General features: G+C 37.5%; 10 protein-coding genes and 2 pseudogenes across 11 annotated transcripts; 9 read left to right on the top strand and 3 right to left on the bottom strand.

The window, feature by feature from the left end:
- The first annotated feature begins 3,894 nt into the window (after positions 1-3,894).
- Positions 3,895-12,821, top strand: LOC114530760 (multidrug resistance-associated protein 4-like). 2 transcript variants are annotated; one of them, XM_028552377.1, is made up of 10 exons: positions 3,895-4,183; positions 5,425-5,956; positions 6,328-6,704; positions 7,489-7,940; positions 8,013-8,478; positions 9,120-9,472; positions 10,051-10,226; positions 10,312-10,709; positions 11,642-11,787; positions 12,119-12,821. In XM_028552377.1, the coding sequence occupies exons 2-10, from the start codon at positions 5,435-5,437 to the stop codon at positions 12,742-12,744; spliced, it is 3,516 nt and encodes a 1,171-aa protein (XP_028408178.1). In that variant the 5' UTR covers positions 3,895-4,183; positions 5,425-5,434; the 3' UTR covers positions 12,745-12,821. The 2 variants fall into 2 exon arrangements, with proteins under 2 accessions (XP_028408178.1, XP_028408177.1); XM_028552376.1 differs by having other exon boundaries at positions 7,489-8,478.
- A 1,616-nt stretch (positions 12,822-14,437) lies between these two features.
- On the bottom strand, positions 14,438-36,199 carry LOC114530694 (high affinity cAMP-specific and IBMX-insensitive 3',5'-cyclic phosphodiesterase 8B-like). Its single transcript, XM_028552303.1, has 27 exons — positions 35,585-36,199; positions 35,380-35,436; positions 31,166-31,300; positions 29,761-29,816; positions 29,559-29,618; positions 27,992-28,049; positions 27,358-27,446; positions 26,996-27,089; positions 26,286-26,393; positions 25,207-25,254; positions 24,060-24,145; positions 23,687-23,750; positions 23,441-23,471; positions 22,961-23,016; positions 22,181-22,252; positions 21,479-21,562; positions 20,119-20,155; positions 19,340-19,484; positions 18,902-18,995; positions 18,374-18,478; positions 17,533-17,750; positions 17,033-17,174; positions 16,396-16,563; positions 16,042-16,122; positions 15,567-15,615; positions 15,335-15,411; positions 14,438-14,672 (listed from the first exon to the last, which is right to left on the bottom strand). The coding sequence occupies exons 1-27, from the start codon at positions 35,834-35,836 to the stop codon at positions 14,613-14,615; spliced, it is 2,526 nt and encodes an 841-aa protein (XP_028408104.1). The 5' UTR covers positions 35,837-36,199; the 3' UTR covers positions 14,438-14,612.
- Positions 36,200-47,666: 11,467 nt separating this feature from the next.
- LOC114530735 (collagen alpha-1(II) chain-like) lies at positions 47,667-62,096 on the top strand. Its single transcript, XM_028552345.1, has 8 exons — positions 47,667-47,829; positions 50,640-50,767; positions 52,688-52,801; positions 54,635-54,942; positions 57,038-57,273; positions 59,540-59,802; positions 60,853-60,965; positions 61,624-62,096. The coding sequence occupies exons 1-8, from the start codon at positions 47,760-47,762 to the stop codon at positions 61,844-61,846; spliced, it is 1,455 nt and encodes a 484-aa protein (XP_028408146.1). The 5' UTR covers positions 47,667-47,759; the 3' UTR covers positions 61,847-62,096.
- A 13,286-nt stretch (positions 62,097-75,382) lies between these two features.
- Positions 75,383-80,642, top strand: LOC114530702 (protein bark beetle-like). The gene is made up of 5 exons (XM_028552309.1): positions 75,383-75,467; positions 78,207-78,627; positions 79,766-79,910; positions 80,252-80,597; positions 80,636-80,642. The coding sequence occupies exons 1-5, from the start codon at positions 75,439-75,441 to the stop codon at positions 80,640-80,642; spliced, it is 948 nt and encodes a 315-aa protein (XP_028408110.1). The 5' UTR covers positions 75,383-75,438.
- A 12,003-nt stretch (positions 80,643-92,645) lies between these two features.
- LOC114530701 lies at positions 92,646-128,429 on the top strand. The gene is made up of 17 exons (XM_028552307.1): positions 92,646-92,784; positions 92,913-94,637; positions 95,162-95,305; positions 106,336-106,503; positions 106,856-107,041; positions 107,390-108,223; positions 108,361-108,455; positions 108,807-108,935; positions 117,848-117,956; positions 118,266-118,444; positions 118,976-119,179; positions 119,528-119,629; positions 120,284-120,572; positions 120,752-120,949; positions 126,840-127,080; positions 127,984-128,126; positions 128,404-128,429. The coding sequence occupies exons 1-17, from the start codon at positions 92,646-92,648 to the stop codon at positions 128,427-128,429; spliced, it is 4,911 nt and encodes a 1,636-aa protein (XP_028408108.1).
- Positions 128,430-129,503: 1,074 nt separating this feature from the next.
- Positions 129,504-150,692, top strand: LOC114530700 (annotated as a pseudogene).
- A 4,715-nt stretch (positions 150,693-155,407) lies between these two features.
- LOC114530699 (uncharacterized protein K02A2.6-like) lies at positions 155,408-156,712 on the top strand. Its single transcript, XM_028552306.1, has one exon. It carries the CDS (start codon positions 155,408-155,410, stop codon positions 156,710-156,712), a length of 1,305 nt encoding a protein of 434 aa, XP_028408107.1.
- A 1,385-nt stretch (positions 156,713-158,097) lies between these two features.
- LOC114530697 (uncharacterized protein K02A2.6-like) lies at positions 158,098-159,198 on the top strand. Its single transcript, XM_028552305.1, has one exon. It carries the CDS (start codon positions 158,098-158,100, stop codon positions 159,196-159,198), a length of 1,101 nt encoding a protein of 366 aa, XP_028408106.1.
- Positions 159,199-175,941: 16,743 nt separating this feature from the next.
- On the top strand, positions 175,942-177,412 carry LOC114530739. Its single transcript, XM_028552348.1, has 2 exons — positions 175,942-176,709; positions 176,794-177,412. The coding sequence occupies exons 1-2, from the start codon at positions 176,422-176,424 to the stop codon at positions 177,262-177,264; spliced, it is 759 nt and encodes a 252-aa protein (XP_028408149.1). The 5' UTR covers positions 175,942-176,421; the 3' UTR covers positions 177,265-177,412.
- Positions 177,413-219,406: 41,994 nt separating this feature from the next.
- Positions 219,407-221,269, bottom strand: LOC114530696 (annotated as a pseudogene).
- Positions 221,270-225,495: 4,226 nt separating this feature from the next.
- Positions 225,496-226,315, top strand: LOC114530762. Its single transcript, XM_028552379.1, has 2 exons — positions 225,496-226,100; positions 226,167-226,315. Exons 1-2 carry the CDS (start codon positions 225,557-225,559, stop codon positions 226,307-226,309), a joined length of 687 nt encoding a protein of 228 aa, XP_028408180.1. The 5' UTR covers positions 225,496-225,556; the 3' UTR covers positions 226,310-226,315.
- A 21,955-nt stretch (positions 226,316-248,270) lies between these two features.
- On the bottom strand, positions 248,271-249,031 carry LOC114530678 (the record flags this gene model as incomplete). The annotated part of the gene is made up of 1 exon (XM_028552280.1): positions 248,271-249,031. A coding segment is annotated over one exon (761 nt), but the record flags the coding sequence as incomplete, so codon positions are not given.
- Positions 249,032-250,355: the final 1,324 nt, after the last annotated feature.

The raw sequence follows: 250,355 nt of genomic DNA, 5'->3' as shown, positions 1-250,355 counted from the left end.
CTAGTTTTTACTGTTAGATAAGCCAGAAGATGCTAAAATACTTAGACCTAAATATATTTTTGAGATATCTTGATAAAATTATAGTTTTCTGAACATTTTAAAATCTTCTAGTTTTTTCTGATACACCCTGTATTAGAGTACTTACAACTAATAAACTGACGCGAATGAGTAATCAGTAAAGAGAAATTTTCATCACACAAAATCTGAACGTGTCTCAAGACACATTAGGCACCCCTTGGATCCGCCCTTAATTGACGAATATTTAGTTTGAGATGTATGTTGAGCATGCAATTATTGAAAAATATAATATCTGCTGTTATTGGTGCTTTAAAAAAATAGGAAAAAGATTTATACTTATTGTATTAATATTTAAACACGGATTTTTATCAACAGTTGTACCGAATCGTTCGATATATACATGCACTATATTTTTGTACCTCAACAATCACACTTTACAAATTCTCTCCAAATTCTGAATTAATCTTTTTGCTCTCTCCCTACGCCCGAATTAATAACAGAATATGAAATTACTATTTATGTCTTTCTATAAATACAACGGATTCCATTTGACTGCAAAACAACAAGCGTGTTGGGTCGTTTGATATATGACATTTGAAATGTCACATGCACTGTTTCCAAGGAATGGGCGGAAAGTTCCATTTGAACAATGACGTAATTGCAGTGTTGTTGAAAGAAAAAAAGTGCTTGTGTTAAAAGAAAGTGCTTTCCCATGACTTTAGGATGCCCTTTCGTATGACTTTCCACATTTTAAAATATCGCAAGCGTTTCGAATATGTTTACATGCAAAAATGCGCGCCAAAACCGTGTGACATCTCAAAATTCAAACGTCATATTCTAAACGACCATTGCGAATGCATTGCCAATGCTTGTTATTTTGCAGTCGGAGCTGTTCGTACACAGTCACGCCTGCTTTATGTTTGGAAAACCTGCATCATTTGGTTTGTTTTTAATATGAAATTTTAGTTGTTGAACTGAGCTCTCTTTTCAGCGCCTGTTTTGGACGCCTGTTAGGATATTGTTACAGCGGTAACAATATTTATGGTTTGCCCTGTGGTCGTCAAACATTGGCGTAACTGCTGTGTGACATACTATTTTTAAGCTAGCCCTAAAAGACTGGGGATGTATTATAAAGCAAAGAACCTATCAAATACGCTACAATTCAGTGCAATTTGATCGAATTGGAAAGCTTTGTTTCACACAACCTCGTACCCAGGGTCTTTTACAAACGTAGGTAAAAGACCCTGGGTACGAGGTTGTGTTTCACACCCTTTCAGTGAATTCAATCCTATAGGGTATATACGATAATTTAGCATCAAATGTGGTTCAACAACTGCCTAAAATAGACAAAATACTTCTCGACGTTTCGACCTGAGGGCCTTCGTCACGAGAGTTAGTATGATATTAAAGTTAGTATCATGCATTGAAAACGCTGCCACGCCGCCCCTGGTTATAATTATTGGGACGTATATACGATAATGTTAAAGTGGAAAACAGACATAGCTTAGGTCCCGTCCACACGATGCCGTAAGAATTAATTTGAAAGCATTTTTTTTGGCAACGCGCGCGAATTTTCAACGTTTTTTATTTCCCAAAAGCAAATAAATTTTAACCTATCTTAATATTCGTGTACAGGGTGAGTCAAAAAAAACTGACACCTTTGAAATTCAAATTAGCTGCAATATGTCTGTAATCGGCTGTAATGTGACAGAAGTTGCCTAAAATATCTCACGGGTATACGAAGCAATTCAAATAAGTGAACCCATTAATTAACTTGAACATAAAGTTTGTTCCCTTTGGGAGTTAAAATGCATTCTAAGCTCTGTAATAAAAAAGAACGTTGATTTAGTTCAATTGGTTTAAACACTTTCGCAATAATTAACCACGTCTTGTTGATTGTACACAATGGGAATTGTCAAATTCCAGCCATAAGTTTGCGGCTAATTTGAATTTCAAAGGTGTCAGTTTTTTTTTACTCACCCTGTATATTAGTTAATGATCTGGATAATACATTCTGACTGCTAAAGTCTAGTTAAATGTATTTATTATTAAATAATAAAGGAAGTTAATGTTATACGGGTCTTCGTATCGTAGTGTCTCGGGTCTTAGGACGCTTGTCCGGTCGGCTACTTGCCCCCTCCGGTGAGTATAAATATGAGCCCAGTTTGCCTGATCGAGTTGTTAGTTGCTTGCGTGACCCATCCCTCCCGTTTCCCTAACGACTTCACGCGATGTTGTGAACTCTACGGGAGAAGCGTCTTATTAATCTCGCTGGGGGTTTTTTTTGTTAGTTTGTTTTGCAGGATTAAGCACAGTTCTTTTCACACCCGTTTTGGTCGTGGAATTGGTGTTTGGGGTAAAGGTAAATTCATTAATGATCGCCACATTTACTGGTATTTTTTTGTGTGTGTGTGTACTTTGATGTTCGTATCGTTTATTCCAGGGTTTCACTTCAGTGACTCACGTGTGACAGTTGATCACGGGATGGAGGAGGTACCGTTAAAATAGCATGGTTCGTTGAGTTATTATCTGCGCCGAAAACAGCAAACTCAAAAGAAACACCGTTTCACCCCTAGCCCGATCGTTTCGCTCGGATACCGTCTCCATCCCTACTGATCGGCAGTGGGCAAAAATATAGTGTAAGTGCTGGTGTGCTATCGTACTGATGTGAGCCTTAGGATCCGTAAGAACGTTAAGAGTCGTGTATTTCTGTATCGTTCATTATTATATGAACGCAATCAAGTTTATGTTATTATTTGTTAAGGCGAGATTTCGCCTGCAAATTTGCCGAAAATTTCTCTCGTTATAGAATTATATAACCGAAAACTTTTGCCAATATGAGCAGGCCCTATATATATAAGGCATTCACTATAGCGCAGATTCGCATGGTCACCATATCAAAACTATATGCACATGTCAATTGCAAAGAGCGCGTATTACCTTCAAAAGTATAATAACATGATTGCTTTACTATGATCTGCTAAATGAAAAAGTTCTGGGGACAAGAGATACCGCAAGACAACTTAAAAATTAAAATGATGTCGTTACCATGTGGATCTGGTATACAGGGTGTATCAAAAAAAACGCAACCACTTAATATTCATGAATATCCTCTTTGTTCTACAACACAAAAGACGTTTGGCCCCTGGAATGCGAGAAAGCTTGTAATCATATTCTAGCGGCACAATCGTTGGTAAACAAAGTCGGGTGCGTAAACCAACGAGCTGAATTGAAAGTATTTAACGAGTAAAATTTTATTTACAATTTATCTTACAAGGTCGACAGTTAACATTCAAGTTATCATGCACGACAATAAAAACTCGTTGTTCGGTTGTTAGCTACACCATTATTAGTTTAGCTGATTTGACCATTAGCAGTTGAACTGTACGATTAGAAGCCATTTTAAAATCCCAGGGGCATAAAATCTATTGAGCTTATAAACAATATGAATTTTAGAATATTAAGTGGTTGCGTTTTTTTTGATACACCCTGTAGTGTAAATCGGGACTTATACACCTTTCACCTTTGAAATTCAAATTAGCCGCTTTAATGTGACAGAATGGGTATACGAAGCATAGTATATTAATAAACCTAAAACATAAAGTTTGTTCCCATTGGGAGTTAAAATGCATTCTAAGCTCTTTAAATACAAAAGAACAGTTTTATCAAATCGTTTTTGTTGATTGTACATGGGAATTGTCATAATCCAGCCATAAGTTCGCAGCTAATTTGAATTTCAAAGGTGTCAGTTTTTTTACTCACCCTGTATAATCTTATAATATATAATAACACGCACGGGTCATTCCGCACATATTTTTAACCATATATGGTGATTGATCTTTTACCCAAATCAGGACCAAATCAATAATCGGTAAGAACAGGAAAATATGGTTCATGAGGGCTTTATGACATATGACTGCACTTTAGCTGTGTGCTGTGAATATAGCCAAAGTTTTCCATGGTGCGGCATGCGAAATCACTGAATCTTATTCAGCCAATAACTGTATGTACCCGACAGGATGCTACGTCGTAACCTTTTTGTCAACGAATATGCCTCATATGTCGCGGAATCTCATGATGACATATTATTCTACAATATGTTGTTGTGCTTGTAGTTGGCGGCTGTATGTTGTCTGCATTATCCTTGAAAACTGTATCTGAAAGTGTGAGTAGATTTCTTACATGGTGTTTGGGTAACGTGCGAAATATCTTAGAAGTTGCATGTTAAGTACATGCATGTATTACTAATTTCACAGACCAAGCATAAGGCTACTTTATAATCTACTTAAACAGTAGAACGATAAGCCAGCTATATAGTCAATTCATGTTTCAGATAGGTTTGCAGCTCATCAAAAATTATGATACGATTATATTTATTGGTCACGAGGATAGAGCGATTTCGCTTGGAACCAGGATGCCTTCTGTATCCCTATGGCGACATAGCTCATGCGAGCAGTTACGGACAGATCTGGAAGCGGTATGACAAGGCGATCTCGACGGCTATTGTCTTAATGTACATCACTACATGTACTTATTTTATTGATGAAGAATGAAAAATTATATTCTAGGAGTAGGTGAATCCTTCGTGTAGTTATAGCCATAAGTTATAGATGCTCCATATCTTTGGCTCCAGGGCCAATCTCTACGGGAGTAGCGTATCTTGAAACTGCTGCTGACTGCATTAATGTTAAAATAGAGACGAGCTACTTGGCACTTGAATCACAACGGGTGACCAAATGGTTTACCTACATTCTTGACCCTAACCCAGCCTCGTACTCAGGCGCTTTATTGCAAAACAGAAAGACTGCATTCAGCGTAATATAGAGATCTGTGCATTATGCTAAGATGTGCGAGCGCGCAGGGGTGCTTGGGGAGGACGCGACGTGGCAGGCCCACCATTGAGCGATATTTCGTTGCATGTTAATTCAGTCATGCAATTACGCATTTCAAACTTTCAATTTGGCCTTGAGTCAATAAACTTTTTTTTTTCACTCTGTGAATTGTGTTCAGAAACTGTCTATATTTTGGCTGCTTTTCCTGGTAACGTGGGGTTCTCTTTTCAAGCTTTTTCCTGTATATGAAAAGTTTGGTTTGGGTTTTTGTGCAGTAACGCTAACAACCGCACTCACTTCCACCGCAGTGAATTTGACTGAAAATTAAAAATAACACTGAGCATTTAACTTTTATTATTGAAAATTCTTTCGAAATACGGAAAAAAAAGATGAAAAAAATTCAGTTTGACTGTGTACGTGCAGGTAAAAGGACAGCAGTGGCCTCCAACAATAGCTCCTTCAATTTCCTTTATCTTCGGCTTCACATTTTGATTAGCTAAATGAGTGAAGTTCCTACACCAAGTATACTCACTCCAGGTTTAAGCTTATATGCAGTTACGTCTAACAATTTCAGAACACGCAAGATGACTTCAATGTTTGAAACACGTCACCCAAAGGACAACGCAAATTTCATATCAAAAATCATACTTTGGTGGATTTTCCCACTGTTATTTAAAGGCATCCGTAATCCACTAGAACACAAAGACCTTCACGCCATCAGAGAGGTGGAAAGATCGTGTCAGCGGACTTGCCGGTTGGAAGAAATATGGCGACAAGAAGTGAAATCCGCTCGAAGCTTGGGCCGGAAACCCAAACTCTGGAGAGCGATGTTTAGATATTTTACTTTCCTGGAGTATTGGAATTTTGTGCCCGTCGCGTCCGCCTATCTCCTGGGCGACAATATAACATGGTATTCGACAATCAGCCTTTTGCACAAGCTTACTAGTTTTAATGGGAACGCTTCTCGTCTCGATTGTTTCGTTTACGTCTACGGAATTGCTTTGGGATCTGTGATTAAACTGTTTGGTCAAAATCATTTGCATCTACACGGTGCTGTTTTAGGTGTGCGGGCAAGAGCAGCTATCTTAGGTTTACTGTATAAAAAGGTAAGGCTGCGTAAAGATTAAAATGAAAAAAAGCTTATCCTAGATAGAACAAACCTATGCTTATCAAAAACTTTATCTTATGCCTTTGATGGCTTTCTCGTTGGTTCCAAGCAAGTAAGCTTTTTCCGACATTACCGGCTGCCGACATCGAAACTTATTTTCTGACGATTTCGTGACGTTTGATGGCAACAAAAGTTGTTCGGCAAAACTCATAATAAAGGCCTCCCTCAGTGCATAAATCCTCGACACACGCCTCCGCAAGTATTTTTGTTATAAAATTTGAACTTCAAACATTGAATATAAACTCTCACGAGTAAAAATTATGACCCTGTTTTAATTTCGCTCAATCGTTTAACATTTACCTTTTGTAGGTTCTGCGGCTCAGTAAAATATCTCTGGACAGCGGTCATGTGATGGAGTTAGTGTGCAATGACTCTCAGCGAATAATATTCTGCAGCGCTGAATGGTTCATTCCGTATGCGATCAAACATGCTCTGTGGTGCACGTGCCTCGTGCTATGGTTATTGCACTTCATCGGCTGGCAAATTATTCCAGGTGCCGTGTTCCTATTGGCTCTCGGTATTTCGCGCTTATTTCTGAATACATTCGACTATAAATTACGTAAGGGTGCCTCGCAAATGTCCGACGAACGTTTGGGGGTCATACGGGAAACGCTGACCGCAATGGCCTCTGTGAAACTGAACTGTTGGGATGCGATATACGAAAATAAGATTCAGAAGACTCGATGGTAAGTAAAAGGAATTAGGTTCATAATTGCGTCAAACGCAGAAAGTCTGATGTTACACGAAGTCTGATTGGCTCGATAGTTTTTTGGAGCCAATTAAATTTCGCGTAACATCAGACTTTCCGCGTTTGACGTCATTATAAGAAAGGTCTATTATAGATGCAGCCGCGAGAGCAAAGGCAGATTGGCAACTATCATATGCCAGTGTAAACTGACTCTTTTTTACCCTTTATATATCTTATTATTTTTAATGGTTGAAAGGGAACCATTAACAAACGTTTGTTGATTTCGGATTTTGAACCAATCATATTCTACCCCAGTAATTCCATAATGTTTCAGTTGCATGCATAAGCAGAATCTCTTGATCAATAGAATGAAATGTTTTGCGAATATATCTAAAAACACAACTCAAGCCAATTTCCTTACGTTCCTTTTTTCAAACCAATTATCACACATTTGAATTAGAGCAGGTAAAGTGGAATAACCCGAGCGGAAACCAATTTGAAATTTCGAAGAACTTCTAAGACATTACTTAATATTTGCAATATAGATATTGGTCTATAATTTCCTAGATTTAGACGACTCCCTCCTTATAAACTGGATTTACTTGTGCTTTTTTCCAGTCGTCAATAAATATCCCAATAGAAAGTGATAGATTTAATATGTATGTTAACGAGGAGGCTGTGATATTTGCTGCATTTTTTTAAAGATTTTGCTAGGTATCCAGGTCTGTACTGGATATTGTTATTACTATAATAGTCATACCAGCACTTTCCTCCCCCTATAGGCAAGAGATAAAGTACAAAGCCAAGCGGTGGATCGTAATGTTGACATGCTACTCTTTTATTTCTTGTGGACAACATCTTGGTACGATCATAACCGTCTTAGTTCTGGTGCTCACAAAAATGCCCGATATCCCGTACCTGAATTTCTTTGCAATGATTGCACTATTTCGTGAACTAAGTGAAAAGTTATGCCTGTGTTTGCCTACATCAATACGTTATATTACTGACGTCAGAACCGCCTTACAACGAATGGAATCATTTCTTCAACAAAATGATCACTTGAATCTTGAGCCCGATATGAACAGCTCGCTAGGATTAAGTTTTGGCTTTGGAAGAGTTTTGAATGAAGCAAGTTTAAAAGTAGATGCTCTTGCGGCGAAAACATCCGAGTTTCCTATTGAAAGGGAACAAAGAGCACCCCTAAAAAGAAAAGAACCATTTTCACAGAGAGCCAGTAAGTCACCATATCTTAGTTTACGCAATGTAACCTCAAAATTACCCAAGCAAGCCACACACCTCTTCTTAGAAACCAACAACACGGCAATTTTGAATGACGTCACATTTGAAGTAGCCACTCCAGGTTTGGTGTTGGTTTGCGGTCCAGTGGGCAGCGGTAAATCATCGCTATTAGAAACCGTTCTGGATGGGGAGCTCCTTGTAACAAAAGGCGTCGTGAGGCACTCGGGATCTCTCGCCTATGTTTCGGAAACGCCATGGGTATTTCCTGGGACTATTCGTGAGAACATATTATTTGGTTTACCCTACGAAGAAAACAGGTATACGGAAACATTGAGAGCTTGTCAATTGGAAAAAGATTTGAAAACATTACCAATGCAGGATTTAGCTGTTATTGGAGAACACGGTGCGACGGTGAGCGGCGGACAGCGGACACGGATTGCTTTGGCACGCGCCGTGTACTCGCAGGCTGATATATATTTACTGGACGACCCGTTAAGTTCGTTGGATGCAAAAGTAGCGGAAAATATTTTTCGGCAAGTCAATTACTATTCTAATTAGTCAAGCACTATTTTAAAACTAAGCTAATTTCTTATATAAGGCGATTTCCACAAATGTATGAGTGAATATACATCCATAAAGGAAGAAATTTTGCTTGCCGTTCCCTAACTGAACGAGATAGGGAGCTTTAGCAGTTACTATACAAGTACGTTTACGAGCATACATGCAAGATTCATTATTCTCGCGCCAAACTCGGTGCTTTCGCCAACGCCATCTGACGAAACCCGTAGTCGTAAGCTTTTAATTACGAAATTAATCAACACACGTACTCAAAAGTTCAAAGTCTACCAGTTTTGGGTAATGGTGTAAACGGCTGTTCACACGATCCAATTTTGTTCGATCCAATTCACTTCGGACTTATGGAATATAGTTGGTTATTAATGAAGCAGTAGTGTAGCTTCAGTGAATTTTTGCTGCTCAAATACATTATTGACAATACAACAGACTATAAAACATCCGTCAGAAGTGAATTGGATCCAACAAAATTGGATCGGGTGAACAGACCTTAAGCAAACAACACGCGAGAATGATGAATCTCGTACTAATAGTTGTACTCGTAGTCACTGCTAAAGCCCTCTGATGACTGATTGAAGGAGTCGTATATAATTTCTTACAGGTATTGTATTCGAGGAGTTTTAGCAAACCGAATAATCCTTCTGACATCAAACGGCACGAAATATTACAACGAAGCAGATCACATTGTTCATTTGAAAGGAGGCAAAATCGAGGGGCAAAAAAATGACATGAAGTTTCCTGATTTCGATTTGAAGAATAAGAGCGAAAAGCAACACGAAAAAATGGCGGCGTGGAACGATTTTGACGAGCAGAAGGAAATGCGGCCGCTAAAAGTGGAGGAGGAATGGCGTGAAAGAGGAAGAGTGTCATTTAACGTTTACAAAGAGTATTTTTTGTTTGGTGCGTCAGCATTAGTATTGTTTATTATTGCTGTGGTATTCCTCTCTGGTCAAGGTAAGAAGATCGAGTTATTATATTTATTACTGCAATCTAATTGGCTGTAGCAGAGGGTATTCTACGATATCTGACCACGTCACGAGTAGTATTCGAGTCAAAGTTTGCATGTTTTTTTTTTCAAGAAATCATTTGCAAACCAATTTTAAAACAAGGACTGACCAAGGTATTTTGAATTGGAACCTTGAATCCAACTATTAAATGAAAGTGAATTTTAGTAAATTATAGAAAGAAAGTTTTGGTCGTTTTGTTTTTCACCTCTGGCTTGGCGAAATGTGACTACAGATTGAATCAAATTTTACGGTTGTTTTAGGTGAAGGATAAATATTTCATTTAGCTGTAAACAATATTTTCCCTCCAAAAAATATCTTTATATTCGGCCTTCAAGCTGGTAATTAACATTTAAATATATTCTGACAACGTGACGGCACGATATTCGAAAGATTGGCCTGATTGAGACAATATGTGTCTCTCAGTAGGCAAAAAATCATTCTTCTTTTTGATCGGAGAGCTTTTGGAAAGTCTAGAAGTTTTGTGTACACGAGTTGAACCGTATGATGACAAGTCACTTTTGACAGGTTTGATTGTTTTGGTGGACATTAGTGCTTCTCGCTTACCCACGATAGCTGGAGAAGGCGGGGAGAATTTCAATCACGCATTACTGATCTACGTGCTTTATCTCATTGCTGGTGTTGTACTGGTTGTCCTGGGTACTCTGTTCATTTTTTTGGTTTTAATGAACGCAGCTTATAAAGTTCGTATGATCAAACAATGTTTTTTCACATCTCGATGCCTCATGTGATGTTATTTAGGCGTTAACGTTTTCGGATCCATTTCAGGTCCACAACAAGATGGTCACGTGCCTCCTGAAAGCGCCAGTATCGTTCCACGCCATCAATCCGGTTGGACGAATTTTAAACCGGTTTTCTCAGGACATCAACAGCCTCGACGACCTTTTGCCATTCTACATCTTCCTGGTGTGTATCTATGCCGGGCCAACCATCGCGACGGTGTTGCTAGCTATTATCACCACACCTCTCTTAATCATTCCTGTTTTACTGGCTCTGCCTGTCTTTTATTACTTCTCAAAAGTGTATTTTACGTCTGGGACCGACATAAAACGGCTCATGTCCATCGCTGGTAGTCCTATTTATTCACATTTCTCAAACACAATGGAAGGCTTAAAAACCATCAGAGTTTATGGAAGCCAAAAAAGGTTTACAGATGAAGCGTTCAGGTGCGTAATTAATAAATGGTATTAATACTGTTATTTTGACAACCTAGAAAGACTTGTGTGTGCCAGATTTGATGGGGAGATGTTTGTTGATATTTAATAAATTCTAAATTCCAAATTAAATTATTATTAAATAATAAATTCTAAATTTTTAAAAAGTGGGGTTGTCATTATCATACCTTTCCACCGTTCACATTGAACATTTGAAACCAAACATTTTAGCATTACTCATCCAAGGCGCTATTGTGTTAGGTATAAGCACTCTGTTTGGACCCAAAAGTGTTTAAATGTTTGACATAAGCATTTTTATGCACGATAACGTAAACTTTTGTTTCTACCCACCAATGATTTTTATTACCAATAATTACAATTTACAAATATGGTTAACCATATTTAATTTTACAACTCGGCACCATGACCTTCGACATGTCCATCTTCTGCAGAAAATTTTAAATTTTTGTGCTCACATTTAGCATTTTATAAGTTACGTTCCCACGAGCAAAAATTCGCGAACAAGTCATTCATATTTTAACAATAGGTGATTTCAATAGGTTTGGGGGTTTTTGGGACACCCTGTATACTTTTTTCAGTACCTCAAAATCATCTCATGCATCGTTGAATCTCGGCTTAGCGGGATCATGTAAACAGTCCCTTAATTTATGCTCAATATTCCTCATGGGCACAACATTGAAACTTTAATTTAGTTGTGTAATTCGCTGGTTGTACAAAGTGTCCCCTCTATTGAAATCAAGCCTTTGTTAGAATCTGTCTGGCTTAATATTATGATATAAACCCTATTGAAACCAAGACGATTTATTTGAATGCCACTACTGCGTTGATCATGCATTCAAATTCCAACAAAAGCTTCATTGAAATAGGCGGAGTTTTTTGGGACACCCTGTAGAAACGTTAAGCCTACTTATTGTTCATTTCAGACGTATCGACGAACACCACAGAGCGGTGCTTTGCAGTTATGTAGCCATTCGGTGGTTTGCAAACGTTTTCAGCATTATCTGCGTTTCGCTCGCAACAGTTGTAACTCTGATGGTTGTGTTTTTAACAAAGGACTCTTTAACTGCAGGTAAGTAATTAGGGCCGCACAGATAATTTGGGATGACGACACTGCAAGCCTGGGGCCCTTTTAAGCGCCAACTCCTCTCTGAACGGCTCTGATATGGTTGATTTGTCTGAACAAGGTTGGATGAGTTATTTTGCCAGCAGGTATTTCTCGATCCTCTCACTTTAGTTCGAATGAGCACTAATTGGTAAACACTCCTTGTTTTATCTGATTACGCCACCTCTATTACCGTTTTCTAATCCAAGTACCCGATATTTGCGGAAACGAAAAAGAGTTTGTCCAAAATTTCGACTGTGCAAAGAACTCTCAAAACTCTCTGTCTTTGTTTTTTCAGCATTAGGTGCGGTAACTATACTGTATACAGTCAACACGACACAAATGATCGATTATGTTGTCCGGGTGACGAGTGACGTCAATTCACAGATGACGTCAGCGGAGCGTGTGCTAGCCTATACAAAGATTGAACCTGAGTGCGGGCAGGATGAGCCCAAAACGCCTCCTGAAAATTGGCCACATGCGGGCGAGGTTGTGTTTAAGGAGGTTTCACTTTCGTATTACAAAGGCGGTGCCGATTCTTTGAAGAACATTTCGTTTAAAATAAACTCATCGGAGAAAGTTGGAATAGCTGGGAGGACTGGTGCGGGAAAATCATCCGTAGTGGCGGCGCTTATGCGCCTCGCAGAAACCCGGGGAGAGATTATGATTGATGATGAAAATATCAAAAACTTCAATACACTTTCAACCCGCGAACATATTTCAGTAATCTCGCAAACACCGACCTTGATGAAGGGAACAGTGCGACTGAATCTAGACCCGTTACACAAACACACAGACGCAGAGTTATGGAACGTTTTAGAACGGGTAAAACTTGATTCCGTTATCAAAAATCTACACAAAAAACTCGAGTCTGAACTGAACATTGGCGACACGGGTTTTAGCGTCGGCGAAAAACAGCTGTAAATCTCGCGCGAGTTTTACTCCAAAATAATAAAATTGTGATATTTGACGAAGCGACAGGAAAGGTGGATGAAGGCACGGAGAAAGAAGTTCAACGAATAATTAATGAAGTTTTGGAAGAGTGCACGGTTATTACCATTGCTCACCGACTGAGTACAATATTAAAATGTGACAGGGTGATGGTCCTGGATCAAGGGGAACTTATAGAATTTGACCGGCCAGATGTGTTATTAAACAAACCTAATGGTTTATTAAAGCAGCTGTACGAAAATGCTAAATAAATTGACCGATTATGCTTTTTGACAATAAAGAGTGTGTAAAAAACGGAGAAAGTATTAATTCATATGGCATATCGATTAAACTTTTCGCGGGAAATGTTCTATAAAATGTGCTCCCTGCAGGTCTGACAAGGCCAGGGCTGTTTGTATGATGATCCTAGTTCAGGCTATAGCTAGTTGCCCGAATCAAACCATGATTAAACACAGCACGAAATTAATTTTAACGATGCATGATTCATGACAATCATGTACCTGTTTGGCTTCATGAAGACTACCTTTTTAATGCCCAAAACCATTCCACGCCCCTTCAAAGTGCCTATATCACTTGTGGGATCTTTACGGATTTGAATAGAGCTTGAAAAATTAGTTTATAAGTTCTACAACCTTTTTTGATATAATTAAATAGTTTCGAAAATACGTCGCTTGGGGGGACTGGGACTCAGGAATGATTTGCAAACACGCCGTCTTTTATAATGTAAACATGAAAAGTTTCACTGGCGCTATAGTTTGCGCTTTTCAAGAAAAAAAATGCAGGAACGGTGCGTTTTGTATGGCTGCAGCAACTGGGCGAGTTTTTCTTAAAATATTTTACGTTATTGGAAGATGGAAGTAAAATTACAATTGATTTTATTATGTATGACAAGAACTCGGTTCCTGAGTCCCAGGCCCCCGAGCACGAAGGAAATTTAAGCAAATCGTCATGTTTAGATGTAAATATTTCCGAAACTATTTAACTATATCAAAAAGGGTTGTAGAACTTATAAACTAATTTTTCAAGCTCTATTCAAATCCGTAAAGACCCCACAAGTGATATAGGCACTTTAATAAGTAAATATATACATAGGCTGGCGGTTTACATAATTATGCCTGTGTATATACCATGTCTGCGTTTACGTATTGCTTTTTGACGCACATGTTTAAAATTTTTTTTTCTTCTCCTATAACTCTATATCTACCACATGTCCATTGATCGAATTTTACCAAAGAAGGAAATATAAAATAAAGTGACTTGTTTGTGGTAGCTCATCTTTTTTTATTGATGAAATGTTACTACAAACCTAAAGAGAAACCTAAATTTAATTTAATCTACATCTATATTTAAACAGCTCCATTTTTTGTCCTATTTAGAGATGTTTTAGTGCATTTTTGCCGGTAAATCCTTTTTAATAGCCAATAAAATGAATACCATTCCCACCAGGAGATGATTTTTATCGTTCAAGATTCTATCAAGGCGTTCACAAAACTCTCCTGATTAGAATTTTTAGTCTTGCAGACAAGATAAGCAGCCATGCTATCTAGGGGCTCAATGTACTCTAAATTTGCTGAAAAATTCCTACGGCTATATTTAGGTTTGTGATAAACTTGCGAGCACTTTTAGCAGTCCAGTTTCATTACATCATTGCAAAAAGAGAGTAATTTAAATATATTTTCATATTTTATATATATATTTATATAACATATATTTATACTCTTTGCTTTTCAGAGATACCAATATAAACTTAGGAGACTATGTACATATTAACTCGTTTTTAAATTAATAGCCACCAACGTCATTCTACAAAAAGGACCGTTTCCATTTTCAATGTTTGTTAATTAATGAGAAACCGGTAGAGATGTAGTGGAATTATGTCTCATTTGTCGAAGTAATTCGTCCTAGATGAACAAAAGGGATTATTAATGCAGCAACGATTGAGCTAAATATCTAGGCGCCGATATGTCTTACTGAGGGATGTTTTCCACCTAGAGAAATTTTGCGCATTCGGGAATTTTTCTTCGTTTTGGAAGCAACCAGGCAAACATTGGAAAAGGAATAAAATTCTGCTCAACGTGCAAAATATCAAGGCTATAGAAGAAAAAAGGTGGGGAGGGGGGGGGGGGTGGAAAAACTATACTACAGCTGTGGGAATATCTACTGATCAGGGACAAGCCAGTTTTCCACTAGGCGGAATTTTTCGACGAACGAATTTTTCGACCGAACGAATTTTTTCGTCTGTAGCCGGTTCTCCTCTAGGCGACATTTTTCGATAGAATGGCTGGTTTTTCTTTTCAATTGTCACCGGTCAAGGGCATCCACCACGGTCGATTCCTCAGAATTGAAAAGAAAATCGAGCGAAAAATTTTGTTCGATCGAAAAATTTTGCCTATTGGAAAACGGCCTTTAGTCAGTGTATTACTGGAGCTCTAAAGTGCAATCATATTGGTAGACTTCTATATTAAAATATTTTGAATTTGAAATTAGGCCGTGTAATCTATTTTGACTTGCCCTGAATCCGCCACTGGCATGCAAAAAGTAACATCGATAGTTATGACCTTACCTTTTCTTCTGCTTCACGCTTCCAATATTCATAATTTTTCGTGAGATGACAAATGGTTTCCGGTACATGTGCAAATGCTATAGAAGAAAGTAAACTTTATCAAAAACGATTTGCTTCCTGCATGGGGAAGTATTTGACATTGGGACTAAAAAACGGTTAAAAAGGAAGATGATATTACGAGTCTTAAAACTTGAGAATATAAAACAAGAATGAACTGCCTTATACGACTTACCATCCCAAGCATCATAAAGATCGCTGACAAAATAGTCGATGAACCAGACCTAAAAATACGAACCGCACATTTATTTATTGACTGTTTGCACCGATGTAACTTCAAGATTTTTGTTAAAGCACAAATGTGAAAAGCGGATTTTTGAGTGTTTTGGTCGGGTAAAAGTGACTCTTGCGGCTAAAATATTGTTTGTTATTAAATTAGTGAAAGAAATTCACCCTGAACTTGTTCGATGACGTGAAAAACGAAGAGTGGTAGATGTAAAATGCAATAATAATATAGGCATGTAGTTAAAATCAACTAATCTGTACATAAAATACTTTAGAGGCAATTATGGACGAGTTATGACGTTTGATTCCCTTAATTTTAATCAATGGTCTATACATGCTTAATTCAACGACAACATCTACTTTACAACATGGCAACTCGGTGAGAAGAAAACTCGCTAAGAAGTTTCGTATGCCGTTGCACTTACTTGAGAGCGTGGGACATTACATGTTGCTCGGTCAAACACGGGCATCACAACTGGCAATCCGCGTTTTTTCTCCTCCTCGGTCTATAAGTAATTAGCTCATCTTAATTTTGCGTTTACACTTTACACCACAAAAATTAAGGATACCCAATTGCCCAATTTTCTCCAATTTTAAGTGGCCTGTACCAAAAATTAATGTCGGGTAAACGAGGCTTAAATATACCAGGAGCACAACCGCTGGGAATAATGGCATTGCTCCTGTAATCACAACACTAAATCTGGAGTAACAAACTCTTCGACAGCCTCTCTTCAAAAGTAACACAAATTCGTTTTCCTATGCAATATCATGCGACGTACCTGGGTAAAATATTCTTCAGCTATCCTTTTGGCCCATGTTTCACATAAAAACCTTGGTCGAGCCGGGTTAGAAATATCCGCACATTTTATCAACATCCTCTTTATTAGAGTTCTGTTTTCAGGCGTGTGTAACGATGACGTAGTTGAATCAGGGGTGCCACGACCACCCTAAATGAGGGGAACAATTCATGGCAGGGGGCCTTTTTTCAAGATTTTGTAGGGAGGGAGGGGTGAGAAGAGGGACCTTTTGTCATGATTGAGAGGAACATATAATTATACTGTATTGCATTACATATTACACTATTGTAACGGATCAGTGTAGCTGCCATCTGTATTACATAAACGTCAGCGACAATTTTTTTGAACACGTTTCGTTTTTATTATACGTTGTAACAATGAAAATATCGCATTCACTTAAGGGTGCGAACACTCAGTTATGGAGAGTTAAAAAGGCAGATTCATGAATCGAAAGTTCGTTTGATCTAAAGTAAGTTAGACGGGAACAATGAAACCAACCGTGTTCTTAGATCAAAGTATTGGTAAATCTAGGAAATTTTCTTCATAGAGGTAATTACATATAACCTAGCACTCCTAGAACAAGGATGAAATATCAAAACAATTATTATAATTGACATACCACAGGAGTGACTTCTCCTATACTGGATGTCCGTCTTTTGTTAATACTGTTCACAAATTTCGAGAGATGTTCAAAATGTCTGGTCATCTCTGTCGCCATTACCATGTCAATAATACTTTGTCTAATTGCACGATAATCATCTCTAAAAGTATCATACAGAAACAAGTTATTAGGAGAGAAGTTTCAATTAAGCATTTCCACCATGGTGAGTGTCTAACATAAGGCATTAGATATGTACAACTTCACTCTAGAAGTTGCTAAAAAGTTCAATATTAATTATTAGTTTGTAGGTGCACCAGGTATATATATTTATGTATGCAAAGGTCTCGGTTAGTTAACCTGGGCTTCACCAGTGCAATTAACTTAAATAATTAATGTAATAGGTTGAAGAAGTACTGATGAAGGTCCAGGTTAAGAGACCAAAAGCTTTGCAAAAATAAATATACGCGGTATACGTATTAACTGATAATTTTTGAAGGGATCAATTTGAATGGACTTACATTCTAAGTCCTCTAAAGATATTGGACGATTCATCTTCGGCAGTCTTTTTGAAAGACAGGGCAGCATGATGGCTTTCTAAAACAGCAATATCGTTATACAACACTGCAAGAGAGTCCGATGCATTGCAAAGAAAGGAGTTTGTAAAACCAGGATGATCAATATCATGAACAGCAGCCGCTATCAAGGCAGCAATTTCGTCCATCGGCTCAAGAGTACTCTAAAAGGAAAAAAGAAGAGTTAATAGACATGTCAATGCTGTATAAGGTCTGGTTTGCATTTTGTAATTGTCGTGAAAGAGTCGTTTTCACCGATAAGAAATCGTCCGGATGTAAATATGTTCTTATTTCTGTATTGGAACTCCCGCTTATATAGTTATATTAATTCAAACTGCAACGTGTCAACGCGCCCATACACGATCACACAGAACGGTTTATTTATTCGTCTTAGAGGAATTGCCGTATCATGCGAGCGAAATCGAATCGCGCATCGGAAAATTAGTCAGAGATTTCGGGCTGTGCACAACTCTTGGGAGACAAAACAGTGACGTAGACAAATACTGTACGGTCTCATACATGATGGGATGTCGCTAGCAAGGGGATAAAAGAAAATCTGAGATTGCTTACAGGCCAACTGTAGACCAACCAATAAATAAATGAATCTTAACAGGGAGATTTAGCACCAAAACGTAAACGTCAAAGCGGGCGTGAAAATAGCAAATAATGGCGTGATGCGCCTATATATGAACATGCCACGTAATTTATTTGCCATTTTCACGTCGCCTTTGACGTTCAGGTCCTCACATTATATACCAGTTGAGTGTAGACGAGAATCTTTTCATACCTTTACTCTCTCCTTCATTAGAAAATATGCAGTTGAATGTAGAACATCAGCGGCATGGGTTGAATTATGATACGTGTTTCGCTCATGATAATTGGACTCTATTAACTGAAGAAAGAGAAGACTTCATTAACCACAAATGATTAGACAGATTTTTGGCCTTAGACCACTTGCGCGTGACGTCACGCACCATGAGCTTTGTAACTGGCCGCCATATTGGGGGAAAAACGCGGTAAATTAACTAATCAACTGGTCTCTTGAAAAGCATCTGTCTTGATCATATGACATTCACAAATGTTGAAATGTTGAAAATTCGAGAACCAAAATATTTGCCCCCCAAAATAGCGGATGCCGCGAGCAAGTCGTCTATATGCCATGAAGATTACAGCCAAAATGCTGGTTAAAATTTTGAGCCTATATGGCAAAGAACTCGCATAATTTTACTGAGTTTCTGTGTGTTTTTTTTCAAGTAGAAATAATTCAAAAATTTATTTTCACACAAAATGTTGGAAACGCTATTTGAAAACTCACCCTTAACCAATTCATTAGACAATCTTTGGATATATGAAGGAATTGGAGAGCATTAAAACGGCTAAATATTACCATTCCGAGGTAGAACAATGGCCTACACAAAAGAAAAGAAAAGAAATCAAAACAGTTGAACATTATAATAACAATGGCCATCTGTCGTCGCACGTTTTTATAAAATAATGGCGAATTTTAGCAAACACGACGCGACGCCTAAGACGCCACGAAAATGGTGTGGACGTGGTGTAATCACAACCATAGATGGGCATATCACGCCACGTCCACGCCATTTTCGCGACGTCGTAGGCGTCATGTGGAGTTTGTTAAATTTCTCTAATATCTACATATAACAAAGATTGCGTTCAATTCCTTTAAATTGCTACACAGAAATCCTGGTGTGAACTCATCTCCCTAAAGGTACGAATGAAACAAAGTACTTACTTGTTACCAGTGATTCGTTCAAGCTCAATTATATTGTAATCCCATAATGAGTCATCGTCTAACGCTGCGAGAATTTCAGCGGGTGCTTCTGTCACATGCAGTAGAGTGTTGCGACCAGGATAGAATGATGGATCCGACCTGTGACCTAAAATAAAAAAATTGTAAGATATAATTGGAAGGTTGGTCTATTAGCGGAAATTAACCTATATGAAATTAACCTATATATAGCTCAACCAATATGACAAACCGTCATCAGAAAACGGCTAATTTCAAATAACATTTAAAATAAGATTTTTGCCACTTTCTCGCCCGCAATTTGTCTCAGTAGTTACTCTACGTTTGAAAAGAATGCACCAATCAATTCTCTCGGCCTCAGAAACCTAGCATTTGTTTTGAAAATTCGAAATGAATTTTTCTGCTTGCCGTTAGAGGTTTGCCGTAAACGTCAAGCTAAAGTTCACTAATGTATGAAGTTAAAACTACGAGAACATTACAGTTCTGACTTCTGAGCAACAATTAAATAGGGTAAACATATATAGTTGGGAATAGCCTAAAAGGTTTCCGCAAAGTTTTGTTTCAATAATAATCTAGAGTGAATGCACGGGGTTCATTTCCATGAAATCAATAATTTGAACTTGCCGCAAAGTAATAGTCTACAGTAAAACTACTCTTGTATGGCTATATACACAAGTTTCGCCCCTGAAGACAAATTTGCAAACTGGCATATGAATAGTCTTGAGGTTTTCAGATAATTTTTTTTACAGAAATGCGTTACCTACCCGTTATCAAAGATCCTCCTGACGGTCGACGATTGCCCTAACAAAAACGTAATATTAGTCATTTTGTTTGAACATTCGAACATACAGTATGAGTCTGTTTCGTATACGCCTGCCGCCGAAAAGGTCACACAATCTCTTTGTTTGCAAAGAAAATACACAACTTAGAGTTTCCCTTCAAAACTTCAAACCTGAAATGAGTTTTTAAATTAAGTTTAGGTAGACGGGAAACTACACATGGAAGATTACCATTGGCCACCCAGGAAACAATGTTCCATTGCAAGGTGTAATACATATAGATTAATATTCGCCATATACATGATGTACCATCTCGTGTTCTTAGAACTCCTCCCGAGTTCGGAGGACACGAGATGGTAGCTACATCATGTATATGGCGAATGATGGTACATCATGTATATGAGGGCTTCACGTGATAAATTATCCGCAAAATTCAAATGTATAATTGTCGAATCTATCATAAACCAATGTTGTTCGATCGCGAAATTCACGAAAAGTGATACTTTTATTCTTTCTGTAATAATTTCTCATTCAAATTCCCTTACGAATGCCTTATTTCATCGAGAGCTCTGAAATTCAAGCCCACTAAGGGTCAGGGGCCGGTTGTATCAAGCGCGTTTAGCTTAAACGGTGGATAAGTCAAAATTAAATAACGCTTTTAGATCTCTCTTGAATGAGTGGATTTGAATATTTTGCACTGAATATTTAGTTGTAAACAGTATCTTTGTATTAAGGTTAAAAACATTTAGTTTGCTTGTCGATTAAAACGATAGATTTGCCTTTCTATTTTGAACTTATCCACCGTTTAAGCTAAACGGGCTTGATACAACCGACCCCAGGTGTAAGTTAATGGTAGAACCTTGATTCTTGTGAGTGAAAAATAAGTCGATTCAAATCATTCAATATGGAGTTTACGATTCACGACGCCGCCAGCTCGACGACGCGCTTGCAAAACAAAGAAACTCCACACGCGAGACAATAGCTATGCATAATTTGTGGTCCTATGACAGCGTTGTCATTCTTACGACGCCTTCAAACGAAGCATTTTCACGGCCTCTCAATGAGATGAAAGCAGCGGCAACGTGACAGCTTAAACGCAACTGCAATATCAGCTAGATATCGGAGGTTCTTTGCACAAAACGTTTGTATGATTATTTTAGAGTCCTAGCAGCATAATCAATTTCCTGTAGCTCATTTCAAGCAAAATAATTGACTAGCGACGTCGAGCTAACCGCGTCGTAGATCGTAAACTCCCTAATATTCAGACAACGACACGCGCCTCATTATGTGCGCCTTCGTACGTTTCTTAGAAATATGCTATTAAAGGTGTAAAATGGCGACTTACCACTAAGCCATCATATGGCGTAACATCATTCTCCTCCTCGGTCTCGTTTCCTATTGAATAAAGTTCTTTCGTTTGCAATATTTCCTAAACAACAGAAATGTAGTTAGCTGGCCATCGCAAAAACAGGCTTATCCATAAAAAATATATATACAGATATACGCTATAAGCGAGCATTCCGATTATTTGAATCGTCTAGTTACTAAGTGTAAATCAATTGATTCGGTGAACTGAATGTAAACTGGAACGATAACTTACGCCGCAATCCTGAAAGCCGAATTGCAAGACTAGTGCCGAGTTAAAGGCGAATTCCTCAGACAAAAGCAATGTAAACAATAGCAATGGTACTTAATTCGGCTTGGAATTGGCTTCAAAGATGCGACCGAGTAACCGGGATATGGGAGAGTTACAAACAGTTGAGCAAGATGCGGAATAAAAATATTTGACACGAGGAAAAACTAAACAAAACAGTAGATTTGAGTTCCCTACTAACTTAGCTAATGGGGTGGAAAATTCCCTGCGAATATGTGTCATTATATGCATGAACGTATATATAATATGCTGACGTCTATCATGAATAATCAAGAAATTATGGACGTTTCAATGAATCCAAAATCGCCCCCTCCCTTTGACTTCCCTCCCTTTGACCACCCCTCCCTTTGACCCCCCCTCCCTTCACGCGTACATAAAATTTGATATAATTACAATTGCTCTTGAAAGTTTCGATGAAATGCTTGGCGAACTTCCTTCTTTAGCGGCATTAATCATATTTATTACCTTTGGGGAAAAAATAATATAAACAGTTAGTTATAGAGCTATGCCTATGCATCCTACTATCCGAATCAGAGGGTAAAAAAATACGACCCTAATAAACAATCTATCTCGATACTCATGCATATAACTTTGTACAATATATGTCACGTTAAACTTGATAACAGATCCTAAAGGCCCGTTTAAGTAGAAATCGTGAGACGATTTCGAAATGAGCAAAGACAACGATCAACGAGAGTTGAAATGGTTATTTCCCTTTTTCAAAAAAAATTGACGAAGGAACGCTAGCAGTGGATCTAATTCCGAGTCCTAACGTTTTCTACTGAACCCCCCAAACCGAAAATGAACATGCTCACATTCGCCTGAAGCGTTTTTTGCTGAAATACTTGTCCCACAACGTCAGGCTAGCTTTAAATTGAAGCTTAAGAATTACTTTTCGGTGTGAAAACATCAGGAATATGTAGCCGAAAATGAATTTTTTAAAGTACAATACAAATACACGAGAAATCATAGATCAATAATTTTCAATCGAAAGGTTTTGAAATTCTTCTACACCAAATAGGATATTTAAATAGTTCCGTTTGAGGTATGGCAAAATATTCAGTGGGCACCTGCTACTACCCCCACGCGCCATCTTGAATGTTGTATTACAGTTCACTGGTGCCGAGATTGAAGGCGAGATCGAACAAACAACTGCTCATTCATGGAACTTACTATCGTCATATATGGTTCTAGTTTTGCTGATGAAATCGATGGTCTCGGAGAGGAATCTAAAAACAGAAGAATTGTTCAATATAAGGAATCCATTTAAATACAAGAAAATCTCACACAGTATTTTATCTAGATGTAAATAAACAAACAGAAAACGCTAGAGTCATGTACATTTTACCATAATGCATTGCAGCATTAGGCATAAACGGTCGTGCAGATTTTCATGCTTCATTGTAATAATTTCTGGTGATACTGAATGGCGAAATTATTGTACACTTAATTTTAACTTGATTTGCTTAGTTATGTGTGTAACTTGATTTGCTTAGTTATGGTATATTAAAAAACAATTCATAGCGCCTGTCCTAATAAAGCAAGGAAGAAAACCTGCCATATGATCAAGTGCGAATAACCGATAAAGCCTATTTGGTTAATAAAAATATACCGTCCACTTCAATAATGGTATAAAGAAACAGAATTACGTACTGACAATCTCTTTAGGACGATTTTCACGAGGCTAAACGAAATGAAATAAAGATATGACACAAATGATACATAAAAAGAAGGTAATGTACAGCATTTCTCTCTGTTCTTAGCCTTTGCAATAATTCAATAATTCTCGCTAAGTTTTTGCTGGGGATGGGTGCAACTTTCGGTCTATTGTATATGTTATCATATTAGTATTTCCTACTCATATATGGAGATCATTGGTGATAAATGAACACAACAAACCTTCCATAAAGGCCATGTGCCAGATTTCACCTCCTGTTTTACGGCAACAAGATGAGCGATTTTCCTAGAAAACAAAACATTACATTGGAACAACAAATTCTCCCGCAGTGGGAAACTATAGAGAAGATAGGAGTGGTTTGGATGCAAATACTAATTCCGGCACTAAATCGCATATTGAATTTGGCAGGACTATTAGTATAACTTAAAGATACAGCTGGTCTAGAGCTTCCTAATGATGCCGAGAAACACCGAAAGGGCGGGTTCCTTGGGTTTAAGACAAAATTGTTAATTTATTTTATTGTCATTTCTACAATTTATATAGTTATCTAATCCAAAGTATAAATACATCACGACAACAAAACGGCAAACTAACCCTCCTCTTCCGATTACAGGAATAATTTGTAAATTTTGCTTAAATGTCTCCCCATTCTTCTTCTTACTGGGATAATCCTTCCATTCCTAAAAAAATAACAAAATATATTTAAGTAATATTTAGTTTAGAATAGGAAGATTTAGCATGAGGACGTGAACGTCAAACAGGACATAAAAATAATTGCGAATAAATGGCGTGATGCGTCTATATATGGTCGCGCCACGCCATTGATTCGTCATTTTTGCGTAGTGCTTGCAGTAGAAAATAGGGAGATTTAGCATGAGGACGTGAACGTCAAATACGACGTGAAAATGGCGGGTAAATGGCGTGGCATGTCCATATTTGGGCGCATCACGCCATTTATTCGCCATTTTCATGTCGTCTTTGACGCTCACGTCCTCGTGTTAAATCTCCCTAACGTTTCCCGATTCGAAATGTAAAGATATTAAAATAGTATGAAATATATGAATCGCACTTCGCTCGTAATAACCTTTGTTATTGTATGATATATAAACTTTTGCGCCTATATCTTTTTACAACATTTTTCGGGCTACACACAGAAAAATTGGGGGGGGGGGGTTGGATTACGAAGAAGACAAGGAATGAATGGACCATTGGTCCTAACCCAAAAGTAAAATTGGAAGAATTCATCAGAACACCTGCAAAGAGCACAGTGACCTAGCCAAAATTGTCGAGCTACTGAAAGAGTATCCAGAAATTAGTATAGACTGGAAAGTTTGGTTATAGGACGTATTAAAAAGTGTGGAAAGTATCGCTCAGGCGCCGGTTGCATAACACTCCTAACTACATTTTAAATAGTTAAATCGTAGGTAACTATAGAAAATACATCATTCTGATTGGCCAATTCTGGCATTAACTATAGTTAATAGTTAATTACATTTTTATACAACCAGTCCCTGGCCCTGGAAGTTTCCACATTTCGCACGCGAAAACCCCCCACATTTTCTAACAGTTCCCTTTCTACTAAATTTCACAACCAAAGTTTCCAATCTTAATACTAATTTTAGTATGCCCTTTCCGGCTGTATGATGATTATTTTCGTTTTAAATTTAGTGTAAATGGATAATGGTCAATTTTGTAAGCGGAAAACATGAAGGCGTTTACTCTTAAGAACGTTGTTGGTTACCTTAGTTTTGCCTTTTTCAAGTTGTGAATAAATCTGTTCATCAAGACCCTGTTGTAAACAATAACGTCATATTAGTATGGATGAAAGGTCAAGGCCATTACTCTTCTGCCTTTACGGGTATATTCCCTTGACGGGAAACCGCTCTCGGCGAGCAGTAATTCGCGAGATGTTTCTGTGCATGAAGCGGTTTATTAATGCTTCAAATTCAGAATTTTAAATAAGGCAAATCTTGATTGTCGATGAATGCCAGTTGACCGACTTAAAGTGCAATCTTGAGAAGAGTGCAAACTTAAGTTTGTTGTTAATCGTAAAGGTCAACCGTAAGTTGCTTATTGGAACGAAATCCTCTTAGCCGTGACGATACGGAAATGACAGTTTATTTCCAGCCAGCCTATCACAGGTCAATCTATCCAAGTCCAAATCAAGTAGGGGCTAACTGGTCAAAAAGGCCATTTATATGAAAGAAAACAAGTCGTGAAAACATATTTGTATGATGTCATATCTACAGCAGTATATATAGCCATATTCGTGATCCGATATAACCAAGTACAGCGTATTTGTAAAACAGCTCTGTGCTAAATATGGTCAGTATAAGTAGCGTTAGGGGTAGCATATAGTCACAGAGTTATCGTCTTTCATATTAATTGGCCTTAGTCATAACTTTATAGGACTTGTAAACAAGGTAAATCTTGTAAACCAGATTCCGAAGGTCACGGAAATTATAATCAGATCTTTAAATCTTACGCCTCTATTGAAAAAGCACACTCACAATCTGGAGTGTGACATATATATTTTGCTATTACTGATAAATGAGAAAGTTCTTTCTGAATCAATGGAATGATTTTAATGATAAAATACTGAAAATCAAGCTTTTATTTCAGTGGAAATACCGCCATGGGACGTTATAAGAAGATTGAGATCTCCCACTCAACGAGTTTGAGTGTGAGTTTGACATTACAGGCGTTAGTTTGAATTTTATGTATCGATGTTCATACTGTGTTTTGTGTACTGGTAATTCAATTTTTTTTGTACGTCGATTTGTTTGAATCTGCTCTTTAAAATAAACAATCCATACTCACGGAACCGGAATCTTTACAATTACTTGGATATGGTCCAAGTCGAGTTGTTCTTCCGATAGCATCCTTCCTTGAATAACCAGTAAGTTTTTCATACGCCAGATTAGCATACTGAAAAATTCAAAAAAGATGGAGTAAACAAACCGGCCTGAAATATAAGAAGTTAAAATGGAAATACGCGAAATTTAAGATAACCATCGTGGTCTTAAAAATGGTTTGAACTCTTTGTATAAATATGGGAGCATATTATATATACTGCAACTTTTATGTTATGCTCGACATTCAACGAATTAGGCCATTTGGTTATAAGTTAAGAATAGGTCGGCCTATTATACACACGCCATTATAAAATCTTACAACATTCATCTAATGGTGTTGCTTCTTGTTACAAATGGAAAATCGCAAATAAGTTGCAACGTGAACAATGCGTTGTAAAAATCAACTAGGCCTTGTGAAGGTAAATGTGATAATAGGCTGGGTAAAAAATAGATGTGCGAACAAAAGAGAAAGCCCCCTAGCGATTATTTTTATCAATTCCGGCCCAAAAAAATATGGGTAACAGGCGCTAAATGCTAGAGTAAAATGATATATTGTATGTGTTACTTGTGTTTGACATCAGAAGTCGGATTAGGGTGTCGGTGGTGTGATTAGCAAGTGATTTTCACGTGAAGACTCATACATTGTACTCGACCGCAATATCTATACGATCATACCTGCAATAGGCATTCTCCTCTTTCTGTATCTAACGTTGCAATTTCAATAGAATCGTGACAATGTTCAATAGCGCTGAATAAGCACGCTGCCGCCCTAAAAAACAGGGAAAATAAAATAGCATAAAACACGAATTACCTAAAAGGGGTTAATTTCATTCAAAATCCTCGTGAAATACGGAATCGTAATTACCAGGCGTTTTTTGCAAAAGGTATAACATTATTGTCCTGCAACATTACTATTTTGATTGACTGAACCACTGCGCGGGAAAATTACAAATGGAAGGAAACACTCTGATTGGCTACGAGTAATTCAATAACCCTATCAAGTGCTGCCAGTGATTAGAATGCAGCTCATAACGTACCTTATTTTTGCCTGCGATCTAATCTCGCCGCGTTCTAACATCAATAGTTCATTAAGACACTGACCAATATTATGACTTTCTGTGAATATCTAAAATACAATCAAAATGAAAGAGTGATAAAGTGTATCAGACATGAACGTTTTGGTTAATGTAATGTGTACGGACTGCTTTCCACTTACCCGTTTTTATACGCACGTACACGCACGTTAAAGGCCTATAATGCGTGAATACGATTGCTTGCGGTATAAGGCCAACCATAATTAACTAAAAGCATGGTTACCGAAAGCTACTGATGGCTCGCCCACCTTAAATATATAACACTTTTCCTTACCGATGCGAGATCGATTTACAATATCATAAAAGATGGTGGATGAAGCAAGCTCTTTATATGACATCAACCTTGTAATCCTAGTTACCTAGTATTATACTAGTTTACTAGTAAACCCAAATCTGAACAGAGAAACCAGGTATTCCATCGCCTATAAAGACGATAGGAATAACAGGGCGTCCGGGCGACTCTGTTTGCGAGATGGGAAAATCAAAATCCGGCAAAGTGATCCGGGTCTACGCCAGTCAACAATTTCGGCATGAACTGAGTGTGTCATATATTAACATAATGGATGGTGTAACATACCCTGTTAAAACCAATGTTTAGCCATGGTAGAATAGAGAGACTTTCTTCACTGCCAACACTAAAAATAGTATGCGAATGAAACATGTATATATGAGAATAAGATACACTATATCAGATATTGTAAAAAATGTTGTATACAATATCGTACAGTATGAATGTCGGAATTCCTAATGAAATTATATATAGCTCTACAGTTCAAAATATTTGGGAGATGAAACTTGAAATATCTTAGTGATTATATAGTTGACTCCGAAATATTGAGGTTCCATATTCTTATTTAAACTTGTTCAAACCAGTGGTTCAAACCCGTTAAAGATAATTGAACGTAATCCCAAAATCCTTTCCCATACACCCACATGCCCTATTCCTTCACACATGTGTGGCTGTGTTGAACCAGCTAGCTATTTCACTAAACTCACTGCTCACCTACTGTCTTCCTGATTCTCTAAACCTTTGTTACTACAAACGTCAGCATCCTCGTCTGTCTCACTGCATAGATTGTAAAACCTCCATGTTTAAACCATCGATGTTTTCACAAAAAAATTGTGTAGGGGAGGTTTTTTCAATGGGCGAACATCGTCGCATCGGGCTGTCACGAGGCACACAAAACACAGTTGGCAAGCATCGAAAGATTGTTGCAGGTAGATTGTGACTCGAAACAATTGCCCGATTTATACAAGAGACTGATAATCCGTCTGGACGAATGATCCGTCTGAGTATAAATTAACACAAGGCGAAAAATAGACTGCGAAGTATGCGGATAACTCGTCTTGACGGATGATCCGTCTGTTTGCCAGTGGTTACACACAGACGAACAACAAGACAAACTATCTTTTGCTTGAGTATAAATCGTGTCAATGTTTCATAGTTTGCCCCCAGGTTCAAAGGTTCTATTTATATTATGATTCAACTCACTAAAAATGCGTTTTAATTTCAAACATTTGTAGCTATCGCAAATAGTATTCAATAGCTAGTGACTGAAAAAAAAATTTGGACGTAATCCGGGGAAAGTACATAATACGTGTGCACACTTAGCAACTCAAATGATTTATTTAAAATAATTCACACTCTCTGATTCGCTAACAGCCATGTGTGAAATCGTCTTGTCCAAGTCGAGTGACGTCAGAACGTGGGATACGACTTTTTTCATGCACTCGATAACTAACGTCATAACGTGTGATCTTTTAAACTTTTAATGTCTATTCTTTTAAATAAATAATAAACAAATATTGAATTCAGTTTTCGTATGATGTGAAAAATTATCAGTCTCAGTTTGATGCTATCAACCACGGTCTTTGATAATTGTTTATATCACGTTTAACCTCATTCAATAATTGCTAATTACCAAAAGGACAACAAAACAATGTTGACCAAAAAGAAAAAAATTTGGCAACGAAATCTATCACGAAATAGATTACAAGAAATCTATCTCGAAATAGATTACAAGAAATCTATCAAAACATTCCAAGACATTCATATAGAAATATCAAAATGAGTTTGCAGTTTTTAAAAAGAGAATCTAAGTTTTTGTAGTAACATGTAGTAACGTTATGTTATATTGTCTAACCTTGGTTTCGTTACTCCGACTAGCACAGCATTTTCACCAGGTCCTATTTCCCGTATTTTTCTAAAAACAAACAAGAACAATCATTTCATTACTGATTATGAGGAGTGATTACAAGGGTCACTCTAATTCGACGTATGAATTTAGCTCAATCAAGAGTCATGTTTAAGTCGAAAACATGGTTCATGTTTCCAAAAGAGCTCACCTGCATAATTCTTGACCATTAATACTTTGTGGACATCGTAAATCTATGATAACAAGCTAAAAAACAACAAAGTATTAACACGTGTTTCGCGGGAGTGTTAATAGTGATTTTAAATTGCGCGATACAGACAACAGACTACGGTGGTGAAGCATTTTCACAACTAGAACGAGGGAACCGGGTTGTCCCTAGTGTCACTGTCCTCGGCCAGGGCAGTTCGCAGTCGGCCAGTTTGCTCTTGCACGTGCGAGGTCCACAAAACAACATATTGTTATAAAAGTGCTGTGTATTTTAAATGTGATTGGTTCATTCGTAGTCACATGACTTTAAAAAAATGCAATGTTTCCCGCAACGGAAACACGTGAAAAATTGTTGTCCACTTCTTGTCATAACAAAGTATAAAGTGTTTTTTTTTTAAATGAAATTGTTGTGTATGTTTTTGTTCCTATACAACCAAACACTTAATGTGCACTACCACGGGAAATAGTGAGTTTTGTTTTCCCTCAAGCCCCAATGTTTCCCTCGACTTCGTTTCGGGAAACATTCAGACTCTTGGGAAAACAAAACTCACTGTTTTCCTCGGGAGCATACATTAAGTGCTGTATATAATATATATATCCTCATAGCAAAAATTTGAAAGTTTCGTTTCTCTCCTTAAATAGCCTGAACATCAAGTCGAAAAAATAATCTCTGCGAGAATATTCTCCAGATTGTTCTCTTCAACAATGAAGATTTGATGATCGCAATGAATTTAAATTTAGTGAAAAAAGCACTGAGCATCTGAAGACTACATGTACCGATTATTCACGTGAATACATGATCTGAATTGAGTGAATCCAAGTTTAATTATTGGTTTTTCCAACTTAAATACATCGCAATTTCGACTGGTGGGCATCATACAATATCAAATAATTTTTCTTCATCGTCAGTACCTAGTGTTTGCACAACTTAACATTTCAATTTCGATCAACATCATACTCGATTCAGGGAAACACGCCGTACACCGTAGTGCGGTTGTCCGCAGTCGCGAATTGACAAAAACATTCGCGAATATTTCAACAGGAAATTTTAAGAGATATCATTCGTCCACAAAATACACACAACGATCGATGTTTACGTCAGGGGCTGGTCAGGGGAAGGTAGATAACTTATCCAAACTATGAATCCTATTCAAAGGGCAAATCTGCTATCCAGTGGATAAAAACGCGTTACACGAAGCATAGGAGGTGGAGTGGTTAGCCTTCTAACAGGAAAAGGATTTCGAATAAAGTTTTTATGGAAGCTTCGTGTAACGCAAATAAGGCTAGGTAAAAGTTATCGATTATCGGTTATCCAGCCTTCGAATGGTATACCACCCCAGGGAGCTAGACCTTGGCTTTTACACAAAGCTTCATTTCAAAACAAATACCTCAGGGTGCGAATGAAGAAAATATTCCAATGCACTCTCCATTGTTGTACACAACTTGGTATGGTAAGAAACTCTGTGGGCAGCCAATAAGAATGCGCTGCTTTGTGGATCTTCATTTGGAAACACGAGCAATATCTTAAAAGATAGTTTACAGGTAAGAATCACGTAAGAAACTGTGATTATTTACAGTAAACAATACAGAAATGCTGCATGGGTACGATGACAATTGTCAGATTTTCCAAGTACTAATCCCACTATATAGGGTGTTTGTATATGGTTCATACGTGATTGAGAACATCAGGCATTATAATACGGAATTTTTACAGGACACACTTGTCTTTAGGTTCAATAATCACTTAATCTTAGAAATTACACGTGAAATTACACGTAAGCATATAAAAAGAGCATAGCCTGCAAAGCAAACTTTATATAGAAACAATAATTATTTTAAATAGTCAAATTAAAATTATATTAGACATTTTTGTCCTTGGCATGATTTTTAACTCACACTTTTCCATTTACAGGACACATTCGCCTTTCACAAGGACACAAAGTGTGTCAAAAACACGCGTATTATAATGCCTGGAGAACATTCTGAAACGAAATATGTCCTTCTCGATTTCATTCCTCTTCAAGTTTGAAATCCAATGGCTTTCTGCAGTTTGTTTTAACCGTGAACGCACTTACACTACACATTTTGGATCAAAGTGTAACCTGTGAAAAAATACTGGCTACACATTAACTTGGAAAATCTCAAGTCCTAATTGGTAGCAGACATTGAATCACTGTGCAGGGGTTTACTAATATTGATCTAAGTTAACAGTGAATAATTAGAATGTGGTTTCGTTCGCAAGTTATCATAGAAGATTTTGACACCATCCATGGAATCAAAATTTTTTTACGAAAGAAAATATAAATTTTAATATGCTGATAATTAGACTTTCGGTGTGACACCAGTGGTTGCCCTTAATTTGCTTTTTTAAAGGATTTTTCACAAGACTGCATTCTAGCAAATTGCAACCTGCCAATTTTTTCTTAGAATAGCTTACTGCTCAGTAAGGAATTTTTATTGAATATTTTAGGTCCTGTTTATATGGAACAGGTCATTACAGCTAGGCCAGGTAAAAAGCAAATCAGATCAAATGCTCAACCAGATTAGTCTTTCATTATGCAGTTTTTACCTCGACTAGCCAGGATAAATTGCTCAATATAATTATAATCATGGGCTTAGTTGCACCAAAGTCCTGGTGTCAATAGTGACTACAGGAACAAGTGCCCTAACAAAATGTATATTTATTGAAAAAACAGGGGTTGGAAAAATTATGTCAAATAATCATCGGGTAAACAAGCTAGAGATATATTGAAGTTACAATAATCAAATGAATTATTGCCAAACATTAGGCACTGTTTAGGCATTTTAGAGGTTGCCATTCAGAATGACAAACCTTAAACTCCAAGCAAACAAGGATATTGTATAATTTTATTCACTGACTTAGAAACAGGCTTTGCAAGAATCCAGAGGAGCGTTTGCAGAAGAAAACATATTTGTCACACACTTTTAATACTGGGATATTTGGATTTATAGCAATATCTTCAAACACAATTATTGTATGAAGGTGGAAACATGGGAGATGATATACCAAATTGTCATATTGCTTGATAACTATTGTTTCATATGTATATATAGACTGCAGTCGATTTCACAAATTCAGCTTAAACCCAAATTTAACCAGATAGAAATTTGGTATTTGTATACTAACAACTAAACAAATAAATTGTAAGTAACAAGAAAAGATTGACGATAATGAACAGTATTGAAATGTGTAAACTTAAGAAGAATTGTTAATTAAATATGGAAAATGTGGTAATTGTTTTTATTTTGATAATTTCACTGTGATAATTCTTTTGACAATAATCATGAGTTCATTCTTTAATATCACCAAAATACTGTAGATGGGATTGTATCATTCCTTGCAGACTCAGAAATGGAAATTTAATGTTTTGGGAGGATTTAGAAGTCTGACTGAATAAGCAAAACAAATTTCCTTTAAGTATTCCATGTAAAAAAATCCTACTTTTAGCCCTTAACTAGGTTAAAGGGCAGAGTTCATGTCCTCAAGGCCTGTTCAAACTTGCATTTTTGGCTTCAGTTGATTACACAGCAATGGATTAGGCTCTCTAATATCCTTTGCTATTCAAGATAATTTAAAATATGAGCTAAAAGGACAATGGCTCTTTCCATATATGCAAATGGACAAGTAATTTTGAAAGCTCTTGTGGATAAATGATGTTTAAAAGATGGAAATATAATCTAAAATCACAGCAATAAAGTATAAATGGGCATTTACATTAAGCCAATTAGCTTAATGTAAGTAATGGCAGTCACTTAATTTCTACCACCCATCTATTGCCGTTGTAGGCAAGGGAATTTATAATGTGGACCATAGTAGACGCATGCTCAAAGTTGGAATCAAATCACAGTACATTTGTGCCAATCAAAGGTGAAGAGCTTTGAGAAAAAATCTGCTTGAGTTAAACCTTGATAATCTTCAAGACATGTTTCTGTTCATTCATTTGTTGGGACAATATCAGTAGTTTTAATGCTCTTAAAATATGTCAACAATTGCTGGAAAATCACTGTCTGGAAGATAGTGCTCCCAAACGGTCATTAGTGATGTACCGATATCTGTATGAGTATCAGCACTTAAATGGAAATTTCGGTATCGGTAAATATGTCACTAATACGACTGATATCCGCACATCTTAATTGCCATGATTAAAGTTCTTAATTTGCAAGTACTGAAATCAAGTGTGAAAACAATGCACATCTTGTTTCTAAATTGTTTCAGCAAATGGATTTATTCTAAAAAATGGCTAGTTACGAAAATAAATGCAGTTAAATTCAGTTGTCATGATGCCGTCACTGAAATTTTAGAAATTTTTTAGAAAGTATAAAATATAATATTGCTATCAGTGTCAGCCAAGTATCGGCCCTTGAACATCAGTTATTGAAGTTCCTGTGAATTTCTATATTGGTGCATCACTATAAATGCTTCTACAACAGGCCCCAGGCAGCTAGGTTGACATAATTGTGCATCTCAGGTGCCGAACACATTAACAGCAACAGATAACAAAACAACTGATTAGCCATTGTTTTTAATGCATTCCGCACAAGAGAAGCATAATGCTTGCAATAGGCCCTAGCAAACCAATGCTAAATTCCAACATTTGTACAAAGTGTTTTAATATTCTATTGTGGCATCTACCCAGATGGGTTTCAGCAACAATTTCTTGTACAATGGCTTCAAAGGACAAACTTCAGTTGCAACCTAAACATTCAAAGTCACTTTGAATGAGCCTTACCTAAAATGGGCATGCAGGTTTAGCTTGTCATGTAAGTATAAAATATAAAAACCTTTCCAATTTGTGTGATTATAGTAAAGCTTTGAAACAAGGGCTTGTTTATTTGTTTAATGAAAGTATATGGGCCAACTGTATGCTTTTGGGCATGACAATGCAGTACAGCGAGATAAATAGAGGAACAAACGCTACTATTGCTGCCATTGCATACAGTATAAATGGGCCTTAAACCGCATGAACTCACTATATAGTGGTATTAAAATTAGGTGAAGTCCAAACGGCCGTTTTAAATGCTAAATGCTCAATGTTTACTAGACCTTTCACACCAGAAAATCTATCTGTAAACAAAATTTAAGCGAGGGATATCAATGCTTAGAAAATATTTGAAACGTCAAATGTTTCAAACTGAGACATATTTTTATTGTTTCGCCGAAGCCAAGGTATATTACAAACCAAACGTTTACATGATGGGATTCCATGATGCGACAGAAACGCGTAAGAAAAGGACAAGTTATTTTCCCTGTGAGACATCGCAAAAATGAAGGCCCAAAGCTATTAATCCGAACCAACAAATGGCATAATTAAGTGATCAGCGTAGAAACGTTGCAGAATTTTTAACAAAAAGATTTGCAAGCGACACGGTCGGCGATCATCCATACACACAAACAAGAAATTATATGTTTTGCACAAATAAAGGGGAGTTAATATGAACAAAGACGGCGATATCTTCGGTACAATTTGCTCGTTAGCCGCCAGACGAGCTGCAAACAGTGGAACATACTTTAAATATCCACTAGTTCATGGAGTATTCAACGCAGCGATAAATAAAAACCTATTCAAAGCGAATCTCTTACCGACATTGGGTTTTGAAATAGTTTCATTGGTCCAAATGTGAATTCTTTTCTTTCTTCCTGTTTGGGACAAAATAAAGAAGCATGAGATGCGATAAAAAGCGACTAGAATATAAGCGTAATGTGAAAAGCAATGACTGGGATCCAAGCTGGCCCATCCATAATAAAGCAAAAATTTAGGCCATTTATGACATTCGTACATACGAACCTGCGAAATTTCTTCCATCTTGCGTAAATCGAAACTTTGTGTGTCCGTTTCAACGGACTTGCGTTTGTCTAAACTGGGAAACCGACCTCTTGTAATACGAACTGTCGATGTGATTGTTCCCGGCTCTGAATGGATATGGTTGATCACTTCACTCAAAGACGAAGCCCTTGCTCCCGAACTTGGTTCTCTTATTTCTTCACGACAATAAACAATTCCTGATTGTGAAACGTGAATACTAGGAGCACATCCCATTAGGTATGTACGAATAGTTAACAATTATTGCCGCAGCAGATCGCCGCTATACTTCTGCCAACGCGACACGACTTGCTGTATTTACACCATCCACACAGAATGCGAGCAATTCACAAATATACAATTTTCCACCGCTTCGACCAGAAGCTCAAAGGCCAAAAGACTTCTTGACCGTCGCAAGTATCGATCGGCGAAGAAAATTAGGATATTCAAGTATTTATTCTACCGCCATTACTCTCAAAGGCAAAAGATCTATTGCCAATGTTCGCCATCATTACGACTCTTTGAAATCATTTGTAAATCGAGAGAATCGATGCGGCCAGCGAAAATACTTCGGAAAGGCTCGCTGTTATGGGAACAGTGTGGAAGTGATGTCAGAATGAACCGGAGCACGTCAGCCAATCAAATGATGCAAGCTCCTCAGGGGGCCCAATTACGGTGTAAGTAACAAACCTTTAAATGCCCAGTAAATGTCTGTTTGTCTACGTTTTCCAGAAGCTTTTTCTTGTTTCTATATTGTGTACTCACTTTTCTAGAACAAGGAACTTTAGCGTAAAGTTTTCTCACCCCGCGCTTAGTCGCTCATGCAATCTAATATGATGAATACGGTGTAATGTGAGGTGTAATGCGATGTGAACGAATTAATTTAACATGCATGGTATACGGGTAATAATAGCAAATTTTGTTTGGTCAACCTCGGGGCTCGGAGGCGCTTGTTTTATATCAATAATTTTCAAGAGTTTATTTGTAGAATGTGATTATTGTAAACGCAATGGCATCGAATTCGTGTCAAAAACTTACTCGGATGTCTTGCGTAATAAACTGTTAGAAATTAGATTATTAAGAAGCAAACCGTTCAGAAATCAGAAAAACATAATTTTTCTGCGCTGACTTGCTAAAATGAGTTAGATCTTAGAGGGTTAATCCTAACCCTAATCGCTAATCCTTGACGTAATCCGTGAGCTCAACATTGCCTGAAGCAAGTGAGCTCAAGCAACAATAGCGAGCGCCATCTTGCCGCGGTGAACGCCAAGAGAGTTCGACGTGTTCTTTCGAAATTATAGCCCAAATTTATTGTTTTAAGCACTTTCTTCAGGACAATGGAGAATTTGAAGCATCAATAAATTTTATGCACACGACGTCCACGTTGCAATTGCATTATTGACTTTTGTCATGTCTAACCATGCATACTAATTAAGTTTTTAAGTTAAACATAAATTGGCGTCCATGTCATTGAAAAAAAATTAATTTTCATAATCTTTTTGTGCAATTACTTAGTTCCAAATATTTGTATTTTTCGAATAATTGTCATCTAAACATTGAATTTAGTGTAATGAATTTAGCGTAACTCCTCCGACGGCGCAAAAGAGATTGGGGCGAAGCAATGTATATGACATCACAATAGGAACTCCTCGGACCCTGGGCTCCATTGTTCAAAAGCCGGTTAGCTTAACCGGTTTAAAAATTTGTACCAAATAATTAATGAAATAACTCACTGTCAATGAGCGTCACATTTGCCTCACATATTTTCAGCAAATTCTCTAAAACTAAGGATTTGCCGTTTGAAAATTCCAACTGGCAAATGTGATCCGAGAAACTTTGACAGTGTAAACTGTCTGCTGAATTTGTTTCTGCTCAATTTCAATTCTTATAATGAAATAGTGAGTGACCTATTATTGCCCTTTTATTCAAAACCTTTGATGCGAACGTGCTATTCGTCGTTCTCTCGTGTCGTTTGCTTGAGTGCGAGTTCCTTGATTATTTGGGCTAACCCGTACCAATCGATAGGCCATGTCTGATTGGTTGACTCTAAATGATCAATTAACCAGTGGTTGTATTAATTAGTAATTGTACTTAGTAATTTTACTTTACTGAATTTAACAATTTGTCATATTAGATTGCATAATTCCGCCTGGAGATTTTAATTAAACCCCGGTCCCCGGGAATGCAAATGTGAAATTGAAGTTGTCCGCAATTATGTCAAGGAGAAAGGAGGACATTGGCCGTTTTTGTAGATCCTGCGCATGCGTAAGTTTAAGAGAAGAAACTGGTAACTAGCAAACGTTTGCAAACGTGCGATTGGCTAGATTAGAATTTTGGTTCGCGTCACCATAACTGATAATTTGAATTTTAAAACTTTTTTGAAATAATATATTCGAAGTGGCTAGATAGCCAGCAGCTGGGTATTTAATTTCTGGTCTAATTTACCGGCAGTTACACTCAGCGTTGTTCTTGTTAGGGTTAGGATTGCATTCTATACCATACGTAGAACTCTAGAAGTGCAACCAACAATTGTAAAGAATTTTTCGACAAATACCTGGGCACTAAAATCATCTTGAAAGAGAAAGCACGATGAAACTAAGTTCATTAGATAGTGTTTTACAAACACTCTCCAGTATGCGCCGCTACAGAAGTGTCCTTCAGTCACGACAATCGGCCAAACAAATAACCTGACACCTTTGAAATTCAAATTGGCTGTAATGACAATGTGTCTGTAATCGGCTGTAATGAGACAGAAGTTGCCTGAAATATCTTATGGGTATACGAAGCATATCAAATAAGTGAACCCATTAATTAACCCTGAACATAAAGTTTGTTCCCTTTGGGAGTTAAAATGCATTCTAAGCTCTGTAATAAAAAAGAACGTGGAATTAGTTCAATTGGTTTAAACACTTTCGCACTAATTGTACACAATGGGAATTGTCAAATTCCAGCCATAAGTTCGCGGCTAATTTGAATTTCAAAGGTGTCAGTTTTTTTTACTCTGTACATGTACAGTAGATGTCATGACATAGCAATAGAATAAGAAAATTGGACACATTCCTTATTGCTCCGGCGCAAGCGACGGAGTTGAAAATTCGCCCGGTTTTGTTTTGTTTTTGTTTTTTTTCTTATTTTTCGTCGTCGCAAGTCTGAAATGGCGCGAAACATTCTAGTATTTGAAATGTGTATGTGACCCATCCTCGTCCCCAGGGCCTAGCCCCGTTGCTCCGCCCTTGGGACGAGGATGTATGTGACCGTATTTATCTACGTCCCAGTCTTATCTCCCAAGAGTTGTGGTGTACAGCTTTGGCTCATTTTGTGATGCGCGATTCGATTTCGCTCGCATGATACGGCAATTCCTCCAAGAGGAACAAATAAACCTTTCTTTTCATGCTGTTTGATTAAGTTCAGATTGAATTGGGGTAAGAATATATTTAATACAAGTAGATTCTGGTCCTATTTTACTAATATCGCTGCTATTTCGCCGTTTAACAAGATACATCCTCTTGTATGGGCCGTTGACACGTCGTAGTTTGGACAGGATTGAAGATTTATTAAATACATAAGCGCGAATTCCAAAGACAAAGTGTAAGACAAAGCGAATGTATTATGCGGTTTATTTACATTTTTGAACAATTGAACTTCTATACTTTTTAAAGTATGATGTGCTTCTGAATTTCGCGATCGAACATTTAGGTTCGCAAGGCATCTAAATGCGATTATGAACTGTATTGTTTATGTTCAAAAGCTCTATATTAAGCCTCGTACCCAGGCGCTTTAATTGTAAAAAATAATGTTGCATTCAGTTATTGTATAGAGGTCAGCTAAGAAAGACGCGAGCGCGCGGGGGTGCTTGGGGTGGTTTTGCCAAATTTAGCGCCTGGCAGAAAATGAATTCAACATGGAAACAATCAAATAAATTATACAATATAATACAATAGAATATAATCATATACTATAATTACTTGAATTAGATCCAGGGTTTTCACAGATACACCGGTTTTTAAAAATGTTATAGGTTGATTAATATTGAACATTTCATGTTACAAATTATATCCGATAAGTATCACGTATGGAATCAACTTACTTTTAAACTCAAGTTGTTGCCATATCGCGTTGAATACATCCTCGGATTATTAAACCTGTAAACAAAGGAATATAAGTTTATCTTTTATGTCATGGACAGAAACCTCTTTAAAATATGTTGAAATGCGCTCGATTTTCCCAATAGCATATATGTAAATACGGCAGGCAATTATTCGAGTGCTCTACGATCATAGATAGTCACTCCGACGGAAAATATTTAAATAATAAAATAAAAATTACCTTCAAATGATTCTTCGCCAAAGGAAACGTTCATAATACTTGGCTAGCCCGTCGACAGTCGATTCATTAAAAAAATTATAAATAATGAAAATAAAAACTGCAAAATACAAGCGTTTTCCAGAAATCGGTCACAATTTGCCAGAAATCGGTCATTTTCTGCCAGGCGCTTTCTCGCTAAAACAAACCTCCCCAAGCACCCTTGCGCGCTTGGTTTTTTCAGCTGAACTCTATACAATACCTGGATGCAACGTTATTTTTACTATAAAAGCGCCTGGGTACGAGCCTGCTCTATATTAAAGACTGGCACGTGCGCCGGAGTTAACGCCAGAACAGGCGTCTTGTTCTGTGACATCACCCTGCTAGAACATGTCGCCCTGACCTGGTTCTGGTTGGAAAGGAACAAATTAGGTTCAAAGAAGACCATATCCTTCAGGATTTCGTTCATTATATGCTTTTCTACCTTTATTTCCGCTTCTTGTCCAGATTTAAAATGAGTCTATAACGGATAAAATCCGTTGTTGTTAAAATTTAAATATTTCACGGCATGAACATGACTCATCCGAGGCTATGACCAGTGATCTGAAATAAGTGGCTATGAGTCTATGACGCGAGATACAACATAACGAGTGCAAAAATGTAGGTTTTTTTCCTGGTAATTTTCCAGGTAACATGTGTGGTAAGAAAATATACTGACTTGCATTTGGAGAAACGGCCCCAAAAGCGAAAGAACCAAGACTTGCAGTATAAGGTATAGAAAGAGACTGCAGCTAGCATGGCTATATATGCGAAATGAAACTTTTAATAGTTTAATTCCATTATTTGCCATTTAGATAATTAGCTAATAATACCGCCATGGAAACAAGCATAAGTCTATTCGCGCACACTTCATTATAGAAAGTGTACAGAATATGGCCATATGCATGTTGAGACTGTAGGAAAGATCACTGAGAATATCAAAAATTGTCCTACATTCTTTGGGCATTTCATCAGGCTTTCGTTGCGGGTTTTTTCCTTTTGCACAAATCAAATCAACGGTGAATACATTTTAATGATGAAGCGAAACAAGGTTACTGATTCCCTACCACTGCATGTGGCTTGTTAAAACAAACTTGCCCAACTCAACGAAGACTTTGGTCCGATGATTAGGTCCGAACTCGAGATTGTCCTGAAACCTAGACGAAGTACTTACATATGTATATATATATATATATATATATATATATATATATATATATATATATATATATATAAACAATTATTAAGAAATTCTTCGTATGAGATAAAAGAGTGCTCAATACTGCAAGCAAATAGAGCAATATATATTTATTCATTTACATAATTTATATATATATATACATATATATATATATATATATATATATATATATATATATATATATATGATGCTTGGTAGTATCTATATGGTTCCTATTCTATATGGAAATATACGCTTAATGAATTTCACCGTCGTTTGAAGGAAAAAGCCAGTACGTGTGGTTCGCTGACGAGGAAGCCGAAATATTACATAAAACGTCACATACGCGTCTTCGTCGTAAAGCCTTCGCGCGAAGGAATTTTAAAGCATTGTTAAGGGCACGTATTAGAGCAATCGGATCGACACAATAAACTATAATACTCGAAGAGGATAAAGATCCAACCAAGAAAACACAATTCATCAAAGGAAAAAATGGACAAGGGCACCAAACAGGACCTAACTCCCAGAGTAAAAACACCCGGTACAGCCTAACAACGAAGTCGAGTGCGCAGAAATGCCGATACTGCGGAGGTTCATACCCACACATAGGAGGGAGAGCGTCGTGTCCAGCAAGTGAAAACAAATGTTTCGAATGTGGGAAAATCGGACATTTATGCAAACATTGCTTATCAAAGAAACGACAACAAACACGCCCACCACCCTACCACAGCCGATATCGAAACACTCGAAAGGACGTTCGTGGTTTGTCAGAGAACCAACACAGCGACACCGGTGAAGAATTCATCCGTATAATTATGGAACCAGCCAAGGCACCCGAAATTGACACTCAAGGAGGCAGATGTGGCAATCCAGATCATAATCGACACCGGATCATCCGTGAACATTCTGAACCATGAACTGACAATTCAAGAAAATTTATCGGCAAAACACCGACATTCAACTGCAACCAACAACAACAAAGGTATATGCTTATGGCACAAAATCACCCGTTCACCTCTATGCCCAATTCACCACCGAAATTGAGTACACCCATTTGTACACCCATTTGCAAAAACGTTGGCCGCAGATAGATAGATAGATAGATAGATACTCGAAGTCTAATTGGAATTGCATATGATTACATTTGCATGGGATTTCTATAATGTTAAACAACATATGCAATTCTAATTAGATTTCGAGTATCTATCTATATATCTATCTGCGGCCAACGTTTTTGCAAATGGGTGTATATATGTATATATATATATATATATATATATATATATATATATATATATATATATATATATATATATGTATATATATAAATATATATATATATATATATATATATATATATTTACCCAATATCAAAATCAACGCAGTTTCATTGGACCACCCAGACCCTAGAATTGCTCAGATCTTGCAAAAGCACCACAAAGTGTTTCAGGGCACCGGTAACCTTAGAACTGTGAGGTTCATGTTACATCAAAGATTACAGTACAACAAGCTACCTCTTGCGACAATCGGTAAAGGAAAAGACCAAGTTCCATTGGGGAGAAGAACAACAAGCCAGCTTCCTAAAATTAAAGGTTGACTAATTCTAGCTCGTTATTCATTCTCAGCTCCAACCCGAGTAGCCGTAGCTGCTTCACCATGGACTGTTGGCGCAATGCTTCATCAACCTTCCGTCCCATCACATTCCAAAGTCATTCGTTTAACGAAACCGAAATGAAGTATTCTCAAATCGAGCATTGGCTATCGTATTCGGATGCGAACACTTTCACCTATATCTATATAGAAGATCGTTCGAAATGGAAACCGCCCGCCGCCCACTTGAGTGCATCTTTAAGCCCAAGTCATCGAGAAAAGCAACGCCAGCACGAGTGGAAAATTGGGTACTCAAACCACAAGAGTATGAACTCACCGTAGTATATACCGGTCTGCATGCATGGTCCACAAAACCTCCCAGATAAACTTTTACGATTACCCAACACAACCCCGAGAAGTAACATGGATAGCTGCCCTGATCGATACGTTTATCACCTCGCTGAACAGCTGACACCTACCACCATGACCACCGAAGAAATCTAAAAAGGCTCGAAATGCGATCCCGAATTGATTCAAGTTCGACAGTGTATCAAGAATAACCAGCCACATAAACTCCCGCGTCTCAGCAAACCCTAGAAGAAAAACAGCGGGAAAATAATTGTAGACATAGCTATAATAATTGTAATATTTCCATCAGCTTTGTAAAACACATGTCTTTAGAAATATATTTGTGAAGGAGTAAAACACGAAACCTGTTGTATAGACATAATTGGGGAATGGAGTGTCAGGAGGGAAGGGTGGGGCAGCAGCCGCCCTTCCTTACCTTGCCGAAGCCACTGTTATATCAGACCAGTGCTTCTTATTCATTGATAACATGTAATTTTTGCGGTGGCAATTGCAAACGAGGAATGCATCATCATATTAAAGAATATTTCCAAATAAGTATATCTGAGAATCTCAGAGCACGGTGTATTTACATCAGTTTGATGCTGTGTATATGTATTAGCTGCCAAGATGTACGTAAATCCATTAAACAGTGACATTTTCCTCAACGCATGCATTCAAATGATTTCATGCAATTGCAAATTGCAATACCTGAAGTCTGAAGACAAGACTAAGTTTAAAGTTTCTAACATCTTTTGATCTTGGCTGCAGTGTAATCTGCTCCGCTGCACTGCATGCCATTGCTATGACTTGTCAGTGGTATTTTTTACCTTTCTGTATTTGTCAGTTGCGAAAAAACGTCTCAACATGCGAAGGATGGTGCATAAAAACAGCGGGTGGTCTGTTCAACATTTTCATCTACAATGAGAGACCCCATTATCTTTGATTGAGTGATAGCTGTTCAGGATGAAACATGCAGGCTGCAGCTGTCCTAATATTGCACGAGGAATTGAAACCGTTGTTTCATTTTCAAACCAAACAGTTCTCTCGTGCAGCTAATGTGCAAACCAATGCGCATATGGTCATATAATACAGTATTGAATATTTCTATTTCGACAACCCATCTGAGACTTTGAGCATTGATTGGCTAGAATATATATAACGCGATATCGCCGGGTTGCTAAATAATTGAACATCTGTTCCGCTTATATATGATCAACTAACTATGTTCTTTCGTAGATTTTGTCAAACACACGAAAAATCCTGATCACCGGCAATCGCGCCTGCACTGGCGTATGGATGAAATTAAATACCCCAAGGATGTTGAAACAGGCAAAAGTGAAGACCACGGATCTATGCAGGTGCTTACACGTTGAAAAATGTTGCAGATACTGCGGATGTTGTAGATACTTACATGTTGAAGAAAACAGTTTTAAACAACTTATTGTCAATACTAACATTTTATAAAATTTAAGCGAGATTAAGTTTCCTCAACGAAGTTCGCTTCTTTGTGACGTTTTACATTAAACATGCAATTTTTGTTAGCAAATGGATCTATACATCATGCATTTCACATGCATGTGATGAATTTAATTTCCGGTTTTTTTTTACCTACAGCGCAAATTTCAATTTTCCTGACCATTTAGCGAACGTATTGGACTGAATCTGGTATTCAAGTACTAACTATCAGCAAACGAACCCAACATAATTGCACAGGCGGTTCACTACGACAGATTTGTGAGATAAATCGTCAGTGGCGTACGAGACACAATTGGTTTCACATATTCATGCATATATTCATGTTGTGCAAGATTAATTTCTTTTCAAATCGATTGTCTTTACAGCTTTGTTAACATGAATATATGAATGAATATGTGCTCCTCCCCCCCTAATTATCGTGTCTCGTACGCCACTGTAAAGAAGGTTTATATTGGCTTGCCGGCAACGTTTATCATTGTACTAACTTTAATTGTTCTAGTTCAGCCACATACGCAAAAAATCTCAATAATCAGAAAGCAATTTCATCATTTTAGTCTTTAAAATTTGGATAGGTATCGTGATGTTATCGCCGGGTGTGTCAGGTTTTCGCAAAAGTATGGTAACTACAAATTCCTGCAACTCTTTTTTCCCTCAAGAATAACTTACCTATATAGTGTATAGTATTTCGGATCCTCTTATAAAGGGCTGTTCACATGAGCCCGGTTACCTGGGATATAATGAAACCATTTGGAGTATTGAAATGAGTAAATGACATGATGCTGGTAGACGTGTATAATCAACTCAATAATAAACTCGGGAATTTTCGGGCAATGAAAACCAGCCCGCTAACAATAGATTATACTGTCCGCCTCGTTTCCAAACTATTGTTCTGTGTTCACTCAAGCAAATTCGGGAAGTGTCAATGCATGTGCTTGTTTTGTTCCTAATCATTTTTGTTCCAAATCATTTCACGCCACGATTTATAGTGAAATACATTTGAGAATATTAAAGTTGTATTCACCACAAAATAATATTAACTAGTAAAGCTGTGCCGGGTAAAATATTATCTTCCGAGTTCATCATACCTTATACCTATGATTAAACACGGTGAATTTTGTCGAAAATTTGTTCTTGTTATTTGTTAAACCGTAAAAAGTCCTGTCCACATTCGAGTTTCCCTCTAATGTAGTTAAAAATATAGATATTCCGTATTTATGAAAATATAAATCTATAAATTTCATCCAAATTTCATCTAAATTTTGCGAAATTACAGTTATGCGTTTACGTTGGAAAATACAATTTTTTGTCTAGTTCACACTGGCGCATGCGTAGTTCACACTGGCGCAAAAGTAGTTAACACTGGCGCTCAACCTCGTACCCAGGGTCTTTACTCGTGGTGGTGGGGAGTACTCCCCACCACCACGAGTAAAGACCCTGGGTACGAGGTTGCACTGGCGCTATGCGCATAGCGTAAATGACCGTCCATGGCGTGAGGTCCATAATGCCGGGTGACTTTGGTTTCGCATTTGCACGTCGTGGGTGTAACTATCCGAGAGGACTAGTGCTCTGCAACGGCTCGAGGGTAATTTATTTGAATTATATTTTCTCTGTCCTATTTTTTTTCTGTATATGTTCCGAAGAACGATGGAAAATATAATTTCAAAGTTTTACTGAAAAGGCTGTTATGTTGACGCAAACCTAATTTTCGATTTAGCTAATCGCAAGTTTGCTAGTTACCTCTTTTCTAATTCGCGCATCCGCGTAACTGACCAAAACGCCGAACGTCCATGACATAATGGCCGACAACTTCAATTTCGCATTGCATTTCCGGGTGCAATTCCTAATCTCTGGGCGGATTAGCATAGTACCCTCGCCCGGCGATCTGTGCAGGCTTCGGGCATAATATACGTCGTCTGGTAAGGCACGATTAGATGGATGTTAATTTTTTCAGACATCTTTTATAAATGACTTGAGTTAAGATCTTGTACAAAGAAAAGAAATTTTGTTAATCCGTCTGATAATCCGACAGTGTATTCTAGTAAAACTCCGATAAACAAATCGATCCGCGTATCGACAGACTGGCGACAAAGTTTTTGACAAACTGTCTTTCACTAATGCATCTTTATACGCAAATATAGTTTCGTTCGTCTTATTTGAGGTTGGATTTTTTAAGCTGGGCTAGTGATAAAAACGTATTAACTATCAGTCCTCATGCAGGAATCGAACCTAAGCGTTTGGTAGGCCCTTGCCACTGAGCAACACAAGCAGGGAATCACCAGAGCAAGCGCAGTTGATGTGCCATTCATTTACAGACTATTTACAAAAACTTTAAAACAAACGAGCTCGAAACAAACAAAGGCAATCTTTCGTCGTGGGCCAGCTAAGCACCGTAGATGGAGAATGACGACCCTTCTTGTCAGCAAGCTTCGCACCCAGGAAAGAGAGTCTCCCTTCATGTGCCATTCATATTGGTGGTAATGCCTGTGAATAGGGGGGGGGGATTATTCTGCACGGGAGAAGTTTTGTGGCAATTAACTCCATATGGAATAATTTAGTTTAATATAGGATAAGCCGGTTTAAGGTAAGGGTCTTAATTTCGAGGGAAGTCGTACACACGTCAAACTCAAGCCAGGAGTAGTTGGGAAAATGCATCAACTATCGGTCATTCGACAGGAACCGAACCTATACGTCTCTGCGACGCCGGTGTCATGTCTCCATTACAATCCTACATCGAGTGAAGTTACGAAAACGAGTAGGACATATCGGATATAATATAAATACATCTCAAACATTTTGAGGCGAATCAAATAAAGCATTGTTCAAGATCCGCGATTAAAATAAAACAAAAAACCGTTCTTCAAAATTCGGTTCTTTACCTCGAAATAATTTTTGCTTAATTTTTTTAACTTTTTGTGGTAATTTTGCTGCCTTTACAAGTTTCCCAGCGAAGTAGGAAAATATGTAACCGCGGGCAAGGCGAACTTGTTAATATGGGGGAAATCGTGAATATGTTACGAGGCTGCATGAGACAAACGACTCACATGCTGAGTAAAACATGAGCCGCTATTTATTTAAGATTGAAATAGCTGCTGTAGACCTCCAGATTATATATCCTTAGGGGTCGAATGCGTCGTTACAGATAGCCGATAGGTTTAAAGTACGCGACGTCTTCTTCTAATCGCTCATATATACATTAATACGATTGGACGTTCGGGGTAGCTATCTATGGATTTTGTTCCATTTTTTATTTTCTTTGTGCTTTTGACGACGATTCTTTTTATACGCAATAGTGCCGGTAAGTTTGACTTCCATCATGTTTTGTCTATGATTAATAATTACTAATGGCATTCGTGCGCCAAAGTATCAAATCATATACGGCTATTGCGAGCGATATTTGCTCCTTCGTGTTTTGGGTATGATTTGGCATATATACCAAATATTCAAACCATTGCAATTTTGCGTCCGTATAGAGCAATGTCGTCCTGAAAATGTTTGAGTTGTAAAATTATGGAGGACGGAATGTGTTTGAAACCAGAGAGAGTTGCCCTTAACTTAAGTAGCGCACAAGCGTTAAGTGCAGCGGGCAAGTAATTGCAACTTTTAGTCATGAAAATTACGGGTTCTTTTTAAACTTTAAAAATATAGTGTCAGCGACAAGAAATTATTGAAATATTTTGAAGTGTCTTAAATCGAGTGAATTTTCTTAAAAATGTTGTGTAGATGACTAGATGAAAATCTGAGAATAATAGGATTTATGAAAAAAAAAATCCATTTTTTATCGCCCGAATGTATTATGAAATAGTATGAAATCCCGTGCAGCAAAACGTGACACTTGATACTTGGTAACCTTTTGCTTGGAGTGTTTCAGACGTCGAACTTTTCATATGTGCCGAACCTAATGTTAATGAGCTAAAATCTTTGTTAATTTGCATTCGATTCAGCATAGTTTGACGTCTGAAATGACACGACGCCTCAGTGCATGTTTTGCCATCGGCCAATAGTATATCAATATATTCCTCGAGACTGATGATTTCCGAATAACTTAAGCCGAAGAAAATGAAATTTATAAAAAAAATTTTTACTTATTCCACTTCACTGGCATGTCCGGCTCAGCCGCATTGTTAATGTTAGGATTACAATGCTATATTCTCTTAACCTATTTGATCGGGAATAGTAGAATTATATGCACGTAGTCGTAGTGACATTTTATGAAATCATGCACGCGTAGATAAAATTTCATATCAATAACATGAATTCGAGTTTAAGACGTTTTCAGTTTCTACGTTTCGCCTTTGCAACGAGTGTATTTGCATGTACAACTTACATAAACGATTTAGCTATTCAATTTGATATTTGACTGTATAATCATCGATGTATTTGTTTCTATATATTCAGTATTCTGACAAAATGAAACATTACGAAAAAGATACCCGTGATCATTGTGCATGTAAGGCTCAAACACCCTAATAATGAATGACATGATAATTTATAATGCTTAATTTGCGATTCTAGAAGATCAATTTTAAAAAGGAAACCAATTCCCAAAGCCCAAATATAAAAAGGTCAATGGGTCAAGCCAATTTACTTAAACAACTGCGGTTGTCGGCATATGCCTGGCAAGACTGTTGACAGGGTAATTATAAGTGGTTTACAATGAGTTTCAGAGTTTGGTGTACAAATTTTGCTCTAGATTACCCTACCAAGATTTAAAACGCAAAACTAGCCTCCATTTCTATAGATATGAAACACACATTATTACGTGTGTATGTTTGCAATTAACACAGTAAGGCATGTCTGTACAGGCCTAAATTCAAAGCGCTTCATTTAGCTTCAAGGGGGTATTTAATTTCGTGCTCTGACCTTCAACGGCCAGAAAAGCAAAATCAATACCATGGGTTAATAAGGTTGCAATATTGTGGCATTTCCTTTTGAAGTTATAACTTTTCCCCTGATTTTAATAATTAGTGGGATTTTCTTATATCTATGTATGGAAAAAGGCGAGTAAATCACTTCATAAATGTCCTGTATATTTCGCCAAAAAGAAAGCTAAAAACGTGAGATAAAAAGTGGGAAAATTAGGAAAGATTACTGATTTAATTTGAACCACAGGGAGATTTAAAAAGCAGCCCTCTATCATGAGAATTAGCGCCAGTTGCACGTTGGCAATAATATATGACAGAAAACAAATCTTGTCCTTTTTTGTAGTTTCGAACTGTCTTGTGTCATTGTAGGTAAATTGAAATTTCAGTTTAAAGCAGCAATTTTGTGTTGCATGAATTGGCTTTCTAAATCGAAGACGGAGGTTTTGAAAAAAATCCCGCAATTTTTTTCTGGCATATAGTAGCATCATAAATGAAAACAAAAAAAAATGGTTTAAAACAAGTAAAAATATTCTAGTAAAAAAATGATAATTAAGTATTATTAACTGGTAAGTGCATCATGCACATGCATTTAATACCATGCAAAGCATTTTGTCCGTTTACCCGGGCCTTCATCAGTGCAATTACTTTTTTTATTTAATGCAATTACTTATTTATTTCATGCAGCGTTGCAAACGTACAAGAATATTAAGAAAAACGTATAATAAAAGCAAAATAAGCATTGTCCGTAAGACAAGAACACGAAACAACATTATATTTAAAACAAGTCATCACATACAGTCTTCAATTATAACTTTGAAGTCCGTGAATAGGCCGATTTAGCCTCGTATGCAAATTAAAAAAATGAAATTGTGTACTTTTGATAATTGTGATGTCTTGTAAGAACACAATATCATACGTGGGCCAAATGCAACGAGTTCTGACAACAATATTATTGCAAATTCATTGTCAAATATACATCTCTCAAAAGTTTCAGTCCAAACAGTTTTATTTGTTTGCCAGGAAATATATAGAAACGTAAGACTTGATTCCTTCTCTGTCGCGCTTTTTGTGCATGTGCAGCATTTCCCTTGTACAAAATTAACCGAACTATATTAATATATTCATTACTTTTCTATATACCCTGAGCAAAAATGGTGAAAAAGTGAACTTGTAACTCTTATTATAATTTGTTATTTATGCATTTCTATATATTCATTCTATATACGTTTTATATATAATTTAGAAGGAAGGAATGATCCAAAAATCTTCACCAAAGATGGAAGTCTCCACATTCGTTCAGGAGACGATGGAAATATCGTGTTTGAACATCCAAATCCAGGAGGAAAAGTTATCGTCGCCGGACAAGAACTGGTAAGATACGTCCTAATAAATCCATTAAGGTACAGTGTCATACAGTTTTATCGCCTGGGGGACAATAACACAATAATACTGTCATGAGTTATGCCGCAGCGAACAAGGAACAATTGTAGCTAATATTCTACTGAGCGCGATTAAACTGATAATACCTTTAATTTCAAATGATTACCTGATGACACATACTTTTCCCTGTGTTTATGCAAGCTTTAATTTGGCACAAATTCATACCTCGACAAATCGTTTTGGATTATAGCACCTTTCAAATCCTTTTGCCTAATTTCAAACGTCTTATAGCATTTGTTGAACAAAATGTATGGAGAATATAATATCAGTGTAAGAAAAGGAGTGCCGTTAAGGATTTGCAATTTTTGTCAGTTTATAATGCAAGAAAGATATGGAAATATATTGCCAAAAATGTGGTGTAAAAAAGCCCAACATGACGTCAGTTGTTTCATTATTGTTGTTGTTATTTCATTATTAATCTACTGCAACTTTAAATTGATTAATCACTGCCTGAAATATAAAAGAACAATAGGTATTCCTATATTTTTCGGAATAAATGGAAACACCATCTTCAATTTCATTTTTTAACACCGCTCCTTGGTTGAGCCAATTTGGCTTTTAAGAACTTTTCCGCTTGTATTTCCAGCCCAAAAATGAAAATAGACATTTATTCCGTAATTAATTAGCTCAAAACAATTGCCTATAGATGTTTTTAGATTTTACGAAAATTAGTGGAATTGTTTAGCCCGGAAGATCGCAAATATCCACAAACTGACAAACTGTAATCGGGAATTTTTTGACGTCGGAAGATATCGTTTTACGTCAAATTCTTACTATCTATCTTACACAAACGATGACATAAAGCATTTTGCTTAGATATAAGCAAATCCCTAAAAACAGCTACCTTTTAGTATATTTACGGATTAAATTACACACAAAAACGGTGAATTTCGATACAAAAATTTTTTTTCACTTAGTTCTTGTAATATTATTGCTAAAAGCCACGGGCCACGAGTTGCATGCCAAGAATTGTCGGCCATCTTTGATTAAACCTTAACCATAGGAAACTGCTTTTTGTTCTCGCTGTTGTGAGAGCCAATCAGATTACAAACTCGTCATTTTCAACGTTCTCAAAAGTCAACAGCGCGGGTCCAGCATCGGCCCATTCAAAAAATGAGTAAAATATCAAAAGCTTTTCGCATTTTTCTTGCTTCCATAACTTGTTTTCAATATTAAAATATAGCCAGTATGTGGTAAAATTATCGTAGATTTCATTTCTGCTGTTATTTTAGCTTAGTTTTAGGGATAAATTGAAGCATTTTCGGATTGTTTGCATGTGTCCATGTCGATATCGGGATTGAAGTTGCCTACCATAGGATATATATATATATATATATATATATATATATATATATATATATATATATATATATATATATATATATATATATATATATATATATATATATATATATACTATATAATGCCTACATTGCCTGAACACGCGAGTCGCCATTGGGCTGCCTATGCCTTAACTCATCATTAGCTTTCGTTTTGATGACGCCAGGTGTGGGGTTGGCTCTACATAAAATTATCTTTATAATTTAGCGAGTAAGAATCATAAATTGTTCGAAATTTTCCTATTCATTAGGAAGTTGAAATGACACCCACAACAAGTTCATATTAATAACTGGCTGGCAAGATCAGACACCTAACACCTGACGGCATTATGCATGCATATTCTGAGTGTTGCAAAATGGCGGACAGGTTACTTCCTTCGGTCAAAATATTACAATAACCAAGCAAACTACGACACCTCTGTAAGAGGGATCTTAAAGATTATATTTGGAGTTGTTTGAAATGAGACAACAAAAAAATGTAGCTTAATCGATATCTAATGTGCATTTTCAGAATGTTTTAAAAGCCAAAGGGGAGAAAGGAGAGAAAGGACCTCCAGGGACTAATGGAACCTCAGGAGTAAAAGGAGAAATTGGGGCAAAAGGAGAAATGGGGGATAAGGGTGATGTGAGTATAATAACCAAAAATTACATAATAATAGGTTTAGCTTAATCGGTTATGATTTTTGGCACTTCACACGAAGTGTGTATAATTCCACTCGAAATTAAGACGCATAATAGGTTTAACCTATTTGCAGGCATAGCATCAAATGGATCGACTTGAAAACAAAGTCTGAATTTCTCGACTGTTTTATTATCAGTTACATTTGTTTATGTTAGAATACGTGAATTAGACCGCAATTAACTAAAATAGTTTCACTGTGTCTATATGTACAAAGATTTTGGTGTGGAAAATTGATTAAAAGCTTGTGCAATGAACAACAAATGAGTAACGAATTGGCGTTTTTATGTTACAGCAACCGGGTATTTAATCATTCACCATGATCGCTACTCTGGTTTTAAATAATGAACGTAGTCAGCAAACAAAGATTACATTTACCTCCCAACGTTTGAACAATCCGGTCTAGTGGATTCTTTAGGGCTGATCTTATACCTTATAATTATACGTTCAACCCGACGTCATCTGTCAATAAGATGTAATTATTCTTATGGCAAATCAGCATCACGCATTTTCCAGCACATTCGAGCACAGGTAACGATAAACAGTGGTACAGTGATGGCACATTTTTAGCCCCCCTATTCAAGCTATAAAACTAAGGCCGAAAATCCTAATTTCAGCTTAACTTAACATGCCCATTGATAAAATATAGGTTAATTAAGCAAAGGCAAAAATGTGCACGACGGATAGACAAAAAAATTTAACAATCGATTGAAAACGTTTTGGCATTAATTTTAAAGTAATGATACAAAATAAAACAGATTGCAAAGATAGACGTCTATCTTGTGTTCTTGATATTCCATAGCCTGAACACAGGACACAGGTCTGAGGAAAAAGTGGTCAAAAGTGTCTTTCTCTTACTTTGCTATTTTTAGTAATTAACGCAGATGATTGACACATTTAGTAAAATTCAGCTTGTTTATTTCGGTTTAGTAGAATATGCAGGGCGCGTGATGCGGGATCAGGGATAAGGGGGTCAGTAGAAAATGCGTGGTCGAAAGAAAATGCGGGGTTGGAGGAAATACGGGGTCGATAGAAAATGCATACCCTTTTCTAGTCTGGTTAACCCTCGTTAAAAATATTTTATTCCATGTTAAAGACGTGGCCTCTGCGGTCCTAAATATGGAATTCAAAAATTACACACACTGATGGTGATAGTTAGTTAATTAACACAAGCACGTGAACGTCAAAGACGACGAGAAAATAGCTAATCTATAGGCCCATGATTAACTCCAGTTATTCACCATTTACACGTCCTCTTTGACGTTCATGTCCTCGTGCTAAATCTCCCTATTGTTTGGACAAGGAAGCCCAACGTGACAATTAATTTATATTTGAAAAAGGTTGATTGTCTAAGCCAGTGAAAAAATATTGTTTAATTCCCTTTAAAATTCGTTCTTTCTTTCAGTGACGCGAAATCGTTAATTTATAGAGTCTCTCCACCAAATAATAGCTGGAAACTTGACCAGGATTATGCACATCGTGGTTATTATATGTCATTATATCACCATGGCGCCACTGCACTTTTAACAAAATATAAGCAAAACATTAAATGCACCGTATTTAACCGGCCAAAAACAGCATGTTTCAGTGTGGTTATTATTTTGTTTCATTCATCGTGTACGATTTGTTTGGACAATATATTGTTGGTAGTTTCCTGCACACATTTTAGAATGAAATTAGTATACTAGATTTAGCTTACTTATAACCATAGATTTAGCTTATTTTTACAAAAACAAATACGTATATAATACTCTACTCAGATCAATGTTTTGCTTTTAGAAAGGGGAAAGAGGAGAGGGGTGTTCTTCGGGATGCAATGGAACCGCAGGCGTAAAAGGAAAACAGGGCCCACCTGGCCCACCAGGAGCTATTGGGCGTGAGGGGAGAAACGGTTCTGATGGTATAACTGGCCCGAAAGGAGAGCGTGGTTTTCAAGGAGAAAAGGGAGCTCAGGGTTTGCCTGGACTCAATGGAACTGTTGGGGAAAAGGGTGTCAATGGAACGCAAGGAGCTCCTGGAGTTAAAGGAGAGAAAGGTGCTAAGTCTGACACACCAGAGATATTTCGTGTAGGAAAGGAAACTTTACAGTAAGTCACTGCGAAAATCTCTGGAATTATAAAATAAATATTTCTAATTAAACCAGAAGCAAAAATAGAAAAGGTCTCGGTAAGCACAGGGTCGGTAGTGGCGTCACCTATACGTCGAAAAAATTACCTGCCTGCTCATTTCATTGGCTTATAAGACATTTTGGCCCTTTATATCGACTGATTTCAGGGGTGCCCGGACTGATTTCAGGGGTGCCCGGACTGATTTCTATCTGCCTATTTCTAGCATCATGATCGGTTAGCTATCTGATTCTGTGTGCCATTTAGCGAGGTGCATGACCGGGCCTTTAAGGAGTCCCACCACTTTTCTTCAAAATTACCTAATTTGAACAAGCCAGTCTTCGTATTTGAAATCTCGTGTTACGTCATACAAAGGATTGTTAGGATTCTTTATTAGAAAAATAGGCACTCAAAGAGTGCATAAGGATTTGCAAAACGCATACCAATGTTTTGTTTATTGCGAATGGCGATTGCATGAACATAGGCAGCCCAATGTTATGGTCGCCTGCGCACGGGCACATATGGCGCAGTGATAGTTATATAATAATATATAAAACCAATTCCCGCACATTTAAAGCTATTTCCTCAACGTTTAACCTGCTTGTATTCTTCAGTTATATTAAAATTGTTGAAGATATTTTAGCGTTTTTAAAGACAAATGCAGTGTGTATTCAATGCTTCCGCTAGCAGCAATTATATTTTCTAAAGTTCCATGAGTGAAAAATGGAATTATTAAGTGGAGACACCACCTTCAATTTTGTATAAAATCCCACTCCTTTGGTTTAGCGAATTTGGCTTTTAGGACCTTTCCCACTTGTATTCCCAGCACAAAATAGCCATTTATCCCTTCGCTTAGCTCTAAAAAATTGGCTAAATCTTTAGTTGTTCGTGCATTTACGAAAATAAGCGGTATTTGTTTGCCCAAAAGATCGCAAATATTCATACAAACTGATTCAACGGTAATGGCGGATAATAGTTTCCGACGGTTCGCGATTTTTTGAGTCCTCATAGTCATAGCCTCGTAGTTACGTAGTCCCCATCCTCATAGCCTCGTAGTTACGTCACATTCTTACTATCTATCTATCTATCTTACACAGACGATGACATAAAGGCAGGGTTTCCATTTCTACGAAAATTTTCTTAGAAAAGTGCTCCACTATGGGGGAGAGGGTCATTATTAATAAAAAATCGATATCATATACTTTTTATAATGCATGCACAATACAAAATATCATTATTAATCGTCATAAATTATACATTCTTTTCAAAAGTTCTTTTTTTCTCTCTGTTCACCAATCCCATCCCTGTGTGAGGAGAGCAATATGCAAATAAATTATGGAAGCCCTGCGTAAAGGATTTTGCTTATTAAGCAAATCCTGAAAAATTGTTTTGACACGCGGATGTTCAAATTACGTACGTTTTCGTAAGATGACCAACCTCACTGTCACCCCACCCCTGATGAAGACACTAGACCACAGTGTCGTGAATTTAATTTTTGTGTGGTGAATGGAAAAGTTAATGGCCGAAAATACATTTGAATAATGAATGTATAATCACCACTGGTGATTATACATTCATTATTCAAATGTATTTTCGGCCATTAACTTTTCCACTAATATCATCATTTAGTGGGAAAAATAGTCATCACAGCTAGAAAGATCTTACTTAAATTAGTGCAATGTGCGAATGAAAAGTTTGGCTTCGAAATTTTGTACGAAAAATATAGCCATGCGAAGTTGGCAAATTTTGTATTCTTTTGTATTACGCGCGGAAATGTGTAACTAAATTAGTTACACACTTAGGGTCGTAATACAAAAGTAAACAAGATATGTGAACTTTGCATGGCTATATTTTTCGTAACTTACAACAATTCGCAGCCAAACTCAGCAGTTTTACTAATTTTATTAAGCTCTTTCAGAAAATATCCCTTTTATTACCGAGGCAAGAAATTACCATGTGCCTGTCGTCCCTTGGGTCCAACGAAATTAGATCGTGTGAAAAGTCTTTAATAATGTAATCACTAACATTTCCATACTGGCGATAAGTTGAATTTCTATTTTACTGTACCAATATATAGATGTAACCGCTCAACTTTTGGTGTTCTGCGATATTCTTCACGAAGACTTCAGCTATGCACGACTGAAGGATGGCAATCTTTTTCTTACGAGCCTCCTTTAGGTTGCGGCAACCAAGGCGTGAAAAACGTACCAGAAACAAACTACAAAGCTTTTCTTAATGCAGACCGTGGTATATTGTTTCAATTCAACGGAAATAGTGTTCCAAATGTCCGAGGCAATTTCAATATTACAGCAGGTAAAAAGTAATGAATCTATAGTGCAGACTCGTACCCACGTTTTTTCTAAGAGAAAAAGACCGTGGTGTCAACGGGTCATTTGAACTTGAGAAAATTTTCTTCAAAAAGCCTGATCACAGGCTTTTTGGCATTTCGTCATTTTGAAAAACTTGGAAATGTGGGTATGTAGCTTCGCCTCTCTATGTTGTATCTCTTAATTGTTTGAAAATCGTTTAAATATTTTGTGTTTTGCTTTGTGGAGACCTACCATTGAGCAAAAACAGATTCCTAGAAAGTACTTGACTTCCACTTTAAATATTTTTGGAGACATTTGATTAAACCCCTAACAATAAAATACATATATTAGTACTGCAACTCTTCGGCTACTTGGTGTGTATCTTTTAACAGTCATTTTTTGGCGCGACATATATTTTAAACAATCAGCGAATTTCGTACCCAGGCGTTATCCGAAAATGTGACCACGACGATAGCTGAAGAATATGTGAACCTAAATTATATCCACGTTAAATCCCGTCTCGCAATGTTTGTTTTGTACTATACAATAACAGTTTGTATTTTGAGTTCTACTGAATATCTAACAACATTTAAGTTTGCTACGCGCTTCTAAATGATTATGAACTTGTGCGTATGTTAAGAAACGTTTTTAATTATTTCACAAGAGCGCGTGAATGGCACGCTCCCGGGAGTTAAAGGCGATTCTCTATTACCGTCCGCTTCACCTGCGCGGTCGAAACGGACTTTGAAAATCTGCCCATAGGAATGTGACGTGCGTGAATAAAAAAAGCCCGCTTCGCCCCCACTGACGGAGCACCCGTAATTGTGAATCGCCTTTCATTCCGATACAACTATCTCATTACCCTTATTTTCATGCAAGAAAAGTCTAAAAGCAATAAAGCCAACGTGATAAAATTTTCTTTTCATATTCAGTTAGATTTAAGGGCGTTTTTTCACCAGACGGAATTTTTCGACCGAACGAAATTTTTCGTCTGATACTCTTTTCATATAAGAAAACTCGACCGTAGTGGTTTCCCTTCACCGGTCACAATTGATAGAATCATTATATTTGTTTATTACTATTTTCTCTGCCCATGAGTTTTTTGAGGAAATATGAGCAGATTTTTAGAAAAAGTTGACAGAGAGACCGTAAGAAAAATTGTGACGTATAAGTATGGTGTATTATTTTCATGTTGTATTATATTCATTTGACAAATTTGCTCCTTTTTACCGATTTGCTTCTTTTCCATTTGGTACATTCAGTCAGAGTGAAGAACAGGCTGATGTATTAATGTGAGAAAAATTTACGAAAAAAAATCTTTAAAGAAATGGTTCAAACTAGGGTTATTAAAGCAGCCTCGTTTCCATATTGGGTGTTCTATGGCATGCGCATTACTCGTCAGCGTAAGTGAATTTGGGCTGGCTCCATATCCAAAAATGTTAGTGCTATGGATTATCGTAGTGTGGCAAAGTTTCATGCTTTTATCATCAAAGTGAACAATTCAGCATTTTTTTGGTCGTTAACAGCTGGACTACAGGGTAATTTGTTAGAGTAAATGAGATATAGGTTTATGTCTCCATGCTTCGTTTTATTATTTCACTCATGCAATGTTTTATGTAAGTAATTGTTCCCACAGCGAAGTTTAGCTCTCAGGTAAAAAGGTTTGCGCACTTTAAATTCGAAGACTCAAGATATCGAAAATGTTCCGGCAAAAATGTTTGGGAATAATCGAGAAAATACAATGTGTGCTACGATTTACAACAATAATTAATTTTTGCAATGTCAACAGCATAATGCATGCAGCGGTTTATATACAATTCTTACAGTTACAGAAATTGGCGTCAGACTAAATTCACTTAAATATGTCAAATTAGCTATATAATTTAGCGAAATAAAAGATTTGGAGGCCTGACTGGACTTGACCTATATTAATTAGTCCACAGTAATACCACGGAAGACGAGTGGATGAATGCATAAAAGTTTTTTGCTTTGTAGCATAAGAATTACCTAACACTTTTGTTTGAATACCCGAGCATTAACAATCAAGTGCGGAGAGGAGAACTGCTACACTCCCACACCATTCCACCTCGTACACCCCTGGGAACACCAGGTGCCACGCCTTTGGGACATGATCCCCCTCGTGTGGGGAGACACAGTTACAAGTTACAATTTGTGTAGTGTTGGTTTCGAATTGGGTCTTTTAAAGCGATGTTTTGTCTAAATAACCGGATACTTCTGCCTTAATGTCATGCATCTACTGTTTTCTTCAGATATTTCACCGGATAATTTCAACCTAACGTACAAAGAGGCTGTAATGAGACAAGCCGCGCTGTTTCCTGGGAACGGAAACCGTTTGAATGTTTCTGGTATCTCTGATGATTTCTGGAGGAATAGCAACTGGTCAGTCATGGCTTTACTAAGGTACAAAAATATTTATGAGAAGTTTGTCAGGGTGCTGGGTCATGGTTCAACATCTGACAACAAAGGGTTGCACTTGGGCATTGCAGTCAGCGACGATGCCGGAAATAAAAAGGTAAATGGAAGTAGCGGGTTTGAATATAAGAAAATGAATACCTATATAGGGTGTGTGTGACTTATGCAATATGGCTTAATTCTTTCAAACTAAGTGTTTTCTCACAGTAAAGATCTTAAAGATCTTTTAAAAAGTATTTTGGAGGCGCAGTATACATTGTTATCCAGTAAACGTGAAAACTGAGCTTAACGTCGAGATTAGGAAGAAATTATACTTAGCTGTAGAGATGTAAAGTGGGTTTAAGATTTGTGGCGTGCCTTTTTCAGTAAAGAATTAATTTTTCAGAACCCATATTACGGAAATAGTGTGGATGCCAGTTGAAAATAGAGCATGAGAGCTTATATTCTACCCATACTAAATGCTATTTCCATACTATATATGGATATATGAACAGAAAAAGTATTTCACAGATTAAAATCCATGCAAATGTCTCACTTCTCACAAAAAAGCGTAAATTAATATTTCAAAATGGAGTCAAACTGTTTAAAGTGAAAAACTGTACGGTGTATTTTGTTTGGAGTCGAACTGTTTAAAGCGGAATATGTGTAAATTTATTGATTTGTACAGGAAATGTCATTCAATGTAAATATATTCACATACTTTTTCATGCATTTAAATGAGATATGTTGAAAATATACCATCGAATGGGGGGTTCATACTGATTATAATCTTCCGCTCCTACGACATTCGAAAAAGGTAACACTCGTACAATATTGAAAATGTGGTGCTTTTAACTCACTTTCCAATACGCGTATAGATGATGAGAGATTCAGTCACAAACTTAACCACACGGCCCCTTTCTCTAGCAAATGAGAGGAGTTTATTTTGATGTTGGTTGTCAATATAAATAGAACATTTCCATAGTACGGATTAGAAAAAGGAATTCCAGTGTGTTCCTAATAAAGCAATTAAACTTTTGAGCATTCAGAAACGTTGTGGCGTAAATTGTAAAATAATGGCATCATCTAAAAGGCAACACTCAATAGATTGCATTGCATCGAACAGCTTTGGTAGTTTACGCCGTGCTTTCATCCAACTCTTTTACTGTAGACTGTGATTCATGGCTATTATAGCAACGATATCACATTTGGAACAGTAGAAGAAGAAAAATGGTATCATATTACTTGGACTTCTCAGAAGGATCAAAGTGGGCAAGAAAAACGGTATATGCTTATTACTTGTTGTATGCTAGCTAAGAAATTTGTTGTGTTATATATATAGCACTTGCAAGTTATCATTAAACCTGAGTGCCAAACGCGTTTGTTTACGCTTTAAAGTGTATATGCCATAACAATCATTCTTTTCTAAAAAATCAGCTGTGACTGTGTCAAGGCAATTCAAATGATTGTTACCTCTATAACCTCTTCAAAGAGGCAAGAGTAATTTTTTTATGTTTATGTTATGTTTAGATGTAACAATTTAACAAACTAGATTTCTTTAGATTTACGAATCTCGTAAATCTAAACTTCTCGCCGTCGTGTGCTGCTCCCTTTATAGTCAGTTACGTGATAGGCTATTTTAAATTGGTTAAGTGCATAATGTTAAAACTGTATGAAGCATCCCATTCTTAGTCTTTGTAATGTAACATCTTGTAAGTATTTTTTACATAAATATAATCTTATGTAACATTATATCAATTAACTAAAGCCGTAATTTTTTAAAAATCCTAATTATTTTGATGGATATCTTAAAAATTATAGCTATATAGGACTCTCATATTTATTATAAGAATTCGTTTTTTGCCCGGCAATAGCTACGATATTATTATAGCACGACAGAACTTAGTTCTTGTATGAAACATGTGAATGCGCGTTTTTTAAGGTGTATATATATAAATGGCGACGAACACAAGTGCGAAGAAGGGAAACGAAGTTACCAAGGCAGTGGTGTGACGACAGTGGGGGCTTGGTGGGATGAGAACTATGCAGATGATTTACTTTTGGACAATCTTATTATAATATCTGGCGTCGTGCAGTACAATGTAGTGACGAATGACGAAAAACAAATCTGTTTTGCTCAAAAATTGGATGAGAAATTACCGTAAAACTGCTTGGTGCCACCTTATTGCTATAGAAGTACTACCATGTCTATTTTATTTAAAATCGTTAGAAATGGTCCAATAATATCACTTAAGATAACGTACAATATTTGCTTGTAGTGGATGATTTTTATTGTGGTATAACAGATCTAGATTATTTTAACTTTATATCCATAAAAGAAAATCCAGCCTCGACAATGTCGTGCATATATACCATATTGCGTTTACTGATTTAAATTTATATACAGTAATATACACGGGATAAAATCTCTTTTGAATTTTTAATTATTAAATTTAAAAAAAATTTGCATTGTTTTTCTTACATTCCAAGCCCTCAAATTTCAGCATGTTATAGTCCTTCTATATAATATATATATAAGGACTTGAAATCATAAATATGAATAAGATGTGACTTATTAACCGAGTGTGAGGTCTGTACGGGAAAGTCATCCCTGAGGTTTTCGTACAGATCGAGCAACAAAGGAGCGTGATCTGTGAGATAAAACAGAAGGGAATACTTTCGAGCAAACAGGGTTAATAAGGAATTTATTATATGGCTTTGTTAAAATTATATAGCGATTTTTCAATTCAGATTTTGTAACCCTTCGCTGCTACACCTTTGAGCTGCGTATATTGGCGGTTTATATCTTCGCCTTGGGTGATTTGTTTCTTCAGGATATTAAAACTCATTCGGGGACTGTCCTTTGTCGTCGCTGTACGGTATAATAATCTTTTATAATTAGTTTTTGATTAAATTTGTACAATTAAACTTTTTCCAAACGGACAAAATGAATTTTTGAGAGGGCAGGATGATTTTTTCAAGAAAGCTAATCAACGAATCAGCGTGCGCCATTTATCTCAACCTATATATGCTAAAGTATTTATCTTTCTATTATATACCAAAATTCGGTGGCACTTTAGTGCCGTTTACTTTTTTTTATTGCAGTCTTTACTGAAGGAAATACTTTGTTTTGTGGACCAGAGACCCGTGATATTTCACGTGGCGAAGCCGAGTTATATTATTATATAAGCAAGTTTCAAAGTTAATCTGTTCCAGAGCTGATTGGTTAAAACTACGTCACGTGAAAGGCGGGAAATCCGAATGTTTACCGCAAAATCTTGTTTGTCAGGTTTGAACCAGTTCGATAGGGGCTTAACACTTTTAAGCACCGGGGGTTAACAAAACCGGAAGTCGTGATGCCACGTCAAATCAAGCGACATATCACCTTTGAACCTCAGCCGGATTCTTTTTAATAGGAAAAGTTTCTCTGTTAGTTTTGCCTACGTTTTGTCGCGTATTTTCACCCGTTGTTTCCTTTGAAAGTTGCTATATATTAAGACACTTCGACTTGGGAAACATTAATGGCCTCAGGTCCACAAAACATGATGTTTCCCGAGGTGATCCATCAATAAGTCTTAAATGTTTTCTGAGGTCTCGGTTAATAAGTTTTTTATTATTTACCACTTAAAGTAAAACAAAAAAAGGTAAATAACGAAATATGCATTCATAAAAGTCATAATTTCAAAAGGGAGAAGCAGTCTAAAAGTGGCATGTCCAGGTGCGCAGCACGTGATTAAGGTGGTTATTACCGTCAACAACCCTTAGTAATTTTTTTTCGCTATTTTTCCAAAAAAAAAAATGCGTACGTAAATAAGGAGTATAGAAGATTTTGCGACCCTAGCTTTCGCTTTCTTGGTCCCAAAGATATCAAAACACAATGTGTTCGAGGTATCATGTAATACGAACAGCATCCGCCACGGAGTCCGCCATAAACTACACTTCTATCATCGTGGCCTTTCGGTTTCAAGTAACATTGTTTTCAAGTTAAAAACAATGTTACTTTCTGTTCAATTTCTGTTACTTTCTGTTCAACTTTTTCGGTTCAATCGAGGCTTGTACATGTGACAATATATTATGTGGTGATAATTTGCTTTTCATTTTAAACTTATTATTAAAACTTGGCACATATACAGTATTCGTATGAAACAAAGAGGTTTTATATCGACCTCGTTTTCAGTGTTTACCCTCTACAGTGTTATATTTACTTCGTGGAATGATTATTATATGACCTGGCAGGCGCACTCATGCTACGCAGATGGCTTGTTTTTCTGTTGTGTTCTATTAATTAAATGAACAATTGCAAGAGTGTCAAGATGGATGCGTCAATTTCTGAATCTGACTGTAATGATAATAAAGTCTGAAAGCGTGGTAAATAAATAACATTTTCCGTTTTGGGCTCCATGCAGTTGCAATACGAGAAAACCGAGTATGGTCTATGATGTAGGCTATTGCAGTCCAGTTTTGAGTCCAATTTTGAGATCAGAGGAACAAAATATGGACCAGCCCAGCCCAGTCCAGCCCAGCCCTGCCCAGTCCAACCCAGTCCAGCCCAGTCCAGTCCAGACCAGTCCAGTCTACGTTTTTATTTTTCAAAAATTTCGTCTCGATAGATTTTTTAAAACTTTCAAATTTGATTGTGAAAAGAAGAAAACAAAGACGCAGTGAATATTTCCACGCGCGACCTCATCAACTCTTTCATTGTTGTGGAGAGAACATCTCTCTCACTAAATATATATGAAGTATTCGAAGTGGCAAACACCTTTTTAATTATATTAAAATGGGTATAATGTTTCATTATATTAAAATGGACTTGTTAGCACACTAAGTGTTCGGCGATATCGAATGTTTCAGTTACAGAATAGTTATTACAGCATTTTAAAGTATAGGCGTTTTTCAAGCTCATAAATATAGTCCCTTACTTTGACGCGTACGTTTAAGGTGAGCGTTTCCGACAATGAAAAATCCAGTAAAGTTCATCTTTTGGTTGACGAGCGAGTCGAAAAATCCCATATGAGGACCGTGGTCCGTGTATTTCGTATCTGGACAGGTATTCCGGGTGCCTCATGTGGTTCAGCTTATTCATCAGCCGTGTGATAAACGGATTATTGACCTCGCGTGTTCGTTCTGTTCCGTGAAATATCAGACCGAGGTTCTGGGCATGATTTGGGCTTTCGAAAAGCCACGGTCCGATATCTCACAGTAAAGACCGAATAATCAGTTAATAAATACATAGATTATTGACCTCACTTGTTCGGTCTGTTCTGTGAAATATCAAACCGAGGTTTTTTGCATGTTTTTTTGCATACTAAAAAGCCTCGGATTGATATTTCACTGTACGGATCTCACTGTCGGTCAATAAGGAGGTGTAGGGAGGGGAGAATAAAATTTATAAATTTCTACTTAATCTTATCATCGAAATTTATCAAAAATTTGTCATTTAAATTTTCTTCTTTGATTACATTCAAAGAGGGCCGATGCCTATAGCAATTGCTCAAAATATATGCATAATTTATCTTCGTCGCCAAATTTTCATCCGTCTTTACTTTATTTCAGGTAAAATATATATGCGGTCTTCTTTTGGCAAGTGATGTTTTTGTCGGCCTAGACATATACGCCACCTGTTATGAAACGGGTAACAATTAGCTATTCAGACTGAGACATCCCTTATTTGTTCGGGAGCAAATAAAACATGACAGTAGTCAATAGTAATAGAACATTTTTGTTCCTTGCCTGTTTATTTATGGCTCTTTTAAAAAATCTACGACGAAGTAAAAATTGCAAAATAGCGCAGTGGTAGAGAAAAACTTCACGAAAAAAGAATACACGCGTATAATCAATACCTACAGATTTACTTCCGGTAGCGTCGCGAAAAACTGCGTCCTAGAATTCGCGTCCTAATACCGTTGAAGAGAAATTACTAATTCTCAGGTTTTTCTGTTCTTCCTTGCTTACAAAAACTTCAGAAAAGACAACATTATATGGAAAATTTACATGGCGACACAACACGGTAAAGAATGATGATAAGAATAACGAGCTTTCATAGGTCAGTGACATGTCCGATTCATATAAATAACAGTTTAATTTGATAAAAGTCGCATCCGCAGTGGGGTGTTAAATGACAAGTGCTTTTCAGTGGTTTCGGCCTATGACAGAATCGGGTATATTTAAGATATAATGATTTTCTTTGGCTATTATCTATAGAGTTTTTTGAATATACTATATCGTTCTCTCAATTTTGGACGGTTAATTTAACTTAGGATGAATGAATTTACCGGTCTGAACGTAGCTGTTCCAGGCTTAGATATTTCCATGGGTAACATGGTAAACCAAGTCAAAGGCTTGTCCAAAAGGCGTAAAAACACAGCATCAAGCTCGGGGCGAGGCATTGTAAAATCTGTAAAATGTTAAATGTGTAAAACCCCGCGCATTAGAAACGCGAAGGACTGCAGTTAGGTGAAATAGTGAGATCTACATTGTGCCTATAGCTTGATATTCCCAAGGACACACAGCAATAGTCTAACGTTTTAATAAATCCATATTCATAGCTTCCATTCACGCGTTATAAAACTTTATAATTTATTTTGTGATCCTTTATTAGCGCAATTAGCTAATTGGTTAGCACTATTTCCATCTAGCAAACCGCCCTTTCATTTTTGGAGAGTGGAATCGGTCGAGTAATTGAATAAATGAACAAAACGTTTTTTGTCATCTTTGGTTTTCATCATTCAAAATATGTAGTGTAAACATATGACGCATTAATAATATATTACGCCTGTGCATGTGTTAGACTTAGATTCTTCAATTTCTTCTTCTCCAAAACAGTAGCTATCAGTCTATCAGAGAGCTCTATATATAAAAACATTCTACCGGCTGGGTGTCCCGAAAAAAAAAGTTACATGTTTGAAATCATACAACATAAAAAGCTGTAGTGCTAGAATAAACCCTATTGAATATAGAAAGGGCTAACTTAGATTTTGATATGTTGCATTTGATATGTTTACACGATTGCTTCGCTCCAGTTCCTATGCCAGCGGTTTAATCCGCTTCACATAGTTACCTACTTCATGTTTACATAATCGCCCTGGTTGTTGTTACGTTAATAAAGCACGCTTTATAATCGCTTCTCCTGGTAAACCCGGACGTCACTTACTATATTGGCGTGGTGACAGCGGTTCACAACGTATTCGCCCCTCGACGGCTGGTACATTTACCATCCTTAAGCGAGAAGACCGAATTAGCTATAAAGGTTAGCTATTCTTGAGCTAAAATTTTCCGTGCACTTTCTTAACAAACATGGCCGCCGTTCGCGCGCTAAAACAATTGGCAGCTTTCCAAGAACGAAACCGTAACTTCATACGAGAGCTGGAGACAGAATTTAATGTACATTTTATCCCTTGATAATAATTTGGCACCCTTCCTTGAAACTACATGGCTCAAGAAAACAGCCACCAACCCTCACCGTGGGCTGACCGACCACGGGGAACCCGTTCCCAAAGCTAGACGACTAACCGCAGCTCAGAAAAATGCTCACTTGGGTTTTTTATTGGTCCAAATCGCCAATTTCTGCCCAGTTGTGTCACGAAGCTTTATCGTTAAGAATTTGGTTTCCCTGAATGATATCTGGGAAAAGATTCGCCAACACTATGGTTTCCAGTCCTCCGGAGCTCATTTCCTCGACTTGGCCACAATCATTCGCCAGCCGGATGAGCGCCCTGAAGATCTATTCCAACGACTTATGGCTTTCTTTGAGGACAATTTGTTTTCTGCTAACGGCGGTATCACTCATCATGGCGAGATCTTGGAGGTCGACGAAGATATAACCCCAACCTTAATAATAATAATAATAAAAGTATTTCTATAGCGCACAACCAAATTGTGTTCTGTTCTAGGCGCTTTACAGTAAAATCTAATATTAAAACTATTAAAAAATCTATATCACTAACAAACCTAAAATAAAAGTTAAGACCAACGTCATACATTATTCAAAAATAAGTTAAAAAGATATGTTTTAAGTTTTTTTTTAAAAACAGTAATTGATTTGCACATGCGAAGATTAATGGGTAATTCGTTCCACAACCGTGGTCCTGCGACACAAAATGATCTATCCCCAAATGTCTTCAGTCTAGAACAGGGAATCTGGAGCAATTCACAGTTATTTGATCGAAGTGAACGCTGCGAAGTATGATAATGCAAGAGTTCCTTCAAATACGGCGGAGAAAGGTCGTTCATAGGCTTATACACATGAAGGATAATAATTGGACATCGACTGGTAGCCAATGCAATTTAATAAGTACTGGTGTAATATGTCCGATTTCCTAGTACCAGTTAATAGACGTGCTGCAGTATTTTGGACTCTCTGTAGCCTCTGGAGTAAATATTTGATACACCATATAGCAGTGAGTTACAGTAATCCAATCTTGAAGTTATAAAGCATGAATGATTATTTCAAGACAGTCCCGAGACAAATACTTCTTTATTCTTGAAATGTTTTTGATATTATAAAAAGATGACTTGCAGATACCATTAATATGTTCCTCCAATTTAAAGAACTCATCAAAAATAACCCCCAAATTCTAGCTGAACCAGTTGGTACAATTCTGTCATCACCCACCATGATATAATTCAAGGGAGGCATTGGCGATAGCGTGAATGGACTAATATAAGTTCTGTTTTTTCACTATTTAGTTTCAATTTATTCAGCATCAACCAGTTTCTAATTTCAAATATACATTTTTCCATACGAATCTTAGATGAAATCAAGGATCATTGTTTTGAATGCAATGTAAAGTTGTCCATCATCAGCAAAAAAGTGAAAACGGAGATCATGACGCCTAGCCACATCTGCAAGCGGAGCAGTGTACAATGAATAAACAGCGGACCTACCGATCCCTGCGGTACACCACATTCAAGATCACGCCATAGCGAATCTGTTCCCTCAACACGAACAAATTGTTTCCTAGATATAAGATATGAAGTAAACCAATCCAAAACAAAATCCGCTTCCAAATCGTGTCAAGAAGATCGAATGATCCACGTGTCAAACGCTGCTGACAGATCCAGTAGAACGAGAATGACAGAGTTCCATTGTCGAGGTCTTGGAGAATATCGCTTTGAACCCTTAATAATGCTGTTCTGTACTATGACGAGGCTTATAGGCAGACTGGAACTTCTCATGTAGTTTATTCTCGTCAAGATAATTCATTAATTGTACAGCAACTGCTTTCTCAATAGATTTCGAAACAAATTTCAAATTAGATATTGGACGAAAGCTGCAGAATTCTTCATAGGAAAGACCACACTTTTTTAATAACGGTTAAGAACAGCAATCTTAGAGAGTCAGGCATTAAACCATTTCCAAAGATAATTAATTATTCTCGTTATAACACGATGTCTTTAGGCAATGTTCCAGCATAACCGCTGGAATAGGATCTAGAACACATGATTTCATTGCAATCTGTCGAATTAAATCGAACATCTCATTGTTACCAACTTCCTTAAAAACACGAAGTTCATGGGGACATGAATCACCATCGGGAAATGGATTTTCTATATCATTAATTAAGAGGGTGTCATTGATTTCATCGTATTTTAACAATTCTGCGTGAAAAAAATCACAAAATGAGTTTGCCAGTGACATTGGGTCAGGAATGATGGATATCGGTAGTCGTATTTTTGTGCAGCAAATACTACGTCTTAAAGAGAGTTCTTGATCAGATGACCCATCCTGATTAAGTCAGTATAGTAAGCCGATTTGAGGAGTAAATCAGTTTATTCACAACAAACATTGTTGTTAACAGATTCCTATCAGCATCATCTGTTTTACGCCATTTCTCAAGTTGTCTCCGTTTTCGTTTTGAACATTGATTCATCAGTATACCATGCCTTTGGCGCAATGTAATTTCCCGAATTTAGCCGGTGCATGTTTAAATAGTACGGAGACAGTTATCATATCACGTACCAATGTTTCCAGATCCATAGTCATAAAATCTTTAAGGGAAGAATTTAGAACATCTGCTTTAAATTTACGCATATCAATCGCCCGCAGATTACGAGAAAGCAAACGTTTCTTCGCAAATTTTGGTTTCCTAAACAAGAGATGTAGATGCACAGCAAAATGATCAGAGATCGAAGGATCAACGATATTACAGTGGTTAACAATATTTTCTTCTGATCGCGTTATTACCAAATCCAGGGTATGACCACCAGAGTGCGTCGCTCCAGAAACGTGCTGCTTCAAGTCAAATGAAGCTAAAAGATCTAGGAACTGCTTAGCAAGAGGGTCATTTGAATTATCCAAATGAAAATTGAAATCTCCAACGATCAAAAGTTGTCTGGGTGATGCAATAATTCCTTCCATGAAAGATGAAAACTCTTCAAAGAAAAAGTGGATGTCAGCGAGTTAGCCGATGAAGGTGGCGGTCGATATACAACTATAACTCTAATGGGTACAATGTCCAAAAAGGAACAGTCAAGATATTCAAATGATCTAAATTCCTCCTGTACATTACAATTGATATTAAGCTCTCTTTGAATAAGAGACCAACACCACCACCAATTGATCCATGCCTTGGTGTATGCAAAAATTTGTAGCCTGTTGGACATAAGTCTCCAATAGTTAGTTCATTCCCATTTGGAGCGAGCCATGTTTCCGTTAAAGCAAAAACGTCAATATTATTATCCACAGCAAAATCCTTAATCATCATGGTCTTGTTTCTGACAGATCTGGCATTAAGAAGGAAAAAATCAAGCAGATTAGTTTCATCACATTTAAAATTTATAGGTTCTATAGGCACTGTAATTAAGTTAGAGTGAAAACTGTTCATGTCCAAGTTCGCCTGCGGACCAATTCCAGGTGCCTGAGCCAGTCGGTCTGATACCGATGCCAAAAAACCTGATGCGCACGTCTCTGCTTATTTACTCGATTTGAGTTAACTGGCATTCGACGATGTGTAATACGTACTGGAATGCTATGAGTACGTTGATCTTGATCCCGTGAATAATTAGAGATTACATTTTCAACAGGAGCACTATAATGACAATTTTGTCTTTCCCTAATTTTCAATTTCGCTTTACTTGACTTGCTTGTTACACCGTTAGAAGTATACATTGCACGATGAGTAATTCGTACTGGAATTATTTGACTTCGTTGAACTTTAACTTGCAACTCATTATAGTCAGCCTTATTGTTAGAGGCATTACAATAGCATTCATGTTCCGCACTGACTTTTCACATTGTGGTTTGATTGAACTTCCTACATTAGAGCAGGGTAAAGTATGAGCATCCACGCCATCAGACATATTTGGGAAAGCGCTAATAGTTTTTGATAGTATGCCAGTATTTGCCCCTGGGATGTCATCAGGGGTCTCAATTTGAAGTGGATTTAAACAACTTGCAATTTGTTGTGTATTCAAGGTCATTGTTGATACCGAAGATGTTTGATCAGGCATGACATTTTCTTTGTTTTCCAATAAGCCCGACCTTAGCTTATTTTCACGCTCTAAGGAGAAAAGCTTCTCATAGAGTGAAGCTAAATCCGATTCAAGTTGAATTCTTTTATCTTTTTCTTCGGTCAATTCTCGACTTAAACGACATATCTCTTGCTGGTATTCATTAAACGAAAGACAGACTTTCTGTGTGCTTTCCAAACTTTGTAGAGCATCAGTCCTTGATTGTAAAATCTCCATTTGTAGCCTGATATCTCTGAGTTCATCTAAAGCGAGTTCACACGAACAACCACCACAACAAGGATTATTCGTGGGACGAATAGGTGTTGCTTGCTCAGACGACTCCAATGTCGAACAACCCCCAAACAAGGAAGGTTTAGGTACATTTATAACTTCAGAAATACGGCTTTTAATGGCGTCAGCTGCTTTCCCTTCAAAGGAAATCGTTTGACTTTTACTGTACCATGTTAATAATAAATTACCGTTTAAAAAGCATGTCCAACTACCGCCGCCAGGTGACTTCCATACAATATCCTTTGCATTGACGTCTTTAAATTCACTCGCAATTAACTTCTTTAGTTGCATAAGGGTTCCTCCCCAAATTAGTTTGTTCTTCTTCGTAGCAAATAAATCATATTCGACATAATTGCTAGATTCTTTATCGATTATATTATGAATTGACATTATTGAACCTTAGAAAATACCAGTGTGGTTTTGTGGCTTCAACTGATACACCCAGGCTTATATCGCTACTGGTGAAGCAAAAGTATGGTTCAGAGTTACAGAACAAGTCCCTTACCTCTTTGAACCCCGAAATCTCCCAGGCTCTTACTCCCCTTCTTGATGAGCTTCGAGTAGTCGAGGAGACTAGAACAATGCGCATCGGCAGCTCAGGTCAACGCCAGTTTACCCGTAACTCAGCTAGTTCGCAACGCATACAGTTCCGTTCATGCACCCTATGGAAGACAGCCGGCCGCCCTCATTCAACTCACAACCTCATGGAGTGTCGCTTTTTACCAGAACACGACCGGCGATCTTGGGGCCGTTTCCATCTTTTAAGGGACGACCCTGATGAGTCCACCCCTGAAGACGATGAGTCCTTTGACCTAGTCATGACGGTTGTGCTAGTATTGTTCACGTCGATAACCCTACTGTTCACCGTGTCAGTGTCGTCCAGTCACCTGTTCTTCACACCTTTTACCATCAGTACCCTGTCCAGGTTACCTTAGACACTGGGGCCACATCTAATATGGTTCGTGCATCCTCCGCCACCGCCTATGGCCTTCCAGTTACCCCTGCTTCTCAGATGGCACGACTGGCCGACGGCATTACTCCTATGGAGGTTGTTGGCGAAGTCCACTGCTCTCTTGTTCGGGGTTCATCTACCTCCGAGCTCGACGCACTTGTTGTGCGACACCTTGATGTTGAGATCTTGGCTGGTAATCCTTTCTTGGCCACCAATGCTATCGCTATTCGACCAGATAGGCGAGAAATTGTAGTCGGTGGTACTGAGGTCGTGCGTTATGGTCCCACACCAAAGTCTCCCCATTCTACTGCCAGACGTACCCATCCTTCTTGCTCCGTAATCCGCAACTGACAGTGGTTTTACCCGGTGCTTACCTTCAGTTAAGAACGCCACTGGAGTCTCAGCCTGATGCATTGTGGGCCTTAGAGCCTAGACTTGACAGTCCATCTAACCTCCCTCGCAAACCTGAAGCTGCTTGGCCTCATCTGCAAGATAATGCCTCAGTCAGTAGTTGTGCCAAGTCAGACACGTCATACCCACCCCTATCGCCGACCCTTCTACCCTTTGTCCCTCCCGTCCACACTGTAAAGCAACCCCACACCCTATTCCAGTAAGCCGTTTTCCAGCACAGTCGTTATCGATCAAGATTCCTTTCTGCCTCTGAAGGTTCGTCTCCAATTTAGGGACTTTAACCTTGAGTTTGACGATGTATTCAACCCTTCCATCTCCAAGTATAATGGCGCCAGTGGCAAGCTTGAAGCTGTAGTCAACATGGGCCCAACCCTCCCTCCCCAACGCAAAGGCCGCCTACCCCAGTACAACCGCAGTACCATGGAAGCATTACAGGCAAAGTTCGATGAGCTCGAAGATGCAGGTATGTTTGCTTAACCCGAACAGGTTAATGTTCATGTGGAGTATCTCAACACTTCCTTCCTGGTCAAAAAACCAAATAGCGGAACGCCTCTCGTAACATCTTTTGGCGAGGTTGCCCAGAACAGTAAACCACAGCTTTCCTTAATGACCAACGTTCACAATGTTTTACTGTCCATCAGCCAGTGGAAGTTCAGCATCTGCACTGATTTGTTAAAGTCGTTCTATCAGATCCCACTAGCTGCATCCTCCATGACGTATTGTGGTGTTGCTACTCCTTACAAAGGTATCCGTGTGTACACCCTATCTGCCATGGGCATGCCTGGCTCGGAGACGTGGTTGGAAGAGCTCATGTCTCGTGTCCTGGGTGAGCTCATTCAGGAAGGCTGCGTTGCCAAGATTGCCGACGATCTGTACATCAGTGGTAACACTCCTAGCGAAGTCCTTTCCCATTGGCACCGTGTCCTTATTTTGCTTAGGAAGAACAACCTCCGTCTCTCGGCCTCCAAAACCTTCATCTGCCCAAGGAAAGCTGTAGTGTTGGGTTGGATTTGGTCCAACGGCACCTTACAGGCTACCCCCTCCAATCTCTCCGCCCTATCCTCAGTTACCCCTCCTCGTACTGTGCAGGGTCTTCGATCATTTATTGGCTCTTACAAGGTACTCAGCCGCGTACTTCCAAAATACGCTTGTCTACTCGACCCTTTTGAGCAGGCCACAGCCGGGAAAGAGTCTCGTGACCGGATCTCCTGGTCCGATGAGTTTCAAGACTGCACAGCAGGCGCCAGTCCCTATGCCAGCGGTTTAATCCGCTTCGCATAGTTACCTACTTCATATTTACATAATCGTCCTTGTTGTTGTTACGTTAATAAAGCACGCTTTATAATCGCTACTCCTGGTAAACCCGACTTCACCTACTATATTGGCGTCGCGCAATTCTGTCAATTCTATAAGACTAATTATTTCATTTTATTCTTGAGAATAATTTTCTAGACTAAGTTTGCAATTGAAAAGGCTACAATCAAATTTAAAATCACTAAGTTAAAATATTCCAAGAGAAGTGGAAATACGGTATATAGAGCTCAATGTAGTCACTGAACAGTTTGTTTTTGTCCGCCATCTTTATTTTATATTACGATCATTCAACATAAGTATACGTAATTTATACGATATGATAATTATGTGAAATAATAATATAGGGCGGTTTGCTAGATGGAAAATAGTCTTAACGTAGCTTATCTTCTTTAGACTAACCGGAATACGGCTGTAACATTTTTTGTTCTAGTGTGGGATTATTGATCTCTTTTGTTTGGTCTGTACTGTTCAATATCAGACCGAGGTTTTTTGCATGGTTTTGTGCATATACTAAAAATTAGCCTCGGTCGGATATTTCACTGTACGGATCTCACTCTCGACAATAATGAGTTATTACACCCTCCAACTATATAGTTTAGCTATCGCCCTGATTCAAAGTCATGGCATATTTTTTAAATTAACAAGTTTCTGCGGGTCTTGGTTGTGTATATTTTAAATCTATACTGCTGCAATTACATCTGGAGATATAAGGAGGAAAAATAATACATATAAATTTCCACTTAATTTTATGATCTAAATTTGTCACAAATTTGTCATCTAAAATTTCTTCTTTGATTATGTTCAAAGAAAGCCAATGCCTATAGCAATTCCTCAAAATAAATGCATAATTTATCTTCGTCGCCAAATTTTCATTTGTCTTTAGCTACCTTATTTCGGATAAAATATATATGCGGTCTTCTTTTCATCCGTGATGTTTTTGTCAGCTTAGACATATACGCCACCTGTTATGAAACAGGTAGCAATTAGCTATTCAGACTGAGACACTCCTAATTTGTGTGGGAGCAAATAAAACATGACAGTTTTTGTCCCTTGCCTGTTTATTTTTGGCGCTTTTAAAAAATCTACGGCGAAGTAAAAATTGCAAAATGGCGCAGTGGTAGAGAAAAACTTAAAAACGAAAAAGGAATACACGCGTATAATCAATACCTACAGATTTACTTCCGGTAGCGTCGCGAAAAACTGCGTCCTAGAATTCGCGTCCTAATACCGTTGAAGAGAAATTACTAATTCTCAGGTTTTTCTGTTCTTCCTTGCTTACAAAAACTTCAGAAAAGACAACATTATATGGAAAATTTACATGGCGACACAACACGGTAAAGAATGATGATAAGAATAACGAGCTTTCATAGGTCAGTGACATGTCCGATTAATATAAAAAACAGTTTAATTTGATAAAAGTCGCGTCCGCAATGCGGTGTTATTAAATGACTAGAAATACATGCATGCAGCAACCCCTCGCTATTTCAAACGAAGCAAAATATTCCTGAGCTAGCTAGCCAGATCTAACCTTCAATATTAATAAATGTCCTAAATGTAAAGCCGATAGCTGATGTTTCAAATATTTCGGAAACAAACATGGTCGTAAAGGTGAAGTCAAATCACCCGTTTTCCTGCTGCTTTCCGTTGCATTAAGTTATAGACTTTCACAGTTTAAGTGAGAGTTAATACTTCATTATAGCTAAACCTTCAAAACATCAAAACAGCCCAAATAATATAAATAACCAAGCAGTGAACGTCGAATGTTGTTTTTCGATTATTAAATTCATGCAGTGATTGCAGTCGACTATATATAAGCCTTCAAAGTAATTATTGTTATATTAAAACTCCGAATTACACTTTTAAGGACTCTTTTGGAAGTTAAAACGATGATGTAAAGCCTTAAATAGTCGGTCACGTCTTCGCAAAACCGAGCAAAACGACATAGTGTACCAAGGTCATAAAATGTATTCGTACAGCAAACACGAAATAAACCTCGAAATAAACAAAATAGACTCCTACCATTCCAAGGATTATAATTGAGTTGTCCCTTTTCACCGCTAATTCCTCCAGTTCTGATAATATTTTAAACTCTTTCCAGTGTTTTATCTGTTATTTGATTCCACATTTCATATTTTGTTTTCGAAACATTTTTTAAAAAATAGTTTGCAAAATGACAGTTAAATTGCTGACGTTTTTCACTGAAAAACAAACGTTTCGTCTCAGCCAATCAGGAAGTTGCTGATTACCAGTCTACACTCGTTTGCATTTCGCGCATGCGCACAAGTACCATGACCATTGAACGTCCATGACATTTGGGCAACTTTGGATTCCGCTATGTTCTCCCGGGTCCCGGGTGTAATTCCTAATCTCCGGGCGGAATTAGTACCCTCGCACGGTGCTCCGCACCAGCTCGGGGACAAGTGCTTTTCAGTGGTTTCGGCCTATGACAGAATCGGGTATATTTAAGATATAATGATTTTCTTTGGCCATTATTTATACAGATTTTTGATTATATCGTACTCTCAATTTTGGACGGTTTGATTTAGGTTGAATGAGTTTACCAGTCTGAATTTAGCTGTTCGAGGTTTAGAGATTTCCATGCGGACGGTACACTGGAAGCATAACATGGTAATCAAAGTGAAAAGCTTGTCCAAATTGCGTAAGAATACAGCATAAGCTCGGCGCGAAGTATAAAGCATTGTAAAATTATTAGGGGCCATGCATATAGACGTAGGTGCAGGTGTTAGATGTGTAAAATGCGTAAAATCGGGTGCGTTATTATAGGACTACAGTTCGGTGAAATAGTGAGATCTACATTGTACGTATATATAGCTTTATATTCCCAACATTTTTTCCACACAGCATGCAGTAGTCCTGATTTAAATCCATATGTTCAGCTTCCATTCACGCGTGATGATATATTAATAAGGAATGTTTATTTATGAGTGCAATGGTATAGGAATATTGGAATGAGTTGAATGGAACATTCCATCTTTCATTATTTGATTTATATGACACCAAAAAAGATCAACTTAATGAATTATTTTATTAACTGAATATATTGCAAATGAGGCATAATATAAATACAATTAGAACTTAGTGAAATGAGTTTAGTGAAAGCAACCTTGCACTATTTAATTTAATGCCACGATATCAAAAACAAGCAATTATATATAAGATATGATATGAATAAGGTGTTATATAAAACTATATATTTTGTGATAATTTATAAGCGATTACCTATTTTCTTGGGATTAACAGGAATTCGTGTAAAATTTTTTTCTGACCAGCCGACATTTAAAAAGTAAAGTAAAAAAGACAGAATGTCTGAATGTCTGAAGATGCATGACTTTGAAGTAAAGTCGAAAATTTACAGTCTCAACCTGTATCTTGCTTGATTCATATTTTCTCTCTGAAAATGTTCTATTTATTCGGAATTTTTTCACTTTCTTTTTTGTTCCAGTGCATGTGTGATTATCTTTGACTGACTTACCACCCCTTATATGTCTCTTCCGTCGATTGCTTTGTTCATTTATGGTTTAATTTATAATACATGGTTAGATTTATGTCGTTATATATTATCGCTTGTATTTACGTGAACCAGTGCCGTAACGGACGTAGGTAGGGTTAGGACAAGAACTAAGGGGCCCCAACCGTTGGGGGGTCCAGAGGGCCCCCATTGATTGCCGTCTAATGCCACGATTCTTAAAGAAAAACAGCGTGTCAGTGTATCGCATAAAAAAAGTCTGGTTAAAAACAAATATTTATGCCAAAGCTAGGCCTGGGGTATGACGTTGATTGCAAAGGAAAATGCAGCATTAATGATGGTAGATTAAATAATAGAGTATCCATCGACCATGGCTGAATTTTTCAGTGTTCTATTCATGTTCTATTACTTCTTCTAGAACTAATGAAGTGATGCACTAATGTAAATTTACAAACTTCAGCTCTCAAATTATTTTTCAAGTGAAAACATGACAAACAGCTAGGGCCCCCACACCAAATATACCTAAGGGCCCCATTTTCATCCGTTACGCCACTGACGTGAACTAGTGTAAGTGTTAGTAGTTTTCAAAATATTTATATGGCTTATTTGCACTACTCTATAGAGCGTCGTTGGTTAATATTTTGGCATATTTGCTGATGATAACGCAGATCGATTCCGAGGATTTTGGAGGGCAGGTTTACACAGATACGACCCTTGCACTAACCAATTCCCCGTATGTTGTGAAAAAAGACATAATCGTTCCTGAGAATGCCACATTGAATATAGAACCAGGAGTGAAGATGTATATTCTTCCCGGAATCGCTTTGCAGATAAACGGCTCTCTTCAAGCGAAAGGGAATGCAACTCATAGAATTGTTTTGACAAAAATGTCAAACAACTCAATGGGTAATACAAGGACAATCGGCAATGAAGGAATTCGACTTGCAGATGGGGGTAGTTACAAAGTTGGACGTTTGGAGATTTTTGTCCATGGAAAATGGGGAACTGTTTGTAACGAATGGTTTGATGAAAAAGATGCTCAGGTGAGGATACTGCTTTTGCATTTGTAATGATTGTTATGACGATATTGTAACTGTGACAATGCTGTTGCAATAAATTCACGTCCGAGTGCTGTCGTTCGTATGGATTTGTTTCTGGATTTGAAGCTTCTGGTGGAAAAAGTTTCTTCAAACATTCCTTCTTTCGCTCTTAATGAATGGTGGGATAAACCAAATCATTATTTCTTTGTCTCGTTCTTGATTTGCTACAGCTTGCAGGATAATAGCGTAGATTTGTTTCATATTTGCTACTTTTTAGAGCGGCTTCATACATAATTTACTACATCATCATAAGCCTAACCAAACTTTACTTATGTGTTTTACACTTGTGTTGTGTTACAACATGTAAATTTAAAGGCAGTAACACTGCGTGGGTAGAACGCTATAATTTTATAAAAGCAACTACTTGGGACTTCACTATAAACTTTTTACCGTGTTCTTTCATGTTATTTTGGCTTCTTGTATGGGAAAATTGTATCAAAGAATTACAAGTGAAACTATTACAATACTAAACTTCATACGAAGCCGTTTATGTACGCTTTATAGGCGAAATGAAACGTCAATTACTACACGTGTGGAGTCGAATTACTTGATAAACACAAGTTAAAACTACGCTCTTCTTTGCGAGACGCGACAACTTGGATACCAAATTCGGTCGATGTTTCGGACAAATATGAAGAAATTTGTCGTGCAAGGATCAGCTGAATCTATCGTGTTTCATCCCCAGAGGAATATCAAGTAGATTTCGTTGCTGGTTTTCCAATAATTACCTAGAAATATCGGTTGAGAATGCTTCAAGGGCTCTAGGGTTCAAAATATAGTTTACACTGTAGCATGAAAAAACTACACTGAAACTAGAACCCAAATTTGAAGACATTAGTGGTGAAGAAGGTGTATATGTGTGCTGTGTGGGGGGCATTTTTCTAAAAAAAACACGTGAAAGGGGACAATTATTTAAGACCCTTTGTCGAACTGGAACCTCTAGAGTTTACCTGCTTCGAGTGAAATGCCAAAAATCATAATTGATTTACCCTAATTTATTTAGTTGTTAATTGAAATATACCAGCCCTCCCCGGATCATATAATGTAATAGTCCCTCATACCCCCGTGATATCTTTGTTAGGTTGCTTGTCGCCAGCTTGGTTTCATGAAAGCAAAGCGATATTACACCCATGGTGGCGGAAAAGGACAGATTTGGCTGAGTCATCTACAATGTAGCGGACAGGAAAAGAGTTTACTCAACTGCAAACGTTCTGGTTCTTTTTGTTGTAAGTAGATATGATTAAGAAGATGATAAACGAACTCCGGATACTTAAGTGTAACTATTAACTGTTTATTAGCTGTTTATTATTTGACGTTATTTAAATCACGCGTGTCAATTATGAGTTAGATCGCAATTATTTCTCGATTGTATATAAATCATGAGCAAATTATGTGTCAAATATATTTCCGTCGTATGTCAGTCGTGTGTCAAAAATAATTAATTTGTCAAATCATGTGCAAATCAAGTGTCAATCTTGTAATATAGAATAAGATTATGACCTATTTTTCATGGGCCAGTTTAAAAAATAGCCTTAAATTTTACCTGTGCGTTCATTTGTTTATCCAGTTGGTTACGATGTTGGCGTTGAATGCGATAATTTCGCGTGGCATACTTTTTTTTGGAGTGGCATCATGTTCAAAAACTCTAAAATATCGTCTACACTACAACACCTGGATATTTCTGATGCTTATAAAGCTATATCTGGCGATGAATACCTACCTGAGCTTGATCATGTGACAGTCACCCATTCTGCATTTGGTGTGATATCCATCAACCTAAAGTCGCCATTGATTTTGATTGACAGTGCTGTCAGAAACAACACGTACGCTGGGGTTCAGATAACCGGAAAGTCAAAGAATATCCAAATCACAAACACAACTATTGGTCATACAATCCGAGCGGATGGATTTTCGTACTCTGAAATTGAAGAAACAGTCGATTTTTGCTCAGCCAGTGAAGCTAGTATTAGCTTTCCAACTACGTTTCGCGCGGTTGGACAAGCTAGAAGGAATGTTGAATGTTCGAAAGTAAGCCAAATTTAAAAGAATCATGCAAACATACATTTTCGGTTTATTGATTAGCATTATTACGTAGTATTATAATTTTCGTGTGCACTTATATACAAGCAGCTACGTTTCTCTCAACAGGTTTTTCAAAGTGTTGGAGGAAATCGGCTTGTTGTGTATTTTCATTCGACACCTGCTAGGAGTATGGAGCTCTATGTCCATGATGGAAACTCAGCTAATGGTACAATACTTGCCCACGTCGATTCAGATACTGTTGTGTATAAAAATATTTTGCCTCATTTAAGTTCTGATAGCCAAATCTACATACGGTTTCGATGTCTAAGATGCTACGGAGGAATATTAAGATTCACTGTCACAGATGATGGAGGTAGGAAAATTTCAACTTCTTTACAGACTCATGATACGATAAAATAAAAGTAACAGTAAATAGCGAAGACGTATAGTAAACATCACCCTCTTTTAGCTGCAGAACTTTAATAACCTTCGATAACCTTCAAAACGTCAAAACAGTCATTACCAGAAATCTGCGACATCGTGATTTGCATATAATTATGCTAATTTGCATATAACTTTCAACAATAATGGTCTTCAGTAACTTTTACTATAAAATACTTATAGCAAAAGTACAACACCTAAAATTGCCGTTGTTCTGGATGTTGCCCCTGTTTGCCGACCTCTGGATCAATAGAACAGCCGTTTCGCAACGTTTTCATGATCGAATTACTTACCTTGGGTGTTTCTACGTTCCGCCAACCGACGGTGTTCAATATTACCAGAAATTGGTGAAAAAATGGCCGTCCTTTGTTCGCTAATTTTTATTTAATCCATACATAATGGCCTTCGAGTTTTACTATAAAATACATTCAGTGAAAATATAAAATGTCGTAACGTCAGAGCCACAAGCAGACTTGGAGCACTATTTGCTGACCTGTAGATGGATAGAACAGTTGTTTAGAAACGTTTTGGTAACCCAATCTTTTACCTTAGATACTTCAGCAGTCCGCCAAATTTGAAAATATCTTGCCCAAAATTTTAGCCGTGTTCTCTCAACGAACTTAATAAAATCGCTCACATTCATACGAACATTTTGATTTGGATTGTTGATAAATTAGCGTGTGATATACAAAGATATTTTGTTAAAGATATTGTGTTCCTATAATATGAATTTTCTTGTACGGTCCGGATTTTTTCTGCAGTTGCGCATTAAAAAATTAATATTATCAGTCTCTTAAGGCAGTTCAACCATGCATACAAAGCGTACATACACATTTGAACACAGTCAGTTGGTGGAACGTAGAAACACCCAAGGTAAGTAACTCGATCATCAAAGCGTTGTAAAACGGCTGTTTTTCTGATCCAAAGGTCGGCAAACTGTAGGCAACATCAAGGGTAAGGGCGATTTTAGGTGTTGTACTTTTGCTATTATTATGTATTTGATAGTAAAAGCTAAAAGCCGTTATTGTTGAAAGTTATATGCAAATTAGTTTATATGCAAATCACCATGTCACAAATTTCTTGTAATGATGTGGATATACCCTGCGTATCGTTGAACTGCCTTGTGAGATCATAGACTATCCAAAAAGACAGGGACTGGCAACGCTAGCTAAAACACTTATAATGCTGACGCGCCATCCGTGATATGGCTTTATTTCGTCAATTTTTAAGTTGCCATGCAACTGATGCAACCGTGATTCAGAAAAAAGAACGCAAAATGGATAGGGCATATATTTCCATATTTTGAGGGATATTTTTTACATCGATGCAGAGAAGCTGAATGTGAAGGGAACTAAGCAACTAATTAGCGCTACCACAGTGCTTGGAACTCAAGATTTCGAATTTGAATCAGTGCACCTACTCCTGCAGACCCCACAGATTTTGATCCAATTCTAGAAGTGAGCGAAGGAATAGTAAAGAAGCTTGATATAAATGAGAGAATTCCCCCAACCGAGATCGATCGCCAAAAATATGAGCATCTGGCTGATATAACTCTACCCGCGGTCGATCTTAAACGTGTCTCGATAATGACCGGAGAAGATGTAAGGGGAGCACACATTACGCACGAAGTCACTGGGAGAGTGTCGAAATCCCTGAATGTGAGTTGTATGTAACCAGAACATCGTTAGGATGGACTGTTGCTGGTGGCTTGCCGATGACTGACGTGCATGCACCAGAGGGACCTATCGATTAACTTCCTTGATACCAACAAACAGATATACTAACTCAACAAGTTGAAAAGTTTTGGGAAATGGAAACATCAGGACTGACGATGAGCGATTTAACGAAGGCTGCTTCTGTTGAAGATCGCCGAGCCGAGGGTACCTAGACTGAATTATTGTGGAAGGACGATTCACCTCAATATCCTAATAGTAGAATAGTTGCGGAAAATGGTTGAAATTTTTAAAGAAACGGTTTAATAATGACCCTGATTTAGAAGAATCGGACGGTCATGCAAGGATTAATCGAAAAGGGATACGCCAGCAAACTGTCGAAGGTTGAGTCTGATGCAACAACGAGCAAGACCAATTACCTTCCTCATCACCACGTTGTCAACAAGAATAAACCTGAAAAATTCAGAGTCGTGTTCGATGCGACGATGAAATTTGAAGATACGTCGTTAATCAGAACTTATTGCAAAGCCCTGAGTACACTGACGCTCTCGTCGACACCCGCGTACCCGCAGCTTTTTTGCAACTCTGCTTGTCGGCTGTGCGAATGAGTAAGATGATTCAGAGTGAGCTTGATATAATGGCGTGCGAAACAGTATTTTGGACGGACTGTATAATATAGTGTCAGTGGCGTAGCCAGCTTGACGATTTAGTCATGCTATGCAAATTTTATGTTATTATCATTATTCATTTCTTTAGAAATTCGTTGTTTTCACAGTCGATGAACACAAAAATATTAGCATAGCATGACTAAATTTTCGGGCTGGCTACGACACTGTATAGTGTTATCTAAAGTAATGTTCGAAATACCACGAAACCATTCCAAACCTGCGTGGCAAATCGAGTGAATGAAATTCGGGAATCGTCTGATCGATCCAGCTCAGTGCAGGCACTGTCCAGGAAGTCTAAATACCGCCGACGATTGCTCTACTTGTTTGGCCCGTCATTAATACATAGAGCAACATCGCTGGCTACGAGGTCCGGATTCGAGGTATCCGACGAGCAACTGGAAATCAAAAAAGAAAAAACTGTCTGTGAAACTCGCGTTGACGCATCTGTAAGCCGACGGCTCTGCGAACTTTTAAAAAGATGGCAGATTAGTCGAAACTGCTTAAAGCTGTAGCTTGGTTGTGCAAGTTCAAGGTTTGGATCAAGAATGGTAAACACGTGAAATGCAACAGATTGACTGCAGAAGATACAACGTTAGCTAAGCGAAGGATCGTCTCACTCGTTCAGCAGCCGTCGTTTCTGGAAGAGTTGCAAGCCCTTAAGACCACCGACCAACGTGTTAAGAAATTAAGTCCGATCGTGTAACTGAAGCCCATGCTATTTGAGCAAGGAATCTTAAGAGTCTTCGGTATATAGAATATCGGATGCGCCTGGCACGTTTGATAGCAAACATCAGATCATCTTACCGCAAAGTCAGCATGTTACAACTCTGTAATAATTTGTTTTTATCCCCAGCTACTTGGCCACTGCGGACAAAAGCAGTTGCTTTCCCGAATTCGAGAGGAATTTTGGATCGTTAAGGGCAGAGGAGCTACCAAACGCATTAACAGCAAGTGCATACCTGTAGAAAGAGATATGCTGTGCGAATAACACAAGAGATGGCTGAGTTACCAAAGGTGCGCCTGACTCCCTTCGAGCCCCCCCTGAACACAGGTATCCATTATTTCGGGCCACTCACAGTAAAACTCGGACGGAGTACTACTGCCAAGTGATATAGCTGTATATTCGTATGTATGACGTCGAGAGCCATACATCGATCTTGAACCAGCTGCGTCCCTGGAAAGTGATGATTTTATTATGGTTTTACAACGATTCACAAGTTTTCACAGAGATTTTTCATCAGCCCTACGCCTCGAATATATCAGGGGCGTGGGAGAGATTAATTCGTGGCGTTAAGTGTTCGTTAAAAGCGATTCTTGGGAAAGGGCTGGTTAAAGAAGAGATCTTAAGAACAGTGTTATCGAAAGCACAAGGCATACCCAACTCAAAGCTTCTATGCCCTAACTCAGAGAATCCTCGTGACCTGGAAGCATTAACTCCAAATCACCTGTTGCTTCAAAGACCCTCGACTTCTCTGCCACCCGGTGTGCGGTCTCATTTCTCCCACGGTCTGAGCCATCCTCTATCACAGTGCGCATATTATGCGCAAGCGCATGTCAGTGGTTTTGCATAACAACATTTCCTCGTGGTCTGAGTTATCCCCTTTCTCTCGCTGGCTGTTAAGCAGTGGACAATTCTCACACACGTTGGATGAGCGTTTGATGATGCTGATTTGCATAGCACAGAGTTGGAGACAATGGCAGATTCTAACAGATCATTTCTGGAAGCCCGCGCCAACCCTTCAACACAGACAAAAATGGCTTGAACCTCGACGAAGTGCAGTAGAAGATAACGTTAGTGGACGATAACCTTGCGCGGGGATATTGGCTACTCTATAGAGTGACGAAGGTGTTTCCAGGAAACGATGGCTTAGTAAGGGTAGCCGAAGTGAAGACAAAAAATAACGTACTCAAGCGTGCGATCCAGAAGCTCTGCCTGCTGAAAGCAGCGGAATAGGTGATGAACGAGCTCTTTTGTGGTTTGCTACTTGGGGGGCCGAGATGTCATGTACTGATAGAGACGTTACAATTGATATTAATTATTTCGCGCCATCGTGATGAGTTAACATAATTAATTAAGTTTCCTCTTTCGCTCCGAAAGGGTTTGCGAACTGTTCACAATTAAAGTAAAATATGCAGACAAGTGGATCTAAATTCGCTATAAGATTTTAAATTTATTTTGATTGAGGATAGCTCCAACCAATGTTTAAATAGTTTAACAACATTGACGTGATTCTCTGTAGCAAACCTTTGTGAAACTCGGATATTGATATAAAACGAGAATACATCAATAAAGAGAAAATAAAACGAAGCGTATGATTTGTGTCGAACAATAATAAATGGATTTGACGAGATATTTGGTTGATCTCGTTCCCAACAGAGGGCATAGTTATAAGCTCTTCAAATATCCTGGAGACGTTCACGTCAACAATGTATTAAAAATATACATATGTAAACGACAATTCTTCAGTCAACGACAGTTTTTATCACTTTTTCATGGAAAACTCTGACAATTTACAAACTAGAATGCTTCAAAACAAGTAAATATAATGCACAAAAAATTTACAGATGTGTAAGCGTTTTAAAAGTCGATATTGGGCACAATAATTCATTAGTTTACGTACGATGTACCGCCTTTTTCATATTTTTACACAAAGATATCATAAAACTTAATGAAACATAGTATTTTCATCTTAAAAAGCATGCCTCGAATATATGAAGTGATATCTTTCTTTCTTACGAATTCAAATCGTCAAAAACACCAAAAATTTGAGCAAGATACTCACTAAAAATCGACGCGAGGACCTTAGAGTTGCAAAAAAGTTGCGGGTACACTACCACCCGGAAAAAGGTTTGCTCTGAATGAGGTTTGTGAGGAACGTTCAAAGTTGAACACTCTAATTGATCACATGCATGTACCAAAAAAACAAATATTCCCTTATGCTAGTTGCCACTTGACTCAGTGACGTAACGTCATTTTCAGGAAGGTTTTCAAAACTTGAAATCCTACCGGAGGAATATTGAACTCTTTTTGCAACTCTGGAGGGCCTGGAGGATGTCATTTTTCATAGTTGGTTGTACTTTATTATTTGAGAGGGGCTGTATTTTGAATATCTATTATATTATGACACATGGTAATAAAAATTATCCAGATTTTAAAATAAACAAAGGAAGCAACCTGGGAATTAACAGATCTTTTAGCAAGATTTATCGCATTCAATAAGTTATTCTTTTGGGTATTATCAAAGAACAGTTATATCAGTTAGCTTTCCAATGATATACTTTATATTTCGAATATATTTAAGAGTAAAAATTATCGCGATCAAAATCAACTTGCCCTGTTGAATGGGAGTAATGCTAGGACCTAGGAGTTGTATGCATTTAATTTAGGTCAGATTATCTCAATTGTTTTAGGGTAAAATGACCATCGCGGTCAACATGGCATATGTGCCAAAATGTGAATCCGGGACGAAAGCCCTGAAAATGATCACACCCAGAAACAGCATAGTTGACATAGCTCTAAATCCTGAATTATCAAAGCTATAGTCTTTCTGAATTGTTTATATTGTTTAGAATGGTTGCTTTTTATGGGTGGTCACTGGAGGGTGAAATTTTCAAATTTTAAAAGAAAATGAATTTTACTATTCCAGGTCAACTGTTAATTATCCATAAAATTACAGATTCACCTGGCAAGTCTAATTTTTCCTATTTTCCAATCATTTTGCCATATAATGAAAAAAATGCTTATTTTAGTATATTTATTATAAATTTCCTAGGAAATAACGTTTTGTTGCGATAAGACATATTTCATTCCACTTACCCCCCGCCAGAACAAGATTTTAGCTATATTTTGCAAATTTCGTTTAAAAGGATTCTAGTGGACTAAAGAATTATTCAACCAATTTTTGATGGGTTTTGAAGTGGTGCTATGTAATGTTTTTTTCATTTTTGGATCTCTTCACATTAGATCAATTATGTCGCCTTTCTGCGCGATAAGCCGATAAATGCCACTTCTTGATCCCTTGAATTTTTTTCACAGCATCGATAAATAATTGATAGTACAATAACAGATATCCAAAATTAAAAAAAAACCTCCCTTCGTTTATCGCGGGAATGATATTCAAGTACGAAAGATTCAAAATAATTTGAAAGTCCTTCGCAATATAAACCTTCATTAATAGTATTACGTATAACCACTATGTCATTTTATAAGATTTTATTTAATATATTAATATAACAATGGATATAGCATTCTCTTCAGACTTACATGCATGTGTAAGCAAATAGTTACAAAGATGAGTACGCAAATAGCTATCCACATGCATTTTATCAAGAAAACGCGTAACAAGGTGTCGACCACAAACCACGATAGCATGTGCTACAACAAACTGTATTGCGTAGGGGATATTACTTGTATAGTTTTAGTTCTTTCGCCAGGCCCTAACCAAGCCAATAACATCTGAGTTCAATCAACCACTTCCAGAGAAATGCCGATATAGGATTTGGCCTCAGTGCCTAGATATTACATTGTAAAAGCTTTGTGGAGTTGTGCTCAGACAGAGATACGTCAAAGGTTTAAAATATATTCATATTGTTATAATCTTATATAATAGAGACGTTATTTACTGCTATTGAAAGTTAGAGAATAAATTGTCTCAATAATTGACTTACACTGCATGTGTTTGTTGCGAGTATAGAAAAAGAACCAAAGCCAGGGAGTGTTATTAAAATTAGGACCGGGCTCGTAACAAGCACGCTAAGAAAAAAAAGAGCAACGCCTTTTTTTGCTTTTTTAGTAATTGAACCCAAATTCTTAAATCAGTTGCTTTAGCTAAAAATGTTAAGTAAATATTTTTTATTGAAGCAAGGCAAAAGCATATCTATCAGCTGTTGCTACTCCAACTTCCTCAGAGAGAGGACGCTTTAAAGGTTCTCACTATACCTAACTTGAAGAACGTGTTTTCTTTCTTTTTAGATCTACCTTCTATAGCGATCACGAACTCTACCTTGATGCATAACGACGGCAGTGGTGCAGTCATAAAGAAATTCACAGGCCGGATTAAAATTTCTAAAACTAAGCTCTTTCGAAATATGCAGCATGGTTTGGCCATTGAAGGTCTTTCCGGGATTCTATCCGTCAGATATACCGAATTGGATAGCAACACTGCTAAAGGGCTCCTAGTTGTACAAAGCAGTCTTTTAGTGAGTGAATTGAATGAGGTGCTTTTAATCAGAAATAGAAAACAAGGATTGCATTTTTACCGTGTTTCTATGAGATGCCACTTATCAAGTAGTAGATCTGAAAGAAACTTCGACAGCGGTCTGCTTATCTTTGAATCTGGCATAAAATGCAACATAACCGACGCAATTTTTAAAGAAAACTCTCTTGATGGAATTAGAGTAGATAGCAGTTTTGGCTACGTCAATTTTGATAGTATGACCGCCATTTCCAACAAAGGTAGTGGTGTTTACATGCTGAATGGGATGGTATCAAGTGTATTTCAACATTCAAAATTTTGCAAGAATGAACGCGATGGATGCAGGATATCGAATCAATTTGGTGGTTACAAATTTTACAATTCCGTAGCAAGTTCAAATTTGAGGCACGGTATTCATTTGTTTGACGGAACTGACCGATATCGCCCTCGTCGTCATTTTGAGGATTTCACTCTTCAAAGCAGCACAGTCAGCGCGAATGCCAAATATGGAGTCAACCTTAACCCGGAATGCATGTATGGGTATAATTCAGCCATCAATGTGACGTTATTTATCAGCGAAAATTCAATCACACGTAACCTCAAAGGTGGTGTCTACCTGTTTCCAGCAAAATGCCTTTCACGCAGAAACGAAAGACAGCGACGAATTATAGGCACTATCACCTACAACCATTTCGAGCAAAATAGAAACACTTCGTTCTACTTGTACTGCACTGGTCGTTTTGGCTTCAATGCGGTATTTTCTGACAACACGTTTTTCAACAACACAGGGAATGCCATCACTTTGACTGACAGCAGCAAATGTGGTTCACAATTTGAGTCGAATCCTGTTCATGTCGATATTCGCAGGAATTATTTTATGAAAAACACAGCTGAGAGTGTCATATATATTGATTTTCATTCCTTCTCACAAACACGGTCAGCTCTTCTAAAGAACAACACATTCAAACAGAATAAGCCCTCTGGATATGACCCTTTTTCCAACATCTTTCGACGTTTTGAAAACCGTGCTTGTGTTATTTTAAATGTAGGGAACTTTGCCCTCCATAGAAATGTATTTGAAAACCCCGAATTTAAGTTTGAAATCTCAACTATACGACAAGATGTTCGTAACATTATCCATGCAGATTTAAATTGGTGGGGAACGTCGAATGAATGTGAAATTTTCCAAAGATTATTTGCTTTCCACCGACGATGTCATCTCTCTCCTATAACGTATTTCCCGTTTTTTGTCTCCTACGATATGACCGAGCACAATAGCCTCAATACTTCGAGACCATCTTGCTTTCTCAAAGGTTCGACTATTGGTGGAAGCCTAGATAGAAATTTAACATTGTCATCTGCTCGTTCGCCCTACACCGTGAGGGATGACATAATTGTTCTGACAAATGCCACTCTAACCGTCCGCCCTAATGTCACTTTGCAATTTCCAGCTAAGTCAACGATGGTTGTTCAAGGTCGTTTGATAGCGAGTGGCACTGTAAGCAAAATGATCAACTTCGTAAGGTTCCAAAGCGATAGAAGATTCCGTTTGGCAAGAGGTGCCGGACCTTGGGATGGTATATTAGAAATTCTGGTAAATAGCACATGGTGGCCAGCCTGTGGCAGGCAATACAGATCCTACAGTACCGAAGGGAAAATTGTGTGTAAGCAACTGGGTTTTGACTATGATACTGTATTCAGAACTCGCGTGCCTCTAGACGTACGAGGTTTTATTCACAATATTATCTGTAATGTGGATGGCAATGATATAATGAGCTGCAGTGCATCTGCTTGGAGATATGATAAGAAATGTAGGGGTTATACCATATATATTACTTGCAAGAACTACCATTGGGGAGGACTTCATTTGGCGCTAACTCAACACAGAAGCAAATTACATCATGTAGAGATTAGGGACGCTGGATACGCCTATCGCAATGACATCAGTGAACCGGGTGTTTCACTCAGAATCGACTTTAACCAACACGATATAAGTCATATTTATATTCACAACTCCAAGGGAATTGGCGTGGAAGCAACGTACACCAATATATACCGCAATTACAACACTAGCATAATTCCAATGTCCATAATATCAAACACAGCATCGCATGGATTTAGCTCAATGTCACCGTGGCTTGTTCTAACTGATTTAAACGTTACACAAACCGAAGGCTCTGCATTCTTTATTTCAAATTTGTGGGGCGTGGCAAACGATCTTGCGGATGAACTAACGAGTCCTGACATGTACCAGATATTCCGTGTTTGTTCCTCGAACAAAACAATTGTGTCTGGCAATAACGTTTTTTATTTCTCTTTGGAGCGATTGCGAAACAACCAACGGTTCAGTTGTGAACACATCATGCAGACTGAACCTGGCTATAGAATTGTTCTTCAAATTCTCTATAATGGATTTACCAAGAAATGGCACGAATCCGACGCAGATGTGAACGTTAACTTGGGCATATTTGATGGTGTGAACAAATCCCATGATTCTTCTATACATCTTTACAAGATAGGCTCATATGATCAACGTGTTTTTAACTGCTACAAATCATCAATATTATTTGATTTCTTCAAAGCCAGTGAAAAAACAGTTGTTTTCAAATTTTTGGTCTATACTGTTAAAGGTGAGCTCTGATAAGTTCAGTCATGTTGAAAATATCCACGCAAGTTAACTGCCTGATTAGCTTATGAAGCATTTAGTTATATATTATAGTGACGCAGTTAACTCGTGTAGTAATTAACTAATCATAATTGAGGATTTATACATAGTTGACAACCGTAGTAAAAGATTTAATTGCCGTGATTCGGGCTAATCATAGTTAAAAGTTAACGACGTTTTTATACAAGCGGCCCGTTGTATCTGGTTGTTTTAGCAACCCTATGAATTTCTAGAAATGCATGCATACAGAAACTCGCAATTCCAAACCAGAGAGCCAGACCTAGCTATATTATGAATGACTCAATCAATATAACTAATATTACCTTGCAGAAAATATGGTCCTAAACTGAACATTGCCTTTTTTCGCTTTATTAAGGTGATTAAGCCGGTAGTTTATAGTTGCGAATTCAACTTTTAAAACATCAAAAAAGAAAAAATTTTATTCATATTAGTTCCGTCTCTTATCATGCATACCATTTATGTCTTTATAGAAAATGAGACATTTCCAAACAACGTAAATAATAGCAAAATAGAGATATCTAGATCCAGAATCTCTAACAGTGATAACGGTGTTTATGTGGCTGGGAACGTTTTGAAATCCGTCGATATCTTTGACACGCAGATTACCAATTCACGCGACTCTGGCATTAAAGTATCCTCCAATGGACACATCAGGGCGATGAGAGTCGTTATTCTAGACAGTAAAAAAAATGGTATATTGGTGGTAAACAGCTTGATTACTTTCTTTGTCACTAATGTGCACATTATAAATTCAGATGGTCAGGGCATTTACACAAAAGCTGATATAGGTACAGTAAAATTTGTATCAACATTGCTTGAGAACCTTATGTTTGGTATTTATGTGGAGTCGATGGATCCAAGTACAGATTTCTCGATAGAAAATTGTGTTATTAATGCAACCCTATATCACAGCATTGTTATCGGAAGGAAAGTACAGTACGGGAAAATGAGAATTCTGAACTCAACTTTGAGCCATAGTGAACAGGAAAGCGTGTATATTGCTGGGACGTATAACTTTAACTTGTTGATTAATGGCAGCACGTTTGCCTTGAATAAAAAAAGTGTGGTATACTACCATCGCGAGCATTATAACAAAAACAATCGGATCACCATGGTATTTGAGAACAACAATTTCGTTTCAAACCAAGAACCGGTATTATACATGTATGACTGTTGCAAAATGTCAGTGATAATTCGTGGTAACAATTTTCACCAAAATCAAGCCTCTTCTATCATCAATCTTGACGCTAGATCATCATATTCGTGCAGACCAACTATGTTGATTTCTGAGAATATCTTTTCAGCCAATCTGTGCCCGAAAAAAGCAGTCATATGTCTTGAAAGTGATGTCAGCAGTGTCAGATTGGAGAAAAATATTTTCGATTTCAACTTAGGACGTTGTCTGCATATGGCAGGTAGCGTGGCTGATTGCTTCTCAATCACGAGAAACGTGTTTTATCGAAACAGCGTAAAAGATCACAGCGTACTTGATTTCCTCCGCATTGAAGAGAATGCTGTGTTTACGAATAATAGTTTTATATAGGAAACAAAGCAAATGGGGTGGTGTCTCTACAAGTCGTGTACAAAACTGAGTCAACTTTTAAACGCCGCGGACATGTCAACTTTACACAAAACGTTTTATCCCACAACTTACCATCCTCCTCTTCTGGTCGTATACCAGGCAAGGCAGATTCGTGCTCAGTGTCAGTTTCTGGTGTACTGTTTTTCAAGAAAACCGATATTCATTTCAACAGCTTTGACAACCCAGAATACACAAAAGAGTTTTGCGTTTTAGTTCCTGCCACTTCTCATCGCGACATAATCGACATCTCAAACAATTGGTGGAGAACGGAAAACTCGTTTGAAGTACGTGATAGGATATCTGATTTCGATGATAACTATGATTATGCGATTGCCGAAAGTTGGCCATTCCTAAATGCGAATAAATCGTTAGCATTAGGTTTACGACAATATTACAAACAACGGGGAAGAATTCTTTCAGGGCGTATAACTGAATCGACCTCTTTGAAAGCGTCAAAAAGTCCCTACAGAATAACATCAGATCTAACCATTTTAAAGAATACAACTCTCGTCGTGGAGGCAGGGGTGACGTTGAAGCTGTTACCAGGTGTTAGTATTCTTGTGATTGGTGCACTTCAGGTGAAAGGAACCCCGTTGCAACCGGTCCACTTCACCATTGACAATCCCACGGGGAGGAATAACAGATCGAGAATGATTGTTCGACTTGCAGATGGCAGTTTCCCATGGCAAGGAATGGCGCAACTGTTTAACGGTTCGGTGTGGTTGCCGCTTGTTACACCTGGCAATCTGTCGGCGAGCAATTTAACAAATGTAATCTGCAAACAACTTGGCTATGGACCGCCGACCACTGGTAAACAGATTGGAATTAGCCCATTTCAGAATGTCTCTGATTTTTTTCAATTGCATTGTCTCGGTAATGAAACTACACTGGACGAATGCAATAATGTCGAGAAAAACAAGAGTAGTAACATGAGCTTAGTACATCTTGAATGTCATGGAACTGTTTGGGGAAACGTACGTTTTGTTTCCTCAAGTGAAAAAAATTTAACACAGCCGCGCTCAAGTTTAAACTTTGTAAAGTTCACTCACTGCGGAAATCGTCACGGAATGCATGTTCCTGCGATAGAAACGGTTATAAACATCCCAATAATGAACGCTATTACGGTTCAAAATTGTACTGCTGGTGGTTTAACAATTGCGTTTCCAAATCGAAATGTACACATTAACCAAAGCCTGTTCCTAAACACAGGGGGAACTGCAATCACAGTTCTACAAACGCGGCGAAAGGTGCTTGTTGAAAATTCCATGTTTCGTGAAAACATCCGTGGTATATCTTTCGAGGAACCAAGAATGGAAAAAGAGCCGCAAGTCAACTATGGTCGGGTGTTCTTGTGCAGTGATGTAAAACTCATTCACATTCAAACTACTAAACTTTTTTACTTCAAATTGTCATTGTTGGAAAACATACCAGTGGTACAACATTGTGAGAAGGCCCTAACTGCGCCTGATGGTAAAGGATTTAAGTTGGTCGTATTGTACCAAAGTGGTTCAAGATATATCCAGATCTTTGACTCACACAGTTCGAATGATAAATCCATTTACCAGGGCTCCGTGGCAAGCATTGTCCAAAAAGATTTTTTTATACCCAGAGGTGAAATCCTGTTGCGTTGGAATGGTGACTCGAATTCAAAGATTACGGTTTTAATTGAAGCCATAAAAATATCTGGTAGGTAAAACGCATATCCATTACTCCACTTGCAATGCATGCATGCTGTTTTGAACGATCTTGATAAATATTTCGATAAGCATGCAGCCTATTATTTTGTGCGCAAAACTATTTGTGTTAACCATGACATGAACGTGAAAGTGTATTTGAATTTATATGAAGCAAAGAAATGGGCTATTTTGATTGGGCTATCATATTTTCCAGCACTAATGTATTAATCTTTCTTTGTACCTCCTTATTGGTTAATTAAGAGAAGCCCTTGTGACAATAAATATATCGCTAATGATTAATTGTTTCCTCTAGCTACTTGAATTTAAAATCAGTTGAATTGAATTTTACAAGTCCCTCAAAGCTATCACAATTACTATGCATATAGCAATTTTTTGTATGATAGACGCCAAATACTAGGTATATCCGGTGAAGTATCCCAGAAATCAATGAGCATTATACAGCGTTTTAGAAGAACGATTTATCGCTAAATATACATCGATTCATCTTAGGAGCACTTTCTATTTTTACCCTAGATATGCCATGCACCTTCGAATTGGATTTTTGTGGCTGGCAGTCATTCACAAACGTGTCTGTTGTTGGTCGTAAGATGTCACAAACCTGGGCTAGAAATTCATATACATATTACCTAAGCGATCATTCTTACTTTTCAGATCATGGTAAGTCGGTATTTTTGCCTGTATCTCTTTAACAATGTCTTTTTTATATAGGCAAAACTGAAAAGTATATTTATGTTGATCAAAAAAAACGCAAGAGTGATTTTATTTAGTAGCGTTTTGTCGGCCTCTTTTGCGTATTATTTCTAACTTCTTATAAACATACGAGATTTTTTTGAACAGACTGAGCTCGAAGAGCTTTGTACAAAAAGATCGAGGTCCGATATATATATATATATATATATATATATATATATATATATATATATATATATATATATATATAATATATATATATAAAGCTTCAAATCATTGAAATCAAAAAGTAAAACATCATTTGAGAAGAAAAAAATATATTACGTTTCGGGGCACAGCCCCTTCGTCAGAAACGATATAAGATCTTCTCCATGTCGTTAAATACCATAGCCCTAACATTTGCATTTTACAGCAATTAATCATCCTTCGACATAAACTAACACTCCTCCCTTAAATTTAAACCTCTTGGAATATAAGTATTCAATTTCTCAATCCAAAAACTTTCCCTTTCAGTGGGTTTATTAACATCAGTGACGTCAATAATTTGCACTAAAAAGTCATTAAACCCTGTCAATGCCCTACTTCAAAAAAATGTTCATACAAATGCTGTCCACAAATACCGCTTTGTCCTTTAGCAAATTTATTGATCGAGCTCTTATGGTTATTAAACCTTAACCTAAATGACGTCACTGTGTTGCCCACATATTGTTTACTACAAGTTTTGCAAGTTACCAGATAAATCATTCCCTTTGAATTGCAGTCAAAGAGATGGTTAATATAGAACTTACGCCGCCGAACCGTAGTATAAAATACTTCGCCTATCACAATAGAATCACAAACTAATTTACTCTTTTTACTACCACATTTAACCATCCCCTTAACTGAACATTCAACTTTTTGCAATTTAGCCCTAATCAGATGATCTCTAAGGCTTTTGGATCTTCGAAAACATACCATAGGCTGTTCAGGCATAACGCTCAAAAACTGCCCAGACAAACCTACAATATTTTGCAATTCCCTAAAAATACCATACAATTCACGCAAAGCTGGGTGAAAATCTATGACAAAAATACTTCTGCTTTTTTGTTCACTATTTTGTTGTTCCACCTCCTAATTAAAAAGTGCTGAACGATCCAAAAGCCTCACTCTTTCAAATTGACTTTCAACAAATTCATTACTATACCCCCGTTTGGCCAAAAAGCCTTTTAATTCCGCCAATCGTTTCTCCAAACACTCATCTGAACGACAAATACGTTTCAATCGTAACGCTTGTCCATAAGGGATTCCCCTCCTCACATGCGGGGGATGACAAGATTAAAAATTTAAATACTGATGTGCATCAGTAGGTTTACTATACACATTAGTACAAATGACCCCATTATCTAGTTCTACCATAACGTCAAGGAAGGGAGCTCTCCTATCACTTATATCCCATGTGTATACTTAATATCTGCATGAAAAGAATTCAAACGGAGAAGGAAATTATCAAGTTCCTCCCACGAGTGAAGCCAAATCATGAAGATATCATCCAGGAAGCGCCACCATACCCACGGTTTTAATTCACATGTCTCTAGAAAGCTTTCCTCAAAATATCCCATAAAAATGTTGGCAAACCCGGAGCAAACTTGGTTCCAATGGCTGTCCCTAACTATTTTTTGACGAAAATTTTTTTCGTCAAATTCAAAACTATAATTATTTGCCAATATCAATCTAGCCAAAGAAACCAAGTCCTCCACAGGGAACTTCCTCTCAGCCTTAGAAAATGCTTTCTTAAGCGCTTCCAGTCCCTCATTGTGTGGTAGGCTATATGAGGATATAGGCCAACCACGTCTATAGTACACAATATAACATTAGATGGAACGTGCCCTAAATTTTCCAATTGTTGAAGAAACTCGGTTGTATCTTTAATCACAGATGGTACATTAATCACTAAAGGCTGTATATGAAAATCTAGAAATTCCGATATCCTTTCCGTGGCCGTACCGCAATTTGAAATAACGGGCCGGCCTGGTATGCTATCCAAACGCTTATGAATTTTAGGTAGTAGATAAAACTTTCCTAAGCGAGGTTTCGAAACCAAAAGATATTTTCTGTTTTCCGAAGAAATATAACCCTTATTATAGTTAGAGGATTTAATGCTTTCTCCACTAGCAATTGAACCTCATCAACGGAATCTGACTCAATAACCTCACATACCTGCTCATCATTAAGATGTTTGTATGTTTCTGTACAGTAATCATCCCTCCCCCACACTACTACAGCACCCCCTTTAGATTTTTTAGTGCGTCCTGTTCGTTTTCGGAAAGATTACTGAAACTACTGTTTCCTACATCAATATTAAGAATCCGTTCCTCTAACTTACTCAAATATAGTTCTATAGCTGGTTCAACTTCAGTAGGACTCCAAGCTGACTTTTCCTTGAATCCGGTAAAGCCCTGTCCGTCCTGTTTAACAAACGGCTTAGACTGAAAATAAGCTCTGCATTTTAATTTCCTACCGAACTCCTTTATATCCCTTTTAACCGCTGATAAATCCAACTCAAGAGGAGTAGGACAAAACTTTAAACCCTTAGAGAGTAAGGAAATTTCAGCCTGGGTTAACACTCTATTTGACAAATTTACAACATTGTCCGAGACAAATTTGCTTTGTTCCGTAATAATACTTCCATTTTCAACTAAAGTTCTATCTTCTTCCCCACTCCGGCCAACTATATCTTCAAAATTCTGTGATGTTCCATCATTCTTACCCTTCCGTAAAAGTTTTTCTGCAATCATTAGATTTTACACAATCCGATACATATCTTCTTAGATCACTAATTGCTTCGCTCGACAGCGCCCTTCTTCTCCGCTTCACTTGACTTCCCGAAAACTTCGAAAATTTCTTCCTTCGCCTAGCCGTCAACTCATCCCTCCATCTCACAACCTTCAAGTTCAACCAGCCAACTCTTAACTACTCGGTCCCCCCTCGTATAGGTCAAATAGCGCGTTTTACTATGGATTTTATGGCACAATTCGGCCTGCTTTCTCCTTATTTCATACTTAAGTGCAACCAACAATTTACGTTCTGCTTCAAATAACGCTTTACGCCACTCTGCCTTAAACCGAGTCGATACTTTCCCGATTAAAGGGGTTTTTCTTAGCCGTAAACATTTCGGTGTAACGTTCTCCGATAAACTTCTACAGTATACCTTCTCATGATGTTGTAATCGTACGAGCTTATGTCGCATGTCTTTTAATGCCAGGTATTCTTTCCTTTCGCTTTCCTTCCATTCCCAATAAGACATATATGGCAAAATTATTATAAATATCAGAAGCCTCCCAAAAACATACATTTATATAAAGCTTCAAATCATTGATATATTTGTAAATATATAATATATATATATTATATATATAATAATATATATAATATAATATATATATATATATAATAATAATATACATAAATATATAATATATATATAATATATATATATATAAATATATATATATTAAATATTTAATATATATATATATATATATATATATAATTTATATATATATATATATTATACGCAAATTTTGCGTAGTAAATCAGAGTGCTCAATACCAATACAATAGTAGAGCAAATAAATCAACAAATTACAATCTTAAAATTTTTTTTAAAATTTTATTTCGCTACACTGTGTTTCACGTCCTTCTACCGTGTACGATCATCAGGCGATTACTCGCGATTACTCGCCTGATGATCGTACACGGTAGAAGTACGTGAAACACAGTGTAGCGAAATAAAATTTTAAAAAAAATTTTAAGATTGTAATTTGTTGATATATATATATATATATATATATATATATATATATATATATATTTATATTTATTTGTAGTAAGATATGACACCGAGTTGCAGCCCGCCATGGCAAGTAGAAAATTCTACTTGACCACGGCAGGATATATCGGACTAGTATTCCGAAGGCCACGGGTTCAAATCGAAATTACGAAAAAAACACATGTGAAAACCACATGTGAAATCACATGTGACTCACATGTGAAATTGGAACAGTTTAATCACATGTGGTTCACATGTGGTTGTATCACATGTGGTTCACATATGAATCACATGTGCTTCAACACAAGTGAAACACATGTGGATCAGGAGAAACCACATGCAATTCACATGTTACTCAGTTTCGACCTTCACATGTGGATCACATGTGGATCACATGTAGTTCACATGTGATCCACACAAACTATTTCATGACACCTTATCTTGTTTGTTATGCAATTATCATGCACAGAAAATGCCTAAAATAAATCACTCGTACACAATATTGCAGGGTGAAGCAAATTAATGCACATATATTAATAACCATAATTATTACAAAATGAAGTGAAACATTTGACTATGTTAAAGAGTAAAAGATACATATATTAATATAAAATAAAATGAATTATAATACTATAATTTATTTAGTCACCCTACTGTCCTTAATTGTTGCTAAGATCTTCCTGATTCTTTCTTCGGCTTTCCATTGACAGCCTAAACTCTTTGCACTCTTGTGCCATAACAGCTTTTATAATTGTATCATTTGCTTGAGGAAATTTCATGATGACAAAAGCTGTAAGAAATATAAACAGGATTGTTAATTAATAGCAATTGCAGTTCATCACAAACAATAAATAATTTACAGTCAAATATAATTTGAATGGCTGCAAAACATAACATTGAATAGAAAGTGAGAATGTTATCTACTGTATTAAAAACATTAACAAAATAACAATCCGTTCTTCTGAGAACTGCTGTTGTTCATGCTCAATAGTTAATAAGGTTGTGCAGACCTAGGGAATGGCTGAGGCAAGGAAGGGGCTTGAATCTTAGGAGAAGATGCTAACCTTTGGTGGTGTACATATTTTCTTGGTTTCATCAAGTGCTGCTAAAACTGCCTCTTTAAAATCTTAAATCCAACTGGTCATGTTGCTCAGTTGTTAGTAACAATCTAGCTGATACTGTGAGGCTTTTAGACGCAGTCAGAATATACAAAATATTCGAAATATCATATGTAAAAATACATTAATTTCCCCTAAATTTGGCGTTCAGAAAAACAAAATATTGCTATACTGTATACAGAATATTGCTACTGTTTATAAGAATCCAAAGGTTATTGAATTAACTGGGGCACAAGTTAAGGCGCAAGGGGTATTCTCTAATTTAGACCATATTGTGTACCGGTCTATATCAAATGGTAATATGTTTCAAACCTTTTTATTCTTCTTTGGTTTCTATTGTCAGCACTGGTCACATCTAATCTCCTCTTCTTGGCTTTATTATCATCACTGTTATTATCACTGTTATCTTCCAACTGCTCAATTCAAGCTAAGTTAAAAGAAACTAGTATTGTTTCGAAATATCAAAACCCCGTGTTGGCCATGTAGCTCAGTTGGTAGAGCATCGGACTAGTATACCGAAGGCCGCGGGTTCAAATCCTGCCGTACGTGGTCAAGTAGAATTTTCTACTTGTCATGGCGGGCTGCAACTCGGTGTCATATCTAATTACTACAAATTTATTCCTATTCCCGAGTACCATCCTCATGCAAATATATATGTATATATATATATATATATATATATATATATATATATATATATATATATATATACGGTGGGGCAAATTTAGTGCCCATAGCCGTCCCGGAGGTTTGACGATAGACATCCGAATTAAACTCAAAAATATTATTTTTAAGGACAAATTCCGCCAAATTAATAAGATTTTCTGATGTCACTTTTTTATCCTCACGTGCCTCTAGCTTGTTATAGAGTGCTCGCAGACTATCATCGTGTGGGATACTTGGATAGAGACTCGTAACGTCGGTCATAACGAGCCATTCTGTTAGATAATCTTCTCTATCCCAGATTACGACACACGACCCTTTGTCTGCTGGTTTAATCATTATACTTTTATCCTCTATTGATGTTTTCAACGCCAACCACTCCTTCTTGCTAAGATTAAATTTGTGGGTTTTCTTAGGAACAAACTCAAACAATTCTTTCTCAATTTGACTTAAGAGCAACTCCAACGACGGACTGCCTTTCGGCGGCGTCCAGGTGGATTTAGGACGAAATGCCGGAATTTCACGGAAATCCGCCGTTACGTTATCCCTAAAATGCCATCTATTACGCATTCTACGAGTAAATTCATTAAAAGCCTTTCTTAAATCCCCTTCATCGATCTTAGATGAAGTAGGTGCGACCTGTAACGCTCTGCCCAGCACTCTTATCTCAGTGTCACTTAAAATTTTGTGGCTAAAGTTGAAAACGTTTTCGAAGCAAAAGTAACCTATCAAACGCCCATTGTTGAATGTTGATTTGTACTTCCCCTGTGTTGACCGTTCTTGGTACATTTGCCGTAATATATTATCTGAGGTGTTAATTAGACCTACAGTACTTATGTTTTCATATGGTGGTTCATTACGTTCTCTACCGTTCATGTTATTATCCTCAGTCAATTTCCCCATACTATTGATCAACATCGTTCAATTCTTCGTTGTGTTAACCTCATTTATAAATGATCTTTTAACTTCTTCCAGGATTTGCTCTTCGTTGATAATATTATCGTCAGTCAGGTCCCCAATGCTATTGTTCAACCTTGTTGAGCTTTCCTCAAGTCCCGATGGTACTTCACTTTGTTCTAGAATTCTCTCTTTGATATCGGTAGCTTGTAAATTTTTGCGATTTCCTTTGCCGTCTACCCATAAAACAGTTCTCAAAGTCACGATATTTTTCTTTCAATAAACGTTCCTGTTCATTTCTTTCGGTTTCGCTCAAGAATTTATTACACAGAAGGCCTTCCAGCTCAGATCTTATAGAGCCGATTACATATTTTGATTCCGCGTATAGCATTGTGACGAGCTTTCGCTCTGCTTCATAAAGCACCTCGTCCCATCTCTTCTGAAAGTCTAAACTGGTGTGATTTGCGCTCGTTGTTTGTTACAGAGCCCGAATGGCGTTATTCCTCTCGATAAGCTTTCGCTGTAGTGATCCAGTGGTGTTCATATCTCAATAATTTTTTATATAGTTAACTTATAACTTGGTCGTATTTAGCCACAGATAAAAAAAGAGATGCCAATAAAGTAAACAGGGCAATCACCTGGCAAAAAGCCATTTATAAGTTAATCACAATATATATATTGCAGTTATGTCTGGTTTATATATATATTCGAGTTGTATCTGGTTTATAAAAAAAAAAAAATATTCTAGATTAAAAAGTACTAAATTTTCGGTTGCTAACTGCTACCTTCATCAGAGTTCTAATGTTCAAACAATTGTTTCACCAGTTTTGATTATCTTATTTCTGACAAATTCTCCAAACTCAGTACTGTAATTAACCACAAAATCGTTATCCAATCGTAGATGCTTGAGTATCCTGGCTAGGAATTTGGATAGTTGGTATGTTGGTGAGACAATTTTACTGTTCATTTGGCGTATAGGAACCTGACAGTAAGCTGCATGTAAAAGATACTTTGTGTATTTTGGGTAGACCATAGAATGTAGCGGGAGAGGAGTCGAATGGTTTTAACTGCCAATATTCCTTTTCGGACAAGTGCCCCGCTCGCTTTAGCTCTCTTAAATGTTTTTCCAAGTCCATTTCAGTTTTGAGACCTTCGCTTATCAGTAATGCGTTTATAGATATTTTGGTCATCAAGCATGTTGGTCACTTGACTCTGATATACACCCTTACTCATTACAACAACGGAATTTCCTTTATCAGCTTTTGTTACTAAAATGGTCTTATCAGCTTTTAGATCTTTCAATGCTTTCTTCTCACCGGGCGTCAAGTTTTGCTTAGCAGGTGGTCTTGCTTGTTTCAAGATGGAATAGATGTTAGCTCTTACCTCGTTTTGTGCTTCTTTAGGTACATCATGTATGCCTTGTTCAACTGAGGCTAAGATTTCTTTTTTCGGTATTTCATTTGGGGTGCTTACGTAGTTCAATCCTTTTCTCAACAAGCTGATTTCATCTTCGTTTAATTTCCTTCCCGAGAGGTTTACGGCAACCCATTTCTTTTGTATTAAAGTTGCGTTGTGCCAAATACAATTGTAGATATAGAAAAAGTTTGCTTGTCAACTAGAGAGATATCATTCGAACATAAGCACTGCTTTGTATTTTTTAATATCACTTTATTCAGAAACGCTTTCGCTCTCTTAGCTCTTCAGGTAATAAATGATGACAGTGGTTATTTTGTTTACTTACATATAGTGTAATATGATACTTCCTATTTAGTTTGACTATGTTAAAGTAGTGTTATAACCACTGTCATAATTTATCAGCTGAAGAGCTAAGAGAGCGAAAACGTTTGTGAATAAAGTGATATTAAAAAATACAAAGCAGTGGTTATGTTAGAATAATATCTCTCTAGTTGACAAGCAACCTTTATATATATATTTATATATATATATATATATATATATATATATATATATATATATATATATATATATATTGAAATCGGACATAAATTAGCCTCTGAAGTAACAAATTAATCAATTAATAAAGTTGACACTTAAAAAATATTGATTTAAGTACCCCTTTTCGTTTTACACAAATCTCAAATGAAAGTGTGTTGGGTGCCTTAAGACACCTAAAAGTGTCAAAAAGTACTGGTCTTGACATGCTTCCGGCCAAAATCTTAAGGATTGCTGCAAATACAATAGCTCCTTCCTTAACGAACATCTTTAATCTATCACTCTCCACTGGAATGTTCGTGGATGACTGGAAAAATGCAAAAGTTTTTCCTATATATAAAGATGGCAGAGGCAGATGGCCGGGGCACTCCACCTTAACCGCCTTGATTCAAATGTGTGATACATGGTTTATAAATATGCATGGACAGGGGAATGCTGACTAGAGTGGTTTTTCTCGATTTTTGCAAGGCTTTTGACTCGGTGAATCATGATATTTTGCTTGAGAAACTGACATACTATGGAGTTTTCGAAGTTGAACTCCAATGTTTTCAATCATATTTAAAAAACCGATATCAGCCATGCCAAATTAATGGGTTTTCTCTCAAAAAAAGGTAAAATAATATGCGGGGTTCCCCAAGGGTCAATATACAGGGGCCTCTGATGTTTTTAATCCACACAAAAGACTTCCCAAACTGCTTGAAATTTACAGTGCCTTCTGTGTATGCAGATGATACGCAAATATTCACTTCATCATATGACTCTGTGGAGTTAGCGGAAAATTTAAATTCGGACTTGAGTAACATAACTGACTGGTTAAATGTAAACAATCCTGAAAAACCAAGTTTATAGTTATAGGCTCTAGATATAATCTAAACTCTAAAGTTGGTAATCTACGCTCTAGCGTCACTATGAACAACAAAACTCTGACATATGTCACCTCCAACAAATGTATAGGGATTGATCTTGATGAGAAGCTGGCTTTTGATGTATATATATCGACGAACTATGTAAAAAAATATGTGTTGGTGTAGGTGTCTTGAGAAGAATAAAAACCTTTTGTCCCATTAGATTCTCTTCTGACACTTTATAAATCTTTAATTCAGCCGTATTCTGATTACTGCTCCCCTTTGTGGGACACTTGTGATTGCAGGTGCTCCAAAACCGTGCGGCTAAAGTGATTACTGGTGCAAATTACGATGCTAGTCCTAGCATGATATTGCAAAAATTAAATTTAGACACTCTTAATGTCAGACGTGCCAAATTGAAGAGTGTTTTGTTGTATAAGGTCCTCAATGGACTTTCAGCTCCAGGCCTGACTGATAATTTTATAAAACTCCGAGATTTGGAAGGCTGCTATATCATCTGCGAAATTATGCATGACACTGATTTAAAATTACCAAAACCAAGAACTAACTTTTTAAAACGCAGTTTCAATTACAGTGCGTCAAGTATGTGGAATAGTCTTCCGACAGAAGCGAAAAAAGCTACTTCATTTGGACAATTTAAGCGCTCAATCTCAAATTCAATCTCATTTAAATCTATGATATAAAATAAGTCATTATTCCTTCATACTATCTCTAATCTTGTAAATATTGTACTATCTTCTAATTTTGTAAATATTGTGCTATGTTAGTATGTATTATTGTATCTCTAAATTTTCTTTGTATTATTCACACGCCCCTCCTGAAAATCAACTATTATTAAAGTTGAGTGGGGCTAGCGTGTTTTAAATAAAGTGATGTACGTATGTATGTATGTACAACAACAACCAAACTCGTTCCCAAGATTCGGTTCGGGCAAGGGGCGAGAGGAGAGGAGAGGGGGGGGGGAGTAAAGGCCCTGGATCGGCTGTTTAAAATGCTTACATTTCGTGGGTAGTATGAATAAGCTTAATTTATCTTAAATCATGCATATTTTCAAAATAACGGTGTCGCGTAGAACAGGATAGTAAAGTCGCATTAAAGCATATTGGAATTACACTATTTCGGAACAATTACAAAATATTCCTCTAATTACACATAACTTAAGAAAAATAATTTCACCAATCACAAGTCAGAAGCGGTTGGCCGATCCCAGGGCCTTTTACCGCAAACAAAATCAAGGTAAAAGATCCCAGGAACGAGGTTTGGACAGCATAATGAACAGTATATTAGAGACAGATTTTTGCTAAAAAGGTTTCAAAAAAATCTAATCTAAAACTTGCCAGCAATTATCTAGGGGAGAGAATAATCTAGGGGAGAGAAAAATATAACATAAAGTTGTCATAGAACTAACCAACAATTAGTTTACATTTCAACTAAAGAAATAGCTATATAGCTTAATTTTCACCAAGAGCTGGAAAAACGCACGATTTCAAAAGCTACACTGAGCGAGTGAGCGTGCATTATCGTTAATTCGACTGTAATTCGGTATATGGTTTTTATAAGAAGTGAGGTGTTTATATTACTGTATTAAAAGCTGAGATGCGTATAAAGTGTTGCAGTATGTTCGCATAATTTTAGAATTGACCCACATGCATGATTTCGTGCGCAGATTTAACAAAAAAATTTTTTTTTTAAGGCAAACTACTCATCTCAAGAGGGTCATATCTCAATTCGAAATCCTTGAATGCAGGAATTATCAGTCCAATAATTGAATCACAACAGTTTTGCTTCTTCAGATTTTTTTATTATTTACGAAGTGAGAGCTTTCGGTCATTGTCTGGCATATACATTTATACTATAACCGGTAAGTACACGTTAATACGGCAATTTTTTACCGTATTCCGTACGCATATTTCCCTTTACTCTCTTAAACACCAGTATAGGTGGGACGACAATCGGACTTTCAACTAACTATTGAGACTTCGATCTGGAGACAGGGTGCTTACCCAGGGGTAGACCTTTTCCTCATAATTTTCGGCTTGAAAAAAAATAAAACACGTCCAATTCTTAATTATTGAATTCGTGCATGGTAAAACACACTAACAGATATAATAGATTCGATAAAAATTGAGTCCAAATTTTTCGTGGGTTTAACTTTATAACTACCCATTACGCTCTATGCGTGATAGTGAATGTTTGATACAACGTTGCTCTAGGTTCCTATACAAACTTTCAAAGGAGATTAATTTGGAGTACAAGGAAGTATAGAATTTACCAATGGGAAAAGGTTCTTCTCAGACTTCCACGTTACGCTGACGAATATCGGATCGCATTAGTAGGAGAAACTACCTCTGGTTATGTCGCCATCGATGACTTGGAATTAATGCTTTGCAATGTTGGAGGTTGGTATTAAATACGTGGCGATTACTATGATGGGTAATCATGCGATGAGGGGTAATGTTTGAAAATTTAAGAGTTGGACCAGCCGCAAATGAGCAAGAATGAGCAAAATTATTGGCAAAGGAACAATTTTTTTTTTTATTATTAATAGCATGATAAAAATAATTATATTTCTTAAAGCATGCATCAATGCATCTTGTAAAAGCTCAGTTCTGGCAGACTTTGATTCGATATTTTGTATCTTCGTTTCGAATACCGGTTTCTTAAATGTTTATCTTGTTTGTATGCTAATTCCTTACACAGTGTTTAGTTATTTTTATTGCTCTGGATAATCTTTCTAAATTCTTTAGATCATCGTCTATCTAATAACATTTTTGTTGGCAACAAACAAAATTCTATTCAGTACACCTCTTTGGCGGCAGAAAAGGCTGAGTCACGCCCAAAGTTTGTTATTGAACGATCACAAGTTGTGAACACATTATCTTCCACAAACTCGGTGTCCAAAAGTCCCATTTTTCTTGAAATCCAAGACAACTATTTTACCATCGCTAATAACTTTATCGCTAACAACATACATGGTGGAATTGAAGCAAAATTGGGTGGAAATTTCGCCGGAACAAGGCAAAAATCTACGGATTGCTCAATATATGGTAACACGTTTGTGGGCAACACAAACGGAGCAATTTTATTGGTTGGGCGGGGCTCTGGGATACAACGCATTCGGATTAAAATTATGAAAAATACTTTCGAGAATAACTTGGGCCCTTTCAGTACATTCAAAGTCAACAATATCCAAGTGAATATTGTCAGCAATTTCTTTTTTAATAATTCCGGGAAGCATACGCTCGAGTATCACTTTGAGAGTGATGGGTTTAAAGATCAGACTTGTGAGATGAACACGTTCTATTTTAATCGTGGTGTTGGACCTTCCCATGGGGTAACGATTCTCACAAACGGTCCAGTGGATTTTCGTCGAAATAATTTTAAGAATCCTGTCAATTTGTACGAACTAAGCTCAAGAAAGATGTCTGTAACAGACCCAATTAAAGCAATTAACAATTGGTGGGGAGCTGGTAAAGCCGATTACGTCCGCTCACGTATTTATGGCAAGAAAAAAAATGATGAATTCGCGTTGGTAATCTATGAACCATTTAAAAAATTACCACCAAGGGATATTCTATCTAGTAAGTGGAAAAATTCAGGTGAATTAGGAAAAATTAGGATCGAGTAAACTAAAAAGTCTCTTTTCAGTTTACCTTGACTTTAAACGAATCTAATTCATGTTAAGAATTTTTCAAATACGTAAATTTGAATTTCATAGTTGGTTGTCCTCCAAGCTGGCAAAAGATTGGATCAACATGCGTGGTTGTTAGAAGAGGTGTTCAAACGTTTAAAGAAGCCGTAGAATATTGTCAGGTAAAGCAATAAATGGAGTAAAAAAGTCAATAAATATATAAAGAAATAGAATGATTGAAGTATTAATATTACTGAAAAACTATTTTTGCTTCATTAAGATGGTCATTTCTAAGTTAAAATTGCAGCCAATTTAAACGAAAGGTTTATCAGCGATATACTTTTCCTTCTAGTATTTGTACACAAGTGTTGTTATTACGATCTGCTAACAGGCAAACTGAATACCCATTATCTGGTGGATAGCGCTATTCTGTTCTCGCACAACTAGAACTTGTGTTAATTTCAACTTCTGATCTGCATGATAAGATTACTCGAATAAATAAAACTTGCAAATCTTTTATCTGTATTCCAAAGTATCACGGAGGTCGTGTGGCTTCATGGTCGTCAGCAGAAGAAAAGAAATTTATCGCTATGGCGCTGGTTGAATCACGACCTGAAGAAGAACAGCATGTTGCAATATGGGTTATGACAAAACAATACCTGGTAAATATATGTGCATATACAGGGTGTATCAAAAAAAATGTCCCAAATGTAAAAATTCCGTTTTTCAGGATATTTTGCAGAATTTGGCAAATTTTTGTGTCCCTAGAAATAGTTAAGACTTATCTGGTATACCTAGGTCATGTTTGGTTTTTCATTAACAAAATTATGTTACCGGGGGGGTGGTTCCTTTCCACTGATATTGTGAGGGCTTGCGCGCGAAAATGTGAAGCTGAAATTGGGATATTATTTAGCTGTCTAAAAGTAGGAAAGCTTTTTAATAAACTGTCAAAGTTTCAGGAAAAATAATGCATACGGGAGCAACGCGCGACCCCTAAAGGTGACAAATATTTCATTGCGCGCAGTGGATTAAATGCATGGTTGATTTTAGCGTGACCGATCTTATGCAAGGCTGGGCAAATGAATAAATTAAAGCGAGAAACCGAACAAAAAGACGATCAAGCGATTTAATAACAAGATTTTTATTCCTGATGTTAATCCTCAACATTTCCACCATTTCTTTCTAAGCAAACTGCGGCTCGTCTGAGTATGGTAAACACTGAACGGCGAACCACATTTGTCTGTCCTGCCTCAAATTATCCATTTCGTTCGAAATTCTTTTTTGCAAATCGCCTACGCTACCACCGGCAAATCTAGGCGAATGGACAGACAAATGGTTCGCTGTTCAGTGTTTCGTATGCTCAGACAAGCCGCAGTTTGCTTAGAATGAAATGGTGGACATGCTGAGGATTAACATCACGAATAAATCGCTTTGTTTTTGTGTTCAGTTTCTCGCTTTAATTTATTCATTTGCCCACCTTGTATGAGATCGGTCACGCTAAAATCAACGATGCATTTAATCCACTGCGTGCAATGAAATATTTGTCACCTTTAGGGGTCGCGCGTTGCTCCCAGTATGCATTATTTTTCCTGAAACTTTGACAGTTTATTAAAAAGCTTTCCTACTTTTAGACAGCTAAATAATATCCCAATTTCAGCTTCACATTTTCGCGCGCAAGCCCTCACAATATCAGTGGAAAGGAACCACCCCCCCGGTAACATAATTTTGTTAATGAAAAACCAAACATGGCCTAGGTATACCAGATAAGTATAAACTATTTCTAGGGACACAAAAATTTGCCAAATTCTGCAAAATATCCTGAAAAACGGGATTTTTACATTTGGGACATTTTTTTTGACACACCCTGTATAAATGTTATATTTACAATGCAGGGCCCGGTTGTTCGAAAGATGGATAACTTATCCAACGGATAAGTCCTATATCCAACGATAAATCTGCGATCCAGTGGATAGTTATCCATTGGATAAAAATGCGTTGCACGAAGTGTAGATAGTGAAGTGGATAGCTATCCAATAGACCTTTCTTATAATGACGTCAAACGCGGAAAGTCCGTTGTTACACGAAATTTGATTGGCTCCACAAAACTATCGAGCCAATCAAACTTCGTGAACATCATACTTTCCTCGTTTAACGTCATTATGAAAAAGGTCTATAAATAAGTTAAAATTTACCAGGAGAAAACATGCAGGAATATCCTGAAATTTCCTACCACAACTTCAGCATTTCAGCTGTTGCTAAGCCTTTATAACATTGAATTCATAATCATTACAAATTCTCGAGTATATAGTTAATGAATGGAAAAGACTTGAACAAGTGATTTGCTCGAACTTTGCACTTCACATAGACCCCGTTTACACTAAAGCGAAAGTTTCCGGATTCATCACGAAAGCGGAATGTTTTAGTACCGGACTCATGTTGCTTTTTACACACGCAGCAACCAATCCGATAGAAAATATACTCGGTTTTAAGCCGTATCTGGAAACTTTGAATCCGGAAAATTTTCTTGTGTAAACGCTTTGCACGACGAATATTAATCCGAAGAAATTCAAACGTGACGACCAAAGAATTCTCCAGGAACAAGTAATGTGAATGTAAACGAACAAATCCGCATACAGAGACAACTAAAGTGTAGTGAGCAAATCCGACCTGGCAAATCCGATACATGTGTGTAACAATGAATCCGGATAAAGTTACAAATCCGGAAACTTTCGTTCTAGTGTAAACGGGGTCATAATAGTGATTTTATTAAACACATTGTAGCTTCATTCCTTGACCTTGCGACGCTTTGCCTTTCGGTTCCATATTTTACACTATTTTAATGTTTTGAACAAAATTCGTAGCCTTGTTGTCTATACTTGCCTACCGCGTGAATGAAATTACTTAGATATTAGCAAATTTTCTTGCAATAAGTTGAATCTTTCTTTGAAATTCCCTTAGATTCGATTAGAAGGGTATAGTAAATTGACCGCCTGTTCAATGCGAGAATGTCCAAAAATCGCGCTCGGAACGGAATGTGTAGGCCAGGGCGCTTATATAGTGGGCGGTGCAACGCGTAACTGCGCGCTGATCGATGTGTGATGCAAGCGGTCTGGTTACGAGTATTGTTTTTTACAACAATGGCGGATACGCTCGAGATGCAAACGTACAAAATACAAGATGCAAACGTACCAAGTATTGATTGTTTACCAACTATAAGTGCCATCAACCCAAACCAGGATGAAGATAGTGAAAGTATTCGAGACCATGCAGGCTGGGCAGTAAAAAGAGCAAGAGACGTGATCAGCAAAGGGCAAAATGAACTCCCATTGAAGGAAACTGTTAAAAAGGATGCTTCAATTGTTTTTGGAACAAAGTCAAACGCATTGACAGTTTTGTCTCAGTTAGGTGGAGACCAAAGGCAGCCAAATGGGAACTATAGATTTTGTATTCATGAGCATGTTGTCCCATTTTTTATTTTTCTCCATAAATTAGTTGAAAGTCTGTTAAGCCCAGAAAACATTCTTCGAGAAAAAGGGAACATTTTAAAGTTTTGCCTTGACCATATGTCGATAAATGAAGAACTGAGAGCCAGATGGAATGAACTTATAAAAACATCTGATATTCCCTCATCTATTGCTGTCCTCCAAAGAGTAGTGACCTTTTTTATTAAGTCGAAGCAACAAATATTTCGTGAACAAGAAGCTTTAAAACCGAACAAAAGAAGTGTTGCTTTGCGACAGCAAATAAGACCCTCTGTTAAAAAATGTGCTGCAGTATCCTCCACCCAGACAAGAAAAAACCAAAGCATCGTAAACCTGAGATCCAATTTTAACAGTTCATCTATAAATGCATTTCTACTCAATCTGAAAACTCTACCCCATCATGAACAGGAAAAAGTATTGGGCAAACTTCAAGAAAAAGAACTGGCTAAAATTTTGAAGGCTTTGAAACAGCCAGCATTCCTGGGAAAAAAAAAAGAAAAACAAATAAAAAGCCTCCTTGAAGCAGTAAAAGGGGGTCTGGTGTGTGCTAATATTGAGGAGGTATGTTGTAATATTAAAATAAAACCATACAATGACATATAGTAAAATGATTTATTGCTTTACAATAGGAATAAATCAAAACATGTTATTTACAACATACCGTAAAATTATGAAAATCAACCACCTCATTTTATATATCTACAATATCCCAAACCCTTTGATTTAACAAGGGTCCCCAATAAATTACCCTTAATTTAACATTCCCACAACAACAACCCCCCCCAAACATGACTGAATGTAGCATTCAACAATATCCAACCCACCCTCAATTTAAGTGTCTGCAACATCCCCCAAAGCTAATAATAAGTGTCCCTAACAAACTCTTAATTTAACTTTGTCACCACCAACACATCCCCCCCCCCCGTGACTATATGTATTCATAGCATTCAAAGCATCTTTGTATCCTCAAGGTTTTAAATGTTAGACAAAATATTCTTCCTAAAAACAATACTTAGATTGAATTCAAAGAGCAATGTAACTCTGGATGCCTGGGACCAGTTGTATACTCTAGTTACATTTAACTGCATATAGTAAGGACAAAATTGGATTGCAAAAATGTAGTTAAAACGTTTTTAGTTGTCCTTATGATAGGTATTCTGTGTCAGGGAAGGTCTTTTGCCCTTTATATGTGCTATTTCTAACACTAGAAAATAAACGGTTAAAGATAGACTGGCCACAAGTTGGTTGAAAAAATACCCTGAACATTGCTTCTTTTAGGAATGCTATCATTACCCTTCTGCTCCTCACCGAATTCAATATCAACATCATATGTGTTAGTTTGTTTCTTTGACAGACGCTTAGCTTCAGAACGAATTATCATACTATTGACATTGTAACCATAAGTGTACGCTGTCATATTATTTGTACCACCACATGCTTGCCTTTGCATAGAAAAGAATGACTCAACTATATCTTGACTTATTCTTTTAGGAATGATATAAGGCGGACTTCCATGAAGGGATCTGAATTCAGGTGTACCAATGAATTTAACCAGTGCTTTAAAGCCATTGATTGTTACCTGGAAATATATAAGGCAAATATAATTATAAGGTATATATTTTGTTAGGCCCAATAGTTGTTAATGTTTTAGTTCGCAAACATGATTTACATTGACTGTTTTAGTAACTGTAAGCTTTTGCATTGCTGGTCAATTTACCATACCACTTCTGTTTTTCACTTAATATGTGAACTTTTTGTATATAAATTTGGAAATAAATGGGCTTTAAACAATCGCTTTTGTGATTTTTTTTTACCTGTATATCAAACATAGTTTGCCAACTAATGAAATGGGATGATCTCTGATTTAAGTGCATATATAGAAGCCAATTCATTTTTCCAACTTTTAAAAAAGTCTAGTACATCATCTAAAGCTTTGATTCGGGTATCTTCTAATGAACTTAATGGTTTAGTATCGTTGAAGACATTCCACAATGCATCACAGTTTGAAATAAATTGCTGAGTTGATTTAGTTGCTTCATTTTCATACTTAGCCATGTCCTTTTGCACCTTTGAATTAAGTACTTGAACAGCTAGTTTAACACGCATTTTGCTCAAGCTGTCAAGATGGACATGAGAACTTCTAATGTCTGTGGAAAATAAATGTCTTTGTTTGTCTCGTAGATAAACTGAATATATATGTTCCCATAAGATATTCTTTGAATTCAGCAATAAGCAACTGGTGTATCGTGAGGAGTTTTCCTTATCGCCACTTTTGTAAATATTGTTCCGGAGTTTTTTGATTAGGTGAGGTGGATCAGACAAGAAAAACAATGGAAGCTTTGAAAATGGATTGATAACTTGAGCTACAGTATCACTACAGCCATTCATTTCCATAAATGCCCTGTTTTCAGAGGCTCCATCGCAGCACGACACAATGACTTTAAAGTCGAATGAATGAAGTAAACCTACTCCCTGCCAAAATGTTCTATTCAAGTTGTAAGCTGAAATTCCATTTGTTAAGAAATATGCACATGGGAATTGGAAATTACTGAATATACTTTTGAAGAAGAACTGTAACACATGCGTCGCTAAGCTTTTTCGTACAGAAGACATTGTTGTTGTATTCCCATTTGGAGTATCACCTTCATCACTACACAGGTCTGTAAAACCAATCAATTCCAAGAAGATGGGTCAAACACCAACCCTTCTTTGATTTTAACTTCATCGAAAAAAAGCCCACCAAACTTCCCTATTTCTGAAATGCCTTGCTTTGTGAAACCTTCTCTCATAGCGTTTAGCACTGACGTTTGCCACCCAGATTTTGAAGAACTAAAGTTTTTGTAGTCTGAAAGAGTTCTACCACTTGGAAGTTTTAGGAGTCCAGATTCACGGAGGTCATCATAAATGCTGTGGGACTTAGAATAGATACGGAGGCACCATTTCAATACCAAGGGATGCCACCTCATTTGCCTTGAAGGCATATTCAAAGCCTTTGCTTGGTCTTGCAAGAGTGTTAAGAAGAATGTGTCAGACTCCTGACCAGTATGTTCAGTGATGTGTGATTGTAGAAGCTTCTTTTTGCCAAACGTTTTGTCACAACCAAGCCATTTACATTGATACTTCCTATTTATTGGAGCTTCATCTGAAACAGTTGCCATGTGACAGGTAGTTATATGCTTCACTAACAACTCTGGTTTCTTGTGATCATGCTGTAAATGCAAACAATCCTCCCAATAACAAATATTGTTGTCTTGCTTCTCAATATTTTTGCTAAGCCCCTTGTATAGCTGCTTAAACAATGTCCTGAAATCAGAATCTGTATCATTTCCCACTGTACTCATTTCCTGTTGGTACTGTTCAAGGCGTTTTAACCTAATTTGCATTCTGTGGACTTTCCCTGCCATTTCTCTACTGTTCTCAATAAGGTTCTCTTTGGACATGTAATCAAACCGAGTGTGTTTTGAATAATTGTTTTGGTTAGGTTTTTGGTTTCTGGATTTAACTGTCCTTAAATAATGTTCCATCTTCAAGCACTCTTTGCCACATCTATCATCTTCAATTAGAAAGCTACATTTTGTAGATCGGACACACTTCTCATAAACACCAGAATCCTTATGCATTGTCTCAACAAATGCACCTGGTTCACCATCCCTTGTCTTATATACACAGGAAAAGTATTATTCTCATTTAGTAGATTTGTGTAATTTTCCACTGACACTCCCGAACAAATACTAAGCTTCTCCAACGACTCCATGAGAAGATACAACTCACTCTTACTCTGTATGGTTCGAGGTATTGTGTTACTTAAATCTAAAGTTTCCGGTATGTGCTTTTCTTTGGAAACAAAGGAGTAAGTACCATCTGCTAATATTACTATTTCATAATGGACTGTAACCATACTATTGTTCATATAATATAAGTGTACTTCCAATTTATCAACATTGGAGATGACTTTCCACATTGGAAACCTACTTTGAATGCTACTAATTATTAAATTGACACGGTATGCCAAAGCTTGGGTTTTTTCACTTTCTTCTAAACTGGAAAGGCATTCTGACTCTAAATCTTTCTTTAAACTCTCAAAGTTTTGCCAGTTGTTAGCATCTGGATCAAGCAGCAGAGTTATTAGATCTTGTTGGTGATTGGCAACAATTGTCTCAATGTAATTAGAATAATATTTCCACCTAAGCTTCCCATTAAACTTCCCAAGACCCTTGGTTATGTTGTTAATCGATCTGTAGAAATACATTTTGATGTTGCTGCAAGTGAAACGGACACCATATACTTTGTAAACAGCCAGTGAGATACCAGCATATTTTTCTGCAGAGCAAGTTCCTAATTTAGTTCCAGGAGGTAGTGCAACATTCACTAACGAATACATAAGCAGTTCCTCAGGTTGTAATGTTATTTTCCTGCAGTATTGAATGGGCGTTGAAACAGCATTTAAGAAAGCATTTCCCAAGTCAGCACACGGTTGTAATCTTTCGTTTCCATTAGGTGAAACCGGAGACACATTTGTTGTGTTTTGCTCAGACTGGGAGGTCGCTGGTTCATCAAATTGCGAAACTTTTATCCTCTTAGACGGAGAGGCAAGTTGCTCAGTCGCTCTTCTCTTACAATAAGTATCACACATTTTAATTTTTTGGTTTAACTTGATGTCCACGGACTTTTAGTAAAAGGATAATACAAAGATACGTTTGAACCGTTGTTTGGCTTTCGCAAGCGACATGGCGTGAAAACATTTAAAAAACCTTCTATTTGGTATACGCATCTTTTTCGTTCGATAGAATACAATTTGTTTTGCAGGCAACCGACTTTTGAAAGTAAATATCGAAAAGAGTACAATTCAAATTTTCGTTTTCTCAACAAATCTAAACGGGAAGCTTGCTTGGCGTAATGATCACAAGATTTCAAGACTAGGGCTATATTTATTTAACACTTGCGCTCGGCATACTTTTAGCTAAGGCATATTTTGAAAATTGTCTTAAGCACAAATTTAGCTTACAGCTTACAGTTACTTTAACGCAATGTTTTAAAACGAGCCAATTTTTTTCTATTCAATGACGCAGAATCTTTATATAACGAAACTGCAGCTTTTGTTTACTTCTCTACGGTGAAAATCGTAGCCTAAGGAGGCAAGTTTTAACTCGCAATAATACGCGACTTTCAATCGCTATATCCTCATATGTTCAATTCAGATTTTAATAAAAACGCTAAAATATAAGAAGATAAATATAATCTTTGACATACCTGAATTCCAAGCCTGGGACTAATTGACAACATTCGCATATCCTGCATTAAAAATTACCCTTCATGGAAGTCACCAAAGAACAACTTATTATCCAAAATATTTTCTTTACAATACCACTTCATGCACCAAACAAGCGTTCAAAAGATAAAATAGTAAGTAATTTGTCGGAACAATCTAAAAACTGTCAAAAAAAATCGATTATTGAGAAAAAACAGCCATTGTACAAACAGCGTTGAAAAATGAACTCCTTTTTGACTTTTGTCGAAAAGCACGCTCGTGCCAGTCCATTTCCGCATCACACATCGATCAGCGCGCAGTAAGCGCGTTGCACCGCCCACTATATAAGCGCCCTGGTGTGGGCAACGTGAAACGCGCGCTGCTGCCACAAATATATAAACAATGGCTGGAATGCACTTCGAAAACATTTTTAATAGTGAGTACAATCATGATGCATAATTATTAGTTTGTTGAAACACAGTAGCAGGATAATTGCATTTTTGTCCTTCTTTATCAAAATGTTTACAGTGTTATCTTGTATCTTGGAATTTAACACACACAGGATAGTGGATTTAAACTACCACCGGACCTTGTATAAATTTATCCAGTAGATAGCGATTTTTATCCGCTGGATAAAGTTACCCAAGCTTCGTGTAACGGAAATCACACGCTGGATAAAACTTATCCGTTGGATAGCGAGTTATCCGTCGGATAGCGGCTTATCCACATTTCAAACAACCTGCCCCAGGCCCAGTGTTTGTGAATTCTGGACGCTGATGGCTAAAAGCCGTAAAGTGTGAACTGATTGTATAAACAACATAAATATAGCGTAACTATTTTTAAGGAAAACGGGCAGATTTCAAAACAGAAATGTGCGGTGAGAACTTATGAGTACAAATATCGAGCTGTTCCATGTAAAAGTCTTTATCCATATATTTGCACACAAGCCGCAGGTAAGTTGATTTAAAATAATTTCGGGTTATCTATGCAAGGATCTTGACCCCCTAAACTCGCCTTAAGATATAACGCGAAATTGACAGAATTGCATCACGCGGTAACACGACATGAAGTTGATAGAATTTTATTCGATTCTTTATTCCATTCTTCGATACTTTATTTGCGAGATTCCCTACAATAGGGATTGATTCATCAAAATAATTATGATTTTTGGGAACTTTCTGCCGTAATTACGTTTTTTGTTTTGTACCCAACAGTTTTCGAACTGCTTCTTACTGTTATTTATTCTTTCTCGTCTTTCACAGTTACTCACTGTCCTAATGGGTGCTTCCACAATGGAGATTGCGTCGGAACAACTTGTTTTTGCTACCGCGGATGGACAGGGAGAGACTGTTCTCAATTTCACTGTAATGAAGCGAATAATTGTTCGGGGAATGGCCTTTGTATTGGCCCAAACGCTTGCAAATGTTCAGTAGGATTTCTGGTAAGCATATGATATACAATAACATTATAGCCCAGTTTACACTACACTCGACGTATTGGCACGGCACGGTTATAAAATGGGTACCCGTGCTGATTTAATCCCTACCCGGCCTTGATACAGGTACTTATTCTAAATTAAGGGTAGTGTAAACGAGGCATATATTATTTCACACTACACTCGATTTTGGCTCGGAACGGCTAAAATGGGTACACGTGCACATTTCATCCGTGCTCAACGTAGCCTTTGTTTAGGTAGCCTGTCCACCAATAAAATTGAGTGTAAACGAGGCTTATACCTCACTGCCTATTTTTAAATTACAAGACTTAACTGGTTTAAATTTCGGCTAAGCGCATAATCCAAAAATCAATCCAATATCGGACTTCACTGACATAGAATTGGACGACTTTTAATTTACTTTGTTCCTTTACAATATAATTATCTGAAAGAAATTAGTACCCTAGCATGGTGCTTCTTGCCCGTAGAAAATGCTATAAAATAAATTGATTTCTGATTAATAGATTACTTTTGCAGGGTCGAGGCTGTACCTACTCTGTTTGTGGAAAGTTTAGAAAATGTATTGATTGTTACCGGGATAGTTCCTGTGGTTGGTGCGACAGCTCCCAGCAATGCATTGCGGGTACATCAATAGGACCACATTCAACAAAATGTCCAGACTGGTTTTACCACAACTGCCACACTGTCGGGAATGTTAGCACATGTTCCAAAAATATTATGGTAATTTATAGAATTTTTGTCCGAAGCGCGTTGAATTATTAAAGAATTACCATATTAACTATGAAACTGAGAATTTATTTGAGTGTCCTGTTGGTGTGACACATGTTGCCCGATTTGAATCAGCAAAAATTTATGATTTAATGTTTTAAATTTATGTTAAATATTGATCTAAAATTTGATGTACATTAAAATTATTGAAGACGCGGTACTTAATGATCTAACTATACAGAGATTAGTGGGACGTGCCAGTTAGGCCTTGCACAGTACATCATATTCAAATAATTGTCGCATACTTGTAAGTGCTAATTTAAGATTAAATAACAGAAGACAGCCATTTTTGAATTACAGCGCGTGGACTGTGCAATGAGGCAGTGCAACCGATCTGAAAAAACAACAACATTGGAATCCTGTCAAAAATGTCACGATTATGAGAAGTGCTTCAAGAAAGTGGTACGATAATTCGTAATAATTTGTTGATTTGCAGTATGTATGCAATTAAATGATACGTTGCCGCTGTGCTAATCGATGTGTTGCGCCACTTACTTAATTACTTCATTACAACATTACTTATACATTTATCATATTTATTCGTTGAAAAATTTGAGCCATTGAGAGGCAGTATGTTGTCAACACTATTATTGCACAAAAAAAAATTGCAATTAAAACTACAGCTTTTAAGCTACGGATGCATTTAAAAGAATCTTATGGAAAGTTGCTAATAGTGTATGCATATGATTTGTTGCCGCGAATTTCCTATGACAAGAAAAAATGGCAAAAAATGTCTATCATTAAAATAGTTTTAGTATTTTATTATCTTATTTTGAAGATTCCCTCCCCATAACGGAAATTTTATTTGGTGAAAAAGTGTGTTAATATCGTTATTTGGCAATGTAGCTATCTTCATTGTCTGACGATGAACAGATCGTTTAATAGCCACATGTTACCAAAAAAAGAACGGCGTGCAAAGAAAAAAACTCGTTAAAAGGAAGCCAGCCCTCACTGAGTTACTTCTCTGTCATTCTCACAATAGTTATAAAAACCTTCATTCATATGTAATTAATACTAATTCCGGCCTAATATTCGGAGTTTTACTCTGCTGTATAGGAAGAAGGAGTGTGTAAATCATGGAATGACACGCGTTGTCCTGATGGAAGAGTGCATGCTGATTATTCGGATCCGAAAAGGGTAGAAAATGTTGTTTACAAAAAAAATGTGAAAATTGTTGACCCAAAAATAACAAAGATATACAATTGTCCCATTCAAGTCGCTGGAGAGGAAGATTCCTCTCTAGTTCTGGTTGCACCTGCAAAGTTGGGTCTCAAAGTTGGAGATGTGCTATTGAGTGGGCAGGCTGGAGGTCTGATGCACAAAGTTAGCGATACAACAGAAAAAGGTAAACATGCCTTAAAGAAATTGCAGCAACTTTTATACAACAGTGCTATAATTCACGTACGGTATAGCCCCGTGATACATATATACTACTAAGATGGGATGATGCAAAGCTGTTTTTAAATGATAATTAACTATATAATTACCTACGCGTTAACATTTTATTATTTGACTGGCAATTAGGAAATTTCACGTTCATTCTTGGCAGACCAGCAGCAATAAAGGAAGCGATTAGCTACGCAGATTTTACTCAAGAAGGAAAAGCAGCTCAGTTTATAGACGAAACAACTTTGGATATAGAACCTAATTCTGAGTACGTCAATGGCGTGATAGATGGATCAATAAAACTGAAAGAAACTAAAATTCATGTGCTATCCAAAGGTGAGAATATCATAATTTCATTAAGACCGTAGGTTACCCAAAAATGTGTTTTCTCATGTTATTAATCCACAACTAGCATTTTGAACCGTTATAATTTGCAATACATAAAGTAGCGCACGCACTCATAATTAAAAAATGTCATTGACAATTATGAGTGCGTGCGCTACTTCATGTAATGCAAACTATAACGGATCAAAATGCTAATTGTGGATTAATGCCATGAAATAAAAAAATTTCGGGTAGCCTATGTTCAATAGATATAAAATACAGTATACTTGGTTTACTTCATATGATTCTAAACACATATTCGGCATATATATATATATATATATATATATATATATATATATATATATATATATATATATATATATATATATATATATACAATTAAGTAAAGTATCCAAGAAGAAAGAGTGCTCGATATCAAAATTTAATAGAGCGATTAAAATAAAATCAATGAAATATTACAAAATTTTGAATATATTGTTCGCTACACTCTGTGTTTCACGTTTCTTCTGAAACGATCATCAGGCGAATGATTACTCTACAGCAGTTAAAGTTTGTGTGATGATGTTTTTAACGTGCTTGCGCTGATACAATTCAAAAATTGCGCGCGCGTCTAAAATTTTTTGCGCTGAATCTATTTTTATGTCTACATTTTGCGAAAAGTTCACTTCTTTTGTTTAGTGTCGTCTCCTTCGAGGATTTAAGAATTGCCATTTTTTCCTCCAGGCATAGGTTGCATGACCGTCCGCCCGCTGAGTAAGCCGGAACGCATTTGATGATTGTCCACTTGATGTTGAATTGTTTGTTTAGTCTTTTTAGGTTCCATGTGTGTTTTGATAGTTCAGTTTCGGATTCGTAGGCTGGGTTGTTTATGGATTTCTTGTGGTTGTAGTATCTGGTCTTGAACGTACCAGCTGTGACACCGATGTAGTTCTTCGACTCAGGAGGATTTGTAGTTATAATCTCGGCATTATAGACGAGGCTTTCAGTTAGGCATTTACCAAGGAGTGGGCATTTATTCTTGATGCGGCAGTTGCAATTTGTACGATCTGACGAGGTTTTGTTCGATTTCATGATGTTTCGGTTGTGGCTGGAAATAACACTTTTTACGTTTGGCATGCACGAGTAGCTAACTTTGACTGAATTGCGGTTAAATATCTTGTGAAGCTTTGAGGATTTTGGAAAGTGTTTATCGATTATTTGAAGGAATTTCTGCGCAACGTTAGTTTTAACGTTTTTACTGAAAGGTGGGTTAAACCAGATTATGTTCCGCTTACGTTGTGAATTGTGACGGTGTTGGCTTGGGTTGTGTTGATCGGAGTAGGTGAGCTTGACATTATAATTACAACGTTTTAGTGATTCTTCGTAAACCGGTAGACTCTCTTTAAAAGATTTTTCGTTGGAGGATAGTGAGGATAGACGTTTGTTGATTGACTTCGGTATTTGCTTGATGATGCTAGGTGGATGGTTAGATCTAGCGTCAACATACAGTGGCTCGTTGTTTGGCTTACGGAAAGGTTGGTGATTTCCTTCGATAAGGTTGAGTGTGACGTCAAGAAAGTTTACCAGGTGGTAGTTGATTTCCGCAGTGATTTTAAGGCCATAGTCATCAAAGATTTTGTGGAGATTTTTCCTTGCATGGTCAGCCTGACGACCTCCCGTTCTCTCAAGGATGAGCAATCCGTCATTTCTGTACAACCCAACGTTGTCTATCCCAAAGCTTTCAGCTAGTCTGTTCAGCAAGAACAAACCGACCAGTTCGCAAACCTCGGCACCGTCGTAACTTCCCATCGCGACATCGAAAAGAGACTGGTTGTTCTTTTTTACCCACGTTTTATCGTTGTAGAAGAGAAGAGACTTGCGCGCATGTTTAATGATAGAGATGAATACAAACTGAATGATACAAACTTTAACTGCTGTAGAGTAATCATTCGCCTGATGATCGTTTCAGAAGAAACGTGAAACACAGAGTGTAGCGAACAATATATTCAAAATTTTGTAATATTTCATTGATTTTATTTTATATATATATTATAATATTATATATATATATATATATATATATATATATATATATATATATATATATATATATATTTATATATATATATATATATATATATGATTTGTAGTAGGATATGACACCGAGTGGCAGCCCGCCATGGCAAGCAGAAAATTCTACTTGACCACGGCAGGATTTGAACCCGCGGCCTTCGGTATACTAGTCCGATGCTCTGCCAACTGAGCTACATGGCCAACGCGGGTTTTTGATATTTCGAAACAATACTAGTTTCTTCGATATCGAGAGCTTGTCAGCTCAATAGGTGATTTTAACTATATGCATGAAGATGGTACTCGGGAATAGGGACGATTTGTAGTAGGATATGACACCGAGTGGCAGCCCGCCATGGCAAGCAGCAGCCTGTCATATCCTACTACAAATCATCCCTATTCCCGAGTACCATCTTCATGCATATAGTTAAAATCACCTATTGAGCTGACAAGCTCTCGATATCGAAGAAACTAGTATTGTTTCGAAATATCAAAAACCCGCGTTGGCCATGTAGCTCAGTTGGCAGAGCATCGGACTAGTATACCGAAGGCCGCGGGTTCAAATCCTGCCGTGGTCAAGTAGAATTTTCTGCTTGCCATGGCGGGCTGCCACTCGGTGTCATATCCTACTACAAATCATCCCTATTCCCGAGTACCATATATATATATGATAGATATATATATATATATATATATATATATATATATATATATATATATATATATATATATATAACCATATGAATAACTATAGACAGCCCAGGCATATTTTCGTAGAGCAAGTAGACTCGTGTACACGCGCGAGCGCCACTAGAACGAAAACATGTCTGGGCTGCCTATGGAATAACTGTAATTTAGCAAAATTTTGATGAAATTTACAAATATTTTCATAAATATGGAATATACAGTATGTATTTTTACTAAATTAGAGGGAAACTCGAATGAGGTAAGGACTTTTCACGGTTTAACAAATAACAAGACTAAATTTTCGACCGAATTCACCACGTATAATGAAGTCGGAAGATTTTACACTTGATAATATTTCACCCGGCACAGCTTTAAAGTAATTCTTTTGTGGTAAACACAGCTTTATACAGCACTATAAATCTGTGTTATGTGATGAACGAAATTATAATCTCATTTATAAACTGCGTTTTCATATATTTAAAAAAGAAAAGAAAATCAAAACATTCCCGTGCAAAAACCAGTGGAAGCGTAGCATAAAACTTCGGAAGTTATATGAGACGTCTGATGTTAGATTTCATGGTATTTGATAATTAAAATAATTTACCATAACACTGAGTATAGATGAGAAACTTAACTTCAAGAAAAAGGTTAGAATCTTGTCGTATTTTTGCCATTTTTTCACAAAAATATGAGGGTAAACTTTGATTCTTTAAAAATATACGGCCGTTGCGAGTTGCTATCACTGAGCTATATATTAAATTCCTGGAGGACCGGCTCACTGCCAAATCGCGTCGCCAAAAAGATGGCGAATTTTGAGCTTTGCTGACGTCACATGGCTCCTTTTGCTCATGGTAGTTACCACTGACATACCGCGATACAAAGTGAAAACTGTGTCCATCTCCCTCCTGGTTTTTATGAAAATAATTTCGGCTATCGGTAAATAATTTTTTTGTATTTCATATAAAAAGGATAAAAGTGTGCCTCTTTTTCCCTGTTCAACAAATGGAAAGGAGACGTTACTTCGTGCCCTACGTCTAACGTTGTGAATGGCTTAGTTCACTTATCGGTAGAGTTCTTTTCTCATATATTTTATTGCATCCAGGTAAGCCGGGTTTTATAACAATTTTGTTTTTTGCCTTTGGACTATAGTATAAACTGATTACCAAAGATTGTGAGCCAATAAATCCATCAGAACTTATAGTAAAAACAGCAAATATACTATTTTCGACCCTTTGGTACATATGCACCCAAACTTTATCATTTTTCTTGACTTGTGTGGGGAAGGGATTTAATTTCTGGCAGTGTCAATCTTTTGAGTTTGGTCTATTTTGTTTTCATGATAGCAAATATCAATGTTTATAGGTGAACCTTTCCCCCAGTCAGTCTACTAGATGCCATCATCAATTAAAAAGATCTGACTGACAAAAGTGCTGAGTGGCGTGCTGATACAAAGTAATAAGATTGATAAAGCCTAGATAATATATTAACTTGTTTGCCTTGTCAAATCCAAAGTCAATTTATCAATTACCATATGGCTCATAATTGATTTTTTAGCTTTTTGCACCTTGTGAATAAATCTTGAACAGATTTTTATTTTTAGGATGAAGTTATGATGCTATGAAATAAAGGTGGCTTGTCATGCTGGAACATTCAACTGAGATGAATACAGCACATTATACACCTTGTTATGAATGTACATTGTTATTCTTACCATGCTCACCGATTTTGTTGTTGGCTGGTGTATTTATAACAATTGTTATATTTATGAAAAAAATAAATATAAACATGCATTGACTGAGCAGTGTGCCTTCAATCTGCACCCACTTTTATAATTTTCTGTTGATGGTATCAACTTCCAAGGGGCTATATGTTCATTAGGCTAATCAGGAGTAATGGAGTCTAAGGAGGGATTAATATTATTCATTACTATGGCCAGGGGTCTAAGACAATATTGAAAACTTTTATTGCCCATTGAGGTACAAACTGCACTTAGCATTATTCAGCTGCCCAGCATCTTGCCTGAGTTTTGGCCTCTTATCCTTTGGATTATGCATAGTTAGCAAGATTAGTTAGCATAGATATAAAGTTCTGAGGACATTAAAGAGAACATCATTAATAATTGCAACCTTTTCGTATTATTTCTGCAGTTAAGGGCTCAGAAAAGCCTAACTGATGTCCATAAATATCCAGTTGTCCTCACAATATCCGACAATAGTGCCAAAAAGTTCAAGCATTTGTTAAATTTCATATAGGAATGTATAAATAATGAAAATATGATTAAAAAAATAAAAAATAAACCTGTCAGTTATTGTCAGTATTAAAATCTTTAGTTTTGTCCACATTTTTTTGACGTTTTAATATATATTTGTTCTCGAATTGGCAAAAACAGTGTCTACGACTTGTATTCATCTTAAGAAAAATGCACTTTATTGCAGGCCAGGCGGCCAGGCCGAAAAATATACCAAAAAAACAAAACAACAAAATTCATAAAAACCAGGGGGGAGAACCTGTTGTTTAAAAAATCCAGGAGGGAGAATGCTGCTGTAGCGGGCTAAGAATTTAGCCCGGTCAGTGGTAACTACCATGGCAAAAGGAACCATGTGGCGTCAGCAGAGCTTCTGCGTTTGCGCAGAGGGCTGAAGTCCGCCATGTTTTTGGCGACAAAAAGATGGCAGCGAAATTACCGAAAAATGACGAGCCGGTCCTCCAGGAATTTAATATAGCTCAGTGGTTGCTATGGCCACAGTGTTTCTACGTGCAGAAAAGTATTACCGTACTCAATTTCTATTTCTCCATATCATGTACCCTCCAAAACCCCCAACCCAGAAAAATTTTCTAACAATCATGTTACCATCCCTACGCTTAACTAATTTCGTTTGATCGAGGCGAAGGGTTGCTGCATGCATGTATTTCTAGTTATATGACTGATCACATGTATGTCACGTGATCGCTACAATACCCAACACTAAATGCCATTTTTTGTAATCTATTTCACTGTTCATAATGATTTCAATTAAAACTTTCCACATGCAAGAATTAGTCAACACCCTGAAAAAATAGCATCTTGTTACGTTAGGAGGGATCTGCTGATATTGATTGTCTTTTAGGTTTTTCTTATACTAATTTATTTTCTCTTTCAAAGAAACTTCATTCTTCAAATGCCTAGCTGGATACATTTACGAAATTGGCGAAAATGTTTTAACAACGTATTATATCGTGATGGAAAAAAGTAAAGTGGAAGATGTAAGTCAAGGGGATGTGTTTGTATCTGTAAAAAATTCCGGATTTATCGAGCGTGTTGTGCAAAAAACCATCAACCAAAACATATCATTTTTGGAAACGAAAATTGAGAGATGTACGCAGGAATTTGACTTGACAAATAGGTACGTATTTTTATTCAGTGTAACATTTCATTAACTGGAACAGGAAGTTTTTTAAGGGATGTATTGCCGATAAACAGGCAGAGAAAATTCAAGTTTGTGTAAACTTAGGAACATGTCTGGGAAAAAGTATCTATTTTCAAATTGATTTAGAAATCTAAATATAATTGCACACCGTTTGAATTCCATTTGTGTTTAGTTTAGGAATTATTACAGATATGAATATTTTATAAATTTTCATCAATAAATACAACGAAAGTTTTTGTTTTGTTGACATACTCAATGGTTTGATTATTTAAGTGAATATAATTACCAGTGCACACGATTCGACAGGTCGGATGTGACTAGATCAGTTCCGACTTTTGGTTGCTTGTTCAGACGGTCTGATAAGTTATTTTGGCGGCATAAGGTGATATTCAGATCTTTCATTCATGTTAATTTATTTGCTATTAAAGCCAAAATTAAATCTTCGTTTAATTCGGTTTTTATTTCTTCAGTTCTTTTCAAGTTCAATTAAAGTTCTTTAATTAGCATGTGTCAAAGATATAACTAATTAGTCTATCTCTTTATTAATAAACTAAAAATCAGTTAAAAATAATTGATATATTATTTTTTAAATTTTAATTATTACTAATTTTAATTTTCAATTATAATTTTTATAATTATAATTTTTTTAGCTAATTTTTTTACTTAAGAATCAGTTCTAGCTAGATATATATATTTACCCTATTATTATATAGTATAGAGTATTTAGTGTAGAACATATTTTACACTGACTGAAACCAAGCGAAATAAAAAATAGAACTTAGCTAGGTACAAAACATTATCTGCTGACCGTGAGGGATATACTTAAAATCTTGAAATCGTTTTTAAAAGACACATGAAACACGAACACCTCTATTTCAGGTTTATCAAAGCAAGACCCTCGAGTAAAGAAGACGTATACTGTTTCGGAGGTGATAACAATAACGGCATTGTTATTAGCGAGCTGTCGGACGGTTCTGAAAACAAAGAAATTGAAGTTGGCGATCTTATTATGGGAAGAGAAGGTTATCCAGTGTTGGCAAAGGTTAGTGAAAATATATGATTTTTGGCACTTCACTCGATGCAGGTAAATTCTAAAGGTTCAAAGGGTCTTAATTTCGAGTGGAATAGACCTTTCTTATAATGACGTCAAACGCGCAAAGTCTGATGTTACACGAAATTTAATTGGCTCCTTAAAACTATCGAGACAATCAAACTTCGTGTAACATAAGACTTTCCACGTTTGACGTCATTATGAAAAAGGTCTATTATGCACACTTTTTTAAACTTTTTTTATTTTAGGTTATCGGCTCGAGAATCAGTGGTGATTATATTTTAGTAGAAGTAATTTCGGTAAAATGGATATCGGATGGCATAGCTAGTGCAGGTCATATTGACGTTGATCAAATACACGAGAAACATCGCAGAGAAAGGCGAGCGACTGCAAGTTATTATCTTAAACAAACTTTTGGTGGAGACAGGTATTTGGTATATGTAAGTATTCTAAATTATATTTAATATATAAATTATATTAAATAATTTTTAAATTCATATTTCAGTGTTAGCTACAAGGAGTGCAAACCAAACTTTTTAAATGCAGAAATAAAAAATGAATTATATTGAGATATCTCAGCAATTTATCCTTGACGTTTTGATTGCAGTAAAACTTAATAATATATATATAATTATATACGAAATACGGTACTTATGGGTAACAAATTTTATCCTCATAGAGTAATATTTGTTTGCCATGCATGTACATTATCCTCAAATATGCAACATATTGTAGCTATTAACTATAAATTGACATGTTTGAAGAGGAGGCGATCCGTACTTATAATTCGTCTAGCTAGTTAGATTGCAGGACTGGGGATTTTGAATATGATGCAATAAGAGTTTTACAATTGTGTTTTAATGAAGAGAGGAAAAAAGGGGAAAATAGAGATTGAGCCAACAATCACCCTGGATGCCACAATCGCTGTATCATTTACCATAAATGACCAAGATGAAGATACCCATATTAGTGGGAGGCTGTCTGGTTCCATAGGAATCAATTTGAAAGCGATATATTCTTTCAAAGAAAAGTAAGTGATGATGACAGCAATGATTACAAATAAGTAATGAAGAGGAATTTCTAAACTAGTGCAAGTAGGTTGTTAAACCGAGAAGGCAAGCGGTGACGGGATATTGCGGTTTTTAAACTTAAAAACTTAAAAGTGCATAAAACGGGCTTTACGCTCCTTCCAACCGCGTATAGCATATTACTAATTTTCGCTATATAAAATGAAAATGTGATAAATGTGTTAAATTCTTTCTTAATAGTGTGAGTAGCAATTTGCTAAACATAGTGAAGCCAAGGATCATACCGTTTTATATTAGTTTTGTGCCTTGCGAAGTAATCCTAAGCCTTGAAGGAGAAATTGGAATTACTTCAAGAGGAGCATCAAGAACTATTGAGGTAAGGGAATATTATCGATGCATTAAAATTTATTCGATTGAACCTCAGTATATTTCTCAACATATACATGATTTTATATGATGGCTTTAATAAAAATTCAATCTATATACGCTAGGTTACTTCACAGGGGTTATCGCTGACATTCTTCATAAAACCAGGATTTTCCGTGGAAGGCAAATGCTCGCGATCTTGTCGGACTAGCTGTTCAATTGATTATAATGTAAGTACATAAAAGCATCATGAATTCTTTCACATAATTTGAAGAATAATTATGCACTGTATATTAAAGAAGGATGCAAAGAACCATATAATTAGAAACAGCTTACTATAGCTATAGAACTATAGTAAAAACTAAAAAGTTGATGTTAACAGCAATGATTCGTTAAAGCATTCCGTTTCCTCGTGTTCGCAAAAAATGCATAAAATTATGCTAAATAATATTTTTCCCAGGAAATAACAACAATTAATAACAAAATAAATTAAAGTTTGTTCTATTTTCAAACCACTAATAATAAATATTTAATAATTTGTTGGAATTTTTGTCAGTCCCCACTGATTCTCCCAATTATAAGAGACCGTTGAATCAAAGCTTGGTAAAATCTGAGTTTGGTTTTTGATGGGTTTACATAGTGAAGTGGATTTAGGTTCTTGATTTGTGCCATTAAATCGCTGCTCTCTTACCCCTGAATTAAATGGTAAGTAGGTAGGTAGGTAGGTAGATTTATTTTAATTGATATTAAAGTAATTGTACAAAACATTTATAACAGTTGAAGAATTCATTCTTCTGGCGTTAATTTTTTAAATATATCGGAGCCCAATCTCATACGTCTGCTTAGTCAGGTCGAAGTTAACAGATCGTTGAACGAATACGCAAATTATTTACGTCATGACAAAAAGTGAAAATTTAAGCCTGCATATGGAAGAGTACATGCACGCCTAAAAACGCTCAGGTTGATGCAAGTTGATAAAAACAGGATGGAGCAATGTTGTGCTGCCCACATTGTTCAGAGCTGTTATCAACATTGAACAATATTGTTGAAACTGAATCGGGTGTAACAATATTGTTCAATATTGATAACAACTCTGAACAATGTGAGCAGCACAACATTGCTCCATCCTGTTTATATCAACTTGCATCAACCTGAGCCTTTTTACTTGTGTACATACACACATACACAAAACTTTATTTAACACACAGGCCTCGTCAACAGAGTTGTTTTTCACGTAGGGCGTGTTAAAAGATGCATAATGCATGGTTACATAAAAATTACAAGCAGATACAAAGACTAACAATCAAAAATCAAACTGTGAACTGAAATTCCAAAGGTGAATATATAAGTCTGGACCTCAGTATATTTTCTGGTCTGTTGTTCAAAATAAGGTCAATCAATGTTGTGGGATTTTCAGTAATAACCCTGGTTGCTTCATCAATTAATTGTGAAAGCTTGTACACATTGCGCACAAAAACAGCAGCTTACAATTTGATTTTATATTTGAATTATCAATAAAGGTATATACATGCATTTTTTGCGCATTTCTTTGATTCCATTATTCACTTGTATTTTGTGGTTGACTTCGAAATCTTCTCGCAATGGGTTTCCAGAACCCCCAATTTTGGCATCTATAATATTATGCTCCATGCAATTACTGCCAGATTCTTCTGGTAGATTGTGCCAGCAGCATGTATGATGACAATAGATTGTGATTTTCACAGGAATAATATCTTTTATCACTGAGTCTCTACTTAAAATAATGTTTTGTTTTGATTGGGTCATTCCTGCTCAATGTCTGGGTAGTGGGTGTTCTGAGATTGTTTATCTTTGGAAGGTTTGGGTTGTTTGTTTTTTTTTGTTATGGTCAAAAATAGGTTGTTGCTGATTTGTAGGCTTTCGTATTTTTGTGTTAACCAAAGTTTTATTTGGTTGGATATGGGGGTCAGCTAGTTGATGATTATCTTTGAGAGCTTTTATCTCCTTGAGAATCCTCAATTATTTCAGAGTCATGCATGATTCTGTTCTGAGTGATGTGCTGGGTGAACCTAATCATGGTTATGTTCTTGTTGATGTGTTGTTGGAGTATCACATTCATCTGCCAAGTTTCCAAATCTATTGTTAGTAAAGATAACTGATGGAGTTGGAATTGATTGCATAGGTTTTGTACCACAGTGTTTATTATTTGTATGTGCCTTCTTCCATTCTTTGGGGCAGTGGCTTGTTGCTGAAGGATTGGTTTCACTAATTGCTTGATAATATTTGTCTTGAGCTTGTCTTTTCTTGTAAGTTATACACTTTCTGTTCAAGATTATTTATGTACTGTTTGTTGTTAAGAATTTCCCTTTGAAACTATTCGTTTAAATCAACAGATTTACCATACAGGGAGAGTATTGAGTCGTGATCCTTCAAAACTATTTGGAAAGAATCAACTGATGACTGTATAGGAACTGAATTTTTGTTCTAAGACCTCTAACTTCATTTGTTAATTGAAATTGACACTTGCAATCACTGTTTCATTTGCAATGAGCCTCTTGGGAATCGCTTTTTAAGTCTGGTTTCTTAGCCAGTAATCAATTTAGGCGACTCGTTGCCAGCATTGGGAGTATGCCATTCAATACACACCGAGGCGTCCTTAGTTTGCAGTTGTTAATAGGCAATGTCTTTGCTTACATTTCGACCTTTGGATCCTCCCTGAAGTACAGACGATTCATTATAGGCATGAAAATTATTTTCCCCAATAAGATTGTATACCAACATCCTTAGCATTTGCGATGGCTTTGTGCACATTTGAGGCCAGAATCCCTTCTGTAGTTGCAGTCGACTCACAACCGCTAATGTCGCCGACGATATTCTCATTCGGGTCAGGGCCATTTGATAGTTTTTGAATAAAAAACTTCGTAAATGACTCGCCCTTTAATCCCTGCATCTTTGATTCAGTTTTGCATCAAAGTCTTTTTTTTGAAACTTGAACGGTATGGTGTCTAGGTATATTTTTAAATTGGTTCTTGGACTATCTAAACGCGAAGCAGGGCCGTAGCTAGAAGCTTAATTGGGGGGGTGCATATTCATATATTCGTCTTATGCCCGAATGATTTCTTTTGTATGCTATTGTTCCTACGGTATACAAACATGAATATATGAATATACACCCCCCAATTAAGCGGTCTAGCTACGGCCCTGACGCGAAGCGTCAACGAGTTGTTTTTGGCCGCGTACCATCGTCTTTTTACACAACGACATCAGGAATTCCACAAGGCAGTGTACTTGGTCCACTTCTATTCTTGATATACATGCAAACGACTTTCCAAACACGGTTAACGTACCATAGTATAGTGCCGATGTTTACTGATGACAGGAAATGCTACCAAGAAATTACTGAAGCAAGAAACAGCGATCTCCTTCAGTCCAACTTAAATCTCCTCCATCATTGGTCGTGCGAGTGGGATTTAAAGTTTAACACAAACAAATGTGTTGCTCCCCAACCCACCCCAACAGTACCTCCTTAACCAGCAACCAAAAATTTTTTCTGCTACTCAAAATGATTTAGGCACTCTGCACATTTTTCTGCACATTTCCAGTATGGTCAGTAAAGCCAATAAAAAGCTTGGATTTGTAAGAAGGAATTGCTTGAAACAACGAGAATTTATATGAAACAAAATAAGGATTCCCGCGTAGAGGGGATACCTTTACCTCTGTATATTAAATTCAGTTATGCCATCTTAACAGATTAGGTTGGGAGCTAGTTGACTCAACAATTGTCCAATGTAACAGGTTTATAAAGAGAAGACTTACGGTGTGCTTGGTTCATTATTTTTATAGGGTACTAGTGGTCAATCCGACAAATCTAACACAAAGCGTTCTACTGGTTCCGCAATAGAGGCATATGCTCAAATAGTTCCTAGGGTGGAGCTGAAAGTCTCGGTCGTTCCAAATTTTGCACGAAATTTATTTAGAAAAGTGACGAAATTTATCAGTAGTGAGTAAAGATGGAATTTCAAGCATTTAAATTTTATAGCAGGCCGTTCTTGTCGATTTTTTGCTGGTAAAACGCCATTAAACAAACTAATATATTTTACTTTTTTGCAGGATGGTTTAAAAGAGCACCCAGTCAAAATACTAGAGAATTTGGCTTATCTCTTACACTTGGCGTGTCATGGCCGTTAAAAAATGCGATGATCGCGAAACCTTGCAGTTCAAAATGCCCTGAAGGAAAAACCCATGTCACAAGTATTTGGACATTTTCTACCATAAAAGCAAGATTGACTGCGAAGGTTTCTTTTAAGTCCTATTCGCGGGAAATTTCGCTTGAATTCGCGAAACCGAAAGAAAAAAGGTTTGTAAAAAGATGTAGTATATGTTCAGTGTTAAAAGTTTGGTTTTCTGGCATGACAAACGATTTCCTAGACAAAATATTCCCGAAGGGGTAATAGTTAATCGAATTCCCGGAGTAGAAGGTCTATAAATTATATAATAATGGGCAGCGAGGTGTTTGACTTTTGTAGTATAATTTACGAAAATTTTGATGGAACTCCATGATTAATTAACTGATCACGTGGTAGAAATCGAGCTCTCTGATTGGATCATTTACAGTTCAGATATAATAATAGGAATATTACATCGATGCGCGGAAATATGTAATTTTCGCGCAGCGAACGACTGAGATATCTTTCTCAACATGAGAAATTAATTCCATGCATTCTTTCAAACATCGATGTATTTTTATCACTTATAGACCTGGAGCGAGGGGAATTCGACGAAATATTACCCCCAAGGGAAAATATATCCCAAGGGCTTCGTTGAGGGATATATCTTCCCGAGGGGGTCATATATTGTCGAATTCCCCGAGCAGAAGGTCTATAAATTATATATTATATCGAAACAACGTGTAGGCAGCGCAAAAGCTGGGTGAAATGGCTACTTTTGCTTCCATTTTGAAATTGTTGACAACCTCGAGTCGTGTGCGAGGCATCCACGCGTGGTACACGCAAACTCGATGCAGCGGGGTATTCGAAGTCGAATCGACTTTTATAGCATGTGAAAAAATTCCATGGAACTCCATGATTAATTTACAGATCACGTGGTACAAACCGAGCTTTCTGATTGCATGATTTACAGTTGAGATATGATATTTGTTTTTATTATGCAATGCGTGGTTTAACAAAAAAAACAGTATATCCATATTCATTAAGTTCAAATGCTTCATTTAACGAAATTCTAGAAATACATGGATGCGGCAACCCCTAAACATATATTATGAAATGACTCGAAAGTCTTATTATATTTTATTGAAAATATTATAGCTAATGTTCCCATCATTCGATACAAAAATAATCATAAATCTAGAGTACACATTGGCCGTTCAATTTTGCTGTATTATCAGTGGCGTAGCCAGTCTGACGAATTTGTCCCGCTATGTAAATTTCGAGTTATTAGAATTATTCAGAAGTCTTTAGAAATCTATTGTTTTCACAGTCAGTGAACACCAAAATATTAGCATAGCGGGACAAATCGACGGGCTGGCTAAGCTACTGTGTATTTTGCCTTGGCAGCAAATGAGTAATGGTTTAAAATTCAAGCTTCAAACCATTAAAACAGTGCACGATTTTCAGATATAAAGAAAAAGCCTCAAATGTTTTTTTTTGTGATTATAGTCCACCCTAAAAGTGTTATAGTGTGTAGTGATATTTGTCATATCAAAATTGAAATATTACACTTTCAAAAACACGTTTTGAAGTTAAAGCAAAGGTCCATGTAATAGCCTTTCACAGTTTGTTCATGCTTTTGCAGAATAAAAAGTAAACACGTACCCTTTTAAAACACTAGAGTTTAGAGATATTGAATTATGTTATCTGTCATCCTCTATTTTTTTTCAGTTCTCATTTTATCTTGCACGAAGTTTATGAAAAGCTTAATTTTAATGAGAGTTTGCCAAAATGACAGTTTTATTTGCTGACGTTCTCATTGAAATACAAACTTTCTGTCGTACAGGCTTATAGCCAATCAGAACGTTCTTGATTAGTCGGTCGGGCATGCTCATAACTGACAAACGGTTGACCGTCGTTCACGGTTCATGACAGGACAACTTTAGATTCTAATATGTTCTATCGAGTTCCGGGTATAATTCCTGATCTCGGAGCAGAATTAATATCCTCGCTGGCGTTTCGCCCCGCTGGGCGCTTAATGTCTTTTACCTTCTCAAAACAAAAACCCTTTCAATGCATGCAAAACTTAAACCTCCCAAAGTTGGTTGTTCATATTCTTCACCAGACTGATATAAGGAATTTAGAATAGTATCGATTAAATTTAGGATATCGAGATAAAATCTCTTCCATACGACTAGTTTCTCCCTCATTCCCAAGAAAAAGTTTAACGAGAGCAATATCACTTACCGGGTTTTTTTTCGTATATATGTATTTTCTTCTGTGTCCACAGAACATTAAATGTCTTCCTAACTGTGTAATTCAAAGCGATTCGATGCAATCTTAAGTGAAATTGAACAGCCAGTTTACAGGAGATAAAAAACAAAAATACAAAACCCCGGCGAATATATTCAAAATACTGCTTGCCATTGCTTTTATTACGAAGGAGGGTTTTCCCACTATAAAGAAGAAAAGCAGCTACATGATTGGTTGAAAGGCAGTAATTTTCACATGTAAAATTATCATAAATAATTTCACATGTGAAATGATCATTTTTTATTAGTGCTCAAAATTTCTATAAAGCACTACACTTTATAGAATAAAAAAGAATAAACTTTGAAGCACGTGGATAAAAAAACCTTTCGTCATGTGCCATTGTTTTTACCAAGGTGTAAAGTTTTCAAACCTGTTATTCTCAAATATTTTAATTACGAAATTTGGAAAACCACCTGTGATGTTTTTTGAATTCTCCATGAACAATACATTTGACACGTACCTTTTTATTTTGTAGTTATTGTATCCCGTGCGATAAGGTAAGAAATCTTTTCCCAAGCACTTTAATATCTGACTATCAATGCTTTATAGTAATTATTATTATTCACTGTAGTTGGTAAAAGCATTTTGATTAGCTAATAGTTGACAGTTAAATCGCGCAATCACGCAAAATTCAGTTATCTGCTACCAGACCACCCATGCAGTTATTTGCAAGTGAGCCTGGGGTGGTTACTAGGAGGTATTTATTTCTCATACAAATCAATGAAAACAAAGATAGAAAAAGGCAAATATGGGTAGATTTTCAAACTTTCCGGAAGGCAAAATGCAAGAATTACTCGAAAACAAAGACGCACATGACACGAAAAAAACGTATAACGCTGCTAAAGAAATATTTTATGAATACCTCCGTGAAAAATCCCACCGAATTTTTGGTGTTGCTATTAGGTGTTTCCACAGTAGCGCGCTGTTGAGTTTGTTTTAGTTAAATATTAAATAAGTTCTTTGCAAAAAGACATGAAGTATCATTGCTGGTTTGCTTTATTTAACTGCTGACAAATTATCACGGGCGCCACTTCGTGCGGTTCAGTGTAATGTATTATGTATATGTCTACATAAGGTTGGCAACTCTTAGCAGTTGCGTAACTAGAACGATAATTGGGGGGGGGGGTGAATATTTATGTTTCAGTTCTGTCCTACGGATTTCTTTTGTAATTGCAATAGCTTACAATGGAAATCCATCGGGCAGAACTGAATATATGAATATTTACCCCCCCCCCAATTATCATTCTAGTTACGCCCCTGACTCTCAGTGCAATTTTCACATTTACAACTCTATATACCAACTTACACATGGAAATACCCGTACTTAAATACGACAATATACACAAAAACTAAGTCTATGTGGGAACTGACTTCTCTAAAACATTTGCCAATTATTTTTTTGTTTTAGAAGCCATATTGCAAACATGCTTTTGTTTTTTCTTAGGTTGAATTTTGTGAAAAGCCGTCATAATCCCATCGCCCTGCCCTACGTCGCAGCGAATAGGCGATCTGATTAGCTGCCTGACGTGAATTTTTTTTTTAGCTCCAATAAGTTCGCCTATTTGGTGTGACGTAGAGCACTAAGGGCAGGGTGATGGGATACCGACGGCTTTTCACAAAATTCTGCAAAAAAGTTCGTATTTTTGCAAATTTCTCAGTTGTGCAATGTCTTTTAAAACAAGTAAATGTTTGTAAATGTTTTGGGGAAGTCAGTCCCTACATAGCTAGATTTAGATTTTTGTGTATATCTTTGTATTTAAGTACGAGTATTTTTATGTGTACGTCAGTGTATACAGTTGGTAAATGTGAAAATTGTACTGAGAGTTGCCAACCTTAAGCAAACATATACATAATACATTACACTGCACCGCACGAAGTGGCGCCTGCCAATATGTCAGCAGTTGAATGAAGGAAGGCGATACTTCATGCTGTTTTGCATAGAATGTGCTTTAATATTTAACTAAAAGCAAGCCCAGTAACGGGCTACCTGCGGTTTTTCGTGCGGTAATGTTTATTATTCTTTAAATGTATTCTGATTGGTCGAGAAGCATGTTTCTATTTAAGACTTAGCCGTTGAAGGCGAGGTCATTACAAGCATATATTAAAACTTTCAAATCAAGAAAAACAAAATGGAAAACGTAGATTTCCATTCAGTGCAAAATGTCGCGCGATAGACTTTGGCGAGCGCTTTCTTTTGAAATACAAACAATCAAGCGGAACTAATCCCATTAGATGAGCTTGAATGAACACATTTCAACAGAAGTGATTGCAAAAAATCGATCGCGCGACATTTTGGAGACTGGAAATCCGCCTTAAGAGACTATTAGCTTGCGCAATAAGCCATTCAGAAACATGCAAGTGACTAAATCGCAGTATATGATTAATCATCTAGTACAGCAGAATGATTAAAATGTTCTTACGTATCCATTTGTGTAAACTATGCGTTTTTCAGAGGATTTGTAAATGTGCTTCAAATACCAGCACTACTGAAATTCCAACAACTGCAAGTATTAGCAAGGATGGAGATTTCAGTATGAGAGAACGTTCCAGTAATGGCGACTCTTCCGGTAAAGACTGCGAGACGACGAGGTTTGTGACTTCATGATTTAAAACCATTTCTGTTCTTGTTTTAAGCCTAAGTACTCATCCTAACCATACGGGAAAATCCGGACCTGTCAGCGGCTAATAAAATTGTAAATTTACAAAAAAATCTTGCCATGTAATAATTTGTATTATATACTCTGGCATACCATGCAAGTAAGAGTGAATTTATTATTATTATTATTAAGTGTTTAGACACGGTAGCCTTTCACTTGCGTGATTTTCAAAGGGCCGAGTGTTTAAAAGTATCTAGTGATAACTAATGCAATACGTTACAAACAAAGGATTGTAACAGATTAATATAACTATTAAGTGAATTAAGGAAACTATGTAAGGACTGAAGCTCAGTCGCTTGAAGGATGTAGGAAGGTAAGCTATTCCATGCAATCGCCCCGCGGTAGGAAAAGCTGCTTAGGAAGACTGAATTTTAAATTGTTACTGCGTGATGGGTAATTAGAATTGTTGCATTTGCTAAACATCCTTTTATGCAATTAGGTGTCAGGTTATTAGAAATTTCAAACATCATTGTCAGATTCCGCTTGTCTAAAAGTTTCTTAATTAGATACCATTGAAGGGTTTCAAAGATCTGGTATGATTTGATTGTATAGTAAGAATTAGTTATGATCTGTGCGGCTTTCTTTTGTAATTTCGATAAGTTATCTATATGAGATTTGTTATTACCATGCTAAATAGTAGAGCAATAATTAAAATGTGGCAAAACTAGCAAGTTGTAAATTTTGACCAATTCCTGTTGTGGGCTATTTACGCTTTAAATTTTTGTCATTTCTGTGCCCTACCAAAGTATGGTAGGTCATCCGAAGCCTACAAATTTTGGCGTAACAAAGTTCAATGGGAAATTAAAACGGCATGTGCTAAATTGTACCACAACTCGGTTGACAAGCTTAAAAATGCAAACCCTGCAAGATGGTGGAAGGAAATTAAAGCTTTGGGCTCCATTTCGTCGAGTGAATCGTGGTACCACCAGCTGCTGTGCGATGATTACCCCACCTGCAAAGGTCTCGCAGAGTCATATAATGATTTTTTTGTCTGTTTAACATCTCATTTTACACCCATGAAGTAATTGACGTTCTAGATTCTTTTTTGTTAACACTAGTTCCGTTTATTCATCATTACAAGCCAAGAGAGTTAATGGTGGTCTCCCTCAAGGCACTAAACTTGAAATTCTCTTCGCAATTTTCGTTAATTCTCTTCTGGAAAACTGGTCTGGTCGTATCAAATACGTGGATGATTCTACGGCTGTGGAGATTATTCCTCGTTTCTCCCCTGGCATTTTACCTTTAGTTGTGAATTCTGGGAAACGGGTAATGGAATTAAATCCAAAAAAATGTAAAAAGATGCCCGTGTCTTTCTTGAAGCATGACTTACATTCTAATACTCCTCCGTTGCACGTTCCTTGAACGGTTGTTGAAAGAGTATCCACATTTAAACTGCTTTATGTAATATTATCTGCTGACTTAGCGTGGGCTTTTCCCGTCGAGTATGTCCTTAAGAAGGCGAATTCTCGATTTTACGCTTTAAGGAAATTAAGGAGAGCTGGTGTTAACCAGCAGGTTCTAATCCATGTATACGTTTCGTTTATTGGATCTAGGGTTGAATACGGATCGCCTGTTTGCTCAAATATGTCTCAGGGCTTTTCACCCCAGTAGAGTCCATCTAGAAATGTCACTTCCGTTCACAAAAAAGAACGTATAGAACAAGCCGAGAATTACACGCCGATTTTGCTACTTCCCATCCTTGGAACAGTTTTGGAACGTTGTGTGTGCCTCCAACTTTACGACCATATTATATCAATGCCAGTTATATCAATGATTTGCTAATTACCTCAATGGTCCTTGTCAGAGAGTGGTTGTAGAGGGAGCTACATCGAGCTAAAGTCACGTGTGCCGTAAGGGATCATTCTTGGACCTTCTCTTTGTAATCTGTATTAATGACCTTCCTGATATCTTGCCCGACAAGAAAATGACAGCCCTGTATGCAGACGACACCAAAGTGTACAATTCGATTACATCGATAGCGGATTGTGAGAAGGTTCGACAAGCACTAACCAAACTTGAGCGCTGGAGCCGTGACAACAATCTTGATTTCAACGCATCCAAATGTAAGGTGGTGAAAATCACAAGAAAAAGTTGCCATTGAAGCATGCATATCAAATGAGCCCCAAAGCAGTATTGCATGTAGATAAAGCGAAAGATCTTCGTGTTTGCGTTAATAGCAACGTATCATGGGATGACCATATTTCTACCATCACCGCAAAAAAGAAGAAGAAGCTTGGACTTTTGAAAAGAGCTTGTCCCCTCTTCACTAACACAACTGTGAGGCGGACGCTGTATCTGACGCTTGTTAGGTCTCAGTTAAGCTATGCAACTAAGGTTTCGTCAACACATTCCACCAAACTAATATCTCGAAAGTGTCCAGAGAAGAGCTACTGGTTGGATACTGAAATTAAAGCGAAGAGAGATTACCTATAGACAACGATTAACATCCCTGAACTCTCTTCTCCTGTCGTATGAAAGAGAACTAACAGATTTGCCATTCTTGTTGAATGCACTTTATGGAAATATCAATCTCGATTTGTGTAACCTTGTTTCCTTTGTGAAATATGGTTGGGCAAGGCTCAGCCAAAATCCTATGAATAATTTCAAAACTCCAGACTGCAAATCAAGGACTTTTCAAGCATATTACTTTAACCGTATTGTTAAAATATGCAACTACATCTGTAAAATACTACCTCCAAGCAGATTTACCAGCCTCTCCTCTTTTAAAAGAAACGTTAAAGACACATAGAATCACTGCTTAGAGGCAACATTTGACATAGACATGTCATACACGTGGACATTGGTGCCTTGGACTGCTTGTGCGACAAATCAATCTTTAAATATTGACAGTGTAGGGCCTGTTATATGTTATATGTTGTGACAGTGAACACCTTGCATGGGACTTTGTGTCTCGTTCGTGCCTTCATTTAGCAATTTAATTTAAGTCTTCTACAAATTGTGTTTATGTTGTAATTATATAGTTGAGGTTCGGTTTGTCAGTTGTTGTAATTTTTCATTCGAGTGTTTCTCTAATCATGTTCAGACTAATAGTAGATTTTGTAGAATACGCAATAAAACTTTAAAACTAAAAACTAGAATTGAGAGCACTCATGCATGCATGTTTAATTAATTTGTTTATAGTGTTAAAATTCTGAAGAGAATATGCAAATATTTCTTTAGCAAATACTGCAATACTGAGGCCCATTTAGCAATCCAGATGAAGGCCTGGGTTAACGGCTTTGCAGTATTAAATACTTACGTATTGTACCTACAAGCTCATTTACTTTTTTGTTGTCAGCATGCCAACGTACAAGAATATTATTAGTGTTTATATTTACAACTTAAGCACCATGATCTTGGACATGTCTATCTTCTGTAGCAAATTTTAATTTTTGTATACGTCTATTAGGCATCCTGTAAGTTGCGTCAATCCCCATGAACGACAAAAATTCGCCATACAATTCATGATTTCAATATTTTTTGTCACACCCACTGTATAATGTACCTTGCATTAATCTCATTTACTATTCGTGGAGCGCGACAAAATTTGAGCCATAGGATTTAAAACAATATGTTGTTTTGTCGCTCCACAGGCAACATCTATTTATTACATGAAGTTAGACGTTGTGTACCGGCTTTCTCGCAATATATATTTTCTTTCCACTTAAAGAAACTTGCAGCTAATAAAACAAAACTTTTAGTTGTTATAGGTATCCAAAATGCAAAAAACCAGTTCCTCCAGTGTACGGAAATTACCCAACCTGTGTTAGTGGCAGGAAAGGGCTGGATTGCTCTCAACCAGACGTCGAAAGCTGTTTAGGTGTGATTAAAATCTTTTAGATAAAAAATTATTTTGGATAGTAAAAGAACGTCGTGAAATCCATTTTTAAATGTGGATAATTAGAATAGCTTACTTCATGCTCTGTTATGTCTTCCAGACCTGATAACCACTTTCTTCCGGGAATTATGATACAGCAAAATTTATTGGAAAATGTTATGATAATTAGGCCTTATAAGCCTATACAGTTTCCATAAGGGCGGCGGTCGTTTAAAGCTAGGTTAGCGCTAACCCTTGGTTTATATGTGTGTGTGCACTGCTGTTTGTTTCAAGACTTTACAAAAATTACTTCTATTCATGAACAAAATATTTCTGAAAACACATGTTCAACTTCATAAACAAGCGATTAAAAATAGATGTGAAAGTTTTAGTTAACCCAGAGTTAATCTAAAACGGCTTTTGAAAAACCGGCACAAGGTCGTTATCTGCATGTCGCTATACCCGTCTTGGAGTCTTTGGAGTAATCTTGGAATAAACGACAAAGCTCTAGAAACCGAAAACGACGTTGTCGTTGGGGATTTTGAAGAAGTTTTTATGGCGCAAAAAACAGAATGGTGGCCCTTAACAACGAGTCCCTCTTAAACTAAATTTTTTCATGCTCCTTGCGATGAGGCGACAACAAAAAAAAAGGAAAAAACACCCCTTCTGTGCAAGAGAAATTTTTAGGAAGCGAGAAGATCTTGGCGCTAAACTAGTCCTTGAACTTCGTATGCATTACAAAGAATACATACTTCTTCAGCTTCATATACCTTCCACGATGATTTTCGATTTACTAAGTTTATGTACTTAGGAAAATACGCGATACTTATTTGGTATAAATGTTAAATTTTTCCGTATGTCACCGGACCATTTTGACGAGAATTTTGTCGTCTCTTGCCGTTATATGTCATTGAAATAGGGTTTGTTCCATCCCAACGACGCTCTCGTTTTTGGTTTTTCTTTTCCGTTATCGGTCTTTCAAGATTACTCTAATTTAAGACTCGACAGATGACGACCTTATGGAAACTAGTTTTAACGATATCGCTAGTTTGTAGAAAAATCATCAATATTAATCGCTTACTTTCTATTGTTTCTTTTTGGAGCAAAGTTTTGTTATGGCAATGTATCATCATAATCATATATATTTTTGCAGAATGCCAAAATGGTTGGCCTCAGTGTACAGAACTGGGATCTCGTTGTTTCTGCTTTCCCGGCTGGGTAGGGATGTGTTGTGATGAAAGAGATCGTTCAAACAACGGAGGAGATCCGCATCTCCAAACTCTGGACGGTAAAATAAAATGATTATTTTATAAATCATAGGATTATTTTATATTTTAAGACGTTTCTCCTAAAAAAATGGTAACAGTGTCATGTAATATTACCATCCTCAGAACCTTAAAATGAGCTACAATCATTATTTAAAAGGAATTGAGTATGATTACTTTGGCATTGGCGAGTACTGGGCATGCAAAAGTATTGAAAGTGACTTTGGTATACAGTTTCGTTTCTTTGCCTATCAACGTGCATCATTGATTGGTGGTGTCTCAGTGAAAGCAGGGATGAGTGTGTTGACTGTGATGACCTTGAATTATAGCCGACATGGTGATTTACCCAATCTAAGGTAACAGAATTCAAGTCATGATATAGAAACAGTATAAATCAAGAAATAATAACCGAACGAACAAATAGCGCTATTATAAATTAAACATCTTCTAAGTGATAATGAAACGAGGAGATGAATTATGTTAAAAACTGAAAACAAATAATGATACTTATCTAGTAAACCGCAGAAAAAAACGAAAAACCTGACAAAAACCTAACAACGAAACAAACAACCTTTAAACTAAGCATAATGAAAAATACATGACAAAACACGATCGACAAGAAACCAACCCAAAGACCAATATAAAGACAAACGGGCTCATACAGACCAAATCGAAGTAGCCAAAGAGTTTTTAACCCAACGATGATATAATTTTAATAATGTTCTTTCAGGATTGATGGGGCATTAACTAATATTTCAAGTTATTCGGGACGGACAGTGACACTTAATAATGGAACTGTCAGTCTTAGTACTCAACAAACCTTAAGGTTTGATTCGCAAGAAGCGGCAGTTTTACTCATTTCGCTTCAGTTTGAATCAGGTATGCGAATACCTTTATACCTTCTTCACTGTCATGCATTTACTGCAATGAGCAAAGCTTTTATTCCTATTATTTTATATTCATTCATTTAACTTTGCCGATAAAAAAGCGTGTATAGGCTAGTTTAATTTTCTGATTTCTTACTTTTTTGAAGCTGTTAAGGCGATATTTCATGCATACTTTAAACTACGCCTAAATATAATTCCAGACTGAGTTGAAAGGGTTTTTCCAAGATTGTGTTGTTTTAATACTGATAGACTGATAGCTTTAGTGTCATTTTATAAATAGTGATTGTAAGGGGCTGTTTACATGACCCTCTTAGCCGAGTTTAACGCAAGATGGAATGATCTTGGAGCATTGAAATGAACGAAAAACATGATCCCTATTTATCCAGACAATAGCAAGGTCTCATTTTATTGGTCTTATTTTATTTCGTTTGATTAATATAATGAAACTCAGCTATCCGGGCTCATGTAAACAGCCCCTGTAAATAATATTGTTTGGATATGTTTCCTTTTAAGGTGTCACTGTTACAATTGACGTGCGTCACAGTGATGTCATGAAACGGCAATATTTGAATGTACTATATACGCTCGGGGTTAATTTCGAAGGGAAAACAGAAGGTCTTTGTGGAATAATGGATAAAGACACTTCAAATGACTTCACTGGACCAAATGGAGAGCTCTTCCCTAACGCAATTCTGTTTGGCAATTCGTGTAAGGGCCAACTTCACATTGACACACACTTTACCTCACACACACTTATCACACAATAGTCACGTTAATATTCAATTATTAAATATTATCAAATATTTTTCTGTGAGAGTGAAAAATTATGAGGAGTAGGACGATGGCATTCGGTGATGTAGCCAGTCTGCCAAATTTTTTCCAGCATTTGAAATTATTATTCATTGCTTCAGGGAAATGTATTGTTTTTACGGTCATGAATACGAAAATATTAGCATAACGGGACAAAATTGTCAAGCTGTATGATTACGCTATTTTTGACATGAATATTATTTGTTAGAGTTTAACTTTCTAAAAAGTTTGAGAACTCTCATACTTCATAATGATTATAAAGTTGGGTCATATTTTAGGGGAAATAAGAGGTTTTCATAGTAATTCTGGTCTCCGTGGGTCGTGGTCTTGGAATTCAACAAATTTTCACGTTGACGATGTCATGGATTCCTCCTACAACGACCCACACTATAGTCCACTGTACACATTGGATGGCATAAATCAGATCATCCTAGAAGTAAGACGCGTCTTTTACTATTAATCTGCATAAAGACACTTAATGTTACCGGTTTTTATTCAGAATTAAATTTAATTTGGGATCTTTTTCCTCCGAACCAATATTCAGCGTTCTTTTTTTAATATTAGCAACGTAAGGAAAGCATTAAAGCTTATAATTCGTGAATAAAATGTTCTATAACTGAAAAACGATTCGAATATATGCATGCGCATCTTGCTATGTGCAGGAACACAGAATATCCGCGCGGAGTTCTACCCTCAGTGCATGCAGCTGAAAGATGATGTCTATATATGCTCATAAATCTATCTATTTTTCGGCTAATCGCTTTTTTGCTTTGAATTGCTTTTTTGCTTTTAGAAAGCTGTTGAAACTTGCTCGAATCGTGGTCTATCAAACGGTTTGTTGAAAAGCTGTATCTACGACGTGTCTGTTACTAATGATACATCCCTTGCCGACCAAGAAGAAATGAAGCCAGGTACTGAAATGATTTATTTTAACGCAAATGATTAATATCGTTTAACTTCATTCCCATCTTCGTGGATATCGACAACTTCGTTCCCAGTACAAAAGTGGTTTGCCTGATTAAGAATAGTTTTCTAGGTCATGCAGGGATGTAGTAATATATTCAAAAGTGGGGGGCACGTTCACGAGGCGAGAAAATTTTCGAAATTCATTGCTCTATAGATCCTTGCTTTTTAAGTTGTTGTGAGAGGAATTGCGTAGGTGATAACATTTGGCGAAGGAATTGCCGCTATTGAACGCTTTAATGTATGAAACCCCAAAACTCATAACACTAAAGTATATTGTGATGAATGAAAACTTTTATGCATGAAAGTTTTGATCACATCTACATGTGTTTGTTACTACAACCTATATACAATTTCCAACACTCAGTTTGAATTGCAAAGCGTTTTTTTTTAAAAGCACTGTATTTTTTTTTGGGGGGGAGGGGGGCGAAAGATATTTGGGGGGGGAAGTCGCGGCCCACCCGCTTCCTACGCTCATGCACTAGGTTACTAGAGTTTACTAGGTAAATATAGGATTGCAAGATTAATATCGTATAAAGAGCTAAAGAACTATATACTATGAAAGTTTAACCCAGTATTCAGGCACCAACTTATTAGATACTCCGTCCATCGTTCGTGACTTGGGGTTCTGCTCGATGTGTTTAAAAACGCTTAAAGTGACTCATGAATCCATGAAAAGCAGAAATTTCACATTGTTATTGCAAAATTGTTATCGACATTGTTATTGACAGAATGTCCCAATCAGTGTTCCGGCAAGGGAAGATGCGTGAATTCTACTTGTGTTTGTATGGCAGGATGGTCTGGAAAAAGTTGTGAGATAGGTAATCCATGCAAATTACTCGCATGAACCCCTGCCGCAAAACTATATTTCGCTTACCCAAGCTCGTCTAGACGGATGATCCGTCTCTAGTATAAATTGAGCTTATTTGCCTATATATAAAAATAGTGAGGATTGTAGCACTGATTGGACAAGTAACATCAAGTTATAAAGAATATGTCAAACAGAACATATAATCCCACGTTTAGAAAGTACACGGGATTTGGGAAATTATTTATGAGGTGGGGACGAACTACGAACAGACGAATTTCCACGTATTTATACTAACAGACGTGTGTTGCTTTAAGACAAACTACTAAATCAAAATCATCTAAAAGATGAACTATAATGCGGATAGTTCGTGTTGACGGATGATCCGCCTGCATGTTTGCCCATGTTCAAACACAGACGACTGTAGAAGACGAACTATGTTTCGCTTGCCCAAGCTCGTCTAGATCTTGACGGATGATACGTCTCTAGTATATAAATCGGACCAATAACAAGTGATCTTTCAAATTCGAGGGAATTGTTCGATCTGCGATATAACGAACGGAGAATGTGTGAAAGGATTTTGTCAATGTAAAGATGGCTGGGAAGGACATACTTGTAATGTGAAAGGTAGGGAGTTTCAAGAAATCCAACATTGTTTCACAATGATAATCTTACTCTCCAGATAATAATTCACTTTGACAAAAAGATGGCAGATGTACATTTACACAGAATGCATTATATACCTATTGAATCGTTTACTTTAGCAACATGTTATAACGTCGGGAATTGTACAAGTATTAAGCAAGGAGTTTGCCAGAAAACGAATCTTTGTCGATGTAATGACGGATTTATTGGTAAGATAAACCAGATAAGCATATCGTCACCTGCCGCTGTCCATCGTGGGAAAAAAGCTCTCAAAAATGATATGATGAAAGTCATTAGTATCAATCACCATTTCGACTAAACTGCTGCGATTGTTTCGCAATGCAAGAGTTATCCACTCACTGAAACAGTTTTTTTCGCGCTAGGTCGAAATTGTAGCATTATTCCTACCTGTTCCAACGTATCTGATTGTTCTGGAAAAGGTATTTGTGTCGATTATGACGTTTGTAAATGTAACAGAGAGTGGACTGGTAGGAACTGCACTTTGCACTCTTGTTCAACTTTGGATTATTGCTCAGGTAATTGTATTGATTTTGAACACTTTTTGTTCATAATAACATCTGACAGGTATGTTCATCTGCTTACCTACAAGGTGGGGGCTTTAAAGTTGTCTGTACTGACTGTACACGAAGCATAGTAAAATGCTATCAAGATTTTGGCCATGAAGTCTCGTCGGGAATATGTTTTTAAATTCATTGCTACAAATATACTGAAATAGGCATGCCGACATGAAATAAAGGCAAGTGGTCACAGTCCAGATACTGAACGTCATGCAAAAGACGAGATATTAAAACGTTCCGCCTTCGTTGATTACAAAATTGAACTCGGAATGATAGTTTGATTTAGTTCAATGTCTGCCAAAAGCTGCAATGATTTTAAAAACATGGCTTTAGAAGCGATTGGTCATTATTTGAAGCGAATAAAAAGCGAATAATTAAATTCTTGGAGGAAGGTTTTCCATAGTGTATAATAGTATTGCAGTCAATTTTTCATGTTATCAGAAAATAACACATTGTCATGTCCATTTTTCATCGCATGTTTAAAATGCACATTGTGCATTGTGTATATTAATTTTATATTTTTGAAGTTTTGAACTTGAAAAGTCTGTTCAAACACTTGACATTTAAAATTTCGTTTGAATTTAATAAACTCGGATTTGGTGACTTGTCTTCCATGCTATGGGGACTCCCAGTTAATGCACATAAAATCTTCTAAAATATTCTAAATATATTCTAAAAATCCTAAAGGGCATGGCCAATGTGTTGATGTGGATGTGTGCGTGTGTGATTCCGGATGGACTGGGGTGAGTTGTGCCCTTGCTGACTGTGCAGAAGTGGGTAATTGCTCTGGTCAAGGTGAATGCATTGCGTCGAACGTCTGCCGCTGTTACCCAGGGTTCTCTGGCTCCAACTGCACAAACATAGCAGAATGCGGGCATCTTAGAAATTGCAGCGGAACTGGCGCTTGTACGCAAGAGAAGTCTGGCGAAAACACGACGTGCAGGTAATTGATATAATTTTATGCTCAAAAACTGATAAATCATGATCCGTTGCATTTACATAGTAGAATACGCGAGTCATAACTGGAAGTGTGATAGCTTCATCTGCATTCGCCTCAGCATCTCAATCTTATATTTTCAGATATCTCTCGTGTTCAATATATTAAATCCATTCCACTCAGTATATTACCTTAAAAATATGTAATAATCAGGAATCAAAACAACGAATGCAACCCCTCCCTAGCTCTAAAATGTTTGAATGAACCGTAAATCGGCATCCAAATCCCTACGTTTTTAATAAGCGTGCAGAATTACCTCGGAAGTGTAAGGCGTTTTATGAATTTCCTCCCCCTCTCTTGTTATCCTAAAATTGCATCATTAACTGTTTTTTTTCCTGATTCTACGTTTTAGATGCTATAACGGTTTCAGGGGATTAGACTGTAGTATTCCTTCGTGTTCTTCCGTTAATAACTGCTCTGATCACGGCAAATGTGTAGAGGCTAACCTTTGCCAGTGTGATATAGGTTATGGTGGAGCTAACTGTTCGATTCCTTCGTGCGAAGGTGTCAATTATTGTTCAGGTAAGAGGAGTAAAAATAGATAATTTCTAACGTTTCATAATTGAATAAGTCAAGCGAAAATGACTTTGGTATCTAGTACTAGCAGCTTTTGGTATCTAGTACTAGCAGTTCATAGGTGAAACACCAAGTTTTCCAACTACTTGTTTCTGACAGAGAATACTTCTAATAAGTTGTTTCAAACAAGTTAATAGAGCAACGTTAATTAAAGTAATTTTTGATCTCAATTGTCAAAAAAGTGATACCGAAGCAAATGGATTGCCATTCAAATATTATTCACAGGACACGGAAATTGCACAGGTTATGATAACTGCGTCTGCGATCCTCTGTGGCAAGGATCAGCGTGTAATCTTGGTGACTGTTCCAAAGTAAACCACTGCAATAACCAGGGAATTTGCGTTTCGCTGGATACCTGCCTGTGTTATCCTGGATGGGAAGGGGCCAACTGTAACCTCATCGCAAAAGTTAACCTACACGCTCCAACGTTCAATGAGACACTGTACAATGTATCGTTGCTAGAAATAGTCCGATTGGAACGAAAGTCATTAGAGTACAAGCAAAAGATGCAGATACTGGTCAAAAAGAACAAATGTTCTATATATTAATGGATAATCGTCTGAAGCAGAAACCAACGTTTGAAATCCCGAAACCATTGTTTGGAATCGATAGTAGGTCTGGTGAAATTTTACGTCTTCAGTTTTTGACTATGAGAGTGTCGGACCTCAGTTTTTCACTTTAAACGTCCAAGTTTCTGACAATGGTTATCCACCAAAGACGGCTTTAGCCTCTGTCCATGTCGTAATCGAAGACACAAACGACAATTGCCCAATCTTCAAGTCGCCTTCAAAAAGGTTGTTCAATTTAACTGCAAAATCCCATCCTGGAACATTATTGACAGAAGTATATGCAACAGATGCTGACAGTGGCGTTAATAGTCAAGTAAAATACACTTTATCGACTCATAGCGGTGATTTTAAAATCGAAGAATTAAACGGTAGTGTGATCGTGGCTAAAGAGTTAAGCGTTCGTGAATATAGTTTGTTCATTGTTGCGTATGATATGGGTTTACCAAAATGTTCAACGGAAATTAAAATCAATGTGAATGTATATGGAAATGTGTCAACAACCGTTACAGGTAAACCAAATATTTCACCCTATAAGTTTTTACCTTTTAATAAAATTCAGCTGCCAAAATTTCTAAAAAGCCTACAAGTTGCCAAGAAATATTTGGCATATTTTCTTACATTTTCATTCAGCAAACATTTCCCTTGTCCTATACTGTGATTCATACTTTGTAGGTAAGCCCACGGCAATAGGTACGAAAAAAGACATACCTTCAGCGTTACCATTACCAAGTTGGTACAAACAACCAGTGACAATTGCACTGTTCTCTACAGGCTGTGCGCTTGTATTTCTCTTTGTGTTCGCATTTTTTTGTCGCAAATATTTTAGGAGACGTGTAGATGAGCGGAATAATCAGGTTGTCGATGAGAATCGCACAGTTAAAGCTCATCCGATGCTGAAACTTGCCTGGAGTGAAACAAACGAGGGCAGATGTGCAGAATCTGAGTTATAAAAGCTTTGATATCTTTAGTATAATTAATGCATTTCCATAATCTAGCCTTTATTTAGTTTAGCCTTTATTTTATAAACACCTATATTGTTTCTTAATTTAATTCGATCCAAATGATGCCGTACATATGAGCCAACAGGGTCTGATTCGAAGTTTAGGAACTTCACATGGAAGAGAGTCTTTTATACGTTTTCGCTTTCGTTACGCCTAGTATCTTTCTTATATCGATGCTTACACTATCATACTGTAGTTATTCATTTACTCTGAAACGTTCGAGTTTAGTATGTTGTATGGCTATATATATGTACGTTTTGTGATTATTCTCGGTATATATATATATATATATATATACACACAACTTTTTTAACGCTTTCGGGCCTCGGAGGAAATTTTCTGAAGCGGTCGGCGTTTACTAATGATTTCTTATATTATACACAATAAAAATGATTTTATATATGCATAGGATATTTAATTCAGGATTTAATTTAATATATGTAATATATTGATATCATATGTAAATAGGTAGTTTTGCTAATTATTGAAAGATAACTTAATTTTATCTCTTGTTACTCCGGCATAAGCGACGGAGTTGCAAATTCACCTCGGTTTCTTTTTTTTTTTTTGTTGTTTTTTAAATTATTAAGCCAGCAAGAACCGCACAGACGCAAGTAAGAACAGCACACATGCAAGTAAGAACTGTACAGATGCAAGAAAGAACAGTACAGATGTAAGACAGAACAGTACAGGTTCAACTAAAAAACTGTACACACGCAAGTATTAACAGCCCAGATGCAAGTAGGAACAGTACAGATGCAAATATTATTAAACAGTAATAAGACTGACAATATAGCAAGGAGCCTAGAACTATGGCGTCATATATCCGCCAAAATTCAACTTCGTTATTTTATGTTGAGCATATTCTTTGTTTTATTGGACTTTTTGTATTCTGCATTCAAGTTTGTGTATTGCAGTCATCTTTGTATTTTAAATTCATGTTTGTGTCGGTTTTACATTCAAGTTTGTATTTTGCATTCGAGCTTTCGCATTTTACATTCAAGTTTGCATTGTACATTCAAGTTTGTATTTTATCCAACCGCAATCCAATAGCTAACCGGTTTCGCGGGCGCGGGCGTTAGACATAATCCAACTTTACAATAATCAGTTGAAAATCGGTGCAAACATCACCAGAGGCCTCATATCTATCTATTGCATTAAAAACGTCATTAAGTAAATACCGTACTTCCTCCATAGTTCAGCTGTGGAGTAACACAAAATTCACTATTGTATTTTAATTTTGGTTTTTTTATATGACACACCGGCGCACTGAGAACACACCAATGAACTATAAACAAACGACTTTACCTACAGTTCAATGAGAAACACACGCGCACTAACCATTTCGAAATACCACCTCTATCGAAATCATTGAATCGAAATCAGTGATCGAAATAGAGGAAATTGAGTTCACTGGCACGCCCGCCATACTTGCGCCCGCGAAACCGTTTAGCTATTGGATTGCGGTTGGATAAAATACAAACTTGAATGTACAATGCAAACTTGAATGTAAAATGCGAAAACTCGAATGCAAAACACAAACTTGGATGTAAAACCGACACAAACTTGAATTTAAAAAACACAAAGATGAAGGTAATACACAAACTTAAATGCAGAATATAAAAAGTCCAATAAAACAAAGAATGTTCAACATAAAATAACGAAGTTGAATTTTGGCGGATACATGACGCCATGTAGAACGCTATATTGGTATGACATGAAGTTCTCGGCATGTCGGACGTTCCATTTTTCCAGCCCAGGCCACGTTAACGGACTTTATAAATATTATAAGGGCTATTGAAGCATAAATGTTTTGTTCTAACTGCTCTCAAGAAATTATTTCTGGTTCATGTCTTATATATTAATTGATGTTATATTAATTTAATTGATGTTCTTTAAATCTTGAAAAGGAAGGGAAAATGTTCAAATGTACTCACCATGAAACAGCAACACGTGAACAGGATACAAAGTCTTAAGGCTGTTTTCCACTTCAACCGTATCGTAGCGAAACGTAGCGTATCTCATTGTTTTAAACCCCGTTTACACTACAGTTAATTTATCGGCACGGCACGGCTAAAATGGGTACCCGTGCTCAATTTTACTAGTGCTCAGGCTACCAAAACAAAGGCCGGGCACAAATGAATTGGCACGGGTACCCATTTTAGCCGTGCCGTGCCAATAAATCCAGTGTAGTGTAAATGGGGCTTTAAAGTCATTTGTTCTGGTCGAATACTCCGGAAACAAAGAAATACGCTACGATACGGTTGAAGTGAAAAACAGGCCTTATAGTTATATTAATTGATGTTATTTAAAATCTTGAAAAGAAACCGAAAATGTTCAAATGTACTCTCCATGAAACAGTAACACGGTACAAAGTCTTATGGGTATATTAATCGATGCTCTTTAAAATGTTGAAAAGGAAGGTAAAATGTTCACATCACATGTAGCATTAAATTCAAACCGGAAATCTATGTACAGTAATTATTATAATCAATTGGGTACTATTGTCATGCAAATCCGTCTAATAAAAATGCTAGCTATCAACTCTAAAGGCCATAATATTTGCTATGATATCTACGGAATAGAGCTGAACCATATTTCTGCGTGCATCTGTCGAATATAGTTTACTTGATCGTGAACACTCAAATTTCTACCGGACAGTAACTATAACTGTAAGTCTACTTTCTTTTAACCTTTTACCAACCTTGTTGTTGATTATTTAATATAGTTAGCTTATGTAAATATGTAATGTTTTATGAACTTATGTAGTTGAACCGTTTCGAATATATAAAAATTTACGAGTTCAAGTTTGTTGTCTGGATTTTGGATTGAGAGATTTACATGTACTCTCCATGAAACAGCAACACGATACAAAGTTTTATAGTTACATTACTAATATTAATAATATTATAAAAGAATATACTAATCTGGAGCCTGCAGGGAACTAATATGAAATATAGCTTCGTTATTATAACCATACATCTAACCTGAATTTCGATACTCACATACGGCTCCCAAATGCTGATGTATCAGAATTCATAATGACAGAGGACAAGGGTATTGAATCCGTTTGTCAGCTGTTGACATATTAATAATCCATCAGTTTAAATCCCGTATCGCTAACTGCTGAATTTGCATTCGATGTGTTATATAAGTTATATACATAGGTTATAGAAATAACATGACGTTCCCAGGTCTATTGTTTAAATAACCGGAAGTGAACTTATTCGTGGGATTTTGACATGCTTACAAGAACGCTTGTTGTAATTTATCTTTCGTTTTACTATTATTTAAAGTTTATTTGTTTGATTGATCTTAAAATCATAACAAAGTTGGCGACGAGAATGGGATATTTTACTTTTTTCTGAAGATTTCGTGCAATTAATTGCTGTTGAATTGAGAATTGAGTTCAAGACAATTCGACACTTTTCAAAATGGCTGAACTTGCAGATTTGGTTAAAGTACTTCAAGAACAAAATAACGCTCTTCTTGGAACCCTTAAGGCAGGTATAAAGGTACCCGTGGCTAGTTCGACGAGCATTCCTACATTCTCGCCGTTTAACCCGACATAAGAGCTGTGGAAAGACTATCTAGCCCGTTTTCAAACGTTCGTAGCGGCGAATTCTGTAGCAACGGATAAACAGGCGAAAATTTTCCTTACGAATCAAACGTCCGTGACCTACAAACTACTGAGCAATTTGGCGTCGCAACAACAGCCACCAAAAGAAGTTAATGATTTGACTATGGAGGAAATAATTGAATTTATGAGAGCACAGTTCGACCCCACATTATTTGTGGTACGCGAACGTTTTAAGTTTTGGTCCGAGATGAAACGTAAACCGGGAGAAACTATTCAAGAGTTGGCTGCTCGAATTCGGCATGATGCGGCCAGATGCAATTTTGCTGAAATTAGGGATCCCCAAGACGAAGCCCTACGTACAAGATTTATGTGTTCAGTAAGCAACGAAGCAGTACTTAAAGCGTTTTTCAAAATGAAAGACCAGGAGCTCAATTTTGCGAAGGCTGTTTCAGTTGCCACGGAAATTGAAGAGGCGGCGAAAGTTGCTAAAGAAACTACCTTCGGAATCAAGGGTTCGGGTCAAGGGGTGAATCAAGTGCGACAAACGTCGACAAAGTATCACGATGACGCAAGAAACCAAAAGAAAAGTGGTAAGGAGGAAAAGGCAGTATGTTTTCGCTGTGGCAAAAAAGGTCATTTGGCAACGAAATGCAAATTTAAAGAGACGGAGTGCCATTTTTGCCACAAGAAAGGCCACCTCCAAGCTGTGTGCAATTCAAAAAAGAGACTGGAAGCCCGTGAACAACTGAAAGTTATTACCCAGCGACTGAACACAGTCAAGATTCAAAAGCAAGTGCGCCAGCTAATTCAGCCCATAGATTTAAAGGGGCAAAAGTTCAATTTTGAAGTCGACACTGGTGCTGGCGATAATTTTTGTTCAGTAGAGGTATGGAAGAAGCTCGGCAAACCAGACCTTACAGCAGTGGATGTCGTATACGAAGTTGCTAATAAACAACCATTACCAGTCCTTGGCTCTTTTGAAGTTGATGTTAAAATTCATAATAAACACGGAGTGATACGTCAACCTCTTAATTTCAATGTCACAGAAGTGCAAGGACTTAACCTGCTAGGACGACATGGCATCCAAAAGATGGTTGTCGATCTAAATTCGTTGATATCCGGAGAGTCTTCACTAGCGAGAGAAGTGCACGCTGTGTTTGACCATTTACATACTGATAATACCTTTCAAAAGGCATGCCGTCAGCTCTGTGATGAATTTTCTGATATTTTCAAACCAGAACTCGGATGCCTAAACGATTTTGAACTAGATATCACGTTCAAGTCAGATGCTAAACCAGTTTTCTGTAAACCACGTTCAGTTCCTTTAGCAATGCAAGAAGATCTTAATCGGGCATTAGAGATAGGAATTCGTAAAGGCGTGTGGGAACCAACCCCTTTCTGCGAATATGGTACTCCAGTGGTACCCATTCGAAAAGCAGTGTTACCTGGCCAAACCAGAGCCAATATTCGTGTTTGTGGCGACTACACTCGGTTACTGTCAACCCTCAATTGGAGGACCATCGCCAAGTACTCCCTCTACCTGAGGATTTGATGCGAAAACTTGGGGGTGGATATGGTTTCACAAAATTGATCTAGCGGATGCATACAACCAAGTGAAGCTGACTCCCGAAAGTCAGAAGAAACTTGCTCTCAGCACCCACCGTGGAGTCCTTCTGCAGAAGAGATTACCATTTGGTATTAAATCGGCCCCTGGTTACTTTCAAGAGATAATGGAACAGTTGACGGCTGACCTCAAAGGGGTAGCAGTGTATTTAGATGATATTTTGGTTAGCGGTGCTACAGCACAGGAACATTTGGGAAATCTTCGAGCGTTACTTAAGCGACTAAGCGACAAAGGTCTACGGTGTCGGTTAGAAAAATGTTCTTTTGCTCAACCAGTGGTGGAATATTTGGGTCATACCCTCTCCAACGAAGGTATTGCTAAGGGCCCGAAAGTCGACGCAATCAAGAAGATGCCTCCTATCGATGTTTCAAGTTTGTCTTCATTCCTTGGTTCCGTACAGTTCTACTCAAAGTTTCTTCCAAACCTGTCCACGGTCTTGAAACCACTGAAAAAATTACGACGTAAAGGGGAACCATGGTGTTGGGGAGAGCAGCAGCAAAATGCGTTCGACACACTCAAGAGTATGCTTTGTGAAGACACTGTACTAGTGCACTATGATCCCTCCCTTGAGATTGGTCTATCTTGCGATGCATCAAATGTCGGAGTGGGTGCAGTTCTTTTTCACCGTTATCCGGATGGAGACGAGAGACCAATCGCGAACGTTTCAAAAACGCATACAGATGCTCAGCGACGTTATAGTCAAATTCAGAAAGAGGCCCTAGCTATTGTCTATGGACTTAAAAAGTTTCACCAGTTTCTCTACGGCAGAAAATTTATTCTTGTCACGGATCATAAGCCACTTGAAGCATTGTTTGGTCCGAACAAACCTATTCCTGTTATGGCGGCTAACCGATTGGCGCGATGGGCGTTGATGTTGTCCCAGTACAGTGGGTACACTATTGAATATCGCAAGACAACAGAACATGGGAACGCCGATGCCTTGAGCAGACTCCCAGTAGGTCCTGATGATGAGTTCGACAGGGAAGAAGGATCAGATGATACAGACGTGGTGTGCACGATTAAGATGATTAGTCAAAAAATGAAACCACTTGACGCCGATTTGGTGAAGAAAGAATCAGCAAAAGATCCCGTCCTAGCAAATGTTATGCGATACGTTCGAGAAGGTTGGCCAACTAACAATAAGCTGTTAGAAGTACAAGTCATGGCTATTCAGTAAAAGATTTCCAAAAGCCGCTGATTCTCTATCCGTGGTGAATGGTTGCCTCATATATGGTTCAAGAGTGGTGATACCACGGAGTCTGCAGCGACAAGTGCTAAAGCTACTACACATTGGCTATTGTGGTATACAACAAATGAAGCAACTAGCTCGTACAGCCGTCTACTTGCCACGCATTGATGAGGACATACGAGAACAAGGCAGACAGTGCCAACCATGCGTGGAACATCAAAACAAGCCCGAGAAATCAGCCAACCATCCATGGATGCTTCCCGAGCGACCTTGGAGCAGAGTACACATTGATCATGCCATCAATTTTCTTGGGTCAAACTGGTTGGTGATGGTAGATGCATACTCTAAATACCCGTGTATTCATCCAACAACGTCCGTGTCGACAAAGGCAACGACAGAGCTGCTAGAGGAGGATTTCGCCCATTTCGGTTATCCTCACACAATTGTATCAGATAACGCAACAGCTTTCAAGTCAGCAGAATTTCGGGAGTGGTGCCAAGAGCGAGGTATTGTGCATCTCACAGGAGCACCCTACCACCCAGCAACCAATGGGGCTGCAGAACGTCTGATCCAGACAGCTAAACAATCCATGAGGAAGTCTTCGAAACCACCTAAAGCTGCCTTGCAAGAATTTCTGATGCAGTACAGACGTACGCCGTTGGAGTTGGGATATTCACCAAGCGAACTGCTAAATGGTCGGCAGATTCGTTGCAAGATTGATACTCTTCTTCCGTCACACGCACATGCAGCTCAGGGTAAACAAGCAAAGCAGGCAACGAAGTCTCAAGAAGCCGAGAAACCAGCCGAAGTTACCCAAATCCGAGCAACACCAAAGTATGAAGTGGGTACGAGATGTTATGCTTTATATTATGGCCCAAGGCGAGAGAAAGAAGCGCGTTGGGTTCCCGCAATTGTGGTTAAAGTATTTGGAACACGCAGCGTTAATGTTCGAGTGCAGCCTAAAGGTCTCGTATGGCGCAGACATGTAGAGCAGCTTCGACCGTGGTACGTAAACCCGGACGAAGATGCTGAGCCTGCAGAACAGCCCAGAGAAGCAATTGCCGAGAAAATAGTGAATCAGAATCCAGTGATGTCCCGTGAGAGAAAGTCCTCTACGGCCGGAAAGAAGGACAATCCTGTACATCTATCTACTACGAACAATGGTAGAGATCTGCCCAGACGTTCAGAACGACTGAAGGCTAAGAAACAATCCGCTCCTTCATAGCTTCGAAGCTGTGAGGGAGGTGTTATATAGGTTATATAGATAGGTTATAGAGATAATATGACGTTCCTAGGTCTATTGTTTAAATAACCGGAAGTGAACGGTTTGATTATTCGTGGGATTTTGCCATGCTTACAAGAACGTTTGTTGTAATTTATCTCTCGTTTTACTATTATTTAAAGTTTATTTGTTGGATTGATATTAAAATCATAACAGTGTCTTTCTCTCACTTTGCTAGTTTTATTAATTAACGCAGATGATTGACACATTTAGTAAAATTCAGCTTGTTTATTTCGGTTTAGTAGAATATGCGGGGCGCGTGATGCGGAATGCGGGGCCAGTAGAAAATGCGTGGTCGGTAGAAAATGCGGGGTCAGTAGAAAATGTTGTAAATAGCACTCAATAGTGACGTTAACATTTATTGATATTAACATAAAGTACTTTGGTACATTAATCGCGGGCTCCTTTTGTGCGTTCGCAAAACAGTTTTGTTTTCTGTTAAAATACATAAATTTTACTCAAAGTGTTTTTCCTTTTTTTGGTCTATAAATTTATCACAAATTCAACAGAAAATGCGGGGTCGGAGGAAATACGGGGTCGATAGAAAATGCATACCCTTTTCTAGTCTGGTTAACCCCTCGTTAAAAATATTTATTTGATGTGGAAGACGTGGCCTCTGCGGTTCCTAAATACGGAATTTAAAAATTACACACACTGATAGTGATAGTTAGTTAATTGGGAGATTTAACACAAGCAGGTGAACGTCAAAGACGATGAGAAAATAGCGAATCCATCGTGAACTCCAGTTATTCATGATCACCATTTACACGTCCTCTTTGACGTTCATGTCCTCGTGCTAAATCTCCCTATTGTTCGGACAAGGAAGCCCAACGTGACAATTAATTTATATTTGAAAGAGGTTGATTGTCTAAGCCAGTGAAAAGAAATTATTTAATTGCCTTTAAAATTCGTTCTTTCTTTCAGTGAAGCGAAATCGATAATTTATAGAGTCTCTCCACCAAATAATAGCTGGAAACATGACCAGTTATGCACAACGTGGTTATCATTTAACAGTTATTCTGCGAACTCGAGTCGTATATGAGCTGATAGCCGACGAGGCGCGTAGCGCCGAATTGGCTATCGACCATATACGACGAGAGTGAGCTGCGCCTCGTGTTTTACAAGCTTCTCTCGTATTCTCCCAACATTCCCCTATCGTGCATTATTACACCATAAAGGCACGCGACTCGTTTTTTAATTCTTAAATAAAACCAATTCCCGCACATTTAAAGCCATTTCCTCAACGTTTAACCTGCTTGTATTCTTCAGTTATATTAAAATGTTGAAGATATTTTAGCGTTTTTAAAGACAAACGCAGTGTGTATTGATAAACGCACGACGAAATTGCTTCAATGCTTCCGCTACCAGCAATTACATTTTCTAAAGTTCCATGAGTGAAAAATGGAATTATTAAGTGGAGACACCACCTTCAATTTTGTATAAAATCCCGCTCCTTTGGTTTAGCGAATTTGGCTTTTAGGACCTTTCGCACATGTATTCCCAGCACAAAATAGCCATTTATCCGCTCGCTTAGCTCTAAAAAATTTGGCTAAATCTTTAGTTGTTCGTGCATTTACGAAAATAAGCGGTATTTTTTGCCCAAAAGATCGCAAATATTCACAAACTTATTCAACGGTAATGGCGGATAATAGTTTCCGACGGTTCGCGATTTTTTGAGTCCTCGGAAGATATCGTAGTTACGTCACATTCTTACTATCTATCTATCTATCTATCTTACACAGGCGATGACATAAAGGCAGGGTTTCCATTTCTAAGGAAATTTCCTTAGAAAAGTGCTCCACTATGGGGGAGAGGGTCATAATTAATTGCATAAATTATACATTCTTTTCAAAAGTTCTTTGTTTCTCTCTGCTCACCAATCCCATCCCTGTGTGAGGAGAGCAATATGCAAATAAATTATGGAAGCCCTGCATAAAGGATTTTGCTTAATAAGCAAATCCTTAAAAATTGTTTTGACACGCGGATGTTCAAATTACGTACGTTTTTGTAAGAAGACCAACCTCACTGTCACCCCACCCCTGATGAGGACACTAGACCACAGTGTCGTGAATTTAATTTTTGTGTGGTGATTATACTTTCATTATTCAAATTTATTTTCGACAATTAACCTTTCCACTAATATCATCATTTAGTGGGAAAAATAGTCATCAGCTAGAAAGATCTTACTTAAATTAGTGCAATGTGCGAATGAAAAGTTTGGCTTCGAAATTTTGTACGAAAAATATAGCCATGCGAAGTTGGCAAATTTTGTATTCTTTTGTATTACGCGCGGAAATGTGTAGCTAAATTAGTTACACACTTAGGGTCGTAATACAGAAGTAAACAAGATATGTGAACTTTGCATGGCTATATTTTTCGTAACTTACAACAATTCGCAGCCAAACTCAGCAGTTTTACTTATTTTAGTAAGCTTTTTCAGAAAATATCCCTTTTATTGCCGAGGCAAGAAATTACCATGTGCCTGTCGTCCCTTGGGTCCAACGAAATTAGATCGTGTGAAAAGTCTTTAATAATGTAATCACTAACATTTCCATACTGACGATAAGTTGAATTTCTATTTTACTGTACCAATATATAGATGTAACCGCTCAACTTATGGTGTTCTGCGATATTCTTCACGAAGACTTCAGCTATGCACGACTGAAGGATGGCAATCTTTTTCTTACGAGCCTCCTTTAGGTTGCGGCAACCAAGGCGTGAAAAACGTGCCAGAAACAAACTACAAAGCTTTTCTTAATGCAGACCGTGGTATATTGCTTCAATTCAACGGAAATAGTGTTCCAAATGTCCGAGGCAATTTCAATATTACAGCAGGTAAAAAGTAATGAATCTATAGTGCAGACTCGTACCCACGTTTTTTCTCAGAGAAAAAGACCGTGGTGTCAACGGGTCATTTGAACTTGAGAAAATTTTCTTCAAAAAGCCCCATCACAGGCTTTTTGGCATTTCGTCATTTTGAAAAACTTGGAAATGTGGGTATGTAGCTTCGCCTCTCTATGTTGTATCTCTTAATTGTTTTAAAATCGTTTAAATATTTTGTGTTTTGCTTTGTGGAGACCTCCCATTGAGCAAAAACGGATTCCTAGGAAGTACTTGACTTCCACTTTAAATATTTTTGGAGCCATTTGATTAAACCCCTAACAATAAAATACATATATTAGTACTGCAACTCTTCGGCTACTTGGTGTGTATCTTTTAACAGTCATTTTTTGGCGCGACATATATTTTAAACAATCAGCGAAATTCGTACCCAGGCGTTATCCGATAATGTGACCACGACGATAGCTGAAGAATATGTGAACCTAAATTATATCCACGTTAAATCCCGTCTCGCAATGTTTGTTTTGTACTATACAATAACAGTTTGTATTTTGAGTTCTATTGAATATCTAACAACATTCAAGTTTGCTACGCGCTTCTAAATGATTATGAACTTGTGCGTATGTTAAGAAACGTTTTTAATTATTTTACGAGAGCGCGTGCATGGCAAGCTCTCCGGAGTTAAAGGCGATTCTCCATTACCGTCTGCTTCACCACGTCATACCACGGAAGACGAGTGGATGAATGCATAAACGTTTTTTGCTTTGTAGCATAAGTTAAAAAAATTACCCAACACTTTTGTTTGAATACCTGAGCATTAACAATCAAGTGCGGAGAGGAGAACTGCTACACTCCCACACCATTCCACCTCGTACACCCCTGGGAACACCAGGTGCCACGCCTTTGGGACATGACCGGTTCTCGTGTGGGGAGACACAGTTACAAGTTACAATTTGTGTAGTGTTGGTTTCGAATTGGGTCTTTTAAAGCGAGGTTTTGTCTGAATAACCGGATACTTCTGCCTTAATTAATGTCATGCATCTACTGTTTCTTCAGATATTTCACCGGATAATTTCAACCTAACTTACAAAGAGGCTGTAATGAGACAAGCCGCGCTGTTTCCCGGGAACGGAAACCGTTTGAATGTTTCTGGTATCTCTGATGATTTCTGGAGGAATAGCAACTGGTCAGTCATGGCTTTACTAAGGTACAAAAATACTAATGAGAAGTTTGTCAGGGTGCTGGGTCATGGTTCAACATCTGCCAACAAAGGGTTGCACTTAGGCATCGCAGTCAGCGACGATGCCAGAAATAAAAAGGTGAATGGAAGTAGCGGGTTTGAATATAAGAAAAAAATATCTATATAGGGTGTGTGTGACTTATGCAATATGGCTTAATTCTTTCAAACTAAGTGTTTTCTCACAGTAAAGATCTTAAAGATCTTTTAAAAAGTATTTCGGAGGCGCAGTACATTGTTATCCAGTAAACGTGAAAACTGAGCTTAACGTCAAGATTAGGAAGAAATTATACTTAGCTGTAGAGATGTAAAGTGGGTTTAAGATTTGTGGCGTGCCTTTTTCACTAAAGAATTAATTTTTCAGAACCCATATTACGGAAATAGTGTGGATGCCAGTTGAAAAGTATGAGAGCTTATATTCTACCCATACTAAATGCTATTTCCATACTATATATGGATATATGAACAGAAAAAGTATTTCACAGATTAAAATCCATGCAAATGTCTCACTTCTCACAAAAAAGCGTAAATTAATATTTCAAAATGGAGTCAAACTGTTTAAAGTGAAAAACTGTACGGTGTATTTTGTTTGGAGTCGAACTGTTTAAAGCGGAATATATGTAAATTTATTAATTTGTACAGGAAATGTCATTCAATGTAAATATATTCACATACTTTTTCATGCATTTAAATGAGATATGTTGAAAATATACCATCGAATGGGGGGTTCATACTGATTATAATCTTCCGCTCCTACGACATTCGAAAAAGGTAACACTCGTACAATATTGAAAATGTGGTGCTTTTAACTCACTTTCCAATACGCGTATAGATGATGAGAGATTCAGTCACAAACTTAACCACACGGCCCCTTTCTCTAGCAAATGAGAGGAGTTTATTTTGATGTTGGTTGTCAATAAAATAGAACATTTCCATAGTACGGATTAGAAAAAGGAATTCCAGTGTGTTCCTAATAAAGCAATTAAACCTTTGAGCATTGAGAAACGTTGTGGCGTAAATTGTAAAATAATGGCATCATCTAAAACGCAACACTCAATAGATTGCATTGCATCGAACAGCTTTGGTAGTCTACCCCGTGTTTTTATCTAACTCTTTTACTGTAGACTGTGATTCATGGCTATTATAACAACGATGTAACATTTGGAACAGTAGAAGAAGAAAAATGGTATCATATTACTTGGACTTCCCAGAAGGATCAAAGTGGGCAAGAAACACGGTATATGCTTATTACTTGTTGTATGCTAGCTAATAAATAATTATTTGCTGTATTATATAGCATTTGCAAGTTACCACTACTCCTGAGTGCCAAACGCGTTTGTTTACGCTTTAAAGTGTATATGCCATAACAATCATTCTTTTGTAAAAAATCAGCTGTGACTGGCTCCCTTTATAGTCAGTTACGTGATATTTTAATTTGGTTAAGTGCATAATGTTAAAACTGTATGAAGCATCCCATTCTTAGTCTTTGTAATGTAACATCTTGTAAGTATTTTTTACATAAATATAATCTTATGTAACATTATATCAATTAATTAAAGCTGTAATTATTTAAAAATCCTAATTATTTTGATGGATATCTTAAAAATTATAGCTATATAGGACTCTCATATTTATTATAAGAATTCGTTTTTTGCCCGGCAATAGCTACGATATTATTATAGCACGACAGAACTTAGTTCTTGTATGAAACATGTGAATGCGCGTTTTTTAAGGTGTATATATATAAATGGCGACGAACACAAGTGCGAAGGAGGGAAACGAAGTTACCAAGGCAGTGGTGTGACGACAGTGGGGGCTTGGTGGCATGAGAACTTTGCAGATTATTTACTTTTGGACAATCTTATTATAATATCTGGCGTCGTGCAGTACAATGTAGTGACGAATGACGAAAAACAAATCTGTTTTGCTCAAAAATTGGATGAGAAATTACCGTAAAACTGCTTGGTGCCACCTTATGGCTATAGAAGTACTACCATGTCTATTTTATTTAAAATCGTTAAAATTGTTTTAAAATGGTCCAATAATATCACTTAAGATAACGTACAATATTTGCTTGTAGTGGATGATTTTTGATTGTGGTATAATAGATCTAGATTATTGTAACTTTATATCCATAAAAGAAAATCCAGCCTCAACAATGTCGTGCATATATACCATATTGCGTTTACCGATTTAAATTTATACAAGACGCCGTTCTGGAGTTAACTCCGGCGCACGTGCCAGTCTTCAATATAGAGCTTCTGAACATAAACAATACGGTTCGCGTATTGTTTCGCATACATATTCGCATTTAGATGCCTTGCGAACCTAAATGTTCTATCGCGAAATTCAGAAGCACATCGCAGTATAGAACTGAGTTCAATTGTTCAAAAATGTAAATAAACCGCATGATACATTCGCTTCGTCTTACAGTTTGCCTGTGGAATTCGCGCTTATATATAGTTGTATCAAATCTTCGATCCTGTGCAAACTACGCGACGTGTCAACACGCCCATACACGACCACATCATCTTGTTAAACGGCGAAATAGCAGCGATATTATTAAAATAGGACCGGGTCTACATGTATTAAATATATTCTTACCCCAATTCAATCTAAACTTAATCGAACAGCATGAAAAGAACGGTTTATTTGTTCCTCTTGGAGGAATTGCCATATCATGCCAGCGAAATCGAATCGCGCATTGGAAAATTAGCCAAAGCTGTGCACCACAACTCTTGGGAGATAAGACTGGGACGTAGATAAATACGGTCACATACACATGTTTAATACTAGTGTATTTCGCGCCATTACAGACTTGCGACGACGAAAAATAAAAAAATAGGTACGCAGTGCGTACACGTGGGTAGCCTCTAAAACATTTGCAAAACATTGGCTGCGATAAAGGTACAAAGAAAAATTGTATTCAATGTCAAACTTCAGGCTGCTATAGTGGCAAGTAAATATCAACTAATGCTTATAATTTTTGCGTTGTGTACATTTTTGACAACAGAGTGGTGACATATGTAAAAGTATAGTTACAGAAGAAAGGAAATGCGTAGTTTTCGAAAAAGCGATGGTCGGTGAGCGTTGAATTATGTTAGTCAAAGCAATGATTTAATGTAGCCATGTCATTGACATTGTATGCGAGTTTTCCAAGGAAGTAAAATTGGTCAATATTAGGGGTCAGTTAATTTTAAACAACTAATAAAGCATTACCATATAGAAAAAGGCAGTAACAATCAGAAGTATCAGTACCAAGTTGGCCTATTTTATGAATATAACAATATTTCACCTGGCTGTCAATTTTTTGCCTGTGGGCATGCAGCTATTATAACCAAATGCTTCAAAGTTTAAAAAGAAGCTTTTATTTGAACATAACTAACAAAACAATTCTTTAAAAACAAAACTTTTAACCCAAATGCATTTCAACTAAACAAAAATCTTTAAAATATTGTTCAGATACATAGATGAGTCCTTCAAAATTGTTATGCTTAAATGTTAATGTGCATATCAAGTAGTTTATCCTCAATGAAACAAAACTTTAAAACAAACGTGCATTTCAACTGAACAAAAATCTTTAAAATATTGTTCAGATACATAGATCATACATACATAGATTGTTCAGATAAGTCCTTAAAAGTTGTTAATGCGAGACATTTGAAACAATTTTGGACTCTTTGTTATATGTTACTGTAAAATGATCTGGCAGATCAAGTAGTTTATCCTCAATGAAATCTTTGTTAAGATCTTTCTTGTCCATATCATATTGACTAGTGGCAAGAAAAACTGCTTGCATTATTGCATCATCAAAGAACATGAGAGAAACCTTTTTCTTCGTTGAAACCTCCTCAACCAGTGCCTGGGCATACCAGTGTTGTACACATGCTGATTTCTTTTGCAACATGGAGCATTTTGGGTTTGGGCATCTTACCTTTGTTGAGTTTGACAGGATGTTTCCATTGTCAATTTTCTTTTTGCATTTAAAGCAAGATGAGTAAGGACTCACATTCTCAACTCCCATCAGTTGAACAGAGCATGTGGTAGTTGGCAAATCTACAGCAACAGCCAACACATCTTTCAATGGGTTTTCAGGTTTGATGGAGCTACCTGACATTGCTGTGTTGAGGAGTACTTCCCCATTATATTTATCTTTTTTCACCCGTACATCATTGAAGGTATAGGTGCTCCCTTGTTGCAAGGTACCTACATATTTTTGCCATAATATGAATTTTGTTGTATCGGATGAATCTACAAGAACAGCTTCTTGAAGGGTTAGGTTTTTGGTTCCAATATTAGATTTAGGTGGGTGAAGGAATGCCACTTTTGCCACGAAACAAGCTGTCCAACACATGCACTTTTTGCAGTTGCAATGTTCATGCTGATAGGGATTTCTTGTTTGTCAAAGTTTATGCTGGGAAATTGCTCAATGGTTACATCATGACCCATCACATAGTCTTCTGCATTAGATTTTGTATCAATTCGAAATTTCTTTATTTTCACAGGACTGTTTGTGGTGGTAAATTGCTCAAATGTTTTTCTCTTGGGTGGGGAAAAGCAAATACCACGAACTGTCCTCTCTTGTGTTTGTAGTTGAAAATCAAAGTATTTACCTTTCTTTATTGGGGAGAGGTTGTGGATGTAACCTGAAATTTCAGTGCTGTCATTTGATAGGCTTTGTTGACTTGTGGATGGTTGTTGACTACAATGCTGATTTTGGATGGTATTTGAAGAGAACTTGGGAGTTTTCTCATTTTCTACATTTTTTAACAATTCTTCAACATCAGCTTCACTTATGTCATCAAGAGCGAGTTCTTTCTGACAATCATTTATAGCATCATGAGATTTTTCCTCATCAACATTTGTGACGTAATCAAGTTCTTCCATATCATTATTTTTGACATCCAAATGAGCTACACTTTCCTCACAACTCATACCTTATTTGTATTGCAACTAAAATACAAAAGAGAGCAAACAAAAAACTTAGTTACTAATGGCTAGGTTTAGTTTCAATACCTGCACAATGGCTAGGTTTAGTTTTGATACGTGGCCTTTCACGTGAATAGTACCCTGCTCTATGACGAGCAGTGCGAGCAACAATGGCTCCAGGTTATTTGTTTGATTTTGATTTTTGATACGTGCACCTCCGACACGTAGAGCGCCTGACAAACCGTCAGTGCAGGCAAGTTTGCCCCGAATATATATCTACGCTCCAATAATCCGATTGCGATCGAAATTCCTCGACCAGGGTAGAAAAACGAGCAATTAAAATAACAAATGTCAGATAAAATACACAAACTTTAAAGTACTCACCTTTGCTTTAAAATTTGACAAACGTATTAACGTAGTTCGGTTCTCTCATCCGAAAGCCATGAAATTTTCCGGAAGTAGAACGAACAGTACGTTCGTCATCTCTCGTTCATCTCTCGTATATCGGACGATTGCCGAACATGTGGCAACAGACAGACAGACACATCCGGACAGTTTTTCGACTACATAGTGGTTAGCCGCGCATGCGCAGGCTACCCACAAAAACAAAAACAAAACCAGGGCGAATTTTCAACTCCGTCGCTGTCGCCGGAGTAATAATGTACACGGGATAAAATCTCTTTTGACTTTTTAATTATTAAATTTGAAAAAAATTTGCATTGTTTTTCTTACATTCCAAGCCCTCAAATTTCAGCATGTTATAGTCCTATAATTTGTATTATATATAAGCTTATATATAATATATATAAAGAGCTTCGGAAACTAAAGCCCCGTTTACACTACACTGAATTTATTGGCACGGCACGGCTAAAATTGGTACCCGTGCTCAATTTTAATAGTGTTCAGGCTACCAAAACAAAGGCCGGGCACGAATGAAATGGGCACGGGTACTCATTTTAGCCGTGCCGTGCCAATAAATCGAGTGTAGTGTAAACGGGGCTTAAATGTCCTAAGAATGTAACTTTGCACGCCCCAATTGTACATTTCTCAAGTTTTACGCGGAGACCATGGGAACGCAATCTCTCTAAAACCGTCTTAAGCCGATTGTAATGTTCACAAAAATCGCGACCAAATACGATGACATCGTCTAAGTAGCATAAGCAGATTACGTAAGAAAGACCACTAAGGGCAAGATCCATGGCTCTTTGAAACGTTGTTGGCGCGTTAAGAAGACCAAACTGTTGTATATCTCACATCCGGTTACTTCCGGGTTTGTATGTATTATAAATAGGCTAGCTTCTCTTTGTAATATGTTACATCAGAGCGGTGTAATAGAAAAGGTAAAAAAACCAACCGAGTGGGTAAATTCTATAGTTATAAAGGAGAAGCCTAATGGAAGGCTTCGTATATGTTTGGATCCCAAAGACCTGAACGAAGCAATTATGCGGGACCATTATCCAACACCCACCTTGGAGGAAATCACCCCAAAGTTAGCTGGAGCTAAGATATTCAGCAAATTAGACGCTCGTAATGGATACTGGAATGTTAAGTTAGATGACGAATCATCATTTCTAACCACACAAGAATGCCGTTTGGTCTTCGAATGAGCCAAGATGTCTTCTAATTCAAGATCGATGAAGTCTATCGGAACTGTCTTGGTGCTGCTGGGATTGCAGACGACATCACAGTCTATGGCCAAGTGAGTCAAATCACGATCTACATCTTCATGATGCAATGGAACGTACAAGAACGGCTGGCATCAAACTCAACCGAGAGAAATGCATCATCAAGACCGCTGAATGCAGTTTTTTTGGTATGGTATACACCGCGAATGGAGTCAAACCTGATCCAGAGAAGGTCATAGCCATAGAGAACATGGAACCACCCAAAGATAAGAAAGAACTTCACACGTTCCATGGAATGGTCAACTAATTACGCCATTTATGCCCAACTTGGCAAATCACACGGCACCTTTGAGAGAGTTAATCCGAGATAACGTTGATTATCAATGGTCTCCGTCACATACAAGAGCTTTTAACATACTCAAGTGTCAAATAAGCACAGAAACTACACTTTCCTAGTACGATAGAAGCAAGTCAGTTGTGCTACAAGTAGACGCATCAAGTAAAGGCTTGGGAGCCGTTCTATTACAAGAGAACAAGCCCATTGCGTTTGCATCGAAAGCCTTAACCCCTGAGAGTAGGTACGCCAACATCGAGCGTGAGCTATTGGCAGTGATATATGGATGTGAGAAATTCCACACTCGTCCTAAGGAACAGATCCAGCAGAAAAATCTCGACATGGCACCTCCTCGACTTCAAAGAATGCTTCTACGGTTGCAACCATACGGTTGTATCATCAAATACAAGCCAAACAAAGAGATGGTGATAGCAGATACACTATCGAGACTGTCACCAAGGGATGGAGACAAAATCCCAGGAATGCGTGTGAAAATTCATCATCTAGTAGAATTTCCAAAAGATAAAAGAAGAAACTGCTAGAGATGGAACTCTTCAAATACTCAGCGAGCAAGTTATACAAGGGTGGCCTGATAGCATAAAGAAAATACAGCAAGCAGTAAAGCCTTACTGGAATAACCGAGATGACATTTCTATTCAAGAAGGACTTCTATTCTTAGGCAGTAGAATAATTGTTCCAGCATCACTCCGGCAGAAGATAATGCGAGAAATCCATAGTGGTCATCAAAGGATGGAGAAGTGCAAACTCCATGCAAAATCCTGCGTTTATTGGCCCGGTATATATAGAGAGATTGAGAGTATGGTGGCGTCCTGTTGTGCCTGCAAGAAATTCCAGAATTCACAGCAAAAGGAACCCATGATTCCAAGCGAAGTACCGCCAAGACCATCGCATACTGTGAGCGCAGAACTGTTTAAGGTAAATAATTTCTGGTACATTGTTATTGCTGACTATTACTCGAAATTTCCATTTGTGAAGAAATTAAATAATTTAACAGAACCCACTGTAGTTAATGTGGGTAGATCGATATTTTCTGAGCAAGGTTTACCAGAAACGCTCATTTGTGATAATGGATCTCACTTCTGCCCAATTTCAAGACCTAGCGAAGAGATATGGTTTTAAAGTAGTCACTTCGTCACCTCACTACCCAAAGGGGCATGGTTTCATTGAGAGACAGGTCCAAACTGAGAAGAAGATCCTGTTGAAATGCAAGGAATCAGGAGCTGATCCTAGTCTTGCATTACTGTCGTTACGTTCTACACCGTTAAGTACAACACTCAAATCTCCAGCAGAGCTACTAAATGGAAGAATGTTCAAGTCAACATTACCAGTAAAGATTCATCCACCAAGCGATCGGTACGAAACCAGAGACTTGTTATTAACACAACAAAAGAAACAAGTAAATTTATATAACAGGGATTCGAAGGAGAAGCCAAATCTCTTTCAAAATCAAGCGGTACAAGTTCAAGACCCTGTTAACAAAACGTGGAGTCCAGCGAGAGTAGTTGGTTTTGGACCAACTCCTCGTTCTTATATTACAGAGGATGGATCCGGAGTTCAGTTACGGAGGAATAGACAGTTAATCAAGCCTGATATACAGAAGACACCTGAACCGATAAATCGTGCAGCCTGTGGAGGCAACCAGGGTGAAATGAGACAGGTCGAAATGCCAAATGGACCAGAAATCCGAACACGCTCAGGTCGCATAGTAAAGAAGCCGGACAGACTAATATACAAGTAGATAATATCATTAAATAGAATTAGAATAAATTAGATAAAGTAGAACAATTGATAAAGACAATTTCAGCATAAGTATTTTAGATCATAAGTTTTTTTATTATTTAGGAAAAGAAAAAATATATATATATCTTTTAAGAAAGGAGGATGTTGTATAACTCGCATCCGGCTAGTTACTTTCGGGTTTGTATGTATTATAAATAGGCTAGCTTCTCTTTGTAATATCAGAACTTATAGTAAAGATATACTTTGCAATCCGAATGAATCTAAGATTTAGATCAAGACAAGATAACACAACACAAACGGCATTATTTTAAATTCAAATAAACCGCGTTGTGTGACAAAAGCAGTTTTATGACGATCTTTTTCGTTCACAGAAATCTGCCAGTAGGCACTTTTTAAGTCTAATGTTGAAAAATATTGCGCGTGTCCTAATGAATCCAAAATATCATCAATGCGAGGCAAAGGGTGCGCGTGGCCAACAGTGACAGAGTTGAGTTTTCTATAGTCGACACAGAAGCACATTTCGCCGTCTTTCTTTTTAACCAATATAATAGGACTAGACCAGGGACTAGTCGACTCGCGTATTATGCCTTTTTCGAGCATTTCAGCAATCTGACGCTCAGATTCCTCACGATGAGCAAACGGAATGCGGCGAAGGTGTTGCTTAATTGGTGTGAAATTTCCGGTGTTAATTTCATGTGTCAAAATGTTGGTGTGCCCTAGATTATCATCAAAAACGTCGGAAAACTCAAGTAACAAACTCCTTAGCTTGGCCCTATCTTCCCCTTGTAAAGACGAGTCAATTATAGACTCGATGTTATCTGATATAACGTTCGATGGTGACTTATTCCCAACCGCCCCGCAAATGTTGGTTCGAGACAGCACGACTCAATCAAAGGACAAAATTCTGCTAAATTTTCACCTGCAGTCAATTCAATCGGGCTATTAGACGTATTGAGAACACGGAAAGGCACAAGTCTGTTGTCAGGCTTTACGACAACACGTGCAATACTAAACCCGTGTCTAGCGGCGTTGCTGCCACGAGAACGTGGCTCTATTAAACCTATGCTACTGTTGGCACGTTTGGCCTCTTTCCCCTCTAAAATAATTTACGTTCGTGGTGGAATCACTACGCTCTCAACCAAAGAAACACCGGTGTTCCCTTGAAAACGGGATTGACACAACAAACGTCCGACGTTCGAATCCGCCTGCACATGTGGTGGACTCGACTCAGTGACTCCTGCTCGATCTGCCTTCGTAGACGATTGCGAAGGGGTTATGGGGGTAACCCCATGTTTGCCCACTAACATATAATTACCTAGGTTAACGTCTTTACATATAGATATATTATTTTGGCTGATAAAATCCCAGCCAAGAACACAGTCATATATATGGTGTATTATTACTAACTAAAAATATGCCGTTAAAACATGCACGGGATCCTAAGAATTTGACAGTACTAGATAAATGTCCTTGAATATTTATAGGGTGTCCGGTAATGGAGACACATTTCTCCTTCTTGTTTTTGTTCAATTTTTGCTCATCAAAGTCAATTGTTCTCTGAACCGCCTTACTAAGAAATGATTTCATTGATCCTGAGTCAATGAGAGCACTAACACGAACTTGGTCCACAAAACAGTCAACAAATGGGTGGATAACTGTACAATTATCAATAATATTTCTACTTACCACAGGATGGGCGCGATTTCCAACGACTTTCCGTCCATCCCTTAGTAGTTTAAATGACGCGATGAGCGGCATTCTCGTGCGATGTGACCAGGTTTCCCACAATTGTAGCCAGTCATCGTTCGACGCGCACTGAACGGTCGCCTTTGCGTACAATCTCGAGCGAAATGTCCTGGTAAGCCACATGAATAGCAGGTACCAGTGGACGAAGGCCGAGGGGAAGGATTCGCAGAGGTCTCTGTACGGTTCAGGCGGTTCTCGAGTGCTTGTTGTTTCTCGGCGATGCGTTTCAAGGCGTTTCAGGAGGCGTTTCGAAGTGTTTTGATGCCCATAGCACAGATCTATCTATGACATGGTATCCCGGAAAGTTAAATACCTTAACTTAAATCAAAGGAACAGTTGGAGAAACAGCAAAAGCCTGTTTGATCGACCTATTGACGCCACCTAAAGATATGCCGGTAAATGCCTTCAAAAGTATTGACCATCATGATAACAACTGTGAGTATTTGGAAAATATAATGTTGGAGATTGAAATTCTGAATAGCAAGGTCGACTCAATGCAGGCCCTAAACGATTCCCGTGATCCCCCATCAATCATAGTATCTAAACTGTCTAAAGAAGTAGCTTGCCTACATATTGATCTTGAGGGAGAAAAGGCAAAGAACAGTGCTTTAGAGCACGAGGTAAACCGTCTCAAAGATGAGATTTTGTTAATTAAATCATATCTAAAGGGAACAGCGAACATAGAGAACAATACAGATTTAAGTCCTGTCGGATTAGCCTCAGTTAATGGCAAAAGTAAACTACCCAATGGTCTGGGTCACAAATCGGTGCTTGAATATCAAAACCATAACGGTATAACGATGGGCTTAACAGCTGCTAATGATTCAGTCATCATTGTTACTGATGTCGAACAAAATGATCCAACTGCAGGTCATCTCCCTAATGGAAATAAAAGCCACCATTGTCTTAGTCCAAATTTCGATCAACTTGATGCAAATCAACTAAATGCAAATGATTCACTAAGACAACAGGTTTATCATTACCGCGCCAAACAACACAAAACATTCCTCCAAAAACACGATTGTGAAAGCGAATTGCGCAAGATGCCTTTCCCTGCAAGACCTAGGCGTTGCGGCTCTATACCTAGAATTCAAGACTCAAAGCACCCCTCTATAACTGATCGACATCTAGTCAGAAAGATCCAACTAAAAGATCCAACTGCCGGTCATCTCCCTAATGCAAGTGAAAGCCACCGATGTCTTAGTCCAAATCTATTGACTCGGTCAATTGGACACCGCTCATGAGGCGAAATTCATGTGACGATCAACTGGATTTGTTCCAGTCTGTGGTTCATGGTGCTTTGAATTCATGTATTCCCATGCATACTGTTAAACTCCATCCCAACGATAAACCATGGATTACTCCCGCTATTAAAGAATCCATTAAGAAACTTCAACAAGCTTGGTTGAATAATGACCTTCCCAAATTTCATGTTTATCGCAATAAAGTGATAAAACTCTGTAAAAGTGCACGTCGTAGATTCTATAACGACAAAATCAATCACATGAACTAGAGCAATCCTAAAAAGTGGTGGGGTAAAAAGCAGTTGTCAGGAATGTCCAACCCCCCTCCGTTCAATAGTCTAGCCATAAACGGCACCGTCTTGAGAGACTTTGAACTTGCCACCGTCATTAATGAATCCTTCTGCAGTACTGCTGCTGATAGACCGCATTTAAATTTTACTCCAGTACCCGTTTCCAATGTTTCTGATAGATACGTCATTACGCGTGATGCTGTTGAACTTGCATTGGCAGGTGTTAACGATCGTAAGTCTGTAGGACCTGATGAGATCCCCAATTGGATCCTGAAAACATGTGCCGCAAATATTAGCTACCCTGTATGCTCCATGTTTAACTCTTCCATTAGAGAAGGTCGTGTACCTGATCTGTGGAAATGCGCGGATGTTCTCCCTTTAAGTGTTACCTCGTCGAATGCTACCTCGTACCATATGCAGGTTACTTTGCCAGTTTTCGTATCGCCAAAAGTGATTCACAACGTTTACTTTATGCTCCAAAACTTTATTTAAGGCCCTGTCACACTGTTGCGTATGATAGGAACGTATGAGTCGCGTATAAAGATCATTTCATTCATTTTTATACGCACGAAAAAGTCTGTAAAAATAGGACATTTTGCATAAAATTAACTTATTAAACGTATGAGTATCGTATGAGTAGCCTGTCGCTGGCGTATGCCAGCGTATGAATAGCTTACGAGAAGCGTTTAAAATGCGCATGTCAAGCATACCAATGGCGTTTCACAGACTTTAATCGTATATAAGCGGCAGTATTTTCACACGGCTCCATTCGAGAAAATGTCAAACCTACAGTGAAAAAAGAAGACATCGTGGCAAATAAGAAGACATCATCTACCCGCAGACAAAGAAAAGGAAAGAGGACTCCATCATCAGCCGTTGCCAAAGCTGACGAACAACGTGTTTGTGCACCTGCAGATGCAGTTGAACCACCTGATGATGATGCACTTATTCCTGAGACATCTTTAAATAATGCGCGACATGTTCCTGAGCTCTCAAAGTCCCCAACACAACCTTCCCAAGACTCCTATAATTCATCGGCTTTATCATCTGAAACCATTGATGACTTCACTTCCTTCCAGCGGGCTGATAGCAAGGAGAAAAACAAGAGGAAGAGGGCGAAAAAAACCCCTACAACCTCAGCGCCACAGAAGAGGAGCTGATGCTGGAGTTTATCATGGACAATCCTGTGCTGTGGAATGTGAAAATGACAGATTATAGGCGGAAAGACAAGAAAGAGAAGATCTGGGAAGAGCAAGCATATCAGATGAATAAGACTGTTGACATCCTCAAGGGCTGGTTCAGATCGCTGCGCGACACCAATACGCGCCTTGACAAAAAGAAAAGCGGGGATAGTGCTCCAAACCTGACTAAGAGAGAACAGTGGATCCTCTCAAAGTTTGCCTTCCTGAAGACTGTCACTCGCCACCGACCGGAGCCCATGCAGAGTGTAAGTATACAACCATATTTCCTTAGCAACATGATAACCAAGTAATTTGAGACAATTTCCACATGATATTTTTGGTTTTTCTAGGTGAAGGAAACCATCCAGCTTCACAGAGGAGATCTCAATGCTGCCGAGAGCGCCTGCGCTGATATGCAGGATGTCTTAGATGAAGTCACTCTAATACCATCATCTACCGCTGGAAGGTCCCACAAGCGACCTCAGGACACAGAGAGTGACGTCCTTGAGACTCTACAGAAGAGAGTTGCTGAGTCTGGCACCATCCTCAAAGACATCTACAAAGCTAAACAACAGCCCATTACAGCACGAAGTGTCTTTGCAAATTATGTTAAAGAGAGCCTTTTGACTATGTCCAAGTCCAAGTACAAGAAGGCAAGGTCCTCCATCAATAGGTTATTGTCTGAACTCATGGATGAGGACAGCGATGATGAATTTCCAAGTGCAATGGCGGCTCCATCTATCAAAGTGAACCAACAAGGGATCCCTTCTCAACCACCCCACGATTTGCACCCCACTACAAAGTCACCCGAACATTACTAGTCTTTCAGGATTTCGAGACATCATGGAATCTACTGATGCTATTGGATTTCAGGATGAGGTTCTCAACCTTTAACCACCAACGTGAAAGAAGTATTGACTATAGACCACGGCGGCTGTATGGCTTCATCATTGTCTCTCGAAGGGCAAAGGCATCGTCACCTACAAAGAAGTAGGGGACACTCTGATAGTCTTTGGTAAAGCATCGGGGATGGGGAATCCTATAGTTCCGTCTTCTTTTAATTCTTGATTTCAGAGTTGTTGTAGATCTGTGCGTCCGATGATGACCCTTTACCACCGAGGCCTACCCAGATGAATTTATAATCTGCGTCTACAAGGCCCATGAGTACAACAGAGTAGAATCCCTTTTAGTTGAAATATTGGGATCCACTTTTTAGTGGACATTTGCAGGCAATGTGCTTTCCATCTATAGCACCACATGTATGGGGGAAGTTCCACCTCTTGAGGAACTTATCAGATATGGCACGCCATCCCTCTGGCGTGGTAGGGTAGGTCATTACTTCGGACATGTATTCGTCGTCGTCGATGATGGCTTGGCAAACCTCTCTGACAATAACTGACTGGGTGTTGTGGGGGACCCTCCATCCGTACTTCATGGCTGAATACGTGCTTCCAGAGGCAAGGTGTCGCAAAGTCAAAGAGAGCTTCAGCCCAGGCTCCAGGGGTCGCCTATACCAGGTATGTTTCTTGGTGATCCTGCAGGGACTCACTCTTGCTAGAAGCTCATCAAACATCTCGGGGACCATCCGCATAAAGTTCTTGAAACATCGCGTATCCTCGCTTCGGAGTTCCACCAGAAGTTGGTCGTAAATGCCAAACTACCTTCGCCTTCCGATCCATAATCTCATCCATACCTCACGTCTTTTTCTTTTTCTACTTTTCCTTCTGTTATTTTCTATGTGACGAATCGTCAAAGCTATGAGATCAAACTGGTATTCAAGAACAGCTAACTCCATTCTTTATCCTCGAAGGTACAAGATAATATGAAGGCATCCAACATAAATATATATTATACACAATAAATGACATGCATATTTATATACCCTTTCTCGTAACGTTTGCAATACGCTGAGGATACGACGACCAGGCGTTAACTATACGCTAATTGTACGGTAAATGCGTTATTTAATCGTCAGTCATACGCTAAGCCCTCTATAGACGTTAAACATACGTCACACATAAGTTAGACCTTCGTTACTGATGCGCTATCAACACGTTAGTTGTACGGCACACTTACTCATTTGCGTATGATTAGCGTACTCAACCTATTAGTACAGTACATTTAGCGTCCTTCTGCCGTATTCAGCGTATGACTAGCTTATCTTTACCGTATAAACCATACGTCCAAACACGCACAAGATTTTTAAGCATGCTTAAAAAAAATTTTCTTCCTCGGCGTATATCAGCGTATGTGACCGTGCTTGGAACGTGTATAACTTACGCACGACGTACCACCAACATATTTCAGCGTATTCCGGCGTATGCGTATTATTTATCATACGCTGCCATACGCTAATGCAATACGCAACAGTGTGACAGGGCCTTTAATTCTAGTTATCAAAACTTTAACTCTAATAAATCTGACTTCGTATCTAGATGTTGCTCCTTCAACGACCTGTGTCAATTCATCTATCCTCTAGCATGCTCTATATATCTCATCCACTATTTAATTACTGATTAACTATTATTAACAATTACTACATTTCTTCCTATTGGGTATGTTCTATAGTAATGACGTCATAGATTTAACTTATAACCATAAAAGACATTATTATGGACACTGACTAACATATTCCCCCTCCAGAGTGAGTGTCGTCCCATGACACTAAGTGCGGGAAAAGATGGTACCATGTGGTACTTTATAATGGAGTTCTCTCCATAAAACTATCTTAGCTAACATCGTCATAGTTAAACTTATACTCTGTTGCGGATCCTCTTCTTACTTGCGCGTTTACCCAGCTCACTAGTTGCTGCAGCTATAACTCTCGCTGGCATAAACAGTTCACTTTATGTTCGATAGTTTGGTAAGGTACTACAGTCCTTAATTTACTATATTTGATATAATAGTTATGGAGCTTTTTTTTTCCATTACTTAAGAAAGAAACTAAAGTTAAGTATAAAATGATAAAATGTTAGTAGATTGGTTGTGGCATCATCATCATTGGTGGTGTATGCTCAGGGAATGGTGGAATTGGGTTAAGGAAAGGGGATGTTTGTAGCGGTAGGAAAGGGGATCCTGGAAAAAGAGAGGGTAGTGGAAAGGAACATGCTGCGGGTGATGATAAACAGGAGGTCTGATGTTGGGGTTGAGTTGGTTAAGGGGGAAGGGATGCTGGGGAGATGGTGCTGCAATCGAAAACACCCCAAGAGGTTCGCCAGGATTGTAATACGTTAGTCGTTCCGGTGGCTGTCGTGTGCGTTGAGGTCTTAAGTTTTCAGGTAAGGGAACTGCTTCAGCAGGGATAGGGTTCTCGTCAGGAGCAGGGTTCTCTTCGGGGTTTGGGGGTTCACCAACAGGAGCCTCAGGTGGTGGGTCTTCTTGGGTTAGTTCGTTTAGGACAATTTCATTCGAAGGTAATTGACCTTGATCCGGTGGAGTTATCTTTTTGGGAAGAGGGGTTGAACAAGTTTCGGTTGGAGCGGAACTAGTCGCCACATCGGGGTACTCTTCGTCGCTGGACGTTTCATCATCATCATCGGGTGTGATCCTGGGTGGTGGTTGTCGTGGTTGTCGAGGGGCTGTGGGTCGTCGTGGAGCGTCCTTGTGGTTGTCTGCAGGCAAATAGTCACAAGGGAGAATCAGATTGCGATGTAAAACTCCCTTCTTTCCATCTCTTTTCTCTGACTCAACTTCGTAGACGGGACTATTGGAACCACGCCGCTTGACCACAATGTGGATGTTGTTCTCCCAAAATGGTCTTAGTTTACCCGGTCCACCGCGTTCGCTAAGATTTCGTACCAACAAGCGATCTCCTGGTTCCAGAACCGAGCTCCGAACCCATTTATCGTAGCCTGTCTTTGCTCGATCACTCTTTTCTCTTATTTTCCTTCCAGCCAGTTGGTACGCTTCTTCCATCGATTTTTTCCATTCCTTAGCGTATTGTGGGTAGTCGTGTTTTGTAGATGGTTTTTGAGTTTGGAAACCTAGATCAATTGGGAGGCAAGGGTGTCGTCCAAAAGTAAGAAAAAGGGAGAAAACCCGGTCGTATCGTTGCGGGTGCTATTATATGCATGCACGACTTTACCGACGTGATCTTTCCAGCGTGATTTTTCAGTCTCCGGTAGAGTACGAAGCATATCCAGCAGTGTTCTGTTGAACCGTTCGACCTGTCCGTTTCCTTGAGGTGGTATGGGGTTGTACGGCAGTGTTGAACACCACACAGATTTCCAGCCTTCTCATCAGATGGTTCTCGAATTCTCCGCCTTGATCACGGTGAATCTTTGATGGGAAGCCAAAACGAAGTATGTAATCGTTGTATAGTTTCTCGGCGACAGTCTTTGCTGACTTATTCCGAGTTGGGTAAGCTTGGGCATACCTTGTAAAATGGTCAACAATAACCAGGATATACTCATACCCGCCGCTCGATTTTTCAAGGTGGATAAAGTCGAGAACACTAATTCAAATGGTGAGGTTGTGATGATGGGTTGAAGAGGGGCTCTCATTTTGAGTCGTGGTGGTTTCTGCTTTACACAACGGCAGACATTTCGGACGTAATACTCGACGTCTCTTTGCATCCGAGGCCAGGAATTGGCTTAAGATCATCTTCGTGGAGTCAGTTGTAAGTGATGATACCCAGTTTATTTGCGCATTGTCTTGCAACCGTACCGACTGGATCAGCGCCCGTAATTCATCTTGGCACGTCTCCTCGGTGCACGATACCATGTACTGATTCATGTGTTCTGGTGGTCGGGAAAGAGTATCTGCATCGGTGTTGGTTTTTCCGGGACGATAACGGATGGTAAAGTTAAAGTCGGCTAATTCTCCTATCCAACGAAGACCAGTTGCGTTGAGTTTAGCTGAAGAAAGGACGTACGTCAACGGGTTATTATCTGTATAGACGACAAAGCTTGGAGAGTAGTACAAGTAGTCTCGGAACTGTTCACAAATAGCCCATTTTAGTGCCAAGAATTCCAGCTTGCCAGAATGAAGATGATAATTTTTCTCTGCTGGTGTCAATGTTCTTGAGCCATAAGCAATCACACGTAGAATGCCGTCCTGTTCTTGGTAAAGTACTGCTCCAAGTCCACTTTCGGATGCATCGGTATGTAGTACGTAAGCTTTATGAGGATCTGGGTGGGCCATCACTGGTGCACTCACGAGACATCCAATAAGCTCTACAAGGATAGTTTGGTGTGTTGACGTCCAGGAAATGGGTTGGTTACCTGAGTTACCACTGCGCTTGTTCTTTGTTTTTACCTTCGGCGAATCGTTCTCTGACGTCTTCACAAGATCGTAAATCGGCTTGGCAATTCGCGAAAAGTTTGCAATATAACGACGATAATAATTCAGGAATCCCATCAACTTACGAACTTCATTCACTGTCTGAGGTGGTTTGTCTTTCAAGCGCAGTATTGGAGCGACAGTCGATGGATCTAATTTGTATCCTTCTTTCGATACAACGCGTCCCAAAAACACAACTTCCCGCTTAAACATCGTGCATTTCTTCGGTTTCAGCTTGACGCCATGTACTTTAAGTCGTTGGAAGACCTTCCGCAGGTGGTCAATGTGATCATCAAAACTGGAGCTGAAAACGATGATGTCGTCCAGGTATGGAATGCAGATCTCGTCGCGAAGGTCACCTAAGCATGTCTCCATAAAACGTTGGAAAGAAGCTGGGGCGTTGGAAAGGCCAAACGGGATTCGTATCCACTCGTATAATCCCCAAGGTGTAATGAATGCTGAGAGGGGCTGACTCTCGGGTTTCAGAAATCCTTGATGGTACGCTTTGCCTTGATCTAGTACGGAAAACCAGGAATTTCCTCCAAGATTATCCAGAGTCTCCTGAATTCTAGGTATAGGGTGGCGATCCACACAAGTCTTTCTGTTTAATTCCCGATAGTCAACACAGAGCCGTAGACTTTGGTCTTTTTTCCTCACACACACAACGGGAGAGCTGTATGACGACTTCGATTTTCGGATGAAATTGCGATTCAGTAGATCTTCGATGTACGCCTTCACTTCCGGATAAAGAGGTCGAGGAACGGCAACTTAGTTCTTTTGTACGGGTGTGGTGTCACTTAGCTGAATGTTCATTTCAAGATTTGGGATGGATCCTATGTCGTCATCATTCTGAGAGAATGCATCCGCTTGTTCGACAAGGAGTTGGGACGCAAGTTTTCTCTGCTCGCTTGTTAGGTCTCCTAGATCGATATCTTTTAAATGAGCAGGCAGATCGAGGTTTGCTGCGACTGGGTCCACTGTGGTATTACATCGTCTATTTCCCTGACGAGGTGTTCGACTTTTCAGATCATTTTTCAACTCTACTTCTGCTGGACAACGGACTGAACTAGCTGAAGACGACCAAGAATCGTGCGCCCTTTTAATCTAATATGCTTGGTCGTGTTTCCTACTTCTATCTCGACTTTGTTCGATTTGCCCCCTTTAGCAATCAAAGAGTATCTGACACGTTCAGACCGCATGGCCACTCGTCATTCTCGTCAGCTTCAAACAGCACAGGGGTGGGTTTGCTAAGAGGGCCCGTGTTCACCGACAACCAACTTTAATGAATTGTCCTGGGGGAATAATACGTCTCTCTTACGAGTCTTTACAAGACACAATTCCGCATGAGTAACGCTGTTATTAGTTCGACCTGGGCAGAGCGCAAGACAAATCCAAGCCATCGAAGTTAGACAAAATAGTACCACACTTCAGTTTATCAGTTTTTTTTAAATGCTCTACAACATTAAAACCAACCAGAGGCAGTTCTAGGTTTTCTTTCGCTACCAGGAATGGAACAGAAACTCCGTTTTCGGACTGTCCGATTTGAAATTCTAGCTCCACCCACCCTTCATAAGGGATACTGATCCCATTAGCTGCTGTCAGTTTAAGGTCACAATTTAACAGTTCGCTCACATTTTTAACAATGGAATTCGGAAAATTATCTTTTACAAACTTGGCTGAAACAATAGATACTTGGGCTCCAGTGTCCCATAAGACTTCTACGGTTTTCTCATTTAGTTTTCCCTTTATTGTACATCTCCTGCCCACCAAATTGATTAGTTTATCATGTTCTTTAGGCGTGAGATGGCTCATAAATGCTTCTGAGCGGCTATCTTGTGAAGTTTCATTTCTATGTTTAGATTCTTTACGGATGGCATTACACAATGTTTTATGTTGAGGCCAATGAGCCCTCTGACATGTTTGGTTACAATAGCTTACCAATTTACAACACATGCAACGCCAAAAGTTCCAATTTAAACACTTCGAACAATGGTTACACTGACGGGATGTTGGTTTCCCGGCTAGTCCCTGTCCCGACGGCCGGGCTGCCGGTGCTCGTTTCCCTTACTCTTCGAGTTTTTTGCACACTCTGACGCAATATGGCCAGAACCACCGCACGCAAAACAATGTTGACAGCTACTGCCAACTCGTCGCTCTTTGCACGCATGGCATCCAAAACCGCGATATCGTGTTGCACCTCGAGGTTGTCGATCGTTTGTCGAAGCTTCCCGATTAGCGTCGTGGGTTTGTTTTTTCAACTGTTCGAGGTCTAATTTTATCTCACGGATTTCTAACAAAATTTTGCTGTTTTCGCCATTTTTGCGCTCCGCCATTTCCGCATTATCTACACCACATGCATTTACTTTGACAGAGCGTCTTTCACAGGCAAGCTTGGTCTGACGTTCTGCTTGGTGTGATGCCAACTCGTTGACATGGCGCATTAAATCCTCATCAGATAAGTGAGACATACGCAGAATTGGTCTTAAAAATGCGGCCAAAATATCGTCTCGCAAACCGGTTCAAAAGACTTCATAAATGTTTTTTGAATCAGCGGTTCGTCATACTGTACTTCACAATCGGACTCTTTACTGGCGAAGCCAACTATATTTCGCAAATCGAGGGAGCGCAACAAAAATTGCTGAGGGTCTCTTTTGGTTCTTGAAAAATTGTTGCAAGATTTTGATAAAGTTCTGAGGCTGATTTTTCGCGATAGTGAACGCGCAGAATTTTCCTGAGCTTTGGCAAAGATAAATCTTGTAGGGTTTCTACATAACTTCGTAGGCTACTATGTAGTGAAATGGCACGAATTACTGCGTCTACTATTTCTGTTTCTTTATAGTTACGCTTTATCCCCGAATCAATTTGATGAGTCAGCGAAACGAATGTTAATTTATCTGCCTGTCCCGGTTCGCCAATTTGCCCAGAAATTTTAAAATCACGCCGTAGCAAACTGTTGGATGGCATTGACGCATTTTCTGTCTTCATGCATTCTTTTCCTGTCGTGGGTGTTTCAACCGCGCTAGGGGGTTTTGTGATTTCCGCACTGTTACTTTTAACTAGTGTTAATTTCGTCATCAGATCACTCATCTCAATCAGCTGTTTTTCCTTAAGCGCTTCGATTTCCTGCTGTAGTTTTACAATCTCGTTTTCTTGTTTTCCTTGTTCGTTTTCTTGGCTTTGATCATGGGGTTTCAAAACCGCAATATGTTCTTTGAGCCAAGAAACTTTTGCGCTTATCTCGCCCTCTACACCTATTCTCGCATCGAGATCTTTCTGAATGGTTTTAAGAATCCCAATTTTACTCAATTCTGATAGATCTTTTCTATCTTAACTGACGCGGCAAACTCTTTTAGTTCCGCCTCACTTTTGGTATAAAGTAGCGATTCCAATTCAAATTGCAAGGCAATTGCAAGTCATACAATACTAGGTAGTAACAGTCGAGGCGTTTTTAAGATAGAGTCATTACCAAACAAGTTTTCAAATGCCAAACGCTAGCAGCAGAATTGTTTACAACAGTGCGCGCGACACAATAAAAAAATTAGAGCGATCTAACCTTGATACTGTCATCTGATGTACTGCTTTTCGCCGAGACGTTCCTTCAATCGCGCATCGTTCGGACCTTAGAACCACAATCAGCGTCAAAGTTCACGATGTTGGCAATCCTGCCGGGGTCGCCAAATGTTACCTCGTACCATATGCAGGTTACTTTGCCAGTTTTCGTATCGCCAAAAGTGATTCACAACGTTTACTTTATGCTCCAAAACTTTATTTAATTCTACTTATCAAAACTTTAACTCTAATAAATCTGACTTCGTATCTAGATGTTGCTCCTTCAACGACCTGTGTCGATTCATCTATCCTCAAGCATGCTCTATATCTCATACACTATTTAATTACTGATTAACTATTATTAACAATTACTACCTTTCTTCCTATTGGGTATGTTCTATAGTAATGACGTCATAGATTTAAGACATTATTATGGACACTGACTAACATAAGCAAGATCCTACGCCGAAATCTATTGATACAGACCTTAGACCTATATCGTTCACGGCAGTACTGAGCAAGATCCTTGAGTCTTTTGTGTTCAATTGGCTTGCACCCATTGTTATGCCATTCATTGATCCCCTCCAGTTTGGCTGTGTGAAAAAGTCCTCAACGACTCACGCCCTCGTGCACCTAATCCATCATTGGCTTTCGGCCCTGGAAACACCTAATACCATTATTCGATCCTGCTTTATTGATTTTTCCAAAGCGTTGATCGAATGACCATAACATTCAGCTGATGCGCAAATTACAACTCCTCAATGTTCCACCCGTGTGATTAAATTGGTGTTCAAGTTTCCTTCAAGGCAGACAACAGCGCGTTAAATAAAATCTTGTAAATCTGATTGGAAAGAAATCAATGCTGGAGTTCCGCAAGGCACAAAATTGGGCCCTTTGTTCTTTCTTATAATGGTCAATGATCTATCCAGTGAACTACGACTGTACAAGTACGTTGATGATTGTGCTATTTCTGAAGTCGTTAGAGTATGTGAACCGGATTTTCCAAAATTACAGCAAAAACTCGACAAGGTGTCACAGTGGTCGAATGTGAACAACATGAAATTAAACGAAAAAAACAAACTAAAGATTTCACCGTGTCCTTCTTGATCAATCAACCCCCGGCACAACCCTTGCTTGTCAATAACCTACCTCTGGAGGCTGTGAACTCTATCAACTCCTGGGAGTAAATTTAACCTCCGATCTCAAGTGGACCACACACACAGGCACATATCCTCTAAAGCAAGATAACGCCTGTATGCCTTAAGGCTATTAAGAAGAAATGGTGTCCAACCTAGTGATCTTAAGGCGGTATATTGTAGTTTCATCAGACTTGTCCTGGAATATGCATGTCCAGTTTGGCATACCTCACTACCTAATTACCTCACCGTTGAATTGGAACATATTCAGCAACGTGCGTTCAAAATTATTTTTCCGCATTTGTCCTACACCGAAAGCCTTAAAGACCTGAATTTACCTACCTTTAAAGCGAGAAGGGAACGGTTATGCAGAACCTTTTATAAAAATAATTATAATGACTCTTCGGGTAAAATTTCTAGTCTATTACCCAAACTTTTAACCCATGAGTACGATCTCAGACATCCTCGATCGATCTCTCTTTTTAAATGTCGAACAAAACGCTATAATGATAGCTTTTTGCCGTATTGCATACGTAAATGGAAATTATTTTAATATTTTAGAACCTAATGTTAGTATATCTTTTTGTAATTATGGTATTAACATGTTAGTAATTGTATTTCTGAGTATTTATCACTGTAAATATGTAAATAATCTTATTTCTGATACTTGTAAACTTGTGTTTTTCAGTTCGTTTTTGAACTGCCATTCAAGTATTTTAATAATAATCAATCTCAAATCATTTTAATGATAATGATCAAAATTAACATATCAATCATAATAAATCATGGTTGCAATTGAAACCATGATGATCATTATGATGACCTTGATCATCATTAGTATAATAATCATCATGAATGATGGTTACCATGGCAACCATAATATTCATTATGATGATCTTGATCATATTTAGCATATTATTCATGAAAATGATGGTTGCCGTGGCAACCATACTTTTCATTATGATGATCTTGATCATATTTAGCATATTATTCATGACAAATGATGGTTGCCATGGCAACCATAATTTTCATTATGATGATAATGATCAAAATTAACATATCAATCATAATAAATGATGGTTGCAATTGCAACCATGATGATCATTATAATGATCTTGATCATATTTAACATATTATTCATGATAAATGATGGTTGCCATAGCAACTATTATTATCATTTTGATGATAATGATCAAGATTAACCTATCAATCATAACAAATGATGGTTACAATTGCAACCAAGATGATCATTATGATGATCTTGATCATATTTAGCATATTATTCATGATAAATGATGGTTGCCATAGCAACTATTATTATCATTTTGATGATAATGATCAAAATTAACATATCAATCATAATAAATTATGGTTGCAATTGCAACCATAATTTTCATTACGATGATCTTGTTCATATTTAGCATATTATTCATGATAAACGATGGTTACCATGGCAACCATAATTTTCATTAAGTTGATTTTGATCATATTTAGCATATTATTCATGACAAATGATGGTTGCCATGGCAACCATTATCAACATTTTGATGACAATGATCAACATTAATACATCAATCTTAATAAATTATGGTTGCAATTGCAACCATGATGATCATTATGATGATCTTGATCATATTTAGCATATTATTCATGATAAATGATGGTTGCCATGGCAAGTTTATCATCATTTTGATGATAATAATCAAAATTAACATATCAATCATAATAAATTATGGTTGCAATTGCAACCATGATGATCATTATGATGATCTTGATCAAATTTAGCATATTATCCAGGATAAATGATGGTTACCATGGTAACCATAATTTTCATTATGATGATCTTGATCATATTTAGCGTATTATTCCTGATAAATGATGGTAACCATGGTAACCATTATCATAATTTTGATGATAATGATCAAAATTAACATATCAATCGTAATTAATGATGGGTACCATGGCAACCATAATTTTCATTATGATGATCTTGATCATATTTGGCATATTATTCATGATAAATGATGGTTGCAATGGCAACATTATCATCATTTTGATGATAATGATCAAAATTAACATATCAATCATAATAAATTATGGTTGCAATTGCAACCATAATGATCATTATGATGATCTTGATCATATTTATCATATTATTCATAATAAATGATAGTTGTTATGGCAACCATTATCATCATTTTGATGATAATGATCAAAATTAAAAAATCAATCATAATAAATTATAGTTGCAATTGCAACCATGATGATCATTATGATGATTTTGATCATCATTAGCATATTATTCATGATAAATGATGGTTGTTATGGCAACCATTATCATCATTTTGATGATAGTCATCAAAATTAATATATAAATCATAATAAATGATGGTTGCAATTGCAACCATAATTTTCATTATGATGATCTTGTTCATATTTAGCATATTATCCATGATAAATGATAGTTACCATGGCAACCATAATTTTCATTATGATGATCTTGATCATATTTAGCGTATTATTCCTGAGAAATGATGGTAACCATGGTAACCATTATCATAATTTTGGTGATAATGATCAAAATTAACATGTCAATCATAATTAATGATGGGTACCATTGCAACCATGATTTTCATTATGAAGATCTTGATCATATTTAGCATATTATTCATGATAAATGATGGTTGCCATGGCAACATTGTCATCATTTTGATGATAATGATCAAAATTAACATATCAATCATAATAAATTATGGTTACAATTGGAACCATGATGATCATTATGATGATCTTGATCAAATTTAGCATATTATACATGATAAATGATGGTTACCAGGGGAACCATAATTTTCATTATAATGATCTTGATCATATTTAGCGCATTATTCCTGATAAATGATGGTTACCATGGTAACCATTATCGTAATTTTGGTAATAATGATCAAAATTAACATATCAATCATAATTAATGATGGTTACCATAGCAACTATAATTTTCATTATGATGATCTTGATCATATTTAGCATATTATTCATGATAAATGATGGTTGCCATGGCAACCATTATCAACATTTTGATGACAATGATCAAAATTAATACATCAATCATAATAAATTATGGTTGCAATTGCAACCATGATGATCTTTATGATGATCTTGATCATATTTAGCATATTATTCATGATAAATGATGGTTGCCATGGCAAGTTTATCATCATTTTGATGATAATTATCAAAATTAACATATCAATCCTAATAAATGATGGTTACAATAGCAATTATAATTTTCATTACAATGATCTTGATCATATTTAGCATATTATTCATGATAAATGATGGTTGCCATGGTAACCATTATCATAATTTTGATGATAATGATCAAAATTAGCATATCAATCATAATAAATGATGGTTATCATAGCAACTATAATTTTCATTATGATTATCTTGATCATATTTAGCATATTGTTCAATGAAAATGATGGTTACCATGGTAACCATTATCATCATTTTACTGATAATGATCAAAATTTACATATCAATCATAATAAATGATGGTTGCAATTGCAACAATGATGATCATTATGATGATCTTGATCATATTTAGCATATTATTTATGATAAATGATGGTTGCTATGGTAACCATTATCATAATTTTGGTGATAATGATACAAATTAACATATCAAGCATAATAAATGATGGTTACCATGGCAACCATGATATTCATTATAATGATCTTGGTCATATATTATCATATTATTCAGGATAAATGATGGTTACCATTGCAACCATAATTTTTATTATGATGATTTTGATCATATTTAGCATATGTAACGTGCCGAATTAACAAGAATAGACGCACACACAGTTTACAATTATATATATATTCTTTTCAGCTTTACACGTGCAACCTTCTCACTTCGGTTGTACGCTCATACTAACTAACTTGAGCGTCTTGTATTACCATGCATATACTGTCCGGAAGCAGTCTGTTTTATATTAACACGTTACACCATCCCCCAACAATAATATTCTTGCCCACAAGAAGTGCAGTGAAATTTACGATAACTATGTTTACGACTGTGTTCTTACAGGGAGTGTTATCTTGCAACAAAACCGTACCGATCAGGCGGTTGGACATTTTGCCTGAGATTCCTAGGCTTAACCCGGGGGATATGTGGAGCATCGTCGCAATTAGGTTGAACGTTGTTCGTGGGAACAGTGTAAACCACTTGGTCGCCCCCAAGTTCTCGAGCAGGACAAACAACTTTGCCGTTGTTTAATGGTGCATAGCCGCGCTTCAACCGATCATGATGAACTACCGTAATCTTGCCTGTGCTTGATTTTATTTTGTAATCAACGCCGAGCCTGCAAATAAGTTCAAACGGCCCAATCCACTTGGTTCCGAATTTCCATCCTTTCGGTCTGCGTAAATATACCGTCTCTCCTGGTGCGAATGGACACCAAGTTTGATTTCTTTTCTCGTTACATTTCCTTTGTTTCTTCCTTGCTTTCTCTAAGTTAACTCTTGCTACCTCTCTCACCTCTCTAAATATCTTCCTAACAGACTGGCTGTATTCTGATTGTGTCTTAGGTTCTTTGAGTGGAAAACCTAACTCGAGTTCGATGGGTAATCTGGGCATACGACCAAAGACTAGTTCATATGGTGAAGTTTGTACCGACTCCTGCCGACTAGTGTTGTAAGCGAAAACTACCGAATCTAACCATTGATCCCAATCATGGTCATGTTTACTACAAAATGCTGCTAACATGTCTTGCAAAGTTCTGTTTTGCCTCTCTACCTGCCCGTCACATTGAGGGTGATATGCAGTGGTCCGACTCTTTGTAATTCCCATTATATCACACACTTCATGCAGTAATGTGCTTTCAAAATTTGCTCCTTGATCAGAGTGTAAGACAACTGGGGGACCGAACCGCTGAAAACTCGATCAACAAGTATTTTAGCAACTGTTGATGCTTTTTGATCTGGAGTAGCAAAAGCCTCACACCATTTCGTAAAATGATCCATTAAGACTAAAATGTGTTTGTTTCCACGACTACTTTCGGGTAACGGGCCCATATAGTCTAAGGCCCAGAATGTAAAGGCTTCGCTAACCTCCAAGCTTTGAAATGGTGCTTTGCCATTGTTATCCGTTGGCGCCGGCGCTTTTCTCTGGACACAAACGTCGCAATGCCTAATGTGCGTTTCAACAGTCTTCCGCATTTTTGGCCAAAAGAAACGGTTTCGAACACGATCAAGAGTTCTAGTCACCCCTAAGTGCCCGGCAAATGGACTGTCGTGCGTGCCTTTTAATATTTCAATTTCTAAAGATTTTGGTACCACGATAGCTGGATCTGGGTGTGTATTTCTGGTCTTTAACAATTTATAAAGCACCCCATCACGAACAAACAAGCTATCATAGTGATGCCAGAACGAGACCAATTTGGGATTACGTCGCCATGCAGCTAATTTATTTCTCGGCGTACCGCTTTCTTTAGCATTGATAATTTGAGAAAGTAGTGGATCCGTGTGCTGACAGTTCCTTATGTTGTTTGTCGGATTGATGGCAATTGCGCAGTTATCTGGCACATGTTCCTGTGAATTGCACGTTGAATTTGTGCCGTGGTTTGTATCAAGTAAGCAGTCCGTCCGGGTAGGTTCCGGAGACTGATGAGGGGCTACTAAACGAGAAAGTGCATCTGCGTTGTTGTGAAGTTTCCCAGGTTTGTGTACGACAGAAAATTGAAATTCTTGTAATTCCATGACCCACCGCTCGAGGCGCCCTTTGAGATGTATACTACCTAGCCATTGTAGAGCGCTATGGTCCGTTATCACTTTAAATGGGCGACCGAGCAAGTATGTGCGAAAAGTGCGAGTACCAAATACAACCGCAAATGCTTCCTTTTCTGTTGTGCAATATTTACGTTCGCGAGCCGATAAAATTTTAGATGCGTATGCTATGGGTCGTTCTAACCCATTGTCGTCAAGCTGTGAGAGTACGGCACCTAATCCTATATCTGAAGCGTCCGTCTGTAGCAGGAATTCTTTGTCAAAGTTAGGATGGACTAAAACTGGCGAATTACAGAGGCATGTTTTCAAGGTGTGAAACGCCTGCTGACACTCTGGAGTCCAGTCAAATTGCTTAGCCTCGGTTTTTGTAGTCAATTTAGTGAGAGGGGCCGAAATAGATGCATAACTCTTGATAAAACGCCGGTAATATCCAGATAAACCTAAAAAACTTCGGACTTCTTTTACGGTCTTAGGTGCAGGAATTTGTTTTATTGCTGCCACTTTTGATGGAAGAGGACTAATGCCCGCTTCGGATATCACATGTCCCAAATAGTCAACCTTTCGCGCTGCAAAAGTACATTTTGACAAATTTAAACGCAGATTATGTTGCTGAAAACGAGCAAGGACCGCTCTTAACCTATCACAATGTTCAGCGATACTGTTACTAAAAATGATGACGTCGTCTAAGTAACAAAGGCAAATGCTGAATGTCAGACCAGCTAAAACGAGTTCCATGGCTCGTTGAAATGTCGCAGGCGCAGTAGCTAACCCAAAGGGCATCCGGTTAAACTCATACAAGCCAGCATGTGTAACAAAAGCTGTTTTTGCGCGGTCATCTGGGTGGACGGGAATTTGGTGGTAGCCGCTTTTTAAGTCTAGAGTTGTAAAGTATTTTGCATGTCCAACCGAGTCCAAGAGGTCATCCACCCGAGGCAAGGGATGAGCGTCATGGCGTGTGATTTGATTGAGTTTGCGGTAATCAATACAAAAGCGAAGTTCACCTGACTTTTTGCGAACTAGGACGATTGGGCTGGCCCAAGGGCTAGTGCTGGGACGGATTATGCCTTGATCTAACATGTCTGTGATTTGTTTTTCGGCCTCTTCGCGATATGCATATGGCATTCGCCTGGCGCGTTGCCTAATGGGTGGATTATCACCCGTGTCAATTGTATGATGCACAATGTTGGTTAGGCTAATGTTGTCGCTAAAAAGTTCTTGAAACTCATGCAATACTTGTTTCACTTGTTGTTTTTCGGGCTGACTTAAATCTGGATCTAACATAGAATCTATTTGTTGCGTGAACGGAGTTGTTTTGACGGCATTACAATTAACCGGAAATTTGTTAGTGTCGACGGTATTCGGTTCAATTAGTGGACAAAATTCAGCCAATTTGCACCCTTTTTGTAGTTCGATTTCGCCTTCTGTGGTATTCGCTATTCTAATTGGAACTGTTTTACCTATAGGGGTGACAACTAAATGAGCTACATGTAGTCCTTTTAAATGTTTTACGCTATCTGACTGACTAGCTGATATCATGCCAACCTGTGAAACATCTTTCGCCTGTATCTTACCTTCAATTATTATTTCCGACCGAGCCGGAATTGCCACTCCCTCAGACAATGTCACTTTATTGATACCTCTGGACAGTGATTGCGTCAGCACTGCACTGTCTCTGCTGGAGTTGTTGGGAGGAACGACTGGCGAGTCCTTCTCTGTTATCACAACTCCATTCGATTGTACCTTATTTGCTGGATGCTCCGACTGTATTGGGCATTTCCCATAAGTCCCCACTAGCTGATAACTGCTTCGCCCTCCCAAAACACTCCCCTGAACACTTAATGTATGCCGCATAATAAAGTCCCATCCCAGAACACAGTCGTAAGGTATATTGCTAACTGACAAGAAACGAACTATGGTACTTATGTTTAGACCGGTGCATGGTTACATTAGTAGATATGCTTCCTACAATATTTAACTCCCCCCAGTAGTCGACGTACAACGCTGTGATTGCGACGTGTCTAATCGAGCACAGTCAAAGTCTATTACATGCAGGACTTTATCGCTTATAAAGGACTTCATGGATCCGGTATCTAATAGAGCATTGACAGGTACACCGTCAATGAACAAGCAACAAACGGGTGTTCAGGTAAATTAATATCAGTGTGGTTAGTACCACTACTAACGCTAACATTATTTAAAATTCACAGTTCTTACTTGTGTCGGGGCTGTCTACTGGCCTGTGTGTCCTCGAGACGCCCCTTGGTAGTTTAAAGGCGCATAATTTCCACATTCTCGTGCGAAGTGCCCGTATCTGTGGCATTCGTAGCATCGAACGTTGGAGCGGTCTTGGCGTTGGCTAGGGCTGCGGCAATCGCGGGCCAGGTGGCCTTGTTTTCCACAACGAAAGCAAGTGACCCTGGGTCGGTTACGATCCTGTTGTTTAATTGCTGCGGTGTACATCTGTTGAGACGTGGCCAGTTGATCCTCGAGCGTCTTCTGTCGAGTAGCGAGTTCGGTTACTAAACCTAACAGTCGGTCGATGTTGGCGTTCGTGTTTTCTGCTGCTGTGCTCGCGCTGGTAGAACCGGGTTTATGTTCTTCAATTGCTCTATAGCGCTGTACAAAGCTTAGCATTTCGGTTAAGGTTGGTGTTGGGTTGTGCGCTAACAGTTTTTCTCGTATTGTGTTTGGCAGACCACGCATGAATTGGCGCGACAATAAGGCAGATTTCGCTTCGTCTCCTAGTGTCGGGTCAGCCTTTTCTAAGAGTTGCTCCAATTCCCACTTGTAAATAGATGGGTCTTCGCCGACACGGAGCATCCGAGCTTCAAATTTTACATAGTTATTTTCCCTTTCAACTGGTGGACAAAGGGCTTCTTTTAACTTTTTTGTCACGGCGGCGTAAGTTGATCTCTCCTCGTCGGGAATCGTATAGAAATGAGTGGCTGCTCGTCCTCGTAGAAACGCGGGAAGTTTTTTGATCTTGTCTTCGTCTTTCCAACCATTTGCTAAAGCACACGCATCAAACTCTCTTAGCCATGCTACGATATCGTCTCCCTCGAATTTCGCTGGTAGAATGTTCGTTGCCATTTTCTTCAATCAACCTGTTTTTATCCAATCCCACCGCTGCGCACCAATTGTAACGTGCCGAATTAACAAGAATAGACGCACACACAGTTTACAATTATATATATATTCTTTTCAGCTTTACACGTGCAACCTTCTCACTTCGGTTGTACGCTCATACTAACTAACTTGAGCGTCTTGTATTACCATGCATATACTGTCCGGAAGCAGTCTGTTTTATATTAACACGTTACACATATTATTCATGATAAATGATGGTTGCTATGGTAACCATAATTTTCATTATGATGATAATGATCAAAATCACGCTTGTCATAAATTATCGTAAATTCGGCCAACTCAAACGTAGCAATTTTTTTCCGTGATCGCGCGAATTTTCAGGAGACTAGGGGCGAGATTACTTTTCAAAATTGCGCTTTTTTATAGCGCATTGGGGATTTGTAGGTGTCCTTTAGACGAATAGCGATTAAAGGGATTATTAGGGGATAATCTAAGGATCACAATGATACCAAAGTTGCTATGGTAACGTATCCACTTCCGCAGGTTTAGTTTTGTTTTGTGATGGCTTGCGCTACACAATGACGCTCATTGGAAATTTTCAGAAAATGACATGATTTTATCTTCAAATAACTTTTGTTTTTTACGCTTTCAGATATTAACGTTCAATAATTCTAAAAAGAATATACTCGTCTACAATCGTATGTTTTTTATATTGATTTACGTCCGTAATATCGGCAAAAATGCCTTTATCAAAATCGCGTAAATACAGCCGTTTCAATTTCGGCGCGTATATGAAGGAACGTCGTTTGGTAACAGAAACGTTGGCAAAACAAAGCAAGGCGCTGATTGCAAAGAAGCAGAAGTTGATTGTTGTCCAATACTGTTGCAAGCATACGGGTCGTTCGTTTCGTAAAATTTTTTATACGGATGGTAAAGTGGTTTAGGCATTTCTATTCGTGAGAAGTGAGAGCAACCATTCGCAACATTGGTATCGAATAGACTCTTAGTTTACGATCCGTAAATAGACTATGTCGATTCGTAAACGCATTTTGCCGACTAGAACATGAGGCATGGAAACAAGCGTGTGTCTAAGGCGTAAACAGCTGTATCCCCAAACAGACTTTGTCCATTTGTAAATAGGGCAAGTCTATAGGATGAGGCGATGAAGAGATTGTCGATCCGTACCATTGGTATCAAATGGACCGTTGGTTTACGATCCGTAAACAGATTTTGTCCATTGGTAAAAAGGAGATGTGTCAAGCTACAGACCCCTCTAAAGCTTGTCGATCCGTACCATTAGTATCGAATAGACTGTTCGTTTACGATCCGTAAACAAACTGTGTCGATTCGTAAATATATAGGAAGATGTGTCTGGACTAGGCCTCTGAAAAGCTTGTCGATCCGTACCATTGGTGTCGAATGGACTGTTAGTATACGATCCGTAAACAGCTCGGTTTGTCCATTGGTAAAAAGCACAAGATGGGCCAAGCTATACAGGTCGCTCTAAAGCTTGTCGATCCGCACCATTGGTATCGAATCGACTGTTCGTTTACGATCCGTAAAAAGATCAGTTTGTCCATTGGTAAAAAGCACAAAATGGGCCAAGCTATACAGGTCGATCTAAAGCTTGTCGATCCGTACCATTGGTATCGAATGGACTGTTCGTTTACGATCCGTAAACAGAGTGTGTCGATTCTTAAATAGGGCATGATATGTCTAGGACAGGGCTCTCAAAAGCTTGTCGATCCGTACCATTGGTGTTGAATAGACTGTTCGTTTACGATCCGTAAATAGACGGTGTCGATTCGTAAATATAGGGAAGATGTGTCTAGGATAGGCCTCTGAAAAGCTTGTCGATCCGTACCATTGGTGTCGAATAGACTGTTCGTTTACGATCCGTAAACAAACTGTGTCGATTCGTAAATAGGGCATGATGTGTCTAGAGCAGGGCTCTCAAAAGCTTGTCGATCCGTACCATTGGTATCGAATGGACTGTTCGTTTACGATCCGTAAACAAACTGTGTCGATTCGTAAATTGGGCCAGATGTGTCTGGGATGGGCATCTGAAAAGCTTGTCGATCCGTACCATTGGTGTCGAATGGACGCTCCGTTTACGATCCGTAAACAGACTGTGTCGATTCGTAAATAGGGCCAGATGTGTCTAAGACAGGGCTCTCTCAAAAAAGCTTATCGATCCGTACTATTGGTATCGAATGGGCTGTTCGTTTACGATCCGTAAACAAACTGTGTCGATTCGTAAATAGGGCATGATGTGTCTAGGATATAGGGCTCTGAAAAGCTTGTCGATCCGTACCATTGGTGTCGAATGGACTGTTCGTTTACGATCCGTAAACAGACGGTGTCGATTCGTAAATATAGGGAAGATGTGTCTAGGATATAGGGCTCTGAAAAGCTTGTCGATCCGTACCATGGGTATCAATGGACTGTGCTGTTCGTTTACGATCCGTAACAGATTTTGTCCATTTGTAAATAAAGTAATTTAACACAATGCGAGTGATGCGACTAAGGTTTGTCCCCAAAAGGGTGTCGATCGAAAACAATTTGTGATAAAGATACGTTTAAATTAACGCTGTTCCTTTTCAATAACGGCTGCCTTCCTGATGTCATTGTCGAATGGATTGTTTCGTCGCTATATAGTAGCTACATATAACAAGTCTATTTTAATATCGTAGCTGTAGAGATTTGCCAGGCAGAAAACGATTCTTATGATAAATATAAGAGCCCAACATAATTATAAAATTATGAAAGCCATCAAAACAATTCAGAGTTTAAAAAAATACATTTCTAACGTTTTGTCTTTAACTTAAAGCATCTCTACTTTATTAATAGACATATCTTGTGAAGTTGTGTGCTATATATATATAATGCATTGACATTTTGCGGAGTTTAATAACAACGCATGTTATATAACTTATATTGCTCGTATTTTTCTTGAGAACGAAGGAATATCATATATAATTAGAGTATTGTATTGATAGGAATATCTTGGGTACCATAATATTATATTGAAGTGATATCTAGCGGGTTTTTTTAGCAATGCGTGTTTTGATTTCATGCTCGAAGGGAATCTATGTCTATGCGCATAGCGGTTGGTAAATGAAAGTTTTCCATTAAAAATATACATGCACCATTTAATCGTTGCTGGGTTTTTTTTGAGAACGAGGAATGTTATAGCTACATATAAATATTAACACTGATATACAGGCAAATACAGGGAGTTATCTTGAGGGCTGCATGCATGTATTTAGTAAAGGAAAGCTTTGTGATGTATGACGCATATAGCTTCAATTATTGCATGCAGGGGAACATTGCATGCATGCAGGTTCTATCGAGAATGCTTGTGTTTGGTCGCTTTTATCGAGAATGCGCGTATATCGCTCGTTTTTGTCTTGACAACGAGGAATGCTGCATATACCTATATAGTGTTCTATTTTACTGATAGATATACATATCTTGTGCGCTATATATATTGCAGTGATATCTGGCGGTTTTTATTAACAACATGTTATATTGCTCGTATTTTTCTTGGGAACGAGGAATATTATGTATCAGTAAATAGTCTATTTAATCCCCGAGCCGGCGCGAAGCGCCGTGCGAGGGTACTAATTCCGCTGGGAGATTTATTACACCCGGGTATTGTGACAGAACATAGCGGAATCCAAAGTTGCTCAAATTCTATGTCGTGGACCGTGGACGTTCAATGGTCATGGTACTTGTGCGCATGCGCGAATTGTAGCGAGTAAAGTACTGGTAATTAGTACTCGCTGATTGGCTAAGATGAACAGTCTGGATTAAAACTAAAACGTCAACTAAAAAATTTTGATGAAATTTTTAAATTTATGTTTTCATATCTATGGAATATACGTATTTTTAATTAAATTAGAAGAAAACCTGAATGTGGTACGGACTTTTCACGGTTTAACAAATAAAAAGACCAAATTTTCGAGTTTCGACCGAATTCACAGTGTATAATGAAGTCGGAAGATTTTGCACTTGATCATTTCATCCGGCACAGGCACAGCTTTAAAGAGTAATTCTTTTGTGGTAAACACAACTTTAATATTTTCAAATGTATTTCACTATAAATCTGAATGTTTTATATGATATACAACATTGTAATTTCATTTATAAACTTGGTTTTCATAATGAAAAAAACCGTGCAAAAACCGGTCGAAGCGTAACATAAAACTTCGGAAGTTGTATGAGACGTTTGATGTTATATTTCATGGTAATTAATAATTAAAACAATTTACTATAACACTGACTATAGATGAGTGACTTAACTTCCGCAAAAAGGTAGGAATCTTGTCGTATTTTTGCCATTTTTTCACAAAAATATGAGCGTAAACTTTGATTCTTTAAAAATATACAGCCGTTGCGAGTTGCTATGACTACAGTGTTTCCACGTGCAGAAAAGTATTTCCATACTTTTCTCAATTTCTTTTTCTCGCTATACGATGTACCCTCCAAAAACCCCCAATCATGTTACCATCCCCATGCTTAACTGATTTCGTTCAACCGAGGCGAGGGGTTGCTGCATGCATGTATTTCTAGTTGATAAGGCATATCTTAGGTAAAATATATTGAAGCGATATCTAGCGAGTTATTTTAAAAACTCGTGTATTGGTATCGTCCTCAAAAGGGATCTAAGCGTATAGCGGAAACCGTGTTATTTACGATTGGTAAATGCACGTTTTCCATTCGTACGGTTGGTACGGATGGTACGAATCGACAGTCGTTTCGTGTATGGGGATATCGTACTCCACAGGGGGTTGAACGTATAGCAGAAACGGTGCTGTGATGAATTTTTTACGATTGGTATATGAACGTTTTTCATTCGTACGGTTGGTACGGATTGAACGAATCGACAGTCGTTTCGTGCGTGTATGCGGATATCGTGCTCCAAGGAGCGCACTCGTTAATAAATTTACAAATGGTAACTGGGTTTTTTCCATTCGTACGGTTCGTACGTCAGTCGGGATTCAGTCCGTTTGTATGTCCCGTTTTACCATCAGTATCGATCCGTGAAAAGTGTCACGAAACGAAAATGTAGTTTACGAATGGTGAAAGGTATGTTTGAACCATTTCATAGTTTAGTTGCCTAATTACTGTTAAAATATATCTATAAAGATACAACATGACAATCCATAGCGCTGGCGATTCAAAACATTTACATGTAGGTCGAAGGCTGGAAAGCGTAACTTATGAGTAATTTACATAGGCAAACACTTGAGTAACATTTGGTTTTGTAAACAAGCCTTCTCAGCTCTTATTTTAATAGTTGTTTTCCGGACAGAGTGCTAAGTTCACGAAATTATATAGTCAAATCCAGTGGAGTAAAAACAAAGCAACTGTACCCATTTATAGTATTTACTATCTAGTGCAACCTACATTATAGATAGCAAAAGTAGTAAATGGCACTGAATAGTAACAATGCATATCGATGACTTATATTTATCATGATTCCTCTGATGTAAAGCCATAATATTAGACAAGTGTCACGACATAGCGGAGTGCCAGGAGATTTTGCGCTCTTCGATTAACTCGAATGCCAACAGTAATTCCCAACCATCGGATGGAGATATCGATTCTACACAATCAAACAACGATAACAACGACATTTGTGGTGAACTAAACTCCCACTTGAAACTCTCCTGGTCAGGAGATTTCGAATCTCTCAAACGATTTGTAGATTTGAATATTGATCTTAACGGTACTTGGAAATCACCGGGAGACGAGCGAAAATCCTACAGCAATGGCCAAACGACAATAATGTGGTGGAGAAAACAGAAGAAGCTCCAACTCAGTGGCAGAGAAGCCAATAGAATCAAAAAGCAGTTTTGTAACATCCTAATGGGCGAAGCAACGCTTGGCCTTGGCCTACCACGCTTGAATGACGAGAGCGGAGCAAGTAGCGAGCCACCCAAAAAACTTTCTGATCAGTGTTCATGTACTCAAATCACAACTGATCTCGACGGTATTAGACTCGATATCGAGATATTACAATCAAAAACCGATGCCCTACAATCTTTAGCAAACGTACAAGAAGGTCGTTCATTCCCTGGCCACAACATTAACAAATTTGAATTGCAAATGCAAGAATTCTCAAAGGAAACAGGAAAAATAAAACAGATGGAAAGAGACCTAATTGAAATCAAACGTATGGTCAATAAAGGAACAGGCGAACGACAGCTAAATCCGGATAAAGATCAAATTCCTAACATCATATTACTCGAAGATACGATACCCTCAACTTGCAAGCCTAACGAGGCCGAGGAAAATCCGGCAATTACCGCCCCCACAAATCCAAATGTCAAACAGGCTAATGATAACGACCATATGCACAAAGAACCCACCCCTCTTTCATATAAAAACAAAGGCAATACTCGAGCGATTAAAGATCAAAAGATGCAAATCAGGTCATATAGACAACAACAAAGCAAAGAATACACCCACTACCATCTGAACGAACAGCTACGTTCATATAAAGCGAAACACAGAGATATACATAAGAACACATATCCAAAAGAAACCAAAGTATCCAGTAACTACACTCAAACCAATCGGCCCCACATTTCTACAAAAAACCCAAAATCCCAAAAGTCCTCCTTTGGCTCGAGTAGACAGGACAACCGGCGGACTTTCCCACCAAAAGCCAACACTAATAACAGCGCTAACCGCCGGAAATCTGATCGCAGAAACAGGCCTCCTTTTCACCGGAGATTGACAAACCATACACCGGCCAAATATCGGACACGTGTAAACAGCCCACCACCATATCAGGTAAAACACCTAAGGAAGTTACCATCGTACCAATCACATTGCCTAAACAAACCACTTACCTACCAGTCATTGGGCCAGAACCAATTCCCGCCTTTCCATGTACACCACCCACAGCAGTCAACTCTGAGCCAACGTCCCCAATCACCCATTTACAAACAATACTTCCGCCAAGCCTACCAACCCATCAATCGTACTGTAGACCAGAATGGAACATGGGTCTAGATAACGATGCATGCCACGTCGATCCCTCACGAAATCTGATAAAGTCTATCCGATACCTGTGAGGATTACGAATCACAATGTTAAATTAATTAACAAACGAAATACCAAGCAAAACAAGCTTTTACGAAATCCCAATATGATCGACATTCCTACCACTGAAGGCAGGTCTTGGAATGAACACTCGACCCTGAAAGACCTTAGTATAGAACGGGACACTCCGCAAAATTATAACATTTCAAAGTCCCCCCATTTCCGTCTGGTACACTTAAATATAAGGTCTCTACGAAATACCTCCCATTGGATCCAATTCGCCGAATTTGTTTCAAAGACAAGGATTGAGGCAATAACATTATCAGAGACTTGGTTAAACACAACCATACCAAATGCCGAGATCAACTTGGAGGGCTATAAAATTTACCGCCAAGACCGCCTCCACAAAAGAGGAGGAGGGGTAGCTGCGTACATTCGGAGTGATATTAAGGTCACCGTACTGAAGGAAATATCATCAGTTTCCACCGATTACTTCCAGCAGCTTTGGCTCAAACTTCAGACTAAAAAGTTAAGATCTATCCTGCTCTGTGTATCATATAGACCACCAGACTGCCCGCCGTCCTGCCTAGAAAACAACCTAAAAGCAAGTTATATGCAAGCCGCCATGCAGGACAAACCCATATTTATTTTGGGAGACCTCAATTGCAACACCATGAAGGTCACCGCTGAGACCACAGCATTGGAAAACTTCATGTACGAGATGAACTTAAAGCAATTGATCACTTCACCAACCAGGATCACAAACACTTGTGAATCACTAATCGACGTAATCATAACTTCATCACCCAACCTTGTCCATCAAAGTGGTGTTATGGACACACTCATAAGCGACCACCTACCAGTATACACCGCGTTAAACATGAAACTTCCTAAGCCATCAGTACAGAGCATCCTGACGCGAAGCTATAAAAGCTATGATAGTTCAAAGTTCATTACCCATCTTGGTACAAGATCACAAGAACTCATTTCTATCTTTTTCGATTCCAATGTCAATTCAAAACTCAGAAAACTTAATGATGTCCTCTCTACTACTTTGGCTGTCCATGCTCCAATTAAAGAGGTCAAGATTCGACGTCGCTCCTGTCCATTTGTTACTGCTGACATCAAAAAACAAATGATCTACAGAGACCAGCTACATCGTCGATACAAACAGACACGAGAAATGGAGGACTGGAAGAACTTTAAAACAGTCCAAAAATCAATCAAATCCACCTTAAAAGTCGCAGAGAAAGACTACGTCCGCACTGAAGTTAATACACATAAAGACAAACCTGGGTCACTTTGGAAAGTAATTCATAGCCGCATTCCGTCTAGAGACAAAACAACCCCAATATACAGCAAAAACCAGGAAGAGGTTGCCAACGATTTTAACAGTTTTTTCCAGTCAGTAGGGATAACAGCCGCCGAAACAGCTACGCAACTGGCCTTAGATAATAACATCAATATATCTTCCATGTCTGCCTGTGAAATCAAGAACCTACAATGTCCGATCGAAGAGTCATTCCACTTCATACCTGTTACCTGTGCGGAAATTGAACGCATACTAACATCTATGCCATCAAATAAATCACCAGGTCCCGACAAAATCAGTATGAGAACTATTAAAGACTGCCTCCAAGTAATCTTAGGCCCCCTGACGGATATCATCAACAGTTCATTTACAACTAATACGTTTCCAGAAGCCTGGAAAATAGCAGAAATCATACCAATATTAAAAGAAGGGGATCACGAAATAGCCTCCAACAACCGTCCCCTCTCAATGCTCAATGTAATCTCGAAGGTATGTGAGAAAGCGGCCTTAAATCAATTCACGAGTTTTTTAAACCGGACCGGCCACCTTACGGCACACCAGAGTGGAAACAGAAAGTACCATTCAACGGAAACCCTCAATATATTAGTAAACGATTTTTTCCTGAACGCAATGGATAACAAAGAGCTATCTGCCCTTATTCTGTTAGATCTGTCCAAAGCCTTCGATAGCATCGACCACACAATATTGCTTCAAAAACTAAGCAATATTGGAGTATCTCGTAAGGCTCTAAATTGGTTTAGAAGCTACCTTTCAGACAGAAAGCAATACGTACGCATTGGCTCTTCAGTATCAGAAACTCTTTCAATCACTCATGGCGTCCCACAAGGGGCAATATTGTCACCTCTGTTATTTTGCATCTATATAAACGACCTTCCAACAGCACCAAAAACAGCTAAGTTAGAATCATTTGTGGATGATTCGAAAATATTCATGTCCTTTCCAATCACGAATATAATCGATGCAAAAAGTAACATAGAAGAGGATCTTAAGAGGATTGCAACATGGTGTTTCACAAATAAGCTGTTAATTAACCCTGAAAAGACAAAATTAATGCTAATAGGCACTCGACAGTTAATCGGAAACCTTACTGAAGGACTGGTTATCTCGTTCCTAGGAAAAGAGATCACACCTTCCTCTTACGCCAAAGACCTAGGGCTATTCATGGACAGTTATTTAAGTTATGATCATCATATACGACACGTCATATCATCTTCAATGGCAAAACTGTACCAAATAAATAGAGTAAAGGACAGCTTCGATAGCGAAACCCTCCACACGATTGTCAATGCCCTAGTGATGAGCAGATTGTATTACTGCTCTACGGTGTGGTCGAATACATCGGCAACAAACATAAAAAAACTCGAAAAAGTACAAAATTTTGCTTGTAGGATATAACAAATACAAGGAAATACGACCACATAACACCAGTACTACAGGCGATCGGTTGGCTCCCAGTCAAGGAACATTTACAGTACAGAGATACACTAATGGCTTATAAATGCATGAACGAACTTGCACCGCCGTACTTATGCGACCAGTTTTTAAAACGAAATGCAGTTCACAACAAGAACACCCGGAATAAAGACGACCTTGACATTCCCCCATGCAAAACAACATCAGGTCAAAGAAGTTTTTGCTATAGAGCAATAAAAATCTGGAAGATTCTAGATAAAGATTTTAAAAAACTACCTTTTAAAACATTTAAGAAGCACTTAAAGAAAAATATGTTAACAAATAACGTTAACGGAAACCTATCTTAGTTAAAGTATTAAAATCTTAGTATAACTATACAACTAGGATTTCTCTTAATTGTAAACATATTTTATAAACATAGCATAGTCAATAACGTAATTGTAGATAGAAATATACCTATTTTTAGCCTTGTTAGTACATACTGAAAAGCCCTATTGGGAGTATGTTTTATGTATAATAATAATAATATAATAATAATATTTAAAAATATAGCATCTTAACATTGACCTTATCATTATGCTAATTAGCTTAACATTCACCTTATCATTTGATAATTTTGAACAAAATTCCCGTTATTTTTGTGTAAATGTGTACTAAATGTCACCATATAGTCACAAGACATATCGATGAGCTATATTTATGATGAATCTTCTGATGCAAAGCAATCATATTTAAAAAATATAACATCTTAATATTGACCTTATCATTATGCTAATTAGCTTAACATTCACCTTATCATTTGATAATTTTGAGCAAAACTCTTTTTATTATTGTATAAATGTGTAACAAATGGCACTAAATAGTCACAATGCATATTGATGACTTATATTGATAATGATTCCTCTGATGTAAAGCCAAAGTATAGAAAAAATATAGCATTTTAACATTGACCTTATCATTATATTTTGTTGTATAATGTTCACTCCCCCCTGGTAAATGGTTCTTTTGCAACAAATAGACTCCTTAAGTAGATCAGTTGAAAATAATGGGAAAATAAAAGTGGCATCTTAACATTCTACTTATCATGAAGTGTGGACGCGGACGGGGACGGGGACGCGGACGCCAAGACTATAGCAATAGCTCTCTTGCACTAAAGTGCAGGCGAGCTAATAAATGATGGTTACCATGGCAACCATAATTTTCATTATGATGATCTTGATCATATTTAGCATATTATTCATGATAAATGATGGTTTTCATGGCAACCATTATCATCATTTTGATGATAATGATCAAAATTAACATATCAATAATAATAAATGATGGTTGCAATTGCAACCATGATGATCATTATGATGATTTTGATCATATTTAACATATTATTCATGATAAATGATGCTTGCCTTGGCAACCATTATCATCATTTTGATGATTATGATCAAAATTAACATATCAATCATAATATATTATTGTTGCAATTGCAACCATGATGATCATTATGATGAACTTGATCATATTTAGCATATTATCCATGATAAATAATGGTTACCATGGCCATCATAATTTTCATTATGATGATCTTGATCATATTTAGCACATTATTCATGATAAATGATGGTTACCATGGTAACCATAATTTTCATTATGATGATCTTGATCATATTTACCATATTATTTATGATAAATGATGGTTGCCATGGCAACCATAATTTTCATTATGATGATCTTGATCATATTTAGCATATTATTCATGATAAAAGATGGTTTCCATGGCAACCATAATTTTCATTATGATGATCTTGATCATATTTAGCATATTATTCAAGGTAAATGATGGTTACTATGGTAACCATTATCATCATTTTGATGACAATGATCAAAATTAACATATCAATCATGATAATAATAAATTATGGTTGCAATTGCAACCATGATGATCATTATGATGATCTTGATCATATTTAGCATATTATCTATGATAAATGATGGTTACCATTTCCACCATAATTTTAATTATGATAATCTTGATCATATTTAGCATATTATTCATGATAAATGATGGCTACCATGGTAACCATAATTTTCATTATGATGATCTTGATCATATTTACCATATTATTTATGATAAATGATGGTTCCCATGGCAACCATAATTTTCATTTTGACGATCTTGATCATATTTAGCATATTATTCATTATAAAAGATGGTTTCCATGGCAAACATAATTTTTATTATGATGATCTTGATCATATTTAGCATATTATCCATGATACATGATGGTTACCATGGCAACTATAAATTTCATTATGATGATCTTGATCATTTTTAGCATATTATTCATGATAAATGACGGTTACTATGGCAACCATAATTTTCATTATGGTGAACTTGATCATATTTAGCATATTATTCATGATAAATGATGGTTACCATGGTAACCATAATTTTCATCATGATGATCTTGATCATATCTAGCATATTATTCAAGATGAATGATGGTTACTATGGTAACCATTATCATCATTTTGATGATAATGATCAAAATTAACATATCAATCATAATAAATTATGGTTGCAATTGCAACCAGGATGATCATTATGATGATCTTGATCATATTTAGCATATTATCCATGATAAATGATGGTTACCATGGCCAACATAATTTTAATTATGATCATCTTTATCATATTTAGCGTATTATTCATGATAAATGATGGTTACAATGGTAACCATAATTGTCATTATGATGATTTTGATCATATTTACCATATTATTTATGATAAATGATGGTTGCAATGGCAACTATAATTTTCATTATGATGATCTTGATCATATTTACCATATTATTTATGATAAATGATGGTTACCATGGCAACTATAAATTTCATTATGATGATCTTGATCATTTTTAGCATATTATTCATGATAAATGATGGTTACTATGGTAACCATATCAATCATAATAAATTATGGTTGCCATTGCAACCATGATGATCATTATGATGATTTTGATCATATTTAGCATATTATACATGATAAATGATGGTTACCATGGCAACCATAATTTTCATCATGATGATCTTGATCATATTTAGCATCAACCTCGTTCCCAGGGCCTTTATTGAAAACGGGGAGGGGGGGAGAAGAGAAAAGGGCCCTGTCACCGGCTGGCATATGTAGCCATTTGATTTGTCAACTATATCACGCAATTAATTTATGCTATAAGGAATATTTGCATAATTATGTCGAGAAAAAAACTAAGGTAAGCGAAAAAATATCGGGATTGTAGTGTGCAAAAAAGTTATTACGAGTTTCTGTCTATGAAAACCAGAACGGCAGAAACTCCAAAAAAAACAGCTCGGACGTCATGTCGACTGTGCGGCTCATTGTACGTAAGTCATCGAATGTTTCGAATATTAAGCAAAAATGAAAATATGTGTGCGAAAATAAAAGAAACATGCAAAGTTATTGTGACCGAAGACGATACTCTTACAAAGATGATATGCAGGAATAGCAAGAAATTCGTAAATAAGATTAACGGCTTTATAGAAAAGTGTCAGAATGTGCAGGTTGGAATGCAGCAGTTATATTCTGTGAAGAGATGTGTAGAACTATCGCCTTCCGTAGTACCTCCATCGAAGAAAATTTCGATCTCAGATAATCAAGAAACATCACGTTCAATTCGGTCGAAAAGAATGCTGTTTGCCAGCGAGACAGAAACGCCTTCAGAAACGAGACAACCTTTTATACATGAAAGGCATGTACCTATGCTAAGCGATGACCGAATACAGAAAATCATTCGAGCAGCAGAGTCAAAACAACCAGTGGTTTTGGCGCATATTATAATGGAACACTGTCCCGTAGTTATGGCGTCTCTGAAAAAGTCTATAGCTGACAAAATAGATTAATCGTGCAAAGCTCTTTGCAAGCGCTGTGGTGGTTCAGTTCTTTTCGGTACGACATTCGAGAGTCTGAAAGAATTTGATTTCGACTTGGTATAGAGTGAAATGGCAACAAACGTACCGTTTCTAGTAGACATTTTCAAGGCTGTATCTGGCAAGAATGGTCCCATTGAGAGCGCTACACAAGTGAAATACGGTTTTACTTATTCCGTGCTTATGAATGAACGATGGCATGAGCTGAGCCGTGTGAACGTGTTAACACAGTTCTGTTGATCGAAGGTGGTTGTTCTAAACACGTATGCAGAAAAAGTTCTACTTTAAAGCATAGTCGTCTGACATTTGTGCGGGGACTAAATAATATTTTTTATTAGCAAAATTTTTGATGGGAAAAAATTCTCAATAAATATTTAGAAAGGCTAATGAAAAAAACATTAAGTAAACTGTCAAAATAACAGTTACTAAACGTGTTTTCGTAACTTTACATATATAAAAAACAAAAAATTTTATACGCTTTGCAACAACAAAAAATATGTCAATTTCATATGTTTTCAGAATGTGTTAATATCATGCACGTGTCGATAGCCGAAATCGCAAAGAGAAACAACTTGAAAAGCAAAAGTTCGAGATTAAACTTTAAGAATGTAACTTTATATGATTTCATTAATGTTCACCTTTTTATGCGTTATTCACTTCGGAAATAAATCGCGACACATCCAAAACGCCGAGCGCGACGTTTATAAGTACAGGCCGACGAAATGGAGCGATTTATTGAAATGCATTTAATAATAAAATTTTCTTTGGTTAAATATTTACTCTAGCTGCATTAATACAACAGTGAAGTTCAGATAACATACGTCATCTACATCTTATCTTATTACAGTATATTAAGGAACAAATTTGCGATAGACAGATGAGATTGTAGGAAGTAACCCTTATTACAATTATTTATATTTGACGTAGCTATGTTTAACTGGAAAAATCACACTGAAATTATAATAACATGTGCCACGACACAAATTACACTATGATTTCCGATCCTGACGTACATATAAACTTTCGCAATAGCAATAATATCCTGGTAAAATGACATCCAAAGCTGATTTGCAAAGTAAAAAAAATCTACTGGACATGACCAAATTTGACATATAAAGAAAAGTCAATCTGTTTCTCCAAACTGCAAATAGGCTTTAGGAGGTCAGCGGTCACTAAGGCGTACAGACGCAAATTTCTAGTGCTCCGCGACTTTTGAAAATTTTTTTCAAATTTTTGCCTTTTGCCGAGATATTTTATACACGGTATATTGGATAAAGAGTTCGTCCTTGGAACTGGATAAGGACTATCACTGACTGATAATTTTTGAGTGTTTTTTCTTCAATTGCTTCGCCGAGTGGGTTCGATTCCTTAGTAGCAGTTACGGTATCGGGACATTATCACAGTTCCTGTTTATTATATGAACATTTACATCGTGTGTACAGTTGGAAAAGGTTTTGTGCTTAAACAGTGGGAGATTTAGAAACTCTATATTGGTATATTTGCAATTTACTGTCTCTGAGAGTATTTTCGTACTTTTGTCCGTTGGCGCGCGTGCGTCGTCATTTTCAAAATACAGTGGTTGATTGCGCGTTTGCGCGCGTAAATGAGAACGATGTTGCAACCAAGAGGTCAAGATTTCCCTTGTCATTGTGTGAAAGACGTTTTGGAACTGAACGCGGGCGATCACTACACCTAAAATGTTGTAGAAAAAAACTCTTCCGGTGAATCGATGCCTGTAAACGATACAACCGTATCAAATTCTACAGCCAGTACTATTTCAACATCGTCACAGTCAACGCAGATTTGGGGATGCCACACGAACGATGACCTGAAGCAAATCGTAAATAGCATCTACGAGGAGATCGTCTTCTGGCGAAAAAATATTTTTATGCTACCGAGTGGAGCTGCCGGAAAAGCCTTTATTAAGGAAATAACTCGGATCATTGATGCTTGGAATAGTTCGGCAACAAACTTGTCTGAAATTTCCTTGAAACTAGTCATGATTATGCCAGCCGTTCTACTGCAGAAACCAAGATTTAAATCAGGATCTAAAGAACACTCACTTTGTTTGAAACGACGCCTAGAGTTGTGGGAACGTGGGGATTTTGACACATTGATGCGTGAATGTAGATCTATTCAGGCAACATTAAGATCAACAAGAAGCCTAATATGAACCACCTATCTAAGACATTCCCAGCCTCATGTTACGTGGTAAAGTAAACGCAGCCTTGCGCTTGCTGGATGAACAGTCATGCGGTGGTGCTACCTCTGTCAGATGAAGTGCTTGATGAATTACGACTAAAACATCCTAATGGGAAAGAAAGTAACCCATCTGTAATGTTGGAAGGTGAATTACCATTTGTGGATCCAGTGTTGTTTGAGAATATTGATGAGTCAATGATCACCAAGGCCGCTATGAACACCAATGGCGCAGCTGGTCCGTCAGGATTGGATGCTTTAGGCTGGAGACACATCTTGGTTTCTCGTAACTATGGCAATGCTGGGAAAGACCTCCGTTCGTCTATTGCCACCATGGCAAAGGTCCTTGCTACCAAGAAGATGGACGTAGCAAACAATCAGTCAAAAAGCCTTGAGGCCTACCTCGCGTGCCGTCTTATTCCTCTCGATAAGAACCCTGGTGTGCGCCCTATTGGAATTGGTGAAGTCCTTCGTCGCATCATCGGAAAATCGATAATCTACACCATCAAGCCTCAAATAGTAGCAAGCGCGGGACATCTGCAGTTATGTGCTGGCCAACAAGCTGGTTGTGAATCCGCTGTACATGCGATGTCGCACATCTTTGACGAAGAAGAGACGGATGCCATGCTACTGGTAGATGCTGCTAACGCCTTTAACTCTGTCAATCGCAAGGTGATGTTGCAAACATCCAATACATCTGCCCAGCGATTGCGATCTACGCGTTTAACTGCTATGTTCAGCCATCTCGTCTCTTCGTTCAGGGAGGAAAGGAAGTCTCTTCATCTGAAGGGACAACTCAAGGGGATCCTATCTCGATGCCTCTATATGCTATCGCAATCACCCCTCTTCTTGAACTGATTAAGGATGACACAACCAGTTCCGTCCGACATGTTGCATTCGCAGACGACCTCAGTGGTGCTGGGAAGCTACTAGATCTTCGACGCTGGTGGGATAACATCACAAAACACGGTCCTCTGTTGGGGTACTATCAACGGGGTGATAAGTCTTGGTTGATTGTCAAACCACATCTCGTGGAAGCAGCAGAAGAAATCTTCGCAGGAACAGATGTTCGTGTGACAGTGGAGGGCCACAAATATCTTGGTGGATATGTTGGCTCTGATGAAGGCAAACGTGATTACTTGCGTTCATTGGTGGACCGTTGGTGCAGCCAGCTTAGTATCTTGAGTGACATCGCTAAACATGAACCGCAGGCTGCCTATACAGCATTCGTCTCAGGTTTTCGCCATCGCTTCACGTACCACATCAGAACCATACCAGGTATTGAACAGGAGCTCCAGGCCGTTGACAATGTCATCAACAATAGATTTCTACCAGCCATCACCGACGGTCGACATCTATCTTCGCATGATCGGAAACTTCTGTCGTTACCTACACGTTTGGGAGGCCTTGGAATACCAGTTCTTCATGATTTGTGTACAACAGAGCATGAGAATTCTGAACAGGTGTGTCAAGAGCTTACGAGGAAAATCATCCATCAAAATGATGTTGAAGTTGTAAGCACTTTAGGAGAGCCTGTTCTGAACGTGCGTCGTCGTCTATCGGGACAGCGCGAGGCAAGGTACCGAGCCCAGCTAGAAGATCTGCGATCCATGATGACGGAGGAGGAGACCCGAGCAAATGACATCGCCCAGCTGAAAGGCTCGTCCACCTGGTTAACGGCTCTTCCGCTGGCTGAGGAAGGGTACGTGCTGAGTAAGCGGGAGTTCTTCGACGCCATCAACCTCCGTTATCGTTGGCAACTCAAGCGGTTACCATCACACTGCGCCTGTGGCAAGACGTTCACCGTAGACCATGCACTGTCCTGTCTGAAAGGAGGGTTCATCCACCGCCGCCATGATGAAATACGTGATCTTCTAGCAGCTACCATAGACGAAGTCACTCATGATGTGTCAGTTGAACCAGCACTCACTCCAACATCGGGCGAGCCCTTACCATCCGGGGCTAACACTGCTGATGACGCTCGTGTTGATATCGCTGCACGAGGTTTCTGGTTAAGAAGTGAAAAGCATTCTTTGATGTGAGGGTATTTAACCCGTATGCCTCGACACACCGAAACCAGAGCCTCACCAGTGCTTTCAATAAGAACGAGAGAGAGAAGAAGCGCTAATAAATCAAAGGGTGATACAAGTGGACATGGCTCTTTCACACCTATTGTTTTCAGCGCTTTTGGAGGCTGTGGCAGGGAAACCCAACATTTCCTCACCATGTTGGCCGATAAGGTGGCGACGAAGCGACATCTGAGGTTGTCCGTCGTGATGAGCTGGCTGCGAAAACAGATCTCTTTTGCCCTCATCAGAGCACAAGTATTGTGCATTCGCGGATCACGTTCTTGGCGCCATGTAAATTCATCATCGAACATTGAACTGTCCGAACAATTATCAAATTTTAAAATGTAATATCTTTGACTATAATTGTAAACGTGTTGTGAAATCCGCTCCAGGATTACTTTTGATATGTGTAAATACCTCAAGTTTGTAATTAAATAAATGTCATTTGAAAAAATAGGCTTTAGACAACCCATATCATTATGCAATATATAAGACAGTGACTTAAGTGAAATTATTTATTTGAACTACCACTCACCAGAGACAACTTTATATTGGTGGGTACACAAATACAATAGATTGACATGCTTTTGTATTATTGGGTATTCATTCCTGTTTGTAAAATTTGAAAAGTTTTAAAATACATAATATCCTTCTTTCATTCTTCAGCTTCAAGAAAGGCTTAACAAGCTTGGTGTGTGTCTATCCCATAGCAGAAGAGATGATCTTCTAAAGCTACTTGGAGGGCATTTCATGGACCAAGTTATAGAGAAGGTGAAGAATCAGAGGGTCTTCCGTGGCACAGGTGACAACTGGGATCTTAAAGTCCTGAAAGGGCATATGCGGAAGGACATCCAAAATGAAGACTTGCATTTATTTGCATCAAATCTAATTGAAAACAGGGTAAATTTTCCCACCTCCCAAATATTTCCCCTAAGAATGACATTCTGACCCTTCCACGATCAAAATTCAGCTTAAATGTAATGGAATGGAAGAAAAATGCAGAATCAGCCAAGGTATGTTAATTGTTTATTTTTAAAATTATTTTTTCAATATATTTTCCTATTTACAATAATATATTGTTCTTATATTGAAATATCTTTTATCAGATTATAACAATTTCTATTCATGACCTGAATGGAAATAAAAGTCTGAGTGAAATATGCATATCATGGATTTATAATAATAATTATCATAACAATTATTTACTATTCATACTGTATAGGTACTCATAGCAAGAATCCTCATTGACTTTTTTCCTCAGTTCAATTTTTTAAAGTCTGTCACCCCAAAGCATATTGACCATATCTATTCCAGTCAAATGGCCGAAAAGTCATATATTGCAAGCTTACCAATCATCAATGCAAATGAAGCAAAATATGAGGATTGTGTAAAAATTCTAAGAACTTATGAGAAATGGATTGCCGAAATTCATGTAAAAGCTGGACTACTTGAGAAAATGCCTCATGTTAATGATACAGCAATCCCAGAAGGGCCAACAGCACCTGGTCAACCAAATGCTCACAGACAAGACACCCAAGATGACCCAATGAGAGAAATGAAGATACCTTTCGCAGGTGACCAACTGACCAGAGTGAGATTTGCTGGTGCGAAAGATTTCTTGCAGGGTCCCTACGCCATCTGATCGCTTTGAACATTGTTCACCTTTTAAACCTGTCATGTTTCATACTAGAGCATCATTGTTGCAATTTCCTATTCATTGCTTCACAAGGCTGAATCAGTTATCAAGTTGGCACTTTGAAATACTTCAGGGAGAAATACAACAGATGCAATGCCACTCCTTCAAAAGTAATTGACTCATTGGAGGGAAGTGAAGAGTTATTTGTTAGCATAGGAAGAGCATACATCACAACTGCTGCAATGCTCTTCTTTGGCATGTCTACTACTGATGAGGCCCCAACAAAAAATAAGTTTCCAGGAAATGCTTCTAAGGCAACATCTGCAGAGAAGGAAACATATTTTAACAATGTGTTTGAAAAGTTCATTGATGAATTTCTTTTCCAGAAGAACACCAACTCTGAAGCTGATGAAGATGAGGATTATGTTCAAAACTATGCAATGTGCCATATATTTTCACCATCCTCATATTACAATTGAAGGATACTGCAGCAGAAGCAGACGGTGATAGAAATCTAATTAATCAGAAACTATTATTAATGTTTTCAAATCTTTAGGCTCTTATAGCAAATATGCGTTGGAAATGTTTATAAGCATTGCTCAAATGGAGTGTTTGTTAACTCCTCGTTTAGCTGAAGAGTTCAAATGGGGATTTTTGTCAACTGGAAAGGCGGTAAAGGCAAAAATATTGAAGATGACATGGCACAAGAGATAAGTAACAGACTCAGCAAAAACATTGTTCAGAGAATGGGACCAAACAAAACAATAAGCTCAATCAGTAAAGTTTGCAGGGCAACAAATGGCATAAAACAGGTTATAGAACAATTTGATAGTACAGTTGGCATGCACAAAGTCTCTACACAACACACAACACGAGACTCAATGGCAGATGAAAAAGAAATGGTTGCGAATTTAGTTGAACTTGATCCTTTCAATAAAGTACCTGGTAGATCACACACAAGCTTTCCTAAAATAAAGAGGTGCCCTTTGCTGTATTTAAATTGTTGAATACCATCAGTGGAAAAAAACACATGAAGGAACTGAAGCGATAATGGTAAAACTTCCAATGTTCTTTAACAGTACAAGACAATTAGCCGTCCAACTGCCTAAAATTATATACAAGCCCTTACACTGAAACATTGAGAAGTTCGCTTCATGCAGTCAAAGGACTGATTGTCTTGTTGTTTTCCTATCATAATGTAATATATTATTATTAACGGAAATGTAATTTCGACTTTCATTAGTGCATTTTTATATTATTTTATAGCAAAAGTTAGGCCTTGCAAATATTTTATCTGTTGATGTCACATTAAATTATACTTCTACCTGGATCAAGGTCAGTGGCAGTAAGGCAGAAAAGTAACAAAAATATACATTTATCTATGCAAGGTGTATAAAACGTGATAACTAACTTCAACACTATTGTGTGAATTATTTGATTAAAAATGCAATTTTGTAATATTAAGATAGATCGGCTGGCTTTTTGCTTCAGAAAAATTTGAATGCCTTATCTTAAAGGGGCATATGTTGATATAAGAGAAAAAACTTTGGAAGAGCACTCTTCATCCCAGATACCACAAGTATCTAGAAGTCTGTCTCTACTCCAATGTACTCAATTTCAGTCATGATCTTTTTTAGACTGTTTTCGCAGCATGGAATTTGAGATTCCATGAGCATCAAACTTGGACTTTTGCTGCAGTCAACCCCATTTTGATAGAGTTCCTTTAGAATGAGTTTTTCCAAAATGACTATATTGGTAGTTGGTAAAAATCTCACCTTTTCTCTAATTTGCATGGATTCATTGCAGATAGCTGTTGGATATGACTCTTCAAAAAAAACGTTGAACCACTTGCATCATCCTGAACTCGAAGTTCTTTGGGTACACACTAGACCAAAGAGACTCCCTCGTGGAGTCCCTTGCGTTGTGATCGGTACAGTATACCATCCTCCAAGTGCCGACGACAACACCATGATTGACTATTTGTCTTCCACGATTACATCCATCGAAGGACTTTACCCCGGTTGCGGAATCTTATTGACAGGCGATTTTAATCGACTTAACATCAATCGGCTCCTAGCACAGTTCAGAATGAAACAACTTGTCAGCATACCAACTAGAGGTAACCAAACTCTAGACTTGATACTAACCAATTTGCCTTATCTCTATGACAAAAATTCTGTTGAAAGTCATCCTCCCTTCGGGTTATCTGATCACAATGTGATTATGCTCCATCCCAAAAAGAGACAACCGAAAGCCTCCAGTCGTCGAACGGTGTGTAGAAGAGACACCCGCTCCAGCAGGAAAAATGAACTTGGTAGATATTTAAACTCCTGCGACTGGTCCATTCTGAACTCAGCTACTAATTGCGAAGACAAATTACAGTTGTTTGTTGACCTCGTACGAGTCGGCCTTGACAACATCATGCCACTCAAAACATCAAAGCTGCATGTGAACGATCCACCTTGGTTTACTGCGGATTTAAAAAAGCTTATCCAACTGCGTCAAAAAGCATTCAGCGCGCGGTGACAAAGAACTTTTCCGTGTATATCGAAATCGTGTAAATCGCGAAAGGAAATCTTGTCGTGCTAGATTCTTTTCATCAAAAGTCCAACATCTTAAGGAGACCAAACCAAGTCAGTGGTGGAGTGATGTTAAAAAGATTGCAGGTATGACTCCAGCTACTGGTTCTGAGGACCTGCGTTCCCAACTTCATCTTGACCAGATTGACGACCTTGATCTTCAGGCAATTGCAAATTTAATCAACAACGCCTTTTTGGAGCCCACGAAGGCCTACCAACCGTTGGACTTTATTCCTCCCTACGATGAGGAGTTTGTTGCACCTGTTCTTTCTGAGGCCGACACTTACACTGCCTTAAAAAAACTCAATCCGCGGAAAGCTTCAGGTCCAGACGGTGTACCAAACTGGATTCTCAACGATTTTGCAGAAGTCCTTGCACAGCCTGCTTGTTCTGTACTTAACAGTTCATTTGCAGAACAAAAATTCCCGTCATCTTGGAAACTGGCTGATATCACTCCCCTAATTAAAACTAAACCCGTAACAAACGCGAGTAAGCACCTTAGGCCAATATCACTTACCCCAGCGTTATCCAAGGTTGCCGAAGACTTCATTGTCACAACGTATATCGCCCCAGCCATCCTCTTGATTATTGACCCAGACCAGTTTGGAGCCATTCCAAAGTCCTCAACCACACAAGCACTTATCTCAATGGTACATAATTGGTCAGAAGCTACTGATGCCACTGGTGCAGCGGTGAGGATTATGTTGCTAGATTACAGGAAAGCGTTTGATCTAATCGATCATCGGATTCTGACTGGAAAAATTTGTAACCTCTCGATACCCCTTGGGATTGCACGCTGGGTATGTGACTTTTTGAAGGACCGACAACAACGTGTGAAGCTTGCCAACGATTGTTACTCGGAATGGGGCTGTATACCCTCAGGTGTTCCCCAAGGTACTAAACTTGGCCCGTGGTTATTCCTGTTGATGATCAATGATTTGAGATGCCCCAATGCAAACAAGTGGAAGTATGTTGACGATACGACTGTTTCCGAATTCATTAAAAGAGGAAATCGCAGCACTATCCAAAGCGACGCCATCATTGTGCAGACTGGTCACATAAAAACAAGTTACAGTTAAACACAGACAAGTGCAAGGAGATGATCATTGATTTTAAGAAGCAAAAACATTCTTTTGATCCGATTACAGTAGAAGGAAAGGAACTTGAGGTTGTTAGCCATGCCAAGATTCTTGGAGTGACTATTTCTAACACTTTACTGTGGAACGATCATATCAACGATGTCATAAGGAAGTCTAACAAACGTTTAAATTTTATAGTTTTGCTAAAACGCGCATGCGTACCAATAGAAGATATCATTATGTTCTATTGCACCTGCATCAGACCTGTGCTTGAATATTGTGCACCTGTATTCCACCATTCTCTGTCGAACTACCTAAGTGAGGACTTAGAACGAGTTCAAAAACGCGTGCTGTCGATATTATCTCCAGAAAAGTCGTACCAGCAAAATTTAAAGAAATTTAATGTACCAACACTTCAAAGTCGGAGACATGACTTGTGTAAAAAACTTTTTAAAAAGATCATGTGGGATCCATCACACAAATTATACGGTTTACTTCCACAAAGACACCAACCAAAGTACAATCTTAGGAAAAACAAAACATTCAATATTCCCCAAATCAAGACAAAGCGTTACCAGAACACTTTTATTCCGTCGATGTGCAGCTCCTATTAATAACATATCTTAGAGTTTCGAATATTTCACACTATTTAGTTGAATTGTACATAAGATTATATGCTTTATTTATACTTACTTAAATAGTCTTATATTGTATACCTTTTTTAAATGTAAATTAATTACGCAATTCAGCACCAGGGCTGCGATGTAATTTTTTTGGAATAAACTATCTATCTATCTATCTATCTATCTATCTTCACAAACACAACAGCATCTCTCTTGTGTAACACATGAAAATCCCAAGTAATTCAGAAGAAGTTGCCGAAGGCAGGTCTCTTGTGATAAGCAGTATTCTTTCATGGATTTATCTACGTGTTTCACATTGTCTGATACGTCTGAATTGTTATAATATAATGTTGAACTGGCCAAATGACCTGAACGACCAGCACGGCCAATTTCTTGGACATAGGATTCAATGCTACCTGGAGGTGTAATGTGAATAACATGCACTATATTTGGTGCATTAACTCCCATTCCAAGGGCTGATGTAGCAAATATAACTCTTATCCGTGAGTTTTGTTTCTTAACTTCTGATATGATAGTCTTTTTCATTTCATTTGTTTGGGGTGCATGGAACTGTGCAAACAATCTCGCAACTGAATCCTTAGATTCCCCCACATATTGTTTCTCCTTTAACACTCTTTCAAACAACCCATATGCATAACCACAGTATTTGAGTTTCATGTATATCACTGTCATGGGGTAACTTTCCAGTTCAACAGACAATTGATTAGCAATAGGTAGCAGGATATTACTATAACTTTCATATATATGCTGATTGCTCGTTCGCATCTTCTTTTGAAGAAATATATTTCTACGATTTGGGTTAGCTGACACATCTTTGCAAGAGCTGTTGAAATTCATGCTATTTTTTAGGTTGCTCAACATATGTGGTGGTGCTGTTGCTGTGAGTGCAAGAAATGGAGTTTTTGGAAAGAAGGCACGAACAATGGACAAATTTCCAAAATCTTTTCTGAATTCATCACCCCTTGAAAACAGAAAAACTCTCATTTAGGACAAGATGCAGGTTAGACCACTCCATCTAGTTGCATAACTGCAATCTCTGAGTAGTGATTATGCTGCCTTTCTTGCCACCCACAAAATAGTATTTGAAAGGTGAATATAAATTAATTAAATTTCCTTGCGTATTAACAGCATGATTAAATCACTGGTTGCTAGGAGAGGGTTATGGTTATTTCCCTAATAGTATTGCAGGCCAATTAATAATTTAGCCAAATTAAACAAAATAGCAGAAAGTTCTTTTCATGCAAACTAGACAGCCTTGGATGAACAAAAAAGCCAGAATTAAAAAGGTAAACAAAATACTGGCAAAAGTACAAAATATTGTACATACGAAAATCTAGGATTGAAAATTATGTCCCAAATGAAATGATCTCAACATAGCAGTTCCAAAATTGTTACGATTTTATCATGCTAATAATAAGCAATTGCTTGTACAATAATTAGGGATTAATAGTATGCGCCATCGAATGATTTCCAATAATAATACTAATACCAATACATTCTTCCACTGTACTATGTGCTATGCATGAACAACTTTAAATTTATATGAATATACCAATAACACTCACCACATTTCCACGCAATGTGCTTCATCTACAACACACGCCACAACATTTCTTTGAAACACTGTACTTTTCATTAGATTTCTTCCTTTCTCACCTAATAAGGCTTCCGGGTGGGTAAAAAGAAGTTGAACATCTCCATTTAACATCTTGTCGCTTAAAAGTACACCTACATCATCACTTTCTGCATTCATTTCATCCGATTTAAACAAGCTTTCCGCTACTACTGGAGAACTTCTGCCTCAATACCGATGTTCTTAGCAACCTTTAACTGGTCCTCGATGATTGCGTTTAAAGGACAGACAACAATAACGATATTTTTGTCAGCTTTGGTCAGCAAGAAATTTGGCAGAAGTTGAAACAGAAGAGATTTGCCAAAGCCAGTTGGTAAAACAGCAACGACGTAAATCCGTTTAGTATGTGCTCAAAACATTTATTCTGTAACGGCTTTAAGACAAACGATGGGAAACCTCCCATTTTTAAAGCATTATGAAGTCGCTGCAGCACGTGTAAGTGGTGTAAACACTTCGAAGGGTCGGCCATCTTGGAATATTTAAGTATCGATTTAAAACCACGATTCGTGGTTTTAGAATCAGCCGGTGCCAGGGCCTTCTTCTCTTCTCCCCCCCCTCCGCGTTTTCAATAAAGGCCCTAGGAACGAGGTTGATTTAGCAAATTATTATTGATAAATGATGGTTACTATGGTAACCATTATCATCATTTTGATGATAATGATCAAAATTAACATATCAATCATAATAAATTATGGTTGCAATTGCAACCATGATGATCATTATGATGATCTTGATCATATTTAGCATATTATCAATGATAAATGATGGTTACCATGGCCACCATAATTTTCATTATAATGATCTTGATCATATTTAGCATATTATTCATGATAAATGATAGTTACCATGGTAACAATAATTTTCATTATGATGATCTGGATCATATTTACCATATTATTTATGATAAATGATGGTTGCCATGGCAACCATAATTTTCATTATGATGATCTTGATCATATTTAGCATATTATTCATGATAAAAGATGGTTTCCGTGGCAACCATAATTTTCATTATGATGATCTTGATAATATTTAGCATATTATTCATGATAAACGATAGTTGCCATGGCAACCATTATCATCATTTTGATGATAATGATCAAAATTAACATATCAATCATAATAAATTATTGTTGCAATTGGAGCTATGATGATCATTATGATTATCTTGATCATATTTAGCATATTATTCATGATAAATGATGGTTACTATGGTAACCATTATCATCATTTTGATGATAATGATCAAAATTAACATATCAATCATAATAAATTCTGGTTGCAATTGGAGCTATGATGATCATTATGATTATCTTGATCAAATTTAGCATATTATTCATGATAAATGATGGTTGCTATGGCAACCATTATTATCATTTTGATGATAATGATCAAAAGTAACATATTATTCATAATAAATGAGGGTTGCAATTGCAACCATAGTTTTCATTATGATGATCTTGATCATATTTAGCATATTATTCATGATAAATGATGGTTAACTTGGCAACCATAATTTTCATTAAGATGGTCTTGATCATATTTAGCATAATATTCACGATAAATGATGGTTACCATGGTAACCATTATCATAATTTTGGTAATAATGATCAAAATTAACATATGAATCATATTAAATTATGGTTGCCATTGCAACTATGATGATCATTATGATGATTTTGATCATATTTAGCATATTATTCATGATAAATTATGGTTACCATGGCAACTATAATTTTCAGCATGATGATCTTGATCATATTTAGCATATTATTCAAGATAAAAAATGGTTACTATGGTAACCATTATCATCATTTTGATGATAATGATCAAAATTAACATATCAATCATAATAAATTATGGTTGCAATGGCAACCATGATGATCATTATGATGATCTTGATCATATTTAGCATATTATCCATGATAAATGATGGTTACCATGAAAACCATGATTTTCATTATGATGATCTTGATCATATATAGCATATTATTCACGATAAATGATGGTTGCTATGGCAACTATGATGATCATTATGATGATCTTGATCATATTTAGCATATTATCCATGATAAATGATGGTTACCATGGCAACCATAATTTTCATTATGATGATCTTGATCATATATAGCATATTATTCATGATAAATGATGGTTGCCATGGTAACTATTATCATCATTTTGATGATAATGATCAAAATTAACATATCAATCATAATAAATTATTGTTGCAATTGCAACCATGATGATCATTATGATTATCTTGATTATATTTAGCATATTATCCATGATAAATGATGGTTACTATGGCCACCATAATTTTTATTATGATGATCTTGATCATATTTAGCATATTATTCATGATAAATGATGGTTACTATGCTAACTATTATCATCATTTTGATGATAATGATTAAATTAACATATCAATCATTATAAATTATGGTTGCAATTGCCACCATGATGATCATTATGATGATCTTGATCATATTTAGCATATTATCCATGATAAATGATGGTTACCATAGCCACCATAATTTTCATTATGATGATCTTGATCATATTTAGCATATTATTCATGATAAATGATGGTTACCATGGTAACCATAATTTTCATTATGATGATCTTAATCATATTTAGCATATTATTCATGATAAATGATGGTTGCAATTGCAACCATGATGATCATTATGATGATCTTGATCATATTTAGCATATTATTCATGATAAATGATGGTTACAATAGCAACCATAATTTTCATTATGATGATCTTGATCATATTTAGAATATTATTCACGATAAAGATGGTTACCATGGTAACCATTATCATCATTTTAATGATAATGATCATATTTAGCATATTATTCATGATAAACGATGGTTGCCATTGCAACCATTATCATCATTTTGATGATAATGATCAAAATTAACATATCAATCGTAAAAAATTATGGTTGCAATTGGAGCTATGATGATCATTATGATGATCTTGATCATATTTGGCATATTATTCATGATAAATGATGGTTGCTATGGCAACCATTATCATCATTTTGATGATAATGATCAAAATTAACAGATCAATCATAATAAATGATGGTTACTATGGCAACAATAATTTTATTATGATGATCTTGATCATATTTAGCATATTATCCATGATAAATGATGGTTATCATGGCAACTATAATTTTCATTATGATGATCTTGATCATTTTTAGCATATTATTTATGATAAATGGTGGTTACCATTGTAACAATTATCATCATTTTGATGATAATGATCAAAACTAACATATTAATCATAATAAATGATGGTTGCAATTGCAACCATAGTTTTCATTAGGATGATCTTGATCATATTTAGAATATTATTCATGATAAATTATGGTTACCTTGGCAACCATAATTTTCATTATGATGATCTTGATCATATTTAGCATATTATTTAAGATAAATGATGGTTACTATGGTAACCATTATCATCATTTTGATGATAGTGATCAAAATTAACATATCAATCATAATAAATGATGGTTACGATGGCAACCATGCTTTTCATTAGGATGATCTTGATCATATTTAGCATATTATTCATGATAAATAATGGTTGCCATGGCAACCATAATTTTCATTATAATGGTCTTGATCATATTTAGCATTTTATTCATGATAAATGATGGTTACTATGGCAACCATCATTTTTATTATGATCTTGATCATATTTAGCATATTATTCATGATAAATTGTTAAAGTATGTGCTCATATATCCAATTAAACAAAAATAGACTAGTGATGATTAACGTAAAAAAGACTAACCATATAGACTAACCAAAAATAAGACCCCAGTAATCGAAAATAGATTCAGATATAAATATATATATATATATATATATATATATATATATATATATATATATATATATATATATATATATATATATATATATATATATATATATATATATATATAAATAAGTATAGAGAAAACTATGTAACCAAAAAGGGATATTCAGACTGAACAGTCACATACCATACCATAAAAGTATATATTCATTTTCTTATGAAAACTGTATTCCATTTATAGTAAAATAACTGTGTAAAGATAGATTAATCCAAATTGCTGTAACCATATAAATACGAGTGATTCTGTAACAAATACATTAGATGAAAAAGCTTCCAAACGTTGTATGTTGTGCTTCTGACTCAAGATAGAGAGATGGCAACATTACGAAACTTAACAGGTTATGGGCCCAGGAAAGGGCTAATCTTCGATGGAGACGAAAGCAAATATGAGTTATGGGAAGTAAAGATTTTGGGGTACATGAGACTCCAGAAGCTTTACCAAATATTCGTCCCTCCTGCAGATGAGGAAGAACTAGATGCGACAAAGAATGCAGATGCATTCGCCGAGCTCGTCCAGTGTCTGGATGATAGAAGTCTGTCTCTTATAATAAGAGAAGCGAAAGATAATGGTAGACGAGCCCTTGGCGTTCTTAGAGAACATTAGGGAACTTAAGCACTGACGTTTTTGAACGCGGCGACGGCTACCGGAAGTCAGTTTCACTTCCGGTGAATATTTTTTGAGTTTAGTTGTTGCCGTCGCGACTCGGCGCCAACCTGTAATGGGCTAATTTGCCGTTGTCTCTAAAACGTGGCGCAAACAAGCTATAAAATTCGTCTACAAATGGCAACTAAGCCTGCAAGTTCGAAACCAAAGCCAATGGAGTGGACAGAAGACCACGATTTATTGTTAATGAGAGAAATGATGGTTAGTGATCTTTTTCTTTACAAGAAGGGGAGTCCTAACAGAGGCGTAGTCTGGGATTCCATCGTTGAAAATCTAAACCGAATCGAAAACCCTGTATTTGGATTGAAAGATAAAAGAAGTGTGCGGGACCGATGGAACCTGTTAAAGACTAAACACAAAAAGAAAACCAGGGACGAGGAAGCTGCCAGTGGTATTGATGTCGATGACCTTACTGAGAGAGAAAGTATGATCGAAGAGCTGTGTGCTAAAGAGGACAGTTTTGTTGATGTCGACACAGCTCGTAAACAAAAAGAAAGAGAAAATGCGGAAGACGTCAGAATGAAGGCTTTAGAGCGTATGGGAGAAACGAGGAAACGCGGCACGACTGAGGATGAGGATTCTAGACCAAAAAAAACACGTAGGGGAAGCAGCGAACTGATCGAATACCTTAAACAAAAATCGAGCACAGACAGCGAACTTCGTCGAGAGGAAATAGCGCTAAAAAAGAACGAGCAGGAAATCCAAAAGCAATCGGTATCACAAACAGGAGAACAACAGTTAGAAATGATGCGAATGATGCAAGATCAACACAAAAAAATGATGGAAAGCCAAGCACTGGTGCTTCAGCAACAGCAGCAAATGTCGATGGCATTTTTGTCAACAATGCAAAAGTTTATGGAGAAATTGTAAGAAGCTCTATTTCCCGATATGTCTGTAGTATATACACACATGAGTTTTTATACTTATATCGTTGAGTTGCTTTACTGTAATTGTTTTAGAATATAGTTCTATTGATTGAAGACAATTTTCAAGCAAAGATTTTAAAAAAAATTAGTTTATCATCGAATGCACAGAATGCCACTCGGCTTGATCTCTGAAACAGCCCATTGCCCATTGCTTGATCTCTGAATCAGTTACATATGTCAATTTATTTTATCATGAAGGTTGACAATTATATTTACATTGCTTTACTTATTACTCATGGGCATAATGCCACTTGCATTGTTTATAAAAAAAAAGATATTAATCTTTCTATGTCTGATGATATGTTTTGTCCTCACGCAAAATATCTTTCTAAACTTGGGGGATCAATATTAAAAAACTCAGATGTGTTATTTCTATACAAACATGTGAGTGCATTTCTCAATAACGCACAAACAATGTAAGATTTTCCCACACTGCTCATGCCTATTTTTAGATTTTTCTTAAAATCCATGAAGCGAAATGTATTTATCACGTCTCCGAACAACCATTCAACAGAAACTCTAACAGCGCTCATTTTTGTATTGAATTCCTTCATTCTTTCTGTGATATCACCATTACGAAACGGAGCTTGCAGATGAACTCTAAGAGGGTAAGCGGGGTCTCCATAAACACACATCGGAGTTCCATCTGGAGAAAAAGCGTTCTCTTCTAGTTGTTGTAAGAAATTTGATTGGGCGAGCATCCCTGCGTCGTGTTTCTTGCCTTCTAAAAAATTCGAAATATTCAGATCTGGAAAATCTGTAAAATTCTTAAAAACGTGTTTGCTATGCAAAAATGTTTAAAGAAATTAACTTACCAACAGGACCAAATATATGACCAATAATTCCGTTTGGTAATGCAACGCACTGAAACTTCAAGGAATGAACTCTTTTGTGACCGTTGTAAACTTCTCGCTGATGTTTGTCAGGTCGACAAATTGGTCTCACAGTTCCGTCTATGAAGCCAAAACAATTTTCTAGCGGGGCCCCTTTCTCGTGAATGGCTTCTGCATACATCTGAAGATTTTGAGGACTTAGAACGTGTGGGTTCCATTGATTTACTCTATGTCCGTGATTATCGTATATAAAATCAGTAACCAAATTTGATATCATGCACATCTCCGGAACCGATCGGCCAAAGCGTTGAATCATATCGGAGTATCGACATGGATATGCGAGGCGGTTCAAGAGCATACACAGTCCTTCAAGTCCAGAACAGGTTGTTCTTTGTGGGCATTTAATTACATCGGGAATTTGTAGAGTTTTCTGAAGAAATACAAGGTCGCGCTTTTGTACTCTAAATTCTGCTAAACATTCGGCTTCGTTCATGTCATCCAGACAAAAAGGCGAATAATTGCTGCTTGGAAACTCTGGATTCCTTGAATCGTACGCTAAGTGCAATAAAATAAACTCTTCTTCAGTCAGAACACCTTCTTCAAACAGTACTAAACAAAACTCTCTAATTTCTCGAAACGAAGACATCTCCCGTCGCTGCAGTTTGCTTAAATGCTTTGAAATTCGCGGGGAACGGCATAGCAGTTTCCAGGCTTTTTGCGACCGTGACGTTGCCGTTGGCTCGAAGAACGTCACTTGCTTAAGTTCCCTATTACCAGGGAAAGGGCAAGCCGAGAATCATTGCCTTATATACGGAACTGACTTCCTTGAAGATGGCAGAAAATGAGACGAGTACAGATTACATTATACGCGCAGAAACGGCTGCGACATCACTGAAGGCCGCTGAGGAAGTTATTAGCGAAGGGCTGTTGGTCGCGATGGCACTCAAAGGTTTGCCTGCAAGCTACAAAACATTCTCCACGGTCGTAATACAGCGGGAGAAACAAATGACTTTCGCTGAATTTAAGATCGCTTTGCGAAATTACGAAGAGAGCGAGAAAACCAACAGAAGAGAAAACGCGAAAGACAACGTTATGTACGTGAACCAAAAGCATAGCGGGCAGAAATTCGAAGGGAAGTGCTTTAAATGCGACAAGAAAGGGCACAAGAGCGCTGATTGTTGGACGAGAAGTGAAAAATGGTGTAACAGATGCAAGACCAAGACCCACAACACGAAGGATTGTAGAAAAACGAAAGACAGTGCGAACACGGCAGCAGAGACACAAACATTTGCATTTACAGTAAAAGATCATGTAAATAGAGATAAAAGTTCAGGAGGTAAGGTCGATACGAATTTATTAGTAGATACTTGGGCAACAAGTCACATAATTAATGATAAGTCAAAGTTCGTTAGTTTTGATGATAAGTTTAACCCCACTAACCACTTAATCGAACTAGCCGACGGCAGTAGGGCAAACGTAGTTGTTGGTAAAGGAGACGCCAAAGTGAAGCTGTACGACGCCTCAGGTAAGTTACAAGATGTCATGCTAATTAATGCTTTGTACATTCCCTCCTATGGGCAAAACATATTCTCTGTCCCTGCAGAAATAGATAGAGGGGCTTGCATTAATTTAGGCCAACAGGTAAGTCAATATAAGGACCCCGAAGGTGTAGTGTATAATATAGAGCAGAAAGGGCGTTTATATTATTTGAACAGTATATCTTCATCACAAAATACTGCTTCATCTCTGATGGAATGGCATAAGATACTAGGCCACTGCAATTTAAATGACGTGCGCAAGCTTCAGAAGTGGTTAAGGGCATGAAAATCACCGATGACGAAGGTGATAAGCATATTGATTGTGACATCTGTACACAGGGCAAAATGTGTCAATTTCGAAACCGTGAGCCAGACCAAAGGGCAAAGGGGTCATTAGAATTTGTGCATTGCGATTTAGCTGGACCTATTGAGCCGGAAAGCCGCGGTGGTTATAAATACGCTTTATCGTTCGTAGACGATTACACGGGTATTATCATGGTGTATTTTTAAAGCAAAAAGCGATACTGTTGAGGCAAGCGAAAAGTTCCTAGCCGATATTGCTCCTTTTGGTAAAGTCAAACGAATTAGGAGCGACAATGGAACTGAATTTACAAGTCAGTTCTTCAAATCTTTGTTGCGTAAGAATGCCATTAAGCATGAGACTAGTGCTCCTTATTCCCCACACCAAAACGGGACGGTAGAGCGCGCATGGAGAAGTTTATTCAGCATGGCAAGATGCCTATTAATCGAAGCAAAATTACCCAAAATGTTGTGGACATATGCCGTATTAGCATCGGCATATATTAGGAACAGATGTTTTAATGCAAGGTTAGGAAAAACTCCATATGAAGCCCTCACGGGGAAGCAACCAAACCTGAGTAATATGCATGTTTTCGGCACTACTTGTTATGCATATGTACAGAATGCAAAGAAATTAGATGCACGCAGCCAAAAGGGTATATTCCTGGGATACGACAGAGGAAGTCCAGCGTACTTAGTGTTTTACCCGGAAACAAACAAATTAGAAAAGGTCAGATGTGTAAAATTCATGGATAAGCTTGATCAAGTTACCACTGACCAGGAGGAATTTCATAGGGAACCAGTTGAAATAGATAAAGAGGAAACCACAGTGCATGAACCGGTAAAGGAAACAGTGGGAGAAAGTAGCAATGAAAACCAAGCAAGGTACCCGACACGAGCTAGGAATAAGCCAAGTTATTTAAGCGAGTATGTTGTAGATGACGTAAGTTACTCTGTAGATTATTGCTACAAGATAGTAAACGTGCCTGAAATTCCAGTGAATTACCAGCAGGCGGTAAAATCGCCCGAGGCTAGTAAATGGCAAAAAGCTATGCATGATGAGCTTATAGTGCATTGGAAGATAATAATACATATGAATTAGTCCCAACCCCAAGCGACCGTCAGATAGTGGGAGGAAAATGGGTTTATGCAATTAAAACTGATCAAAACGGTGATAAAACTCATAAGGCGCGATATGTAGCTAAAGGTTACTCTCAAGTTGCAGAGATTGATTATCACGAAACCTTCTCACCCACTGCACGCATGAGCTCAATCCGAACCTTGATACAACGCGCTGTTCAAAATGACATGACCATTCATCAAATGGACGTTAGGACTGCATATTTAAATGCGCCAATTGATTGTGAAATTTATATCGAACAACCAGAAGGTTTTGAGAAGCGCGGCGAAAATGGAGAAAATTTAGTGTGCAAATTAAATAAGTCTTCGTATGGGCTAAAACAAAGTGGGAGGAATTGGAACAACATGTTGCATGAATACCTGGAAAATGAGAAATTCGTTCAATCACACGCTGATGCATGTGTATATGTGCGAGAAATCGATGCTAAAAGGTGCATAATAATAATTGTTTGGGTTGATGACATAATAATAGCAGCCACTGACCTAGAGTTGTTGACAAGTGTTAAAGAGTCACTGAGTAACAGGTTTAAGATGAAAGACCTCGGCAAGCTGGCATGGTTGTTAGGGACTCAGTTTAAATGCGACGAAGCATGTATCGAAATGAATCAAACTCGATATATCGAGAAAGTTTTAGTAAAATTTGGGATGGATGAGTGCAAACCCAAACCGACACCATGTATTTTAGGAATCGATAAGCGGTCAACAAATGAAGAGTCATCCGAGCTAGACGACCCACATGAGTATAGAGCAATCGTAGGCAGCTTGATCTATGTAATGACAGGAACCAGACCTGATTTATGTTTCATTGTGACAAAATTATCACAAAAAATGGCTAAGCCAAGTAGGGAGGGCCTTGTTATGGCTAAACATGTCTTAGGATACTTAAAGGGTACATCTGAACAAGGTTTAGTGTTTCGAAAGTCAGAGAAACCATTAAAGTTAAATGGGTATTGTGATTCGGATTGGGGCGCATCGGTCGGAGATAGACGCAGTATAACAGGTTATAACTGCCAGTTATGTGAGACCGGCCCCCTTATATCTTGGAAGAGTCGTAAGCAACCAACGGTTGCATTGTCTACATGCGAAGCCGAATACATCGCTTTAGCAAATGCCGTCCAAGAAGCAAAATTTCTTAGACAATTATGTATAGACATGAAGGTAAGTATGAGTGAGGATAGTGTAGTTCTACAGGTAGACAACCAGGGGGCTATCAACCTAGCTAAGAACCCCATACACCATCAAAGGTCAAAGCATATTGACATCAAATACCACTTCATCCGCTCAGAGATACAGGTAGGTATTATAAGTTTGGTGTACGTTCCAACAGAAGACAACGTAGCTGACGTGTTTACCAAACCAACAAGTAAAGGTAAGTTAAATAGGTTCAAGACCGTCATGTTAGGAAAAAAAAAATTGATTTTAGTTTAAGAGAACATAAAAGCAAGTGGGAGTGTTAAAGTATGTGCTCATATATCCAATTAAACAAAAATAGACTAGTGATGATTAACGTAAAAAAGACTAACCATATAGACTAACCAAAAATAAGACCCCAGTAATCGAAAATAGATTCAGATATAAATATATATATATATATATATATATATATATATATATATATATATATATATATATATATATATATATATATATATATATATATATATATATATATAAATAAGTATAGAGAAAACTATGTAACCAAAAAGGGATATTCAGACTGAACAGTCACATACCATACCATAAAAGTATATATTCATTCTCTTATGAAAACTGTATTCCATTTATAGTAAAATAACTGTGTAAAGATAGATTAATCCAAATTGCTGTAACCATATAAATACGAGTGATTCTGTAACAAATACATTAGATGAAAAAGCTTCCAAACGTTGTATGTTGTGCTTCTGACTCAAGATAGAGAGATGGCAACATTACGAAACTTAACATAAATAATGGTTGCCATGGCAACTGAAGTGGATTCGGCGCTTTAGTTCACAGAAGATCAAAACATTTTGTTGTGCAGTTCCAAAGCTGCATGTATATTTTTTTTCCGATCATGCTGACGTGATCGGGGGCCATTACAATTAGCTTACATAAAGTATAAACACGTAGCAAATGGATTAATTATACTGCTACGTCATCCCCCTTCTTGAGAACAAAACAAACAAAGTTTCACCATAAAGGAGATCCCAGTTCCTGGTCAAAGTCAAAATGGGGATGGTGAATCTGAACTTTAACAAAATAATATAAACATAAGTTTGTGGTCTAAAGATACAAATTATAACGAACAGTTTCTTTTATGTCCTTTGTAAATCACTGTCATTGATGTTAGACATAAGGTGTCATTCAAATCCGTATCTCACTGGTGCTTTGATAACCCGCCTTGGTCGGGATATTTTGATGCTTTCTGCTGGATTGTCAGCTTTCAGCTTCATGGGTGTCCCTGCCTTTGGCTTTGGTGTGTTGTCCGTATCCTTTGTGTTCGGCATTTCAACTGGCGCTGATGCACTTTCTTCTCTTCCTTTGGAGTCTCCTTTCACAGTGGGTCTGGTGGTGGCATTACCAGGAGTCGGCTTGATGTGGACACGATCTCTTGAATATCGTGTTCCAGTTTTATCATCCCCCACAGTGTATGACCGTTGACCGTCTACAGTGACGACCGTCCCGCTTGACCACTGGGCTTTCTTTTCCTGAGGTTTCTTCATGAACATAACTGTTTGATGTTGCTCTAGTCTTGGTGGTTCACCTCTGTTTTCACTTTTATTCGTTCTTTCAGCATGCTTTACACTTCTATGGCCTGCATTGATGCTGTTCGTGTTGTCGAACAGGCTGAGAGGTATTGAGGGTAGGTCTGATTTGACTTTCCTGTGGAACATGAGCTCATAGGGTGAAGGAGTATTGGCATCTAGCGGTGTGTCACGGATGTTCACTAGTATGTCTTCCATGGTTGTTTCTTCTTCTTTAGACTTCTCAAGTAACCTCTTGAGCCTCCCAATGGCGTTTTCACAGCGTCCGCTCTTCCACTGTGAGTGGGGGGTTCCTGGCTTCTGAATGATGTTGAATTTCAGACAGAGTTCCTGGAAATCGGTAGAAGTAGATTGTGAGCCTCGATCACTCACCACCTCTAAGGGGTAGCCAAACTGGTTGCAGACACTCTGAAAATGTTGAATAAATGTATTTGCTTCTTGGTTCTTTATCTGTTGTACTCATGGGTATCCGGTGTGGTAGTCGACGATGCAACTGTACCATCGACCGGCATGGTGGAAAATATCACAACCTAGTATCTGCATGGCGTTGGTTGTTATCACAGGGATGACTGCTCCTCTTTTCTGTCTAGGCTGGTGTTCCAGACAGGATGGGCAGGTGAGGATTAATCTCCTGATCTGTTCCATCATGCCGGGCCAGAACCACTTGTCTCTGGCTCTTTGGATTGATTTGTCTACTCCCTGATGTACTCTGTGCAACTTCTCAAGTAGACACTCTCTCATCTTCTGCGGTACCACGATTCTCTGGCTCTTCACAATAATTCCATCAATTACCGCAATGTCGTATCTGTAATCCCAGTAGGCTACGGCCAGCTCAGGCACCTGGTGTCGGTGTTCTGGCCATCCTTTCTGGCATGGGCTCTCTAGCTCCTGGAAGACTGAGTCTTTCTTCTGAGCTGATCGGATCTTCTGAATGTCCGATTCATTCGCCGTGGTTACCTCAAATATTCCAATCTGATTGGTCTCTGGAAACACTGGTCCTTGGCTGGGAGCTGGTGGCGGCACGCACCTTGATAGGCAGTCAGATATATGCATCTCGACGCCCTTCTTGTATTCAATTGTGAAATCGAAGCCTTGGCATCGCAGCAGTAGTCGTTGCAGCTGGGTGGTTGCAGCTCTGATGTCTTTCTTGATGATCTGTTGGAGTGGACTGTGGTCACTGACTATCTTGAATCTTTGTCCATAAACGTACTGTCGGTAGTGGTTAACAGCCCAGGCTACAGCAAGCATTTCACGTTCCAGGTTACTGTATCGACTTTCTGCGTCAGTCAAGCCTCTTGAAGAGAAATTGACTGGCTTTCCATCTTGAAGCAGACATGCACCCAATCCTTTTCGGCTGGCGTCACACTCGATGACGATTTCTTTCTGTGGGTCAAAATACTGCAATGTCATGTTATCTTTGAGCTCGGCCTTCAGTGATTCCAATATCTTTGTGTGCGTCTCCTCCCAGACAAATTCTGCATTCTTCTTTATCAGGGCACGGAGGTCCTGTGTCTTGGCAGCCAGGTTTGGCACAAATTTTCCCAGGTAGTTGAACATGCCTAGCAGTGACTGTAGTTCCTGCTTGTTCCTTGGTACTGCCAACCGCTTTATCCCTTGGATCTTTTTCCCGTCTTGTTTTAATCCATCCTTCGTTAGGGTGTGGCCGAAGAAATTTATCTGGTCCAACAGGATCTTTGCTTTCTTCGGGTTGAGTTTGAAACCTGAGTCTCGGCATCGTTGAATAACTCTGTTTACTGCAACATCGTGTTCCTCTCTCGTCCTTGCGGCAATTAGAATATTATCTGCAATGCAGTAGACGTCGGGGATGTCGCCAAACGTCTCATCGACGGCGCGTTGGAACACGTCTTGGCTACTCACAAGCCCAAATGGAAGTCTTTTGTACGCATAACGTCCAAATGGTGTGTTGAAGGTGAGCAGGTGCACGCTGTCTGGATGAACTTCAATGTTCCAGTAGCCAGATGATTGGTCAAGGCTGGAGAAATACTTGCATCCATGTAATTTCTGTAGAACATCTTCCAGTGTTGGCGCAAAGTGATGTGGCCTCCTCACTGCTTGGTTGAGTGGCTTTGGATTCAAACATATTCGTATATCTCCATTGGGCTTAGGTGTGCACAGTACATTGCTTACCCACGGTGTTGCTTCTTGTTGCTTCTTGATGACATCAATTTCAACCATCCAGTTTAAGTTCTTTTTCAGATTCTCCTGCATTGGTGGGGGCACAGTGAATCTAGGACTGAACACTGGAGGGACTTTGTCATCTATTTCAATCTGGTATTGGTAGCCTTTGAGCTTCCCAATGGCTTCGAACACCTCCTTTGCATCTTTGGTGACTTGGACTGTATTCTGAATTTCGATGGGTTTCTTCACGTTCAAAGAGTATTTTGGTCGGTCCTCTGCATTTCTTTCTTCTTTTCTTTTGGTAGTATCTCTGACCTCACTCACATCATAAGGGCCATGACAATCTCATCATAAGGGCCATGACAATCTCTGCAGTCCTTTTCCTCACACATAACCTTGATGATGTTCATCGCACGGGTGAATTTTAGTGAGAACAAGTTGCTGCCATAATCAGATACGAAGAATTCGACACGTCGGCCAATGACATCATTGTGTCGAACATAGTCAAGGCGGAATTTTCCATGATTCTTGAAGCGCTTTCCTCCATAGCCTGTGAGTTTAACACGACTGTTGTGCAGGATTTTATCTGCGTCTTCGCCAAAGATTTCTCGGAATGTCTTGTAATTCATCAAGTTCACCTGTGCTCCAGTGTCAACCTTGCCTTTGAGCTTCTTTACACTCCCATTCGGCAATCCAAGTTCAGCAGTGGCGTACAATACATCAGGTGATTGGTCATCGTCTAAATAAACTTTGGTGACCTACTTGTGCAGTTTCTTGGCGTATTGAGTCTTGGCTTCGTCAGCGTTTGTTTTTACAGAGTCAACTTGTACTGTGACCTCATTGGTGTCATACTCTGTAAAGTCTGCTTCGCTACTTTCTGAGTCTGCAGCTGCTTCATGAAACTTCTTCTTGGATCCCAATTTTTGTCGGTCTTTGCTAGGTTTCTTGGTGTGAGAACCAGGGTTCTCTTCGCTTCGGCATTGCTCGGCGAAATGGCCTTTTCTTTTGCATTTGTTGCATTCTTTTCCATAGGCTCGACACTGTTTGGGGCCATGTTTGCGTCCACACCTTGTGCAGTCATACTGACTCTTGGTGCGTCCATTACTGGAGTCCTTGGGCTTTTGTCTATAGGGTTTCTTCTGTCCCTTGAGCTCCTCTGCACTTTTAGTTTCTCCTGGGTTGTGGTCCCTTCTGATTTTTTCCACTTCACGTATGTGTGTCTGTGCTTGTTCTTCAGCTCTGGCAATGTCTAGAACACGGTTAGCATCTGCTTCTTTGGGTAAAGCATAGACTTTCTCTATGATTTTAACATTTGTCAAACCATATTTGAGAGTTTCAGCTTCGAGGGATTTTGCCATTTCGGGATCATACTCACATTGGTGAAGTACATCACGTATCCGTCCATAGAAAACATCCACTGCCTCTCCTTTCTAGAAGTAGATTCGGCGCTTTAGTTGAAAGAAGTTAAAAACATTTTGTTGTGCAGTTCCAAAGCTGCATGTATATTTTTTTTCCGATCATGCTGACGTGATCGCGGGCCATTACAATTAGCTTACATAACGTATAAACACGTAGCAAATGGATTAATTATACTGCTACGTCAGCAACCATAATTTTCATTATAATGATCTTGATCATATTTAGCATATTATTCATGATAAATAATGGTTGCCATAGCAACCATAATTTTCATTATGATGATCGTGATCATATTTAGCATATTATTCATGATAAATGATGGTTGTCATGGCAACACAATTTTCATTATGATGATCTTGATAATATTTAGCATATTTTTCAGGATAAATGATGGTTGCCATTGCAACCATAATTTTCAATATGATGATCTTGATGATATTTAGCATATTATTCATGATAAATGATAGTTGCCATGGCAATTATTATCATCATTTTGATGATAATAATCAAAATTAACATATCAATCATAATAAATTATTTTTTGCATCTGCAAATATTTAGCATATTATTCATGATAAATGGTGGTTGCCATGGCAACTATAATCATCATTTTGATGATAATGATCAAAATTAACCTATCAATCATAATAAATGATGGTTACTATGGCAACCATGATTTTCATTATGATGATCTTGATCATATTTAGCATATTATTCATGATAAATGATGGTTGCCATAGCAACCATATGTTATATTATTCATGATAAAAGATGGTTGCAAAGCCAACCATGATTTTAATTTTGTTGATCTTGATCATATTTAGCATATTATTCATGATAAATGATATTTGCTATGGCAACCATTATTATCATTTTGATGATAATGATCAAAATTAACATATCAATAATAATAAATGATGGTTGCAATTGCAACCATGATGATCATTATGATGATCTTGATCATATTTAGCATATTATACATGATAAATGATGGCTGCAATGGCAACCATTATCATCATTTTGATGATAATGATCAAAATGAACATATAAATCATAATAAATTATGGTTACCATGGCAACCAAGCTTTTCATTATGATGATCTTGATCATATTTAGCATATTATTAATGATAAATGATAGTTGCCATGGCAACTATTATCATTATTTTGATGATAATGATCAAAATTAACATATCAATCATAATAAATTATGGTTGCAATTGCAACCATGATTATCATTACGATGATCTTGATCATCAATAGTATAATAATCATAATAAATGATAGTTACCATAGCAACCATAATTTCCTTTATGATGATCTTGATCATATTTAGAATATTATTCATAATAAATGATGGTTGCCATGGCAACCATTATCATCATTTTGATGATATTGGTCAAAATTTAAAATATCAATCATAATAAATTAAAGTTGGAATTGCAACCATAATTTTCATTATGATAATCTTGATGATATTTAGCATATTATTCATTATAAATGATGGTTTCCATGGCAAGCAATATCATCATTTTGATGATAATGATCAAAATTAACAAATCAATCATAATAAATTATTTTTTGCATCTGCAAATATTTAGCATATTATTCATGATAAATGGTGGTTGCCATGGCAACTATAATCATCATTTTGATCATAATGATCAAAACTAACATATCAATCATAATAAATGATGGTTACTATGGCAACCATGATTTTCATTATGATGATCTCGATCATTTTTAGCATATTTTTCATGATAAATGATGGTTACCATGGCAAACATAATTTTCATTCTGATGATCTTGATAATATTTAGCATATTATTCATGATAAATGATGGTCGCCATGGCAACCATAATTTTCATTATGATGATCTTGATCATATTTAGCATATTATTCATGATAAAAGATCGTTGCCACGCCAACCATAATTTTCATTTTGATGATCTTGATCATATTTAGCATATTATTCATGATAAATGATATTTGCCATGGAAACTATTATTATCATTTTGATGATAATGATCAAAATTAACATATCAATGATAATAAATGATGGTTACCATGGCAACCAAGCTTTTCATTATGATGATCTTGATCATATTTAGCATATTATTCGTGATAAATGATGGTTGCCATGGCAACTATTATCATTATTTTGATGATAATGATCAAAACTAACATATCAATCATAATAAATTATGGTTGCAATTGCAACTATGATGATCATTACGATGATCTTGATCATCAATAGTATAATAATCATAATAAATGATGGTTACCATAGCAACCATAATTTTCTTTATGATGATCTTGATCATATTTAAAATATTATTCATGATAAATGATGGTTGCCATGGCAACCATTATCATCATTTTGATGATATTGGTCAAAATTTAAAATATCAATCATGATAAATTAAAGTTGGAATTGCAACCATAATTTTCATTAGGATAATCTTGATGATATTTAGCATTTTATTCATTATAAATGATGGTTTCCATGGCAACCAATATCATCATTTTGATGATAATGATCAAAATTAACAAATCAATCATAATATATTATTTTTTGCATCTGCAAATATTTAGCATATTATTCATGATAAATGGTGGTTAACATGGCAACTATAATCATCATTTTGATCATAATGATCAAAACTAACATATCAATCATAATAAATGATGGTTACTATGGCAACCATGATTTTCATTATGATGATCTCGATCATTTTTAGCATATTATTCATGATAAATGATGGTTACCATGGCAAACATAATTTTCATTCTGATGATCTTGATAATATTTAGCATATTATTCATGATAAATGATGGTTGCCATGGCAACCATAATTTTCAATATGATGATCTTGATCATGTTTAGCATATTATTCATGATAAAAGATGGTTGCCACGCCAACCATAATTTTCATTTTGATGATCTTGATCATATTTAGCATATTATTCATGATAAATGATATTTGCCATGGAAACTATTATTATCATTTTGATGATAATGATCAAAATTAACATATCAATGATAATAAATGATGGTTGCCATGGCAACCAAGCTTTTCATTATGATGATCTTGATCATATTTAGCATATTATTCGTGATAAATGATGGTTGCCATGGCAACTATTAACATCATTTTGATGATAATGATCAAAACTAACATATCAATCATAATAAATTATGGTTGCAATTGCAACCATGATGATCATTATGATGATCTTGATCATATTTGTCATATTATCCATGATAAATGATGGTTACCATGGCAACCATATTTTTCATTATGATGATCTTGATCATATTTAGCATATTATTCAGGATAAATGATGGTTGCCATGGCATCCATTATCATAATTTTTATGATAATGATGAAAATTAACATATCAATCATACTAAATGATGGTTACCATGGCAACCAAGCTTTTCATTATAATGATCTTTATCATATTTAGCATATTATTCATGATAAATGATGGTTGCTATGATAAATATTATCATAATTTTGATGATAATGATCAAAATTAACTTATCAATCATAATAAATTATGGTTGCAATTGCAACCATGATGATCATTATGATGATCTTGATCATCATTAGTATTATAATCATAATAAATGATGGTTAAGATGGCAACCATAATTTTCATTTTGATGATTTTGATCATATTTAGAATATTATTCATGATAAATGATGGTTGCCATGGCAACCATTATCGTCATTTTGATGATAATGATGAAAATTAACATAACAAACATAATAAATTATGGTTGCAATGCAACCATGATGATCATTATAATGATCTTGATCATATTTAGCATATTATTCATGATAAATGATGGTTACCATGGTAACCATTATTATATTTTTAGTGATAATGATCAAAGTTAACATATTATTCATAATAAATGATGGTTACCATGGCAACCATGATTTTCATTATGATGATCTTGCTCATATTTAACATATTATTCATGATAAATGATGGTTGCCATCATAACCAATATCATAATTTTGATTATAATGATCATAATTAACATATCAATAATACTAAATGTTGGTTACCACAGCAACTAAAATTTTCAATATGATGATCTTGATCATATTTAGCATATTATTCATGATAAATGATGGTTACCATGGTAACCATTCTCATAATTTTGATTATAATGATCAAAATTAACATACCAATTATAATAAATGATGGTTACCATAGCAACTATAAATTTCATTATGATGATCTTGATCATATTTAGCATATTATTCATGATAAATGATGGTTACCATGGTAACCATTATCATAATTTTGATGATAATGATCAAAATTAACATATCAATCATAATAAATAATGGTTACCATAGCAACTATAATTTTCATTATGATGATCTTGATCATATTTAGCATATTATTCATGATAAATGATGGTTACCATGGCAACCATAATTTTCATTATGATGATCTTGATCACATTTAGCATATTGTTCATGATAAATGATGGTTACCATTGTAACCATTATCATAATTTTGATGATAATGATCAAAATTAACATATCAATCATAATAAATGATGTTTACCATAGCAACTATAATTTTCATTATGATGATCTTGATCATATTTAGCATATCATTCAAGATGAATTATGGTTACCATGGTAACCATTATCATAATTTTGATGATAATGATCCATTGAACTGTAAACAAACTGGAATGATAACCCAGGGGGGGGGGAAATTGAAGCCAGTGCTTTTTACTTTTTCTGAGTTTGAGCTGAAATACTTAACGCCTAATGTTGAGCCGTATATGAAATTAAAGCGATTAGAAAGGAATTATTGGCATACCAATAAAGAATTTATTGCTTCCTGCACTTGAGACTTTATAATAAAGTGGATTAAATACTTTAGTTTGACGCGCAGGTAATTTTTCTGGAATTCTGATGACATATAGGTAACGCCTGGGAAAGCGGAGATGAGGGTCAGTATAGACAAAGAGCAGAATGTGCTGCCAATTCATTCTCCTCCTCGCTTCGACAAGGTCATTACAGATCAAATTTGAATTTTTTGACACTTCTTTGAACAGGTAACTATCTCTATATTTATTCTTATTAGAACTAATTTAGAATGTCTTTTGGCTTCCCCAATATTCTAATTTTTGGTCATTCTTTTTTCCGTCGCTTACGGGATGATTTAAAGGCTAATTTCGATTCCCGCGCATCCCAAAATTTCCATATTCCCGAATCGGGTTATGTCACTATGCTGGGTACAGGTAGCCGGACAGTTGAAAAAGTGATTCAATTCGATCTTTCTTCTGTCCGATCTGACAAACCTGACATTATAATTCTCGAGTTGGGCACAAATGATCTGACTACACATGCCCCTGAGGTAGTAGGATTGAGCCGTTGAGGCGTTGAAGAGCTCGCTCGCCAACTTCGCGACGAATTTCACGTTCGCGTAGTTGGGGTGTGCCAGGTGATTGACCGCAACATCGCCAAAACGCGGGAATCTGATAGTGTTTTTAACACCAAGGCCGCTTTTTGCGCCAGTATTTGTCCGTGGTTCTTGCAGAGGAGCAGGGTATTTTTCTATGGGAACATCGGGAATTTTTCAATCCCGCCCGTGTTCTGTTATCCACGGACGGCGTTCATTGTAACCACAAGGGCAATATTGTTTGTATAGGAGCTATCGCGGGGCTATTTTGAAAGCTCTGCCACTGTTGTAGTTCATTTATTGTGTATATATTATGCATATATTATATATGTGTGTTTTTTTTTTCTGTATATCTCTTACTACGCATACTCCGCATTTTTTATTTGTCGTTTATCATACGTTTGACTTACCAGGTATGGGCTAGAGCAACATGACTGTTTACAATGCCCACGTTGAGATTTCAACATTGGGTTTTTTGCTGCGCAGGACGAGTTCATGATTTTACTTGTTATATATGCGTTCTGTGGTTTGTGATGTTTGTCGTGCTGATGTAGTTTTATGCATATATCGCTCGTTCGTTCTGTGTAGGAAAAAATGCATGTCTAAGTGGGTAGGGCGTTTTACGTTTCCGGATGCCCACAGTTGAAGTCAATATATTGTGGGATGGTGCGGCATGTTGTTTTCAGATTGCCCGATAATTTTCAGTATTTGCAGCATCACGGGATAATCAAATGCGGCTACCCTCGTTGTATGCCATGATTATTCGCTGCCTTTTCCATTCTTCCTGTCTTTTTTAATTTTTCAATTGTATTGTGCGTGGCGTGTCTCTGGTTATAGTATTTTACGTATCACCACAGACATTCGTTTCGCTCTTGCTCCGCTCTTTGTTTATTCCTTAGTTCTTGCTATACGGAATTATGCCTGCTACCACTACCAGAGCGAGTAAACGAGTGCAGAGGCGAACGCAACCAACCCGACCCGGCCGACCGCGACGATCGTCCCGCTCCGGTCCACTCATGGCTTCCAGTACATCGGTGAATACCTTGCCGCAGCCATTGTCCGCGCCAACTACTGCACCAACAGACAACACCACTGCGGGGTCTACCAACCATTTTACCCTCTCAGAAGCTACTCTAGCCCGAATAATTTCGGAAACAACGCAGGCGGTCATGGCCAACCTCCAGTCACACACCATCCCATCTACACCGCCCGAGTTCTCGACGGAGACGCGTGAATTGCCAGTGGTTGCTTCGGGTGTGTTAGGTACGGCAGACGCCACGATGCAGGGGCCGGTGGCGTCTCCTTGCTCAATATATCAGGTGAGCCTAATTTAGTGCCAGTATTGCGGTCCCCAACGCCAAGCTCCAAATTTAATTCGATCAGTTTGCCTATCGGAGCAAACGTTAGTGCCAAATTGAAGTCGAAAATTTGGGCCAATGAATTTTTAGATTTCAGCCTATTGCTTGGTTCTGGGGCTTGTGATACGCGTTATCAGCTATCGGTGGGGCCTCAAGAAGGCTCCAATGTTCCGCTTTTATTTTTGGAACCAACACACAAAGTGAAGTCCATCCCTAATATCGAGGCATGGACTTCAGCGTTTCAAATTTTTGTCGGGGTGTACACAACTAAATTCCCCATGGAGGCCCCCGCTTTGATGAAATACGGCGAAGTTGTTCGCGATTTGGCTGCTCGCGGGGGTGACTGGCGTTTTTACGACGCTCAATTTCGTCTTTTGCGTCAAACTAACCCAGCCGATGCACCGTGGAGCGATACTCACTGGGAACTGTGAATAAGGGCGCAAAATTTCAATCATTCACGCTTCACTAAAACCCAGACACCTACACGTACACTGCATGAAAAACCGCGTATTCACAGGTGAATACGTGCGAATATGAGTTCGAATATGGTCCATATTCACACGTATTCACAGATATTCACTGTGAATATCCTCGGAATATTGGAGGTATTCCGATGTGAATACCTGTGAATAAAACACACCGCGTATTCTGACCTAGAATACCTTCGAATACTCTGTGAATATTTTTCAAGACCTAGTATTCACACTTCGGCATAGAAAATGTGATTGTACGCATGAATACGGGATAATCAACGAGTTATATTGTGTAAATATTGCAGGAAATGCGTTTATATACCACGGAATAGGCAAAGTTGTTTCAGTTCAATGCCGGTGTCAACTGTTATCCAGCATTTCTTCTCATCACGGTCACAAATTGAAATTGCACTTGATTTGTTTAGGCGACCGACAATAAAGACAATAAATGTTACCAAACGCACGATGATTTTTATTTGATTAATTTTTTTGCTGCGGCAGGAATGTCGAGTATCGTATATCCTCAGTCGATGAGCGCTGAGTAGCCTCGTAAGTCGTAAAAAAGCTGTATAAAAAGAGAAATATCCATCAATTTCTTTAATTACCTGTGTAAAAGAAGTTATATATAAAAAAATACTTTTATTTTTGCTTGGATACGTAAACACATGGGTAGAAAGTTGATGATTCTGTATCGTCAAAATACGGTGGCCCAGAAGGCTCAAACACAAACAAAAAAGGAAAACGCAAGCAAAAAGGGAAAACACGTATAAATCAGAACAGCAACAGCAAGTTAAAATCGATAACCCTTTTAAAAAAGCGATACGTAATATGAAAATGGAAAACAACGATGTGCAAACAAAAAACAAAAACGCAAACAAAAAACAAAAACGGAAGTGATGACACAAAACGGAAGTGATGACACAAACGGAAGTGATGGCAGAAAACGGAAGCTGTAAAAGCCCAAAATACGCGGGAATTTAATTAATACACCACGTGCGAGTGGCGGGAGAGGAGTGGCTTCAGCTTTGTACTGCATACTGTTTAAGCAAATTCTACACGATGTTTTGCCGCTTTTGCGGAAAGACTACGCAAGTTGACGCGAAATACTGTTGCTTCTGTGGTACATCGATTGATAACCCAGGTTCTTCTTCGAGTACTAGTAGCTCGACAGCATCAGTTGCCGAACAAGAAGGGTCTCGAGCTACAGCAACGATAAGTTTCGATGCTTACAAGAAAAGAAAGGAAGCAGAGAGGTCTAGCAGATTTCAGAAACCGGTTGCTAAGAAAACAAAGTCAGTTGAAAAGAAAAAGAAGGAAACTGAAGTGCCTGTGAACATTGGTTTTATGAAGTTGGAGATGGAATCTGGTTCCTTGAAAAGGTGTCGCGGTAAAACGTTGCCAGTCAAAGTTTTTCCTTCAAGTGGGGCAGTCGAAATTCTTCAGAAAGCCGTGATAAAGCATTCGAACCACGATAAAAACGTGCACGAAAACCTCGAGTATGTACTGCTCTACCCGGATTGTACAAAAGTTGTTTCCCTACCAGGAACCGATGAACCGTTTGTCCTGAAAAAGTATAGAGAAGACGTTGGTAAAGCCTATCAACGGATAACACTGTTTATTGCAAAGAAGACTGATCATCTCTTCGCAGAGCTCCCTAATGTAGAAGATTCGGATGACGAAAGTGACGAGGAAGCCTGGCCGAGCCTTGTGCATCCTCAGCAACCAACAAGGGCTACTGCTGTTGATGATCAACCAGTGACCACTACCCAGCCCGCTGTCGAAGTTATTGAACTAGATAATGAGGATGCCCCCCATTGCAGTGATTCAACTACGCCACCATCTACAAGAACCAATGAACAATTGCCTGCAAGAATGGTGGAGTGCCCACATTGTTTTCAACTTTACCCAATTGAAAACATTGCAGACCATGCAGATCTCTGCATTGACGACTGGGTGGGTGAAGTTGACCTGCCGATCATGCAAGCAGATTCAGCACAAGAATCAGATACAGAAGCATTGCATGCACTTGAGCATAGAAGTGATGATGTGTCTTTGAATGAAGTTCTGTTGAAGCTCATTGAGGACCATGTAAACACAGAGGGTGAAGCAAGAGCAATCCGTGTGCGTAGAAAATGTTTGTGGGAAGATTTCAAGGAGGCAAGGAGCAAAGGGAAGTTGTCTCCCACTGTCCAATTTCGTATCATCTTCATTGGCGAACCTGCCATTGATGATGGTGGGCCTAAGAGGGAATTCCTTTCTGGTATGTATGTCTCACTGTCACTAATAATTTCCTAACATGTCTCGTGATAATTATGTAATCATCTTATTGTAGTAATTACCTACTGTAGTTCCTCGATCTGATTGTACAGAGTACCTCATGAGACAGGTGCTAATAAAATTATTTGATGTAAACAAGTCACAGTGTTAAAAAAAATTTACTCAATGGATTATTGCCAAGCAATTATTCTGTCTTGCACTGTGCCTGCTTACAAATGCTACTTTGAATTTATTACATAGAACTATTGCAGCACATTGAGCATAAGTTCTTTTCTATGGGAAAACCGATCTCTTCCACCATCGCCCTACAAAATGAAGAGTTTGTATTAGCTGGTGAAGCCATGGTACTCTCAATACTTCATGGTGGTCCAGCACCATCATTTTTACACCCAAATTTATTCAAGTTCTTGGCTAATTTGCCATTGTCTGCAAATGTTGATTGTGAACCATCACAGTACAAAACAGCTGCTTTAAAAGTATGTGACAAATTATTGTTTTAAATATCATATGTAGAACCCATAGTATTATTATATTGTAACACAGTAGTGATGAGCTTATACAAGTTCACCTGTTTTACATGTCCTGCAGGACTCCAAATATGGGAACTTGTCAAGATAATGATTGATATGATTCTGACAGATTGTTCAACAAGCAGATGTGAGATAACAGGTCCTTTAGCTCATGATATAGATTACCCATCCATCTCCTGTCAAACTCAAGGCCTTAGACAATGGGCAGCTGCCCTCTGTTTATTTTTGTGCCCCCCCCCCTGGCAGAAAGCTCTGGCTATGCTGCTGGTAATAACACTGGAATATTTCCCCATTTTGTAACATTTTTACTGTTAATGGAAAAGTAACCATACAGTACCATGTAAAAATTGAAATTTAAAAACTTTAAGTTTAAAATACTAGAATCTGAATTTCATGTGTGGGTTCAACATATATACAACTGTATAATTATTTTTTTATGATTACATCACAAGGGGCATAAACATTTTCAAGTCTAGTTCCCTTGTGTTGCCATAATGTGTGACATATACAGTGACAGTATGTATTACTAATCAACATCCATTATATTGTTAGATTCAAGAGGCACCAGATGACAAGGATGTGCAAGAAATCCTGCTCTCTGATGATGTACTTGATATTTTACAAGACATTGGGTATTGTGGTGTGCCACAAAGGGAAACCAAGTCGTCTTCTGAGAAGATAGTACAGTAAGTCAGATCCATGTCAGTATTAAATATTTGATAATTTACATGCATCAACATCTAAATATTCAACATAATATAATTTTTAATTTGCATTATATGTTCTTACTGTAGATCTCTTTGTGTGAAGGCTGTAATTTCAACAGTCTTGCCCCAGTTAATGCAAATGCAACAAGGGCTCAGTAATTGTGGGGTGCTGTCAGCAATAAGATCATGCCCAGATCTCTTTAAACCTGTCTTCACTCCAGGCCAATCCCAATGTATTGCAGCTCAACAATTTTTGGATGAACTTTGTGTTGACTTCAGCTCATCTCAGCTCCTAAAAGCTAAAGAAATTGATGTTTTCAAATATTTCTGTGACTTCATTGATTCCATTGACAAGGAAAATCTTTCAGGTAGTGTACTAAATATTTGGCAATTGGCTACAACACTGGCTACAACTGACACATAACTGTACATATAATTGCCTGAATTTGTAACACCTTCACTATTTTGATTTATTAATTTGCAGAAAGAAGTGTTCATATTAGTGATTTGATTCAGTGGATGTCAGGGTCAAGCACTGTGCCTGTCCTGGGTTTCCCCAAAAAGTTTGGGTTGGCATTTATCCATGGTTGTAGTGCAATGTGCAAATGTCGGCCGACAGCATCCACTTGTGACATAAAGATCAAGTTACCTGTTCACATAAACAGTGTAGAAGAGATGGAAGTCATGATGGTTTCTGCCATTAAAGATTGCAGTGGATTTGGTTTAATTTAATTAACATTTCAATGTTATGAGGTTTTTAGTGATCATGCAAGAAAAACATTACCTTGTTAATATTACACTGTTTTGTTGCAAAGTACTATGTACACTTACCTAAAAACTCTTTATCAAAATCTGTATTAATTGTTCGAACACAGTACAGCTGATGAGTGTACAGATAAATTTGAACTTGTTGACAGACTTGCACCATTGGTAAGAACCAATCAAAATGGCTCTGTCTTAACACAGCATATTACATATTATACTGTTTGCTTTCTACAAATACGTTTAACTGTCTGCAATCCTTATCAGATTTAAAAATAAGTCATATGCCTGACTATGAGTGTCAGGATATAATAAGCCCTCATTTTCTATTACATAATGAAAATATTCCTGGTAGTCACTATCATGTGCTTCTTCACCATCATAATCCTCAATTTGTCGAGATGCTTCTTGGATTTTTTCCCTCGAAATTGCAATTTTACATTCTTGACCTTGAGAACGTTCTGGCAAATGGTATAATACATCTGGTATTCCAGGAACTGTACCATACCTAGAGGGCCTGATTCTGTGAGTATTCCAATGAAGCCGGACATTGTCCAGGTCTTTCTGAAGTACTCCATGGAAGCAGAACCAAAGGCACTCCATATGAAGTATGTTCCCCAGATCTAATATTCCACGGTTGGACATGTCTTTGAACATGTCAATCCACCAGGATGATCTCCCACGTCTGAAGGATGACCACCAACATTCAATGCGTTGGTTGCTTGGAGAAGAACCATACTTGTGTGCTTTTTCCCCAGCAAACTCGTCGTTTCCCTCTTGTCTTAAATAACATTGCATAGCAGCCATTGTACCATTTTCTGTACCACAGTCAGTTCTGAGAAGAACAGGACAACAAGATTGGCTCTGTACACACTCACAGAAAAACCTCGCTGGGATTTCTGGCTTGTTGTTTGATCTGGCAACCTCTAACCAAAGAATCTTCCTACTGTATCCATCAATTGCCCCGTGGATGGGGAACCCAAAAGGTTTGAGCTTGTCATACCCTGAAACAGTGCCAATGAATAGTATAACCTAGTTTTAGGCTTGGTAGGACAACTACTGGTAGTACAACAACAGTGTGGAAGTGGTAATATTAAACTAAAGCACTTTCACAACTGGTTGACAATTGACATAGAGGTATTTGTTGTGTATTGTCACTAACTTGAAATTTGAAGATCAGACTAGGATTTAATAAAAAAAACCTATTTTTTCTCTAAACCATACTTTAAAACATGTATGTAGTACATACTAACCATCCACATGCCAGCAAAAATTTGGACCATAAGACATGTATCTTCGCCGAGCTAATCTTCGCCTCCTTCTTTGCAGAGATGCCTCGGGATTAAGTTCTCGAACAAGAGTTGCAACTTTGCTTCGGGGAACATGAATATGATGGTCTAGTCGAAGGGAATGCCACACTGCCCTGTACCCTCTGAGAATACCTGGCCCACTGATTTCACGTTGGACTACTTCCCTTAGCTGGTCATCGTTATTCTCCACCCCACGTCGTCGAAGACCATAATCTTGTAGCCGTCTTTTCAGTGACGATAAACTTAGTTTTATGTCATGTTGACTTGCCAAAAAGTCAAGTATCACCTTGTTCTCATACCCACGATGGAAATAATATTCTATTAAATCCTTTAATGTGCTGTCTTCCATATTTTTGGTTGCGAGTATGCACCGGGGCCGCAGTGCTTGTGAGACTGGTTGCGACAAGAAGCTTTAATTTACTTCCGTTTTCTGCCATGACTTCCGTTTGTGTCATCACTTCCGTTTTGTGTCATCACTTCCGTTTTTGTTTTTGTTTTTTGTTTGCGTTTTTGTTTTTTGTTTGAGTTTTTGTTTTTTGTTTGCGTTTTTGTTTTTTGTTTGCGTTTTTGTTTTTTGTTTGCGTTTTTGTTTTTTGTTTGCACATCGTTGTTTTCCATTTTCATATTACGTATCGCTTTTTTAAAAGGGTTATCGATTTTAACTTGCTGTTGCTGTTCTGATTTATACGTGTTTTCCCTTTTTGCTTGCGTTTTCCTTTTTTGTTTGTGGTTGAGCCTTCTGGGCCACCGTATCAAAAGCATCCGTAATATATACAGTTCAGTGTTGGGAAATCGTAGGAAATTTCCTTTGGAAAATTTCCTCTTCGACATGTTAGTGACAATTTTTGCGCCAAGGAATTGCGGCGAAATTGCGAATAAATGGCGAAATTCGGAGGTCGTATAAAAAGTCCTCGCAAAAGTTGTCCAGTTCCTTTTGTTTACAAAACGAAACATGGCACAAATGTCAATTGGTTTCAACCAGGGCGCTTATATATAAATGCGTGGTTTCAACAGAAGT

This window comes from Dendronephthya gigantea, unplaced genomic scaffold (assembly GCF_004324835.1).
Source record: "Dendronephthya gigantea isolate DGI-Jeju-01 unplaced genomic scaffold, DenGig_1.0 000065F, whole genome shotgun sequence".
In the NCBI taxonomy this organism is placed as follows: Eukaryota; Metazoa; Cnidaria; class Anthozoa; order Malacalcyonacea; family Nephtheidae; genus Dendronephthya; species Dendronephthya gigantea.
This window is presented reverse-complemented; position numbering and strand designations above follow the sequence as displayed.

What these genes read in the sequence shown, in the direction of transcription:
- LOC114530760 (XM_028552376.1), top strand. Translation starts at nt 5,435, where the DNA reads ATGACTTCAATGTTTGAAACACGTCACCCAAAGGACAACGCAAATTTC. An exon ending in GTAGCGGAAAATATTTTTCG is followed by an intron (nt 8,479 to 9,119) that starts GCAAGTCAATTA and finishes AATTTCTTACAG; the next exon opens with GTATTGTATTCGAGGAGTTT. An exon ending in TAATGAACGCAGCTTATAAA is followed by an intron (nt 10,227 to 10,311) that starts GTTCGTATGATC and finishes GATCCATTTCAG; the next exon opens with GTCCACAACAAGATGGTCAC.
- LOC114530694 (XM_028552303.1), bottom strand. Translation starts at nt 35,836, where the DNA reads ATGGGATGTGCTCCTAGTATTCACGTTTCACAATCAGGAATTGTTTAT. An exon ending in TAAACATTGGTTTTAACAGG is followed by an intron (nt 27,447 to 27,991) that starts GTATGTTACACC and finishes ATTGTATTTTAG; the next exon opens with ATATTCACAGAAAGTCATAA. An exon ending in AGGAGGATCTTTGATAACGG is followed by an intron (nt 19,485 to 20,118) that starts GTAGGTAACGCA and finishes TTTTTATTTTAG; the next exon opens with GTCACAGGTCGGATCCATCA.
- LOC114530735 (XM_028552345.1), top strand. Translation starts at nt 47,760, where the DNA reads ATGGATTTTGTTCCATTTTTTATTTTCTTTGTGCTTTTGACGACGATT. An exon ending in GTAGGAAAGGAAACTTTACA is followed by an intron (nt 54,943 to 57,037) that starts GTAAGTCACTGC and finishes ACCAATATATAG; the next exon opens with ATGTAACCGCTCAACTTTTG. An exon ending in CAAAGTGGGCAAGAAAAACG is followed by an intron (nt 60,966 to 61,623) that starts GTATATGCTTAT and finishes GCGTTTTTTAAG; the next exon opens with GTGTATATATATAAATGGCG.
- LOC114530702 (XM_028552309.1), top strand. Translation starts at nt 75,439, where the DNA reads ATGATGATAAGAATAACGAGCTTTCATAG. An exon ending in TTGATGAAAAAGATGCTCAG is followed by an intron (nt 78,628 to 79,765) that starts GTGAGGATACTG and finishes TATCTTTGTTAG; the next exon opens with GTTGCTTGTCGCCAGCTTGG. An exon ending in ACGTTCTGGTTCTTTTTGTT is followed by an intron (nt 79,911 to 80,251) that starts GTAAGTAGATAT and finishes TTGTTTATCCAG; the next exon opens with TTGGTTACGATGTTGGCGTT.
- LOC114530701 (XM_028552307.1), top strand. Translation starts at nt 92,646, where the DNA reads ATGTTGATTTCTGAGAATATCTTTTCAGCCAATCTGTGCCCGAAAAAA. An exon ending in TGAAGCCATAAAAATATCTG is followed by an intron (nt 94,638 to 95,161) that starts GTAGGTAAAACG and finishes TTTTTACCCTAG; the next exon opens with ATATGCCATGCACCTTCGAA. An exon ending in AAGCCGTAGAATATTGTCAG is followed by an intron (nt 108,456 to 108,806) that starts GTAAAGCAATAA and finishes TGTATTCCAAAG; the next exon opens with TATCACGGAGGTCGTGTGGC.
- LOC114530699 (XM_028552306.1), top strand. Translation starts at nt 155,408, where the DNA reads ATGAAACGTAAACCGGGAGAAACTATTCAAGAGTTGGCTGCTCGAATT.
- LOC114530697 (XM_028552305.1), top strand. Translation starts at nt 158,098, where the DNA reads ATGAAGCAACTAGCTCGTACAGCCGTCTACTTGCCACGCATTGATGAG.
- LOC114530739 (XM_028552348.1), top strand. Translation starts at nt 176,422, where the DNA reads ATGCTGGAGTTTATCATGGACAATCCTGTGCTGTGGAATGTGAAAATG. An exon ending in GACCGGAGCCCATGCAGAGT is followed by an intron (nt 176,710 to 176,793) that starts GTAAGTATACAA and finishes TGGTTTTTCTAG; the next exon opens with GTGAAGGAAACCATCCAGCT.
- LOC114530762 (XM_028552379.1), top strand. Translation starts at nt 225,557, where the DNA reads ATGGCAACTAAGCCTGCAAGTTCGAAACCAAAGCCAATGGAGTGGACA. An exon ending in GAGCACAGACAGCGAACTTC is followed by an intron (nt 226,101 to 226,166) that starts GTCGAGAGGAAA and finishes TATCACAAACAG; the next exon opens with GAGAACAACAGTTAGAAATG.